Source organism: Aythya marila, assembly GCF_965140915.1.
Source record: "Aythya marila genome assembly, chromosome: 3".
NCBI classification, from domain to species: Eukaryota; Metazoa; Chordata; class Aves; order Anseriformes; family Anatidae; genus Aythya; species Aythya marila.
Window position 1 is genome coordinate 72,201,914 of NC_139044.1, and position 210,693 is coordinate 72,412,606.

A 210,693-nucleotide genomic window follows, 5' to 3' on the forward strand; every position below is an offset into this window, starting at 1 on the left:
CTGACACGATTTGGGAAAATAAATATTCTTTTGTCTGCGCTGCTGGTGGCAATTTCCCATTAGGCAGGAAAAGCCTTCTTTGATGAATGAATATTGTCTGCACATTAGAAGAGGAGCTACTGTGTGTATCCTAATAGCTCTCGTATACTCGGGCTCAGCCTCACGTGAGGCCCTTAAACCCTTAGGGTACAATGTGGTAGCAATCATTAGCATGCTGCATTCTTTATTGCAGCAGATGAGAAAAGGATGGTGCATATTAAAGTAAATTTGACCAACTTCCAACTCACCTGCAAGTTATGTGCCAATCTGCCACATAATATTTAGCAATCTGCCTTCTTGGTCTGCAGTTAGTCCTTTCCAGCCTAGAGACTTCATGAGAAACACTCCCATTGGAGATGTTTTTTTTTTTTTTCCATATATGATTATTTTCTAATTTTAACATTTAATCACTTTTCCTTTTTGTATTTATTTTCTATAGTGGTAACTAAACCAAAATTAGAGCACCACGTAGATCTAAATAGAATACTGTTTGCAGAAGCCAAAGGACATCGCGTTAGTGCCTTTGACAAGCTGTGGATCTTTTGGAAGATCCACCAAGTCTCACAATATTTCCTTCCCTTGGAATACATTAACAGGCATTAATCATATTAATCATAATTAATTGTTAACATGGCAGCATTGCATTTTTGCCGGTCTTTTTTTCCCAGGACTAGTGGTATTGGATGAATTGGCCTGGAGATATCTGGGTCACCCCATCAAGTCCCTTCAGCTCTTCTGGGACTTCGCTGTCACACCAAAGTTTGGTTAGGAGTGAGGTGGGTTGGTGTGGGGAGCTTTTGGCCAATTGTTTTTCTCTGGTTGTGATTTATTTAACCTTATATTAATAAAAAAATATCAGAGAGGATATTTTTAATCTGATAGTTCTACTTTTACAGTCACCACCCAGCTATGTGTGCCTAAGAAAAGTTTTTACACTAACTTAGAGCAAAAATGCTAACAACCTTGTTTAAATTTTTGCTGATGTTTTTATTGGAGAGATTAAAAACCCCAAACAACAAAACTCCCGACATTAAGAAAAAGAAGCAGAAGAGCTACCGATGAGAAGTGGTCTGCAAGTGGTGGCACCAGTCTGCACACAAGCCAGCTGCAGGCAGAGATACGGCAGAGACCGAGGTGGTACTCACAGACCGAATGTGATAGAGGAACAGCAAACCCCAGAGTCAGAAAGAAAGGCCATAAAATCCCGACGACTCCCTGTCCGAGTCTTACTTCCAAAAAGAACCACAGGCAAAACCCCAAATGTTTTAGCCTCATCCCGACTGCTCAGGACCTCGGCAGTGTGACCATGCTTTGCCACCAAGCACTTGTCTGAGTACATTTTGGCTTCACCAGCTAGCTGAGCTACTGCTGAGTGCTCAGCTCAGTGGACGATGTTTTAAGGCAGGGGGGTAGCTGTGGGAAAAAAAAGAGGACCACAACTCACCTTGTAAGTGTCAAGACTGGTTTTAAAAAAGCCCCACAAGAATTATGGCCTCTTCGGTGTCCCACAGCGACAGGTACAGAAACACCGGACACAGCATGTACATAACATTACTTACAGACTCTACATGGAAAATGTTAACCAATTTGTCACGGAAATCTGGGATCGAGCAACACGGCCGTACAAATTCACACCTTGAGAAAGGCGAAGTGTGGACTGCTTCTCTGCAAGAGGATCCTCAGTCGATGCTTTGTATCAGAAGTATTAAAACAACGACGACAACTTCTTTTCTGAATCTCAATTCATTATTGTGTTAGATTTCAGAAACTGGAAAAGGTTCCCTTTAGAAAATGCGTGACTATTCAGACTATGAGTTCACAACCTAATTATTAAATAATTAAAAAAAAAAAAAAAAAAAGGATTCAACTGTCATGAAGTCTTACATGGCTGCAATATTTTAAAGCAATACCAACAATACAAGGCATAGAAATTTTCTCCTGCAACACTTGTAAAGGGATTCACATGAAAAGCAAAAGGACTATTAAAGAATAAACTGCTCTGCAGAACAGGGAGGTGAGAGGCTAGCCATGAATTCAACCAGATTCCTTAAAGTTGAACTCCAGCTGCTTAAAAACATATCACTTCATAATTCAGAAAATGATGACCCGTACGTCTGCGTACTCCCATTAAATACGATACCCTAAAGGGCATGACACCCTTCCTTGAAAAGTTTTTACCTCATCTCCACCGTTACCTCCACAGTTTAAACAAAAGAACAACTATCCAAATGTAAAATGCTCTTTTTTTTTTTTTAATTACTAAATTAAGAAAGTTAAACAGTTTTAAAATGTAAACTTGCAAATAAACCATAACAAAATGTAATTAAGACTTTAAAATTTGCAACTCAGTATTAAAAACTCAATAGAAGTAGAAAGGAATTTTTTTTTTTTGGTTAAACGTAAGTAATTCAAGGCTGGTACAGACAACTGAAAAGGTAATACTTTGTTCTGTGCATCCCCCATGAAATGTAAAGAAGTGCATAGTAATTCCACTGGAGAACTTGCAGACACAGAGAAAGTACTTTCATTAGCAGTACAGGACATTTAACACACTCATTTTACAATGGAAAAATGTTACACATAAAACAGAAAAATCCTAGTTGCGTGACCAACAGTTTAGCAGGTGGACATGGCTAAAATGCTATGATCTGAAGACCATCTGAATGTGGTTACACGGTTTAATAAATCTTTTTTTGAAACATTTCAGTATACACGTTTGGCTACAAGAAGTCCTTGCAGTTTCAATTTTCCAGTTCAAACGGTGATGGTGTAGTTTTCTTGCTTTAAATATGTTCATTTTAATTTCAAGAACAAATCATCACACACTTGTCAAACATTGGAAACATTACTGTAAATACAGCACATGATTCCTGAAAGAGCAAAGTTACAACCATCTACAGGTACATAGTCATAAACAAAAAGTGCAATCCAATTTAAAAAAATCATGCTTGGCAAAAGCCAAAAATTAGATCACTGGCTTTCAGAATCCCACCAGTGCTTTCATGTCTGCAGTAAAATTATCACTTTCTGGGTACTGCTGCAGCAGGATTCATTCCGTTCAGAATGAGTTTCCTCTGCAATAGCACCCATATACTGTATGTACAGGTATGTATATATATTATATATATTTTATATATAAAAAAAGCAAAAAACCAAACACCTGTCCTGATTTTTTTTTTTATTTTTTTTTTGTTAAAACATGAAAAAAAATGTTTTAGACAAAGAGGCCACTTCTGGAAAATAATACTTTTAGTTGAATCAGGAGAAGACTAGTTAAAATCACATAGGTTTTGCGTTTTAAAAAAAGGAAAGCACTAGGATCAGTTATTGGCACTGAGTTACTATTTACAATGAACGGAGGTTTTGCAGTTTACATAACATCAATACAATGCAGTTTTGGAGTCTTTGATTAAGAAAAAACAAGTGTTTTTCTCCTTTTCATCCAGGACATTCAGATTGTTAGGACAAGTGGTCATAGGCGAGGGCTGCGGAAGCTCCCAGCTTCAGCCCCTCCTGTGCCCGGCGGTGCTGGAAGATGCTGCTGCACTCTTGGGAAGCCGATCACGGAGTTGGAAGCCGAAGGGCAGGCGGGGCAGGGCTTGAGGAACACCTGGTAATTCGTGACAGTGTGTGGAGACCAGGGGTTTACAGGTTGTCGCCGGGCTGGTACTGGGGTTCTGTCGCAGTGAAGTAGTCTTCGAGGAAACCCTGCAAGTATTCGAAAGTTGGACGCTCCTCTGGGTCTTTTTTCCAGCAGTGGATCATAAGCTCGTGCAAGGAGATGGGACAGTCCTGAGGACACGGCATCCGATAACCGCGCTCTACTTGCTCCAAGACTTCACGGTTATTCATGCCTGTTAAGGACAGACAAACCCACACTGCTGAGTTACCAGAAAATTAACCCAAATATCCGAGTTATGTTTCTACAACACATATTCCTCAACCTTACTTATTTCTTTCAGTTAAGAGGAGAAGTAAACCAAACCACCTCAATGTCCTGTTTCAGCTCCCCATCTCCTGCAAAGTAACCTGGATTACTTTCTTTTTCTGTAGAGGGTTTTAAAATCCAGTGATGGCTAAAATGCTGCTCCCATGGTTACCCTTTTGGCTTAGTCAAAATGGGTAGGGTTTGGCACCTTCCCTCCCCAACAACAGCGGCCACACAATACATTATGTGAAATGGTTGCCTTATGAGAAAGGCTATTCAAAATTCTAGAAATTAAGATTAATTATTGAAACACTCCAAGTATGTCCCCTTTTTAAGGGCTTTGTGAGGTTGTGCTGCTGAGGTTAAAGAAGATGACAGACTTGAGGCTACCAGGCACATCCAGCAGTGTTAATTCCACATCAGTTCAGAAGCTCACTACTGCTAATGATCTGTGCTGTATTGCTTCTAGCTTATTGTCTTGCTCCAGCCCGCCCCAGAACAGAACAAAGCTGCTCAGAAGATGAGTCAAATGCCAAGCCAAACAGCTCTATGGCATAACCATGGCTCTCTCTTAAGTAAAGAAAGAAATGCTCTCATGCTTGTCTCTGTTTAAGAGGTAAGCCAGGCCCTTTGCTATCTTGTATTTTCCATGTAACTCTCATTTCCTCTGCTGTTTTTATATTACACATTACAATTCACCATACGATTTTCTTCACCATACATTAATTGCAGTCAACCTCAGCTTTAGTTCCTTTATCTCTTCCAGTTATTGCTTTGGCTTTTTAACGGCACCAAGGGTAACACTGGCACCACAGGCATGTGGAAATATTTCAGAGAAAGCATGCACGTTGACTGCAAGCTTTATGCTTGCCAGTTGCCAGCTCATGCCTCAGTCCTTTGCTGAAAAACATCTGCAGGCTTCACTGCCCTGCCCTGGTGGGCCCTGCCAAGCAGCTCTGCAGGAAAACCAGGAGAACCACTGAAGTTTCTCCATGACCAAGTCTAGAAATAAATGCATTGGTATTGCTCTTTCTGCTGGCTGCTCTTCCCCCTGGCTTCCAGGACACCATCCTGCCACCCAGTTCCTTCACGGTGCTCCCTTGACCATGTTCAGGACCCAGGGGACCTCCTCCTTCCACTCCATATTTTAGCTGAAGTTACTTGGGAGAAATAATTCAACCACCTTTTCCAGCACAGATACACTTGTCTACTCTGCACCTTGACTGGTGGGCGCAGTATCCTTACTCTGAGTGGCATTGAGGTTGGTAATTCAGCAGTATCCTTGGGTCTGATCTTTACTCTGGGTCCTCACATCCTGGTTGTTTTTAATTCTTAGATGTTTTGAAAGAAGCATCTGCAAGATACAGCCTTTCCTGACGACCCACATCTAGATTCTCACCTCGTGTTATGATTACAAAACACCTTCTCCTCTTATCTTGACAGGGCAATTTCCTCCTGCTGATAATCCATTTGCAATACCTCTGTAAGGATCATTTTCCTAACCTGTTGCTGCAGCCATCCCTTCCATGGCCTTGCCACTTGCTCCTTGTTGCCTACTATGTCAAATACAAGCTGCTTGCCTTCCCTTTCTCCCTTTCCAAGCTTCTCACAGGCTGCCCCACAGGTGTGCAGTCTCTCGTTTGGTCACGTTCTGGTTGACTCACAGTCCTGGTTAGCCTACTGCATCACCTTAGATTTCCACACCAGCACCGACATGCTGTTTCCTATCCTTGGTTAGGGTTCTACAGAGTGATGGAAACAGCAACCATGGTGCTCTGCAGAGATCGGGCTCTGCATGGAGTTAATGTTCTCCTGGGCTATCAGGTTCAGGATGATGCTGTTAGGTCACACGGGCTCACAACAAACGAGGAAGGCTTGCCACACACAGAACAAACTTCTGGATGTTCCTCATTATCCAGCTAGAACATTTGCAAACATATTCTACTTTTTTTTTTTTTTATTAAATTGAAAAAGAACACTAGTGGTCTGTGAGTCATCGCCAACCCAAGGGCAGCAACAACCCAACCCAAACCTTCTGGTGCCTTGTTGTTTCTGAGATGCTACACGAAAAAGTAGCATTTTGCTCATGTTGTGCTCTTATTATTATTTTTTTGTGTGTGTGTGTTTTGAACAAAAAAAATGCACTTTTTTATGCACTGTTTTTTCACACCCGTGTCTTTGAATCAGTTGAATTACCTCAGTTTTTGGGCTAAGAGGTTCTTCTGTGCTCTGCTTCCCTTACATAGCAAAGGCTGTGCAAATAAGAGTTACCAGTAACTCATCTACTGTGTATACCTAACCCCAAAACAAACTGAATTCTTTGTTTTTATTTTGGCAGTGCCCCTTTAAGTACAACATGGATGGAATCAACAGCAGCAGGAAAGCTCCTTCCCAACTGATTTGTTACTCTAAGATATCAAATGCTTGGTGTTTTTATCCGGTGTATTACTTGGTGCTGCAAGCACACACTGAAACTTGATAACAAACTCGGTGCTGGAAGAAAAACCCTGAGGAGGGGAGCGTGGGGAGTAAAAACACAAACAGCTCTTCCCTTCTCTTTTCTTTTAAAAAAGATAGAGAGAAGAACATAAAAGATGCTTTGCTGCCTGGAGTCACAGTCATTTCTGTCCCAGGTTTTGCTCATCACAGTATAATCCAGGAAAACGCCCTTCTCTGCCTTTGTCCTTTCCCCTCCCTCCCAGTAAAACCCAGATATGAAACTAAATCGAGCAATCCTCACATTCCTTGCTGGAATTCATGTGTCCAGCAAGGGCTGCAGAATCCTTTTGTGTGCTACTGATTTAAAAAGGGAGATTCAAATACATATATATATATTAATCTTGCTTATATTATTACTTAGACTTATGAAAATAGCAATGTGTCAGGTATGCTTTTTACTTCTTAATGGGCCTATTTATGTTTACAAACCCATTATCTGGATTTGCTTAGCTTATCCTACAGGTTTTAGTGTTTCTCTTTTGATGGCAGGAGCCTGTTGTATCTGTACTTCTAACACCACAGAGAGAATATTTGAACAGCCTGTACAACTCTTCGCTCCTAATGAATACCCGAGAGTTTCAACTCTTTTAGTAAATAATAAATGAAATTCTGATTGCAATACGCTTCTAGATACCTTAAAAGTTTATTTAAAAAAAAACACACGTAAGTCTGTGGAATAAACTATTCAGCAATGTTCTTCTGTTGACTACAGCTATTTCACTTGCTTGAAAATCAGTTTGTGCTCATAACATTTCTAGAATTAGCATTTGAACCCAAAAGTAAACATCCAATTTCCAAGCGATGGGTTTTTCATTAACTACTCAGTCCTCGAGAAAATCAAAAATGAAATAACTTCCCAGCACCCAGCTTTATTAGTGAAACTTGCAATAGTCCTAGGGTGCTACGTGATACGACCTCTTTAAAGCTCAGTACAATAAAAATCCAGCTCATACAGATGAGAGACAGAAACGCAATGCTGTTTGAATCCTCCTGGAAAAGCTGCAATTGTAAGAGTTACGGTGACATAAAAGGGGATGTAAAATTTCCAGTTGTGGCTAAAAAAAGCCCTGGAGCTTGGTGAGACAGAACACAGCAGATGTGCAAATAGCACAGACCTGGGCAACGCTGCTGCTCCAGAGGGCAGGAAACAAGATTGCTGGAACTAGGCAGCATCCCCACACCCAAAGCTGATGTTGTATAGATTACTTTGGGCAACGTGAAGTCCACTGAGGACAGTGATGGTTTTAAGACACTTTATTCTTATTTTCTTGTATTGGACTGAGAATTATGCTCCTTCAACCCTCACTGCATGATTTTAGACCAATGACTAAACACGAATACAGACACAAATGCTTGAAGTATGACTCCTAAAACAACAGCTCAGCTGCTGCCCATCCCCTGATATGCTATCTTTCAGGTTCTCCAAGAGTCCAGAGTTGTGCCTCTGCTCGTGTTCACAGGTTCCTCAGTCCTGGACAGGTTTGCACATCCCTAGTGCAGTTGAGAAGGTAAAACCGTGCAGTTGTCCGTAGGGACTAGATCAAAACTGGCACTCTCAGAGAGGTAAAATGGAGACAGGTCGATTTGTGGGTTTTGTTTGGTTTGATCTAAGTGCAGAATTCCTAAGTTCTGGGGACAGCCCCACAGAAAAGGTACAGGTGAGAGGAGAGGGATGGGGGGTTTAGGCAGGGAGACCATGACATACACTGCATAAATAGTACAGTGAAGAGAATGGGAAAGCTGTTCCCTTTGAAGCACAATGATGTTTTTCAGAGAATAATACAAACTTATTCTTGTGCAAAAGTATTAACAATTTTTAAACATCTGGAAGTCATACCACTTTATTTAGAAATTAAGGCCTGAAAATCCCCAAGTACTTATCACCCTCAGAACACCCACAAAACAAAGCTATCAAAATCTTTTATTATTATTACTTTAAATACAGTATTTAAAAGTATTTAAAATATAAATATTTATTTTTTGCTTGGTATAAGAGTTGTGACTGAGCTTTCCTGCTTACAGAGAAACCCACCTGAGCTTACCTGTGCTATGTGCTGAGTACACACATCTCTCTTGTCATTAGCTACCATCCACGTGACGATGGTACCCACACGTGCTGGGTCACTGATGTGTACTCAGCCCCAGCCTTCTGGCCCCAGCCTCCTGCAGTGATGAGGAGGAGGCTGAACACAGCTCCCCAGGGACTGCAGAGCTACTTGGAGTCCAAACTTGAAGGCCAAGCTGGCTGGAGGCAGCAATGTGGATAATATCGTGGTGGCTGTCAGAATGGCCATAAAATGCAAACGCTTTCCATGTGACAAGTTCAGTAGAAAGCAGAAGGGGCAAGTTCAGAGGTGCTTGTTTAGTGCAGCTGAGAATTTTGTCTATCCAAAAGGCAATGTATTAATAAAACAGACTGCTGCTACAGAAATGCAGCCTCTGACTCTTAACCTCCATTAAAAAGACGCTAAGATCCAAGGGGACATTTGTGAAAGTGGAAAGAAGCAGAACCTGAAAAAGGTTGACTAAGCAGATTATTTTTTACACTTGGCTCCTCTTCTGCCCATATCCAGTTTTTATTTCTCCACTGTGACAGTGAAAATAGAACCTCAACACACAGAAAGACCATGAAAGCTGCTTATTCCAACCTGCTGCCTTGTGAAAAGGATGAGAAAGCACTGTTGGGCAGCAGTGCGCTGTGTCTGTCGATGAAGGAACAGGCTTGGTGGAAGGATGGAGATGGGGGCAGCTGTCAAAAAGTCAGTCCTGCTTGTGGGAGCTACAATGTCTGGGGGCAAGGCTTGATCGTGAACTCTAGCCTGATCTTCACCTCTGCCAGCAAAATCTTTACTGTTTGTGTGTCCTGCCCCTGCTGCAGCTTTTCCTCCCAAAGGGGGTCATCCATCTGGTGGAAATCTGGGGGACAAGGAATGCCAAGTCCTACTCCATACACAGTCTGTGCCCCTCCTAGAAACTGCCTGTCTTCTCCTTGTGGTGTTTCTCCCTCCGTCTGTGCAAACGTAAAACAATGCCTGGTTCTCCAAGGCATGAGGCCTCGGAGAAGGCCTTGGCACCTACTGTGCCCCGTGGGCATGGTTACCACCAGAGAACCAGGGTGCAGATGTACATAACCTCTCCAGGCACCAAGATATTGTCAAGGAAGAGAGCAATTCCTTTGTCTGAGGACATTTCCCTGCTCTCCCTGGCCTGCTACATGCTAAAAGCAGGAACATCAAGACAATGTGCCCACCACTATGAAAAAAGGGGTGTTACAGCAGAGTGTCAGCTCCATGACCCTTTTTGTTTCAAAGCTGACCCCGTTCAGAGCTTGCAAATCCACACACCGAGTTGGTCAGCATTGAACTGCATTCCCTCGGTCCTCTGAGAGGCTCGGTGCTGCCTCTCTGAGTGGCTGAACTTCCATCTTTTCCTCCTCATGCAAGCCATGGCACAAAGGTAGGAAAAGTCCCATGGGTGGGTCTGAAGCCTGCCCCAGTCAGGAACCAACATTCATGAAGCCTTGTCCTTCCAGAAAGTCCCTCCTCTCCCCAGCATGAAGCTGGACATGAATGAACTTTTCTATGCTGGGGAGAAGAGCCTTTTTTCTCAGAGACTTAGGAGGCCTTTCTCACCTGAGCCCTCTTTCCATCCCACACGCACAGGCAGGCTTAAGAGAAAGCCCAGTTCCACTACTGCCTTGGCCTTTTTAGGCATTTTTATGCCTCCCCACTTAGGGTCTGGAAAATGAGACCTAATGGAAATCTCTAAAGGTTTTGGAAATAAAACCTTGAAATTGAGCCTGCTCTTAGGTAAAACTGACAGAGAGGGGAGTGAAGGTGACCATGAGATGGTTAAGGCCTGGCTGAGCAGCGGAGGAAGCCCTGGCAGGAAGGAACAGAGCTCAGGCAGGGCATAACCGAGGCAGTACGTGAGCATCCAGCCAACTGCTGACTCCGAGCTATGTAACACGCAAGAAGCCGTTTCTAGCTTCTTGATGACTTCCTAGCATGGCTAGGGGAGAGTGAGCTGGAAGGACTCTCAGTGCGTGAGGGCTTTATGCAGGGAAGGATGAAGGGGAAGGACGGTGCTGGAAGAGGAGAGAGGCCGCTAGCTGTCTTTGATGTGCTCCGGCTGCCATCTAATAAAACTGTCCGCATTTTCAGGACACAGACCATGCCTGAGATTTCTGTCAGGGATCCTACAAGAAGTTATATATTGCAAGCACTTAAGTGCACATCCAGTGGCCTCGTTCTCCCACAGGGAGGGAAAGAAACACTTGGGAAGTGCAGATGTCCTCTGCTGACCTGGCCAACACAGGGTTCACTTACAAACCTGTGAGTTAACACAGGGCTTAGATGGACACTTTTGCCTCCGAGAGTATTTTTTCTGCGTGTATTTGTTTGAGCTCATGCAGATGATGAAAGGCTAGGCACTGAGCAACGCTGCCCCACAAATGTAGGGCACAACAACAACAAAAAAATCCTTAATTCTGCCACGGCTGGCAGAGCAACTCTGCTAGCACTGGCCGGGAGCATCCTCTTCCTGCACCCCAGCCAGGATCTGTGCCCATCCCATAAAAATAACACCCTACCAGCTATGTCTTACGCATCTTCTCTCTATCTTCAACCTTTGCACGCAGTCCGTGCCTGCTCATTGAGCCCTCAATAACCTCCTGGAAACCACTGCTCCCCCATGCCACTGCCAGTAATCCTCGGGGCAAGAAGACCTTTGTGCCTGCCACTGCCACAACTGCTCCATGCGGTGGCAACACCCTGCTTTCTTCAACCACACACATGGGGAAGGGCAGGGCAGAGGAGTTCACCCATCCCACAGAAACACCCCACCCCACTTTCTGCTACCTCAGCTCTGTGACTGCTGGCACAGTCACAGCTTTGCTAAGCTGCTCCCTGCAAATCATGCCAAAATTCACCTCCGATCATGAGAACCCCTCCAGTCCTCAGGTTCTCTTCCCAAATACTGGCTGCTGGCTGCTAGGAACTAGCAAAGCTGAACCTTCTGGAAAAGCTCTGGGAGTTCAGTTTTGCTGAGCTCAGCCTTCTGAAGTGGCGTGAGATACAGCAGGATAAATTGGACTCCACCTTGATGCTTTTCCTGCTGGATTTGATGTATGGCTCTGCCTGCTTGATAACAGCACAGACTGGGAGACTGAAACTGCTTTAGGACACTTTCTACTAAATCAGCCCTAGCGTACACAGCCGAGGTGTACTGGTGAGGAATTAAAACCCAAAAAGAATAAAGATGCAGCCAGATGCCCTGTTGTTAGTATCCGTGGTGATAGGTAAACAAAGGGATTAAATCCTTTTCCATGTAATGCGCTGCTTTCTCCTCACCCCTTTCCCCTTTACCTGAATGCCTGCAGTCTCCAGGGGCGGCAGCAGAAGGTAAAGCTCTTTCTGCACAGGCAGATCCAGTCACCCCGGCTACAAATCTTAATCCACGGGATACTTGGCAGGCTTTCAACAAAGAGTCACGGGGCCTCCGGTTCCCCCATGCAGAGAACCTGGCCCCTCTCTGACCTTGCCGTGAGCTCTGGCCTGCACATTACACATTTTTTTTTCCTTTCCTTTCCATCCATGTCTAATGCAAGGATTCAAATCTAAGAGTTCATAAGAAGGAGATTTGGTAATACCAGACATCCAGACAGTCATCAGACCTTGTACAGAACCAGACTGACAGAATAAATGCAGTAGTGAGACTCTGGGAGCTGGTTGGTATTTTAAAGTGAATGCAATACTGGGGAGAGCTGTTTGCTCTGTTAGGTAGTTGTTTTACCTTGCTTTCATTATTTTGCTACAATGTAAATGAATTGAAAACAAATTAAAAAAATAGAAATGAGTATGTTGGATTTTCTGCCTCTTGTTACTTTTACCATGATGATCACACACTGTCTTTCAGTCAGGACCAATTTCAAGCACAAGCAGAACCTATGCATGATAACCATCCTCCTTTGAGCCCAATGAAAATAAACACACTTTCCAATATAAGTATATAGCTCATTCCCACTCCTTTCCCAGGTGATGCAGGGCTCAGACTATTTTCTTACCTGGGTATGGCACTCTCCCTTTTGTTACCAGCTCTGTCAGTAGGATCCCAAAAGACCACACGTCCGACTTTATTGTGAACCTTCCATACAGTGCCGCTTCTGGCGCAGTCCATTTAATGGGAAACTTTGCACCTAGCGAAGGAAGAAATAAATCTTAATCAGAACAGAGACAGAATCAAAGTACCACTTCGCAGGTGACTGTTTTGTTCTGCAACACCTGCAGGCTGATGGAGCTGCACGCAAGTATTAACAAACAGGTCAATGGAGGATGCTCACAGACAGATGAAACATGTAGGGCAGAAGGAAAGGCTTAGCAGGCAAGGAGTGGGTTTGTCCCCACACCCCAAGAGAGGGTTAAGAAGTTTTAATTCAGATTTGAAGTTTTATAACGCAAAAAAAAAAAAAAGGTTTAAAAACCAGTAAGCTCAATGTAATAGAAAATCTTTCTCCTAAAGTGTTTCAAATTAACATTTCCCTGTGACATTTGCGAGTCACACGCAGTTAGCACATATGAATAGGCGTGAGATTTATTAGAAATGTACCTCCCAGATTCCCTGATCAAACCGAGCAAAACACAAAACAAACAAACATGGTAAAAATGTAAATTAAAACCAAACCTAATATTTCATTAGAAACATGCAAGGACTTAAAAATAAGATTGCCATTCAAGTTGCTTGGAGTACAGCGATGTCAAGGCACAACTTCGCCCTGTGATTTATAACTTGACAGTGTACTTTAAGCTCCTGGCATTGAACAGCCTGTAGTGCCTTTAATACGTGCAGCCTAATGTGCTCATCCATCAACAGAGCTTGCAGGAGCCAGTTGTGGTAAGGATGGTACGATAACAAGCCTTTAAACTCTGATTTATTTGCTTTTCCAATCATTTACTGTTTTCTTAGGGAAAATATTTTCAGTATGACTTTAAAGAAAAGTCTTGTGGTAATAATTAACTTGTAGTATGTACGAAAAAATATGCAGACATTTCCCTGGTGCCTTGTATTAACATACAGGCAAAAGAGTTGCGTTGCTTATTGCGGATCCCAAGTGACAAACACTCACATTTTGAAACATACTGACTTTGACTTCTCACCACCCTCTCATAAAAGCTCCCTTAGCTTTCGGGAGGAGTGTGGAAATTGTAACGTGGACAAATCACTCTCAGGGAGTTAAGTTATGGCGCTGTTTACAGTTCTCTGCGGGCACTGTTCTGCTGCCATATCCAGTGCTCAGTGCCTCGCATCTTCTGCTATATGCTGCAGTCTGAGTTGGACCAAGAGTACAGAGCAGACATGGCAATTCTCATCCCCTTACTTAGTAAAACATGAGGTGTGCTAAATTTTTTTCTACTCTACTTGTAATTGATCCTAAGAGAGAATATTACTCAGAAACAAATACTTTTTTTTTTTTTTTCTAGTAAAAATTGCAGATGCTCAAGTAAGTACTGCTATATTAAAAGACATAAGACAGAGCTTCAAAACCCTAATGCCTGAAGTAAGGAACTTAAGGCTAGTTAAGCATCAACACATAAGTGGTTAGATTTGCAAAGGCGCTGACGGATTTGTAGATGTCTATTCACTTTCAAACCAGCCTGCCTCTTCCGTATTTCCATCAGTTGGCCTGCAGGCAGGAGCTATAATTCAGGTGCTCAGCTTTGGCCTCAGTCTCCCCGGCTTCATGGGACCAATCTTGGTTTACAAGACTCAAAATTTGCAGAACTTCATTTTATTTTAAAATCCACCATGGCTGGGATGTCTGAGGTCTCTACAGCAGCATGGTGTCTGGTGGTGTGTGAGATGGCCAAGCCTGAGGGTTTGCTTGTTCATGTGTTGCACACATTTCATTCAACATTTATTTATTTATTTATTTATTTATGATCAGCTGTGTTGGAAGATGAGCACTTGTGCTTCCCGTTTGGGCCAAATGACCTTCAAAGGTCCCTTCTGACCTCAAGCCACTCAATGACTCTGTTCTTGACGCTCAGATAGAAAGGAGGCAACTGCCTGCAGGTCATCTTTGGAGGACAGAAATCTCTTCAGACTCCTTCAGGGCAATTCCCCCAGCATTTTTACCTTCCACATTTGCTGCTAGAACCCCAAAAGGTGCTGAGTACCACTCCGAAGCCTCCCACTGCTGCTGGAGGCACTTGTGCAGGCCGGACACTGCTCCCCTTGCTCAGCAGAGCTCCTGGCTGACATGCAGCCTCTGCACACCCACAACCCTGTCCCCAGCACGGTGTTAGAAAGAGCAGCCCCCTGCCCAGGCCTCGGCAGCTTATTAAACAAGCTGACTCCGTGCTGCACACAAATTGCAGCATCAGATCATCAGATAAAAAGCGTAGTACTGACAAGCATCTTAATAAATCTGATAAGCCGAATTACCCCCGCTGACAATGCAGCCTATCTATCTGCTTCTGTCAAGGCAGAAACGCATCGCTGGGGGGGATTCGTCTCTTTTTTGTTAATTTTTTCTGGAACATGCTTTATTACAAACTAGCAAGTCAGTAACTCTGTCTGTACAAACAGATCGCAGGCTGCATTCCTAGGTCAGGATAGCCTGTCTTTGCCCAAAAGCGAGGTCACTGTCTGTGGCTTTTATCTCCATTCCTCTTCTGAAACATTTCAGCACAGCGAAAGACTTTTTTGGGCTCCTGCACTGTGAGGCAAGCCAAAGCTCCTGGTACAATGCTGGGGCAGAGTTGTGGCCCTGCCTTTTGCCTCTGAGGATTTCTGTGAGCCCAGGCCCTGCTCTGCCCCAGTGTTCGCACCCAGGAGGTCACCTCCCACTCAGGGGGGATCCCCTGGGAAAAGCAGCCCCTGATCCTGCTTTAAGTCTTCCTCCAGCCCAGCCAGGCTGCGTGAGGAGGAGGAGCAGAAGGGCCTGGGATAGCCAAACGCCCTCAATGTACAGCTCTCTGTGTGGTTTCTTCTGAGGCCAGCGAAAATCTCTTGGAGCTTTGTCTGTCAGATCTCAGTCTCGACAAAGCACAAACCCCTGTGATTAATGCCCCAGAGCCACTGTTGGCTTGATAACAGCCGTTTTTCCAGAAATGCTACGAAGCTGCTGCCTCTCGTACCTTAAAAGCAAGCCCAGCACCCCCAGTGCCAGGAGCCAGGAGCATGGGAACTGCCGGGTGAGAGCCGGAGGGCGCAGCTCAGAACCACAACGCTCCCGAGGGTGAAAAGGGAAAGCCACAAAAGGTAGAAATGAAACGCTGAAGCAAGCATGTAACAGGAAACGAGTCAGCCTGGGTAGGCGATGGTGAGTGCTGTGTGGGAGGGACTGCGCAATTACATTTTTTGAGCTGTGAGAAATAAAGTGAAATAGGGAGGCCAATCCCTCCTCAGGAAGCAGGGAACAAGGGGCACAACCACGGGCCCAAACGCAGCCCTGGCCTTTGCCCTGTGTCCTTGACTCCTCCTGACCTGGTCCTGCTCCTTGCTGAGGAGCAGATGGCACCTCTGCTAACCCTCTGTGACCTTGGGGGTTGCTGTTGAGAAGCAGGAACCATCCGTCCTGCCTGGTCCATGATGGACCAGGGAAAGATGGGCATGGAGTGAGGGCAAAGCCACAGATACTGCAGCTGGTGGCCAGCACGAGGAGCTCTGAGGAGCTGGTGAGCTTGGAGCCAAGCCTCCACACAAGGGTTGGGGAAAAGAACCCAAAGAAACCCCCGCTCTTTTTGAGGAAACAAAAATAAGAAGCATCACTCGTTTCTAAGACAGGCGGGAAGGAGATGTTTCTAAGCATTACGGAGGCAAAAGTTGATCCGAAAGTTTACAAACATGTAGGAGAGCTCCCAAAATAGCTGTGACTTGCCTGGAAGGCATAAGATCCTTATTGTTTCATGTGTGCTCGGAGCAGTGCTGCTGCAGGCCCTGCCAGTGAATGCAGCAGAATCATGGCCTGGTAAATAATTCTGCTCTTTTTTTTTTTTTTTTTTTAATTAAGGCAAATTTAAATTTGTATCAGCTGCTACTGCTTAGAATAGTAACAGCTCTTCCCTAGCAGCTCTGTGGAGCACTCGGCACTCTCCACAAAAATGCCATGTGCTTGGCCAAAACTCCGCGGAGCTGTGAACCAGATAAGTGCGAGGGTAGCAGAGCTGGGAAACCCTGTGCCTGAGGTGATGTGAAGTTTCTCTCTGTCCTGCAGAACACCAGGAGTCTCGAGGCTTGCCTTTAACACAGGCAAAATCACGGATGGAAGGAAACAAGACTGAATACGCCCGACACTGTGCGGGGGGAAAATGATGTTGCAACAGCGGCTGCCAGAAGAAGCAAGCCCTGACGGTGCAGGCTGCAGCAGCACAGTTCCCCACTGCAGCCTTTCAGATGGGCGTCGCTTTAATAGGCATGTTTTTCCCCTTTGATTACTCACTTCCTCTCAGAGCAAGAGGAGCCAAGTGTTCATTACGAGCCAAGAACTTTTTTTTTTTTTTTTTTGGGGGGGTATTATTTAATGGTGGTGCATGGCTGCTAGTCACACACTGTAAATCATCAGCGGTGTGACCATCTCTTTCCTTCCTGACCACTGCTGAGAAATGGCAGCGCAGACAACGAACTGCTTTTTATTTACCTCTCATAAATCAGGAGCGGCCGGGCCTCCTTTGTTCAACCCAACGAGAAAATAAGCTGGTTGGTGAAACGTTACCACCAGGCTGAGTAATACCCACACAGGTTCAGGAATCCCGCACTCTAACCCGCTGGGGCTCAAAGCATCCCCATCTGTTTCCTTTCAAAATATTTAATCAGAGACAAAAGTGACAGTGAGGGAAGGGAGCAGGAGATCAAGCGAGGCCGGAGAAAACCACCTCTTCCTCAGGCCGACAACAAGCTCCCTGTGAGCACACTTAAGCCCTGAGAAGCAAAACTGCTGAGGAGAGAGTGACCGAAGGCTTTAATCTGCAGATTTCAGGAGGCAAAACATTTCCTCCCTCCCACAGGAGCTGCCGGTCTGCAGCGCTGCCCACCCCCTTCCCTCAGCCGGGCTCTCCTCCCGTGTCTAAACTCCCACCGCGGCAGAAGCCGGCTTGAGAAACACGGCAGTCCCCAGATGCCGAAGGGATAGGTCATGGGAAATGAGCACAGGCAACCATTTCCTTCTGATACTGTGGTCGCCACCAAGCAGCGATCAAAACTGAAGCTGAACACAACAAAACGGGACTGAACTGCACTTGGAGAAAAGTTCCAGGGGCATATCAGAAGCCATCATCCTCAATAAATTAGACGTCCGAGGCTCAACCCTGGCTGCCCACCTGGCTTGGTGTCCTGACCATCAGTGACACAGGCTAAAGGCCAAGCCATTCCCCCTTTCCCAGCCACTTTTTCCACAAGTAATTTCCATGGGCAGGACATACCTACAACCACGCTCCCTCCCCCTGCCATTTCGCTTCCTGCAGCTCAAAGCTTTCCCACTCCAAATCCAACAACTTTTATTGTCTTATAAAATCTGAGCTTTTCCTCCACATCAGTCAGTCGGGTATTTAAGGATTTTTAACACGTCAAGAGGGCACAGCTATTCTAAGACATTTAAACCAGGAAGCAAACAGGTCATCAGAGGATTTCCTAGGGATCATGAGCTTGAAGAGACTTGGCCAGAAGTAGGTTACATAGTTGTCTATTCAAATGAATAATTAGTACTGTCAAACTATACACTGGGACATTTCCAAGGGGAACAAAAGACATGGCAGTGAAACAGACAAAAATGAAGATAATATAGAAAACGGTTTCAAAGCCATTTTACAGACTGGATCTGGCTGCCTTTTTCAAGGCAAACTCGTCTTGTTTTGCACAGGGGAAGGGCCAGCAGGCAGCTTTCTGCTGAGCAGAGCTTGCAGACACTGTTGTTACTCCAGAGAGACTGACACGAGGCTATTTTGCTCACAAGGAGCAATTCTCACCCTCAGGCTCCACTCAGTAGTGGTTAGCTCTGCATTAGTACCTACCACAGGTTCCTTAAGGGCCCCCACGAAATAATCAGGGCTTCCCTCCTGAATGTGAACTGTTAGCATGTAGGCAGCCCGTGCTCCCCGTCCCCGTGACTAGGTACTGCTGACAGCAATTAGGAGGGGTGTGAGCAGTGGGAGAGCTTCTGCTCCCAGGCAAGAAGGTTTTCTGGAAACTCTCTGGCTCCTTCTGTCAGCGCTTGGAAGTTAGAGAACGGGATTAGCCCCTTACTGGCGAAATTAATGGCGAAACTTGTGCTAAAAGAGGGACTTCTGGCGAAGAGAAAAAACTTGCAATAGGAAGGGGTAAATGTGGGTTATGAGGCACTCAGCTTCACTCACTTTCTAATGACACACAGCGTGGTTTAGTAAGACACTCGCTGGCTTTGGAACTGAGGAGGGCCGGAGCGGTATTTACCGACACATATTGAGCAAGCACTACCAGCGGGCTGCCAGCAGAAGGAGAACAAAACCGTAGCTCTGCAGACTTGGACCAACATCTGACAACTAAGCACAACTTGTAAAGAACAACTAACTACAAAGGGCCTGTGTCATGGCTCAGTCTGAACACAAACACACACACACACACACACACACACACACACACGCACGCTTTTTCAAAAAGCTGTGGTACTCTTTGATTTGTTCTTACAGCATATCAGTGGTCGGCGGTGGCCAGAATTCTGTGTGGCACTGGAAAATGGCTTTCCTATTAAAGTAACTTTAAATTCTCCAAGTTAACAGTTTTCAGGGAGACAGCTCTATTGCATAAAGACGTAATTCTCAAACAGATTTCTTTGACCAGTTGGAAATACAGAAATCAAGAATAGCACAGCAATGTTGATAGTGGTTAGTAAATACTAGAAGGCACACCATTAAAGAACTAGCTAACAGGCTTTTCTGTCCCCAGTCAGGCTTTCTACTGTGCAAAGTAAAGCATCTTCTCTGTTGCAGCACCATGAGGATCTCATCTTTACTGTCACTTCACCCACCCATGTGTCTATTCATCATCTTTCATTTAAAAACTGACCAAAATGAAACAAAAACAACTAATCAGACCTGCCCTGTAAGGGATGCATTTGGCAGTGGAGTTCTGGGCTAGGAGTTAATGTGAGTTCAAGATTTACTGAAGGCAACTCTAAAGCACAGGAGAGAGTTGTTGTTTTTTTTTAATGATGTTCTACTCTTCCTTCCCCTGTCACAAAAATGATGCTCAGTGCTACGCTTGCTGCTGTATGTACCTTGTCTTGCTGTATACTCATTGTCTTCAATCAGCCTTGCTAATCCGAAGTCAGCAATCTTGCATATTAGGCCATTTCCCACCAGAATGTTTGCAGATCGCAGATCTCTGTGTATATAATTCATCCTTTCGATGTACGCCATGCCTGCAGCCACCTGCATGAAACACAATGGGTGCATTTTAAAAGGAACTCAGACATCAGTGGGCTACACAACATGCACACCTCAGTGCTCAGTAGTCTGAAAACAGACCTGGGCTGCCATGTCCACTAAATTCGGTAACTTCAAGGCTCTTCCTTCGCCGTCTTTTAAGAAATCTAGCAAACTCCCTGTAAAAGCAAAGTAGACACAATACAGAAATGTTGAGGAAACAGTGGCTATCAGGTTGGAGATGCAACGATATGTGCAATATTAAAGACAATAATGCTTTGAGTGCAAGTGGACAATTTCAAAACAAAACAAAACAAAACCAGAAAAAAGCAAACACAAGAGTTTTAAATTTTCCTGCTATACTTGTTTCACTCTGCATTAAGGTTGGCTTGCAGAAGAGTATGTCACTAGTCCAAAGAAAGTTGCAGGGAGAAGAAAGTTGTTTTTAATTTTCCTGACCATTACTAAGGAAGCTGATCTTTCTTAACTTTTCCAGTGCTCTTTGAAACTGTATACCTGCTGCTCTCAAAAGGCCTCAGCCCGCTGAAAAGCATCAGCTTGGTTCCAAGCCACACAAGCTATGGAAAAAGTCAGATCCCAGCTCAACCTGCTCCAAAAGAAAGGTCAGCCTGGAGCTTGGTAACTCCAAATGGGATAGCACTAACAAAGGCTAATTTTCTTTAGGAAATTGGTAACCATGCTATTTGTAGCCCTCCTTCTCTAGTTAACAAACATGAACCATTAATTTTAGATGATCACTGTTCAAAACTAGAGAAGACCAAGCAGAGATCAAATGGAAGTGATTTTAGCAAAAGCAATATGGACACAAGCCCCTCTTGTAAGGAAAAGCAAGGAAGTCCCCTGTAGCTTTTAAAAATAGCATAGAGTGCTACAGCTCTCTTCTCAACCTTTTATTTAAGCAGAGAAGTGTAGCAGTCTCCTTTAAATAAGGTCAGTGAATTGGTTTAATAAATAAGGGGAAAAGAAAGTTGATTAGACATTTCTCCCTTGATAAATCCTCAGCCACAACCTCAGAAACAAAGACGGAAAATGGTACAGTAAAAAATAGTAAACTAAGCCAAAATAAACCACATATTTCAGAAGGCTTTTGAGAAGTTGTTTTTTTTCTTTCTTTCTTTTTCTTGTTCTTTTCTCTTTTTTTTTTTCTTTTAATGGGAAAAAGCACATGCTTGTCACTAAGACATATGATTAAAGTGTGAGTTAGTCAGCGTTTGGATGCCTCTGAGCAGGGAGGTGGGCAGGCACCTGCCAGGAAAATAAAAATCAACTCCAAATAGGCTGAAAAAATGTACTGAAAAATTCAGAGTGTATCCTCCAATGTACAATGAAATTTCCCTGTGAGAACTTATGTTTCCTATTTGGTTCCTTTGCTTTTCCAAAACAGGCAGATTTTTTTGCTCTACTCTCAGCACCCCTGCTGGAGATCTGATGGAGCTGAAAGTTTTTCTTTTCTCATTTTACTTTGTTGTTACCAGTTAGGTAGCTTAAAGAAAAAGAGAAGGGAGAATGAAAAAGGGAAGGGGAAAGAACAGGGAAAAGAAAAAAGAATCATATGTGCAAATCATATATTACAATGATGCAGTTGAAAACACTTAAGATGCACTGGCTTCTCCCTTGTCCACCTCATGCAAACTTTCTTTATGTGATTCTTGCTTGTACACCTAGGGGGGATTTTAGTTTTTGGGCCCCATTCAGAGTTGAATGACTCTGTATGAGACTCAGAGACTTCCTCTGAGCTTCGAGAAAGAAAAAACACTGTTATCAAGAGCAGCAGCTCTGGCTTCACCTTTGCTCATGTACTCCGTGACAATATAAATGGGTTCTTCAGATACCACGGCGTAAAGCTGGACCAGTTTGTCATGTTTTAGCTTCTTCATGATTTGGGCTTCCTCCAGGAATGACTCTGGAGACATAGTGCCAGGCTTCAGAGTCTTGATAGCCACTTTAGTATTTCCATTCCACGTACCTACAAGCACAGACAGTTAGTTAGATTAAACATCTTCTGCTCCTTTTTCTGACTGATACATAAAACAGAGGAGTAAACTAGCAAGGACACAAGACTGTTTTTTGTTTTTTTTTTTAAGAGTGGTTTCGCATTTTGCCTTTTCATTTACATTCCTCCCACGCCTCCCTCATGTCTTAGTCTTTTTCTATTATACCAAAAAATAATACTCCCATTGGCACTGGGGTGTGATCTCTCTTGTCTTACTCAGACAACGCTTCCAGTGATACCCACGGAAACCTCCTCTGAGTAAAAAATGCAGGACTGCTGAAATCCATCTTTATGCATTTCCCTGCTAATAAGGAATGACTCCAGACAACAACACAGCTCCAGTCACAGATTTGGATAGCAGAACTGGTTAAACCCAGAACTTTCCATTTGCAAGACATTTTGACATGTTGTTTTTCTTCTGAGTCAGAGGAAAAAAATATATGAGAAAAATTCCCAAGGAACAAATTCGGAATCAATTTCATTTCACAAACATGGGCCTGCCTCCAGACCGAAATGTGTCTTTTCCCTTCCCCTCCTCGCCCCTGGAAGCCCGGCAGCTGCTGGCTGAAAATGAGGAGGTTCCTCCCCACCTCACCTTGTTCTCTGCTCGTGGTTGGGACTGACATGGTCACACCATGATCTACCAACCCTCACAGTGGGGCTGAGGACGTGCCAGAGCTGCTCCCGAGGGGCTGGGGCATCCTTGTGGGGAGAGCCAAAGGGGTGCAGAGGCCCTGGGGTGCAGGGCAAGGAAGGGAGGCACCTGGCTCTGGACCCCAAAAGCCTGCACGAGGAGCTGGGGAGAACCAGGGGAGGCTGACTCAGGGCTTCCCACAAGTGGTGGGGTGGCACTTGGGAGTTTGCAAGGAGGAGAGGGAGGAATGGAAAGGAAAAAATCAACAGCTACCTACGTTAACAGGTTTCTCTGGGGCTCAGGGGAAGGGCAAGTGAAGAAAACGAAAGTGGGCAGAAATACCGCTTCCCTAGTGCCTTCTGGTTGCTCCTGGGCCAGGTTTCCCTGAACCCTGCTTCAGAGGCAGGGCTGCCGTGGAGCCGAGCGGGAGCCCTGAGCTCGCAGCAGCCTGCAGTGAGGGCTGAAGCCACCAGCCCTGGAAGCGCAGGATCCCCAGCAGCTTGCTCTGTGAGCTGGCAGAAGTCCAGGCGAACACATCTCAGCTGTGTGTTTTCATACAGCGCTGTGGAGTTGTCAGACACACACAGAGCTACGGGTGTTCAGAGAAATCCTCGACTGCCTTTACTGATAAATTCACTGCTCTGGTCCTACAGTAAAGAGGAGCAATGGAAGCAATGGCAGTTTATTTATTACGTTACTTTTAAAGTAACTAAATTTATATAGATATATTTATGCAATTATAAGCAGTCCATGCTCTCCCCATCGTCTCTCTACAGAGCACGCACGGACTGGAGAGTGCAGCAGTGCCATTCTTTTAATTGGGATCCCAAAGATCCCCTACAGTGTGTGAACAGGGAGCTGTGTTTTAACAAGGCTGGAGAGCAGCACTGTGTAACTTCAGATGTAAATTGTGCTGGGAGAAACCTACTCTGCTGCACATGAACATGAAAATAGCAGAAGACCTACAAAGTACATTGAAGGTTGAGGCTCAAATCTAGCTTCTATAAATTCGGGTGTCAACAAAAAGGGTAATTCCTAGTATGTATCTGTGAAAAGCGCATTGACTGTCAGTTACCGTGGCTCAGCTGCTGCACAGGAACTGGTTAAGCCAAAATAACTTCACTGTGAGCTCTTGCAGCCTGCCAGGGCATAAATGAAGTGGGTTGCTCTTTGTGTGAGCAGTCAGTTCCCAGCTGCCATCTCGCCTCATCCAGGGCAAGGGAGAAGCGGTGGGGGAGCCGCTGCGAATGCTGCCTGTTGCTTCCAGGGCTGCTCATGCAGCTACAGGCTGTTTGAGGAGGGGTTGAGAAGCATATTAGCCAGAATATGTGTGCAGTATGAGTTTGGTTTTCACTACACCTTGGTTTTCTTCTGCCAGCTCAGCGCTAAGTGCTGTGACCACTGCTGGGGCTGGAGTGATGTCCTGAGCACCTGAGAGCACCTAAGGCAGGCTCCTGAGCTCTTGGCTTCACAAGCAGAGTGGCCAAAACCTTTTGGGATGGGTGAAAGGGAGGGTGTCCTGTATAGAGCCATTGAGCCATGGACACACAGAGCGCTTTGGTCCCAGTCACTCGCAGGAGCAGCACCAGTTACACAAACTGGGCAGAACCCGAGCCTCACGGACACCAGGGTTTTTGTCACTGACATCAATAAACTAGGATTTTACCTTTGGTTAAGAAAAGAAAATCAGACAGAAAGGTAAACTTATTCTCTCATCCAATTTAAATCGTAAAATTTTCTTGTTGTGTTTTGGTATCTTTATATCTCACAGACAATTAAATAACTTTCCTTAGCGGAGCCCTCCGTCTGAACTCCTCCCGCAGGTAGTTAGTTACTACTTAATGGCTTTTTTATTCTTTTTTACCGTGTTAATCTATTCCAATTTGGTAACGCTTCAGGGCTATTAACATTTTTACTGTACATTAGGAAAAATAATGTCACAACTGTAATAGTATTTTCTCCATTTCTGACAGATATTTGGTACTGGCACTTGGCACTTTGTTTCTCATAGCTGATTTTTTTTTTTTAATTACATTTCTTACTTTAGCTTATTGTAACAGTTTAAGATCACAAAAAAAGCTGGCCACTAACTATTAATATCAACGTGAAACTCTCACGTGCATTCAAGATGGAAAACAAGAAGGTGAAACTGCAGTTATATAGGGATGCTAATATAAAACATAGTTTGTTTTTATCTTTTTTTTTTTTTTTTTTGGTAATAGCTCAAACACATTCTATAAATTTCAGACTTGCTGCCATGCTCCTTGCTGTAGTCTTGCAACGGAAAACAGCTGCAAGAGCCCAGGAGAACCCACTGGTTATTTTGGTTTTACATTCTTTGTGTCGCTGCAACAAAAAGAACGACCAAACCACTCCACCAAATGCCTATGAAGTAAAGAAACAACATATGGTGAGTCTTTATTTGAATCAGACGTTTTAAAAGAGGCTACACAGAGTGCAGTTTGGCACCAAAATTGAGCCCACCTCTTATTAAATGGCCACTACATTGTGTTTCAATGCTACGGCCATTCTAAGATTTATATATATTTTTAATTGCTATTGTTCTGTAGTCGTTAAAAGAATGAGGCCCATAGAAAGGGAGTAGTAAGTAAAGCTGGCAAGTGGGCAGAAAACAATGTCAGTGGATTTGGAAAATGTCAGTGTTTCTGGACTTCAAAGTGTGGGTTCAGCTGGGCTGGGCAAGTCTTGACTCTATTGTCCCTGGTCTCTATATTGAGTTACAGGATTCTGCTGCAGATACAAATTTCAAAACTGAATTAATGGAGTGGATGCATGGGAAAGCTGGCTTGACAATATTAGCTTGCTAATCTTTAAATCTGGGGGAGGGGATGGAAGCAATTTCAGGGTCTGACCCCAGCAATGCTAAAACAGATGAGGAAAGAAAAATGCCTGTTTACCAGGTTAATTTCTGGTTAGCCATTCTACTTTAAAGGTTCAGCATCCTTTCTGTTTTAAAACCTGACAACTGTGTAGTCACTCAAATAAACTCAATGCAATTAATGAAGTTGAAAGCCCTGCACTCTCCTATCAGTGTGTGTAAATGAAAGCAAGTTTCCATGGGGATTACTGTATGTATGTCTGTTTGAGGTGATACAGTCTAACATTTTGCATTATTCTGATCTTTGAGCCTTAAGATCTCTACTTGAAATGCTTATTTCAGCCAAGAGGGCCTTAAAAGATCCATCCAAAGGAAAATATATTCTCTGCCTTACCACGCCACACTTCAGCGAAACAGCCCTGACCAAGCTTCTGTTCCAGAAATAATGAATCACGTGCAACTTCCCATGCATCTTTAGCCAATCCAACAGTTTGTGGGGTATTATTCGTAGCAATCACAGTTAAGTTAAAACACAAACCATCAGCTTTCTCTATAGGAGAGGAAATTAATAAAAAAACACACTTATAATCCAAAATTATGCATGCATTGAGAAAGATGGAAGGTGACTTGTGTTTCAGTGCTGCATTAAGGTTCATTTGCAAACACTGATTTTTGGATACTGAAGGTAAAGACATTTTTATTAGCTTGCAGGAAAAGGCTCACTGGTATAATTAACAGATTGCTATGTGAGCTGTGATTTATTATTAAAATGGTGGTAATTTGTCATAATTGAAGCCTTCCAAGGAAACATGAAATTTCAGTTTTCTTTTGCCATCCATTACAGTAAAAGTTGAAGATTAAATTAAATAATTTCAGGGTCAGAGTCATGATTGCAAAGGTATTTCTCCTAACAATTTGAGCTTTGCTTTTTTTTTTTTTTTCCTGTGGGTCACGATGTCCTACATTTTCACCTTCCATCTTGCAATCCCCACACAGAGAGCTATTTTAGAATAATTATTTTGCTCCATACCCATCCATACTTCCCCAAACTGCCCATTTCCCAGTCTCTTGATCAACTGTAGGGATTCTCGTGGAATTTCCCAGACATCTTTGGTTTTGACAGACAGATCAGTAAGCCTTGGCATTCCTTTATGACAGGGGACTACTAAGCGGCAGCAAAGACCTGCAGCTCTCTCTGATGGAGCCAGAAGTGAAGCCAACAGCAAAGAAGAGGAAAGAAAAAAAAGTGTGACATGAAACAAAAACAGTAAGCATAAAAACAATGCTACTCACAACAGCTGTTAGTTGCATACCACAAAGCATCCTGGAAGATTAGAAATTGAACACTGAAACATATTCATCTGAGACAGAACAGGAAATATTTTAGTTTCTGCTTCCACAGCCTGCAATTGAAGGTGACCATCAATGGTTTCTCTTATGGACTCAGGATTTCCCTTCTCCCACAAAGCTGCATTAAGATAACTGCATAAGTAACTGGTATAGTATATAGTACAGCATAACTTTTTAAATATCATCAGTAACTTACAAGCTGATTTGTTCCTGAACTAAGTAACAGAAACATAAGGAGGATTCAGATTTTCTAAGAACCACAGTGATGAAAATTAGGCAGAGTTTTTGCAATTTTTTTAATGTGACCTCTGAAATGGTATTTTTTATATCCTATTCTGTGAAAATGTATTGTTCTGGGTATCCTCTAGCAGTCTTTTTCTAGCATTCCTAATAAAACAGACTTTTATTAGTGTATGAAGACAGTCCTGCATCATTTGGGGCAGATTCATTATACTTATCTCTTGCAAAGCTTCACAGAAGACTGAACTGTGACAAAAGTCACAAAATATTTTAGCCAGAGTAAAACCAATGATTTATATATATATATATATATACACACCTACACATACATGTTGTGTAATGTACTATGCAGCACCAAGTAGGCTATGATATAAAGCTGCAGAGCAGCTTGCATCTTAAAACGGGACAGCAGAGCAGGACAAGGTGGGCAACTGCTACTGGTTTTTAGTCTCAAATACAATCTTTATTCTGCTGAACAAGACTTCTTTCTGGGAAGGTGAAAAGTTTCTTTCAGCATCACAGGGTGGGCAAACACCAAAGTTCCTGCAACACCACACTCTCCCTCCTCAGCACAGCTGTTATGAGGTGGTGGGTCAGTCCCCAGAGACACCCTGACAGGAACCTTGGGCTTCCTTCAGCAGGACAGCAAAGTCCACAGAATGGGAAGATGAGCTGGTCAGTTGGCACATCTTATTCCAAGATAATTCCAATAGGAACATCAGGGTAGGGACTACTCCAAATACGGACAGTATCTGGAAAGCTTCCTTACAATTTTGGATAGCTGCAGAAAAGAACTAGAGGTTTACAAGACCTCCTTGTCTTCTTTAATTGAAACAACAACAACAAACAAGCAAGTTGGCATGCTGGTGCTCCAGTAAGCCCGGGCTGCACGCACCAGAACAATACTTATCCTTGAAAGATTTGTTGTTAGGGAATGGTGAATGGTGTCTGTGCAAAGCCACACTTGGTACTTCCAACTCCTGACCCAGGACTGGACAGCGATGGGATGAAGGCTGGAGGTGCTGACCTATGGACTCTTCAGGGTTCTTCAGGAACCACGCTGATCTTTACAGAGCCATTTGGGCATCACTGAGCACTTTCTAAAAGTAAATCTAGGCAGTCATAAACCTCTCTCCCTGAATCCAGAGTGCTGAGCAGGTAGTTAGAGGCAGTATTTATGTTTTGAGTCAGCTGGGCCTGGGCATGGGAGACTGCAGGTGAAACCGCTGTGGGATGGGTCTGTACCATCAGCTCCTGAGCTACCCTGCCTGGATCTCACTGATCTGTGAGGCAAGGAAATGACTTTTCCCATATTTGTCCAGAGACAAATGTATCTCTGCATCTGTGCACGGGAAATACGCAACCCAAATATTTTGACCACAGATAACTAAAAGTTGGCGTATACCAGTTGGTATAAGGAGTTTGAAAATTTTCATGCTTAGATGTGAGTTTTTATACATTCTTTAGCTTAGCTTAATGCAGAGTCACCAGAAACAGCTAGAAATTCTCCCAGGCAGCATACACCCACGAGAAACTGGGCGGAGAAGACAGCCAGATGTCTAGTATGAATAGCATAAGAATACAGCAGACAGAATACAAAGAATACATAAAAAAACACCCCACAAAGAAGTTGATTTTCCAGTAAAATTTATGAAAAGTTTTTGAGCAGCGAGCATTTGGGGTCACTTGCTAATATGAAAAGCTAAAGTAAGGAGAAAATAAAAAGAATAATTTAAAATTCAAACTTCTGCTTTGAAAATGCCCATGCTGAGAAGCATGGCAATCTTACATAAAAAACAGTGGTCTTATGCAGAGGTCTGGGTTTTTTTTAGTTGTAACTATTGTATACCAATCCCCAGTGACAGCAGGATGCACTTTTGGGTTGAATAGTTCATGTTACATTTTAATCACAGGAATTTAGAAAAAAAAAAAAGAGAGCTTGGTGGGTGGATGCAGTATGCATAGAGAAACACCCGCCTTGCTGTATTTATTTCTAAAATTAGACCAATTAAAATTTAAATGTTAATACTCTCCACAATGAACACAAACTCAATGGGAAAATTTGAGTCAGGTTATATACGCAAACCTTTTGGTCATTGCTTTAAGTGACTGAATTCCACACTGCAATTCCCTATTTGCTTTATTAGGAATACTGTGCTGCAAAAGGTACGTGTTAGCATTGGCTTATGCAGAGGGAATTCAGATGTGCTAGTCAAATTGAGTAATTCTGTTTGCTTAGAAAAGGGAGAGCAGGCAAAGCCTTTACCTCAGCAGAGTGCTAGCTTTTAAAAGCTCAGCCACTGTATGCTGTGAACAGCACTCAAAGCCATTTATAACTGTAATGGGAAAGGGATAATGGAAGATGCATTACAACAAGCAAGAGACATAGCTCAAATGACTCTTTAGGGCATCTTACACATCCGTCAGCTCAGCAGTAAACACTTGCTTTAAAGTACTTAAGAGTGCTACGTATTATCTGAAAAGTTACCTGAATAATGCTGAACCAGCTGCTGAAGAGTTTCAAATTGTGCCCGAGTTGTGATATAATATCCACCATTGTCAAGTTTGCGAATCTTATAATGTTTGACATGATCTCCTTTCATATCATCCCAGTCACGAATAGACAGGGAATAGGCACCTGTTCCAAGAAAAGGAGAAAGAAAAAATTGTAAATGGCTTTTTAGACACAAATTTTCATTTGCTGGTCATTTGTTATAAAGTGAAAGAGAAATTGCTTCAAAAATACCTATTGTATCTTGAAAATAACAAGAGAATCTACCACATTAAAGGAGGTATCATGGAAATTTTAGTGTTCACGCCGTGTCCCTTTCATACTTTTCTGGAAGGAAATCAGGATGTCTATGTAAATGAAAACTCGTATTTTAACATTTAGTGCTTCAGGTTATTAAATTGACTTTTCCCATTTTAAGTGCCAGGTCATTCTGCAAATACTCTTTTTCAGCTAAATGCCAGTAGGTGGTAAATGTCAAGATTTTCATAGGGAGCACTGGAAATAATGACTTTATATACAGGTAGCGTTGTCACCCAGATGGATCCCAAGCTTCTTCACAAAAAAAATAGCATATTTTGTACATCACAGTCCTGGGAAGGTTGTACACTGCTAACACGACGCACCAGAAGACCTGCAAGAACTGAACATTTCACTTCTCAAATCCATGCTGGAACTTTAGAGCTTACTGATGGGATTCAGATGCCCAAACACAGGGGTTAAGGGCCATGTGAGATGCCTCGAGACATCCTGCTTGGCAGCAGTTTTCCCACAGGCTGGGCCACCAACATGGGGACCTGCACATTCAGGTGTCTTAATGATCTCTTGGTTCTCTATAGATTCAGAGATGAAGCCGTATTTTATAGCACAATGCAGTTTTCTGAGCAAAAACATGGCCATCTCAAAGGCAGTGAAGTCATGTCTTTGCTCAGGGTTCAGACTGATGTTGTGTTTACTCAAGGGTAATTCAGGAATCAGAAGAAAAATACAAAGGTAACTGGCAGCTGCAGAGATGTCAGAAAGGTCCTCCTTCTGGAGTCCAGGCTGCTTGCACTGGTAACCATGTCAGCTAAGAACAGGGAAGGAAAACCACCGGCAGACAATTTTGGATAGTCTGAAAGGCAGAATGATTCCTACAGTCTGATGGCATGGACTGCTGATGATCCAAATCACAGTACTTTTAACACACGTGACAGATTCACATCCTCCAGGATCACCTCCAGCTAAATGAAATAGTTTTAAAAAAACACGGTTACGTGGCTGAGATTCCTGATATGAAATGCCTTTCTTGGATGTCTCCCCTCTCCCCAGGAGGATGTTTTATGAGACTCTAAAATTTATTTGACTGTGTTATACTGCAACAGGTCACACTGGTAAATGGCTCACCACCGAGTGGAGCAGCAGAGGAGAACAAAACTTCTCCACCCTGACTCCCTGACACCAAGGGCTTCTCAAATTCCCTGTTGTTTATCCTCTAAATAGGAGGAAAAGAGCCAGCACTTACACACATGATTCTGTTTTATGTGAATGGCAGACACCCTCAGAGAAGTGACAGGGTTTTTATTTCTAAGTGTAGAAAAATACTGTTTGTTTAGGTTATTTTTCTGAGGAGATTCTCCCACTAAGTAAGGACATCTCTCTAAGCTAGGAGTTCAAAGCGTTTGGGGGATTTGCAAGCTAATTTTGTGCCTGCCTTGTACCAGCACTGCTGGTTGTACGCTGCCTGCCTACTTTCACATTTTTCCAGGCAGGGTTTTCCACCTCTGCAGTTGTGAGTTTTGACCCACAAACACAGCAGCAGCTGTATTTTCTTTAGTCACACTCCCTGCCTATCTGGTCACTATTTCGGATTCTTTAGGAAAATGTAAACAATCCCTGGCTCCAGGTCTGCAATCAGATCTGCGTGGGTGGCCCTTCATGGACCCCCGATGACCTCGGATCAAGTTGCAGGACTGGAGCTTTAGTTCAAATCTGGACAAAAACAAGAACCAAGATGGATTTTATCATTCATTTATTTAGGCTGTTGGTTATTTAGACTACTCATTATTATCCGCGGATAGATTGAAATATAAAAGATACAAGTAATAAAAAATTGGGTAGAAATATGACATTACAATATATCATTCTAATGATTTTTTTAAAAAATGAACCTAAAACCAGACAGCACTGGAGGGTGGAGATTGAAACCAGGTGAAGGATTATCCAGACAAGAGCTGATGAAGTACCTGGGTAGCGAGGCATTGAAAGAAACGAAAAGCCAGCCCTGACTGATTTATTTTGGAAGTAAGGAGAGAAGGCGACCATGATCAAGGGAGGTCATTCATGCTGAAGTCATCCATGATGATACTTTTAACATGATCTTGATTAATTTTATTATTGTTATTATTTAAAGCAGACGGGACAATTCTAGGTCACCAAACAATTCCTGCCTCAAGCCCAAGATGACTAGCTGGGGCAAGGCACTTTGAGAGGGCTTAGTGGAGAATGCACCATGCAGTCCTCCCAGTCGGTTTTTTCCTTTCCCATGAACAACAAACTCCCTTTTTTGTCTTCTGAGAACATATTTACACGCCACAAAGATTAGAAGGGACACAGGCATTTTTGACAAAAAACATGCATGTTTTGTTTTTGCCAATGGCTGTGATGCAAACTCAGCCTGAAGATGCAGAAAGCCTTGAGCCTTAATGCAGAGAAATCCAGCTTGCTGCTACAAACCCCACCGTGATGGATGGATTGTTCCATTTTCCCCAATTACAAGAAGCTCTAGTAAGAAACCTGACTTACTTAGCTATGTAAACAGTCCTGCAAAACATATCCCCTATCACTGTGTAAAGAAGGTCAGAACAGACTAAACAGATAACAGGGTTTAGGGAAACAATGTTGTTTTTAGGATCCAAGCATGCTTGTATTAGAGAGTTCTTAAACTCAGCACAGACTGGAATGAAGCCTGCCTGCTTCTCACATACACAACAACTGCTGGTGAAAATGGACAGGTGGAGGCTATTTGCAGAAAAAGAGCAAGTTCGGGCAGATCTTGGTTCTGGTGAGAGTGCCTCACTGCAAGATAAGGGATGATGAAGCTGCGGGGTGGCAAGATGGGAAATCAGCTGTCTGAAACAACAGCACGTTGAGGCTGATTTTGCATCATTAATGGTCCTCGAGGTTGGTACAGTGAAGGAGGATTCCGGTGACTGCAGCAGGCAAAATTCTAAAACTGACAGATTCAAGAGGCAGAACGCAGCGCCTGAAGATAGCTCAGAGAGAAGGGAGCAGTGGTGCTTCTTGAAGCCCTTATTCCAGCCACGACTCCAACCACTTTGCATGCTAACATGAGCTGACGGAGTGTGCTCTGATCAAAGCACTGACAACTCAGTGCTTTAATTACATGAACCACCATTAGACTTCAGAACTTAATTCCAGTGACTTATGCTTCCCAAAGCTATTGTTTCAGATTGCTGGTTAGTTGAGAAATAGCCAAGTTTGTTTTCAGTTAGTTGCATGTTTTCTCCTCAACAGCTGTATGAGTTAGAAAGATCTTTCCATACATACAAAGCTTTGAAGAAGATGTTGACAGGCCTCACGAACTAAATGTAGAAGCAATGATAGCACCCACCAGGAAAACTGGAATGCCTCTAGTATTTTTACAGGGGAGGAGGAGAATACATCCTTCCACTCGATTTCAACAGAATGTATACAGCTGAATACTTTCTGAATATATTCATTATACATATTGTAAAGTTTTCTCATCGCTAGTCTATGAATTTAAAACTATTTTTCCCCAGGGATCCAGCATTTCACAGAGGAAAGACAAAAAACCAAACCAATCCTAACCTTCCCTAAATAATAATCAGCACCCTCCACACCCACAAACTTCATCCTATGGCCAAGAAGATCCAGATATTCTGCTTGTTCTGAGGAAAGCAGTAAATCTCCCCAAACTACACTGCAGATTCCCAGCACCTATTCCCAGTAAGCTAACCACCTCTACCTCTGGCAGCCGCACAGTGCTGTTCTGAGGGGCCCGTCTCCACCCAGCTCCACTGCAGTGGTGCTAACCTTAACTCATTGAGAGACAGCACCATGTTCAGAGTGTGACAGCAGAGCAGAGCACCCTGCCTGAGCACAACCTGAACTGCAGATGCCATGCACAGAGCTTGGCATGGTTTTTCTTGGGTTCTTGGGTTGTTCTCTGCTTCTAACACTCACTCCATAACTCAGGATGTTCCATCAAATGCATGCAACATGGCACTTTTCTCTACCTTCATAGCAATGAAAACGGTGTTTTACAAACTTAGCGTGATTTTTTTGTCACTTCTTCTCATTTGTTGTCAGAAAAGCCTTGGCCAGCATACCTTTGGTAGTTTCACTTTCCCGGATCAGGAAGGTACCTCTTGGGTTTCCAAACGACAACAGCTGTCTCTCAGCATCTTTCCGGCCAAGTTTGCCAAAGTACCACCTTAAGGAAACATCAGAAATAGTAAGAAAAATGCTATCTATATAGGATTACCTTATTACTTTATTATAGGTAGTGCCACAGAGCTCAGACATGGTAGACAATTTGTGGAAACTATGTATATTCAACCACTATTGTCATATTATGTCTCTTTTGTTGTAGCGTGGAAGCAATGTTGCAGATCTATGAAGTAGATGTTGTATGTTTTGTACAATAACCTGTGCATTATGCCTATAATCAGTAGATGCTGAGAACACTTGTTTGGCGTCTCACAGCAAAGGCCACATTGGGACAAACTGTAAGCAAGACTTGGAGGGGGAAGGAATGGGCAAGAAAGAGGGCAGAAAAATGCACTGCTGCTGAAAAGCAGCATTTTTGTAGATATTTCTATAAACTATATATTTGACTTACATAGTGGCAGATTAGTATTCAACATTTTTTGCTCCGGCACAGCTACAAAACCCCAGTAGAAGGACCAGATGCAACCACTTTACTGCGGTTCTATAAGGCTTTTATAATTTCAATACCTTTTTCTTTCCGGCAGCAATTAATATATATTTTTTTGATTTCACAGGCAATCAGGACAGAGCCATTCCAGATGATGTCTGTATCCTTATAACTGAGTTATCAGAAAAATGCCAATGAACTACAGCAAAATGTAAACTAAGGTACAAACTGCAGTAGTTCAACAGTAGAGTCCATGGCCTTCTGCAGAGCTGATTCAGAAAATGCACAGATCCCCACAAGCCATACTTTGTAGCATCCTGTTCTATGCATCCTGTTCTATGCTTTGTAGGCATAGATAGGCATATGTTGATCCAATGTGCCCCGTTTCTGAGATGGTTTGCACACTAATTGACTCTGAACATTTTTCCAAATCGTTTCAGGAAACACAAGGGCGTCTTTTGCTTAAAGCCTGAAATTAGCTGACACTCGAATAAAGGAAGCAGACCAGTGTTCCTTTAGGTTTTCTTCCTATGTTTTGACATTGAAAAAGCACTGAGCTTGTGCTTCTTTTGTTACTAATTACCTAATTATTTATCAGTGCAGTCAAGAAGTGAAATAAAAATAATGTAAGCCATTTGAAAAATCACTGCAATCAATCAAAACAAACTCCTCAAATCTTCTTCTAATACAGCACTAATGGGTCTTTACAGTGAAAAGAAAACATACTCCTCTGCTTGGATGGAATCGACTGGAGCCACATAATTACTGGGAATGTAACCAGTTTCGCCTGTTGTCAAGGACCGGGCCTCCCACCAGTCTCCTTCCCTGCAGAAAAAGAGGTGAGGAAAAGTGAGAGAGAGACACAGCTGTACAGACGGTGCTCTTACTGCTAACGACACCTGCAACGTGTGTGGCAGGAATTCACAGCAGCTCCTCTCTGTGTCATGGGTGTACTTCTGAGAAAGCTGTTTGCATCTCAGCCACGATAATCTACACATTTCTTTGCATCCGTTATTATTAGGAACGTAGCCTTCCAAATGGAGCATAATGGCATAAACAGGCGTAACAACCCAGTGAAATCAGGTTTGGTTACGGCTGAATTTGGACTGGAATATTGAAAACTGTCTCCATAGCAATTATTCTAATACAGACCCTCGAGAGAGCTTATAGGAGAATGGCAAAATTGAACACACTCAGATCCACTGCTAATTTTAACACGACATTCAAACTTCCGCGAGCATTATTCATCTGAAACCCCAAGACATTAAAAAGCCACCTATCAACACAGAGTTTTAAGTAGCCCTTAGAGATCACACTTCATTCTCTAGGTTACCTCTCCTGGCCACCTGGAGGAGATATCTTAAATAGCAAAGGACTTTGCTGCATTTTTAAATACTTAAAAAACCACATTTTTCTACAATATTTAAATACGAAGGAGTCCATGCAGGACCACCTTATGGCAGTGCTCCACAGGCTCAGCATCAATTTTTGTCATACACGTGTACAGTGGGACATGGGGTCCCACTTCAGACAGTGCATGTTGCTGCACAACTCACAGCTGTAACAGACATTTACCGGGATGCAATGATTTGGGATCGAGCAATTTGTATTTAGTTCTCAGTACCAAATTCCCTGATATATAACTCCTACTGCTCCTAACAAGCATTTTCTACTTCTGGACTGTTTAGAAAATTCTTGGTTTCCTTCTCTGAAAAAAAAAAAATAAATAAAATTAAAAAAAGATTTGTTCACTAAATTAAACGCTATTATCAAACATGGCCAGAAAATTCAGAAAATCCTGCCTCTTCAATAAGCAAGCAGTTAAAGAAAGTACATTGTCTGGACTGTTACAAACAGGCAGGAAAGGTTGTGTGAGGGTGAGCTCTCTTATTTTAAATTTTCAACTCCACCTTCTTTTATAGCTAGAAAGAATATGGAAAACAACTAGAAAACAGCTGTGATGAATCAAAAAAGTAATGTTTCCAATGCTACAGCTCCAAAACTGAAGAAAAACTAGCTTTTCTAGATGCTGGCAGCTGTCACTGTTTTAATACATATTACTTGTGTATTAGTATATCAGACAAATGACCCTGTTTATGTCCCTAATTTTACCAGCTGCAGAACTAACACTACCCCCATATGCTGCTGCAGATGATTTCTGGGAGATTGTGCCATGCTGTGGTTGATACACAGCTCAGCTCCTTGATGGCTGGCATGAACAGTCAGCAGCAGAACTGTACCAGTATCACTGGTTCCCATTTATTCTCCTTACTGCACAGACAGTCCACTAGATGGAGGTATCTCATCGCACCTAGGGAGGGAAAAAAGACGTGCCCTAGATCTTAACATCAGGAAAACCCCCCTCTGCTTTAAGAGAGGAGCCTGAATCTCTCAAAGCGCTGCCAGGAAGGAGGAATACAGCAGACACCCACCTGATGAGCCTAAGTTAGGAGGAGGCCACTCAGTGCAGCTAGCCAGGGTATGCAGGAGTGGCCATGGGGATGGAGTGTTTCTGAGCTCTGAAGTCTGCTCTGAACCGCCCCAGAAACGGACCACTTCTGACATCAAATGGCAGGGATGCCCTCTGTGTGCCATTTCAGGTGGTGCTGACCTCAACCTTTCACCCAAAGCGCAAATCAAATTTCGTTCATTTGGAGTTAAGACAAACCCGACCCTCTCAAAAAATTCCCGAAAAACTGGTCGAGTGCACTTTTGTACTTCCTTGGGGCGGGCAGCAGTGGCAGACTCCAAAAAATGGTCTGCTTTCATGTCATTTCTGATATAAATGGAGAGATGAAACATTCTCACAGAAAAGCTGCTCCCTGGAGATTCCCAGCCTGGCTGTCAGTCCTCCAGGAGCGTGGTTAGGTCCTGTGTTTATAAGCAGAGCTGGCTTCGATGGGAACTGTGCATCTATAATCCTACAGGAAAGTCACTGAATGATTTTTTTTTTTTCTTCTCTTAAAAAGCTTTCCTCCTGGCAGTAATTACCTGCATTAAAATGCCTGTACCACAACCACCCACAATCTCTCTGTCCCACTGACTCTGAGTACCATTGCTCTGCACATCCCTATGAGCACCCCCTAATTCCATCAGCTGGCACGTGTAAGGAATTCACAATGCATGCAATTTCTATTTGTTTCAGGTTACAACATAGTAAAGTTGGGAAAGCAGCACGCAACACAAAAGAAAAAAAAAAAAAAGGATAATACTTTAAAAAAGGTGTCTTTTTTTTCTTTTTTTTTCCAAGTGGTAATTTAGAAGTAGAGAGGTCTTTATAGTGCTGCTCCCTCTACTAGTTGTAACTGAAGTTTCTGTGCTTTCATCTACATCAAAGGTCCTCAGCTCCATGGCTTCATGAAATATTCCCCAGAATTACCTGATTATTTTTTTTTACCACTTTAATTCACATTGAGCCAACTCCAAGCCTGGAGTTGTTCTATTAAAATTAACAGGAGCTGCACCAGGGATGAATTTTCTTCACTGTCACATAGTATAAGAAAAAAGATAAGAGCAATATTACAAAGCCTCTAAAAGCTACACACTTGCTTGTTAACCCATTTTTACTTGTACATGCTACGTAGCTTTCAACTTTCTGTTTTGAGCCAGGAATTGAAAGATGTTCTGATATAGGTCAGTAGCACAGTAATTTTAGATGTTATTTTAAATTGCTAATTTTTTTTTCCTCTGGACAGTTAATGAAATTAATTTTAAGTTGATGGCTTCCAGGATGAAAGTGTGTTTTTTATATGAAATGCAACTGTGCAGTGATGTGTTTTCACTTAACTTACTAGCAAGTCCAGATTATATCACCTACCTTTAAAACAAAAAGAATTGTCACTTCTAAGCGTATGTTGACATGCAAGTCTGTGCAAGTTCTCTTTTGTAAATTGTTTTTTAGCTTGTTCTTGTGTAGAGATGCTTGCAGCAGATTGCAGAAAGTGCTAGTATAAATCTTGCAGAGCTTCTGTGGCTTCTGGTAAAGCACAGGGCTGGTACTCTCAGGTCTGAATGTGAGTTTACTGTGAAATGTAAGCAGTGAATCACACAATCTAATGCTTACTTTTGAAGTAAAGCTGCATGTGGTTGAGTTGTTTTTCTGTAATAAACACTTGAAAGGCAAAGACAAGTAAACGAGTAAAAGCCCTACATATATTGAATATCCAACATTATATTTTCCTAATGACATAAGCAAATATAATTGTCAATGTTAAAAGTTTAAAAATATTAAAAAGCATATTCACAAGCCTAAAACTTACGAGCTGTTAAGTATTTGAAATTTTTCTCCTTTGTGAAAACTTAAGTCATCTTCTGTTCTTGCTTCATAGTCATAAAGCGCCACAAAAAGAGTTACACCTAAAGAAGAAGATAGGTGAGTTACACTCCATCACCAAAAACAGAAGAAAAATGAGCTTCAGGAGAGCAGGTGGCTAAGCTTAATGTAAGCCATTCCAGTTGCTGGGGAGAAAAATAAACTGAAGTCTCCTGCTCTAGCCTCCCACTAATCCTTGTGCTTTCATGCAGCTAGTGGGCACGCCACCTCCTTCAGATTTTAGAGTCATCAGTCGTCTTGGTTTGGCACCCACACACAATGCAGGGATACCAAGTAGGCAAGGTGTTTTGGAAGAGTTGAGATGTACCTACACCAAATATCTCCCGTTAACCACCTGAGGTGCCTCAAACAACACCTTCCATTCCCAGGTAGAGGGACGAGGTGGTCAGTTGGCCATGCTGTATATATAATTTCTCATCCCCCATGCAAACTAACATCTGCAAGTTTGCAAAGGCAGGGCTGAGGACCCAGCTCCACCCCAATTCTTTGCGTTAATTTATAAGGTAATATTTAGACAAAAGAGCATGCCAAGACAGCTGGGACCCCAGTGTAATAACGGGATTGATGCCCAACGAGTGCACTGAAACAAGACTTTGACAGTCACCTGTTCCTCCTCTTGTACGCAGCGTCCCTGTATGAGAGGAGGAGTTGACTCCACCGAACACCGTCAGTCCTTGGCCTCCTGTGGCATGGAAGTTGTTGTAGTTTGGAATTGAAGTCACACCGAAGCTGGGATAGTGCTGTGGCGTGGGATCTGTGCCATAGCGGTAGCCTGAACTTTGCGTTAAACTCCCATCCCTCTCATCAGTCAGTTTTGTTGCTTCTTTGTCCTTACATTGCACACAGCCCATTATCTAAAATCCTAGAGGAGAAAGGAAAAGAGAACCGTTCACACATTTATGATCATCAGACCTCCCTCAAACTCACGTATGATGAGGATCAAACTAAGTTCACTGCTCAAAACCTATTTATTTATTTATTTTGGAAAAAAAAAAAAAATCAAAGCATTGACAACACGTTTGAAAATAAACAGCAACGTGTTGAAAAAGCTCACATCAAATTTTACCTCACAGTGCTTTCCCATCAGGGCTGAGGAGGTCCCTCCTGTTCTTGTAGGAGCCTCAGCTCAAAGGCTGAAAATTGCTCGCTTGCAGGAGGGTAGGAGGAAGAAATCTCCCTCGCTCATCCTTTACTAGGAAAGCACAACTGCCAGGCAAAGACACAGCCAAAAAGTACTGCTGGAGGTGTTCAGGTCTGGCCCCAAAACACGAGGCACTTAACTCATTCATTTCTAACATTGTCAACCATGCAAGAGCTCCTTTGACTTCATGGAAAGGCAGTGTGGCGTTTTTTCATTGCTGGAGCTCTGTGCCACAGACAGAAAAGCAGATAATGAGCTGATAATTATCACAGCACAGGAAAGTAGGAGGGAACTCATCAGATAGCAGATGTAAAACAAAAGCAAGTGCTCCTTTATGCTATGCCGAACTGAAGGGTAAGGCGTCCTGATACCGGATGCTGGGGTAGCCAGAAGTATAAATGATCTAAGAAAGCAGAGAAAGTCGTGGAGGAATTAACATGTTAAATGCAGGCGGTCTCAAAGCCCAGGTTCCTGACTTGTAGAGACTGAGAAGGCTCACTTTGGAGAAGTTTTCTCTAAGTTTTCTAATTCTCATAACCTCAAATTCACCATCCTCAAGGGGCACTGCAAGGGCCTGGAGGGTTGATCTCTTGTAATTTTATCTGCAGACAAGTTAGGAGCCTACTTCTGTGTGAAGAAGCTCACTCTGTAGAGGGAGACAGAGGGTGAGCCACCACATTTAGGCACAGCCCTCTGTCAGGTCAGCTCCGTTACCTGCTGCTATTTTCCCTCTGTGAGCTCCAACACTGTAGGATCTGTGTGCTGCTGCTACCACACTCTTTGCTTGTGACACAAGCTGAATCTTGGCACAAAACCAAAGTTTTTGAAATCATGCGTGATGTATGTAGGGAATCAGATACCTGTCTGGATGGACCCTTAATCCAAACAGCTATGGTGAATCCTACATGTAACCCGGCACACAGGCACTGGGCTCGAGATGCTCATGCTGCAAGAAAGAGCAGTGACAACAGAAAAATCTTTAAAAAAAAAATGAATTGCAGGACATACTTTCTCCGGGATATATAAATAGGCAGCGAGAAAATGCACAGCTCAGGAAAAAAAAAAAAAAAGATAGCAAAGCACATTTCCCCCCCTTATTTCTTCTCACATTTCAGCCAATATCCGTCACTTAGAGTAAATAAAAAATATCCTTTTTCAAATATCCTCGTTTTTCTGTAGCTGCCAGGCTGCCTATTTTGTATGCCTTACCCCAACATCAACACAGGAAATTAGCTTTGACAAACTGGGATTCAGAAAAAGCATATTCCTCTGCTGCTAATGCCTGAAAAACATGCGGCAGCTCCCTGTTAGTCTGTGACAGCTCACAGACACCTAGACACCTGCTCCGTAAGTCTAACCTGCCTAATTAGAAAAACCTTCTGTTGAAGGGTGTTTTCCACAATTTGAAGATACCATCAGCTATTCTGCAAGCCCGTTCTGAAAAACAATTTCCATTTTAATATATTTCCCTGAGCCATACTGCCTGCAGTCAGCACACATCCACCATCTCCTGCTCTTAGCTTAACTTGAAGGCGCTCTTTTTGCATTTCTCCATTTCTTCATTCACTCAGCAGCGTGCCCGTATCAAAACTTTTGTGTGGAGGTGCCCAAGCCAGCTCGCACAGAATCACAGACTGGTTTGGGTTGGAAGAGACCTTAAAGCCCATTCAGTTCCAGCCCCTGCCATGGGCAGGGACACCTCCCACCAGCCCAGGTTGCCCAAAGCCCCATCCAGCCTGGCCTTGAGCACCTCCAGGGATGGGGCACCCACAGCTTCTCTGGGCAAGAGAGAGGGGGAACCCAGTGCAGCACGTTGGGTCAGAGGGATGGGTCAGGGACTTGGTGCTTAGATCCATGCACAGAAAGCAAGGCCCAGGCAGCTGAGCAAATGCTGCTGCACAGGGTGACACCATGGGGGAATCCCTGATCAGGAGGCTCAGATGGGAAAGAGTGAGCCATTGTAGTGCTCAGATTAATAGGTGCAAGTGCTGGCACACACATTCATTCACTCCAGACTAGTGAAGTGATAACGCAGGCTTTACTATTTAATGCAGAATCTCAGCAGCCTTTTTGTTGCCTTGAAACCTTACCTCCCTGTGAAACTCTAGTGCCTCCTCCCCTTCCCTCTCCCAGCTCTGTTTCTCCTCTTATTTGTTCCCATGTGTTTTCACTGGAAAAAGAAAAGTAGAAAAGAAAGCAAAAGAATGAAAGTAAAAGAAAGAGATGGGAAACACGAAGTCTAGAATAGTACAGGAGAAAGAGATTTTCTTGTGGCTGCTGCTTTTGCAGACATGAAAAAATATGTATGAGAGAATTATTGTTCAGCCAGCCCTATTGCTCATTTGCAAACTTTCAGCTGAGCAGGGGAAAAACCCTCCACTGAAATCTGGGAAGATTTCACATATCATGCCATGAGGGCTCCCAGGACAGCCCTACACACTTCATTTACTCATTTTAGTCAATTGGTAAGGAAAAAGCAAAAACTACAAATCTGCTGCAAAAATAATCAATGCATTAATTCTGAAGAAAGTGAATAAACCAGGAGATGGTACACATACGTACCAGCAGTACGTAGAATAATAATGGTTTGGGAGGTTATTTTTATAAGGAATGACATGAATAGAAAACCTCTGAATTATCAGTGCCTTGGTATTTTTTTTTTTCTTCTCCTTTTATATTTTGCTGCAGTGGCAGCACACAAGGAAGGAAAATTTGATGCAAAGTCGGTGACTGACAGAAAGGGTTTTTTCTTTCTGTTGCCCCCTTCTAGTCTGTCACAGTGTCCAGACAATCCGAGCATGAAGACTACTTGATTGTAGTCTCTTGTAAAATGTGACAGAGGGTGTTACATGCATGCATCTTTTTGAGCCAAGTCCTTGGAAGTTGTTTATTCCTGGCTGAAAGGAGCCAGCTAGCTGCGTTGTGTCAGGGGGAGTTTAAATGTGAGAGAATACATGGATGCATGCGCACGCTTCAAGCAATTTCAGCTAACTAAGGGTTTTCCTAGACAATAAATATAACCTCCATTCAGCATCAGCCTTTGTATCAATGAATGGATTCCAAAACCCAATCTCCTTCAGTATCACAGAGCAGGCATTTCATATCCTAAAGTCTGCTCACCCTGCATGTTAGCACTTGGAGCTCTGGAAGGCTGGAGTTCTTCAGCCAGCTCTGAGATCACCAAAAAAAACAAAATCTGGAGCTGTTTTACACTGAATTCTCTGGAGACGAGCACACAGTGTTGTTCAATCAACATGCTATGCAACTTACGGTAAAGGAACAAGATTTTATTCCATTTCCATTAGGAAAGGCAGCATTTCTCAGATGCATGTGTTATGGGGTCATGCGGCATTATCATAATTTGCCACTGGAACTGCTAAGAGGTATGTAACTAGCCTAATTAAAATTAACTTTTCTTATGCAAATGTATTCCATTTGTTTGTTTTAAAGATGCATTTTTATGGGCGATATAAAATGTGTTTTCATTAAAATATAAAACATGTACGTTTTTTTGAGACTTCCTCAGAGACAAGTGAAAATACCCATTATTTGTCTCCTTTCTTGACCTTGTTATATTTCTTCAACTCGAACATTTACATTGCAAGTAATCCCTCATCAGTTCACCCAGAAGAGTAGTTTCCACCCACATGGATTTATTTGACAAATTTATTTGACATGCCATTATTTGACAAAGATATAAAATTATTTTTATCACTACTAATTAATTTATATAATAATAGCTCCTTAATTATGTTTAGCACTGTTGCCTGGTTGGTAATCAAAGCCTAAGGAAAGGCCAAGAGTACTAGAAAGCAAAAGTCTGTTTTTCATACTTTGACTTTAAAAGAAAAAGCTCCAACTTGTGATATTTGAAAAGTAAAAAGTATTGATGAGCCACAGACTACTCTAGCTTCTGCAGCTGTAAACCATCAAGAGATGGATGGGAAGACAACTGGTGTAAATTCATTGCTTCATCAGAAGCTTTTCCATAAGATTTTGCAACTAGTGCCTGAAAATACTGAATTTTCCCAAACCTGCTTTTCCTGAACCTGCTTTTTTTTGAGTATTCTAGGAGAAAGTAGGTCCTTGAAATGCTTGAGGGACATACACAGGGAGATGAAGGGAGACATCCACCTGTTCTACGCACTCCCACCCATGCCATGGTCTCCTTGGCATCCCTTGCCTGGGGATGGAGATCACTCCAGGGGAGAGAGCTTCGATCGGCAGGAGAGCTGGGGAGTGAGTGCAGAGCCCATAGTGCTTTGTTCCTCTTCCTCTGCACAGCTTTCTGTGGAAGGAAATCCGCTTGTGCATTTTCAGGAGAACTTCTTTCAAGTAAGTGAGAGAGATGAAAGAGAAAGGCTGGGTGAACGGTAACTCTTTTTCTGACCAAACCTTACAAATCTTGACTGGAAAGCACCAGCAGGAAAGCCAAATTAAAGAACAGGCATGTTGAAAGGGAATCGGAAGAACAAAATCCTTGGCTTTTATTCCGCCTCTGTGGTGAATGTGTTTGCTAATCAAACCAAGGCTTGCATCCAGCATGGCAGTGAAGAAAAACATCCTCTAAGGGACATCTTCTTGGTGTTTTATGTTTTGCTGAAAGCAGCAAAGAATTATCAGTCTATGACATCAAATGAGCCAAATTTCATGACTTACAGTAGGATTTAATATTCAAAATGCCACATTCTGGGTTATCGTGAAGATGAAGAACAGAAAAAGCTTTCCAAGAATAAGAACTACAAGAACTGTTAAGAGACATTTCAGCTTTCTGTGGAAATGCCTCCTGCAGGCTAGATAGAGGGAATAATCAACACATAACTTTATCCCGAAATTGAAACGTCTGACTTTTCACGTCACCATTAGTAGCTCCCCGGAGAGAAACTGATGGAGTAAGTATTTTGAAACATAAGCCTGAGACACATTAAAAAATACGATTTTCAGGAAACTCTTGCTCACCCACTTTGACTATTACAAGCCATAGGAAGGCAGCCCAAGATGGGCAACAAATGAGCACTTAAAACTAGTGCTACACAGACTGGGAATTCTCACACAGTCTGCTAGCTGACCTCTTGTTGACTTGCATGTACGCTGATAGTAGCACGCTGAATTTCCAGAATCCAGTCTGGGCCTGTTTCAAAAGCAACACGTGGAATATCTCAAAGAAGCCGGTCAGGGAGTACTGGACCCTGGCAGACCTGTTAGAGGACTGCCTCCAGCTTGACCAGTGATTCCACAACTTACAGGAGTCATGGAGCAGGGCAGAAAGATACAAGAAATGTTGTAACGTAACTGGAACTGTTGAGCATTATTCATTAGTTCTCAGGCTGGTAGGTTACTGATTTCTGTATAAATACATACCATTTTTATACTCAGCAGAACCAGTGTAACTAACGTCCCAATCTGGAAAGAAGGGAAGTTTACTGCAATGTGATAGATTTGGTTCAGCCTTATAAGATGATAGAGAACGTGGATTTGTATAGACTTCCTCTAAAACTACACATGCACTACACCTGTCCTACAACTGGATGTACAGTGACTATGTACATAAGTACATAAGAATATGTACAAAATCGCACATACACCATGTGGTATGCCTGAACAAAAGGCCTGACACAACAGGGCAAAACTTCAAGTTTTGTATGTATCAGGTCAAGTATGTTTCAGGAACAATGAATGCATTGAAACTGCATTTTCACGAGAAAAACAACACTGAAAAATGCTTGGGCTGCATTCATTTGATTTTTGAAAGGAGTCCTTTAAAGCTCCACCCCCAGTTTCTCCTTTAGTGGGCTGAACAGAAGAATCTCCGCATTTTAATGCAGGCTTGTTTGCCTGCAGCAGCCCAAAGTCTGACAACATGAGCAGGCCAGTGCTCAGTGACAGCTACCCTCCATGCAGGAACAGCAGGAAGAGCCATCGCAGATGAGCTCCTGCTGCCATAGTGCTCTGGCTCAAAGCTAATGCCTTTTACCGTGTTGGAGCACCCTCACTCTTGTTTCTTGTCGGCATAAAGTTGCTTTGGAAGTCTTCTGCAGTGGTGGCCGAAGCCACTCAGGAGAATGAACAGCTCCCGTGGGCCATGAGACGAGCAGAGCTTGCAGGGAGCTTTGAAGTGCCGCTGTCCGTCCCGCTGCTCCTCCCCAGTGACAGCCCGACGGGGGATGCAGCTGTGGAAACGGCGGCTTCCTGACACCACAGACCATGTTGAAGTTCTAACACATGTCCGCAGCTGTGCTTGCCTTCCCTTCTTGCCCCCTCTGGGGCCTGAACTAAAAGCCACTTATGCAAGACTAAGAGATTTGTGCTGCTCCTTGCCTGCTCAGCTTCAGCCAGCCTCCGAGGCCAGGACCAGTGAAGGGAAGGTGCAAGCTGAAGGATTTCACTAAACTACAACCAGACTGTTGGTTTCTTTCCGAGGCTGTGAACAAACCTTTCCCTAGGGCAGGACCACTGAAAGCCAAGAAGAAAGAGTGATGATGTCTTGACAAACAGCCCCATTGCCCTGCTGGTGCTGCTCAATGGGTCTGGCATTCTCCAGCCCCTGTGTTGCTTCAGTGTGAGAGAACTACTCAAAACTAGGTCACATTTATTACAGACTAGAGAGGGAAAAGGAAGTCGGTGTTCCCGTTGGGCAGGAGTGACAGTAAAAGCCTCCCCATGTGGTGCTGGCTGGAGGGACCGTGGTGGTGGGGCCGGCCGGTAGCTGGCTGGGGAGGGGACACCATCAAGGCCATGAGGAAATGCACGAGCACAACGCAGCTGTCTGCCCAGCCAAAATCAAAAGCTTGTGCTTTTGATTTCCCAATGCAAAAGCTTTCCCAGTGGAAAGAGGAAAGAGCAGGAGAAAAACCCTCCTGCCAACAAAAGGACACTTGGCCACCTCTCTGTTTCTAGTTCCTTTGTCAGCCAAGTCTACGAATGTCATGGCCTCATCTTTAAAAAAAAAACAACAGCAAATTCTTTTCCATTCTCTGTGACATACTCCTTTCAGAAAAAAAAAATAAAACAGAACAAAACGTAAAAAGTAATTTTAAAAACATCTCACCCTGCAATCTCTTAAAGTAGCAGTAGTTGAGTTACACCTTGCACTATCTTAGGGTATTTGTTTCTTTAAAAAAAATGCCCTGGAAAAATGCAGCACAGAAAGATCAATTGTGAGGAGAGGTTCTCTCATGTTTTCTTTTTTTTTTTTTTATTTTTTTCTTTTGCCACCAACATCCAGACTTCAGTTGTAATCTAAAAGAAAGAAGCTTACTTACAGCCAAGTTGATAAGGAGTGCCTGCAGGTTTTACATTTGCACTGATGAGCGAGTCAGACTCAAACCTTCAGTCAGGATTTCTTTTCTCTTTCTTGCTCTTAAAATGAGTTAAGGGAAGGTTTGAAATTAACAGCTAAAGGCAGCAGCTACACACAGTGAACACACTGCTTACTCTGCAATGCAAAACCCAGAGAGGATGAGTCTGTCCTCGGTTCTGAGTAACACACAAGAAGACAATGTAAATTCAATAGCATGATTTCAAGCTACGTTCCTCCTTCATCAAGTTGCTTGTGGTGGCTCTATTCACTAGCCGAGAGAAGTGGGTGGATGGTCTGCATAAGCATTTTGAGCTAATGTGCCTAAATTTTAAAGTGCCTTTTAAGTATATACATTAGAAATCCTGTATCAAAAGAACAACTGCCGCAAATGTCAGAATCATTTTATCTAGGAAAGAGAAGAAGTGAAACAGTGTCTCTGCTGATTTCCTCTTTCTTTTCTCCCCTAGGAGAATAGAAAGATGATTGCAGGTTGATGCACACTTCTGATTTTTTTTCTCTCAATTCTTATTTTTAGAATCCACCCAGGATTAATGGGTGTTCATCTGATTCGCAGTATGAGAGCTGCACAGAGGAGAATGCAAAATGTGAATCAGGATGGGCAGAAAAGGGAGGGGAAAAAGGGAGGGATGAAGAAGTTTATCCTGCTTGCTTCTTTCAAACATGTAAGAAGCAGAGAGTAAGATTTTCAAAAAAACAGCCCCACAAAACACAAACATTGCTGTCTCCCCACCTCCCTTTGCCTATGCACAAATGAAACTAACATCTCTGCCTTGTCTGATTTCTGGCTTGTGACTGAAGAACTCGGGAGGATGTGACAGCAAGGAAATGGGAGCAAGCTGAGCCTCAGAAACATTGAGAATTTACTTTGAGACCATTCAAGAATCTGTTCCCTCCCAAAGGGGCTCGCATTTCATCTAGGTTACTACTGCTCGTATTTTAGAAGTGTTACTTAGATTCCTTGTTTGTCAAGTTACGTTGGTGAAAAAAAAAAAAATCTCTCCTTCCTTAACAGGAGCAAAAATTAGCTTATGGCCAGGTCACAAAACAATCTCCAGTCTTCATACCATAACTGCAACTGGCTTTAGCTACAAGGGCAAAGATACTCACACGTAGAGACCCCCAGGGAGGATGGCAACCACATGGTGACAAAGGTCAGTGAACAACTGAAGCACTGAAGTCAGACTACATCAGTAGCAGGAAGACACTAAAACTCTGCCTACACTGACACAAAATTAAAAAAAGGTGCTACAAGTGAGACCTATTTTCTCAAACTCAGTGTTGCCACTGTGGTTTTACTGCACAACAGCCGAATTACCCTAGGTAGAGTGTACTGGGTGGCTGGGATGGAGTTAATTTTCTTCATAGTAGCCAGTCAGGTGCTGGTTTAGATTTGTGACCAACACATGTTGAGAGCACACCAGTGTTTTAGCCGTTGCTGTGCACTGCTTGCACAGCTTCAAGGATTTTTCTGTTTCTTATTCTGCTCCCACAGAGATGAGGCTAGGGGTTGCATTGGGTTTACATGGCAAGGTTTTGGTAGCGGGAGGGCTCCAGGGGTGGCCTCTGTGAGCAGAGCCCAGCAGCTGCCCCAGGTCAGAGCAGAGCCAGCTCCAGACAGCTCCAAAAGGGACCCGCTGCTGGCCAGAGCCAGGCCAGGGAGCAATGCTGGGTGGGCCTCTGGGAGAGCAGACTAAAGGAAGGGGAAGAAAACTGCTGTGCAACAGCAAGTGGGAGAGAGGAATGAGAACATGAAGGTGAGTGCAGCAGGAGGGCAGGAGGTGCTCCAGGCACACAGCAGCAGTTCCCCTGTGGCCTGTGGAGAGGCCCCTGGTGGAGCAGGCTGTCCCCCTGCAGCCCATGGGTCCCACATGGAGCAGATCTCCACGCTGCAGCCCCCCCATGGGTGGACGAGCCCCCAGTGGAGCAGGTGGATGTGGCCTGGAGGAGGCTGTGGCCCATGGGGGACCCATAGTGGGGCCGTTTGCTCCTGGGGGATGGATGGACCTCATGGGACGGAGCCGTGTGGGAGCAGTTCTTGAAGAGCTGCTGCCTGTGGGCAGCCCCTCAGGCTCAGTTTGGGAAGGACAGCATCCCCTGGGAGGGACCCCATGGGGAGCAGGGGCAGAGAGGGACCGTGAGGGAGCGGCAGAGATGAAGCCTCAGGGACTGACCACAGCCCCCATTCCCTGTTCCCCTGCACCTCTTGGGGGAGAATGTAGAATAAGGTGGATGGAGGGGAAGGTGGTTTTTAGTTTGCTTTTAGTTTCTCATTGTTCTAGTCTGCTAGTGATAGAAAATAAATTATATTACTCTCTCTATGCTGAGTCTGTTTTGCCCATAATGATCATTGTTGAGTGATTCCTCTGTCCTTATCTTTGAGCCCTTTTCCATCCTATTTTCTCCCCCTTTTCCTTTGAGGAGGGGTCTGAGAGAGGGCTGTGGTGGAGTTCAGCTGCCTAGCAGGGTAAAACCACCACAGGGATGTGCAACAGGCTGGGAGGAGACACAGCTGGGACAGCTGGCACAAACTGACCACAGACATATTCCAGACCATATAGCATCATGCTCAGCAGTGAAACTGGGGGGGATTTTCTGAAAACAGCCATAGCTCAGAGGCTGGCTGGGCACTGCTCTGCTGGTGGGAGTTGGTGAGGGAGTGCCTTTACATCACTTGTTTTCTTTTCATTTCCTTCACTTATTAAACCCTATATATCTCAGCCCATGAATTCCTTTTGCTTTTGCCCTTCTGATCCTCTCCCCCATGCTGATGGGGGACAGTGAATGAGCAGCTGGGTGGGAGATTAGCTGCTAGCTGGGGTCAGCACACCGCAGTGAGCAATATGTAAGTCTTTCTGTTCCTGGCCTGGAAAATAACTTCAGAGGCACACAGGTTAAACTGTGTTCACCTGATGGGCAAGAATTGAGATGCTGCCTGGAGATCAATTTGGATTATAAAATGACACATTACCATCTCTTCCTTTTTTAGCAGAGATATTGAAATCTCAAAATGAGAGCATAGCAGGCTGAGATTACAGTGATAAACACTCTGGACAGTGGGACACAGAAGGAAACAGGTCCTCACTTGCATTCTCTCATACAGAAGAGTGGCAGTACCAATGCATGCAGTCCTCTGCTGTCCAGCTATAGAGGCCACTAAGACGCAAGATTCCCAGCTCTGTTTTGCTATGTACTCTACAAACTGCAGGTCTCTTCTGTTAGCCAGTGAAGATGGAGCTTAAAAAGACATCAAGGGCTAAGGGCCACGAAAATAGATCCTGCTATGATAATGTGCATTTTCCAAAAGCCAGCAAACAGCTACAAGACCCTACCACACGGATCAAAATATTTAAGTATTGCTAAACACATGGTAGGCAGATCTGTTTTAAAGCTTTATGTCCATGTCTGAGGGCAAGTAGAATGGAGAAGGATGCATTAATTTGATTTCATCATGAACCTGAGGTTATTGCACATACAGCTCTGGGAATGATCTCTGGGAATGATCTCCAAGGGTTACTCATGTGTAGCGACCCTCAGCTACAGGTCAGAACCTGGGCCTTCAGGTTAAAGCTCCTGCAACCTGCTCACTGCAACTATAGGAGGTCCTACTTTAATCCTTCATAGCCTAAGCAGAAAGTCACATTGAAATAAAGGACTGAATGGCAGTTGTGGATATTTACATTGGTGTCAGGGATGAAAATCCTTTCTGCTGGCAAGGACAGCAAAACAGCCCAAGGCAATGTGAAGGTTAGCCACCAGTCACGGCACTGCCTCTGCTCAGAAGCATGGACTAGTCGCTTTCAGATTATTTTTCTATGACTCAATGAGCGATAAAAACAGCAAACGTCAATACTTCTTGTATTCCCTCCTCTCAAGCCAGAAGTATCCACCCAGAACTATGATTTATTATTGTTTTTTCTCCCACTTTCTTTCTTTCTTTCTCTCCCAGGATCCATATGCTTAAGAAAAGAAACTATGCTTTAAGTCAGGCCTGTGAATGAAGGTACATTTGCAAATGTCTAACAACACACCTGAAAATTCTGTTAGTCATGCAGAACAGAGTGTGGATGTTTGCCCAAATGGACATTTGCTCAACCTGGCATGCAGGATTATCTACAACAGTGTTCCTTGACCTGTGATCCAAGGGAGCACTGGGGCCCAAAACCCATCAGGTGGTCCACAAGCCCATAGCTCATGCATGACCAAGCACATACACATCCCCTGGACTCTGGCAGCATTATGCAGATGGTGCTTGATCTCCCCCTCACACTCCCTGCATGCCCTCCTCGGTTTTACTGGTTCTCTGGGTATGAACAGTTAACAAAGCATTGACCCAAAGTGCTCCTGCGGACAGCTCCAACCACCCTCACTGGAAAAAAAAATGAAAAGAGCACTCTGTGAGGAAGAGGCGGACAACAGAGGTTTCTGGTTCTTTGTATTTAAGACAAAAAAGGGAAGTGGAGAATGGGATGATGACCTGGAGCAGACAGGCTTGGCTTCACTAGAAGTGACTGCTTTGTGATACACCTGGTAGACTACACAACTGCAGATAATTCAGGAGATCTGGAGATCCTGCCTGGACTTCTTCCCTGTTTCCTTGCACAAAAAGACAAAACCTGAAGACTGCTGAAGTTAACAACTAGGTGAATAGCAGAGTACAGATGTCAGATTTGTGGATCATGGGGAGAGAGTGTGGCAGAGAAAAAGTGACCTCTTGATGGGGAAAGAATACACACTCCATAAACCAGGCTGGCAAAACAAGCTAGGTTAAATACGCACCCAAAAGCACATTCAGCACAAAACCATGGTACTGAGCACAACACTAACCAAAGCAGATATTGTAAGAGGATGACCCTTTTCAGTTCCTTATATGTTAATTATAAGCATCTGTAAAAACAGACAAACCTTTTGTCTGCAGAGGAGCAATGCAATGAATATTCCTGAAAACTGCTGGCTAGATGTAGGTTATTAGAATATTAAAAGAAATAGTTGTAATCAACTCAAGAAGTCCAAATGGAAGAGGGGAATTGACAGTCCCTGTATGTCAGAAACGATGTCTGAGTCACTGAGAACTTGGAAGTACGTAATCTAAGTAATCTTGGATATTTATGAATGAAGATGCACCCATTTGAGGTATGAGCTGGTGTCTGCCACAAGCTGCTGTCACCACAGTAGGGATTAGGATAACTGGCTTCTTCAGTGTCTCTTGCCAGTAAGTTGACACTTGCCAATGAGTCATATGTAGTGTAGACCTTGCAGCACCACAGGGAATGGAGAACTCAGAGTTCACAGAATGCGGATCACAACGTGAACAGCTTATGGGACGTTGCTAAACTGCACAGCTTACTGCCAAACCCTGTGGTTAGCCTACCATGTCAAGCAAGCCGGACTGGGTGCCGTGCTCCTTGCCCCAGCCCCAGGGACAGCAACGTGCAGGAGCTGCAGTGCTGCCACAAGCACAGCACAGTGCTGGCCATACGATGTGGCTGGATTAAGAGAGGAGCCAGACAATCCCTGCTGCAAACTTTGTCTCAGTAGAAAGGAAATGATCACAACCTAGAAGGTTACTGGTTGTTTAGACTGAAAAGCACTGACACTTTCTGTGCAAATAGCTAACACTGTCTGCAATCAAATCCAGACCAGTAAAATTTTATGTGTTATATGAACATACACTCTTCATCTATACATAAATTAAAAACAGTGCATGCTTTCTGAGAGGGAATTTCACAAAACTAAAGCAAATGGGAGTCAAATCAGGCTGTCGACAGAATTTGAAGTTGCTGACATCTGCGAATGGTTTAAGACATTTCCTAAATGCCTACAATATTACAACTGTGAAAAGAAGACTAGGATAGATAAAAATAACACACAATGAAAAAAAAAAAAAACAAACAACAGCAACAGCTGGGCTTACCAGGGAAGTGAAAAAAAGATATGATGTGTTATATATAAAACCTACATATGAAGAGAAAAAGAGGAAAAGATAATAACAAGATAAAGATCATATCAAAGAGGCAAGAAGATGCTATGAAAAATTAAGACAGATAAATCAGATATGAGATTTTTTATTATTCTAAGCAGATTATGAAAGACAGATTCTGAGCAATAAACATGGTAGAATAATTCAGAACAACACAACAGAGGCAGAAGTTACTTAGCAAATATTTCTGATTAGCACACAAGTAAAAGGCCAGGTGTTCTGTCTAGGATTATGATGAAATAATTTCCCACCACAGCAGAAACTAGAGAGGACGCTAAGCAATGTGTACAAGATTCTAGGTGTTTCCAATTAGTTGGTAGACAAACTTGTCTCAGAAGCTTTCAGATAGCTAGCCTCTGAGCTGCTGCTGCCACTTCTACACAGTTCTGGGCTGCTGGGGATGTACCAGGGGCAGAAAGATGGCTCTTGTTGGGTCAGTGCTTGCGAAACGTAAAAAGTAATTACTGGCCAGTTGGCTTAGTTTTAGTTGGCTTATTTATTTATTTATCTTAGTATTTTGCATAGGTTAGAACAGCCAACACAGGAGTAAATTAATAGATATTTTTTCAAAGCTTTACAATTAAAGTCAACTTGGCTTTAAGAAAAACAGGTTGTACAAAGTGATCTGATATAACTTCTTGCAAATATTACAAGTTCACTTGATAAAGGCAATGTTGTTGACAGCATGACAAGCCTAAGTCATCTATCCTTGTCTGTAGAACATCTTTATCAAGAAACAGAATGCTTTGAAGTCCAAGTGCAGTGTGCTTCATCCATTCATGGACAGCAGGATTCTATACATGGAGAGTACTACATGAGGTCATGGAAAAAAATCAAACGTATTTTATACTGAAGTCAGTTCCGAGTCCACAGTCATATTAAATGTATTAAAAAGTCAATAAATTAAGTGCAAGTGTAACTTTAAATGGGAAACTATTATCAAACAGATGGGTTCCTATTGGGTTCCCACAGGATCATCCCTTTGCTATTTAATAGCCCTATCAGCAACCTGGATTAAAGTTAAGTACGGTTAGATAGCAAGAGTGGGGACAGCAAAAAAAACAAACAACAAAAGAACAAGTCTGAGACAGAGCAAGTGGGAACTGGAGAAGGCAGGCAGCACCAGTTTGGGTGTTAATATGGCCAAGTGTAAAATGGTTGTATTACAATAAAGAATACAGGCCATACTTACAGGATGAGAGGGAGAGAGAGGACTCTATCCTCCGAAGCAGAGACTGAATACGAGACCAGGCGTCCTGGCAGGCAATCAGCTCAACATGAATTCCCAACGCAAGGCTGTGGCCAAAAGGGCTAACGCGAGCCTCAGCTGTACAAACAAATGAAAATCAAAAGATGAGTAGGTAGGTTATAGTAACTCTGCATTTGGCTCTTGTTCCTCTGCTACTTGAATAATGTAACAGGTTCTGCTGCTCCATTTTTTAAATGAAGTGTGGAAAAAAAAAAGATGAATGTCTAGGGGAGAGCGACTGAAGAACTGAAAACACTGAGGAGCAGAAGGCTTCGTTATAAACAAAAAGCTTAAAGGAAATTTTCTAATTTTGTTCATAGTATAGGAGTATTCATATGGGAAATAAATCTGGTAACTGTGGGTTCCAGCCTAGCAAAAGTGGAAAACTCACTGGAACTGGAAACTAATCCAATCCAGAATGTAAAGAGGCTTTTTTAGAGGCTTTTTTTTTTTTTTTAAAGTAATGATCAGTTATGGGTAATTAACCATTTTGCACCACGTGTTGTGATGTACTGGCCATCTCCGCCAAGTTGTGAAGATGATCATGGTTGATTTAAAAAGGATGCATCCCCATTCAGCTTTGGTTATTAGGAGCTCTTTCAGGTAAGATCGACTGCCTGCAAAACGTCAGAGGCCAAATGAGTGATCACAGCATCAGACAGCGTCTTGTTTCCACTAAAAAAACACACACTCCTTTTCCTCTTCTTGTCAGTAATCCTGACAGCCAGGACCAGCTCATGGCACACTAAGTGACACTGGAGGAAACCTCAGCCTTCCGGGGCTGAGGTGCTGTCTCAGTATGGATGGCCCTGCCAAGGGACCTGGGTGCCACCAAGAAGGCTGCTGGCTCTGCGTCCCCAGGCAGGTGGTCTCATAAGGACCACGTGCTCTGCAGGGGACACTGAATTTACCTTGTCCTACAATATTTACACTTGGTGGGTTTTAAGGACACGGTACAAGGTTTTTGTCCAAGATTTAAAAGGCTTTATTTCATACAAACATCTCATTATAGTTAATGACTCATGATTCTACAGATAATTTTCTGTTCAACAGGTGGGAAAAGAGTGTGTTTTCCAAACTTTCGGTCCCTTTCACTGAGCAATGCCTGCCAAAACACAGCATACAGTATGTAAATAAAATTGTGCTAGCAGGTTACAGACCCAGAAGCGGCATCCCATCCTCAATAAATTGATCGTAATACACAACTTCTGTAGAGTGAACTAAAGCAAGAAAGCTTGTGAAAATTTTAGGGAGTAAAAAGGCCTGTCCAAGTGTAATAGATATGTATATATGTGCACATGCATTCACACTTGCCAATACCAAATGGTCTCTGCTATACCTGGTATTCCTCTCTGTTTTATCTCAAGGCTCAAAAGGATGCGATCAGCAACTCTTTATTAACTAAAGAAGCAAAGGTTTTGGAAAAGTTAATCAAGAGCAAGGTTTCAGAGCTACTAATAGAATGTGAATCAGAGCCTGATAAAGTACAGTTTGAACAGTGCATTTTTATATATAAATACTTGCTGTCCTCCTGGATGCGTTTTTCTCCCCCTTCCTCTGGCACAATCCCACCTACAACCTACAGCATTAGGGTGTTCTGTTAAGCACATGTCCAAGTAAGTTTTTAAACCTTCTAAAGGCTTTTTTATAAGAAAAGATGTACTATTTTAGTACTTAGATTACAAAGATCACATAACTGGAATCCACAGATTTATTTCAAAGGATGGCTTTATTGTGGTAATTTCCTAACCATAAATGTGTAGAGACTACGTAGACAAAAATAGCCTTAGCATATGGATTTTGAAAACCCTAACTTTTTGAAATATTAAGAAATAAGTCAATCCTAGGCTTTTCCTTTTACTCCAGACACACAGAGAGAGAATTAAATGGGAGACTGTGAGCCTAACCATCCGCCTCTGTAGCTCAGCCAGCCCAGACACAGCAATGCTATGGACGTGAACGCAATGAACCCCAGAAGTGTCACTTTCACAGATCTCAAGAGGCATCATTGACCTGAGGCTGCCTGCAGTTTCTGCCCCAATTCCAGTTTAATGTATTCCAGTTTGACCCTCAAGCGACAGTGCTGCCGGAGAACACGCTAAGAAACAAACGCAGGCAATTGCTTTGACATAATTCTTTTGGACGCAGGCAGATCGAAGGTACTGATGTAAAGAGTCTAGAAAAGGGTTTCACCAGGTCTCCTCTGCTCACTGAAAAAAACAGTAAGAGAAAACAGCACTACCCAAAGCCCAGCCAAACACATGCTCACCTCTCAGCAGCAGAACTCATGCATGTTGGCTGAGAAACAGCAAACTGAGGCAAACTCTTCCAAAGTATCATTTAGATATATAGATGGTGTTTGATTTATAGTTTAAATTTACACGACTTGTGTATATAACTTGCTCTTTGCATATAACTCACACGAAACATCTGTTCCATAGAGGATATTCATCTACAAGCCCAGGAGCAGCATAATTCAGTCCTTTATGGCCACTGTGCACTCAAAAAGCTTACTAACACACTCCCCTCCCCTTACAGCACTGCTCTTCTTCCCCTTCTCCCCTTCTTGTAAAATTCAGGGTGCTGCTCTCAACGCCACGGTCAGGATGACACTTTTCTGCCCTGCCACTCATTTAACTGCCCAAGCTTTAGCAGCTTTGTGGCTGCAGAGCTTGATGTCAGAGAACATCGCGGCGACGCTTATTTTTCTGCTCAGGGAATGTAAGAACGAAAGCTGGGGATGCTTTTTTCCAAGAGAAGGATGAATTGTGTTAGGAAACCAGATCAAGGAAGCCACAATGACAATCCTGAGAATAAAACTTTCTGACTAGTTGCAGTTGCTCCTGAAATAATTCCTCTATGAAAGGAAAAGAGAGAAGAACATACAGCGGTGATACAGTTTTTAGAACTCATATGGGAAAATACCAGGGTTGAACATGGCTCTTCCCCCAGGTTTGTACAATGAACACAGACCAAACAAGCAAATCCCAAGCTGATGCCCTCCTCCCTCTACCTCCTTGCTAAGAAAGGTTTCCACCCTTGCAACTCACAATTTTCCTTTTCTCCCATTCCTCCAGCTCCCCATCAGTCCATCCAGACAGGCTGCCTGTAATGCTATCACGCAAAAAACAGACAAGATCCTCAAGGCTTCCCCTTTCTGTGTACCTAGAATACTTCCAAGGAGAAAGTCTTATGAAGAAATTGATTCTCACTTCCCTTTTCTGCAGCTACTTGTGTGGGTAACTCTGTCACAATAAGAGTCCGCATCTGCTGTCTGACCATGACAGATAAAAATCACTGCTTGAACATCCATAAGAAGCAGGGTCTCTGAGAGATGAGTGATTACATGTTGCAGCCACTAAACTCCTTGATCCAGAATATTAAACCACCCGCGCACAAATGAAGAAACAAACTCCTGCCCTTCATCTCCTACCCTTTATGGGATCTGCTCCCACAATACGGCCACAAAGTGTGGCCCACGTTTGCATCATCATTGCAGTCAGACATGCTTTGACAGGCTTTGTCAGACATTTTGGGACCTACGTGAGTGTTTTGATGTCCAGGGAACTCGGGTTTTAAGATCTCCAATCATCAGGAATTATCAAACACTTCAGCCACGGTAGTGTATGGTGTTCTGCCCCTTGTGCAACCTAACAGAAAGAAAACTTTGTAGGCACTGCTCCAGAGAGCCAGAGGACAAAGGCTGGTCAAAAATAAGACTGGACATCCAAAGGAGTTCCCTGTCTTTCTCATGCTGTTTTGTTAAATTTTTAAAGCATTTGTACAGGATGCAACAACACAGTTGAAACGTTTTCCTAGTACTAGGAATGAGGAGGGGGCTTTAACCAAAATAGAAGTTTATTAGTGTTAAATTGGATTCCCAGCTCTGGGGCTGCTATCACAGTACAATGACAGGGCGGTTAGCACAGCGAGGATTTAATAGTGCTGTCAGACAGCTTGACGAGTAGTGTTACAAAGCAGTATTACTCCAGACAGAGATAAATAAAGTATCTGCACAGTAGAATTAAAGCACGTGAAACGGAGAGAATAAGATACCTACACCATTTTGTCTAGCTGCATAGACGACACAAAGCAAAAAGCAGGAACCAAATGTGCCCATATCATTACACTGCCATTTGCACGAGTCAAAGTTTATAATTCCTTACATACAACAAGGCTGCATTTGTTGACAGCCACAGCAGTTATCAGGTTGTGCATGCTCACCGTCTTTCCAGAGCAGTGGATTGCTGACCATCTGCATGCTTTGAACATTTCTCCTTAAACGCGCCAGTCTAATTGACTTCCAGTTTTCGGTGACAGTGGTTTATCGGTTATTTGGCTACTGCAGGCTGTGACAGTATTTTTACAACAGGAAATGTTTATTCCATATGTACGAAGACTACACTTACAAGAAATAATGCAGGAAAGGAAAGTGATCTAGCTTCTATTCTGCTTCCTTCCTTCTGCAGCGTGCTGCATTGCGATGTTTGTTCCAAAACACAGATAGTAGTTCAAGGCCAAGATTTTATTTAGCCTGATCCTACAAAACAAGCCTGCAGGTAAACCACATTCAAACATCTCAAGCTGTTGTATTGCATTCACACTTGTGTAAGTGGGCTTAAAATTTCTCTTTTCAGCATTAGTGAAGCTCCTATGTCTACAAGTTAGTTTTTGCATCAATGCTGTGGTTTTCAAACTCCCGTGAATTAAGAACACTTCCTGAAGATGCAAACAGTATGTTGAGGAGGAAGCATCAGTTCTGAAGGGTCCTTTTTATGGTCCTGAGCTCTAGTATTCCAGGTTGTAGGACAACTGCATGCTGCATTTAGGGAGAACAGCACAATGCCTTCATAAAGCATTGCACCCTCCATGGCTGTTCCCCAAATGCTACTGCTGAAAAAAAATAATGAAAAGGACTAATTGACACGTTTCAAATCTTTGCTTTCATAAAACCAGTTTTTAATTTAGGAAGTCTGAGGTAGCCTTTTAAGAAGAAGCATTCATTCTCCTGTAGAATCCCATTTATTACTGCGACCTACAATACATGTATGTTATAAATTATGAATGGCCACAAACAACTGCCTCCTGTCTACAAGCTAATCACTGGCAAGGGACTCTGTTATGCTTCTGGGCCAAACCTGCAGCAGGCAGGCTGGTGAATTTGGGGAGTTTTGAGCATCAGCAGATTCACAAGCTGACCGACCAGTGCTGACTGCTCGTTACTGAAGTACTTGAAGAGGAATAAACAGATCGCTCAGGAAAAGACGGTATTCTGAAGTGGGTTGTACAGCTGTAGAAATAATTCCGGAGTTCATTTGTTGTCTATCTTCCATGCTGTTCTAAACCATTAAAACCATCCCCACTACATCCTGTATTTTTGGAGAGCTGACAGCACTAACTCTTTCATATTTGTGTGTAAGAGATGTAGGGGAATTCAAAATATAAATAAAATTAGTGGACACTTCCAAAAGTTATGTTTACTTCATTTATGGTTTTGAGTAGCTTACTTTTCTGGCAAGGCAATATTGTCCCTGAAACTCAGATTTCTCTAAGGATCAAAAGCTTCTGTTTTTTGTTTGCATCTGAGCACTCTAAGCGTCTTCAGTGCAGGTTTTCTTGAGCGTGAAGAAGGAGGCTACATGTTTTCTTTTGTATATATTTTTCAGAGTGGTTTTCAGATGCCAGGAGCATAAATGTAAGTGAAAGAGAACAGTCCCAACTTTGTCGGCTTCCCAGCACAATATTTTGTACGCTGGCTCTTTTGTTTCCTTGCAAGCTCAGCACTGCTTTAGTGGCAGCACCCCGATTCCCCCTGCCCCCCACAAGCGATACATATTAGTACATCTGTTTTCTCTGTAAAGTCTTTTTGCATTCTTTGCAGGGCACAGGAAGGATGTGGGCTCCTTTTCACATTCAAATGAGGCAAATTAGCCTTTGCCTGGTTCCAACAGCATAATGCTTATTTTACATTTAAGCGTGAGAAAAGAGGTGGAAATAAAACCCAACACGTTAGGTGGGTTACGGGTTGCACTTTGGTACAAGCCTCACATAGCCTTCTTTTGCGAGCTGCTCTCCACATGACATCATTTCAGGATGGGGTTCAAAAGTTTGGCCGTGTAAAATGATCAAGTAGCTTGCACAAAGAAATAGCAGCCACAGACATGTTTAACATGGGAAAAGGCTGAAATCAGCAATGGGAATCAATGTTCCAGGAGGGGTTCCTGAAGAGCACTGATGGTAACTTCCTAACAGAGGTGATCGAAGAGCCAACAATGGGGAACGCTGTGCTGGACACCATGCTTACAAACAAGGACCATGGGATGTGAAGGTCAGGAGCAGTAATGGCTGCAATGACCGGGAGATTGTGGTTGCCTTTTTTCCAAAAAGCCAATTTTGGCTTCTTCAGGAATGTGCATTGCATTGCATGGAATTACAAGAATTACATAGGATTACAAGAATCACATGGGATACAGCCCCAGAGAAAACAGGGGTCCAGGAGAGCTGGTTAATTTTCAGGGATCACCTCCTGGATGCTCCACAATGCTCCATCTCAATATGTAGGAAGCTAAACAGTGGTAGCAGGAGAGCCACATGAATGAACAAGAAGCTCCTGACTGAAGTCAAACATAAAATGGAAATGCACAAAAGCTGGAAATGGGGTCAGAGAGGGTTAGGAAACCCAAAGGAGCTGAATTCGAGAGATGTGAAAAGCAGCAAGAAGCTTTTCTGTATGAATATCAGCAGCAAAAGGAAGACTGGGGAAAACGTGGGCCTGCTGCTGAATGGGGCACTAGTGGTGTGCTCCAGAAGTTGACACTGGTGTTAGTACTGTTTAATTTCTTCATCAATGCCAGAGTGTGCATCTTCAGAAAGTTTGGGAGGAATAGCTGGTACATGAGATGGTTGTGCTGCCATTCATGAGTACCTTGACAGGCTGGAGAAATGGGCCAACAACCTCATAAAGTTCAACAAAGTGAAATACAAAGTTCTGTGCTTGGGGGGAAATAACCAAATGCTAGGGAGAACATATTGAGGGCCGACCAGCTAGAAAGCAGGAAAAAACCTGGGTGTCCCAATGGATGCTAAGTTGAACGTAAACCAGCCGTGTTTCCTTATGGCAAAGATGGCCAACAGCACCCTGGATTGTGTTAGAAAGTGCATGGCCAGTACATCAAGGGAGGTGATCCTTCCCCTTTACTCAGCACTGCTGAGGCTCTTAGGGAGTGCTGTGTCCAGTTTGAGGCTTCCCAGTGCACAACACACATGGATGTACTGGAGTGAGGCCAGCAAAGAGCCACAAAGATAGTAAGAGATTGGAGCTTTTGTCATGTGAAGAAAAGCTGATAAAGTTGGGAACATTTAGCCTAGAGGAGAGAAGGGTGAGGTGGATCTGATCAAGGTGTGCAAATACCTGATGAGAGGCAGCAAAGAAGACAAGGCAAGACATCTCAGTGGTGCCGGTGACAGAGAAAGCAACAATGGGCACAGAGTAAAATACAGGAAATGTCATTTAAATACAGGAAAAGAAACTTTTCTATTGCGAGGGTGTTGAGCACTGGAACTGGCTGTCCAGAGAGGCTGTGATTTCTCCAGTGCCGGAGATACTCAAAACCCAAAGGGACACAGCTCTGAGATACCAATTTCAAGCTGACCCTGGTTTGAACAGGGGGTGGATCACCTCCAGAGGTCCTGTCTAACCCCAGCAGTTTTGTGATTCCGTCAGGTCACAGACAGATCTGCTGCACTTAACAGCATCCTCCTCTCCTTCCTTCCAGGAAACTAGAGACAAATGCAGCAATTCAGTAACATAGCAAAAAACACAGCACGCATTTTGTGAGGAAATGGCATGGTTCAAATTCCTGCTTTTTTCAGAACCTGTGTTCTAATGCGAGTGGTGGAGCTATGAGATGCACAGAAAAAAAACCCAAACAGCTGCTTGGCGAGCAGTGGTTTACCACAGGCAGTTAGCACTGGGTGGAAATTCAGTGCAGACTTTATGCTGCACCAACCTCTTGTACACTTCATGCATGCTGTGTGAGGCAATGTGCTCCGTGTGCAGGGAATTACTGTGAAGCAGTCAGGGTGCTGTAAACATACACTTGGCTTTACTGACGGCAAGTGCTGTCCCCATCCAGCTGGGATGAACCAGTTGTGCTGACACCGACGGGCTGTGCCCTTGGCCTGGGGACATGTAAGATCTGTGTCCCAACTCCCTGCTCTGCTCACAAACTACCCCTTGAAATGAGCCAGTTGTAGTTTTGTCTTGGTTTCCCTCTATGCTATCCTGAGCCACCACACAGTGACCTCTTTCCTCGGCCTGTGTGAGCACAGCCCCACCAGGGCCTCCCACCCAGCCCCGGGGGAGGTTGGCGAGGAGCAGCAAGAGCCTCATCTCCCTCAGCGCTCACAGCGCTTGTGCAGACACCTGGCTGCCCAGAGCACACAGACGCCTACTGTTCTCACCCACCTCTCTCCCCTCCGAAGCCAGAGGCATTCAAATTGATTAGTCTTGCAGCACACAACAGAACAGCTAACCCATTATGTGTGGCAGCCTGAATCCCCTTCTCCTGCTAGCTCTCCCCTCACAACAGCAGTGTAAAGCTCCAGCTCAGCCTGAACAACCGAGGAAGTTCTTGAAAATAGTGAGGGTGAAAATATATTTTAGGTATCCTAGGGGCAGTCGGTTTCTCCCTGCTGAGGTGCTCATTGCACCTTTAGTGCATAATTTCCATTGTAACCTGCTAAAATAATGAGATTTATTACTCCTCTCCTAAGTTATACTCTTCCCTCCTGTTCTACAACCCTTGTTCCCCTGTTGTGCCCAGTCACAACCTCTTTGGGGTGGACAAACTGGAGAGTGGTAAGCAACTCCGGGCTTCTTCCCTTTCATCATGGGATTTCATTTGGGCTCCCTTTCCCAGGCCTCGGAGCTCAACTGATTTCTGAGAGCAGAAAGGAGAACAAGAATAGCGTTAATCTTTAGTGGTGTGATAAAAATCACTCTCTCATACAGACAACTGGAAAAGGATTTCAAAAGAGCTGTTGTGCCAAGAACCTGATAGCAAAACCTGAAATTAAAGCCAACCCACACCTTCCTGTTCACAGACAAAGCTCTTTCATTTTCTCCCCAGCACTCCCTCTTCTCGAACTAATACTACCTGGGACTAAAATGGAAGCTGCCACCAAGCACACCTGCCCACCAAAACGCCCAGAGCTTTCAGAGGCCACCAAGCATTCCCATAACAAAGGCACAAGAGCTTCTGCTTTACATGCGGGGTCGCCTCATCTCTCTCACTTGTTTTGCTTTAAGTACAGGTAGTAAAGCACACGCTTCACGTGCGAGTGCCAGCTGGCAGCTGCGTGCTGCTGGTTGCGTGTGGGCCGCGCGGATAACAGAGGAGATGAGCCTGTAGGGGAGGAGCTGTCTGATAAATCATTAATGAATGAAAATATGAAGTAATCTGTCTGCCTAGGAGGCAAAACCGTCTAATAATGAGAATGGTGGACTAGGAAGCCAGAGATGAGGTTCCTACCCCATCCTCACCCCAGCTCTTTTTTCCATGCTTAAAAAGATACAACTGCCTCCTTACATTGAAGAGTTTTTTTCTTAAAATCAACATAGAAAACCATGATGTATATTAAAATAATAATAAAATGTACAGCATCATTTGCAAAAACTGCAGTCCTTGCTCCTTTATTGTCACAGGCAGCACACAAAGACAATAACCATTCCCAGAGACAGCGCACACTAAACCAGGGGGTTTCTCAAACCCATAACAAAACCTAGTGTGACCTTTTGCCAGTGCCGGTGGCATTTAATTTGAAATCGATTAACTATACTCACCGTGCTAATTACCCATGGGCTTTTTTTTTTTTTAGCAATCTGACTACTGGTTGGAAATGTGTGGGTATGCCCGTGTGTAGACAGGGACACTGCTTTCTCTGCGCTCTCTGAAATGAGGAAAAAAAGCTAAAGAAATGATTTTGAAAGTTACATATGTGTTTATGGCGATAGCTGCAGGGTGACCAGGCACATTCAGCTGGAAAACGATGAGGTTGTCAGGGGAAGGGTCGGGAGGTCAGTGTGGTTTATTGTGCACAAAGACCTAGCAGGATGTGTCATGCAGCACAAAATCAATACAGGCCCTGCATGAAAACGCAGTCATCAGTTTTGTACAAATCTCGGACTTATTTGGAAAGATCCTCGTACGGCAATTCTTGACTTGTGTGAAATCTTTAACTCCTCTCTATTTCCTCTGCCTTAAAAAATCCTGAACATTCAGGGATTAAAGCAGTTTTAGCATAAACTCCTACAGAAGAGATGGCATTAATCAAGATGCATCCATCTAATGGATCGGGTGGTTGAAGCAGTTATGGGGTAGGAAATAGAAGTGTTTTATCAATCAACCTGCTTATAAACTATGATTTTCTGAAGCAAACAATGTACAGATTACAGTGGAAACCATAAACAGAAGACACGCATGGTCACAACTGAACCAACGTCCATGGAAACCCAATCAAGCCTCTGAGCAGACCTGTAGAGTTTTCCTGCATACCTATTTGCAGCCCCGAAGTCCATTTTAATTAGCCTGCCAAACCCTATTGAGCCACAACAAGGTTATTACTGTTTACCAAAGGGCCTGCTCAGGCAATTTGAAAAGGAAATTGCCTGCACCTAATCTAATCGCTGAGAAGTATTTAAAACTATGTTAGATCTAAAAAGACCAACAAAGAAGCAGGAAGCTCTGAAAGGTTCAAGAAGATTCATGATTCAGTTCCCGTAAATCACAGCAGCAATTTGGAGATGAGCTCCCTGGAGATGTTCCAAGTCACAATCAGATGCTGTGCTCCGCCGAGAACAAACACAACGCAGGTGAGCTGACTTAAAGCGCACAAAAGTATGATTTCTCACATACATAACCTTACTGGTTACTGAATACATTTACATAATAAGTGTGTTTTTTTTTTTTAAATTATCCACTGGTGATGTCATACAGATTTAAATAATCCGCAGCACCAGTCTCTGCTATTTGCAAGCCCTATCTGACACTTTAAAAGCCTTTGCAAAAGATTTAACTGGGCTCCATTAAAGAATTCTATTTTTTCAAACTTTTTTTAAGTACAAGATGAGCAACATCTATTAAACGTAACAAATGGATTGTGATGACGTGGATGTTTCCGGATCCTTGCAGAGAAACAGCACACAACATGAGAAGGAATTACTTCAATTACTTCTGAAAATTACAGAAAGTTTAATTGGAGGTTGCTGGACCTTTTTAAGCTACAGTCAAGCTTATTAACATTAGCAAATGTACAGCATTACCTGCCGAATGACTGCAGAAGTACATTTGATGAGTCACTTGCTAGTTTATGCTTTGCCAAACTGACCAAGACCAGATTTCTGTTGCTGCGGTTCCCAGCAGCTACTTCGACATGTGTGGACTGCCACAGTTTCAGCTTCAGTACCGCCTGCTCTTTTGCTTATGTGTTCCAGGTGAGTGAGAGAGAGAAAGAAAGGAAAAGCTCCCTTCACACTCCACCACTCCACTGACATAGATTAGCCTAGGAGAGATGACCTGGATTCAAACTTGGTTAAATACCAGAAAGGGAAAGTCGCGAGCAGACAAAGCAAGCTCCAAGGGGATTTATCTCAGACTTCCAAGAGTTTTCTGGTGTTTCACCCAACCCCGACTTGTGGAGCGTATTAAATTTGCTGCTCTCCCTGTCCAGTATCATTAGGGAACTGTCCATCAACGAACAGATTTCTATCAGAGCTGGTTATCAACCTGAAGAAACTATACAACTAATCGCCAGCTGTGCCTAGGGCACCTTCCTCCTCCTCCATCACGGAACTGAAGAGTTTTCTGTGTTTTCTTTTTTTTTTTTTTTTTTTTTTTTTTTTAAACAAGGACAGTTCTTGTCTGCGTGACACGTAGAAGCATTTCCAACCCAGAAGCGCCTAAAGCTACACCATAAAGCTCCTGGAATTTTTCCCAGACATAAGAGATACAAAAGAATAAAGAAGAGAGCAAGACATTGAATATATTCATGGGTATCCTCTACAAGAAGAGGAATATTCTAGGAAAAAAAATACCATGAGAATTGCTTTTTACAGTGGAAGTGAAGCAGCAGTGATAATTTGAGATAAAAATTCTCTACATGGCAGCCCTCTTACAGCTCCTGCTGAAGCAGGACAGTGGCCTGAGCTGGGGCTGTTCTCTCACTGTGGTTATGAAGAGCTTTCCTAGAGAAGAGGTGGTTAAAAGTCATGGCTTAGGAATTTATTTCTTTAATCAGAAGTACAGCTAGGGAAATATTTAATACAGCAAAAGAAACCACTGTGCTTTTGCTAAGTCTCCTGTGGTACATTTGACTTTCAAAGATGCCTCAAATATACGCCTCAGAGGGAAAGCACACTCTTCTTTTGACTTCTGGAATCTGAAAGGTGCTGTAAAAGCGGTCTGGTAACAGGAGATTAACAGTCCACGTTTCCCCCCAAAATTTAAAACTGAATTCCCATGTAAATTCACCCAAATCTTACTTGGGTAAAAGCAGTTACAAGTCCAGGGACCTAAACCAGATGGGAAACGCAAAGTAACAAACCCCATCTTTGTGCGAGCTCTTCCCAAGCACTCCCACCCGTGCACAGCCGAGGGCTTTGATCCCTGCCTTCAAACCCAGACCTCTGGTCTCAGAGCCCTGCCCAGCGCTGGGCTGCTGAGATGTCTTTCAGGTGGGATGTTTTCTGCGTATTACACAACATACAGCCCTCCTGGAGGCTGCTGTGATCACAGGCAGGGTGCTACCTCTGAGCATCAGCCACGTGAAGGTGGTGGGACGAAGCCGCAAGCCACAGCGCTGTGCAGGACTCGCTCCCGTTGAGAAGTCAGTAGCACGTTTCCCATGCGTGACCTGGCAAGTTTCTGCACACAACTGTTTCTGGATAACATCTCCACCGCTTGCAGAGGATGACAGACATGTGGAGGGCACATGCCACGCTAATAGCCCAGAAATGATGAATACTTCAGTGCTAACATGCAGGAATTCTGTTAGGCTACAGCGATGGGGCTTGCGTCTTCGAGGTGCTTCAACCTGAACCACGATCAAAATGTTGTTGCAAGCAGCCCCTGATTCAACACAAGCCTTCCTTCTGCCTCGTCAGCTTAGAATAGTGCTCCCTCTCTTCCGAAGCGCCTGCCTTATAGCCAGCCTCATCCAGAAAAGGATTAGAGGAAGATGTATGCTGTCATTTACAACCGGGCAGGCTGATCCCCTAACAACGTCTAATGACATACAGGAAAACTGGTGGTTAGACCCGAGCTAAGCCTCCCTGTGTAATTACAGTCACTTAGAGGGCAAAACTCAAGAACAAAACTTATTAAAAAGCAAATGCAACGATCTCGGGCTCCTGCAAAGATACTTAGCACATACCAACATGGGCAGAAAGGATATCTTAAAAATAGGACTGTGGATGTTGCTTGGTCTTCCTAGACAACGTAAAAAAAGCCACTTCATTCATATACAGATTTGTTTCTCTGTGTTTTGACAGATGAGCACCATGGTAGAAAACAATGAGAAGTCTACAGGATCTCTCAGCTGTCAGCTTCTTTATTTTCTATATGGCTACAGATGTATTTGCAGATATCCTGCTCTATAGGTAGAGCAGAACTTCATGTACTGAATCTTCTATCAGCCTCCATCTTAGAAGAATAAAGACACACAATTGTCCAAACCCATCAAGTGATGTAAACCAGACGAAATGGGGGATAAAAGGATTGTGTTTTGACAGTAAATGGCATGTAGAGAGAGACTAGTGCCCTAATAACATGGAACAAGCTGTGGGGAAAGAATGGACAACTCCTAATTGTCATACACAGCCAAAAGACATAACAGCTAAATGAGGACTTTCCAAAACTGATGATTTGCTGCAATTACAGCTCACCAGAATGAGCACCTAGCAGCAACGGGTGCTGGTGCACTGATGTAACCACTAGCTTTAAAGCAAGTTGTGCTAGAATCTGGTGCAAGATCCTGCTGAAAAAATTACAAAACTTCTAACTTTTGATGAGCAACAAAAGAGGACAAGAAATGACCTGAACTCATGTTTACAAAGTGTGCAGTGTTTCTTTCCATACCATCTTCCTTCTAACTAGCATTTAACTGTACAAATTGGAAAAAAAAATAACCAAGGACCAAAGCAGGCTGATGTTTCAAATCACATCTAAGATACATGCATGCTTTTTATCTAGTAATTACAGAAAGAATGCAAAAACTCTCATGCCACTTATATTTTTATCATTTTATCTGTAAAGCTACTTGCTTTGGGTTGTCACGATTTTTGCACAAGGTAAAATACAACAAGAAATAGTTTGATTAAAAAATGCAAAACCTGTGCCAGGAAGTCAATATGGTCTGAGAAGTTGTTGCAGGATGAGATACCACCTCGTAACAGCAGAAAGGCAGGATTCTCCACACCCAGAAGGGCATTCAAAACGCTAGCAGCCTGAGCTACGAGATTCTGTATTTCTCAGGGCTGCTGCTGCATGACATGATCAAGGATGCACGCAATCTTCAAGGCTTTTCAAGCTTTTGCTGGAGGGAGAATTTCAAAGCAGACTTCTCCCTGTCTTGTAGTACTAAGTGGGCTGGGCGGGAATGGCATTTACACAGTTGAATCTTTTACAATTTTCCCTAAAAACAATAGAAGCATTATGATGTACTACACTAGATATATTCCTATCCGTGGGCACAGTGTAGGTATGGACAAAACACTGTTTATTAAAGGCTGTACAAACCTCTGTTAGCTCCGAGGCTCTCAGGATGATACAGCATAATCACAGCCTTACGCTGGTGGATATTGTCTAAAAATGGCTATTCTCTAAACGGCACCGTCCGTGCTTTATTTCCCTGATAACGTGCCCTTGATAACGTGCCTTGGGAAGAGCTGCCTTCCCCACACTGGTGGTGGCTGCGAGGGACCCCTTGGAGCCGAGGAGCTCTGCTCGCTGCTGGCAGCAGGGATGCTGCAGGATGACGCAGGGCGCTCCAGCAGCGCCGAGCTTACCCAGCCTGACACATCCAGCAGGGATCTCCCCCACCTCTGAGCAGCGGCCCTCCAGATCCGCCCATCTCACTTTTATTTTGAAATGGCTATTGCCATACAGCACTGCAGGCCGCCCGAAAACACTCACCAATGCTGCGTCTTCACACTGTCTTCTTTATTTTTATTTTATTTTTTTTCTGGATTGCTTCCCAGGCTTGCTTTTATCTTTGAGCTTAGCAAACTGATTGATATAAATAACTCAATGTCCAGAAATACTCGGCTTTGTTAATCTGCAGGGAGATCTCTCCTCTCCTTCGTGCTCCTTTCTATGCAGTTTCATTATGCCCATGCCAGAGGAGCATTTAAGCAGGAGGGAGATGGAAGGGGAGGTGAAGAACTAAAGCAGTGTGCTTATGCTGTGAGGTGGAAACACACTTGTGTCTAGAGACCTTTAACAAGCTCTTACCAAGGAGGTAGCTTGCCTATATGCAAAGTATTTAGTGCCCAATGTAAAGTTTCACAAAAGGCAGACAGAAACAAACCCCACAACAGTTACATTTGGGTGCTGCAGTACCCTGTAACACACCCTGATGCCTTCTGTCCTCCATTTAGCTTCAGCAGCCTCTGCTATGCTTGGCGGATAAAACAATCTCCCAAATGATTTTAGCTCTAAAATCTATTAAATCCATGAAGTATTGATGAGGCAGAATTAATGTCGAGAGAATTACATTAACCACCCCCTTCCTCCCAAGATTTCATAAAAGAAACTCTAGAAATAAGCCGGTGCCTTGGCTCTACTACAAAACATAGCGTGCTCGTGTCAGGAAGGGGAAATTTACACCCGTCCACATACCTTGGTCTGTATCTATAGATGTATTCAGTACTGCAACGTGCAGTCAGTTAGCATGAGTCTTATCTGCAGTCAGTGCCTTATCTGATGCTCAGAAATCACGTTCGCTAGTCCTGGTAATCTCGGGTCTGGTCCATGCACGGCGCCGCACGTCACACGGATCCTGCTTCCTCGCCTCTCACACGGGTCGCTGCCGGGTGGCAACATTACCTACCGAGACCCTGGTGCTGCCTGATTAGAAACTTGGCACAGCTTCCAGCTCTGGCAACCTTCTCCAGGCTGGATGTTTGCTGTGAGGTTTTTTTCTTTACTTTGTTGCCGTTTGGGATTTTTGGCATGACTTCAGCTCGATTTTTTTTCAAGCTAATTCCGAAACAAGGCATGGGAAATCAGAGTGATTTGTCCATGTTAAAAGCCTCTGGTCACTCCTCGAGCAGCTTGAGAGGTTTTGTGATTTGGACCAAAAGCCTGTAAGGTGGCAAGGCAAAATCTTTGTATTTTGACCTCTGCAAAACACTCCTCCCAAAGACGACCAAATTACCGACCTCTGAAAAAACAAGTAATAAATTACTGACCTCTGAAAAAAAAATAAAAATCCATTTACAAGGGCTCACTAAAGAAGTATTATTTCCTAGTGACTCCATTCTTTGGGATTACAGCTACAATGCCCAGGATCCTGCTACCAGGTTGGCGGGACCAGCCTGCTGCAAGCTGACCTACTTTTAAATATGTGAAACCAGGTGCAAGTTTGCTCTGCATCTAAATCTGAGCTCACAACAGGTTTGATGGCAGTGACCCCTACAGCATATTGCACAAACATTTTTATTCAGTCCTCCAGAGGGGAGGAAGGGGAACAGAAGTTACAAGAACATGCAAGTGTGAGGGAACAGGAGCTTTTGTATCAACTGAGCAGCGACAAAAACACCCCGAAGCACGTGCAGAAAAGAGCAAAGTTGATGTAACACTCCCTACAGCAAACATCTGAATTTGCAAATTTAATGCTCTTCTTTCAGTGGAGCGTTTGGAGAGCTTGTTAACAAAAACAAAAACCCAAAACCACAGAAAAACAGTTTATCACTTACAACATTCTGTGATGGATCTCTGAGTTGCCGTAACACCACGGTTCAAAGGTCTCTGCTGCTGAGCCAGCTAAGAAAGCCAGGGGATGCAGCAGCATGTGGTACTCTACTGTTTGCTGTCTTACCAGTCCTTCCTTATTTCTTATCCAGTGGCTAATTCAGGAGGGTTCTCCAGACGGATGGCCCACAGACCGACTCTCTTTGGATCACCTCAACTTCAGCCCCCCAGAACCCCAACAGCTAAACTAAATGCATTACTAAATGCACATCTTTGGGATGGAGGAGACTGGAAGAAAAGAAACAGACTAGAATTGGAGGAATTACTAGCATAGTGTAGCAAATCTCAGTAAAACCCAAGATATTTTAAATGCTCGTGAATTTCCACATATTTTTCTTCCTAAATAGGCACGATAATCTGCAGCCAGCAGGAAGGGGTAATGAAGTTACACAACAGAAGCACATCATGAGGTGTGTCAGTGCCCAAATTAATTACTCCGGAAAACTAAAAGCTACTAGAAACAGGACCAAAATACACCAGGTCAACCATAATTACAAAGAACAGCTAATGATTCTGGCAAAGCCTCTTGTGGGCATGGCAGAATACAGGTAATGATGCACAAATTATGCTGGGTTATTTTTGCAATAAGAGCACTTATTCCAAGCTCTTTGCAGATAATACATAGTTGATCTGTAATACTTTATGTCAGAAGCTTGACAAGTGAGAAGAATCACCACGAGAAATTCAAAAGCATTTTTGGTAGGTGTCCTGGATGTAAATAATTGTGCCACAGAAATCAGACACCCAGGAATGCACAGAGCATCACCATCCTTCTACAGGCAAACAAACTTAGTGTGCATAAAGTTACTGACAAGTTGTTTTCATATAATCTCTAAAAATCAAAGCAGGCACTACCTGCTATTTTTTTTATTTGTTTAAAATAGAGGGGAGGAATCTGACTGCCCTTGATGGGAAAAAAAAAAACACAACCACACCATCAAAACACCAGAGGTGTGTCTTAGCAGCTGAAATACAAATTTTCCATGATATAACCGAGCAACTAAAAATAGCTGAAACCACTGTTTAAGATGTGCAGTTGCTTTGCATGTATTGACAAGTGTTCAGATGGAAGCACAGCATCTCTGATTTCAACTGAAACATCCAAAAGCCCAGCACCTAGGAGGGTGCCCCTGCCTAAATTCGGATTGAAAGGAGCAGTGGATTTCCCAAGTATACTTTCAGTTTCAAGACCTGTGTTTCAAGCATTCACAGAGTTCCTGGAAAGAGTAAATCTGTAAGACAGGACGAATGTACAGCATCACACCTGCAGCAGGAAGCACTCCTGGGGCTCCTTGCAGTTGTGTAAGTATTTCATGTGCTGGAGAGGTGGTGGCTCCATGACTGCCCACCGAACACCACGGGTGTTCAACACAAGGGTCAAATATGTAAGTGTTGAGCAGTACCTGCTCTGACATCCACGAGGCTGCTTTACAGAAATCTCATCAAAAGAGGTCTCTACTCACACTGCTCAGGAAGATATCATCAGCTCAGTTGAGTGAGTTTTGAATTCAGTCAAGATTCCCCTCACAGCATTCAAGTATACTTCTCTAATCAGCTCCTACGTCCATTATGAATTTTTGATCTGGAGCCTGCATGACCTTTTCCAGGACTTTGATCCAGGATGAATAAGTGACTTCTGTGCCTCTAAGCTCAGATGCTATGTCAGGATAAATTCAAAATGTTCTCTTGGTGCCCAGTCCTTCTTGGATTCAGTGGTTTAGGGACAGAGGCTGGTCAAAACTATTTCCTTCCCTTGCATTTTTGCAATTATTTTTAACGTCTCTGTGAATTTGGAATGCCATAGGGAAATCTACAGTGGGCGGGGAGATGTTTCAGAGATCCTTACAGACAAGAAACTCAAGGTTCCTGACTGTTCTACCTCAAAACAAGATTTTCCAAACTGTTTGAAGTAGAAAGAGGGAAAGGAACAGCTATGAAAACAAGCAGAAGTTGCAGAGGCTGTTTACATATCATAATGGAAAACAATACTAAATTTTGGTGCAAAATCCTGGAGCATGGAGTGCCACAAACTCATTTCCAGGCTGGCTTGAAGAAATTCCAGGGTGTGTACAAAAACCAGCAGTGAGAAGTGTCTCTGTTTATTAGGTTATGTCTGAGCTACTCAGGGAAACAGGTGATTTTCAGGAGCATCAGTTTGTCAGCTAACCTTCTTCTGAGTTTGAGATTCAGCCAAGTCAGCAGCCATGCTCCCCAAGTCTGGACATGAACTAAAGGGTGAGAAACACTGTGCAAGTAGACTCTCGGTAAACCAGACTGTTTTTCCCCTCACTGACAAATTTGCTGCATCTATGTGACACCACGTTTCTTTGGAGCCACAGGAAGCAGCTTCCCTGATGTGGGGTTGGGAGGGTCTTCTCCAAAACCCCTCTCACTGGCAGAGAAGATGCCCCATATGGATCAGTTTCTTCCACCAAATTTATTCTATGATTCTGATAAACATGTTTCTTTCATCCCTTTCCCCTTGCTGCTCTTGAGTTTCTTCATTAAGGACAGCCACGGAGCCTAGACCAGTCTCAGCTGATGCAACTTTGAAGGGAAATTTAAACACAACAATCTGACTACCAGGGCTGCCCATAAACTTATTTTCCTTTGTGTTACACAGCAACACCATTTTTGCATTACAGTGCTGCTTCTAGAATTGACAGCACCATAGCTTTGTCACACAGAGATCAGCCAATATGTAAGGGCACTGGACAACTTTAGTCTCAAAGTATAGTTCTTATCACCAAAGAGCAAACTAGATATACATCCTATCTTCTCTTGCAGTAACAGAAGTCCGCACAAAATCTCATGGATTAACGAGTTCATGCAGCTGGTCTGTAGCTCACCTTTGGGCCTACAACTAAATTCCAGGTAATTAATTGTAGTCATATTTTCCTGTATAGGGATGTAAGTGGAAGCTTTACAACATGAACAATTGTCCAAAAAGCCAAACTGTAGAGAAAAAAATGCTTAAAAGGTCTGTGGTAGGGTTTACCAAGGTACAGTTGAACAAGGTGTTTCATGCTTTTGGCTGACTTTTTTTTTAAATTCTGATCTTGGTCATCTTTTCTGATCTTTAAGACTATCCACGCTGCAGAAGGCTAAAGGATCTACACTTAAACATCTGCTAGCTAATCCTGATCCTTCTGTATGATGTAACAACATCTGTTTTGTGGTGTTGGTTGTTGGTTTTTTTTTGGTTATTGTTTGTTTTAAATCACAGAAAAGAATAAGTGTTCTCACAGAGCCACTCTTTGATTTTCAGTTTTCTACCCCTGCAGGCCATCTTACTCTGAAGTCTTCTGCCAGTGGAGAAGAAGCCAGTTTTCATCTGCAATCTGCACACGCTGGCTGAAGAAAAAATTTCTGTCCAAGACCCTGCTCGGCCAAGGGAAAGAAAGGACATAATCTTCTGCAGGCATTTTTTTTTCCAAGGGTGATGGTGATCAACTGGCACCAGCCACAGCTGCATACATTGAGTCTCCAAGGGGAAAAAGCAAGGTGAATCTACAAACTAATGTAAAACAGTTTTGCTTTTTTTCAGGTTGGGCTGGAGATAAGTGAAAACTAGGAAGAGTTTTCTCAGGACTACTCCCTTCTAGCTGGGGGCACATCACTAATTATCTTCCATTCTTCTCTGCCTCCTTCTCCTCCCAGGGGCATGACTGGGCACAGACACATCACCCACAACACGCCACGATCCCACAGCACCCGTAGGACCAGAAGCCTCTGGAAGTGTGGTGTCCAGAGACCAACCAGAGAAGCAGCAAAGTTTGCCATGTGGGATGGAAAGGAGGAATATGAAGGCTGGTACATCACACAGGAGCACCTACTGCCTCCTTATCTCACGGCAATAAGCAAAATGTCCTGGCTCCACATGGAAGCTAGAGGCAAGCATGCTGGTCAGATGCTCTGGGAACAGACAGATTTCACACAATCACAGAATTGTAGGGGTTAGAAGGGACCTCAAGAGATCACCAGGTCCAACCCCCCTGCCAAAGCACGTTCCCTAGTGGGAAATTTCCCAGTGACTGCACACCCCCACTGCTTTGGGAGGTATGTGCTCCCCCTACATTACTATTTTTCTCCTGATTGTTTATAGCTCTACCACGCCTTTTTTTTTTCTTTTTTTCTTTCTTGTTTTTCAGTTAGGCTTTGTGTTTCTTCTACTATAGATTTTAGCTCAACCACTCTTCAGCTGAGTATAGCAGCTACAAACACAATAAGCAGATGCCACTGGAGCAAATGAAACTGCATTCCTTGCCTTGAGGCCCAGCAGGCTGCTTTCTGTCAGTGCTTCTCCCACTGTGAGCCCCCATACCAGAGGAAGAAAAATACGTGTAATCAGCTACATCTCTGTGAGCTGCATTTCCCATCAAGTGAAAAAATAAAATAAAACTGAAATAAATGTTAAAACAATCTGTCTGAATTTGTCATTGAAACCCAAAAGTGATCAAGACAGTACCACTTACCAGAATTTTCCCCCAAAACAGAGCAAGTTGACCTTCACCACATTTCCTCAAAAATGGCTCAGAAACATGACCTGTAAAGTGAGAGAGAAAGGGAAAGAAAAAATTAGTGACTAGGACATCACAAATGACATTACACTTCTTTCTCACTCTCCTGGCACGTATCGCCAAACTTCCACTATTTTCCCTGTTTTAATGAATGAGGTAATTGGATGTGATCCCCTCACAACAAATCATGAAATTCCACCAGCATTATGCAAAATATTAAAGTAATTGCAGGATTCCTTCGGACTGCTCAGACACATCACTGTCACCGACATGACAGTGATTCAGACGTCAGGGATACAAGGTCAGCAGCACGAAGCAAGCTGCGGCATAAAGCAAGCGTGCCAATTATTTCAGATCCATTCCTAAAAAATCGGTCAGTGTCTCCTAGTGATTTTGCTTCACCGAAGTGCTTTTGAAACGGGATGCACGTAACACTCTTGATGGCGTCCGTGTGTGAAAGCTACACAAAGAAAAAAAGGGTTGTGCCACGCCACGTTTTTAGGCGATATTAATTGCCCCCCGCTCTCCCGAGGAACAAAGACGGAGAGCAAGTAAGCAAACACAGCATCCAGCCTGACATGCACGAGGGCTGGTTTGAACAACACGCAGAGCAGAAGTGACAAATGCCATCGTTTAGCCAATGCTGAGTAAATTTCAAATGACAGCAACTCCTTATTTCCCCTCGAGGCGAAATCTTTGAAAGAGCAGCTCGCGGAGCACGGGCTAACAATGATGTTAAAACATTTCTTTTGGAAGCGCCTGGCAGATGGGGGAGCTACGCTTTTGCTGGTGCTCAGGTTTGGGAACGGTGAGTGTGCAGCAGAGGAGGGCACACATTTCAGTGTCCTGCTGTCCAAACCAGTGAGGTCAGACTGAATTTGACCTGCTTTCAGAAACGCTCACATTCCTCCTCCGCCCCCCCCCCAAGTACATGGCTGAATTTTCCACGAGAGAGGCATTTGTGAAATTACTGCTGAATGAGTAACTTTACAACTGCACACAGCTGACTTCGGGGCCTGCATTATTGATGGAGAAAACCCGCCCCAGCTGCAGAAGCAGCAGCAGATCTTTGCAGCAGTGCCTTTTGTGAGGGATGCTGGAGAAGGGGGCATGGCTTCTCCGCTCAAATTGCTTTCACTGGTCCTTGTTCCGTGAAAAGAAGCTAGGAAAATAAAACTGCTCTTAAGGAATAAGCAAGTAATTCTTCAAAATCACGGCAACTGGGTTATGCTGTTCTAAATCCCGGTAAGAAAGCAGACCTCTGATTTCATAAGGCTGAAATGTCATTCTGGCTAGAGAAGTCAGGGTGGGGAGAGAAAGGAAAAAAAGACATTAAAAATCAGAAGACGTTTTTGTGAGAGGTTTAAGGAATAAACGTTTTTAATCACACAACTGCAAATCACAGCGTATTCTTCCCTGCTTGCTTTCTTAGCTTAGTGGTTGAAAAAAAAAATAAATCCTGGATGTATCAAGGAATAAAGAAAAAAAAACACAGCAAAGCCTCCTCCCCCAACATCTATTGTACAGCTTGGCAGAATTCGTAATAACACTGAAAAAAAGATGGGTCTTAACCACTCTGCTCAGGCTCGGGGAAGGTGGTTATTATTCCAGTACCATCCGTTTCCCTCCTTAGCTTCCAGGCATTTGGCCTGGAAAGCAAAATTGAGTCAAGAAACTGCTCCTGCCTCCCAACTAATTGGATAACATCTGCATAGAGAAAAGTTGGGAGCTTAAGAGAGGAGCCAAGTTCGAGTCAGTCCAGCAGCACCTCGGCTCTAGCTTAGCTCATTATTTTCTCTTGCACCAAGCCAGAGAAGCGACACGTACGGGGAAACTCTGTACTCCACGCTGTCGGAGCCACGAATCCCTGACAGGCAGAGGCTGGCACTGCTGCCAAAGAGGGCAGAGCCCCCCTGTGCTTGTCTGTAGCTTCTGGACACGGCCCCGGCCTTGCTCCCACACCCCTGCACAAATGCCTGTGCACATGATGATGGAGAAGCAGCCAGCATTAAGACCAACTGGATCCAGGCGCCTTAGTACATGCTGAAGGAGCCCTGTTCAAGCCCTTGGAGAAACTGTGTAAGAGAAACCCAAAGACTCCTCGCTCTTTCTTTGCATTCAGTCTAGGGGCTGTACAGACCTCAGCTTCAGCCTTAACGATTTTCCTTCTATCTAACTACGTAGAAGGAACATTGAGCCTCTTCCTTGAGGGCTTTGGATAATGTTACTTAGCTACAGATTCTGACCAGCACTTCTCAGAAAGCTTTGCTGACCTTTGGAGAAAACAGCATAGGAGGTGCAAATAAATGAACATTAGAAGTGGTGCAGAAGGAAAAACATTGAGAATGAAAACCTTTGCTGGACAAAATCACGCTGAGCTCTCCTTCCACTTGCCATCTAAAATCAAATACAAAATGAGGCTGTTTAAAGTACAATCAAATGAATGGGATTAGGTTTAAGCAACATCAGCTTCCCGCAAGTTGCTGTGATTTGCTTCCCGTCCCAGCCCGAAACGCTTACAGCAGGGTCACCCCAAACTGTGTCACACATACCAAAGCTGTCCAAGCATCTTCTCCTAAATGGCATGGCATGGTAAAACACTTAGCAAACCACCAGATGGGAGAAATTGCTCTGAGTCTCAAAGAAGAGACTTTATTTGAAACTTAAAAAAAAAAAAAAAAAAAAAAAAAAGTAGTCTTGGGAGATAATCAGGCTTATTGTCTGCCAAGAACAGCCATTTCCTGTAAGCAGCATCAGCTTCAACAAATCGGAATTTTTTACTGAAAAAAAAAAAAAACACAACAAAAAGCCATCCCCCCCTGCAGCGTTGCACATATACTACTGGTGCTTTTATGTAGCTTTGTGCAAAAGTTGCCTTCTTTCTGTGCAGAGGAAAGTATTGTGTGAAATACGATGCGGTGAGTAGAATCACGTCACCAGCACGTTTGTTTCCTTACTTTGCGGGCTTTATGAGACAAACCCCTGTTTACCCTCATCAGTTTTTCAGATATGTTTTTGTCAGTTCATACTGGGATCAGAATTAAGTTTATTACCACTGGCAAAAGAGAAATCACTGACAGCAGACACAGTAACTACTTCTTTTTCCAAGCCTCCATGCCAAAATCCATTAACACCCACCAACTTCCAGGATCTCTGGAACAAGTCCACAGTGAACAAACCTAGACAAGAACCCACAAACAAAAACTGATTTCCATTAGAGCAAAAATCCTTCAGTGACAGTTTACCCACTGTATAAAACAGATAAAGCCATGATTTAAGGCATTAAAGCAGTTACGTGAAGGATTCTGGTCTGGTACACGCTGCAGGTGTTGCAGTTTGCACGCAGGCTTGGCCCAGCTGGAGGAAGCGACTGGCTGAAGTCATAAATAATTTTCAGATGGATCCCAGTACATGCAATTCACTTTGTGATACTCAGGCACAGAATGAAATCCAGATGATGATAAACATCTGACAGTTTTCTACTAGTGACATGCTTTTGTTGCTGCCTTTTCAAACCTTGAGTAGAACCACGCATCCCCAGTTCTTGGGCTTCAATGTTACTTGGTAAAAATTGGGAAGAAGAAAGTTTTCTGTGTGGAGAACACTTTACAAATGAAAGTCCCTGGACCAGGGTGCGTGATCTGTAAATTAGCTAGATCCACTTTGTAAAGGAAATGTTGGTTACTCTGCCAAGCAATAGTCTTTTTTTCATACATGTATGTTCTAATATAATTTGTGTTCATTATGCTACGCACCATACCAAGGAGGTTTTGGGCCATGAATTAATCGAGGAAGTACTTTTCAGTAGTGGGTTGCTCTGGCCCTACAGTACCAAGGCCTGGAGCCCCTCAGAGCAGGTCGAGGACTCTACAGGAGTTTGCTGACACATTTGAACAAGCGCACAGAAGCATGCTCAATTTTGCCTGGGGTGCAGCATTTTCTTGATATTTCCCCCTTAAGATTTATAATCTTATTTTTTAAAAGAAGTAATAATATCAAAAACCACTTAGAAAACCCTTTTAAAAAGCAATGTTGAACACGAGAAGAAAAAAAAATTCTGCATGCTGAGTTTATATGACGAGTTTATAAAGGGACTGCACATCTTAAACTTAGCTTACATAAAGCAATCTTTTACTGTGCGATGCCAGATTATATATAAAGACCCCTTATCCAGTGAACATCTGAAAGCTTTCCAACAATAAAACGTTTAAAGTTTAAAGGAAGCTTATAGGCTTGCTCTTAGACAGGGACAGTAGCCTCACTGTTACCCCGAGCCTCTTCCTTGCTGGGGGGGGAGACCCAGGGAGCCGCGCGTGACACGAGGAAGCCCAGCCAGCATCGGGGGGAGCTGAGGCAGGAGCTCCTGCAAAAAGCAACTTGTGCAACTAGGACAGGCATGGCCCTGGGCATCTGCAGAGGAAAAGAGACAGCAACACCATTACAAGACTCTGCTAAGACCAAACATTACGATTCTTGTTGATTCCTCCTCCTGTGTGACAGAATTTGAAAGAGGATGGTGGCTGCACAGCAGGGCAGGCACCCTGCATCTGCCTCCTGAACCTCACTGGGTATCTGAAACAGCCACCTGAAAGCTTTGTGCAGTTACAGGACATAAATACGGATAACCAGGTCCCTCTCCTAGAGTCCCAAAGAAAGTTCGTACTACCAAAACAAAACCATCTGTCCCCACCATCAAACTTGCAGCTCTATAAAAAACACATCTCTCAAACTGCTGCCCTTCCCGTTTGGAGCAGGAGGAACTCTCTGAACAGATCCAAGGTCACTTTCGCAGTGCCAGCAAGTCCTGAGAAGCAGGAAAGAGGGGGAAAAAAACTTCAGGAGAATAAAGAGGCTTTGCTTCAGCTTCTAGTTTATGAAAAGGAAAAAAAAAAAAAAAAAAAAAAAAAAAAGCCAACAAACCAAACCCACAGCACAAAACTGTGTTAAGGATTATAAGCTAAACTGCTTCTTCTCCGTGCCACTCAAATCTCCTCGTGCACCAGATCTACTGACTCATCCTTAGTGTATGTGCTGCTGTCAGCGGGTCCCTATATCCTGCACATCCTTTACTACCAGCCCTGCCCAAGCATGCTGCGTGGTTTCCTTTTCCCTGCGATGCTTCACTACCAAAGAGAGCTTCAGCCCCTCGCTGACACAGTTGATGTTGCCAGCTCCGTACTGCTGACACTAGTTCCTTTTTCCCTCTCAACTTTCAGGCAGGCTAAACTAAACCAAATCTTTCTGCTGCTTTCCTAGGCATCAACTTGCTTTGTAACACAACAGCTACAGGCCCACTGAGAAAGCAGAAAACACAACGGAGCTGGGACCTGAAAGCAGAAAGGAGGCACCTAACTAAGCACTATGGTGTGGGAAGGGCTAATACAGGTGGAAGTGTGCAAATCCTTAAAGAGAAATATTGAGGGCAGATACCACAAATACAAAGATGCAAAAGCATTATGAAATACATCATGGGACAACTAGGAGGTGTCATGAGCAAGCGGAAGAGGGCTCTAGCATGAGAAGGAAAGAGGAGGGGTACTGGTGATTGAAAGGCATGCAAGACTGCTCATGAACTCTGCCTTTCAAAATCTGGGAAGATCCCCAAAGCTTTGGCATCCACACTGCCTAAAAGAGAAGCAATCATGTCTTCTAGCTGCCTTTTAAAGCTGGAAGCCAACTTGTGTGCCACATACCTCACCCAAGCCATGGGACTGGTCAGCCTCTGTGTCAGGCACCCACAACCACCTGGACAGAGCCATCCATGGGGGAACCTCCAGCCAGCCCAATGGGGCAGGCACCGAGGCTGAAAATCCCATTAATATACGAGGGGCATGTGATGGCAGAGATGTACTTCAGTTCTCAAAACTGTAGGAAAATGACTTCATTAATTGTGGGAAGAGTGCTCGCATTTCTCTCTACAGAAAAATGAGAAGTGCTCTGCACCAAACAATTTTATTTTTTATTTTTAAGAAATGAATGGGTCCCATAGTCCTAAGAATAGATCGCACTCCCTGACCCTCTTAGCTGGCTCTCAAGAATGCTGCTGGGTACGGCTGGAGCTGAGGGAGGGCGCGAGGCCACTGCAGGCAGCACGCATCCCTCCCCTGCACCCCCGGCCTGCCAGCCCACGCTGCCTCGTGTCCCTGTGACACATGGGGACTGTTTCTGGGACCAGGAAAGGGGAAAAAAGAACAGCAAGAAAAACAGCAGCCAGCATAATGCAGGCTTTTAGAACGTTTAGGATATTATAGCCATGCCGTACAACAAAAATGAATGCATGCATGTACGCTGTATGTAGAAGAAATATGCTAAGGTTGCAGCGCCCCCAGTGTCAGCCATTCCCCCTGTGCCAGAAATCACAAAAAATACACCCATGGGAAGAAACAGTCTCAAGTCATGGCCAATTTACTTCAAGGCTTTAAACTTATGCAGAATTGAGCATCTATCCTGTATTCTTAGGACACACTGGAGGTGAAAGGGGTCCTGTATGTAACTAAGGACTCCTTGTAGTTCAGTCAGTCGATAGGATTAGGTATGTCTGTGCAATGCTTTAATGGATTATTCACCCCAGAACAAGCTACCTGACGTTCCTGAGCGCAGCCCAGCCTCACAGGATTGATTCATCTCCAGGCCAGCACGTGGCTAGTGCCGTTCTTCATCCCATGCAGTAAAGCAAAGCAAAGCGAAGAGGTTGAGCAGTGTGTGAGCTACACGGAGCAAGCCACGAGACAGCTGGAAACTGAACCCACAGCGCAGGGCCCCATCCATGTGCACAGATTATTGTGGCTTCCTGTGCTATGTCCTTGACTGTGGAAAAAAAATAGTTTGCACATTTGGTTTTCCTAACTACTGTAATTCAGAAATTACCCCGGAGCAACACAAAGAAGCAGCACTTTCTGCAAGGAACCCGCAGGCTGGGCGGGCTGGGGCTGGTGGAGCCCAAGCACCCGATCTCAGCAGGCGCCCCGCCACCTACACGTGGTCCCACTGCCTGATGCTGAAGAGAAAACGTTGAAAAAGTGCTGAAATTCTGTGAGAACAAGCTATTTGTAAACTTATTTCTGTATCAAAGAACGCCTGTAAAGGAAAAAGTAAACAGTGCAAGAAAAGAATACAGCAATGGGATTAAAAGGCAAGCAATGAAAACACTGCACTGTAAACTAATGATTAACTACGACAAGCTGAAAACAAACTGTTTCCTTCTCGCCCTCTTCACGTTAGCCTTTTAAGACACAAGGATGGGGAAAAAAAAGGAGGTCAGAGTTTTAAAATTGTGGAGCTTATCAAATCCAAGATCAGATGAGTAGAGCAAACCTACGAAGAAAACATCCTCTCTGCCCACCTTCCGTCCCCAAAAAGGAAGCCCAGCAGTTACAACCCATCAGCTGCAGTGTGGGTCTGGTGTTTTTAAAGGATTGCTCTGGAGAGCCTTTTTGCCTAATCTGTTCTTACCTTTCTGAAAATTTCAAAATAAATAAATACTCCTTATCTTTCTGGAAGTTTCAAAATACTGAAACTTGAGGAATATGAAAAATAAAACAACACAACATTTTCTAATCAGACAAGTATCATAAAGCAAATAAAGAAGGTCCTTGCTTGTCACGTGGCATGAAGCAAGGAAGGAATAAGAGCTTTAAATTAGAGAAGCACTGGTGTGAAAACCTATGTAAAGCTGCTGGTGGGCTGTGGGGGGAAAAAGGGAAAGAAGAGCGCTGTCTCCATGTTACTTCACTGATTTTCTTATTTACCCATTTATTTATTTTCATAATTAAATTTCATGTTGGCGAGTTCTGGATTCAGGAAAGTGGAAAAACAACACAAAAAAAGTCACTGTATTTTGACAGTTTACTTTCCAACAAAAACCCCCTGCTCTCTTGTAACTTCCAAAAAAGACTCCCACATAATGAAAAACAGGAAATTAAATCCTCAGGACAACACAGCAGAAGTACAAATGAAAAGATTTTGCAGTGACATAATGCTTCAGCCTGGAGTGCAGATCAAGTCTTTATTCCTTCATGCTGTTCTCAAATCCATCAGGTCCCTCCTTCGAAAGCAAGTGTCCCAGCATGAACCAGAACAAACGCGGGGCTCTTGTAATTCCAGGATCGTGCTATATTAATACAAACCCCTCTGCAACACAAAAGCCACACAAAAGCCCGTATTTTGCTGAAATATCCTATGGATTTAACTGAGCATTTTTATGCTGAGCAGTATTGCTCTGCAACACCCCCTACTCCCTTGCTTTAAAGATTAAGCAAAAACCTGTGGGGGGGGAGCTAACGAACCTGGATTTCCAGCTTGCTTGGGGCAGCCGGGGGTTCACCACCCAAGGAAATCGTGACTCCAGATGGACAACGTGAGCTCCTCCGGCACGAAGCTCCCCCACGTCACCGGCTGCAGCCTCTGTGCCCCGGTGCCCATTGGCATCAGCGGGGCAGCGCCGGTGGCCGGCCAGGAGGGTGCCAGGGGCAGAAGCCCCCTCCCTGGATGGTGACAGCCTGGCAAGCTGTAGAGATGAGGCCTGAGCCGCAGACGCACCGCTGACAGCCTCGCCCCCGCTTCCTCAGGAAACCAGGCTGAAAATCCGGCTTTCCCCTCGCTGCGCCCCCACCCCGCCCCCAACCCCGCAGATGCAGCGTAGAAAAAATAAGAAAGGAGTAGCGTAGATGTAAGGCTGGAGGGCTGTGCTGTCTCCCAGAACAGCATCTGGATGACTGTCTCATGCATGTTTCAGGAGTGTCATTGGCTTCCTGTTTAATATTCTTGTTTTACTGCTGCACAAAGCCGGCCTCGTCTCTAGCAGCAATATATTACTCTCACATCCTCAGAGCGGATCCCTAATGAGGGTATTCTGGTTTCTTGATATTCAGAGACCTTCTGTCGGTATCAGCAGAAGATCAGCACATGCCTGAGCGCCCGTAAAACAGAAAGGGAGAAACCATCTCTCTGTGTTAAAACAGAGCCGTGGGATTAAAGGGAATGTGAGTGACCACCTAGGTCGCATCCCTGCTCACGCAGCATCTCCAGCATGAATGCTTTTCTTTTTCTTAGGCCACCGACGCAGCTGGGGGAAAGCAGAGATGTTTGTGGGCGCCGAGCCCCCTCCCCAGCCTGACCCCCTCACCATGCCGGCCTGCCCCAGCTGGCCTGGGGAGCGCTGCCCGCCCACCACCGCGGCCTGTTCGCATTGCCATGGCTACGCCGCCGCTGCTGCCGCGCACGCCTGGCCTATTTCTGCAAGCCTGCCGTGGCAGGGGGTGTTGGCTACGGGCTTAATCTCAGCAAGGTCTAACACTCCCCCAAGCTGCCGGCTGCACAAGGGAAGGGCCACACTCAACGTGAACACAGATCGTGAAGGGCCCGGAGCGGGGACTCTGCATTGCCCCGAAACCAGCTGAAAATTGGTGGATATAAACCCCCGTGCACAACGCAAGAAAGGGCAAGCGCAAGAGCCAGCCAGCCTCAGCATGCTGGCAGCCCCAGGGCCTTTGGAAGCATCCCAAGGAAAGAGCACTTTGACGGAAAGACCTGGAGGACAACAATGAAGTAGTCTTGCCAACGTTAATGGGGTGTGTGAGGTCTGCAGAATACCCACAGATGCCATTTGGAAAGCAACTTGTACCCACTGGAGAGACTGGCAGCATGGGTGGCAGGAGGAGACCTCGGAGACCTGAAGGACAGGTGGAAAGCAGAGATGGAGAAGAAGGGTTGAAGACAGGCAGCTGGTGTGCATAAAGGAGTCAACTGAGGAATGAGCAAGGGAGGCTACAATGTTAAGAAATGAGGGAGCTGGACAAATTCCCTTAGCAAAGACATTCTGGACAGACAGAACTATAATCTGTAGAGGGCAGAGAAGAGGATGCTGCAGTAATTCAAGACATGAAATGAGCACTTGGATGTGAATTTCATCAGCATGGTCTGGAGAGCAGAGGGCATTTGTGAAGAGACATCACACGGGAAGAATCCACTGATCTCTGATCGAAGATGTAGGGAACTTGGAGATGGACGCATGCAGATTTTGGCCTCGCTGAGGGACCCTGGTGTTGTCCATGGCAACAGAGACGGGAGATAATGGGGAGAGCTGCAGGTGGAGCTGTATCAATGGATAACTGTTTAGCCATGCTGAATGACTCTTCATGAGTTGGGATCCACAAAGAAGTGAAGAAAGCCCAATTGAGATTATAGCTTGGACAAGGAGAGAGAGGACTAGTTTTCTGTTCCAGCTGTAAGAATCACATAGATGTATATCTATACAGCTATGACTCTGTGATGACTTTTTATATGTATATGTGTATATATACATACATATATGAAAGATTATTTGTATTTTTGTGTATATAAATGCAATAGATCTGTCTGTAGATGAAGGAACCCAAAATGAAATTGTAGTCAGAAGACTATGATTTGAGGAAAAGCGCTGCCCTGTATCTCCTGCCAAACACAGAAGTGGAAAAAGGGCTCTGCCACTGTTCCTTTTTTGTACTGTTTCAGCTAGCGAAACCCACAGCAGTAAAATGCTTGCCTGCTAACCCCATGGAAAGTTTAAGCAGTTAAAAGAAAAAAAGAAAAAAAGAAAAAAAGAAAAAAGAAAAAAAGAAAAAAAAAGGTTGCAATACAGAAATGGATGTCAAAGCACAACACTGCTATTTGCAATATATTTCAGAGCCTTTACAACAGTGCTTAACCTCTCTGAGGAAGTGGGCTACGTCAGCTTCGGCACCTCACAGCATGACAACCCGCTCCCTGCTGCGTGGGCAGCACCCACGTGGCCACGTGCCTCGCAGGGCAGGCCAGCAGCTACCCATGTCGGCAGTCACCCTGCTGGTACAACAGCCCGTGTAATACTGAGGACGTGCATTTCGGCCTGGTGACAAACGTGTGCTTAACCGTGTGTCAAATCCACCGTCGTGCTGAGCGCTAGAAACAAAGGGCATGTTGGGAGCAGCACATCTGGGTCACCAATGTGCCCGCTCCCAATGTGCCCGCGACCACCCCGGGGATGAGTGCGGCAGGGAGTGGGATGAGGAATGGGGCTGGCAGCTTTCACCAAGTCCACTAGCCAAAAAGCAGGGAACCCCATCCTGGGACAGTTCTGCAGATGTAAACGGGATTTATAAAAGCACATTCAGCCTCCGTGCTCCCCGCCATAAGAGAGACTGTAAATCGCTGAGAATAAGGCAAGAAACAAACACACAGAAAGCACTCGCGGGCTCCGCTTCTCAGTGCTGAAACTAGTTTGGACCTGCGCGTTTTGGAAATGTCATGTTCGATTTTGCCCTAGAAACCGCCCCGCGGAGCACAAGGCGTGCCATTCACCGGCTGTGGCATGGGGCCACCAGGAGCAGGGACATCTGAGAAGGAGCATTCAGAGCAGCACGTGTGCGGCCGCAGCCGCAAAGGCACCGAGTTATGAATTCTGGAAAATGTATGCGTGGTACGGGCTGATGGTACGGTCCCTGCGAGTACAAATCCATAACAAGCCCCTGGGAAACAAGGGGGATATGTGCCTAAGAACCACAAAGAGGCAACACTTTTTTTTTTTTTTTTTTTTTTGAGTATGAAAGCAAGCTCATTAATTTCCCCTCCAAAAGTCATTAGCACAATCTGGGAGCAGCTGCAAGGGTCAGCTGTGTGGATTTCAGCAGCAAACATCACCAGCAGCAGCTACAGGAGCCACTAAATCAACAGATCGATAGCCACGTTTTAAAAACAACCGACACGTGCCAAAAATGTCAAGTTCACTTCTCTCACATGTATGCTTACATCTCATGGCAGAGTGTCAACAGAATTTGGGACTACCACAGCCCTACAATGCCACTGGCACTGCAGCTGGGAAGCCTATGTGGAACCTCTACCTGTCACATCCACAAACCCTTTTCTCCGTGCCCCGCAGCTGCGGCCACCAATGACAACCAATTTATTGTGTCATCTTCCCCTCCCCTTGTCACACACATGCTCATCCATGGCTTGCCCCTACTTTTAACCCACCTGCATAGACACAGGGCCATAGGAAGTGCTTTGAAGCACCGCACACATGACAGCGTATCAAGAAAAGGAAGCGTTCGACCTCATCATGTGGAGTGGAAACAGTATGGTCCCCACAAGCAGACAGATAGATTTAAAAAGGGCAGACTAAGGGTATGCTTCTTCATAAACACAGATGTTTTATCAACCCTCTGAACTCCCAGTTGCGTCCCTTTTCCAGGCAGACACCTCGAGGTCTCGTTGCCCAGCTCTGATAACATTTCAGCAGTGGGGAAGGGCCATGGGCTGGGCTTCAGACAGCCCAGCTCAAAAAAAACCCACAGATTTAAATGGAAGTTGAAAGCCTTCTCCCAAGGAGAGGATTTCCAGCACGAGGCCTACAAATGAGGAAGAAAATGAAAGCTGTAGTTTCTCGGTACTTATAGATGTGCCATACAGCTGGAACTGCTTATCTCCGCAGCATTCACGTTGCTCTAGCAGTAACAGAAGACATTTTTCTCCTGGGGAAGCTCTTTCTCACTCAAGTATCCACAGCGGAGCAATTACAAGCTTCCTAAAAGCCCAGCGCAGCTCTCAAGGTCTGCAGTAGCTGCAGCTTCTGACCAAGGCTGCAGCATTCGGAGAGATCGGGGCGGCACGAAGCATGACGAGGAGGTCGAAATTTGAACCAGCAGCAAGCATGGGCTCCAGCAAGTTCCGCCCCATTTGCCTTAACAACACACACGCCCAGTGGTCCTTTGCTATCAGTGATGGAAAAAATGAAAGAGGAACATTTATGGAGGCTACACAAGCCTCACTGCACAAGGGGCAGGTTTACCTCTCGTGTAGAAGGGGAAGAGCTGGTGTCCGAATGAGCACGCGCGAAGCGACGAGGGCATAGAAAGTATTCTGTGGGCTTGGAACAAAACCCTGTTTGTAGGATTCATTTGGTGAAAGAATGTATGTTAACAGAGCAAGCTATTTATAGCAACCCTCCACAGAAATGAACTGTCTCTTGGTTCCTGTCCCTGTGAAACGCAGCTTTCTAACTGGAGAAACCCTCTCTTCAATCCAAAAGCATGGGAGGTAGGGCTGGGGGGGCAGAACGGGATGCTGGTGCCCGACATACCCCCTGTTACCTCCCATTATACCAGAGATAAGGTCTCCCTGTCCTGCCAGCACAAGCCTTCGGTCCCGGCTGGAGCCCACACACCATTTTTCCTCAGTGTGTCTTGGTGAGAGGGCTGCAGCGCGAGAGCCGCCCGTATGGCCACACATCCCTCACAGCTCAGCCGTGTCCATCCTGCTGATGGGTGCCGCAGTAACCACGAGGGATTGCTCCTTCTCAGGCTGCCTGCCTTTAGCCACGGGCTTTTAGTCAATGCTAAAATGTATATACCTACGGAAGACAACAGCCCCTGTCAATCCCCCTTGAAATGGGGATAAACCACCAGTCAAAGATCCTACAGCAGAGCATGTCCACACATCCTCGCTTTCTACACTCTTAAAATAAAAGTACACATACTTTCATCCCGATCACACGCAGTCAGCCAGCTAGAAACTCCCAGCCGTGTGCACACCTGCTCAGGATTTTGAGCAGCCTGCAGAATTGTCACACCGAATCTCACCTACGTGTTATAAATGACCCAGCTCCTCAGCCTCTTACCACGTGTCCGTTTGCTCACACACCGGTATTTCCTCCAACGCACTCCCTGCTCTGGGCACGGACATAAATCATTCCCCTTCCAAAATCAAAGCAGTGGCGTGGAGATTGTTTGCAGCACTCCCAGGGAACGCTGGCACCGACTGCCAGCACACGCCGCCCGCTCCGAAATCCAGAACTGGGGCACTTTTTGTTGCGCTTAGCCATTCACCACCAACAAAACCCAACAACCTATTTTAAAGAAGGAGGCAGTAGTAAAATGCTGTGAAGAAATAAACAAATTTGCGTAGAAAACAATAGTTTAGTTTAGGTTTTCGGGCTTCATTTCCTACACAAAAGAGCAATGGGTCACAGCTAAAGATGTACTTGCCCCTCCCTTTCATCTAAACTGAGGCTAAAGCTTCCCAGTTTATCTGGGGATGCCCTCACACTCCCCCACACCATCAAACTTTTGGGAGAAAAAAATACTATTCTTCATTCTTCCTCTTTGTATAACTGCTTTTCATCTCATTTGTCTTATGGTTTTTCCCTACTGCTTATTTTTTCTATGTGAGCCCAATAAATTATTTCTACCGGTTTACCCAGACAAGAAAGAAGCTGAGTGAGCTGCGGGCATGTGACTTTCCTTAATAAAACAAAAAGCTCTTCTGAAAAACATAAAAAGCAAAACCTAACAGGTTCCCTCTTTCGCGTACAAGCAGGTAGGTAAACAAATGCACGAGAAACTAAAACACACACATGCAAACAGACAAACCACATGAGAAAGATTTCCAATTAGCCTTCCCTCTTCTCTCTTGCTTAAATATGTCCACAAATAAGATGCAATTAATTCTCCCCATCCATATGTATGGGAGAGCTGCTGAACACCACAGTGTTCAGAAATTACAGTTTAGACCTGGCTGGGAGGGAAAAAGGAAAGTAAAAAGATTTGGGGGCAAAAACTTTCTTTTTTTTTTTCAGACTAAAATCATCTCACTTTTTCTAGTTGGGACCCTATATATTCTCACTGTCCCCTGCCCCTTCCATATTCTAGACAAAACACGGGATCTCATTGCTCTCATCGTCCCTAGATAGCATCCATCAACAGCTTTGCAGCCAAATGCCTCATAATTGGTTTCTGTTTCTTTCCATATCTCACGTTGACACTCCTTGTTGGTTACAAATAAAAGCATATATCTTACATCTAATGATTGTACCAATAAACCTAAATTAGACTAATGGGAGCACTGAACTGAAAATAAAGCTCTGTAAGCTATTGGGCACAGATATATCACGAGACTTTATTAAACTATAAATCCGTTGATTACAACTATATTTTCTAAAGACAGAATTATCTTAAGCCAATTTGTTGCCCAGCAGAACAGAATTTGGCGTCTATGATGAAAATTAGATTATATCAGGGTAAGTTTGTTTATAATTTTAGATGAACAGAATTAGACGCAGCGAAGTGCTCATGCAGATGAAATAATGAAATGGAGCATGTTTGCTTGTTAATTTTCATGATGCAATATTTGGTGCTCTCTAGGCCATAAGCAAGCATCTTGATTCACAGGTCTTGAAATTATATTTGAAAGGAGTAGTTTCTCCTTCTGTGTCCCATGAAGACTTAGCTTAAGCTGGCATATGACTTTAGATATTGTAAAGATGTGATGATGTGGATGAAAAATGCCCCAATCTGTTCCCATTCCTTAGGTGCTGATGTTCCTTCCTACATCAGCTCAACGCCTTACCTGTTGGTTTAGCCACACCAACCACTGGATTTTGAGAGCCTGGCATTCAAAATCAACCACACTGAGACAAAACATTTGGTTTTCTATGCAGAGGCAGCAGCGGGTGAGCGGCCCAGGAGAACAGGAGCTTCGGAGGCTGGCTATGCGGCCTCAGAAGACCAGTCTCAAGCCACATGCTTAAGGGAAAAGCAGAGAACACCCACAAGTGATAAGTTCTTGGACGGACTGACAGCTTGCCCTTGGAGCCCTTCAGACTCACAGACCCGATAAGCAATGTGACCGGGAGATTTTCTCACCAGCTTTTTCACTGATGACCGATGAAGTCACAAATCTCCGTATGAAAAATACGGTGCAAGCTTCTGCATGGTCTTTCCTCCATCACCATCTCCTGTCCCAGCAATGGGTGATCCAACTGTGTCCATGTCACCCTCAGCTCCCAGTAAGAGCCACACTCAGACTCCTTCAAAAGGAAATCGATGACATTTACTCTGCCTCCAGCCATGGCTTTTACACACAGGCTGCTTGAGAGGGCTGGGAGCAGACGAAGCGATGGTGCTGTGCAGGCAGAGCTCCTTCTAACAGCTTCTCCTGCCCTGCTCAGCCCTTCCACTCTGAATCTGTTTCTCTACAGTTGCTGGAAATTAACTGCAAAATAAGGACGTTTTTCCTTCAAAAGAGGGCTAATTATAATTTTCTTTCCGTCCAGTTTCACAGGAGAGGAAAGGGAGACCCCCCTAGCTTGTTACTTATTTTCATCTGCTGTAAATATCCAGAGGTAAGGGCAGCCCCGTTACCCACAAGACAAACAGCACCCGTGATGCACTCGAAGAAAGCACCCCCCAAGCCTACTCCGAGCACCAAAAATAATTACTGCCAGCACCAACTGCCATTTGTCAAAACTCAACGCTATTCTTGGATCAGAGTGCAGGCTCAGTAATTTCTTCCTTTATTATTATTATTTTTTTTAAAGCAAAGTGACTTCGAACCAGCCCTACCAGCACATGTGAAGTGTGCGATGGACTTGGCAGCCACCAGCTTTCTAAATGATAATTACTGGCACTTCATCAGTCCTAACAGTTTGAGGCAGGCAGTTTGACAACGTTAACCGACGGTGCTGAAACCAAAATGCAGTTCCCACGGGGGCTCTCGTGCTCACGTTTTCTTTTCGTGCTGGTTGGAGACTTTCTAGCGCTCTCCTCTGAGCTGGCAACTCCTCACCCTGGCCCTGCACCACCCCTCAGACAAACGCCAGCGGGGCTCTATTACATCTCCATAGCATATGCCATTAAAAAATAATTCATTTTTACAATGCATTAATTGTGCCCCCTCCGCCACATGATTGCAAACGGCTCTGGCAAACAACTGCACCTCCATGAATAAGAAGTTTGTTTGACCAAAGAGTAATTGGAGTTGCTTGGCACTGGGGATGAATGCGGCGACGCTGCAGCTGACACGTCCTGCACACACAGTCCTATCAGCCCTCCTGTACAAAGCCCAGCGAGTAAACCTTCCTCAAAGCTTCCCACTTAAAAGAAGGAGGTCTCTGGGCAAAATGAAATACGAATCTCTTCAGACTCGAAACGACTGAATGTATCTCCTAGTCCTTTGCATTCGCTAAGCCACAGTAAAGTGTCTTTGCAGATGAACTTTAACAGCTTCTATTTTTTTCCTTGAGCAGATGGAGAATTTTTATTAAACGCATCCATACTCACAAAGTAAACTGACATTAAATGAATGCTGGCAGGAAAAAAGGATAGCTTTTATACTACGTATATATATATATTTAACCTGGAAACTGCTCTTCTGCATCGCTTTAAAAAGCTGCAAGACTTGGGTGAGCTGACCAAGTTAAATCACAAGCACTAAACCTTTGTCAGTGCTACGCCCACTTTCAGCCAAGCCTTCAGTGCTACTGATGTTTTTTGCTCCTGCTAAGCCAGCTTCACGCCATTAAATGAACATGAGACAAATAGTCACCAGCTATGTGTGTTTTCCCCCTCTCACAGGTTTTGACACCCTCTGTCTTTCAGAGTTTCTGATGGCAACCTCTCTGTGCCGGCATCTCAAAGTTTCTGCTGTGGAGGGGAAACACGATTTTAATATCACCATGCATCCAGAAATCACCGTTTTCATCAACGAGGATTTTATGGAGCATCATCTTCCCAGGGGAAAACCAGATGCTCTACATCAAAAGGACCAACACCACTAGGGACTGCCAGAGACACCGAGCACGGAAACTTTGCAAAGCTACGCACTTCTCTGATCACCCTCCCTGCCAACATCAGAGGGAAAATTCCCACTCGTTTCTCTAGGCGCAGGCTCCCACAGACAGGGAAAAAAACACAAAGCATGCACAGCTGCCTTCTTCCTGCCGGAAAAATGCAGGAGGTTCCTATCCACAAAGTAGCAGAGTCAACTACAAAAAGCATGTTTAGAAAGTTGTAACCGTTTTCTTCTGAAATAAAATGTGACACCGTGGTGAAAATATGTGGCAGGCCTTCAGAGACAAAACCCGTTGACCATGAAAGAGGCAAACCATTTAACCTTTTTGTCTGAAAACCTCAGAAATGAACCGCGACCTTTTATTTCACCTTAACACTACTATAGAAATCTCAACCCCAAGGCAAAGCAAACTTTTGAAAGGGACAGAAAATGAGCAAAGACCCCAAACAGCAGCAAACCCCAGGACACACTAAAAGAGTAGATTGGGGAGCTGGTCCAGGTGACCTCTTTGACAGCCAGGGATGCTATCTCCTGCTCTCAAGCCAGCCAGCCAGCACCTGCAGATGGTCTGTGCCTGGCTGGGGAGTACTCCTTGCCCATGAGCTCAGAGCATGGCTGTTGATGCTCCTCCAGCATTTCAGGGAAACATTAGTTATAAAAACCCCAGCAGTGGGAGTGGAACTAAAGAGGAAACACTGGAAAGCAGGTTGATAGTGGGCCAAATGTTCCTTGCTGCATAAAAGCCTCAGAAGAAATCTTAAACTGTGAAGGGACAGGAATGGGCTAAAAACCTAATGGCAGGAAGAAGTCCTTAAAAAAGCTTATGGAAGTGGTTTAAGTCAGTGCCAGGTCATATTGCCCGCTTCCTGTAAGGGAATTGCAAGGGCAGTGAACAAGGTTGTGGGTGGGGAGGGGGGGGAAGGTACCGCCACACAAAAATCCCCACCAACGCTCCTCTCAGCAGCCCGCCACTGGCAGCCTCTGCTCTGTGCAGGGCTCAGCGCAGGTCTGCACCATCCTCCCCCAGCGGGGAAGGGGGCAGGGAGGCAGCGGTGGCAGGAGGTGTGAAACCAAACCCAGCAGATCAGAAACGTGCGCGGGTCCTGGGCAGCCTCTGGTGACGACACAAGACTTGCTGAAGAAGCTCTCGAGCGCTGCACGCCTCACAGCTGAGACTCAAGCAGCCGTAGCTTACGATTCACGTGTGTGCACACACGTGCCCTGAATGACCGAAATACCCCGACTCTGCTCAGGCGAGGAGCGGGGGCATTCCCAGCAGAGCCTGCGTGGGCTGGCACAAGGGTTTTGTAGCTCGAAGATGAACATATGGTATCAGCTGTGCTGTGATGGTGCATGCCACCATTTCCCTCCAGGTAAGAGCTCATTCCTGCTAGAAAGCCGCCACTGCCTTCCCTGGAGGATGGCTTCTGAGGAGGGAGCAGACCCGTCGGCACATCTGAATTTCGGGTCCGGTGCTGATGCAGGCTGTGTCAGCTGCAGGTCTCCTCTGCGAGGGCTGCTGGCCAGTGCCAGTGATGGCTCTCATCTTTTGGAGGAAGCCCGCGTTGCTGGGGACACCGCTTCTGGCCTCACCTCCTCTTCCATCACCCACATTTTCGGGCAGCAGCTAGGGAGACCTTCGCCTGCTGGTAGTAAACAGCAACCTAACAAGGTCATGGCTTCATGCATTTCTGCACTCTTCTGCTCTCCCCTCTTTTTCTTTCACACTGAAAGATGGTACGGAGCTTTCTCAGCTGTGGCAAGAAAGATGAACATGGCAACTACCGTTTAAAGATTTAGGGACAAATCCAAAAAAATATATATTTATGAATCCAGTTCTTAAATCCTGTTCAATGTAAATTTAAATTCTTAAATACCTCTTTGACTTTAGCCCTACAGCTTTAAGGGAGAAGCCAACAACATTTTGAATAATTGCTTGATTTCAACTTCAAAGTTCTCTCTACTTCACATTCTTTCATGGAAGATAATGCTACAAAATAACTAGATTATGCTTCTTATTGAAAAAGAAAATCAGGAAGTCTCTGGTATGCACCAGTGACTGAAAAAGAAGGGTTTTAAATATCTGGCACATACATTTCTGAATGTAATCTGCATTAGAAACACCCCCCCCCAGACAGCTAAACACAACTGCAAGCAGCCATGGGATGTATGCATGCGTGTAAAGCATGGCTGCTTTCATTATTTGTAACCTGACTGACATGGGTGACCATGCAACTCTGGGCTTGCAAAACATCTGTGTTGGTCTGCTTTCTCTTTCCCTTCCTCGTAGCCATCTGTAGCTCTGATTAGTCACGTGTGCTTGGAAGAGGAAGATCAGCAAGGTCAGGGGGTGTGGATGCCACTTGTTGCTGTGGTCACTCTATAAATGTTCCTCAGTGCACCCAAGAAGAGCATCCTTGGGCTCACCACGTTCAGGGGAGTATACAGGACAAATTCAGACAGTACTCCAACCGGCCTCTGCAACCAGTGGGAATGACAACTCGCTATATATATGTATACATGTATACACCTTGACAAACTCTTAAGGACCAATATTTCATTGGAGAAAAAAGGGAGAGGGCAGAACAAACTGTTCAAACCATTCTCCCCCAGACACTATGTGGTATCTGAGATGCCCACTTCCAACCCCCTGTGTTGTGTTTGCAGGAAAGTAGATGGAGAGAGAGAGTAACCCAGGGTTCAACACGGGCACTAATGATGCTCTCTTGTCTGTAATCTAGTACATTGAGCCAGATCCCTCCAGAAAGAAAAGAGCTTCCAGTTTCCATAGTGTTTTTTGGAGTGCTGTTTCACTGGAGATTTCTGTTGACATCAAGATCCTTCTGAAAGTACTTTGAGCATCGACTTGTTCCTAGCGGAAAATGATGTTTCAAAAATTAAAATGCTCCATTAACTATCTACAAAATCTTGTAGTCCATACGTTTCCCCAGCTCGCAAGACCAGTACTGGAAAAGGACACAAATTGGGATTCCACACATGCAGATTTCCTCAGCCACATGAGACAGTAAAAGCTCAAGGCTTTGACTATATGGCAAAATATAACAAAACAACAACAAAAAAGCCTATTCATTTTACATACCCAGAGAAAGCAGTACTTGATGGCTTGTAATTGCTGGTCTACAGCTCCCTCTGAGCCTCATATGGAAAAACAATGAATTGTACCTACTCCTAATAAAATCCCAGTTAAAAAGTTGGTATGAAATGACTGTTCCATGCTAGCAAGCATGCTCAGTCTTTGAAGCACTTGGAGGTCCATGCAAGTAAGGAGTTGAACATTATACAGAAAGGCTCCAAAACACTAAAGGAGTAGGCATCTAAACGTAAATTATCATTTTTAATTAAAACAACAACAACAAGATTATATACCCTAGGCATAATGGATTTTTTTGGACAGTTTTCCTAGATAACTCCAAGAAGTACAGGTCCCTTAGTGACAATACCACCTTTGGGTGCCCTGCAGACTGTTACAGATGAAAATCAAAAAACAGATCCCTTGTTTTCTTAGAAAGCTTGGTACAGGGAAAGGTAGCTGGAGAAGAATGAAATCTTAAAAGCCCATCTGAACACCCCACGAGAGACATGTTTGTACAGTTAGAGTATTAATCTCATTTGCTCTCAGATCAGTCACAACTGAACGTTTCCCTCCCAGTGGCCAAATTTGCTTGCCTTGCAAAGCTAATCTCAAATATGGAACAGAAATCCTTGCTGCCAAGGCACTGCATGCGAAACGACCTTCTTCCTTTGCACCTGAGCAAAAAGAGTCTTGAGCAGCACCACAAAAGGCACCGCGACGCAGCAGGAAAACCAAAGACCCGAGAAGCAATTACTTCTTTTTCCTCAAGGCCACACGATCGTCAAGATAGCTACTGTTATTGCACCATCAGTTACGAGCTCCTAGGCGGGAGGCTAATGGCAGCTACCTCCCTTCTCGCTTACCAGTGAGAGCCGTTTCACAGAAACAGCTAATCTTTACCCTTTATCCACCAGTTTCCTTTCACGGTGTAAAAATCGGTAGGCAGCATCGACACCTATCTGCAGATTGGTCTTCAGACGGCTGTGCCTAAAAGCTGTAACCTTTCTGTGCACTAGCTAAACTTTCTTCCAGTCCGAAGGCCTTCCTAAGTCTGCTGCTCTCAGCTCCACCACCTCTTGCTCTGCTGTCCTGCCAGGAGAAGTATGATGGCGTTACATGATTAATTTAGATGCTGTGTGCCATGAGATCAGAGGTTTTTTATGCTAGAGCTTCCTCTTCACATCCGCCCTCTCCACGTCCAGCATTAAGCGTGGTTACCACGACTTGCTCAACAGTCAACAGCAGAGCTGTGCGTAGGATAGCAGCTCCACACAGCTGATCTCTGAAGCACTTCTCTTTTTCACCAGGAAAGTGAACATAATTGATTTCTTTTGAACTTTTGTTCACCGTTTACTCAGTACGTGTTGCAACACCGCTCAGCTTGAGGATTTTCTACAGAAGATAAGTCATCTGCTTCTGGACAGTCATACGCCTGCAGCTGAAATAATGCCCCAGTGGTGCTAGCAGAGAGCTGAGAGGGAGCTCTACTCAAGTGATGGTGCTGCGGGGGAAGAAGACGCTTTGGTCATCTGCACCAGTGACAGAGCGACACCTCCGAGACCAAAGTCTCCCACTTGAGCCATGGTTACAGTGACCATGACCACACAGGAAGGGGCATCTGTAAGCACCAGTGGATATTAGCATCCTGTGACCCAGAACATTGCCATTTCTACACGTGTGCTGGACTTCACAGGACTAAACACGCTGAGGTCAACTTAACAGTTAATATAGGCACAGGCCAAACCACGTTCACCACCACTCATACCAAACCATGTGATGTTATTCATCACATTATTGTTTCCAGCTAGGACAAGACCGTGGTTACTATAACAGCTCTACATCCAGCTTTTGCTAGCACAGTTGTTCAGTATCCTGATACCTCATGCTCATCAGCAGACAGATTATAAATCAACACATGTAATATAAGCTGCAGAAACATTCCTTTTCAAGATGAAAGATACACAAGGAGTCTTCTAAGTCAAGTGTGATTTGTTTTTTAAACTTATTCTGATTATGGGATACTGATCTGGGTCTTTATGCAATTTTTATTACACTTAATAGTATTCAAGTAAATAGAAAAGGACATTCATGAGTGGTTGTTCTAAGGAAAGAATGAATCAGAATGTGCAGGACTGCTAATATCAGAGCAAAGAATGATGGCAAAGACCAGCTAGCTTTAGATTTGCTTCCTTTTTCCTAGGTTCAGTATGAGGGTAGGAAGGGAGACTTGCAGAATCTTCTTTGGCAGCTAATTCATGCAGAAATAAAAATGGAACAATACCTGGGAAAAAATAAATAAATCTGTGCTTCTCTTGGATCATGGAAAGCACAAAACATGAGAGAATGCTAATTCTTGATAAACACAAACAACATGATCCTCTGCATCGCACTACATTTAGGAACAGGACAGTCAGAATTCACACGCAAAAGACCAAACTCCTAACTCATCATTAACTTCAGATCCATCAAAAAAGAGTAGATAGTTATGATTCTGCACAGTTTGTCTATTTGAAAGAATTACCTCTTTGAAGTGTTGTTTTCATTGAAATGGTGTTCATTGCAAAGACTTTTCTGACTTGGCAATCTGAGATATTTGGAGACTGTGTCAGTAATTCAAATACACAAGTACACTTCCTTCTACCACTTAGTTGTCCAAAAAGTTTTGGGAAAGGGATATTTGGCATTTCCTTTGACATTCAATAATATAAAGCAGACATGCAGAAATACAGAGATTTTGTACAGCATACAAGCATGAAAAGGAAACAGGATGAGCAATAAAGAAAAGCAGACAGATCTGAGATTTGAGAGAAAGCAAGCTAATTTTTGTGGCATATCGGCCTAAGAAGTTCTCTACTTTGGTCTTCATTGCAGCAGAGGAACAAAGCACAGTCCGAGATGGTGTCCCTGCCAGTTTTCCCAGGCACCATGCAGAAATTAAAAATTAAAACCCCCAAAATTCAGATGAATTCAGCAGATTAAGGCAAGCAGTACTCCTCAGGACTGTTTCATAGGAAGAAAGCCTCAGCATACACACAGAATTTGAAATCTTGGTTCAGTCAGCATGAAGGCAGGACATTCCTCTATTCTTTGGCTAGCTTGAGAAAGGAGAAGTGTAGAAGCAGCAGATGCACTCCCTGAGCTGAGAGAAAGGGACGTGGCTGCCTGGAGAACAAAGCTGTTGAGCTCCTAAGAAATTACATTGGCCACCTCTGAGGTTGCCACTAATTTACGGGCTCTGAAGTAAGATTAGAAGTCACAGGGGGAAAGGAAATAGACACCTTTCCCTTCCAAACTGTCAGGATTTGGAGGTTTCTTAGCCTTATCATCACTTTGCCAAACTAGATGGAAAAGGAATTAGAAACACTAATGTCAACAGTGAGTTACCTGGAATTAGAAAGCAAGACCCACTTGGTTCTCGGGACTTAAAGTCTTAATTCAAGCAACTTCAAGCAGGACTGTTTGTCCATCTCTCCTAGGAGCTGTTATAATGAGGTCAGTAACTATGAGAAAGCAGATGATGAAATCACTAATGTGTTATGTACACACACAACATATGCACGCAAGTGAATTCCTTGGAAATAAATCTCAACTTTTGAACCAAACAAGGACGAGAAACATGCTGACAGGTACAGAAAAAGTCCAGCTGGACTGAGGTAATTTCTGTTTGTCTTGATCCGTATAGAATGGAGAGATACATTGAATAGAACAGATGCCCTTGACAGAATTATATTTCCCATATCCCTCCTGGGGATGGATCATGGCGCAGGATGGAAAAGAAGCTGTGGCTGAAGGGAAGTGCAAGACCTCCAGATATTTTGTGGTGCTGGGGTTCCCCTCTGGACCAGGACGGTGCAGGCCAGATTGAGCAGCCACATGGGGCTCAGCCGTGGTCCCAGAGCCAGAGACGCTCACTGCTGTGCCCATGCTCCTGGAGCCTGTGACACAGCACGGGGTAGGATTCCCACTGTGATAGGAATCTCATGCATGAAACTTCATGACTCAGATGCTAATTGGTTAAGACATTCTTCAATGTGCAAAGAATAAGCTGGAAATGAGGAAAAATACTCTGATAACCCTATGGGCAGGACTGCCAGCTCAGCACAAAATCCAATGTGTTTCACGTTACCCAGTAAAGATATTTAATCTGTACTCGCCAACTTATTCCAATCCTGGTGTTAACCTTTTAAAAAGTGATAATAATGAAAAAAAAAATATTTCCAAGGGCACTAGGCAATTTTTGTATTTGTGCAAAAAAAAAAAATATATAGATAGATAGATATGTTCCCTTGGACAAGAAAAAAATCTACACCAGGTTATTCTGTTTACATTTTAGGCTACATACAATATCTTAACATTCAAACTGGGACACGTTCTTGGTATAACTGTAGCTTGGTACACCGACACAGTCGGAAGGGTCCCGTTTTACAACCATTGACTAGCCAATCTGTCACACAAAGAAGCAGTGTGGCAGGAATAACTAATGAGTAAACCTCCAAAGAAAGGGATGCAAAAAGGATGTTTACAGATTTCTGCGTGGATGTGGTCTATTATGAAGTTATAACTTCCTATCTATTGAGTGTTTACTAGAAAGGCTGAGAATTACGATAGCCTTTTGTGGACAGGAAATGATCCAAGGAAAATTAAACAGATAGAGCAATTCAGTGTCAAAATAGGAAACACTTTAACCACTACATAACCAAAAGCTTACATGGTACTACAGTATTATTCTAAATTAGGAAAAAGATTTCTCTTAGACATTCACTCGCTTTCTGAAGACCTTATCTGAGATTTTATCCAGCTCTCCTTTGTTTGATCAGATGGCTCTAAGTTCCAGTGGGACTTTGACAAATTAACAACTGTAGGATTAGACACACGTTTAATTAAACACAAAACCACATGGTGTTATAGGTATGTTTTAAAAGCTTATTCGTTTTAAGCATGATTAATAGCATGATTAATGAGATAAGCAGAGACACATCCGCACTCACACACCCATACATGAACAGAGAATTTACAGGAAACAATACCCAGTAATATTTCATCTCTAGGCTCGCACCTAAGAGTCAAAACACAGCTTAATTTTTTCCTGTAAAAATCTCATGAAGTTGCTTTATATAAACAGACACCACTGATCTTGGGGGAAGAATGACTTCAGCCAGCAAGATTAGATACTCAGAATTTTAATATCTGCTTTATCAATTCCAACCTAATCTAGATTTTCGAACTGCAGAATGATATTTTACATATGGCAATTTTAATCTAAATTCCACAGGAAAGGCACTTCCCATCTGCAGCTGAGCTCTCGGTACACACCCAATGGCTTCACCGAAATCTGTTCTTCAGCAGCCCGTGATATCACTGCACATGCAGCCATGCACATGGTAAGCACAAAGAGCTGTTAACTGTTCGTGATAACTAGGAACTGGCACATTAAAAGGGACTGAAAATGGTTACAGACAGTCACATCTTCTCTGCTTTTACAGAAATACTTGCAGAAAGACTATCACAGAAGAGCCTTTTCTCCAAAGGCACTATAAATGCGTGATTCAAGTTCCACTGATGTTAAATTAAGGTCTTCCCATTAATTTCAGTAAGCTCCTGATCAATCTGCCAGATTTTCGTTGTTAAAAAGGATTTAAAATAGGACAGCAAAGAGGCAAGATTTGGCTTATAGCTGAGGCTGGTGGTTTACCACCCGTCCTGCCCCAATACTGGCAATGTCATTGAAGCTGTAAGCCCTCAGTGCTGTGAAGGAAGCTGTAAGTGCGACTGGAGTGTTGCTGGATCTGAACTGGGCACGAGATGGTAATGGTGCTGCTCTGCTTTCCAGCTCCTGCACGATTCTCCCTCTGATACACAAGTGTCACGTAGGTCCTTTACCTATCACGCACAAATTTTGGCCAAATTAATAATCTGCAAAATAACTTAAAATATCTTGGCAATATTATGTTTCATTAACAATCTCCTAACAGGGCATCAGAATACCCCAGGGAGAAAAAAAAAAAAGGAGGGGAGAGGGATGTTCAATTCTCATTTCCCTCCCTGTTGCTCCAGAGCTGTTTTTGGCTTTATTGCTACAACGAAGCTGAGACTACGCTTTCACCAAGATAAGCATCAGCTTGTCACAATACCATGAAATGAAACTTGTACTATCTATTTATATTCAGAAAGGTGATTGTATATATATATATATATATATATATATATATATATATATATATATATATATGTATGTATCAGGTTTTGGTTTTAGAATACTCTGTTATTAAGAAACAGTGAAAACTAACCCAAGCCAAGTATCTAGTTCCTCTTGTGCTATTTTAAAGTGAGGTCAGTCTTAAAGTCACAGGTCCAGAATGGCCACAGAGACCAGTAAACAATGACAGCTCAAGAGAGCTGAGTGATTAGATCCTGAATCTGCATGTTTTAAATGAGGATAGGTGCCAATTTATACAGGAGTTTAATGTCATGGCCACCTGGAACTGAACTTAACACACAGATAAAGATAACTAAGGTCCTTACACAGATTAAAATCAGGAAGCATCATTCACTATAAGGGAGGAACACAGCCTTCAAACCTTCTGTCCTCCCATGCAGATTGCACTAACACAGCTACAAGGAAAACATTTAACACAGACTTCTCGGTGAACAGAAATACGATCTGCGTGGCCTAAATTTCATGAACCGTGGGCCAGAAGTGCTACTTCATGGTTTGCGACGGTAACAGCTACGCGGTAACTTGTAGCTCGTGAACTTCTGCTAGAACATGCATCTGGTGGGGTGGCTGCCCACAAGCACATTTTCACCTTTTGTAGCAACTGGAGAAGAGCAGGGAGTAAGCAGCCTAAGGTAAAGGCAGAACACACAAAGTCAGATCATTCGCACAGCAGTTGCTGCTCAGAAATACACTGGCTGCAAGCTTAGATCCCGACTTGTCCCATACTGACTTGTTTCCTCTTAATGTCTTATTTCTCTTAAGTGGATAGTGCTCCCAGCACTCATTTAGTGCAGTTATTACTAGAATAAAGTTCACATTAAATAACCTCTAAAAAAATTTTGCAGGCATCTTTTTTTTTTTTTTTTTCCTTCCAGCTATTTACTGATGGCAAACATCTTAGAAGTTAATTTCCCAGTTGGAAGCAACCAAGAGGATGAAACTGTACTCCCCAGAATACACGGAAAGAAAGGAGCAGTCAAAGGCTGCTCACATGCTTAACAGAAAATTTTGGATCGCTCCACATCTTGCCTGTCAAACTTAAAAATACAAATACACAATTGAAGTTCATTGTAACTCAGATTCATAAACCAAGCATTTAAAAGTATTTTTACTTTTACTCAAATCCATCTACTAAGCAACTGGTATATGCAACTGTTCTTGTGTATGAAAAATGTATGAACGCACCAAAGTGGGGCAACCTCACAGTCATTTTGGCAAAGGAAATGTCTCTGAAGCTGTGGAGTTTTGCATGCGTGCAGTCTGCAAGGCTCAGCTTAGGTTGCAGAAGATACAGACTGCATTGGCAAGCACTAAAGAGAAGAACAGAAACACAGCTCCAGATAACAAACTGGTAAAGGTCAGGTTCAATTAAGACCAATCCTCCTGGCTTGTGCAATGAGATCTCATCAAGCTCCCAAAAGACATTTCAATACTTCCATTGACTGGTGAAGTAGTAAACAGGATTTTAAATTTAATTTGGCCAAATCTAGCTCTGATTAGTGCTACTGAAACAAGTACAATAAATTACCAAACCACTTCAGCAGCCAAGATGATTCCAGTTTTCTTACGGCTGCCAGTGACGTACGTAGCAGAAGCAGAAATCTCCAGCAAATACGTGTGTTTGGTGAAAAACACCGACTCACTTCGATCAAACTGACACAAGTTTAGTCAGAATAAATTCACAGGAGGAGGGAAGGAAGAAGCTGGCACTGACAAGGAGGTGCTGACCGGGAGGAAAACTGGAAGCTGAGCATTTCGTCTTGCCATCAAACATCCTGATTGAAGAGATGAAAGCTTGCTGGAATTAGGCCCTTTGCTTTACTTCCCAGGACTTAAGACTGGCACAGGTTGCCCAGAGAGGCTGTGGGGTCTCCTCCTTGGAGAGATCCTCAAAAGCCACCTGGAGATGGTCCTGGGCAAGCAGCTCTGGGTGTCCCTGCTTGAGCAGGGGTTGGAGCAGACGGCCTCTGCAGGTCCCTGCCGATGTGGTGGAGGACCACACACGCCCCACACCTCCAGCTCGTCACAGCCTCTGCAGAGACCATGCAGGAAGGGGCCTCAGCTGTGTTTCTGGCCATGTCTCAGCCTCAACCCGAACCGGTCGTAACCACTCACCTCCTCCTGGCTGGTTTAGGGCTCAGCCAAGGCAAAGGCCTGGCAGCACCACCGGCTGCTTTAGGGAGCGCTTCGCCAGAACCTTCCTAGCAGTGAAGGACTGGAGAGTCCGAATATAGACTTTATTCAGAAACCACAAATACTACGATATCGAGTGGAGAAAAATTCTGAAATAAGCCACAACATATTTATTTTAATACTGTTTTCTGTCTTATAAACCATAATGATACTTGCTTATAAACTCCTGCCTCTCTTCCAGAAGCTTGAAGTGGCAGGTTGACACACAATTTCCCTTCAGAAAGTAGGGGTCTGGCAATTTTGACCTGATTTTGCCATTTCATGAAGGCTGCAGTGCTAAATAGCCTGATAAAAGGAATTTCAGCTGCAGCCTGTTCCATCATTTCTACTTCTTAGAGCTTATTCTGCAGCACTTCAGAGACTGCCGAGGCATCCCCGTGTCTCTACCCTAGGAAATCCAGCACAAGCACGGCTTCTTCTTAGGATTTCAAAAATAATTAAAGGCAAGGTACAACAAAGGAAGTACAGAAGAAAGAAAAACGTGACAGAAGCAGCACAAATCTGCTACAAACCAATACCTGCACATTCAAGTCCGTTAAACAGATCTTTTTTTTTTTTTTTTTTTTCCATGGTACTTGTTTATCTTAGCTACAAAGCTAATTTGACAGAATAACCCTGGGGCTCTTTTTATTTTATTATTTTATATAAGCAACATGGGCAAAGTTTATCCATTTTGTCACAGAATTGCTTCATTTCAACACGCTTCCCGAACTGAAAGTCATCCTATTCTTTTCAAAAATCGTGGTGGGGACAATGCCCGATTAAAATGAATACAACTGAGGTTTGCTGAAGGAAAGTTTCTGTTTGACAGGACGAAGTTCACAACCACTGTTTCAGCTGCTCATTATCAGCAGCAGTTCAGAAGGCTCCTGGTTGTATCAAGCAAAACTAAAAACAGCAACAACGAAACTAATCAAGCAAAAGAGAAAGGGAAGAAAGGCAGATGACTTCAGGAGGCAGGGGCAGCTCCTCCTGCTGGAGGCTTAAAACTGCCTAAAGCTTCTTCACATCAGCCCCAAAGGGCTTTCAGGGGCAGGGCAAGGAGTCCCTGCGCAGTGCTGCCCTAACCCACCCAGGTGGTTGGGAGGCATAATAGATGCTAAAAGGAGCTGTAACAGCCTAGCAAGGGGACATTTAGGTGTGGACATCAAGCATCACACACACAGCCTGAGCTGACAGAAGTATGACAGACATTGTCCCCCTACCCATCTCCCCCCCAGCAGAAAGGCCCTGCCTCAGCACTCAAATAATCACACGCTGAAAACAATAAAGGTAACATTAGGTTGGAGACAGAATAATTTCTGCACGGATCCCACATAATGATGAAATATATTAACATAAGCATGTATTATTTATGGATGCAATGCATAACGTATCCCCACTACTCTCTAGTGCATTTACCATTTCCAGAGTGAGGGAAATGCTCATGAGCCGCAAGTAGTTTGTCATCTTATCAACAGCTCCCAAACCTCCAAAAATACTCTTTAACTACATCCATAAAAATTACAGACCACAGCCACGTTTGCCTTGTGATTACTTAAGGCTAAATAAATCTTCTCTTTGAAGCAGAAACATTTTTTTTTTAAAGTTTTTACCAAGTTTTTGGCCACAGATTTTATATATAACAGCACAGACTCAAAACTTATTATACACTAACCAGGATCATTTTTGGAAACACCCTGCTTGCTTCTTGGATGGGTTTCCATCTGATTCAATCACAGTAATTGTACAGCTCTTATAGTACTCAGGGAAACAAAGGATGTTGCAGAGGTTTCCATTTATAGGTGAGTGGGTTCCAGCGTAGTGATCTTGCAACCAGAAGCAGGGTAAGTCACTCTCTTCTTTTCAGTATCGCATAGCAGAAGCGATTAGAATTAGCATCTAGTGACACGACTTCTCTCTTCCTGATTTCATAAGTATGTGGGTATGTAGGTATACACGTCCTCTCACCTTAAGCCTTGTGGATCATCCTCAAGCCCCAGCTCTGAAAAGCTAACGCTACACTTACACCTTCAGACCCATCTCCGGCAGAGGCTTCATTAACTGCGGATGTTCCTGGTGTTTTATTTGGAAAAACTACTTCAGGATCACATCAATCCTGAAGAAAGACTGAGGCCCGGATTAATGTCACCTTCTGAAATGCCCAGATGAAGAGATGGTGCGTGACAACATCTGGCCTCCTCAGAACCAGCTGGGGCGGTGAGGTGCTGGTGCAGTGAACGTGGGACCTGGCTCAGGATATCACAGCCCCCAGGGGGTGGTTGGGCTGGGAGGGAGATGGAGCACTCAAAGCTGAACATTTACAGAGGCTTGGGCACCATCTGGAACACTGGGCACCATCATGATCACCCCATTAAACAGAGGGACAGCTTTGAGGATAAAATGGACCCATGAGGTTCAGAAAAGAGTGGCAATGACCCAGTAGGAGGGAATGGAACATTAGGTTTGTATAAACTGAGAGGTGCAGAACAAACAGGGAAAATGTATATATCACAAGGCAAATATATCAGGAGAACAGAAATTAATGATACCCATTTGAAATTTGGTAAGAAAAGCTATGATGGAAATTAAGCCACAGTAGAAGGAATATGTTTTCATATGAGCTGGGAGCCTGCTGAACTCACCATCATGAGAAATCTGCGGGCCTGGAATGTATGATTCTGTGTATGTCAGTCTCTGTACTCTGTTATACATGAAACAGCGCCCAGTTTTGTTGTAATGCTGGTAACGGCGTTAGAAGGGCTATTAAACATCACGTGTATTCTTTTATTACAGTCTAATTACAAAGGAGCTAAGAGAAGATTCCTTATTTCCTCCCTGTGGTGCTAAAAACCTTTCCTAAAGCACCCTGATCTGGTTAAGTCAGAGACGATTTACTGGATTTAGTAGTGCCACAGGCATGGCACAGGTGTAGCAATTCTCTGGCTTTTGTTTCATATGGACAAAAAGAAAAGGCTATGGGATAACAATGGCAGAAAAGAGACAAAAAAATGGCCCAAAGTGAATTCTGACATGCAAATATAAAACCCCAAATGCTGAAAAGAAAAGCAGTGATTTACATTTGGGGGTATCTATAGCTTTCCAACGCATTGCTGTTCATTGCTTAGGAAACCTTTGCGACTCTTTAGACCTTTTGTGCTGAATCCCAATGTATCAAGTCCAGACTGAGTTTTCTGAGGAGCTGCAGCCAAAACAACCCGGTCACTTCCAAGAAAATAGCTGGGCAAAAACAAGAACCTTTTATTTAGAGAACACAGGGCATTGAAACTCGTCCCAGTGCAAATGCTTTTCACTCCCCAACTTCTGAGTACTCGAGCTTGGAATCTGCATGGGTCTCTTCCGCGACATTTTATCCAGGGGCTCTGGTAAGCTAAGTGAAATTAAAACATCATCCTGACCTCCGTTTTGCAAACCTTTCCATTTAAAATGTGGTAAAAGGGAACATGTGGCTGGGTTGCTAAATCAAGGGACAGAATTAAGACTTCTCAGTCACTTGGTAGGCAGCAGCCCCAACAGCACTCACGGACACCACACTGTGGTGTTGGGATACGCAACACGTTGGGTATGTCTGCAAGATGAACCGTAGCTAATGTCCATTGAGGACTCTTATCAGATGAAGTTTGAAGAGAGATTTATTTCAAAGAGGTAAGAGAGACATTTAAACTGCTATCAGAGTCCACACAATTTTCTTGAGAAACTTTTACTTCTACCCACCAAGCATTTGAAGCATTGGTATGAAATTCACCATGTTCTACAGCACCTCTCCTTCCATTCAAACAGGCTGGTTCTCATTTTAGTACAAAGCAGAATTAAATTGTGAGCTCAGCTTAGCATTAATGGGGACAGCAAATATAACACCTTAAGATAAAGTACCTGTACCGTACATAACTTATCTGTACAGAACAAGCTGGCAGAGCAGTTACGTCTTTAGCAAACCAGGCTCAATATAAAAAGGATTTACTTGCATGCAGGAACATTTGCAGTCTCTGTGCAGTTTTACTTTGAATAGATTTAACATTTAACTAGTTCAACCACATTAATCCTGGAGCTCCAGACTCCTGGAGAAGTATTTATCATTTTCCATTTAGAACTAAAAATGACATTTGCAGCAACAAAACGTGGAATTTCAAAGAACTGTATGCAAATTTTAAAACACCACTATCTAAATAAATATGAAAACCTCTCAACTTTCTCAGAAAGAAAGATTCATAGTGAGACTACCCTTTTCTCATTTATATCAGAATGAGTTTTAAGGTTTAAAAGCCTGAACTTGGTGCAGCTTTTCCTCAGATAGGAAAGTCCATCATGTTTGAAACGTTCAGATTGCAAAGGCTAAATTGTAGCAGTAATGATGAAATACTCTAGTCAGAGGAGCTCTAGATTGAAAATTTAAATGAGAAACCAACTCAGTGCAGTTACTGATAATGCAAGTTAATTAAGAGCATTTTTGAACATTTGTCTCATTTCTTTGCCGTGATTTCTAGGTTCTCTGAAAGAGTTCCCTATTGTGCTGCACACCAAGCTGTGGGGCATGGCAATTTTGCTGCCCTATATGTAACTCTTTTATTTGGTCCTTCAAATTTTGAAGTTTATCTTGAGATGAAGTAGTAGAGAAAAGGAGCAAAAGAAAATGTGTGTTAGTGGCATTACACTTGCTTTGCTCACAGAGATGGGCAGGTAGGTGTTTGCAGGGCTTCCAAAACCAAAAAAAACACAACCCAAATGCTCACCCAAGAAGGAAACACGAAGGAACTAAGAGCAAATAAGAGCCCCAAACCTTAGCATCTCCCACTCTAAGCTACCTAAAAACACGCAGAAGTATTTTGACATTTTACCACGTGCTCACTCTGCTGGGAAGGCAGGCAGGGACTGGCAGGCTGAGAGGCTGCTGGGTTTCCTTATCCCAGTAACTCCCATGTAAATCACCCTGGCACCTGGCCCCCAGGCCTGGTTCAGCAGCATATAACCTGCTCTTTATCTCGATGTAACATCATCCCTCTCGCAGGCTACCGGCAGGCTGAGCCTCACCCGATTTGGCTGCACGGATTTCCTTGGATGCCAAAGCCTCCCTCTGCTTCAGGCACGGTGAGAGATGGCTCTGCCTCCTGCAGCAAGGCCCGGTGCTGTAAAAATAGCACCTGTGCTGATGAGGGAAGCTGATTCCCAACTCGTGCTTCCTATTAGCTTCCCCTGAGCTCCCCCTGCCCCAATGAGCCACAGAAGGATGATGAAAACCACACTGTGAGGTGCTAGGAGCAGCCCTCCCTGGCCCAGGCCCCTGCAGCCATGGGGTTGTAGGGGCTGCCTCCGGCCCCCCAGAAGCACAGCCAGCCGCTCTGGCAGGTGACACTCTACAAGCCTGTCACCTCCTCTGCCCCCTAACTGCCCTGGAAACACTGCTACAGCATCTCTTCCCTTCTCTCCTCCTGTGGGGCAATCCCTCTCCAAGGAGTCTCCTTCCTACAGCTGCCTCCCCGCCCCTCATGCTGAGCTGTTCTGGCTCAGCCTCCCCCATCTCAGCACCATCACCTCCATCCCAGATGAAGCTTCACAGATTCTCTCTGCACACCTACGTGCTTCCTCTCCAGCCTCGTGCTCAAACTGGGACAACAGGAAAACCATTATCCCACTCCTGAAGGATAGCTCAGATTAAGCAGGAAAGCTCTGCGCTGCCACATCCCAAGCAGGCCCCCTCTGAAACGCCAAAGCGCTTATTACAGCATTTAATTATAACGCAACCAAACAGCTTTCTTGTCAATGAACTCACAGCATCTCCTGTGGTTTCGTTAAAAACATCTTTTGACTTCTTGGCTTCGATCCATTCTCATCTGTATTACACACTGCTGTGGGTTTCTGCTTGTTTCAAGTGTGTTTTTATTGTTTTAGCTTCAACACTTGTGCCTTCCGCAGGCTCTTTCCTGTCCTGGCTGTATTTTCCATCTCCACCACCACACCTTTTTTTCTCAACGCTTACTAAAAAGCCCCCATCTTCTTCCTCACCACACCCACACTCTGATACTCACACAGGCTCCCAGCCTTGCTTGTGCTTTGCCTCCCCCAGACCCCATAACACCCGAGGGGACAGCACACAGCTCCCAGACACTGCCCTTTGTCCTCTTGTACCTCGTGGTGGTCCCAGGAGGCCCTCCAGCAGAGCTGTGCCTTCCCTCAACAAAGGACAGAGCCAGTTCACCCCAAGCAGAGGAGCAGGTTTAGTTTCCAAACGACCAGCCTCCACTGGGGACAGGAGGAAAGCAGTACGGAAAGGGAAATGTTGCAAAGCTACAATTTCTACCGTCTCTTGTTTTTCTAGCACGACTTTTCCCCTGAACACAGACCGAGTCAGCGTGGTTTTCGTGCCTCTTCATCCCCTGACCTCTCCAACACAACAGCCATCGGACGCTGCGGTGACTTCCCTGAGTGGAAACCCTGATATCACAGGGCAGCGCATTGGTGGGGCAGAGGGCAAGGAGAAAAACGCAGAGAAATTTAAGTCGTTCCTTTATTTATTTTTTATTTTTAATATTGTATTTCTCTTCCTGATCCTTAAGCAGTACTTGGGAATAATACAAATGCAGCATTTTCTTATGTAGATTGCAGCGGAGCTTCCCAAGCGAGGTTTTCATTGCAGCGAGACCCAACCAGACCAAAGCAGTGGCTGCATCAAAGTCCACAGGTAGAATGGAAGAGGTCTGAACCAAACGGCAGGTGGCAGAGAAATTCAGTTGTTAAAGAAGGGAAAAAAAATACACAACTCAATTCTATGGACATCTATAATCTTTTCACAGTGTTTTTCATGGCATAGATGCTTTGGTCACGTATGTACTATTGTAATCTTGCTTAAGAGCTTCTTTCCTAGACTTTATGAAATATAGCTCCAGCACACTTGCATTACATTTTTGTTAAATAATTTGCCTTTCATGTGGCATTTAACTGACAAGTCTCCAAAAATTGATCACATCTCCACAACAAACATTGCTGCAGTAAAGCTTTTTTTTTTTTTTTTTCCAGTGCAAAACCAGCATAGTACCAATCTTAAACAAGCAAAAAGACAGAATAAGACCAATGAGCCCTTATGGTCCATTTGGGCAAGGTTTCCCAGAGCTGGAGCGACAGAAGTTTCACGCCGTGCTAACAGCTGCATTAGCCAGAGGGAGAATTTATTTCCCCCTCTCCCCAGAAAGAAACAGAGAGGAGAGGAAATGGCAGAAAGCAGATAATCTCTACTTTCTACTGGCGAACAGAATGACAATGGAAAAGACCACTGTCCTCGGGAGTCCTCAGGAAACCAGTCACAGGATGTACCCGTTCAAAATGAGCAAGTTAAGTGTAAGCTCTGTTGGTTTGTGTCCTGAAATACAATCAGGTTGTTGTTAAAGCTACAACCGCAAGCAACATCACGTTGTGTAGAAGCTCTTGCTATTTCTATTTTAAAAATTATAAAGATATTCTTGGATAAACATACGTAGATTTCTGTCTGGAAGCCCTGACACAAAACCTGTTTGACATGCATATAGCACTTATGACCTGGTTTACTTTTCCTCTTAGTGAAAAGAAGTAAACCTCTCACAGACACAGCTGTTTTTTTATTTTTTGTTGTTGTTGTTTAAAGAAGCAAGAATAAAACTGCAAATTCAAGTCCCATCAAAAGGCTTTCACCTAACCTTTTCTCAGAGCCCAGTATAAATGTTTACCCACCTCTCTCAAAATGTCATCACCAGCATGTTGGGGACATGCAGCACGGGCAGTGAATCAGCTGTTATTCATACAACAATGTTAACGAGCACTAGGCTCTGTTTACCTATTTATTTATTTTCCTCTCTTTAGACTCCTTGAAGTGTATCAAGTGCCCAAATCCTTCTGACCAAGGGCCTGGGGGGGATTTCGCTTTTGTATTATAAATTATAAGCAGATTATACAAGCACACCAGGGATTATGTGAATCAAATGCTATTTTGTGGCTTTAAAAATATCTTTACTTCAAATAGAAGTCAATCACCAAACAAGATCTCATCTCCCCTAACCCCTTTCCTTCCTCTCATGATCCTATCCCCTTTGCTTTCAAACAACGAGGTGGTAGCAAAAAACAAGAGAGGAAAATAAACTCCTCCTTCTCCCAGTAACTAAAATAACTTTTTAAAATTCTGTCTGATAATTTATCAGGCCTGTTGCCTTTAGTTTAAAAATCATCATGACACTCAAAACCAGAATTTTAAAAAGACAAAAAACTTAGCTTTTCCTTTCTATTGCTATTTATAAAATTTGGCTGGCTGCAACAGTGCCAGCTATTCAACGGTTGCCTTTATGCATTATATTTCTTTGTGCTCTGTCAGTAGAAACGATGAAAAAATTCAATTCACGTTTAACAAAAGGGTTCATTTACAAACACCTCATTTAGCGAGTAAAGGCTGTATTTAGCTGCTTCCTCGCATGTCTTCTGTGCATCCTATAATCCTGCTTAACAGCACAAGTGCATTTCATAATATTCTATTACCCCCACTGCAGGCACTCCAGATATTTATACATTTCCCTGAAGTCTTCTGCTGAGAGTCAGAAAAGGATGATGACTCCTGCTCTGACACACAGGGGGGCCTCCAAACAGCTTTCAGAAGTGTTTTGCCACTTACTTTTAAGCAGGAGATACGCTAGGTTATGAAATTGAGACAAATTTACCTGCGAGTATTAACTCTCAAATGAGAGGAGGGAAATGAGATCACAGAGCTGGAGCTCTTCACAGAAACGCATGAAAAGTGATGGGTAATTAAGATCGCGCTGATAAGTGCCAAAAGTCAAGTTCTCAATTTCCCCTGCACCTTCCAAATATAATTGGGCTGAAAATAAAGCAGAGGAACTGTGCTGACATACATGGGGTTGCTTGTTTATGCTCTGAATTTCCTTTGTGTTACCTGGAAAGGACAGTAAGTTTTAATATATAACAATTAGAGAGCTGTTTTACATTGTTTTTAACTGCAGAGTTACTGGGTTCTTAGCATGATACAGAACGGGTTCTTAACTATTAGTGTTTAAAGAAAAAAAAAGCCACTTTGGACATCTAAAAAACACGTGCTATGAGCCAGACAATTAGAAAAACAGTTTTAAGAGCCCCTAGGGTCCCAGCCTTCCTCTCCTTACACAGCACAGCTCCTCTAACCCACCCAGGCGCCTCACAAAGCCAACCTGAGGCTCAGACCCTTTCTATTTCACCCGCCCCACCGGAGGGAACGCAGGGGAGAAGCCCCGCCAACACCCACCTCTGTGACAGCACCGAATTTCCACCCTGCGCTCGGTCTGCCCGGTTTTGTGCTCGCACAAAGGCCGGTTTGTCATCTTTGCCACAAGCACTGCGTGCAGCAGCAGAGGAGCACGGTTCACATGTGCTGACTTGCAGCACGGGCGAGCGGCGAGCCCTCTGTTTACCTGGCGCGTTGCGAAGCCGCGCTCCCCAGCTCTCAGCGCCCCGCACCTCACCACAGATTTGCATTCAAGGACCAATTGCACCACCCTGCACGACAGAAATGCAAAAGGTACAAACGGTGGGCACAAACCTACATCTCTCCAGAGCTGCTCCTGGTCACACTGCCTTCATTCACCTGTTCTCTCCTAGCTCGTGGCTTTGCGGTAATGCAGCTCTTTGGTACGCGAGCACGCAGAGAGGTTTCTGCAAGAGTCCCGTCTCCTTCAGTGCCTAATGACTGGTACTTATTCAGTGTCATCGTTTAATACTTTTTTTTTTTTTTAATATATATATAATTTATATACAGACTACTATTCCCAGCCTGCTCTGAACACAAAACAAGTTTACTCATGGGTCCCCGCAGCGCTCAGCACCCGAGTTTTCCCCCACAAAGCGTGCATTTTTTTTCCTTACAGCATCCTAAGACACCAGGAGCATTATTGGCACTTTATGACAGGAACTGACAGAGAGAAGATAAATTCAAAAGTGCCCTTTATTTAGGTGCCCAGTCAGAGACAAATGGGGCCTGACTATTCAGTACGCTCAGAGCAATGAGCCCATTGACTTCGTTTGCAGTTGCATGTACTCAACACTCCTCCAGTCACCCTGTAGCCTATTAGCGTGGGTGCGCAGGGAAAAATCAGTCACTTTTCATAACTGTGTGCTGAAGCAGATTTTGTCCCCCAGATGCCTGGCAGATCCTCTCCCTTTCCCTCCCACAAACTTCGCCGCCTCCTTCTCGTGGCAGCTCCCAGCTCCTGCAGCGAGTTACGCCGTGGTCCTGCAGAAACCCATCTCCCAGGTTTGGTCACTGTCTGGAGCAATCTGCTGGTCCAGCGAGGGATGCTGACAGGCCAAAAGCCCAGGAGCACACCATACAACCACAGACCATGCACACAGCCTAACGCTGCAAATGCTTCTGCGTCCTCGGCTTCAGGAAAAAAAAAAAAAAATCATGGAAATGTTCTTTGAAACGAGGCTATTTTAAGACTGTTAAAAGCAAACTAACCTTTCCCATCCCCAGAGGAATGTTCATCACATGAGCGCCTGTGATTAATCAGCAGGCTGATGCACAATCTCTCCTGTTTAAGCTCAGGGAAGAAATTGAAAACTTCATGCTGCTTCTGCCTCTGTGCTAGCCAGAAAGGAGGGGCGGCGGTGGTCGTGGGGCACACAATGCTACGTTTATGGACAGATTTCATGGGTTGTTGTTACCAGCAGATGGAAAAAAAGCCCTCAAATCCTCAGCTCAATTACCTCCACAGCCTAAGGAGAAGGAAAAAAAAAAAGTCCAGTGGGTAAAGGTTTTTCTCAGCCTTTGCTGGTCTCCTTGCCCAAGCAATCCAAATCAGACAAACCAAGACTTCTTCCTCAACCTGCCTGAAGGTCTTTTCCATGCCTTGGCCTACGCAGAAAGGCTAGAGAAATCAGCCAAGTTAATAAAAAAAAAAAAAAGGGAGAAAATGGGAAGGGTGTATACTCTCAGCCTTGAAAGAAGGAAAAGGGTGTTCCAAGGACGCGGGCTTTGCACAAAGTGGCAGGGTTTTTTTGCTAGCATAAGTAATGCACACAGGGATGTATGGACAAGCTTTTGGGACCGGTGGCCTCTCAATCTTCCCATTTCTCCATGTATGCTGAAGTTAGCAAAGATGCTCTGTATGGAGCACTAAGCTGGATATTAGCAGAAGCTGTCCAACCACTGCCATGTAGAAAAGAGAAGAGGTGGGAGATACTCATGTCTTAAGCTGTCTAAGAAGGGGTTAGGCTAAGACAGGTCACCAACAGCATGAGTTCACCGTGCCCTAACTCTGACCATGAAGGCTGCAGTGACTTAAGATCCCTTCCCTGCCCCAAGTTCCTACCACGCACAACTCTGTGCCACCTACCAAGGCTTTTCTTAGAAAAGCAAGATGCAAAAATTCATTTTGCATCCAGCTGCCCTTATTTCAACATGCCTGTGTGCTTTGTGGTTTAGGGCCTTGCCTGAGTCGATGCAGACTTAAATACACGCATGTTATGGCAGTACTGGATACAGACAGCGTGAAAAGCCAAGCGAGATATTTGGTGCAGATTATGGGCAGCACCCCTCCCACCTAGCACCCACTTGTGTGCTGCTGCTGCAGCCAGAGAGCTCCAGCCACGTGTTTGTAAGCGGGCTGGCAACAGAAGACTATTATTTTCCTCTTTGCCATACCAGTGCTTAGGACAAACAATTTCCCTTGCAGAAGCAGTAGGTTATTAGCACAGACGTATCAGCGATACGAGGAGCAGTGCTCCCCTGAACACTCTGCTCTCCTTCCGAGTGTATCAGGTCTTTCTTGAAAAGCAGCAGAGCTGCTGCAACGACACGTTCCTACCTCTGAAGTAGGAATGATCTGTCCTGGACATGTACTAGCAGCCCACACAAACATACAGCGCCGGGAAGATTACAAAAACAAAGGACTGTGCACAGCTCGCTTTCTTAGACTGGGAAGCAAGGAACAGGTTTTGTCAGACGCGAGCAGCCACAGCTCAGGGTGCCATAGTCTCCTTCGCAGCGAGGGCAGGTTATCTGTGTCCACGCCATCAGTCCCTGCAGCTCGGTCAGCCTGTATGAGCAGAGAAACCAAGTTCCTCACCCCCCCAAAACTGCAGCAACAGTTTTCTTCCGCTGCCTCCATTCCTCCTTCCTTTTCCCTAGAGGCTGTGTTTATCCTGAAGCCCAGTAAAAGCAGAAAAAGCTGGGCTGCTGTTGAAAACCCAGCACAAACACAAAGGGTCAGAAGCCCAAGGCTCGCAGAGGAAAGGGCTGAGTCAAAGCTGCTAGATTAAGAGGCAGAGAGGGGAAACCTCAGCCTAGAAACCGAATGGAAAAGTTTTGCTTTTCCTCTCTCTTACACTAAGCAGTCCCCATAATTGTCACTGAAATCAGGCAGGGAAACCCTGTAAGGGCCCTGGCAGACAACTCCTGGAACGGTAAATGAAAAGTTGCAAACAAACCTTCACTTTTAAGCATGTCAAAAATCCCTGGTCCTAGGAAGAAGGGATCGAAAATTAATTCGACACGTTCTGCGTGTTAACCTCATGCATGTAAACTTGGTAAGGCATTATTCCTGGTTGCACACAAGTTGACCAGTTTTCCGACAGACTTCAGAAGGCACATTCCTCAGACACAGATGCCTTCGATTCCCATTGCTGAAACGCTGCGGCTGGCTGGTAGAGCAAGCTGGTGAGGTTCCTGGGTATGCCTAGAAGGCAAACTGGTTATCAGTTTTTAAAATCCTTTATTTTCTTTCTTCTTTTTTTATTTTACCGCTGCTAGTTGAAGTGGCTTGTGGTTTTGTTTGTTTCTATTACCAAAAAAAAAAAAAAGATAAACCTTCATCTGCTCATGAAAGACCTGATAAATAGGCCTAATGACAATGGATCTGCCTTTGAAACTTTTATTTCTTTAGAAATAAAGGTCACTGAATTTAAAAACCAAGCTGCAAGCTGTGGGCCAATGAAGCTTTGCTTCCTACAGCTGCGTCCCTTCCCTGCCCTCCCTTCCTGGCCCTGGGATCCCTCGGCCTTCCCTTTCATCTACTCTTTCCTTCCACATCTCCTGACACCCTAAAGAGATGAGAAAACAGCTACGGCTGGTCGAGCAAAACCTACATGCTGATTTGGTTTGGCAGCCGTCGGCGGTCTGACAGCCCAACGCACCGAGTCTGACCGTCCCTTGAGGAGGGATAAGAGCAGAGCCCATGAAGACAACTCACAGCCAGCCCCAAATCTGCTCCGAGGGACCAAAAGAAAGCCATAGAAGTGGCACAAAAACTGAAAGGACTCGTTATGGAGACCTGGAGAACTTACTCTACTTCATACTCTTAGGCTTAGTTTGATAAAAATTCTTCCTAAAGAAAGCAAAGCTGTACAAACGGAAAAAGTGAAATGGCATTAAAAAGCCCAAGCAGCAACAACAACAGCAAAACCCTAACCCACAGGTGCCGACAAGGCACTTAACATTCATTTGGGGAATTCTGGCAACTCCACATAAATGAGCTCTAAGAGGAATACCAAAATTAGTTCAGCAGTTTCTCACCAAACATAAAGGAAAAATAAAGCTGAAAAATAAAAATATCAAGAACTACTGGCAAGAAGGCTTACGCTGCTTTATCAGCACTCAGCCACTGCTAACAAGTAAAGACCATCAGTGAGATCTCTTTCTTCTTGAGTCAAAAAAGGGAGTCAGATTCCTTCTTAAAGATGTTTCTCCCACAAAAGAAAACCACAACAACAAAGAGAAAAAACTGTCAAAAACAAGTTATCTACATACACAGGCCATTGCATAAACTACTACCTCTGGTGCAAGCATGTGACACATATGCAGATGCTCCAGCAACGCTAATTTGCAAAGTGAGGTTTTAGAGATTACTTTTTAGCAACCTCCTCTTCCGTCCCTGTTTTTTTCCCCCCCTTTAAACACACTGTATCCCCTGCTTTGGGTCTTTAGCAGATGTGATAATTGGTTTCCAGGTGCTAGGAAGCAATTCCTGACAAGGCTGACACTTGGAAACCTCGACAAGAAACGAATCAGAGGAAACAAGGAGGCAACTCGGAACGGCAGCCAAAACGTGATGTGCTTGGGGGCAAAAGCTAAGAAACCTCACTGCAAGCAGTAAACCACCACAAGTTTGTCAGAGAATAAAGTCATGAGATGATGGGAAATCTGACTCATATCTATAGTATTAGAGGAACGTTTCTGGCTTTTTTGTTCATGCACAGATTGTATGCGGACAGTGGGTGTACTTGACCAGCCCAAGGCCAGCTCTTCTGGGAGCCGTACGCATCCTGAGGAAGGTATGGGGTATTTTGGCAGGGAGGTGGGGTGGTGAGCTTGTCTGCTTAGGGCAACACTGACATTGCTCTAACAAGCGTAAACGGAGGAGAGAAAGCTTTTTTAAACTACTTATTTCTTCTAAACACATGTTGGGATGGCTTCAAGTGCCTCATCCTGAGCAACACCCCGATCTCGCCATTCCTTTTATAGAGACCTTTGCTATGTTTCTTCTTTATTTTTTCTCCAGAGAGATTAAACACAATATACAAAGAAGTCAGTGTGTTGTTTGGAAACACCTGCCAACATTAACAAAAGAAAAAAACAGAATATTTTAAGGATCAACCTCTATTCCACCAGTCTACGCACCAGCAATTTCCTAACAGCAGGAGTTAGCCCCAGCTCAACACTAACAACTCCAGACAGCCCAGTGAAAATGTATGTATCAGGCACATATGAAAAATACCTGAGTCACGCTGGTGGAACTCAACTCCAGCCTGATTTGAATATCTTAGATTTAATTAGAAGGTGTTAACGAGAGCACAAACACACGTATTCTGTAGGAAGCAGCAGCATTTGAGATGCTCAGTGGCAGCTACCCCCAGCCTGGATGTGAGCACAGCCTCCTGTCCAGTGCTGTTGGTTGTACCATTGGGAAGCTCCCAGCTCCAGCCTGTTCTTCCTCCTCTCCAAAACCACCAAAATATTTAAATGCTTGGGGTTGGCAACACTTGGTTCCAGTCCCGTCACCACCCAGATTTTACTCAAATGAGTGTTCAGGGATGGGATGCGGGAGACTGTAGGCGCTGGCATTATCTGGAGTGGGTATTAACCTCCTGTGCTGGGTGCTGGTGCCTTATCTCCCAGGGTTTCTACCAAGAGAATGTATTTTATACTCATCAGAGAAGGACATCTTTCGCAACTTCTCTAGTTTGCTAACAATAACCTAAATTGTTTTGCATAATCCGCTTAAACAAATATTAACTACAAGCTGATATGCATCCCCCTCATCTTCCCACTGAAACTATTTTACTCAAGCTGCCGCTGAACACCAGAAAGCTCGTGAGCTTCTCAGGCGAATTCAGTCAAATCTGGAACAAAAATCTGAAACACTTTAAACTCTCAGCATCTTCCCCCACGGGAGCTTGCATATGGCACAAAGCCGCCCTAATTTCTGGCTCAAGGAAAGCAAATAAATAGAAGAGGCTTTTCTGTTCTTGAAGGAGCACGCACCCTCCTGAGACAGCCGACCACACCTGAGCAGCCACAAAGATGTTCTCCAGCACTGCTCACGGGCTCTGAGGAAGACACAGGTTTCTGAAGGGTCCAGGAGGGGCCATTTATTACAGCCTACAGGCAAAACTCCCCATTTCACCACAGAATACAAGGATCTGGTCAGTAATAAGCCTCAGCTTGGCATATAGCTACCTCATGCTGTTCTTCTGCTGCACAACGATGCCTGGATAACCCGAACAAGCTACGGTATGTAAGGCTCATTGCCATACTAAAAGGGGCTTCTTAGTCACCTCTGAGTCCTATTCAATGTAACCTACAGTGACAACTGTATGGAGTAAAAATATACAACTAATTCTCTGGGGTAGGGCAAAAAATAATCCACTTTTTATTTTTTAATCGCCGTGAGTATAAGCAGTTCTGCAGCATTGTGATCGGAGTATTCAAGGCATCTATTAGTTTGAGGATAAACAGCTCGGTGGCGTGATCCGAGGGTAATGAAAGGGAGGTAAGCGACAGAGAAGGCTGAGGTAAACAGGCATGAGGGCAGGATCGCTGCAAGCAGGGCTATGGGAAAAATGTGCAAAAAAGAGACAGAATCACTGAATGGTTTGGGTTGGAAGACCATAGTTTGGGTTTGAGACCACCTAATTCCACCCCCCTGCCATGGCAGGGACACCTCCCACCAGCCCAGGCTGCCCAAAGCCCCATCCAGCCTGGTCTTGAGCACCTCCAGGGATGGGGCATCCACAGCTTCTCTGGGCAGCCTGTGCCAGGGCCTCACCACCCTCTGAGTGAAGAATTTCCTCCTAACATCTCTTCTAATCCTATCCTCTTTCAGTTTTAAGCCATCTCCCCTTGTCATATCACCACACTCCCTGACAGAGAGTCCCTCCCCAGCTTCCCTGTAGGCCCCCTTTAGGTACTGGCAGGCCACTACAAGGCCTCCTTGGAGCCTTCCCTTCCCAGGCTGAACAACACCAAATCTCTCAGCCTGTCCTCATAGTAGAGGTGCTCCAGCTTCTTGATCATCCCTGTGGCCCTCCTCTAGGCTTGCTCCAACAGGCCTATTTCTCTCTTGTGCTGGAGGCCTGACTGCCACAGCCAGTGCCATGGAGGTAGTAAGAATACTTAAAAAAAAAAAAAAAAAAAAAAAAAGTAAACACAGTGGCAGCAACAGCCGAAATAGAAAGAGAGGCTTCCACAGCTTTTAGGGAGCCAGAATTTCCTGAACTAAGAGCTTGCATTACATTAAAGCATGCGTATGCACACCACAGCAAGACAACTTCTGAGCCAAGTGCTGCGAGCCACACACACCTCGAAGCAACAGCAAGTGCAGGACAAATCCCACACACACGGGTTTGGTGGTGGTTGTGGGTTTCTCTGTTATTCCGACTGCTTTGCCTTTTTTTTTTCCTCCCTCCAAGCAAACATACATGCAAGTACTTAAACAGTTCATCATAACATTTTCATTTTGTGTGTGTTTAAAAACATACATTAAAAAAAAAAAAAATCAAACAGAGATGATGAAACATTTAAAAAGCACAGACTCTAGCTAGTCACAGGTACTTCAGGCACCAATAACAATGCAGCACGCAATGCCTAGGTCTCAGAAACCCAGTGGGTAAGAAACCCCTTCTGGATTTACTACAGCTATAAGCAGGTGTTGTTGGGCCCCAGCTCCCACGAGGCTCATCTGGGTGGCACATCTGTTACTTCAGTCCTCATATTTGTTAGCAAACATTCAAGAAGGTAACTTGTCTCGTAGCTAAGGCGCTGCGAGGAAAAACAGACGCACTGCGTAAATTCAGTTGGTTGTGTGGTGTTTACTATGCATTTTCCTCACCGTTTTACTAAAATAATCAAGGCAATACCATCTCATTGCTGCGGGTTATACTGCTGCATGCAGCGTGAAGAACTCACTACAGGGCAATGGAAAATGTTACAGGTCTGTGTACGTAAACACTGGCTGGGTTATCTGCTTCGTTTCATTCGAGCAAGGCCCTGTCTCAGTTCCAGCTCTGAGGTGACAAGAAGCCTACAAGCACTCCGCTGATACAGCTCCTCAGCAAGGGAAAGGAGGCAGCAGCTGAAGATCTGGCTCAAAATAAGCCTCTTAATTAGGTGGCAGGTGGAAGGAGGTAATTATTCCCCCTGTGCAGTGCCTGTGAGACCACATCTGGAGCGCTCGGTCTGGGTTGGGGAACACTGGGAAGAGAAAGCTGGATGCACTCAAGCAGGTCCACACTCAAGCAGGTCCAGTGGATGGCCAGCAGGATACTGGAGCATTTGGTGGGTGAGGACAGCTGGGGGGAGCTGGGTTTGCACGGTCTGAGACAGAGCAGGCTGAGAGATGGAGGCAGCATCTCTGTCCAAACGCCCAGCAGGCAGTGGAGGAGAAGCTGAGGCCGGATTCTTCTTAGAGGCACACATGAAGTGACAAGGAACAACAGAGTTGAGTGGCACCGGGGGAAATTCCTGCTGGAGAGTAAGGAAAGATGTTCACAATGAGAGGGATTGTGCCCTTGAATGTGCTGCCCAGAGAGGCCGTGTAACCTCCGCCCCTGGAGATGCTCAGAAGGATGAGGCACCAACCCCTCCGTCAGAGCCAGCCTTGAGGCCAGCCCTGTTCTGTGAAGGGAGATGTTTTCCAGAGGTTCCCAAAGCCTCAACTCTTCAGTGATTAAATTTTAAACGGAAGAATAACACTTCTCAGAGGAGCTGGAAGGACTATTAAGAAGTAGTTTAATAGAAGAACTATTAAAAAGTAATTTTAGCAGACAAGTCTGTTAGCTCTAGAGAGCTCAGTCACAAAGAAGCTGTTACAATATGATTGCAGGAAGAAAAAACAAGAACAAAAAACAACTGCAGGTGATAGTTCCCTTAAAATGGAACAACGCTTTGGGTGTTTTTATTTTTATTTTTTCTTCCCTAGGTTCAAAGCATGATATCGGAGTCCAAAGCTACACACTTGTCATGATAGGCAGCTGAGCAAGTTCCCATACCAACAATCACAAAGCAAATCTACACAGTGCGGTTTCACTGTCATTTTCAAGATATTTTCTCAGAAATTATGCTCGAGTGACAACATACCGCTGATTATGGAAGAAACTCATGTTGCAGTTTGGGGTGACCACCTTATTGCCAAATACAGACCTTATTTTGTTTGTACAGTTGTTTATACCTGCATTATCTTTTATATATAATTATTATTATATAAACCAGTTGTTTATACCTGCATTATCTCGAGATCTGTGATATTTCTCTGTAGGAAGAGGGTGTTAACAATAGTCTGGTTACACCAAGATATCCATAGAAATGTATTAACACTTCAAAACTAAATCTGAGACAAGCAATCCTGGGTGCTGTGAAAATGAACATTTATCTAGTTAATCCACTCTTTCAGGTCATTTCTCTCATGCCTCTTCTTTTCTGTGTCAAAACCAAGCCAAGTGCAGCCTCTCCAGCACCAGACCATGCTGTGTAGGTTCACTCACAGTACCTAGCACCCAGTCTCTGGGGCCCTGGACATGGTGCAGGCACATCACTGTGGTTCTGCTCCTGGACTGCTGGGGATACCCTGGTTCTCACCCACTGTTCACAACTGCAGCAATGTGGATGTGCATCCAACCCTGCCCTGGGAAGTACAAAGAAAGCAATGCTTTTTTTTTTTGATCTAGCCTTCACATCCAGCTCGAGATTATTCTCAGCACGTCCTGCTGTGCCACGCTAGCTCTAGCAGACAGCAACTGGTCTTACTAAGACACAAGCTTACAAGGCAAATAGTGAGAGTTGACCACAAAAGCAAAATTTCACCGGCTTGTTCAACATCTACAGCCATACAGTCGGCTTCATAAAGCAGAACTAATTATTTAGCATGGGGGAGAAAAACAAAACAAAAAAGCAGCCAACCAGCCTAACCTTTCAACAGTTCAAATCAACGCTTGCTAAAAACATAGCAAGAGCGAAGACAAGGTCACCTCACCCTTGAAGTCACTGAATCACACTGATGCTAAAGGAAGCCCACAACTTAAAAAAAAAAAAAAAAAAAAAAAAAAAAAAAAAGCCTGTAGAAGGAAAATGGTTTTTAACCTCTCAGAAGAGTGGCAGCAAATCGCTCTGAATGTCAAGTCATCCGGCAGTGCAAAGCCATCGATGCTCTTGCTGTTCTGCCTGCAATGACTGGGCAGGAGGAAGAGGCACACAGCCTCCTTACGCACTGTGTCCCCAGCCGTATTTGTTCATTTTTGGCAGCCCCACTTCAACATTGGGACAACAAGTTCTGCAGTTTTGAAGCGTGGCAGTAATGCTGCCCTAAGCAAGAAAGACAGTCAGTGCCTGTCTCCTACCTCCCCCAATGCACACGAGGTAATTTGTGACCTTCAGATTTAAAAGACATTTCCTCCACAGTGCTACATCATTCGGTGGCTCTCCTCTCAGCCAAACCTTTGGGTTCATTACATTTCCTACAGAAGGAAAACTCCAAGAGCGGTGCTCAAAATAAATTAGAGCCAACACTATACACATTTTTGAGAGCACACTCTTACACTGAGTTATATCTGATTCTTCAGTTAGCCATCTGTTGTACACCGACCTTCTGTGAATTACAAGGAAAATCCAAAATCCAGTCGCTATTCCTCTTCACCAGTCCAACGTATCAGGTCTTGTGAATATAAGGTCACTGACCATTCACAGACACCTGGAAAACTTGATATTTGCGATTAAAGGGCTGCATATTCAGCTGGATGCTTTACATGATAGTTATGAAAGGCATCAGAGTGGGCTATTAAAAGGATTATTTAAATAGTTTTATTCCTTCCTTAGGAGTGACACCAGCAAAACATTATCAGTGTATTTGAAAATGGGATCTGGGACCTTTCTTACAGAAATCACCAATTCAAATGCTGCTTGGGGTGACAACAACCAGAAATGCCATCTATTGCTACTTATATCCAAACTCCAGAAAGAAGTTTAGGAATTCTCATTTACTTTCCAGGAAGGCAGAGAGGCATTTTTGCTGGTCTTCAGAGAACAATCTTACTGAACATGAGGTGGGGAGGTGGCTCCCTCCGAAATCTTGTTAGTGACTGCTGTTAACCACTTGTGCAAGGGCACAGTAAATGCGACTGGGAAACAGTGTCCCAAGCAACTTCAAGCTCTTAACTTGTTTTCTGAAGGAGAAAATAAGTGATCAATAGGGAAAGCAAAGGACATTGCAAGAAAGTGGGAGAGGGTAGAAAGAAAAAAAAAGCTTGCAGTGACCAAATACTGCTCCTGTCATCTTCTCCCAGATGCCAGCACATGGTTATTAGCTCCAAGAGCACAGGATTCAGACCTGCCCCTTTCCAAACACTCAGCATACAGCAACAGCGTGCACAAGGATCTGTCCACAGGGAGGTCTATAAACATGCAAGAGGTCATTAACCTCACCATAAAAAAAGAAACCAACAGAACACCATTAGCCTCACCACTAAAAACAAACACGGGCCTCTCATACAGTTTAAGGCACAAAACAGTCCAAGATCCAACTCCAAAAAATAGAGGGTTTCATTCCAAGTCACAGCGCTGCATTTTTCCTGGAAAAATGCATCGTTGCTTCCTAGCAAGAGGCTGCCCACAAAGAAAAACCCAATCTGAGCAACAAACAAATACTCTGTCCTTCAGTGGGGTGAGAGCTGCTTTCTCCTACCCCTGCTCTCCTCCCCTGGGGGAACAGCACCTGGCTATGGGATGCAACCAGCTCCACCCTGCAATCATCTGGTCAGGAGTAAGAGATGACCAGGTATGGAATGAAGTTGTCCCAGGAGGAGAAAAATACTTCTGTGTGGAACTGATACAAACCCAGGAGTTAAAAAGTAGCAGACAAGTGCTGCTGTATGTTTCAGGGGAAGGCCACAGCCAAGCCAGCCCTGACAGCAGCAGGATGTTGGTTGATACAGATAGCTACTGTCCTTTTTAGCAGGGTGGTGAAGTTTTGTGCAGGCTAAAAAGAGCTAGAGGCAGTCTGTGAGTGCTGGTACGGTGTGTCTCAGTGACGGCCCCAAGCTTCTGGCTGGGGGAGCTTTCAGGCTGGATAGCAGCAGGGCTTCCAAGTTATTCTGAGTGAGAGCATCTCCTCCTTCAATTATAACTCCCAGGGCAGTTTTGCAGTTTAAAGACCAGGCACAAAAGGGAAGAAAAACCAACATATTTGTAAAAATATATATATAACTCAATACTCAACTGTACACCAACATCAGGAGCCACGATAGGAACTGTGTGATGGCCCGAAGTCACGCCAGGAAAACCTTCCTAGCTGCTACAGCTGCAAGTCGGAGATGCAAGTTGCACAAGGCATTCTTCCCCACGCAGGCTGCTCTGTGATAAGGGGGTTGCAAGGTCTTTATGAGCACAATGAGCGTGCTTCAAATGAATGACGAGATCTATTTGTTTAAAAAAAAAGTGAACTAGTAAAAAAAATTACAAAGTTTAAAGAAGAACAATGCTAGGAACAGCCAGAGACACTCATTAGAGAGCTCTTGTAAAACAGAGAAGTTCTTTAAAAAAAATATCTGAATGGGTATTTAATATTATTTTTCACTATCATATCCTGTTTAACTTTTCTGTATAGCTTCATCTACCAAAGCAATGCCTGACAAGGTACGAATTAATTGGCAATAATGCTTTCATCCTGAAGTACACCAAAGCTTAAGGATTATTTCGGTCAAATCTGTTAAAGAGGGAAAACTGGAACCGAGAGGAAAAGGCCAATGGCAAACAGAGGAAGTATTTCAACCAAGCCTAGCCAACCATTTGAGGTTTCCTCCCTCCTCCTCCCCAAATCGTTAAAACAAAAGTTATCTGTGAGTTTAAGTGGTGTGAAACACTTGCCACCCACCCTCTTTGATCCCACCAAGTCATTGACACATCACAGCTGCCTTGTATAGCCCCTTGTATGTCTCAACATGAAGAGCACCAACTAACTTGCACTAAGAATTTAGGCCACCGGCTTAAGCAAGTCGGATTTACGACTTAGAGATGCTCTGGAAAATTATAGCATAGAAAAACAAACAGCCTCCAGAGGTGCAAGGCTTCCTTGAACCGGCAGAAGCTCATCTGGAAAACCTGGGGTAACCTCTCCCTGTCTCACATTGCCACAAGCACATCAGTAGAGCCATTTTGGGAAGGGCAACAAAGTAAGATTGACTTTCTGTAACGAGCTGACTGCACTCAAGCCATCTCATTCCCATCAGCTGATAGTGCAAGGCTAGCTTTTGGATGGCTTTTTCAGGTGAAAAATATTCACTCAGGTGCATGGTGAACTAGTCAGGAAAAATCTGACAGTCATTCCCTGCAAGACTACTCAGTTCTAGCCACATCTAGAAGTCATTTTGCTAATTTTATGTAATTTTATGTTTTATTTAATTGGAATCTTCAATAAAAAGTCATAGTGTCAATGGTTTTATTTTACTCCAAACAGTTGCACGTATTTTGAGCTGTAATCCTTTATTTCCGAAGGAGTTACAGCTCAAAGCAGTCAGAGGCATGATGAGGTGGCATGTTTTGGTTGACTTGAATTAATCTCATTTTTTCATTTCCTTCAGTGGAAGTGTTGATATCGTCGGGCTTTGTCCCAGTTCCAAGTGAAGGAAAGTTCTGAAAGCTCTTTACAAAATGTCACTGTTTTCCTGCAGCCGATTGTAAGGAGAACAACGGGGCACTTCTCCTTGGCTGCAAATTTCCGTGAGGTCAAGCTGGTCTCTGGTTTCACAGCTCAAGGACATCTCCCACAGTAGCTTTTACCACTCTCTTTACCACCAGCAGCCTGCTTACCTGCCTGAAATCAAACCGGCCCTTAAGGAGTGATGCTGAGCTCTCAGGCTCCACGCTCTGATCCTCCAGGAGCGGGGTACACGGCTCAGAGGCAGCACAACATCTAACGCCCTGCACCTCTCATCCTGACAACTCTCGGTCTAGGAGGAAGTCAGGCACTAAGGGCAAAACCTGCGAGGGGATGCGAATGCTCAAAATCCTCCTCCTACATCCGCACGTTTGCCACCTATTGACATTTCAAGTGGTTTTTCGTTGCTGGTGGCTTTTCAGCCATCTTATCAAAAGCAGACTGGGGTTTTTAAATTTTAAGGGCAAGCTGCTGCTGTGCAAAGCGAGATAACCCAGCAGGCAGATGCAGCACTGAAGCTTCCCCTCTCCCTGAGGTGTTTTGGTCGGGGTGGCCCAGCCAGCATCTCCCTCGGCACCCCGGTGACTCAGAGGTGCTTGCACGATGTCCAACAGCACGTAGCGAGCATCCACATCCCACGCTCGGGGATGCCAAAGTCCACGGGGCTTGCAAAAACCCTTGCAGCAAGGCCTCATCTCATGATGCTCCGCACTGAAGCACACGAATCCTCTTGTGGCTTTCACTCAAAGCAAATCGCTGACTCGCACTACACAGATCTGCAGGCCTTTTGTCACCAAAGGAGTCCTTAATTGCTAGATTTCAATGAGACTGCTCGGGTGAATTAGATTTGTCTGGTTCAAGTCCTGTTTGGGGAGTAATGGGCCGAAATTACTTGTGAAGACACTTGTGTGGGAGCTGCAGGGGTGGGAAAGGGTAAAGAGTTATTAATTTTCTTCCTCTTGAAGGTCACTTTGCCAACACACGCTGTCAGAGCGGACCTGCCCATAAAGCAAATTACAAAGCGCTGGCCATGACAGAAACGAATTCCATTATTAGCCATTCAAATACCACCCAGGCCGACTTGGGCAGAACTGTACCAAACAAGTTTGGATCGAATATTAATGCCTACCGGAGAGAGCGCGAGGAAGGGAAAACACAAGCACGCAACACATTCCCTCCCTGCAGTTAAAGCCCTCTGACGCGGGAAGGCAGCGCCGGGAAGATTACTGGCTAAGTATCACTAATGAGGCATAAGATAGCAAACAACTCCACGTCTTCGTTACCATAACCAAATGCGTGATGCCACAGATGGATCATGTCACAACGCGACATCCCCACAGAGGCACCGGACAGCTCTCATGCGTCTCACCACAGCTGTATTGCCCCATGAACGTGCCACAGACCACACCACGGCCAGATTAGCATATTCAGTCTAATTCCCAAGTCCTTCCCGTGTCCAACTCCACCCATGCATTTTGGATAACACTACTCAGGCGTTTCACGCAGAGTTATTTTTGACATACCATAGATTTCACAACAACTCCTCAGCAATGCTTTGGCTTTCTTACTCAAACGAAACAGAAGTTTGTCAATGGGTCCTGACTTTCAGAGACTCCTAGAATGAAAGGGGTTGATAAGCAACCACCTTCCTCTCTTCTGTCTTACGCTGATGGCCACGTCCACACGCCAAAGTTGTTTACCATTCACTGAAGACGTGTATTTAGGCAACATCAAAACAACTCCCAGAGAAGCCAGTTCAGGGCTTTATACTTCACTGACATTTCATGCCACTACACCTTCCCCCAGCAGGTAACGTGGAATTTCTGAAACAATGTGCCCGAAGCATAAACCACAAAACACCAAAGCCAGCAGCCTGCCATTAGACAACCTCACAGGGGAAATTCTTATTCTCGCCAAAGATGAACCTTTCAGATGAGGCACTAATTTATTGGAGGTGGAAAAGAAGCAGGCTTGCAGGCAAACCCATGAGTCACCTGAAACTTCCAACAAAGTAAGAGAAATCCGTCACCTACTACCAATGAAATACGAATTTTGAAGGAATGAATTGACATTGCTTTCTCTTCTTCATCAAATCACAGCTTTGTGAGGAAAAGGGAGTCAAGAAGGAACCCATTGTTCCCCCTGAATTCCCTTTTTTTTTTTTTTTCATTAAGAAGTTTGAGAAGTCGTGGACCTACTGACATCCACCGCGTGCTACCAGCTTGCTGAGCACGTACACCAACACGCTGCCTGCCTCCCGCCTCGCTGGGGCACGGTATCAATCTGCCTCTTTAGAGATACGAAGCGAGCACTCAACTTGAGAAACGAACAAAGAGTGGCTTCTCTCCCTCCCCGAGCTTCCCACTGGGCCCAGCTGTGGCTGAAATGGATACAACCGAATAGTTGGAGGCGCTTCCTTCCCTTCCCACTCTGATATTCTTCCTGGGGCTTCCTTTGTTCGCTCGCAGAACTTTGTTTGAAGCCCGCTGCAGCGTTCCCACTGCCTTGCGGTGCGATGAGCCCACGCGGCCAGGAGACGGGCTCAGGGGAGCCGCAGGGGTCCCGCGGGTGGGACTCACATCCTCTGCATTTCGAGCCGGTGGCATCCCTCCTGCTCACCGCTCCTCTTTGGGGAGACCAGACGAGTCAACCTGAATGAAAAGGGCTTCCACCAACACACGGGTTTGTCACCTACAATCGTCCTGGGCTTCGGCCACAGCACGCCACAGACACTGTGGGGACAAAACCCCCCGAGCCCGCGATGCGCCTGTGCGGAGGGGCTGCTGGCTGCCAGCCGCGGGGAGGCTGGACGGCAGGATGTGGGAGTCACGGAGCTCGCACACAGCGAGGAAAAGCGACAAGGTCCCCGAGGCGTCCCCAGCGCCCTCCTCCCGGCCCCGCAGCCTTCTATTTCGTGCTGGGTGCTGGGGGGGGGTGGTGGGGATCGAAGCGGCGATGCCGGGGGCTGCGGGCAGGGGTCCCCCCGCGGCTGGGCGCACAAAGGAAGCCCCGCGCCGCAGCATCACCCCCACCACCTCCTCCTCCTCCTCCTCCTCCTCCCTCTCTTACCTGCGGCGGCTCCGCTCCCATCCTCCTCGCCCCGCTCCCCGCTGCCCCCTGTCCGCGGGCGGTGGCGGCGGCTCCCGCTAGCGCTGCGCAGAGCCGTGCACAGCCGGGCGGAGCCCACCAAGCACCGGGACGGGGCTCTCGGGGCTTGGGGGGGGGGTGGGAGCCGCGCTGTCCCCGCTCCGCTCCGCTCCGCTGTCGGTGCCGGTGTCGGTGCCGCTGCCGCTGCCGGTGCCGGCTCCGCCCGGGCGCTCCCCTCCCGCCGGGGCTGCTGACAGATGGCGCAGCCGCCCCGCCGCCTCCCCCGCCCGCCGCGCCCCGCCGCGGGGGCGGAGCGAGAGTGGCAGCGCCGCCGGCCTATGGGAGAGCGCGGCCCGCGGCTGCCGCTGCTCCCATTGGGCGAAAGGGAGGGGAGGGCGGGGAGAGCGAGGCCGCGCCTCAGCGCCCGCTGGGTGTGGGAGGGGGGCGCGCAGCGCAGCGCCGCCATCTCCGCACCGGCTGGTGGGGGTCGGGGGGGATGCCCGGGGATGGAGGGGCTGAGGGATGCAGCCTGCCCTGGTGGGGAGAGCAGCCTCAGGGAGGCTGGGTTTAGTCACAGAATCACCTAGGTTGGAGGAGACCTCCACGATCACCCTGTCCAACCCCTAACCAGCCCTCCACTAACCCCTGTCACCGAGCTCTGCATCTACACATCTCCTAAAGACCCCCGGGGATGGTGGCTCCACCGCTTCCCAGTGCCCAACAACCCTTTCAGTAAAGAAGTTCTTCCTAATACCTCACCTGGTATCCATAATTCTTGGAATCGGTGGTAGCGGGTGGGAAGGGAGTGGAGAAACGAAGCGTGTGGAGGCTCTCAAGGTCTCTGGTTCTGTGCTAGGTGCTGAGCGTTTCAGGTGGCCACGCTGGGCGTTGCTGCGACCTCGCCATGGCCATCCTCAAGGAGATGCGACCACTGGCTCCTCACCACAGCCAGAAGCCGTCGCCGGAGCCTTGCACAGTGTCCAACACACGCAGGCTTTGCTGCCCTCGAGTCGCAGTACGCCTTGCTCCACAGGCAGGTAGCAGGGCAAGGTGTCCGTACACTTTGTTCCCTCCCTGTCCTCGGCGATGCCGTGACTCCTCCCGGCGTTGCTCAAGGTGTTTGTGTCCACCGAGAGCCATGTGCTCCAGCTTCAGGCGCCTTCTCTAAACACAGCCCTGCATGTGACCTTGGATGCTCCGGTGTTGGCAGATTGGCACATCTCTCTGTCACTCATCTCCCAGGGTTTAGAGAACTCTTTTGCCTTAGCACTGAAAAAAACATCATATTTTAGCCTTCAGCAAGAACACATGTAAAGTACGGATGCAAACAGAAGCTTAATAAAACAGCTTGAATTAGGAAAGAGATCTATAATGGAAATATCCAATAAATAAGGTTTACCTTTCTCTCTTACCCAGATTTCATTTTTGTCTGCTCATAATTAACCCAGAGAATAATTTCATCCTGATGACTTGATTTCTTGATGTTTCTTGATTTCTTACAGTTTTATATGTATATATGTTCAAGTGTAACCTTGTTTTCTATCAGTACACACATAGCCGTGTGTTCACAGCAAAAACATTTCACCTGCCTGTGTAGGTGACAGTGAAAGTTGTGTAGGTGACTCTTGACCGTAACGTTTCAGGACCCTAAAGAGTTTATCCCACTAATTCATATTAGGGTGGGAACTGCAAAAGAAAGTGTTACTCAAGTAATTTTATTTTAAATCTGATTATAGATGTAAAAGCAAGCATAATTTTCGGGCTCTTGGGCAGCTTATTTTCAGTTTCCCTAAAAATTTTTAGTCTTTCCATGTACAGTGATATACTTTTTATATTTTATCATATAGAAGGTACAAACAGCACAGGAGCAAAAATGTACAGGTCAATTGAAAAACCAGTTTTTGCTTTGCATCCTGGTGGGTACTGACATGAGTAGAGTAGAGTGGTCTGGCTCACCTTGTCCTGGAATCCCGATCCCGTCGTCTCTGAAGTGCTTGGGATTCATCCACCAGGCCAGAAGCAGCAGCAGCAGCTCTGGAAGTGCACAGCCTCTGACCAGAGACCAGCCTCAGCAGAGTATGAAGGGAGAGCAGAATTACGGGCTTGCAGCTTGGAGACTATCAGGACTGCAAATGGTGCTTCGATATCCCAGGCTCTTCTATATATATATATATAAGTGCCTGTTTTTACAAAAAGGTGCATTTTTGCATGCCCCAAATTTATCCTTTTTAACAAAGTCATGAGTAATCTTAACTCCCCACAAGTCAATAGATGTTTATATTTGTGTGATCATAGGCATCCGGGAAATTAATCAAAGAACCAGATGTTCTTCCTGCAAGAGATACAGGAAAAAAAAATGTACTTAATTTATAATCAAGCAAGTGAGAAAAAACAATATGTGTCCAAAACTATGGGTGCTCTTGCCAATGAAAAGCAGAATGGCACAAAGGAGAAAAAAGAGAAAAAGAACAGCCACTCTTTTTTGAGCCAAACCAGACAGTAACCAACTGATCAATGAAGGCAGACCAAAACAATATCATACATCAGCCACAGAGCCGCTGGAAGCCGGGGCAGATAAACTGGCTTGGCAGCATGCCGTAGTAGAAAGTCTGACGCTCTGAGCTAGTACAGCTGAAGAGGAATGAATGAGGTGTAGAGTCAGAAAGCAAGTCCTGGTAGTTGGAAGCATGGGAGGAAGCCTTGGGTTTCCCCTTTAGGGAAGCTGCAATTTCTTTAGGATCATAAAGACTAGGAGAGTTGCTGGGAGTTCCCGTGGACCCGTGGCAGAGGTTAGATGTGCTGGAGCATTGCCTCCTAAGTGGGTGAAGCCATCTCTTGCACACAGCAGTTCTTCCTGAAGTTATGTTCTTTGGCCTTCACCACCCTGTTCTGATGATGTCAGTGCCTGCCTTCAGGAATCACCTGGAAAATCTGACAGGCAGCCTCCCAGATAAACAAAAGAAATAATTAAATGTACTTAGAGAAGTACAGAAGAGGCTTTTTACACTTCTCTTCCTCAAATTTTATAACCATCTTAGCTTAGAGCCTGTAATGCTGCTGGCTCCCTGGGGACACCTTCCTTCAAGTGACCTTTCTCCTCATTCCAAACTACTTTCTCCTTTCTCCAGACTCACCTTCAAACACTTCATCAGTAAAATTTTCAAATAATGTCCACTAAAATGCTTCTTCTTCATCAGCCTGTATAGAAAACATGAAAAATAATGTCAAGATCTTAGTTCTGGAAATAGTTATTTGTAATAAATAATGTATCAGGATTTTCCCTTTTCCTTCCCATTCTGTGCTCCTGTCTTCTTGCAGAGTAAGAAAACCCCATGCCATTTTTGCAGTTGAGCGACATGAAAATCATGGAGCCTCATTAAGATTTACTCGTATTATTAATTTAGCTCCTGGGAGCGTGGTACAATAGTCACAAAATGAGACACTATTGCATTGCTGCCTGGAAGACTTCTCAATGAACAAGAAATCAGGAATAGGTGTGAATCTATGCTGAATGAACGATAGCCCCAAATTGTCTGAAATGTAATATTCTGAGAAGTAAAGCATGCTGAAATTTGTAATAGCAGGGAGATGTAAAGGTAGCCCTTTTGAAGAACTACACAGGACATCAGTTCAGTTCTCTTGGATGTTTCAAACTCCTGTTTGTAAAGCCAGGCTGCACCAAGAGCAAAACACTTCAGCATTACTCTGTGGATTCTTCCAAGCTGTAATTTGAAAAAATGAGAATATAAGAAATTTAAAGAGATCTCCAAAGAGTGTTTAATTTTACAGTGTCTTTTTTTTTTTTTTTTCATGAACTTTTTGATTGGTGCTACCTTTCAGAAGGATAACCAAATGTTATCTTCAAATTCCTCATTCAGAACAATGCACTGATCACAAATAGACTAAGAGATCACTAGTCAGCTTCACCATTTCATATATTCTCTTATGCTTCCTCCCTTTTTACATTATTAACTCGGTAACACTACCATTTGTTTTGGTTTTGGTTGTGTGTATTTTGCCAGCTATAGACAGCTATAGACTGCCATGTACAGCATATTATAATAATAATTACAGAGTAGCGGGGAAAAAAAATGATCAGAACTTGCCTACAGTATTTTAAGAGGCTGACAGTATTTGCCTGAAACATCCCACTGTGTTTTCAAGAGTTGCTTCGGCTGGGGAGTGCTAAATGGGTCCTGCTGACTCACTGCTGATTACTGCAAGGGGATGTTGAGGTGGCAGATCTGGTTCCCTGGGGACACCGTTTCCGATGTGGGAACAACAGCCTCGAAGTGGAAGGGAAGGGTTTGAGCTGAGCTCTTCATCCTCCTCGTGAATCCTAATAATGCAAATAATGCACTCAAACCGAAGGAAGGGAATTGGCAGGGGCTTTGCATTTTGCATAATATAGAGAGCAGGTCGACAAAGGAGACTCGATCATGACTGTATCTTTAAAAAATAAACAGAAGAGGCCTTCCTTACTGCTGTATAGTCTAATCTTGAATGTTTATACCAGTCTTTTTGTATTATTGTCTTACAATGTCTGTAAAGCACAAGTTGGAGGAGGCGTTTCCTCAGACACTTCACAGACGTTTTCCCAAGCCAGCAAACCAGGTGCTAAACTGTAAAAATAACATCTTCAAATGGGATCATGCAGTTTTTGAAAGCTAAGTTTCTGTTTTTGAGGTTCGGATGTGTTTGTAGCCTGTGTGGCTACACACAGACATGGGGGAAAAAAAAACAATGTGGAGTTTCCTAGGGAAATCCAGAAATAACATTAAAATATTAACTGCATCTTTTCATAACTTTCAGACTTATGAAAAGTCAGAAAAAAGTCTCATTTTAATTACTCAAGTAAACATTTTAAACTCTCTGTGCTAGTTCATAAAATGTATTGACTTTCAGTAAAAATATATATATATTTTTAATGACAGTGAAGAGCCCGTGGGAGAAGAACACTGGGAGCAGCAGTGCATCCATAATCCAGCCAAGAAAGATATTAATTCTTTTATGGGGACAGTATCTTTTGGAAGATACAGGAGGCAACACGTATATTGCATTACATGATTTTGTGGAAATGAAGAACAGTTAATACAATTAAAGTTGCGTCATTGTTTTTCTGCTATCAATATTAGCCCCGTGCTGAGCACCAGAGGAACTCTGGGAAGGTTGGCTTTCAGTGGTAGAGTAAATCTGGGGCAAAAAGCCCAAGTTTATTCTTAAATTTCTTAATTTGCTCAGAGACTAATCCGGTAGCAGATAAATTGCACACGTATACTCTGTCTCCCCCAAAATAGGCCCATGCAGGACCTTGTGATTCCCAGGAGGATGTACTTTCCAGTCAATTATCCCCAAATACCAAAAAGTCAAACTCTTTCTTGTCTCGTCTGTCTCCAAGCCACACCGTATGACAGAACTAAAACAGCATTCTTCATGTCTGAAATGCACGTTTCTAAGTATAGCTCACCCCATATGGGTTCCCTTTACCCAAGGGAAAACTTTTACCCTGATTTTAGTGCTTTTATTCCCTGCGTCTAAAATGGGGATAACAATATCTGCTTACTTGTGTAGTGTGAGGATGAATTCCTATTTGTAAAAAAAAATAAAATATTTTGGGAAGAGTGTATTGCTGAAGCTCATGAGGAAATTCAATAATTTCACTTCCACTGTGGGACAAAATTTCTGCACAGGGAATATTATGGGCTGCCACATCCTGAATTAGAGGAGAGCAATATTTCTTTTCTTTAATCCTTTTGGCCATTATATCACCAAATTAGTCATGATTCTTTGGAAAAAGCCCCACCGTCTTGTGACTAACAACTATATTCGCTCAAAGAAGTTAAATAAACTTATGTAAGGAGCCCAAATTCTGGCATTACCCAACTGTTGGATGCCTGACCTTCCACTTCTAATGTTCTTTTAATCTATTTTTTGATGCAGTTTCCCAGTGTTTTGGTTTTAGATTTTTATTTATTTATTTATTTATTTTTAATGGTAAAGTAACCCAGAGATATTTCATATGGAAGTAGTCTGGTTCCATATGTATCATTAGCAGAGACGTATGCTAATGAGCCTATTAGAGGGTTGGGAGAGTTGTTAGGCTGCCTGCACTCCTCCTCCTGGGTGCTGCAGTTACCACCCAGAAGCAATGGGCTGTCATCATCCGTGTAGGTCAGCAATTAGGAAGGCACAAAGTGCATGTTTCACCGGCGTGTTTCCAGCTTTCTGCTGCCAGTGGAGCACTGTGCCACAGTTTAGGGCAGAGGTCCACCTTCTCACAGATCCTCTTGCTCACCTTCTTTCCCAAATCCACCCCTTTCTCCTCCCACTCACAGAGGCTGTCTTCACTCTAGTGCCCCGTCAGTGCAGCCTGTCCTCTGCCTAGGGCCTTGAAGCACTGCTTTACTCACACTAACCCTATTTCTAATGATGCACCGTGGACTGGATTCCAAGTAAGGATTAATAAATCTCATTTGCTTTCAGCTTATTGATAGGAGCCTCTCCTGCTGCTGTTATCTCCAAGGAGAACTCATCGAAGCCAGCAGAGTGCTCGTCATACTCTTTGCCCGCACCACGCTGCTGGCACCTGCAAACGGATGTGATTCAGCGCGACTCTCCCATGGAACAGCCACCACCTTGGCAGTCGTCACGTTTGCATCCCTGTGGGCTGCTCTTGTGGAGCTGCAGGTTTGAGTTCCACCACCCTCGTTTTGCCTGGTTCTCACCTTCTGTACTATCTGGAGTTGGCTATATTGTTGACAGTATCAGAGTGAATGTGCACCCTCATAGGCTTCATTTCTAACTAGGTCATTTTTTTTTTTTTTTTTTTTCCTTGGAATTTGTAATTGCATCCATCATTAAGGATAAATTCTGGATCTTTCAACTAAAGAAACAGCCATAATCATGGCACCACGCCACAGCTGCCTCTACGCAGATAGACTGCGCTCATAATGTGGATATTCTCTGGCTTGCAATGGAAAACAGATACAGGATGTAGCGAAGCCAGACAGAAGGAGGAAAAAAAATAAAATAAACCCAGCCACACAGCACTCTGCAGCAGACATGCAGCTGTAAGATGAACAGAGGTTTTGGCACTTAGCGATGTGTCCCCTGGTGAAGTCCTAAAAAAGTCTACGAGTGCTTGTACCCAGAAAGAGTATCTGCTCAGCGCATGCAGTTGGAAGACTGGAACAGATGAGCATCTTGCTGAACAGTTCAAGATTCATGTGATTATCAAATCTTAAAGGACTTAACTGCAAGAATTTTAAAACTTGTTCTTAACAAGCCTACGAAAGCTGGAGAGGCATAAAGAAAAGGTGCAGGTTCCCAAGTAAATGCGAGGTTAAAGGTGGAGCAGAACTAGAATTATCCATCCACCAAGCAAAGGAATTAAAAGATAAAAATGTACTAATCTGAATGCAAATAAACAAATGGATAGTCATAAAAAAGGGAGAAAAATAAAATGCAAAGGGAAACACGAATAATCTGAGGCATAATAAAGAGTGTCCTGCATGAAGATTTTGAATACAATAATTGTGGAAAAAGAATCCATTGAGTTAAAATGTACTGATAAAAAACAAACAAACAAAAAAAAACTATGAAATGACTTATCAAGGAGGCAGGAACAGACCGAGATTTTGCAGGCTTATAATATTAACACAGTGCAAAGTCATGGAAAATGAAATCCTCCTGTATAACTGGTGACGCAAATACAAGATGGCATCAAAAACAAATAAGCAAACAAACAAATCAACACCGGAAACTACCCCAGATCAAGCCCAGTGGTACAAATGGAAACAAACAAACTGACAAACAAAACAAACATAGAAAAAACCTCAGTACATCGGGTGCCAAACAAACACTAAGGCAGTAGTAAATATGTGAAGCTACAAAGACTTCCTCAGCGTAGCCTGGATACAATGCAGCCAGACAAAGCCAACTGGAGTGCTGTAATGGTGGCAGGATGTCATAACTTGCAGGCTGCCGTCACTATTCCCTGGAGTCCCTCAAGGGTGAGGTCAGGAGTGCTGTAGTGTGTGTCACCATGTGAATGACTGTACCCACTCAGGAAGGATAAGCATCTTTTCTTACGTATCGTGACTGCATGAGTGCGTGAATGTTTCACTGCACCCTTCCCTTGCACACTTACCTACCAAACAGTATGCTCCTTGTTTTCAGATGCCTGTCCTTTGCTTTGCTTCAGTGCTTCTTTCATTTGAGAGCTTAGAGGAGTTGGCTGGTAATCAAGCTTCCTTTGCCCCAAAACACCTCTCACATGTTCCTGAAGCACTTGCATGTGTGGCAAACAGGGAAGAGCACTCAGGTAAGTCAGGTGGCTCCCCTGCAATACTCTTGCCTCATGTAGGCACTGAAAGTTGGGAATGGCATTTAGGATCCCATTTGCAGAAGAAGGGCGTAATTATCGTCAACAATAGAAATGGGATTGATTGGATCTACTGGCAGCAGCACGTATCTCGTAACTTCCTGCTGCACCGAGGAAACACATGGCAGCAGCTGACACTTATCATGGCCACAATCAGCTCTGAGAGAGTTTGGGAAGTGGATTGAAAACTGGCTGGGAGCACAGTAAGTTGCACATTTCTGCCACGTCATTCACAAGCATTTGCTGACCTCCCAAGGATTATGTACCATAGCATTAAAAACAATACAGCCATGTCTAAAGGCAATTTCTAAAGGCCTTTGATATTATTGTTTTTACACTAGTTGTCATTATATCTACTGATTTTCCAGCATCAGACAGCCTCTGATTTCTGGGAAAAAAAAAAAACAAACATGAACTTGACTACCACATATAACAATTGCATCCCACCAGAGAACAGATGAATGTTTATGCCATCCAAAAACATGGCAGTGTGACTGAAAAGGCAGCCACACAGTGTGTTGTTAGTGAGTTGTAGTTTGGCGTATTAATTCTTGCAGCAGAGAGAGCTGGTAGCTTTTGGACTGAGTTCATTATTACCCCAGAACCAAGAGACACCCAAACCGAGTAAAAATATCCAGTGATTGTGTTTGCTGTGAGTTGTTTCATCATTATGTTTGAGGATGTAAAGCAACTCAAGTAGAAAATGACACTAAATCACCAGGGAGCATTTTTAAGGAATTACTGCTAGTGAGTCTCCATGATGCTGAAACTGCAATGCTACAATTTTGAGACGTGCAATGAAAAGAGGGAATTAGATATACATAGATGACTTTGTATCCCTGTCATGAAAGTACAGCAAATGAACCAAAATATGAGATCCTCAAATTGCTAGAAAAATGGATGGCAGAAAGGCATAGAAAGCAATCAAGCCAATTATTTACAATTGTCAAGGAAGTGCCAGAAAGGAATCTGAGAACAAACCATATGAAACAAGCACTTATATCTATCATTCTGTAGAGCTGGGCATATGCCAAAGGAGAGCTCCCACCCACATTCGCCGAGTGCTTGAATTATCAGGACAGTCTGAGCATACAAGATAGCACCGTAGTCAGAGGCAGTTGGCTCACAGTGCTCGGATCCCAGAAGCTTTCTCAGAGCGCCTCCTGAAACTGAAGTGTCTCTCCAAAAACCTGGAGATGTCACTGCTTGGCAGACATGACCAGGGATATCAAAGACCTGGTAAACAGTTGGGGGGTTCATCTGGGAATGTGCAAAAACAACCTGAAGCTGATGAAATGTATATAGCATTTGGTTCCTCCAGGCTTTAAATAAGGGACAGCGTGGAAATGAACTTGAGCATTGGTAGGATGCTGTCTGCTCCGTTTAATTGTCAAGTCCCTTGTCTTGTAGATACCTCTTCTCTTGGATGGGTCACACTTTTCTTTTTTATAGGCAACTACCCCAGAGATAGGTGGAAACGAGCTAGTCTGTGCCATGTGGAAATTGGGACCAATGATCACACCCTGACCCTCCCCTTGACCCTGCTTTTGGCCACTCTGTGTAGATGATTTAGCATGGGATGGGAGATCTACATCGCTCTCCTGTTACAATGACAAAGCTTAATCACTGCTTCAAATTGCTATGGTTCTATTAAAGGGAGCTGCTAAAAAAGAAAACACATGTCAAACTGTTCCTGAATGGAGAAATCTTCCCTGCAGAAAGTGTTAACAGCAGTCTGGTGAAAATGCTTGCTGTCAAGATGAATATATACCTCGGTACTTAGCTCCTGTAAGCAGCACTGGCAGTGAGAGCAAGAAATAGGACAAAAGAGAAACACCTATGGGCTAAAGCCTGCCGCTGTGGGCAAGCCACAGACCTCCAAGAACTGTGCTAAATTGATAAATCCAGACAAAAATGTATCAGCACGTAATGACTAAATAGCACAGCGCTGGAAGTGCAAGGCAATTGATTGTCAGGGGGAGAAAATATTGTCCATATTTCAGCATCAAGCACCTGGAAAGTGTCCACCTGATGTCTTGCAATACCTCAAAAACCCAGGGGAAAGCAGCCAAGCAAGCAGATCAGCCAAAGAGAGATTATCTCTGTAGACAGTAGGCTAAGTGCTGTGATACAACAAGGAGCAGGATTCGTGCTATCTCGTAAGGCTGGGGCTAAAAGAAATGGTACAGTGAAAATTATCCAAGAAGGGGGCTTTATACCATGACCAGCTGTGGGATCACATCCAGGGACCTCAAAAACTCGGCACATGGTTCTTGGTGAACGTAGAGAGCTGCAGCGTGGCTGCTGGCTGTGCTGGAGCTGGCACCTGCAGCCAAGGGGCAGCAGCTGGGGAGGCTCCAGCACCTGAGCCCCTGCCTGTGAACTGCTCCCTGCCCCTTGGCCAGGGCACGCAGGGAAGGCATTTGAGCTGAAGGGCTTATTATCTCCCTCCCTCTGCCCGTGCTTGTGTGCAGAGGAAAGGCATGGTGCTTGGGAAGGGCTTGAAGGCCAGCCAAAATGAAAGAGAGAGAAATCGTCGGAGCAGCCAATGGACAGCAGTAAGAGGTAAAAGGGGACACTGAGGTAAATAGCAGTGTTTCCATTAATTTCAGGGCAGGCTGGATCAAACCTGTTCAAGCCCAAGGCCAGAAACAGGAAATGTCACACTGAATATTAGGAAACAAACTGCGGCAGGGAGTGCAACCAAGCAGTCTGTGCACAGGGAAGGAGAAGAGCCTTGCCCCCATCTGTATGTCAACATACCATTATGGCGTGCTAGGATCCTTCAGAAAGAGATCTCTCATTATTATCTCAGTACTGATTCTTTATTTATTTTTTAATCCATTGTGCGCTGAAAGGAAAATACAAAGAGAACCCTCTTCTTTCCTCCATCCCTGGGAATAAGAAGCAGTTTCAAGCAAAGAAAACAGTGACACTTCAAAGGGCAGCAGTAGAGCTAACATTCTTTAATGAATTATTTGGCGACGTAATATGACAGTGCCCAAGAGATTCATACTTTGAAAAATATTTTTGTAATTTAAATTTAAGGAAAGGGAAATTGAGGCTGACACCTGCATTTAAATCTTAAGCCAAGAGTCTCCCTTTTCTCTTTGGGGTCTTTTACTTTTTTTTTTTTCTGCTTCGAGGCATGCACATTTTACATTGACATTGCTTGGGTCTGGAATATTTGAAGTGAAAGCTGATTTTTTGACAAAGCAAGCTAATTTGCAGAGGTTTGTGTTTCAACACCTCACAGATACTTGGAGTCAAATGGTGCAAAAAGCCATGTTATCTGGCCACTGAGCTGGTTCCCTTAGGACAAAGGGAATCTTTAGGTTCAGCACACTGAAAAAAAAACAAAAAACACAAGGGATTTCACAATGGGGATGTTTCATGGACATAAAGAAAGAGGCTCAGTTTGGTAAAACTATTCTTTTACATACCATGTGTGGTATGCTTTTTACTCACAGTCTTCTCTGAATCTCTGATGGAAGCAGTTCTTTTCAAAATGTGCATTGCTAAATACTATCACTGAAAAGACTACATCTGGAAACCCTCCACAAGCAATCCCCAAATGCGCAGAGAATCAGCAAGCTACTGCTTCTCCCCCTTGTTCTAATCTGGGCTTTTCTCGCGAGCTGGTGCTGGCACAGTATTTGTCCCATGCCCTGCATCTTGAAGTGCAGAGACTCAAGTTCTAATCAGTATTAATGACGGGAGGAAATGAAGGGCATTACCACTCACCACAGTGCAATGCAGCGCACTGCAGAGATCCACCAGTTGGTATCACATGAGCTATTCTGGAACAGGAGAGAGGTATCATCAGTATCATATATATATATATTAACAATTTTGCTTGGGTAAAAACTACAACTTGCTTATGACAGTTATTGTATCCATACCCTTAACAGAATTTAACTCCTATACGCTTTGATATCTGTTGGGAGTAAGCAGCTGAGGCACCATGTATGTCCTGGGATAGCTTTGCTAGATGGAGTTCTTCATGGTAGCCAACTATGCTGCACGTTGTAAACATCTGAGAATATGCAAAACATCAGAGCGTGTTGTGCCTTGCACCCTGGGCAGAAAGGAGAGCCTGAGCTGCTCCTTCCTTTGCCTCCTTATAGAAAGTACACAAGGTCCCCCCCTTTCCTATACTGACTGGGAAGGATTATGAACAAGCTTGTGGCCTGAGATGAAAGGGAGCCTGCAGCAGATGCCATTCCTGGCAAGATTTTTTAAATCAGTCACCAAATACAATAACTAGCATTATGCTATCTACAGTTGTCATTTTCCAGCTTTTGAGTTACATTAGATCAAATCTAAGGATCAGTTAATGGCATGAAATAATCTGTGCTAGGACAACTAGGGACCAATTTCAAGTTTGCAAGGAAGGAAGTGAATGCGTTGTAGCAAGGGTATTTTTTTCTAAATAGCAGCTGCATGAAGCTAGAAATGAAATGCCAGGAGAGATGCTCAAAATTGTCTGATAAACACTGTCTTAGGATGTATCATACATCTAGTAACTGCAATGTTTACATTTTATATTCTAAAATTCACAGAAGGGCAAATGGAGAGGTGTAAGGGTGTAAATAGCTGTGAAGAGCTGGACCAGCTCGTGTCCAAGAATAGTAATATCTGGCTCAGGCACAAATTTAGGAGACTCCAGGTCACCTGACAGATAACTAGCAAAATAAATAGGGGACTTAGAAGTCCTTTGTATTTTGCCTAAACTGCCTCTGTTCAGTGTTAGAAACATCTGAGTGATCTGGCCTGGCCACCTGAGCTATGCAGCAGGCTGTTGGGATTGCTTCCTTGAGCCAGATGCAGTAAAAAAAAGTAAATTACAGTGTTTGACTCCAACAGTTAGTGTGTATGGAATTAGCCATCTGCACTTGTACATAAATGGACATGTCACTGGAGAACGGGATGATGGTGTTATCATGCTCGCTGCGGGCCAAGAAGGAGAAATATGCTCTGTGGTGAGCCCCTGCTCCAACACAGTGCGGGCTGGCAGCCCCCGTGTCCTTTATTGCAATAGCACTCAGGCTCTCTTTCTCCTCCAAAAGAAAGCATTTCCTATCTGTTCTGTAATTTTGCTCAGCATGTTATGCCTTATTCTGAAGAAAAAAAAATTATATTTATTTTATTGTATTTAATATGTACATACAGATTGGATGTATACTTACATTCATATAACTATGACTAATTGTACTCATTTATAAGAATCTGTGATTTTTATTGTTATGCAGCATGGGTTTTTCATATGCAATTCTAGAGTACTGAAATCTTGTCATTTCTTTATTCTTCGCTGAGGGTGTTTTCCATGATCAAAAGTATTCATATATCAATGGTGAAAGCGTTCAAAGACATTCATGCCCCATAAATTATTCCACACAATACAAACACACAGCATTCACTTTTCTTCATTCATCTTCAACTACTCTTGTCATTTAGCAACGAAACCATTCTCTTTCTCTTTCTCTCTCTCTCTCTCTCTTTCTCTCTCTCTCTCTCTCTCTCTCTTTTTGTTATGCAAACTTGGCAGATTTAGGCTGTGGATTAGATATGTTTGGTGCTTTTGCTTTCACTTCATACTGCATGGACTCAAAACCTAGTTTTCTATTTCAAGAAAAAAAAAAAAAAAAAAAAAAAAAAGAACTGAAAACACCTGTTGGAAACTCAGGCCTGTCCAGCTTTCCAGCTGAAAACAGATAAAATAAGTTGCCTGCAGTTTGAGAGAGATTTGAGTGGTCCATAAAGCCTGACGAAAAGAAAAGTTTTCTAACCTAATTATCCAAAGAAGTACAAACCATCCCAATTGATCAGACCTGAGTTTAAGGCTTACAATAGTACCAAAATACAGGTAGATATCTCCACAGCTTTTGTTTGTTTCTTAAAGAACTTTGCTATTTGTGATGGTTTTGAGTATATTGGAAAAGGAAACATTAATTGCTATTACAAATCTACTTCCTACGGCTTAAAAACCCTGACTGTTACAACAGCCTGTGTACCATTTCAGCCAGTCCTTTGCTTCTTTATCTCCAGTGTACCCGTAACCTGTCAAATAATATTTTCACACCCACTCAGCCACTTTTCATATATTATCTCAAAACTGACAGTATTTGTCTTGGAAATGTTTTATTGTTTTAAGTACTTTGGCTTTGCTGTATGCATTTGGAAAGCAAATCAGCTTGCTAAATGAAAACATACAGGTATTCCCTTTTTATAAGGTGTCATTCTGCAGTGAGTAGAACAGTGAAGTGCCTTTATTTAGAGTTGTTGTTCTTCTCAATTATTGCTAGAGGCTTTCAAGAAAGGTAGCATCTAAATGACAATTGATGAGAACACTTTCAGGACTGATTATGCTGTCACAGTGGGACTACACTTGCTATATTTAGTGTCACTGCTCCCAGTTTATACTAGCACAGATGAGAATATTCACAGAAATAAAGGCTGTGAAGCCCTTAGAAATTTGTCATCTTATGCCTTTGCTGTTTCAGACCTCAATTTTCCCATCATCTGAATTTTGCTTTGAATCTCAGCAGTTCATTAAGTCCTGTGTGCCAGTGAAGTCAAAATTTGGAAAATGGGTTACTATTGGGGAAGACATTTTAAGAAGATGGATATGGTACTGGATTTTACTGAAGTATCAGTGAAGAAGATTTAGGAGGCTCATGTAAAAGTACCGGATAATTTTAAGAAGGGAAGGAAATAAACTGGAATCCTGTGATGGTTCTGTTGGACTCGCAAGACAGATGCTCTCGATTCTTTATGGGAAGGAGGAGATAACCCAGCAACCTCCTCCCAAACCCTGGAAGTCTGAAATCCTTCTGCATAGCATGAAGCATGACAAACTGAGACTCCACAACATAAACAGTGACCACATCTCCAATATTTTTAGCATAAACATTTATGGCCAGCTTAATTCTCTCTTCCTTTCAGTATGTGGTATTTAAGCTCTACTTCATCTTCCTGGAGCGGGGCTTTTTGTCTGCATGGTGTGCATGGCCTTTTTTTTGTTTGGTTGTTGTTGTTGTTTTAAAAAAAAACAAACAAACAAACAAAAAAACACTTTTACTTTAAACTGTGATTCCCTTAAAAAAATTCTGAACATTTTTTAGCACGACCCTTCTCTCAGCCAAGCAGTATATGCGCTTTCTGTGATGAGGCCTGTGACTGGAGCAGATATGAGAAACTTGATGGGGTATCCCAAATGGCTCCAGCACCCACCCAGCTTATCTTCCATAAGTGACTTCTCTTAAGTCAACAGGCTGCCTACAAAATGATCATTCACATTAACCTTATGCAAAACCAAAACAGAGCAGGCTATTCTTTGAAGACCAAGCCACACACTCTCTCTCCAAACCTTGCAAAGGCTAAGGCCTCTTTTTCCACTTTTTTTTTTTCTTTTTTTTTTTCTTTTTTTTTTTTTCCTTGAGATGGTTTTGTTTGTAGTATTCAATATTTACTGCTCTTTATATATATATATATATATATATGCTTCATATATATATGAGGCACAGTATCACCAAGTATTAAATAAATAGCTCTGGAAGGTACCCTGAGGAATAAACTCGTCCACAGTCCTTGCCCAAAGGCAGGTCCAGCTCTACCAGAATGAGTCCTAACTTGCTTCTGTCACATTTATTCTTAGAAACCAAGAGTGATGGATATTCCTCAACATCCCTAGGCAACTTTTTCCACTGTTTACTGCCTTTATCACTAGAGTAGGTTGTCTCTAGCACCAACCCTCTGTCTCTCTTGGTGCAATCAAAATGCATTACTCTTGTCCTATCTCCAAAGAACGTAAATGTAATTTATTTTCTCCCTTTTTGCATCTCTCTTGCCCTTCAAGGCTCTCAAGGATCTCCTTAGGTATTTTTGTTGTTGTTTGTTTCTTTGTTTGTATTTTTTTTTCTGTGTTGATTTTCTTTTTATTATTATCTTTTGCTAAACTGATTAACTTCAACCTTTCTTGGTATGTCATGTTTCTACAGCCTCAGGTTTTTGTTTCTGTCCAATAATTCTACATCTTTTTTGAAGCTTAGTGCCTCTACTGGTTGTTATTCTCTAGCAGAGGCATTATTCGTGACAATAGAACAGTAAGATTATTTTATATGTTTTAAGAAGAGTTCTTCTACATGGCTTACTGAAGTCCATTGTAACTTTTATCAGTCTTGCAAGCCAACATCTCTGAAGGCTGATGTGCAAGTCACTTCCTTTGAGGGACTGCTAAAGACCACAGTGACAACAAGCAGGTGCCATTGGAAGATGTAATACAGAAAGCCTGGAAACCAAACCAAAAGAACAGAGACCAACTGTAGCAAGCACTATGAAAACAGTCCCTCCCTCTCCATTTTTCAATCTCTTTGGATTTCTGGAATAAGAACAAATTAAGAGATCTTAACTTGTTCTAGAGAACAAACAAACAAACCAAAAGAGGCTGATAACCTATTTAAGATGTAGATATGACAAGTGTTGAAGGAAGTCAAGACGCTATCCAAGATGAAAGCAATTGGAGTCATCCGAGTCATCCGAAACTGCTGAAGCGTGTGGGGAGTGTCAGAGCTTGTGACACAAGCGCTCTGGTTTTAGGAAGTGAGCAGCAGCGATGGAACAAAATCTTGTGATGTGGGATGCTGAGCTGATTCTGGAATGATTAATAAAAACAACACCATTCTTCACTTACATACATTAGAGAAGTGAGCCAAGCATTTAGCTACTTACTGTGGATGAGATAGTTTGTCCAGAGAACTTTCAGGAGCTACCATCTGACCTGGAAAGATGCCCAAAAGAGAATGTTAATTTTTCAGATGTTTTAAATTAAGAAGTTAACTTTTCACTTAACAATGAAACCTCATCTTAATCCAGTGCCTCTCTATTGTAAGCAGAGCTGCCACCAGTCATGCCTCTCTTAATGCAGTGCTGACTTTACGAGTAGCACATGGTTTTTAAATGAGGGGATAAATAGGATAGCAAATGCTCTGTGCAAATTTACCACAAAGACATCTGGATCTGAGATCCTCCCAGCAGGCAAGTTGCTAATGATCTCAAATGTTTCCTTCAAAGGGAATGGCTTGCTTGGGTTTCTGTGTTCTTTGAAGATTTACAGGAAGTTCAAATAGGGAAACACAGCATAGGTGTATTTTTAGCCACGGACAAAGCTGCCTTCAAAATAATATGCATCTCATTCTTGTGAACTAACCTGCTTCTTGGTAACGTGCCCTCTCAAAATGCTCATGCCTTTCTGTCTTTCAGTATTGTAATATTTCTATTGAAATAGCAGTATTTCAACATGGTAGTGACAAAGGCCCTTGTTCTCTTTTGGACAAGGATATGTGTCCATAAGGGAAGCATAGTTTGGGTAACTTGGCTTCAAGGATTACTTTTCAACAGCCTTGGGGTTGAGAAGGGACAGGGCATGGTAGAGACAATGATGCTGCGGAAAGTCCTAACCACTGGTTGAACCAAGTTGTGCAGTTCAGCAGAGCCTGCCTGATTGCTCTTTGGGACCAGCCCCTACTGGTTTGACTTTCAGCCATCAGGCGCTGGCTCAATTTCCTATCTCTGCCCTAGTAGGACTGGCTACATGGAGAAGTCATGGCAGCTGATTAAGCCAGCTCTCTGCCACTCCTGTAGAAATTATGGGTGAGAACATAAAAGCTTTAGGGATCTGTGTAGCTGTGGGTGTCCCAGCCCAGGTCCTTGGAGTCTGAAAAGCGTGCGTGCCCCTATATCACTGACCACAGGTTTCTCTGAAGACTGGAGCAGCAGTCCACTGTGTTGGTGGAGATGGGTCCTGGCACAGGATGGGGTCCAGTGGCCCCAGGGCTTCCCTGCACTTTGAAATGCCTTCATTTTTGCTCAATCTTTACTCCAATGACGGAAGCAGGAACTATTGCTACATACATCCTTAGAGTACTCGGGGAGCTCTATCTGTTTAGTCTGCAGAACACCTTTTAACTTTTTTTTTTTTTTTTTTTAATTTTATTTTTGACGGTAGACAGATCTTTGCCTTTAAGCCCCGTCCACACAAACGTGTACACAAAGCACATCTTTTTCCGGAAAGCCAGGCCCCAGGATGGAGGATGTTGACGTTGGAAAGGTTTCCTAGTCAAACTGTTTTCCTGCTCTGATTCCTCTCTGGGGTCCCAGGCATGATGTGCATGTGGCGGTAGGGGCAGGGAGAGTGGGAAAATAAATGACTTCAAAAGGCTTTGTGCTGCAAGTTGCCAAGTTTTGTGGAGTAACTGCCTGCAGAAACCGAGCTTCTTTTGGAAAGTCTGCCTCGGGGGGATCCCTGCTTCCTAGGGGGAATCAGCACTGGCCATACTGTAGCTGGATCACACCCAAGGAAAGCTGAGGTACTCAGTGCTACTGGTCCCAGTCCTGCTGTTTTCCACCAGTCTCACCATTATGTGGGCAAAGGCTGGGGACTCCTAACCCTGTGATAGTGCCCCCAGGGCAGTTTCACATCACCTTTTCATGGGGATCTCAGCTGGACTTCGGTCAGTTTTAGCCCACTAGTTGTATGGACAGCCAGGCTTTGCAGCCTTGTGTGACATCCATGACACCCTTAACGTGAAAGACCACTGGCAGTGAGAGCCAGTACAAAGTCAGGGTGAGTAAGACGAGGCTCTTCCAGATGATTGTGAGGTGAGGACATGGCTGGGATTCTTCTCAGCATCAGGACCAAGTGGTCTAAAACCCCAGCTTTCCTCCTCCCTCTCTGAAGTTGCAGGAATGGCTGAGACAAAGGATGCCCTGCTGAAAAGGACAGAAAGACAAAAATGGCTTGGGAAAGGTGCAGCTTTTAACTCCGGCTGCCCCTCTCAGGATGCAGGCTCGCTTGTTCGCAGCCCCCTTTATTGTGTTTGCAGTGGCTTTGTGCAGCACCATCTCCAAGTAGGTGCTCCCTTCTTTCCTCAGCCAGAAATGCTTTCCAGGCAAACAACATTAGTTTGGCTACAGGGCTTACGATCTGAAGTTAAAAACACCACCCTGTATGACAAGCAATACTCTCTAGCATCAGGCAGTTTGGCAGAGACACATCTGGGCACGGTCCCTGCGCGCCCTGAGCCTGTCTGTGCTCTGCCAGCTGATAGCCAAATGTTGGAGCAGATTTTTCTCTCTAGTCAGAGTTTCACATCTCTTGCCTGAGCTCACTAAGGGAAAAAAAAAAAAAAAAAAAAAAAAAAAAAAAAGTAAAATAAGGCCAGAAATAGGTGTGTGCAACTTCATGGAAATTCTGGTTCAGACTCAGTGGTGGCTTGGCCTGGGGATGGAAAGTTACTGCAGCTGGGGACTTAGAGAGAAAAGTGAACAGATAACATAACAGCACAATTCACAGTGAGAGAGCATCAACGCGAGTTCCATGCTAAGCCCCGTGGTGATTTTGGGTACAAAAGGCATTCCCCTGCTATGGAGGCAGCAGGGAGCTGGCAATACAGCTCTGCCCTCACCCTTCCCAGCCCCTGGGATGTGGTTTAAAGCCGCCTGGCAGCAAACATGAAGCAGAAAAGCAGCTGACGAGATAAGGTCGCTTCCACACCCTGTTGTAGGCCTGCCTGGCTCTCCCAGGTTTGCAGATGGAGCCTGGTGTCCTCAGTGGTGTCCCCTCCCTCCCCGGCGTTGTGTGTCTTGCTCTTCCACTCCCTCACACCCTGGTATGGGCACAATCTCCCCTCCATGCAACTCCTTCATAGGTTTGCATACAACCATGCAGGCTGGGAGGTGATAAGAGGCCAGCAGTGCTTCCCCATGGCCTAGGGAATTGAGGGGAGCTGGAAGCAGCCATCAGGAGCTGCCAAGCTTGTTTTGGGGCTACCTGGCTGCGTCTTTGAGTGCCCGTACAGGGAAAGAGTGGACTCAGCTTTTGAGCCTTCGACCTCTCCTGTCTAGGCCTGGACTGCAGCAGCCTGGGCTGGTAACAGCAACCCCCAGATGGCTGCCCCCCTTTGGGGAAAAATCCCCAGCAAGGACCGTTCCCATGTTTGCTTGCATGACTCCAGCGCTGCAAGTCTACAAATAACCCTCCGAGGGGGCTCCCAAACCCTTCATGGTCAGAGTTGTGCAGTAAGGATGAGATTAAGCCATTATCTTAACTGATTGCAACCCTCTGTAACTGCGATGGGGGACAGCATAGGTCTGGTGAAAGCTTTTTTTACACCGTGCAGCAAGGATGCTGCTAAGACGTGACCACAAGCCAACGGTCTTCCTGCTGATGTGATCTTGCCAGCTAAGAATGAAATGAATTTGGATGGAAACCAACAAAAGGATTCAATTTAGACATCACTGATTCTCATGGCAGCACTGCTTTCATGCTCGGTGCGTGTACTTCAGACGAGGCCTGTGCAACCCTCCCAAGTCCTGTGTTTTTCAGATTTCTTGCTCTATATTTTGGTTTTGGAAAGGAATAGTTTCACTTTGGGGAAACTATTATACCCTGTAGTCCATACTCTTGCTTTCAGCATTGAAAATTTATATTTAAAACATGTACATGTATTGCTTTACTACCACTACCAGCAATACCTGAAAATATTAAATTTAAGATATGATAAAAAATCTCCCTTTAAATTTTGTGCTTTTTTCTTGGCTGGGTAACTGAAATGCAGCTTTTCTTGTGTGTGTGGGCAGTTTCACTGTTAGGCCTGCATTGTTTGTGCTGTGGATATTACATAGTAACATAATATTTATTTGTCTAAACCCAGCTGTTTTTACTGGAACGGACCCCCCCAAAACCAACTCTTTCAAAACATTTCTATTTATCTTCAAGTCCTGGCAATAAAAAAATAAAAAAAGGAAAGAAAGAAAAGAAAAGGGGCCATCTGTAAAATGACAATAGCCTTTTAAACACGGTGGTAATGGTCCAGCTAATTACTGAAAGTACTTTTCTAGCGAGAGGGAAGCTGCTGCTGTAGGCTGGAGCCCATAGAGGGACTCTGTGGGGCTGGGGGTGAGGGACACCCATGGGACAGGGTGGGTGAATGGTCCCCAGTAGGGCAAGCACTGACCCCTCCTGCCTCCCTGCTGCTCAATGGGGAAAAGTTTGTCCAGCTGTGTTCTTCTGAGCCCCAGAAGGGAAGAAGTAAGCTGCAGCACTCCACTCCTAGTATTTATTTTATTTTTACCATGTATTTAATTTTTGGTATTTTTTTGGATATTTATTCTGTTTTTCACATTTATTCTAAAGTGACTGCTGCTGGCAGCTTCCTTGTGGGGATGCTCCATTTTCGGGTTGAAACCTGCTCTTTCTAGTCAAGGCCTTCAGGGCAGCTTCACCAATCCTGCAAACATCCTGCGCAGACCTGCCTGAGATGCTGGTGTTGCTGGAGAGGACAAAGGCACCAGGGCACGCTGTGCCCCCATGCCAGCAGCCCTGGCATCACCATCATCCTCAGCCTTCCTCCTCCTGGGGCCATGCAGCTGCCCAAATGTGCCTGTGGGCTTTGAAACCCCTCGATCCTCACACCCGCATCCCAGCTCATGGCACGTGCCAGCCCATGTGCTGCTCCCAGGGATGGGGAGGCTGAGGCTGGGGAGGCAGCCGAGGCTCAGCCTCTCCCGCTGCAGGCTGTGGCATTGCCTGTGCACGTCCCTGCCCTTTCACAACCCCTTGTTCTTCTTGCAACATCTCTCCAAGCTGAAACAGTGCTTCCCTCTCCCTGATGCTTGCCCCCACCCAGTGGACTTGTAGTGAGCAGCTAGACAGAGGGCACGGAGGCCTTGCTGCACTGCTGTTGCATCCTGCACCCGATGAAAACACAATCCCTCATCTCCAAGTCCAGATTTCACATCAGGATGCAAAAACGAGTGTGAACAGGGGAGAGGTCCTGTTGGTTAGCATGGTGCTGCCCTTCTGTTAATCTTCTCCCTGTCTTGGCTTTCATTTTTGACCTTATTGCAAGCCTTGGTTCAGGACTTTCTGCTTCCTTTCCCTGTAGCATCCCTTGTGTGCAGACAGACAATGTTAGCCAACATTCAGCAGCATTTTTTCCACCCTCGGACTCTGCAGCTCCCAGACATCACCGCTCCTGCTGATTGCTTTGAAACTATTTTTTACCATCTCAAAAGGGTTGCTAGATTTTGGGACCTTGTTGAGTAAGATGCAGAGATGCTGCTACTCAATTTCCTTTCCATTTCTCCACTCCGTTATTGCTCAGTACAACTCATTATGATGTGCAATCATTCTCTAACCAGCATGGACATGGATTGTAGACCATTCATTTCCCACCCTGTGCAATTTGTACTGTTGCCTCACTTTTTTTTTTTTTTTTTTTTTTTTTCTGAGTGTATGTAGCACATAAGATTCCTGCAAAGCCATCAGTACGATTTTCCAGACTATTCCTGCAGCTTCTTCATTGGTATCTAGCAATATTTATGTAATGTTCATTTTGAACACACATATTTTAGAGCCTGAGTTTTTGGCAATTACAGTCTACATCTGGGTCATCAGTTCATTGTTGATTTTTGGACAGCTGCTCCTCTGGCAGATCTGAAACACTTGTTTTGGTTAGGGGTGGGCAAGCCAATTTCAAGTAGGAAAAGACTGGAGCCATCATTCCCCATGCAGACTTGGAGGGGAAATGGAGAAAAAACGTGTGAATGGGACAGAGATTTTGCCCTGCAGCTGCAGAGAAAGCTTGATTTAGGGGATTCACTCAGTTCCTCTTCAGGTGTCACTCAGGTAAATTGTTCCTTCAAGCTGGCATCTTTTCCTCGGCTGAAAGCAGGCAGACAGCTCAATGTGACCGCGTGGAGAGGCTGGCCTGCATTCCCTTTTCAAGTAAAACAGGTTTATATGTTCAGTGGAGCTCACCGAACAAACAACAGGTGGGTCTAAAAAAGCTCTCTGGAAAATCCCAGTGGCTGACACACTGAGGAGTGAGCAGGGAATGTGCTGGAGGTCCCTCCTCGCTGGGGCAGCCTGGGCACAGCTTGTCCCCAGGGAAAGCAGGGAAAGGGAAGGTGGGCGAGAACCTGGGGACGGGGAGCCAGCCCTTGAGGTTTAGGCAAATGGCAAAAGTTGGGATTTTTGTGTGCTCATCCCTGTTCAGTCCCAGATGTCTATCTGTCTGAAATTCCCAGGGTTCTGCAAAGAGCCCGCTTTAAATATAGATAGGCATTTGCATGCTTGTTATAAAGACCAGTGCAAACAGGGAAGTGGCCATCTAAAAATGGGACATGATGACTTTTCACGTAGCTGCTAAATGAAAATGTGACTGCACAGTGCAAGGTGTTAAATTACTCGCTTGTCTTGGAGGAGAGTCCCACTTACTGTCTTTCAAAGTGCACTCTCTACCTTTTTACCCTGCTGCCCGTAATAGGTTCGGCTACGGGTGCAACAGGACCAATCTCCAAAAAGGATTGAATTTAAAATGAAAAAGAAAAAAACTTTCAAGAGGAGCCTGCAATTGGATCCGATTTCATTCTCAGCCCTTAATCCCTAACTCTTCCTTGGCCTATTTCTGCTCGGGGGTGGGCAGGGCAGCCTGAGCCAGCCCCACTCAGGCCTGCGGGGTGAGCCAGCCCAACCCACGCCCTGCATCCAGGTAAAAAGTGGGATTGCTGCACCCCAAGGCAGCCAGCTGGCCTGTGTGTAGCTGGACTGAAATCCCACAAGACACAAAGCCAGCACAGATCTAACCAAGTCAAACAGCACCTCTAATCAGAGGATTTCATCCCTCTCTGAAAGCAAACTGAATTGGCGGCGCAAACTGGGCAAGGCTCAGTAACACCACGGTGCTGGGCCAGGAGCAGGGTGGGCTTCTGGACATGGGCTTTGCTTGCTCTCCAGCCACCCCTCTGGCTTCACATGCACCTCTGTGCCAGAAAGCAATGTGCACTTTCACCAAAAGCATGGGGGCACAGCTCCTCTCTGCTGGCTTCCCTCTGAGTCACAGGGCCTGGAAGTCACGGGGCTGCAGGACATGCCAGTGGCTAGATTTGGGGTTTCAGCCATCATAACCGCAGCTGCTACCTCTTCTCCCTCAGCGGCTTCCTGCGAGCTTTTACCAAGTGTAAGCCACACATGGAGGTCACATATCACCACCCAGCTGATATTTGGGTGCCCGGGAAGCATCCCTCCGAGTGGATGCCACTGAGCTCTGTACCCACAGATCAGTTTCCATAGTAACTCACATGCTTCAACGAGGGGAAAAATCAGAGGAATTTGAGAGGGGAAGACTAACTCCACGGGAGCAAGGGGAATAAACAGGCTGCGTGGCGGTCTGGAGCACGAAGGAAAATGGTGCCTCAGAGCGTTGCACACACACACACACATTACATGTCAGGTTATATTTACTCACACACTCGTGAGCACATGGAGGCGAGAGGAAAATGGGTTTTTATTGGTATTTCAAAGGGTGTTGTCAGAGCACTGTTTTATGAACTGTGAGGAAGGAAATACTCATCCTTCTGACCGCTTGTTCCTCATCCTTGCTGCAACGGTGGAGTACATCAAGCAGTGAAAGGAACAGGACTCAGGCAGAGCCACTACAGAGCATCTAATTTATTCCAGGCTGTCAGAAATGCCACCATCGGTGGGCACAAAATTAAGTTGCCGCTGATGTTCATTCTTATATATGCTGGAGAGGCTTACTGCTACTGATCCATTTCTGCTTGAGCAGTCGGGAGGACTAATTTAAAGGGATCCAGTGAACTGGAGAGAAGTATATATCCTCCTTCAGCCGTGTGCTATATAACTCAGGGAACATGCATGTTGGTCAAAAATGTGTCTGAAATTCATTTATGACATGAAGCCAGAATCCAGATTGTGCATGACATGTATTCCTCTGGAAAGCAACTGTTCAGAACATTAATTCTGAAAAAAATATATAATAATAATAATAATTCAGGAGTCAGGAACCATCAGTTCATGAAAGCATAGCTTGCACTAGTGCCTGTGCACCAGTAATGCAGCAGTGTGACTGACGGTGTGCATGCCTTGCTGCCTTTTGTCCTCAGGCTCCGCGAGGTAGCTAAGAGGCAAAGCCACATAAAGCACGATTGACATCACCCGAGTTTAGCCTTGTGAAGATGGATGTCTGAGTTAATCCTCTGGGCTCCATCTTTAATTAGTGGATAGTAACAGACGTCTCCTGTTGGTGACTCACCCCATCTATTTTAGGATGCCCATTAGAGGTTCCTGTTTCTGTTTCTTTACTAGGAAGGCAGACTAATGACTGCAGCTCTTCTTCACCTTTGGTGAAGCAAAGCCTACCCAAAGATGTACACACAGCGCAGTGCAGAAGGGGATAACCACACAAAACAGAGCAGCATGGCTCATTAGCCCTTACCCTGTCCATAAAATGGGCTGGGGTCCATTTGCTGCCCCTGCGACGCAGCGTGGGCTGTGCTGATGTAGCTACGTGCTTCACCTCCACCCAGGTGCCTGCACCCACGCTGCCTGTGGCCTTAGACAGCAGCTGGGTGCTGTCTGGGAGAGCTGCAGGGTGCAGGTGCAGATCGATGGGAAAGCCCCAGGATGGCGGCTGCGGCGCCGCATGGCCCAGTTTGCTGGGGGAGGGGGACAGGGTATAAAAACCAGTGCCCTGTCACATGGAGAGGCTGTTGTGACACTGTCTGGTAGGTCGGGAAGTGACTAAGACATCTGCCCTGACTCGGGCAGCTTGGGCAAGGGCTGCAGTGCAATGTAAAAGCCAAGTCCACGTGGGTGGTGAAGATGTGGAGAACACAGAGAGCATCGCTCTCCTCGGCCTGCTGAGAGCCATGGCCAGACCGCTGCTTTTCTGATGGCACAGTCAGAGGCAGATGCTTGATTTTTAGGTTAGATGTGTGTCCTCAGCCAAAGCAAGAGGAGCAGCGCACATGTAAAATGTTAAAAGGCCTCCTGGGCTCTGGGTGTCCCTGAATGAGCAGCGGGTTGGACCAGCTGGCCTCCAGAGGCCCCTTCCCACCTCAGCCATCCCGTGATCCTGTGACATGCACCCCCCCACCCCCCCACTGACACATCCCAACGTGGATGGAGGGACCAAAATCCTCACAGGCTTGCCAGGGGCGTGAGGGGTGCCTTCCAAATGCTCCCTGCTCTCTCCCACAGGCAGATCCCTGTTCCTGGGGTTCAGGGGTAGGTGAGCAGGAGTTTTCCTTCTCAATGCCCTGCTGCAGGAAGGCAGACACAGACAAAACGGAGAAAAGGAAGGCTTCCGAGACCACCAAGAAGACCACCAAGGTGTGAGCACCCTGAGGGCTGTGTGAGCACACGGGGGTGAGCACCACTTCCGAACGGTGGAGGCAATGGCAGAGGGGAACCAGACAGATGCTCACAGGGCACTGAAACCCGGCGGCAGCTTGGGCTTCAGTGAGTTTTGCCCTGAGATACAGAAAGCACACGGATTGCAGCCGACCACGGAAAATATGATTCACTCAGCCCAGCACTGCTTCCTCTGTTCACCACGCTCTCTGCACCGCTCCCGGCCCGGCCGCGGCGAGGCTGGTGCTGCAAGCTGTGGAGCTGCCCCCCAGGCTCCCTCTCCGTCCGATCGGCCTCCCTCGATTCCTAGACAAAGGCGAGAGGCTCCCCAACGTGTTAATATTGACATGGGATAGTTTTGGGATAGTTTTGTGGGGCTCCACAGCGGACAGGGCACCGGCTGCTCCCGGCTGGGCGCGCCGTGCGCCCCGAGCTCCCCCTGGTGCCTCTCCGGTGCCCAAACCTCGGCCACCCTCCTCCTGCGTGTAGCAGGGCCCTGACATCTCCCCAGGCCCTCTCCCACCCATACACCCCGCCTTGCTGCTCTTCTTTGCCAAAAATAAGGCATCAGCCTTGGTGTGCCAGCAGCCATCGGGCGCACGCAGGCGTAGCGGACGTGCGAGGGAAACTGTGACTCGCCTAATTTGTGTAGATAAGTCACGTCCCGGTCGCCGAGGTGCTGAATTTCCTGTTGTAACAGCCTTGTGGCTTGAGCCTGTGTTCAAAAGGAGAGTGCTGAATTTACTGGGTGCACTTCCTGAGTGTGCGTAATGGAAAGAGCAAATGGTGCTGCTGCAGATGCGGGAGTGTCGTCCAAAGCGACCGACAGGGAAACTCCAGCCCGGGTGCAACCCTGTGCACCAGCTGTTCTGGAGCTAGGTGTACATACAGGCAATGCTTCCTATCCTCTGCCACCTTTGGTTTACAATAGCTACATGAATTTGGAGACTGAAGCGAGGTGCTCTGCATTCCTTTCAGGACTTAGCTCTCGTTGGTGTAAGAGTGCTGGATAAGAGCTGAGAAACTGCATGAGAGGTTGAACTGTAATATTTGACATTTTTTATTCATATCAAATTCATTACCTGATTTTATTGTCATGGGAGACTCAGGATCCATCATGGATGCAGAGCTCTTAGGTTTCAATTAAAACTATCGTTTCACATGATACAATAGGAAATAAATAGCTCATTGTTCAAGTGTGAAGGTACAAACAACACATAATCAAGTTAGGGCAAATTAATTTTATACCTGCCTGTTGCTGTGCTTGTAGCCTTTTCCAGCAGAAGGTACCAAGCTTCAGTGAGGCTGCATTAACCCATCATCTTTACCTTGCCTTTGTGCAAGTCCCAAGTCTAAGGGCTTAACCAGCCCCCTTGCCCCAAATTTTTCCACATTTCCTTCCTGCATTGTCACCCAAGGCATGTTCTATCAGCCCTTTGTGGGGAGCAATCATCCCCACCGCTGTGTCACAGCAGGGACCCTTGGGGCAACCCTGACCTGTGTGGATCCAGTGATGAAGCCTGGGCTGGAGCAGAGGCTGGAGTGAGCTCATGCAGGGGCCTGTGCACTGGATGATGCATGCCCACCAACATCCTGCTCCTCTTGCATCCATCCACCGTGCTGAACAAAATAATGTGGTGGGAGTTGGCTGGGGGGCTGCCACTGCTCAGGGACTGCCTGGGCATTGGTTGGTGAGTGGTGAGCAACTCCCCTGTTTTGAGTGTATATAATTGTATAACAGTAATAACAACTATTATTATTATTACTATTATTATTATTTCCCCTTCCTTTTCTGTCCTATTAAGCTGTCTTTATTTGAACTCATGAGTTTTGCTGTTTCCCAGTTCTCTCCCCCACCCTACAACATACAGCTGGAATGTAAAGTGAACTCCTGCAGGGCGCTCAGGATTAGGTTAGGGGAAACTGCTCATAGGAAAGCAGAGAGAGAGCCCAGGAGGCCTCAAATATTTTAGTTACGCAGCCTGGTTTGGGTGTTTAAGTGCGTGCAAGGATTAACACTTTAACACCATCCACCCAAACTCAAAATGTCAGCCTAATAAAGTATGCCAGTGTTTATGCAGCTATTCAAAGTGGAAGATTAATGACAGATTATTGGAAATAGAGACCTTGAATAAGTAAAAGAGCTTTATTACTGTTATTTTTACCCTTCAGTATATTTTCCTAAGTTTTATTATGAGGCAATATTATGTTTGGAAGGGAGGTGTATGACCTGTAAGGTAGTGTTCAGTGGGGAACGTTGCATATGCAGTGAGGAACTGGCTACATGTCTTCGACACTGGGTAGGGTAAGCTCAGTAAAATCTTATTCATCTGCTCAACAGAGTCAAATATGGTCTTGAGATAAGTACCATGCTGTTCCCTTGCTTGACCTAATGTCAGCAGGTAGGCGATTCTCTGGGTTGAAGCATATCCCGTGCCTGTTGCTCGTAGACCCTTTATGGGACATCGTGAATCATCTTTGATTCATAGCAGTTCTGTCTGTGTACAACTGCTACTGCTGTTTCCTCCATTTGGATGTGAACGAGAAACCAGGGAAGTTCTGGCATGGAAGGACATTTGTCTGTGCTTTATGAGTCTTTGCTGGAAATCTCTGGGCTCTTTTCCTTTGGGACACTCGTTTCTCTTCTTCCAGCATTATTACCTCTCTTTGGAGCCTAATCGTTTTTAGTTAAAGTTTCTCATACCAACAGCATGAGATCTTGACTTCCCTGCAACTTTAAAAAGATTAATTTGTTTCTCATATTGCCCTACTTCATTTCCCAATGGTCAAGTTCCCTGACTGGCAGTGAACGACTTGTAGTTTTAGAACAGATGCTCCGAGTTAGTCAAAATCTACTTCTTGTGTGCTATAACTCAGTGGGGAAAGAAGAGAGAAATACAGCCATTTTCTGAGCAAATGCTGTAGCCACCGGTAGACATGTTAGTACCAACTGCATTAAGTTCTTCAAGTTTTATTCCTCTTATGTACTTTTTCTCCTTTCAAGGCTCTATTTTAGCACATACATTCTTCTGGAGTTTTTCTTGCACATCTCCTAGGACAAAGAATGTTCTTTTGAGACGATGTCTTTAAAACTGAACCGGAAAATGGTCATCTGGCAACTCTTGGTCCAGCCTGATTTGCAGCAGTGGGCATGGTAATATGCATAATGCAATTGCTGGGGAAAACTTTTGTAAGGGTGTTTTTCTTGGGAATAGCAGAATGAAAATCGCTCATGCTCTATGTTTCTCTGGACTTGTCATGAGAGAGAGATGGTGCTCTGTCATGGATTTCTTCACCTTTTTACCCAAAACATTTTGAATGATGAGTTTGGTTTTAGATTGCAGGCTATTTATCTGCTTCAGATGCTGTAAAGATCAGCTCCATTAGCTCCTTCTGTTCAGTTAATTTCTCTACAGTGCCTTCCCTGTGAAATATGTAGGTAACATTTCCTGCACTGTTCTGTGTGAAAGACGTAGTAAATAAATGTCTCTCTTCTGATATGACAAATAGCGGATTCACACACGGCAGGTTTTTAAAGTGAGTTTTCATTAACAAACTTCGAATCACTTCGCCCTCCGCAGCTTAGCCAAGATAGAAGTGTATCAGATTAGTGTCCAAGACGTGGCACCTTCTATGTTGTGTGTCTGTTAAATGATGTGATGGATTAGTCATCTGGTTGTACATGAGTCAAACAGAGAGAAAGAATATCAATACAGTTAGATTAGACACAGACTCTGGAGATACTGGGTTAGCTGCTGCCATCCTATTGGAAAACATGGCTGCCTTGGTACATTTTGCTTTCCTTTTCCTCTTGCACTAATTAGGGCATCCTCGTTGCCTCCCTTTTTCTTGTAAATTTGTAATGTATATTTGTGGGTTGTGTTGTTGGGCTCCCTCTCGCTGCCAATGGCACTGGGCCGGCCATGCAATGCCCTTTCTTGTCTCGTGTTTATTCCCAATGTTGAGGTGAGGCTGTGCTTCCCCTGCTCTTGCCTCTGCAAACCAAGGCTTCTTGGTGACACCCTGACAAGCAGCAATGACCAACTATTACAGCCCTGCTTTCCTTACAAAAGGGGACTTTTCATATCTGATATGTGACAACAGGTCTTAGTGCTGGCTGGATGTATTCAAAATGCATTTGCATGGAAGTGTGTTACACGGGAACAAAGATTTGCTTACCATTGATTCCTCTCCCCACCCTTTTTGAAGATTAACTCCAGTTGCTGGTGCTGGCAGTGTCTCATTGCACTGACAGGCAGCGTTGGTGGGGGGAAGATGTGTCTGGTCACAGCTCTGGAGGTGAGATGAGGTCCTGCTGGCATGGTGTGGTGGCAGGTGAGGATCAGGCAACCATCAAGAAAGAGTTGGTGGCCCTGTTTCACGCAAGTTTTATTACACAATGCAGCCTTGTGCCCATCTCCATAAATCCTACATCCCTGGGGCCACAGGGTCACCAACATTCATGAAACTCCTATTATCTGGAGGGGGAAGTGGTCATTCATCTGGGCACTGAAAGCCTTAGAAAAAGAGCCAGCTCCATTCGCATCACATCATGTCAGCAGAAGACTCCCTTGCCTGTTTTATTTTAATCTGAGTACCGCTTCCCTTACATTTTCCTTTGTTTCCCACCAAGAGTAAATAAAGACATTGGTGATGCAGAAGTAGAAGGTAATTACAGGCTCATTACTCCAGTCAGAACATCTTGCAAATAAATTAATGAACTTTGCCATCCTCTGAGGCAGAGAGGCTTTGTTAATGCTACCCTTAGCAGATAGCTTGCTGTTGTTTTGACATGTTTTTCCACATGCAAAAGACAGCAATATGCTTGCAGTCAGTACACTCTTCTGTTAGGCAGGGAGGGATGGAATGGGAAAGGAGGAAAAAGCAGGTGAGAGTCAAAGAGAGATCTCCATGAGGATGCACGCTGTTTCCTTTGGATCATGGGGGAACCTGCATGGCTTTGCTGGGGGGCACCAGGCCTGCACACTGCAGATCCTTAAGAAATGGTTTGGGAATCTTCTGTTACACTCACAGAGGCTCAGGAATCTCCACGGCCTAAGCCTGTGACAAACACCAGTCAGTGAACACAAAGAGATTTTAAAACAAGTTGTACAATAAGGAAAATTGCTGCCCAAAGGGCCTCTCTGGTCACTGAAGATCTTTCCAAGGTCTCCACAGAGGCATACCTGCAGTTTCCAGTGAAGATGCCTCATTAAGATATGCCCAGTTAGGATGGTGGCCACAGCTCAAAGGGACAGCACTTGAGGACTACACAAACTTCCTTGCTATTTTTATACCATGGAGACAGACTAGTGTCCTAAATGGCCCCAGATTACAGGAGTTGCAAAAGTGGTTTAAAGCCTCCGGTCACAAAAGCAGGACTAAATGACTGAGAATTAACTCTGTGGTTCCTAGGTCTCCCTGTGCAGCCTGGTGTTAGTCTCTGTGAACTTTTCAAAAGCATGTTTACAAAAAACAAGGAGAGGGTTATAAGAAAGCTGGTTTCAGGCCTTTAACATTCTCGGAAGTCCACCTGGGAAAAAAGGAGAAGCCAAAATCAATCAAAATCCTGCATAGATATCTCCACAACTTAGCAGTACATCATGCTAAGCATTAATAGTGATTCATTTAGCATCCAAAAATTCATCATACGCCTCCATCCCAGTCCCAAGGAGCATTCAGCCAAGTGACACAATGAAATTTTGAGTGTACAGTTGCTATCCTACTCCTTGACATCACTCGAAAACAATGAAAACCTTCATCCATACAAGTACTGTGCGAGAGCATGACCTCGCTTGGGGAGCAGTGCAGCATGATCAGACTGATCTGCTGGGAAGCTGGGATAGAGCAGATGTGGAAAACCCAGCTCAGAAAGGACCTCGGGTGTTGCAAAGGTCCTGTGCTTGCAGGAAGCCATGTCATGAATCTCTTTCCAGCTCCATCCTAAAGCTAACAAGGGGCCTGGCCTTCCCCCACTCATTTCAGAAACTTAAATCTGACATCAGAATTATTGCTCACATTTGCACCCAAGACTGTTCATGCAATCTGGGTAAATTCTTGATGAAACAACACATGTTATGATTAGTTTATTTTTCTCTTTTCATGCAAATGTAGAATTTGTTTTAATGGAAATGGGATGCCCAGCACAGCATTATATAAAATGTGGAGCTGAAATATAATGTTATCTGACTTTTAGCCTTACTAGAATCTCCCAAACCATTCATTCACAGGGTGAATTTGTAGGAATAGGAACCTGAATGAAGTTACCACACTATCTAGTCTGCTTTTGCTTGATTAAAATTGAGAAATACATGTATACCTATTGTGGTCTTCTGAAGAGTGACCTGCCCTCCCCAGCTGTTACGTATACCTTATAAAAAGCTTTCCAGAGAAAAGTATGGTGATGATCATGCAAAATTTGGATCAGAGCTCAGGATCCCAAGTACTTGCAAATAAAGGAGTAAAGATATAATCTGAAAAAATGTGTGTGCACCCAAGTTTGGACCCTATGGGGGAGAATGATGACCATGTATTGATTCACAGCATGTACAGCAGCCCAGCTTAGAAAAGGAGTCAGCGTCTGGATTTATTGTATGCAACAGCATCAAAATACACCTTATCTTAACGCTGTCTCCACTATTTCATATGACATTTTAGAAAGGTCAGTGTGAGTAATGTTTTATAAAAGCATTTGAAGGAAAGTCCCTTTAAAAAAAAAAAAAAAAAAAGCTTACAATCATCTAATGCACTGATTTTCAAACTTTTCTTCTCATGACCTTGTTCTTTTGTGGCCTCAAGTGGCAGTGACATCAGTGCTCCCAAGCTCACCACTCCAAGAGAGGGAACCATTGACCTAGAAAAGCTGGCTGGCCAGCAGCTCTGAGGCAGGCCCCTTGCTTCTTATTTACTTGTGTTGCAAGTCCATCTCTGCAGAGATGCTTCAGGACCAGGTCGCAGCAGCCAAAGATGAGGAGGGGATGATGCCTCAGCAGGCCAGCTGGATCCCTGCCACAAGGCTTGGGGCAGGCGGTGCAGCACAGGGATGTTTGAGGGAGCTTCAGAGAGGGGGTGATGCTGGGCTGCTGATGGGGTTGTTGGTGGGGACTTCTGTCTGTAGAAGTAAGGCAGAGCAGGGAGCATTTGTGTCTTTGATAGAAAATCTTTGCAGTTATGGGAGCTGTGCTGTGACATGAATTCCTCCAAGTGATCAATAGACTACAGTTAACTATGTGCAAAGTCTGGAAGGGAATTGGTCTGCTTTTCTTTTTAGCCTCTCTGCATTTCAATGGTATCACAAGTTTTTTTTTTTTTTTTTTTTTTTTTTTTAAATTTTATTCTTTTCCCCGTCACAAATGGGTGTCAGAAAGGTGATGAACATGACCAGAGACATTTTGGCAGAACGTAATGTTACACTATGCAGAAAACACTCCCCAGATTCATAGTTCCAGATTGTTCCTCCCTGACATTTTCTCTAGCACATTGTATGCTTTACATGGAAAATGTTACTTTAAATGAAAATTATTAGACTGAAATAAAATGCAATTTTTTTTTTTTTTTTTTTTGTCTTCAAATTAATTCTTTCTTGGACAGGGAGAGACCTATAACAATGAGATTAATGTTGGAAACAATCCAGTCTTATAGTGCCTGATGTATACAAACTGGAGATGGATACTCGAAGACAGGTAGAAAACATGGGAAATTATTGTGCTGAAAAAGGCACAAGAGAAGTAACAGACACAGGCAAAGGATGAACTGAACCTGAAACGATAATATGAAGTGGCTTTAGAAAGCTGAATGTAAGTTTCATGTGTAGATATAAAGCCTAAAAGGCCTAAATATATATGAAATTTCAGAAGAAAGAGAAATAATTAGCAAATATTTGAACAGTGTTGCTACAGGAGATGAAGAAATATTCTTTGGCTATCCCTAGGCTGGGAAAACAGACAAAGCCAGGAAGACTACATAGGGAAAGGAAAGCTGATAGTTACAATAGAAATATTTAAAACTGGGTGTCATGGAGAGTGTTTTGGCAGAAGGCTGTATAGGGCTGGGATGACCCTTGGCTAGATCTTAGATGAGTTTCTGTAGTGGTGATGGGTTCATCTCTTGCTGTATGATATCTGATCAAGATGAAAGATGAAACATGACAAAACACACAAGAAGCTATCATGGAGGCGGGCCAGGACTGTGAGATGAGCTGATTTTCTGTTATCAGGGCTGCCCACCACAAAAATACCTTTCCCTGCCATGTTCCTGCTTCCTGTGTCATTTGACAAAAGGAAAGAACAAATTTGTGAAAATGAAGTGAGTAGGATAAAGGAATGCCACGCAGACATGAAACACTGGAGCTGACTGAATAAAGAGAAACAGCTGACGAAATACACTGTTGGCCACTGTGATAAGAAATTCCCTGGACAGGATGTGCCACGCGAAGATGTGCAAAATCATCAGGAACCATGGTTCCTATAGAGGAAAGAAAACAGGAAGCATGTCATGAATCATCAGCAAGCAGGCCCTGGACAGGTTACATGGCTCAATCTGCAGTCAAATTAATAATCTGCCAGGGGTTGGGAAGAAGGAGTTTAAATAGCATCCTAATATTATGACAGAAGCCTACAGAAGGCAGACCGAAAATTCAGGCTGATCATGTCTGCTTGGCAACATGTGACAGAGAGAAATTACCCCTGCCGGAATGTGGGATGCCTCATTAAATAAACAGTCCCAGACACTAATTAAGAGTACATAGAAACAAAAAGATGTAAGAATGTAAGGTTGCCTGGAGACTTGGGAGGCCTTGGGATAAGTTGACTGGCACATGGTTGGCAGTGACTCTCTCTCTACAGGCATCTACTTCATTAGCATCCCACCTGTAATCCTCAGCTAATTACCCACTGGTTTGCATCTGCGATTCATATTAAAGTGCCCTATGAACATTTATTACCAGCACTGTTTATCAAGTGAAACTGATGAAAATGAACATTTTTTTTTTCTTTTTCAAAATAAATGGCCCCATTCCTCTGTCATTATCCCTTTCTCCACACATCTGAAGATCTCTCTCTAACCGAATAGTTCTTATTCAGTAATTCTTCACATATAATGAAGTACAGTATCATTCAGTTAGCTGTTGCTTTTTGCTGTGAGTGACCTTGTAATAAGGTGGAGAATGAAACCTGCCTTACCTGCTGGCTTGCTCTTTCTTTTATTATAGCAGTGACCTCTAGTGTACAGCTCTCAGTATCCAGGCCTGGCACTTCCCCTTGCAGAGCAAGGCCATTTTCTACCTCATGGGAAGGAAGCAGCCACACAAAGTGACCTTTCTGTTTATTTTGGATTCTGCTCAAAGAAAATTTAAGCGCTCCCTTGAGACCTTGATAATTGATAGAAGACCAACAGCACAATGTTAGATCTGCCTTTGCCCAGCCCTCGTGCTCTAAAGCATCCTCATTTTGGTGTGGCTCTGTGAGAAATTTTGCAGCCTGTAGTGCTGCCTGTGCCGTCATTTTATGTTTTGACAATCTAGATTACCTGCACACAAATAAAGCTTTGTTAGAAAGCTGAATCTCAGGCACATTTTAGTGCAGGACATAGTAATCTATTGTCTGGTAGGTAAAGTCAGCTGGGATTTCTTGAAATGAAAAATGCTAATTACTTGAAAGATGGGTTATGTTTAATTTGTTTCTGCTGTAGAAATTCCAGGGGAATCACCAGGAGATGCAGTAATAATCTTTCCTTAGCTCTGAGCTCCGTCTTTGATGGAGGCCAACGCTGGACATTTCAGCACTTGTATCCGTGAGGGAATATTGAGCACTTTGTCATGTGGTGTTTTTTTCTTGACATCACGTTCCCTGTCAGCAAGGATAGAGGTTGTCCTGCCCACTGGTAGCTGCCTGAAGGGACACCTCTTACACAGGCGAGTTTTCTGGTCATTGCAGAAGGGTAGGAAGGCAGGACTGAGGTGGCCCTGAGATGCCCATGTCCCTTTCCATGTACCATGGTGGGCTCACAAAAAACTGGAGCTTTGTCCCCCTATAGATCACCCAGATGACTTACAACCACTCCATCCTCATCTTGCCTGCAAGCAGAACTGGCTGGTGCTGGGACAGGAGCTCCCCAGTGGCAAGAGATGTACACTAGGAAAGTCTCTGGGCCTCTCTCTTAGCCACAGAGGGGTCCATAGGCAGGGACCAGGGCTATGGGGCATTCAGCTATTGGGTTTTCATGACCACAAAGCTGGCCTGGGCTTTGCCTCCACCATGAGTCCCATCATCTGATATTTTTTATTAGATTTCCTGGTGATGCACTGGCAGGGGCATCTCCAACCTTCCATGACCGGGTTTTCTGATTGCAGTTCCACGTTCAAGGACTATTATTAGTTACCAGTATTAATTTAGCTGTAAGGGCTTAAATGACCTTGTAAGGGAAACCACTCTTCCTAAAAACATGTGATTTTCTTTCAATCTGTCCATCTTGACGAAATTGACAGCATAATTGACAAAAATGAAACATAATGATGTAATGAGGAAATAAGTGGTAGCTAGTAGGGCCTATGCATTGTCATCAATAACCTAGCCTCACCTACATTGATTTCTAGTTTGTGAAGTTACAGAAATTCATGGAGAAAGGGGTCAAGAGCTGGTAGGAAAGTGGAGAAAACACATTTCAATCTGGTTGGCTTCCTGCTGCAAAACATCCAGCCTTACTGCTGAAGTGCTCCAAAAATAGACAAGCTGGCTCATTAGCCTTATGAACATTTAAATAGGAGAGGGATCGTTACCCAGATTATATCCCTTAAAAGGGACTTTCACACTGGGGTAAACTTAAAAAAGAACATTTACACAAAAAGCAATTTTCTTTGCCTGCAATCTTGTGTATTCCCCTAACTCTCATTGGAATAAAAAACTTCTTCCCTCTCCAGCCTGATTCTCTCTCTCCCTCTCTCTTTCTCTCTTAATCCAGCTGTGAAATCATAAAGCTCAGTGTTTATGACAATAGTTTGCTGCCATGGAAACAGTTATGTCGTCATAAATTTAGCCATATGACATGACCTCCCTGGCTGCAGGAACAAGTAGAAAAGGAAGATATGCTAGAAACGAGACGTTGTTTAACCAGAAACGTCTATTTGAAGCCCTTTTGCATAGCACATTCAGCAGCCCTTTAATAAGAGGACCTTTGATACAAACTGTGTACCTAATTACATATGCTTTATTATGCCATTTGAATTGCTTTTGAATGTCACCTTTGAATGCCAGCTCTCTTTTTATTGCTGAACATTTTGAATTCCCAGCATCCTAACACAGCACTGTGATGATTTCTACAACTTCAGATCATTGTCCTCCTGTGCAGTTTACTGTGCCCTGTGGTTTTGCTTGTTTTCTTCTTTTCAAACTGAACAAAATTTTGAAAAAGGAAAAGAAAAAGTCTATTATTGTGCAGATGTTGGAGTGAATCTATTAGGATTCTGGGACACCTCCTGCTGTCAGACTGTACATGCAGTCTTTCATTATCTTTACATAGATGAAAGGTCTTTTGTGCATCGTATAGCCAGACATTTAACATGTACATGTATGGGCATATCTGTCATGCCTTGCTGCAGTACCCTCTGCCTCCAAGTGACATAACCTACACACGCACATACACACATGGTTTCTCATATGGAAGGTGCTGTCTAAATATAAAAACTAAACAGCAAAGGGCCTGGTGAAAGACAAGAGCAGCATGACCCCCTCTAAGCAGAAGGAGAGATGAGATTTGGCCAGCCCCATGGCTCTAGGGGGCTTGGGACCTGATCCTGAGCCTTGGCAGGAGTGACCCCTGGAAGGAGGCTAGTGGGCGACGTATGCTTCCCAGTGAATAATTAAAAAACAATAGCAAAAAAAAAAAAAAAAAAAAAAGAACTTTCAGAAAGTCCAGATTACAATATTTGGGTGGGGAAAAAAAGCCCTGAAATTAGGAAAAGGATTAAAAAATTATACTGAGCATTTCTAAAGAGCAGTCTATTTTTTCTACTGGCAACAATGCTCAGCTCAGAAATGGGGCGGAGTGAGCCTGCTGAAGCTGTCATGGCTCAGGAAGGTCCCTCGGCACCTCTCTGTGCTGGCTGATATGATGCTTTGAGTCTCCATTCAGAGGGAATTCACACAATTTTCACATATAATTTTATCCCCGTTTTCCCTCCTTGTCTCCTGCTTTTTATTCTGTCCTAGATGAAAAGACAGTAGTCTGTGCAATTGTGGAAATACTCTTCTACAGCTCACTGACCTCCCTTGGATATCCTCTTACCCCTGCATGAACATGTTCAGTTTTTTTGACTTTGTTCCACTGGCAGATTTTTTTTTTTCTTATCTTTTTTTTTTTTTTTTTTTTTTTTTTCCCCTCTCATGTCTCTTTGAACTTCCTCAGAAGTTTTCTTGTCAGTTCTGAAAGGAGGATGCCCCCAGATAAAAGATGTGTTCAAACTAAGACCTACCTGTAGCAGCCTAGCTGGCGAAAAGCCCCCACCTGCTTTATGCTTGAGAAATAATCCAGCTTGGGATCCACTTGCCCATGTGACGATGCCTCCTGTGCAACCTGGGATCCATTATCCATTCTGGTATCTATAATCCTTCTAGGTTGGACCGTGCTGGGCAAGCACCATTTCTACTCTATATTTATACATCTGACTTTTTCCTTAGATAGCAAGCATTTCACCTTTTTTTTTTTTTTTTTTTTTTTTTTTTAAATCTCAGTTTGGTTGTACTCTATTTCTACAATTTATCTAGCCTCTGCTGTATTTTAAGTCTCTCCTCCAAATGGCTTCTCAATTTTCTGCCATCCACAAACCCTCCTGTCCTCCTGTATACATTTTCATGTGGTACTTTCCTACCATAAGAAGGGATCAAGTAGAGGAGAACTTGAGGCTTTTATGAGATTTATCCCGTCTCATCACCTTCACTCATTGCAATACTGACTTAACTATTAAAATTGTCCTCTCTGTAGGCAACTACAGAGGAATCCTTACTTCAAAAAGCTCTTATCCCTAAATACCCTCCATCTGTCAGGCTGTCCAAGTGTCTTCTATGCATAAGTCCTATAGAGCCACTCCAGCGAGCAGATGTGTGCTGTGTGAGTATTGCCACAGCCCTCCTTCAGCCTGGCACCTCTTCTGCAGTGGCTTGTCAGCTGCTGGGGTGTTCTTTTAATGTGTTGCTTTTTCCCCTCTGGTGCTAAGCAAAACATGAAGGGCTCAGTCCTTTCGGTTGCTGGCAGTGGCTTGCAAAATGCAGATGTACAGTAAATGACAGACCTTGTGAGGGGTGTTGAAAGGAAGCAGTGGTGGGAATCATTTCAGCTGAAGGAGAAATAGTGTGGGTGTGGTGCAGTACAGAAAGAAAATTGGATAGAAAATGAAACTGGGGAGTGAAAACCTATTTTTAACAGGGCTTTGAAAATCTGGCTGTGGCCAGGCCCTGTCTGAAATGATTTAGAGCCATAACTGTTTCCTGGGGCTTGCATTTTCCATAAGGGAGAACATTTGAGAGCAGAGCAAGAGGTTTGTTATTTCTGAGTTTATCCGGAGAAAGCCTCATCGTTCTTAGGGGAGAAAACAGATGACACTTGCTACCCTGAGCACGGCACAGATGCCTGGCTGTTCTCCAAGCCATGTGTGATCTTCTGGGCAACCAGGAGTAGTGAGAGCACACATGAAGAGAGATGCATCCCTCTGCAGTAGACGGGAGACAAGATCTCCCCCAGGAAGACATTGTATTGGATGAAAAACTGCCAGGGGAGGAAAAGGTTGGCTTTGTGGCCTGCAAGCGCATGTTGCCTGCTCGTGTCAAACTTCTTGTCAACCATCTTCCCCAGATCCTTCTTCTCAGGGCTGCTCTCTGCCCAACATGTATTTGTGCTTGGGATTGCTCCAGCCCAGATGCAGGACCTTGCACTTGGCCTTGTTGAACCTCATGAGGTTCGCTCAGGCCCACTTCTCAACCCTGTCCAGGTCCCTCTGGATGGCATCCCTTCCCTCCAGCATGTTGACCACACAGCTTGGGGTCATTGGCGAACTTGCTGAGGGTACGCTCAATCCCACTGCATGTCATCAACAAAGCTGTCAGACAGCACAGATCCCAGTACTGACCCCTGAGGAACACCACTCATTACTGATCTCTGCCTTGACACTGAGCCATTGACTGCAACTCATTGATTGTGACCATCCAGCCAATTCCTTACCTACCTATCCATCAAATCCATGTCTCACCGCTTTAGAGACAAGGATAACGTGGGGGACAGTGTCAAATGCTTTGCACAAGTCCAGGTAGATGGTGTCAGTTGCTCTCCCCCTATCCAACAATGCTGTGACCCCATCGTGGAAGGCCACCAGATTTGTCAGGCATGAGCTGCCCTTAGTGAAGCCATGTTGGCTGTCACCAATCACCTCCTTAGCTTCCATAATTTATAGAAGGTGATGTATCTATTTACTATATCCACTAAATTTATCATGAAAACAGACATCTTTGTTTCTACAGTCCCTTTGCTTACTCTTTAGTTAGAGTTTTTTTACTCTGAAAATTTTAATAAAAGAGAAAGCCTATTTACTGTTAAGCATTATGAACGTGAGAGGGGAGTTTGACAGGAGCTAAGAGTGAAACTCACGGTAGCTAGAAGCTAAACGCAGTGTGATGATACCGCCATACCTACTGGCTCTCTGCTTCACCCTTTGCAAGCTGTATTTTCTCTGTCTCTTGAAATATTTCACTTGCTCAGCCTCCTTGGTGTGGAGAGGGCCTGTTCTACAACCAGGTAAAGAGGAAAGACTCTAGACCATCAGGTTCTTTACACCAACTCTCGATGACATTTAGCTTTGTATTTCCCTGCTTCTGCTACCAACCTGAGAATAAGCAATCTAAACATACGCATTTTCCTACCTTCTATTTCAAGAAATTTAAATTGCATAATTAGTGATATCTGTGCAGTGTCTCTGCTTTCCATTCTCTAGTCTTTTTTTTGGAGAGCATAGCTTAAGAGACCTATAGAGTTGACTGAAATTAAATCAGTTTTTATATAGGTAGGTAGAAATCTGTATGCTAATATATCTAATCAGCCATCCATTGGTAAGAGTTAAGTTGGTGGTTGTCTCAAAACAAAAGGTGGGGGGAGCTGTAGCACCAGAGGTGTTACATTCATTCGGTGGATGGCTTGTTGGACATCTTCACCTAAAGGAGATCAACGAGAAGCTGTTAGACATGATTTGCCAGTCCCTAATGCAGCTATTTAACTTCTGCTTCTTTCTGACACTATGAAACAAGCCAGGCCTTGTGTGTCACCCTCCCAGAATATGACCTCAGTCTTCTAGGAAAATCTGCAGTTCTCTGTAAAAAGGGGTTACCGGCAGGTTTCATGACGTGGCAAGTGGCCAGTTGACCAATTTAGTAATTAACACAGTTTGTCCCACTGGAACCTACGATCTTGATGGTCACTGCTGGACTAAGATACTACAACAGGATGAGAAACAGCAGCAGTAAAACCAAGGAAATATAAAACAAGGAAATATATTATCCTGCTTTATGCTTTGTCCAAGTCTTTGGGTGAGGTGTTAATGCTGTGGTTCAACTTCTAGCACTCCACTGGGACCACAGCCCAGATATCCATGTGTTTAGGAAAAAGCCATCAGGCAGCATAGGTTTTTCACACTCAAAACCCCTAAGATTTCAGATGGCTGTCCCAACCTGGCCTACGTGAGGGTGCTAGCAGGAGGGGAGCCTGCCCCTCTCTGAGAGCAGGTCTGGGTGATGGATGGATGTAGGTGTTTCTTGACCTCCTCAGACCCTGCTTTCTGCTTTCCACCAGCCCCAGGGTGGCTGAGCAGCCCTGAGGCCACTCGCTTTCCTGCTGAGGATGCTGGAAAGCCTGGTTGCCCTACGGCTGTGTGCTGAGCAGGGATGGGCAGGAGCAACAGCATCCAGACTTCAAACAGGCTGCTGAATACAAGATTTTTAGTCTGGACAGGAAGACTTCACATAGCAGAGGGACAACCCTGCAGAGAGCCATTGGCATGTCCTCCTGCCTTTGGACAGCCTTGAGGCTGGAGAGGGGGCACAGCAATAGGCCAATGTAATTGTTGTGTATATTTGTGATAGCAGATAGCTTCCTATTTTCTTCTTATATATATATATATATAAATTATATATATATGTATAAATTATATATGTGTATAAACTATATATATATATGTATATATATTTTTGCCTGCAAACATTTTTCTCCTCTTTGTTCACCTGAATAATAGCTGCTAATGGGCTAGGTGTACTACGCGGCACATCCGCAGTAGTGGTGTGTATATGTATTCACATGGCAATCTTCTATTTCTGGCACAGTAAGCTTTCTTTTGAAGTGCATCATTTACTGCTAACAGCTAGTTTTTAGCTGTGACACTGAAAACTCCTTCCTCCCCCCTGCACGCACTGAGTTCTACCAGAGGACGAACAGCAGAGACAGCTGCATTGCTGATAATCCAAATAAATCCACACGAGAGAAAAAAACCTCTCAAGATGAAGTGCATCTCTTGTCTCCACATCCTTACAACCCAGGCTTCCTTACTGCCTGAAGAAGATGCCTAATGACTTCTACACATTCAAGGCGGTGGAGGGAGCAGCAGCCACAGGGAGTCTCCACCAACTGGGCTTCAGGTCCCCTGGGTGGCTTGGTTTGTCGCCGAGCATGGACAATCACACGTGGCTGTCCACTCAGCCTGGTGGGGTAGTGGTGTGCTGGAGGTGGGACAGGCTGGGAGGCTTTGGATCATCAGAAATGGCTTCTTGAGAGGAAGGGGGAAATGGAGACTTGCTGTCAGACTTCATCATCTCAAACCGGATTTTCCCTGAGGTCTAACTAAAAATAAATTAGTTAATATTATATTCAATTAATTTTGCCAAATTTGAGCAATTCTTTTAATTAGGAGGGAAGAACTTAATCTCACAGAAAACAGACAATTTCCAAAGGCTGGCACATGAGTATGCCACAAGAGTATGTCCCTATGAATTGCTGAGATGAGGAACACACAGATTTACACAGAAAATATAATTACATGCAAGAAGCAAAGGCAGCCATGCAGTGTGAGATATTTAACCTCAAGGAGTAGTGTGTGTTGTTGGGAAGACAGGTCTTGTGCAACTTTTCCTTTCCTTGAGTGAAAGAGGGTGAAAAGCTGGACTATTATGACAACATCAGGATTTCATTTCATTGCTAAGGCTGGACACTTTAATGGAGGGTCCTTGTGTACATGCTGGTGAGTGGAAGAGGAAATGTGGCTGTCACAGTCACATTTCTGAAAAGCAAATTTTCCTGTAGCTTAGCAAGTGCTGTAAGATGTTTGTTTATTAAACCAGAGAGAAACTGGAGGGAGAGTCCTGCTGTGATCCTGACACTGTTGAAGTTACAGGGAAATGGCACCAGTTTGCAGACTGAGGCCTCAGGGGATGTAAGGACACTGGGATGGGGGTGCCCAGCACTCTCTGTCATGAAAGGCCTTGTGACAGCACACACAGAAACTCCACAGCTTCAAAAATGCACGTGCGGGGTCTCCTGAAGTGCCTGGCACAAAATATCCATGCATGCTAATACTCCAGAGAAGGAAGTGCTGAATTCTGATTTCCAGCTGCTCCTCTCCATGATCTGACTGACAGTGCAAGCAGACAAAATGCGTGCCAGTGCAACATTTTGCTGCCTCCCATTTTGTAGTAAGGCTGCGGTAGTAAGCTACATAATTTTATTATTTATTTCAGCAGGTTAACAGGACTGTATGTAGGATTCTAAATGAGAAAATCTGACAAAACTATTTTTACCTATTTTATGGATTCATTTTTTTCCTGTACTATGCATTTGTCTGGTTTCACAAGTGTTTAGTGGGTATGTCTTTAGAATGGGAGAAGTCAGTTTATTTACACTACTTTAATGTTATTTGAGAATCTGTATTAGAAAATACACTGCAGGCAGGGGACAGAGGTTCCCAGCTAAATCCAGCTGGATATATGGGAAACTGCCTCTTTCTGAATGTTCCTCAATGTAGTGAAAGTCTGAAATGCTCAGTATATAAATAGTCTAAGTGCTAGGTACCAAGCTAACCCAAAACAAAACAAAATGAAACAAAACAACAAATTAAAAATAAACAAAGAGGAAAAAATTAAAAAAAAAAACAAACAAAATAAAACCCCCAAAATTCAGTTCTTCAAGAGTTTTCATAAAACCAGGGCCTGTTTTGGAGAATTTTGAAATCATCCTTCTCTACAGGCTTGCATGACAAATCCTATCTGATGACAAGTCCAGAAAATTATCAGAAGTCTTGTGATCTTCAGTGCTTTTTTTTTTTTTTTTTTTTTTTCCTTAAAGTCTCATTTTCTGTGACTAAACAATTCCTTGACAATTTTGGCTTTCATTTTTGGAAAAAGCCTGTGGCCTTTTGGCTGCAGAACTGACTTCAGGGAATGGAAGTCTAGAGACTGAGTAAACAGAAAAATAATTCTTAAAAGTTCATTTTTTTAATCATGTGCTTTTCAAAACAACTTTATATGAGCTTTGAGGTTTGTGGCATGATTGCTGAGTGTGATAACTTGGCAGCATCGACTCACGTTCAGGAGGATAATGTTCTTCCTCCCCTGCACACTGGCATGGGACCACTCCTTTGTCAGGAACAAGTGATGGGGGCTCTGATTCTGCTCCGAGGAGCCCAAATCTGTAACTTTTCCAGGGACCTTGCAATGCTCCATTGTCCTTTGGTGGAGGAGAGCTGGTGTCCTGCTAGTCTGGATGAAAATGTGGGTTGGGGCATCTGACCTGGCTGCTGCCTTCGTTTTGAAGACAACACACCGCCTTGGCCCAAAACTGTTTTAGAGCAAATTTTGTATTTTCCAATGAAAGACTAAACTTTACAATTTGGCTTTTTTACTGAAACTTGTTGCCGTGTGGCATTCAAAGGGCTCTCAAAAACATTCTATGGGGAAGAGAAGGATCAAATGCCAGAGATGCCTCCAATTTGAGAGAAACTGGGGCTCTGGGATTTGCTGGGGCTGCGCTGGGCTGTGCCAGGGGGAGCACACATGGGGTACAGCCCCATCTCCTCTGCCTGCTGCATGAGTAGGTGACACCATCTGCTGTTTAAAAATGAAGAACCCAAAGCATGGCTTTACCCGCACCACCCAGTGTGAACGTACACCCAATAAAGGAGGTTGTGCCTGCAGACCTCTCCAGTGTTTGTAAGATCTGATATGAGGGCAAGGGCTGAGGGAGGAAAGGTGGAGAACATGAACAAGTGTTATACACACACCACAAATTACATCCTAAGACTGAAACCTCTTGCAGCAGATTTTTTTTCTTTTTCCTTTTGAAACCATAGCAATGGTCACAGTAGAGACACCTGCGTAGCCTCCGTGGCATGGTACAGCTGAAGCTAAATTAAATGTATTTCTATTCTTAGCAAAGTCAGCACATCATTGCCTGTAACTTTTGCCAGACTGCCACTGATCCAATGAACAGCCCGTTTTGCTAACCTATTTCCATCCATTCATTATTAATATTTCTCCCAACAAATTTAGAACTTACGCTGCCTTCTTTACTCACAGGTGCTTAGGCAATAGCTAAGCAGCTTATCTCTAGGTCAGAAAGCTCAGAAAAGGGTTTCTCTGCCACAGGGTTGGAGATCAGCAGCATCTCCTGGGTGCTGGGAGCACGGTTCATCCCAGCCGCCCTGCCCTGCTTCATTAGGTAAGGCAAGAAGCTGTCTGCCTATAAATCGTGCTGCAACCCTCCCAGCCCAAACCGTGCTGATGCTGCCCCTGTGACAAATGACCAGGAAACACAGCACAATGGAAAAATGTCCCGCTGTGTGCCCTGACTGCTGAGCTGTGGTGCTTTGGGGTGGGGAGGGCAAGGAAGACGCCCATGCACCAGCTCTGATTTTCCTCTCCTACCTGCCAGTGCTCATTTTGCAGCACCATGCAGAGCAGAGCCAATTTCTAGATGTCTCTCTTGCATGAGCCCCCCCTTAATATGACCCAGATTCTCAGTTGCCATTAGGAGCGGTTGTTGCTATAAAAAGAAACCTTCAGTGGCTGCCTCTCAGAGCTGCAGCCATCCAAGAACACCTCAGCAAAGCCACCTTCCTGCTTGCTGTGTTGTTTCTTCCTGATTATCAGAGTCTGCCTCATCTGCAGTGCTCTGTTTGGTGTTCCCAAACTGGAATGAAATACCCAAGCAGTGAGAAAAGTTGGCCATGCTGCACCTGCCGTGGGACATGGGGCAGTGTCTCTCTGCTCTCTCCCATGTAGAAGGAGGGAGAATAAAAACCAAGAATAAAGAAATAGCAGCATAGGTGGTCTGGTGTTTTATTGGGCAGCTGATGAGCATGGTCCCTGCTGGGAACAAGATGTCCCTTGCAGGAGACAGTGGCTGTGGGAGGCTGAGCCAGAGGGAGCCCCTTGCCCAGCACAGGGCTCTTCCCTGGGGCTTGCAGTGAGGGGGAGCCTGCTCTGCCAAGGGGCAGAAGCACAAAAAGGAGCTGAGATGGCTCGATGAAGAAATGCTCACCACGGGAAAATGAGAAAGGGAATATGAAAGAAGATGCAAGAGATCTTGTGGGCTGTGACAGAGGTGAATGGGAGAGTTGCTTACGGCCTATAAGTAAATGTCTGGGGCATGTTCAGAGAGGGGTCAATATATCCATATGGAACAGGAACAAATGTAGTCAAATGTCTGAACATCCAGATTTGGATGCGTTGGACTTGTTTATCCAGGGAAAGGGGATTCCTCGGCTGCAGACTGGGTACTGTGCAGATGGGAATGCTGTAGGCCAGCAGGAGGCTTTTGTGCTCAGCTCTGGAGTTATCTGGCTCAAAATAAAGGTCTGGGTGAGGCTGGATGTTACTGTGTATGAGTCTCAGAGGCTTTAAATTGTGGGTCATGCTTCATGGCATAGATCAGACCAGATTCCTTTGTTCCTTCCTCATGTTCATCATTGCGCAGCTGGACACATATGGTGGGAGCAGCATGATGGAGCTGGGGATGTTTGCACCCCTCTAAACCATCAGGTCTTGACCAGATTCATTAGGCTGAGCATTTAGGAACAGCTCCTGTGTCCCTCTCTCACAGGGACAGAAGTTACCAGTCATAAATGGATTTTGTGCCACTGAGTGCCTCAGCTTCAATTTTGTCTAATCAAAATTTAATTCCTCTGCTACTTTTACCAGTTTTCTTCAATTTTCTGTGCTTGCCAGGTCAGGCTCCAGCCCTGAAAATACTGAGGCAAGACCTTCACACACATCAAACAGCCCCTCTGCACTGCTGCTCTGCGTGGATGAGACCACATCCTGAAGTCCTTAAAGAAGTGAGGCCAGAGGTCCTGGAGGGCAGATGCTCCCAGCTTGCCCTTTAATTTCATTCAAACGTTAGGCACTCCCATGGCATGACGAAAATACTAACAATCTGTATTCAGCATTGTTTATTTTCCTGCATTGTGTGTGTGTGTGTGTTTTTTTTTTCCTAGACGTTTTAGAGCAGTATTGACATTCAGAACAGCAGTGAAAGCTGTTTACTTTCCAAGTGAAGTAATTTCTCCTGTCAGAAGAAAAGAAATGAAAGAGAAAAAAAACAGGTAGATTTGATGGCAGTAGTGGCTGTCTTGACACCTGTCTGCAGAAGGGGAGAAGGCTCACCACAGGCTTACCCCTTTCCTGAGGTGGCCAGTGTCTTTAGGTTTCAGGTTGATGCTCAAAGGGAGTGGGGCAAGCCAGTTTAAGTGTTTAAAGCCCAGCTGCGTGGGGTTTGGGCAACCTGGTCTACTGGGAGGTGTCCCTGCCCATGGCAGGGGGTTGGAATTGAAATCTTTAAGGTCCCTTCCAACCCCAACCACTCTGTGGTTCTGTGCTTCTGTGCTTCTAGAGTTTGTTTTTAGCAAGTATCCATTAGATGCTCCAAAGGGTTTGTCACCTTTGGAAGGCAAGTCAACATCTCCTGCTGGGCTTAGCTCTGCACTGCCATGGCAACTCTGTTTGCAGGACCCCAGCCAGACATTATAAAGGTGTGCCTGGTATTTCCATCAGATCTGCAGAGGACTGACAGTCACGTAGGCACACTTTCAATGTGCACTTGAAGGCAAAAGTTGTTAACCACCCGATGACTATAAAACTGATTGAATAAAGTGATTTTTAATGATAGTAATTTCCCCGTTTAATGCATAGTAGGAGATTCTACTCCAGATCCTGTTAGGAGAAGGTACACGAAGAAAATTGTCAGGTATGTTTTAGACCCAGAGGCTGTCTCTCTATAAAACAGACCTGGCCCTAAGGCCAGCCCACACAAACCAGCTCCTATCTGTACCACCACATCCACTTATCCCCCAAACCACATCTGTGTCTCAACCACAACTCCCGTGGGGAGTGCTAGAGCCACGCTAACCTCTGGGCTGTGCCTGGTGCTCTCTGTTGGGGCATGAGCAGCTGGAGGTCCAGCATCACTGAGGAAAGGTGCTTTGAAGGTGCCTGGAGACCACGTGGAGCTGAGGTGTTACAAACCACACATGTCCAGCTAAGATTAAACAGTGTGGGCACCCTGACTGGTGTGTTTTTTCCTCCTCCACTGCTGCATCCTCCATGCCTGGGCCAAGTTCATGCTGCACGTTCATGAGTATGAACAGCATGGACAATAAGCGAGGCTTTGCTGAGGTTTTAATAGGCAGCTGAGCTTTATTCCTCCACACCAGTGTAGATGCAACCCCTGGGATATGTCCGAGATGTGTGCTTGCCCGTGGCAAAGGGCAGGAGTGCATGTTGTGCGGCTCACTTAATGTCACCTTCTCGCTGCTGTCATAGCTGGGCATCAGCCAACGTCGCTCATCCAAGTGTGTTCGCCCCGGGCTGTCTCCCAGCACGCTGTGACCTTGCCTCAAATCACAGACATGACTCAGGGAAGCATTTTTGCCTGGTTTCCGCATTATTTTTGTCAGGCTCCAGCTGCAGTCAGGGCAGGAGCAAGTTCCCTGGGACATTTTGCATCAGTTCTTTGTGGAGAAGGACTGGGGGTAGGAAAACCTCCCAAGCCCAGACCAGATATGAGCTTTTCCTGATGTTTTCGGTACAGCATAGAGAACACATGGTGTTATCTGCAGTGGCTTCCTTAGCTGCCTGCTGGCTTTCAGAGAGGAAATTTGCTCGTGTTTTGACACAGTAGTAAGAGCAGCAGTGTGAAACTGGACAAGAACCGTGCGAGCTCCCCCCTGTGAATGCACCAACTTTTCTAAAATGTTTTCTGCCATTGTATGCAGCTGCAATAGCCTCTTCAGCAAGCAGTTTCTGAAACGCGCCTTCCATATTTTCATCAGAAAAAAGATCCAGTTGTCAGTTTAGCTAACCTTGCCTGGTTCCCACAACGAAAAAACACTTGGGGCTTCTTATCTCTTGAACATAGCTTAAGTATGTGAAAGCAGAGACCAGAGAGCTTGTTTCTTCTGTTCAGAGCCAATGAGTAATGTAAGCACATCCATAACCATCAGAGGCTTGAGTCAGAGCAATGGTAATTCGCACGTTTCTGAGGCCTGAAAATATCCACCCTGTTCAGAGCCTCACTGGAAAGTGCTTTGTTTTGTTTTGCTTTGATTCTTTTTTCTGAAGCCCGACTCTTGTTAAAAGGAAGGATTTGGTGGCTGGTGAGCTAGATGTAGCTGCAGTGTGAGTGTTTGCAGGGCTGCTGCTGTTGATTTCCCCTGTGACTGGACCCTGAGCACTGCTGAGGGGCATCCCCTCTGATTGCCTCTCACATAGACCAGGGAGCCAAAGCAATTTTCACTGTTACCCAGATGATGGGATGGCCCCAACCACCTATGCCAAGCAGGCAGTGCCATGCCGATGGGTCTGCTGTGACGCCAGCCCCAGAAGCACAGAGAGCAAGGCCAGAAGGGGCTGCAAAATCACCTGAGGGCATCCAAGTGTCAGGCTGTACACTGCTCCTGGCCACCTGAGCTGTGGGCACCGGTATTTGTCTTTGGCTCAGGTTCTTCTGCCAGAAAGATGCCCAGACAATGAAAGGTGCAATTCTCTGACCAGATGCCGAGCTCTCTTTATAGTCACCAGAGAAAAAAAAGGTATAGAGGTATTCTGAGGATGTGATTCATCTCCTCCTGAGATTGAAGTGTCCATCTGAACAGATGAACTGCACGGTGAAAATGCCTGCTGCTCCCCAGAGATGGGAAGGTCCCTGGTTCACGTGTAGCTGTCTGTGTTGGAGGGCATCTAGCAGAATCCTGACCCAAAAGGCAGAGACCTACCGCTTCCCTCCATATGTTGTGTTATACTGCATCCTCCGGTAAATATTTGTGTCTGGAGGCTGGCTGGGTGGAGCCCCTGGTTAGCTGGACCCCAAGGAAATGTCAGGATCGCTGCTGGTTGCTGAAGTCCTTTAGAAAAGCAAACAGGCACTTGACTGAAATAATAATAATAAAAAAAGCAAACAAACAACTGCTGTCAGTGGCGCTTTTTTTTTTTTTTTTTCCCTTTCTTATATTAAATGAGGGTTTAATTTTAAAAATATCCGACAGATGGCAGGACTGTACCTAATACAAGATAGAGCACTTCTCCCATGAATTTAAGGTAGTCTGTAAGAGATTTGGAAGGACAGGGATTCAGGGATCCATGCATTGCTAAATATATGTTAAAAAAAAACCTCTAATATCTTTTTTTTTCTTTTTTTTTTTTTTTCTTTCTTATAATTCCATTGGAAAATGAAATGAATTTTCCTAATTTCTTCTTAGCTTTGCAATATAGGGCTGTGCCTGGTTTATTCAGAGGCCTTCTGTGTATCTACGCAGGTACGTGCAGGGTATCTATCCTCTATTCTTGCTTTCTGCAGCTGCAATGTTCCCAGCTGCTGACACAAGAGCTCCCCAGAGCACAGGGATCCAGGAATTTAATGCTGAATAAAAGAAGCAAGGCAACATCACCGAGGCCAAGTGTACACAGAAAAAATATGGAGACTTTTGTAGCCATCGGTAGGCTGTGACTCATTTGTGGAGAATACAAATTAAATAGTCCTTTCTGCAAAACAGGAGCGAGAGCCTTGGATCTCGGACACATTAATCACTTGTTTGTTTGAGCTCTCCCATGGGATCTGTGATCACCGAGATGCAGGCGTTCGCCAGGAGACCTCTGCCTTCACCCCCTCCTGCTTCTTTTTCCCTCACCCCCTCATCCCCTGTGGCAAACAGGATTTGGGCAGCCCACCAGCCAGCCCCTGTCTGCCACCTCTCCTCCTTACTTCAGCCTGGTGGTGACGGATGCGTTATTTGGAACGAAGCGCTGGGGTGAAGTAAATGGACACAGCTGTGCAACGGAGGTGGTTATTTTCATTTCCCCCGATGATTTACAAGGAATTCTGCTGTAGGCATGAAAAAGAAAGGGCAACTATGCAGCTGAATTGCTGGGGTGGTCAACCCAACACCGCTCGGCAACATTTTCTTGCAAGCCAGACAAGCTTGCAAGCCCTCTGGAGAGTTTAAGCTGATGTGGGTTTCTTCTTGGACATATTTAGTTTGATGCTTTTTATATATATGAAACCGAAAAGAAACCAAGTATGTCTGGTTAAACTGAGTTTCCTATGTTTTTTTGCATTCTTTCATACACACATGCTGAAGTGAGATTCTTAAATAGTAAAATACAGAAATTTCGCTATTTTGCATACCTTTGCAATAAAGAGGCAAGGATCTTTATTTTATTTTTTTCCTTTGGATGTTTACTGCTTTCTAGTGCCTAAACTACACAGCCTGAGGGCTGGGGCAAGAGCTGTTTTATGCCCTATTGGAAACCCTCTTTGTGAGAGCTTGAAGACAGGCTGTCACCATTTCTGGGAAACCTGGACCTTGCTTGGATTGGAAGTGCCCACCCAGTACTCTTTGGGCTCTCAACCACCAATTCTCCTGTTTCCACTATTTTAAAGGGAACCATACAATGAAGAAGCAAATCCTATCAGTTCTGAGACACGGAACAGCTTTCTTGTACAGGAGAGGAGAGAGGTGGACGTGACCACCCCATCTGAGAGGAGAGGGATGGGCACAGCCTCCCTTCCCCTTGCCAGGGGGTTCTCACCTTTCGGTTCAGACACTTGCCATGAAAAAATGGGCACCTGGTCCAGACAGTGCTCTAAAATTTATGGGTGTCTCTGTAGAGACCATCAGATCTTTACCCTGTAGACCAAAAAGCTCAGTTTCTTTTTCAGGTGATTGGGTGACAAAATAAATCTGGAGATAGCAGTGGGAATACACCAGTATTTCGGTGGGATGTTTCTCAAAACATTAGTAAAGTATCTACTGGGAATAAAACAGAAAAATTGCTCAACCAGTGCTTTGGGAAAAAAAAACACAAGACACTTTTTCTGTGTGTGTCTCCCATGCCCTCCCCTCATGGAAGGCTTGGGTAGGACATTGGCGGGGACCTTATTTTCATTTCCATCGGGAATGTTTTTTAGCTGGCACGCAAACTACATGAGTAAACAGCACAGGAGTTTGGGAAGCTGCTTTACTATTTCCTGGTGAAATTAACAATGGAAACCCTTTGAGAGTCATCTGATCCCCTGACTTGGGCAGCTTGCATGGCAGGACCAGCCGCTATGCTCAGATACTCATCGTGATGATTTGCAGAGCCTGGTGCATGCTCTGCAAAGTGCCTATGGCCGAGGCTGGAGCTGTCAGGACAGGAAAAGCTGCTTGGAAAATAGTAGTTCTGCTGATCTGACTTTATTCTGTCATTGGAAAATTCAGTATCAAATCAAAAAGAGAAAGCAGAGCCACTGCTCTGTAGGCAGAACTGGCCAATTTCACAGTTTCAGCATGTAATGGGTTAGTGTGGCATGGTTATCCTTCTTTGCCTTGCCTAGTGGGTCCCCAGTTCATCTTCATTTTTATTCCTGTCTCTGCCTTCACTCTTCCTAAGCTATATTTTATAGTCTTTGTCTCTCTGGATGGGTTGAAGAGTCTGTCTTAGAGCTGGGCAGAGTGCAGAACAATTTTGTTCAGCATCTATGGGATTTTTAAAAGATCAGCTAACAGGAGACTTAAGCCTGCGTTTGCTGACAAATATTCAGCTTAAGCACTTCTGAGGATTTCTTTTTTCATAGAGTTGACAATTGTGTAAAGATGAGGCATTTCAGAGATGTATCCTTAGAAATACAGGCACTTTATGGCATCTTTTCTGAGTCTAAGGCTCATTAGAAGAGAATAGGAAATTGACACCTACCCACATAAATTAAAAAAAATGGGATTTAGACACCTTAAATCAATGTCTAAATATCTTGATGAATTGGGTTGCATTTCTGAGAAGCTTTATAAATTAGTTTGGAAGTAGACATCAGCTGGAACACATGGCGAGGATCATTTTATGGCTACTTCTTGTAAAAAGTGTTTCTATCCCCCTGCACCATGGAAAGTGCTGTTAGCAGAGGAGCTCCAGGAGAAGAGTTACATTTTCAAGCACAACTCATTTCTGCAACACAATTTGAAGAGAAGCAAAACGGGCCCAAATTTACAAGGGCCAAACAGCTGGCCAGCTGAGAAGGGCAGCACCTCAGTGCCTCAGTGACAGGGGGTTCCTCCACAAGGGCCGCCATGCTCCCGGCCTGCCCAGGCTGGCTTCACCCTGCCTTTGGGCCTGGTGAAGCCTGGGGCAGGGGCACACTGTGCTGCTCAGGAGCAAGCTCTTCCACTTCCAGGAGTCATTTAGAGTCATTTAGGTTGGAAAAGACCTCTCAGGTCATCAAGCCCAACCCTTAACCCAGCACTGTCAAGTCTATGCTAAGCCATGTCCCTAAGCACCACATCTACATGGATGCTGTGGGGTGCGTGTCCCTGTGCAGCCAGGCTGCTGCCAACAGCCAGCACGCTTCTCAGTGAGGTACAGAGGTGGCTGTTTTGAAGAAGACAGCTTCTCTGCAAAGCCCTTGTGGGCAAACGGCTTGTAAGAAAACACTAAACGTGAGCCAAGGGCAATACGTTGTCATATAACGTGCCTGTTTCTTTTTACTCATCTGTTTATTTTTTTTTGAGCAGGGACACAGACAGTAGGTTTTACTGACAGAAACAGAGGAGTCTCTTTGTAACATCAACGCACAAATAGCGACAAAATGTTAAAACCTTGCTGCCAAAGGTGAGGTGAGCCCCTGGTTCTGCTGTGCCCTAGGGACAGACACCCAATTATTAGGAGTGGCTGAACCCAGCCCTGGCTTTGCTGGATCACAGTGACTCCACCAGCCCTGCAGGAGTATTGAAAATCCTGGCTTATAACAAATATCAATAGTAAACACTTCTGGCATTTTATCTAAGACAGGGTATTTTGCTAGAATAAATGGTTATATTCATTTATGGCTTTATAGCCCATACATTTTCATCTCTGTCTCTTGAAACAATGGATTTACATGGCATATTTCACTGAAAGGAGGATGATTTTCAGCGCCAAAGAAATGTGTGCTGTATGTGGAGATCACTGAATATACAATCAAATTACATTTTCCTTCAGGATAGTATTAGAATGGCACCAGACGACAGAGCAGGTTTAGTTCAGGAAATGAATGATGCTTTATGTAATCAAATCTGCAAGGGAGATTTGGCAAGAAGGATGCATACAGACAAACTATTGCTGAGTCTGGACATAGCACTGAGAACATTAAATCTTAAATTGTGGGGGATTGCTGAAGATTTGCAGGATACCAAAAGGGCACACAGCCTCCATTTATTTAAATCAAAGCTGGTACTAACAGAGACACAGGCTCTGATGCCGTCAAAGCATTGGCACGTTATTGATGCAAGGGAGTCGGTGTTTGTCTGTACTTGTGGACCTTGTGGCTCCTTATCAGATACATTCAGGGCTTAATCCTGCAGGTCCTGCAAGCTCAGGCAGCCAGGCTCAATTAATGCATGTGCTGGTGAGATGCAAGGAAGGCACATTGCTGCTTTGGAGATCCAGGTCCTCCTGGCAGGAGCACTGCTCCTAGGAGCCAGCCCTGCCTGGACTGAAGAAGCATGCAGGTTGCTTTGCACACATGGGGCAGCCATCCAGCCACTTTAAACCGCGTTTTAATGTGTCATACCACCTGAATGTCTTCTGCAGGGTGAAACCTTCCTCTCACCCCTCCCAAACCCCAAAGTTTCTGTCAGCTTAATTATATTTATAAAGCAAAAAGTTTATCTTAAACTTCAGACTCAGTCTTGCTCTCTGATCCTGAAGATACTGTGCTCTCCAGGTGAATTCCAACAAAATAAAGCATACAAAACAAATGAATAACCCTACAGGGTTATTGCCAGCTCATGTAGAGCATTCCCAGCCCTGCACTGGCCATGTGCTTTATTTGCAGGGTACAAAGAGGAGGAACACATTTCAAATGAATGCTGTGTGCTTCCCTGTGGTCCTAGCAGAAGGAGGATGGATGACCCAGTCCCCTTCCTCATTTCTTCCAGGTTGGAGACTGAGAAGGGTATTCTTTGGGTCTGCAGGAGGAAGAGCTGCACTTGGGATCTTCTCAGACAACCTGCCTTTCTTGCTTTTATCACTCCAGCAGGTTGCCTGGAGAGCCTGTGCAGTCACCATTCTTGGAGGTTTTCCAGCCCAAAATAGAGAGCCCTGAGTAATCCAGTCTGACCTCGGAGCTGTCCCTGCTTGAGCAGGGGCTGGACCAGAGACCTTCTGGATCCCCTCCAACCTCAGTTAACCTCTGATCCTATAACACGAGCTGTGCTTTGAAATGCATGCAGTGGCACTAAGGGACATGGTTTAGTGACGGAACTTGGTAGGTCAGGTTGACTTGATCTTGAAGGTCTTTTCCATCCCAGATGATGATGTGAAACTATACAGATGAGATTTTCAAATGGAAAAGAAACCTAGGTGCTATGTTCATAGGCATTTCATGGAAAAGACAACTGATGCACACTCATAGTAACACCACTGAAAAAACTGATTTGCAGATTCCACTTGGTACCCAGGTATTGTTTTGACTCTGTGTTGATGTGGGTGACAAAGTGGATGTGCAAAAGAAGAGCCGTTCTCACTGATCAAGAGCTCAGATGCCCAGTTCAGGATTCATTTGCAGCTGCAGAGGGGATGTGGTGCTCCAGGCCTGGGAGCAAACCAGAACTGCTCAGGCTGGGGTTGATTCGATGCTGCCACCATAGCCTCTGTCCATAGAGAGCTACTATGTGAGCATGGTGGTTGGCAGCATCCTCGCCTAGCTCTGGAGCTCCACGGGAGATGACAGGGAGGGCAAATGGGAAGGAAGAGCATTCACCAGGGCACTACCACCACTGCTGCTGCAGGGGTGGAGCTTTTATTTTATCCTCGTTAGCCTAAAAGTCAGGCATACCCCCTCAATAGCACTGGGGAGGAGGAAAGCTGGAGATTTTACCAGCCTGCTGGTTTAGCAGGGTGGCATAGCAGTGAGACAGGTTGCATGCTCCAAGCAAAAACCCATTAGGATTCCACAGCAAGCAGCAGTGCAAAGTATGTACTAGCACAACGGCACACCATGGCATCTCTCTCCCTGCTTAGAGAGCTTGCGTGGAGGGTGTTAATTTTTACATTATGATTCTGCTAGGCACAACATGTTAGAAATTCTGAGAAACGCTGCTTTCCCTGCCTCAAAAAATACAGGTATTTGCACCCTGCCCTTCAGAATTCAGAGATTCCTGTAATATAGACTTGAATACAAGTTAAAAATAACACTGCATCTCCAGCAGGAAGATTTTAAGAATCAGCTGTCACCCCACCCGACCTCAATTAGGTCAGGAAGAATCTGCTGAAGCAGCTGGATGGGACCAAGCAGGGTGTGAAAATCTGGATCCCAGTGCAGGGCAGAGAAAAGAAGATTGGCTGGAAATTTCAGCGTGAAGCTGGATCTGCGTGAAGTGGAGAATTCCAAGTGTGAATGTGTGTATGTGTTCATGCATGTGCTGAGGAAAGTCGGGTTGGCAAGGGAGACAGAGGAGAGCTTTGTGTGCTGTGCTTGCTCTGACACAGCTCAGCCTGCTCCCTATCTCTCAGTTCCACTTCTGAATGTGCGGGAACATGCGGTGGCTCCTTTTTCCCACCATCTTCATCATCCCTTGTACGCAACAGGTAAGTTCATTAAATGGGACAAAAAGATTTCTCCCTTCGTCGCCCTGTCCGGGTTTACAGTTTTTATTTGCTTAATGACAAAATAAATTTCAGAGAAGCAAATTCCTCGTAAAGAATAAGGAGCCATTCCCTACTCCTGAGTAAATTTCATGTGTAGCTTATTTGTGGCATCAGGCCTGATCTTCGTACTTTTTCCTCTATTCTGTATATTAACAGGATTCTGTGGAAAAAAAAAAAAACGTTAGGGAAGTTCAAATTGTCAGTGATCTGACTTCCCCCCACCCCCTTTTCTTTTTCCTTTTTTTTTTTTTAATGTAAGCACAAATGGTTATCTGATGTAGTGTAAGGAAATAAACATCTTGTTCATGCTTATATTCCATATATTTATATACATATATATATACACACAGTGATCTTAAGTCAGGCTAGTTTTGCAAATTAGGAAAGCACCTGGGCTGGGTTCTGGTGTGTCTCTTATGAGAAAAGTTTCAACAACAGCTTTTGCTGAAGGGATTTGTGTCAAGAGCCAAGTTCACTATTTATTTTCTTAATTTTGAAAGTACATCTTGTGTGTATAAACACATATGTAAAAATACCCAGTGTATTTTTCATCTGCAATCAAGATAAATAGAAAATAGAAATTTTTCAAGTGATTGTATACCTCTGCTAACTTTCTGAATATTTAAAGCCTGAAGATTACTAATAATACATTGCCTACTTCTGCTGTTTGTTTATTTATGCCATACAAACCTTCAGTCTTTGAAACACATGAAAACAAATAACAGCACATGAAGGGCTGCCATACAATGGTCTCATTTTCTGATCTGCTCACAGGATCAGGAAAAGTATGCAGTGGTCTCGAGTGATGTGGATAGCTTTGTGCGATGCGGATAGCTTTGGTATAGAAACTTGGGGAAACAAGAATTAGAAAATATTTGGCCTGTAAACTTTACAAGCACTCTAAATTTTCATTGTAACATAACGTTTTTGAAGATTTTTCAGGTAGACTGAGGTATTCACTAATTCCACAGTGAAAATTATCGGATGCGTGCCTGGTGGTGTTTTTCTTCCAGAGAAACTTTGAAGTCTCACACCTCTCCGCTGACATCTGTCCCTAAAAAGGGAAAGAGCAAATGCTTGTTTAGGTAGCATTCTGTAGGTTTAAAGCACATTTTAATTTGTAATACAGTTTAAACTTACTGGTTGAGGCACACATTGCTTCCTGCTGCATGTATCCATTCTGAAGTGAGATACCTGACTTAAACATAAGCTCATGTAGTTGGCACAGGCCCAAATTTGTGAAAATAATACTTTGCTTAAAAAGAAGAAAAAAAATACACTGAGCAGCAAGTGAATTTTCTAAAGCAACCAGACACTCTCGAATACTGTGAAACATATAGTAACACCTGTTTGCCATGTAACCTGCTTTAGAACAAGCCTTTAATAAGCCTCTAACACTCCAAAGCATGTGTTCATCAAATTAACATCACGCTTTGGAGAAAGGCTTTGGAGTTTGAAAAAAGGGTACTGAAGTTAATTGTTTCTGTATCATTGCTGCATTTAAATAAAAAGCATTAGAAGAAATCCTTTATCAGCCAATGATTGACGATTAGCAAAATCATTTATGAAACTATCTTTTGCCTGCTATAAGGAATACCAGATGACAAGGCTTAATATTCATCACACAGGTTTAATATTCATAGCATAGGACTGCATGAATTGCTTTTGTGAATGAATAGGTATCTTAAAAATCAGTCAGCCAAAGAAACTTGAAAGCTACTACTTTGGAGCTTCATTAGTAGCTGTGGATTAAGATATTGTAAGTACAGTTCCAAATAACCATAAAAAATGGAAATTAATGGCAGAAAAAGAGCCTTTTAAAAGGTCATTTAACAGTGCATGCAATTAGGCCAGCTCAATTGTGCTGCAAGAGCTTTCACGCGATATGACAGATGAAATGCTGAATTCTGCAGATGCTTCCAGTCGGAGACCTGACTGAAAGGCAAACCAGCAGCGACCCCTCCCCAGCTGCTGCTTGCTGTCTGGGCAGGAGCCTGCTTTCTGCTACAGTCCTGCCCTGTGGCTTGGAGGAACAGAGAGAAACGGATAGCTGGGGCTTCACGTGTATATATGTATATACATGCAATTACTAGTTCCCCTTATTAATCACAGGATCCAGTTGGTGCAGCTAGCGCAAGAGAATTTATAAATAATATAATACTCCTTCCAAAACAGCTACGTGGGTTTTTGAGCCAAAGTAACATTCAAAATGTTTACTATTTTGAAAGGTTTTTGCCATCAGAAGTGGCACAAAAAGTTGGCTACCAAATAGTGGGATGAGTCAGAAGCTAATTAATTTGATAGAAGGTTTGTGAAAAGGAATGATTAATTAATACACAATTTTTCTTACTTCAGCTCTGCTATAGGCTTTGTTCTACTGAAGGAAAAGGAGGGACCGATGAATTGGGTTTCCAACAAGCAGTAGGTTATACTCACTTGTGAAACTGGTCATCTGGTTCCTACTTAAGATTTGAAGTGTCTTTTTTTTTTTGATCCTGTGAGCTTATGAAAAGGTGTCTTCATGAAACTCCCCAGTATTTTCCCTCCCACCTTCATCTTACGCTATACCAGCTCTACATAAAATACCCACCTCTCAAAGCATCCCACTGTCTGTAAGTTTTTCTGCAGGGCGCAAGCCCACGGCCCACATCTGAAGCCTGGGGGAAAACCTCCGGAAAGCAGCGAGGCCCAGCCGCGCCAGGAGCTGTGCCACTGGCCGTGCCGCTGCCCGCCCGTGCCCGCCTGCAGCCCCGGCGTGAGCCTGGTGAAGGACGGTTGTGGCTGCTGCAAGGTCTGTGCCAAGCAGGCGGGAGAGAGCTGCAACGAGGCAGACATCTGCGATCCCCACAAGGGCCTCTACTGTGACTACTCGGCAGACGAGCCTAGGTATGAAACAGGCGTGTGTGCATGTAAGTTGTGCTTTCACGTTCTCTTCTGCACATCCAGGAGGGTGGGAGCAGGCAGGTGAAGGGTTGGGAAGGGAAACTTGGCTTGCTGGTGCAACTGATGTAAATTTAGGCTTCCTGCTGTTCAGAGCCCCTGAGACCAGGGCAGGGACTGTCTTTGTACTTACTGCCTCGGCATCGGTGAGACCAGCTCACAGTGCACATGCCTGTTATTCGCAGGTGTGCTCAGGGCTGATTTCAAGCAAAGCAACTGTAGCTATAATAGCTATAAAAGGCAGAAATAACAAAGATGTGCTTGGGCTGGGGAGAACTTGAAGCTGGGAATGCAGGAAAGGATGATCACACGAAGCACTCCGTAGGCAAGACCACTAACTGTTGTTTACCGTTGCAGATCTGGTAGCTGTAGGATGCGAGCTCAATGGAGTTTACTATCTTAACGGGCAGACCTTCCAGCCTAACCCGCTCTATAAGTGCCTGTGTGTCAGTGGGGCCATTGGATGTACGCCTGTATTCACACCCAAATTAGCAAAAAGTCCCTGCACCAGGCATGCGGGCAGGAAGAAGCCTGGACAGTCCGTCTGTGGCCCAGGAAAGCAGAAGCAGCTTCAATCAACCAACTACAGACTGATGTCAGGTGTGCCCAGCTACCCTGGTAAACGCTTCTGTGCACGAGTCTTGCTTCATTCAGCGTCCCTGGCTCCAGCAGCCAGGCTGCCAGCGCCCTGGCAATTTCTCAGCTCTCACTCAAGGCCTTTGCCAGGGGACCGGTCTGTCCCAATTAACCCTCTTACTCTTAGGTGACAGATTCTATTCTCTAAACCCGAGGAGTATGAAAAGCAAAAAGTCTTTTGGCTTCTGTTAGCAGGGAATTGGTCAAAGCTGCCTTTGACCTTTCCTCAATTCACAGAACATCAGGTCACTGCAAGGACAGCACTCCCCCCAGTTTCTTCTCCACATAGTCTTATCAAAACCCACAACAATTTGTCCATGCAGTTCTGCCAGGGCCAGCTGATACTCCTTTTAACCTCATTCCTGCTCTGCTGCTAACACGGTAGTCCTCTCACTCACTTTAAGGAAGCTTCACTGCCAATTAAAGCTATCCTGGCCCTTCCCTGGGTCTTCATCCCTGTGCATGTTTACAAGATGAAATGCACCTTCATTACAACTAACGCAGGTACCAGAAAGCCATTTAAGCCATTTATTTAGTGGCAACCTAAATTAGGGAGAAATCATGGTTTGAATCATCATAATGGATCAATACAATAAAAAGGGAACCCCAAACTGATCAGAAAACCTTCCCAAAAGACTGCAGAGTAATAAGTAGAAGCATACGAGCCAACCTGCAGATAAACAGACTGCAGATAAAATCTCCAAAAAGTTACCAATGGCTATGCGAGTTGGCAAAAATGAGGAAGGAAGCTTGCCTTTGTTTCAACGTTACAACAATACCTAGTGCAAAGACATTTTATAGAAACTTATTTAAGGCAGTGTGTAAAGCCACACTCAGTAAGGCAACCAACTTCAAAGCACGTTCCTAGAGAACGTCACTAATTTGATTAGAGAGGAACTAAAAACATTGGTTTGTTATAACATTATCCTCATCCTAAATCCAAAACACAGCACCATACCAGCTACTAGAAGGAAAATTAACTTTATCCCATCTGAAACCAGGACAGCAGCTCAGAGTTAAGACTTACGAATAACATTTTTAAGCCTTATCTTTACATTTACTTACATGAACAGAAACAAAATTCTTAGCCTTTTGTTTTCAATTATTTATGCTGCATAGATAACATATTGCTGTCTCAGTTTACAGAAACTTACCACTAGTTATGAAGAAAAAGTGCCTAGTACAGGCAACTCCTTGGACACCCTGTTCCAGGACCTGTGGCATAGGCATGTCCAGCAGAGTGACCAATGAAAACAATAAATGTGAAATGAAAAAAGAAAAGAGATTATGCTTCATCCAGCCTTGTCTGACCAATATCCTGAAGACAGTAAAGGTACCTTGTATATAAAATTAATTGTTAATAGAAAACAAAAATACCAGAAGTAATGGAAAAATGGATTTAATAGCAAATACTTTAAGTCATAAAAAAAGCCTCTTCTCCCTTTTCTACCTTCAATCGTCAGCTTTCAATAGTAAACTACAGATGTATAATTTCAAAAGGCTGTCCTATCGCTCAGTTACTCATAATATTTATTTGTTAACTTAAAAAAAAAAATGTATTTTTGAGGGAGTAATTTTTAAGATATTTATATGTAAACATTGCAGAATCTTACGTGTTCCATTTTCTGTGTGTCAAAAGACAGGCTCTTCTTTGTTTTACTATTGCAGATTCCAAAAGGAAAAACTTGTCAACCAACATTCCAGCTTCCTACAGCAGAGAAACTCATTTTTTCTGGGTGCTCATCTTCACAAACCTACAAACTAACTTTCTGTGGTGTGTGTTTGGACAAGAGATGCTGCATACCTAATAAGTCCAAAATGATCACTGTACAGTTTGAGTGTCCCAATGAAGGCTTCTTTAAATGGAGGATGATGTGGATAACGTCTTGTGTATGTCAGCGGATTTGCAGTGATCCAGGAGATATATTTTCTGAACTCAAAATTTTTTGAGTTACACCATCGACTGTAATATACTTCAAGGGTGACAGACAGCACAGTCCCATCCTGAAGAGTTAGCGCTACCTGTCACCCCCGCAATCTTTATACTGAAACTACATATGTGAATATTAATAAAACAACAACAACAAAAAAAAAAACACCTGGAAAACGCAAGAATGCATCCTTTTAAACTTAATTGTTTTTATATGTGGAATGACATTGTCGAGAATTACATATGTAACACTAGTTTTGTCAAAAGAACTAGTTTTGTGAAAAGAAGGTATTTTAAGAAAGCAGAGCAACACAGCTTTACCCTACTTTAAGAAGCTGCCCAAAATGAGAAATGCATATAAATTTACAGATAATCTGCCTGATTACAAAAAAAAAAAGCTAAATGAATTACCCTGTAATACTTCACCTATTGTTTTGTATTCTCATATTAACATTTTCTACTATATCTGCCAAGATAAAACACAACAATACTGCTTCAAACAGCATAAATCAATTTTGAGCTCAGATTGCTCTTTGCAGCAGATAATCTTTCTCTAGTAGTGTAAATGCAAACAATGCACTTGTAAAGGAAAAAATAAGTGGACGTTACAGCTAATAGAGCTCCAAAATTTGAAGCAGATGACTGTATAGAGTGTTTTCTTAAAAATACTCTCTAAACAAATGTTATCACAATGATCTGTTGAATACTTCTGGACTTATACAGTGAAAATTGTGCTAACTTACACACCCACTCAAACTCTGCTAGAAGGACTTCAAGCTTTAGGAAAACAATGTATTGGCCCGCTCTGATCAGTAACAATTCATTCGTCTTGATGTTCGAAGACAGTCAAGGTTGGCAAGTAATTGGAAATAGCTGTACATTTTATTTTGTAAAAGTTCCCATTGTAATATACAAATCTACTTACCCCAGTAATTATAAATATTAAAGCATTTTACTTGCATTCTTTAAAGCATATAAACTTTTTTTCTCCAAACAGCCTTTATTATACACGCATGTTTCACTTACTCAGAGGTATACTGTTATTATCTGATTATCAAGTGCAAATCAGCATTCATAAATATGAATCATTAAAATAACATATTAATATTCCAAGTATAAAACTTGAAAGAAAATGCATTTTCTGTAATTCACAATTTTGTTATCAATCCAGAATGCTCTAATGGAGCTATGAGAAGGAAGTGAAAACGTTGAAGCTATGAACATAGCTTAGAGCATTCTGAAATGATTACTAGTCTGCAAAGTCTACAAAAAGAATATGCAGGCTTTTCTTCTCTTCATCACTGCAGTTTTAAAAAATAAAAAGCCTAGCAACAGTGATCCTTCTCTGAACTAAGGCCTGCCTTTAGTTTACTGTAAGGTGAAAGCCTGAGAGAAGAATTACCTCTTTGGCTGCTACAACTTCTTTCTTCTCTTTGCAACATATGGCATGTGAATTTATTCTACAGTTAGAAAGAATGTTCTTACTGATATCCACCATAATTAGGTGCCTGCAAATCTTTCTTACAGGCTGGACCTGTCACTTAGCATGACACTTCTCAGGGAGCTGAGGAAGCAGTTGTCCCAGTCTCACTTTGGAATGACAATAAATAGATAGGCACTCTGCAATTCATTCTGGTTAACTGAAGTGATTGGATGCTTTTTTTTTTTTCTTAAGTCACAGTTCTTCTTCACACAGCTATCTTCAGTCTTGATGGATCTGCTCTAGGTCCACCTTTTGTGGCATCCAGTTCATTATACTCTTCTATTAGGTCAGACAAAGACAATACAGCTTCAGAAAAACAGCTTTGCTCCATCCCATCTACTTGCAGATAATGGTGAAGATGAGCCTATGACAATAATAAAGTTGGTGTTATCTTTTTTGTTGGCATCTAACATAATTCATTTGGCTCAAAAAGCATCGTTTAGCCTGCAATGAAGAGAGGAGTACAAGCACTGTAGAAAGTAGATTTAAAGATTTACTTTATGACAACCCTTGCTTACATACTTAGCAACTTTAGGAATAAACCCCCGTGTAACCACATTTGGCATTACTGTTTTCTTATACATTCATCTTTCTGCATTCTGTCTTCTTTGGTACATTTCAACAAACAGGTAGGCAGATCTGTCAGATAACTGCCTCATTGTTGAAGAAAGTAAACATATCACCTGGTAGATACAAGTTAATAAAAGGATTTACACTTTTTAAGCAGTAGCTGTTAAAATGATTCTGATAGGTACCACAAAATAAATAAATAAATCCTGGGCTGTTACTTTTAAGCAGTTTCTCTGTGATACCAAGATTTGTTTCCCAATACTGCAAGATGCTAATGACTAGTGGCTACAGAAGTTATAATGACAACAGAGACAAACCTTTTTCTTGTAGAGCCTCATGAATCTGTCTCTGAGTTCCATAAAAGTGGGTTTCACACAGGTGTTGTTTGCTAGAGCCAGAAGGGAATGGGAATGGCCCACAGGAGGTACTGAACACAAACCAGTTTTCCAGCCCTCTTGATTCCATGAGACAAAGTGCAGGGAAGGCTTCAACCTGTGAAAAAAAAAAAACAAACTTTAGTTATCTATAGAACATAGACAACACAAAGGCAGAGTTTCCTTTGCTAACAAACAGACCAAAAAACAGACTGAAAAGGTCAATATTAAAGACTTAGTGACTAAGCAAACCAGTTAGAATTAGCCTTTTGAATAAGGCATTTTAGACTCCAGACTTTAACAGTATGTATTTAAATTCACAATGCAAATATCAATTTTATTTTGTTAATTTAATGCATCAGTGTTTAAAAGTAAAGTTACAAGCACTCATTTCTATAAAAGGGACTGCAATTACTCCTAGATTTATGAGAGGGACAGATTAATACTGTATGGGGACAATAGGTCTAACTGTAAAAAGTAGAAAATGATTGCTAACAATACAGAATTGTTAACGTAAGCGTGATTCCCTAGCTACATGTATATGAGAGTAACCATGAAATAGCTGACTTTCATTCAGAAAGAAAAACACCATAACAACAAAAAAACCCTACTTCTAGTTGGTTCATTTTGAGAGTGAAATAACACAAATTACCATGTAACCATCATTACCATCTAACAAATACCATGACTACTTCTTGTGGTAGTACAAACCTTTCAATATTTCTACGAAGGTCTGAAACTTGCACATTTCCTCGAACAAGAAGTGCACAAGCAAGATAGAGGCTATGCTTTGGATCTGCTTGAATTAGTTGATGATCTCTACTAAAAGCATCTGAAAACATCTGATCCAACCTAGGTAAAGAGAAAACAGTTCTCTCTCTTAATAACTAAGGCTACAAAAATTCTTCAGAATACCCACCTTCAGTGTTTCAAATTTTGTGAAGTCCGAGAAACCTAAAAGGTTGGACTAGATGATCTTAGAGGTCTTTTCCAACCTGAATGATTCTATGAAATAAAGGTACATTTAACCTTGTACTGTGAATGACAGCAAAAAGATTCAAACCTTTATATATATGTTGGCAGTAAAAGTTTTGAAAAACAGATGAAACCTATTTTCCCTCTCTTCTCTCTGTTACAACCAACTGTTGATCCTGAAGTAAGAGAAGTGAAGGGACTAAGAGACATTTATTGAGAATTTTTACATGTAGGTCAATAGTTACAAACTGTTAGATATTTAAGACGATTTAACTATTTGAGGTTCTGGTTATATGGCAATTTGAATGGACAATCTCACTGCTTGTGATGGATCTGACAGGAAATTACAAAGTGCTGTCAACCATGACTGGTTATCTGCCTGCTACACTTCACTATTTAAAGGGATCCATCAATCAGATCATTGTATTAATTATATCATATCAGTATTAATCATATAATTGTATTAATTTAAATTAATTTTTGCATTTGTATTAATTTCAATTAATGACTTAAGAAGAGTGTATACACATTTGTCCACTTACTCTGATTTTATTACGTATGTCTACTTTAAAGGCTGATATAGCAGATCATATTCTTCCTTTCTTCATCTCCTTAAGCAAGTTCTACTGCAACGCGGGATACCAATGGTCATGTTTTTAAGAGGTCTCTAAGGACCTATAACATCTAAGTCATTCTTTCTATTTGTTCTAAACTCTACACTTACTGTCTCTATTTAATTATTTTTAAAATCACCTCTGCAACAATCTACCTATTAAAATAAAAAAAAAGAGACAAAATGAGGAAAAAAAAATACTACCCTTTCCACCTTATTCTGAAACATGACTGACTAAGTATTGCCCTATAGTTGGCTACCTTCCCTCCAGTGCTGTATTGTCTCCTCAGGGTATGGTTTCAACAAACTGAACTGTCAGAACTTGCTAGCACATAAAGAGGGGTCCTGTATGGTCCTGCCCTCTGCTCAACTCTGTGTACTTCCATGACTGTCTCTATCATTTGGACCTATTTGTCTCTATCTGTTTGGACCTTTTGCTGACTCAGTTTAACTCATTGTAACGAGCAAAATCTATTATTAGTGGTTATTTTTCTGATGTGTCAATGGGATTAAACCTCTCACAAAGTTTCACAAGTGACTACTTATTGTTAAAATAACCTGTTAAATAGGTTCACTACATCTCCAGGCTCAAGTAAGATACCATTACTTCCCAAGAAGTCTAGTTTAATTTCTTGTTTCTCTTTATAGTATTTTGTGAGTCAACTGCAAAGTGTTATTCAAAGGAACTTGTGGTGTGGATTCTACTTATCATTTAGTAGTACAGTTCTCTGACAGAAATATCAAAAACACATTTTAAGTTTGCTGGCTTAACAATTAAAGGGACAAAGGAAGTTCCCAAGATCAGCAGGATGAATTTGAAAACATGGCAGGCTTTTAAACTTTTTAAAACATCTACCCTTAGATTTGCTATAAAATGGATTCATTTATTTTTAAATGGAAACTGGAAGAATTAGAAATTAAGCTTCAAATGTAAAACCTCCACAATAACGCTTTCTTCTTACCTTCTAGAAGGTACATTAACATCAGCCAGTGTATACAGAGGGGTCAAGCTTGAAACCAAGTAATGAAGGCGAGGAAATGGAACTAAATTCATGCTGATTTCATTAAGATCCATGTTAAGGGAACCTTCAAACCTAGCAGAGCTGAGAAATTAACAGACTTGTTACAAAATAGTCATAAGCAAAGTAAATAACTTTTATAATGTAAACATACAGACATATATATATATACATATATATATATATATGTATTTCAACAGTTACCTACAAAAAAACCAAACAATGCATTGTTCAAGAAACACTTTATATATAACTACTAAACTTTCCCATTTGGCAGTAACACTGCAATTTCTTATTTCCTTATATTTCTCATTATAGAACAATTAATCATCAAGAATGAGACCTTAACCTTCCCAACTGTGGTCTTTAGCACTGTTTTTCAGTGTGTGGACATAGCTGCTTGACGCCAGTGTTAATAAATGGGCTGTAATGAAACATGTGTGACCTAGCAGTCATGACAAACTGTTTAAAAGAAAAACAGACTAATACTTTGAAATTCTGCTTCACCAAAAATTTCCTGCAGCAATAGACAGTTTACCAGCAACAATGGTCAGATGATACTTATAAAATAATATAGTTGGCCCAGAACTGCTAACCTCCCTGGGTGCCATTAAGCCTTGACAGAGGACAACATCCTTTTGTCCATGAACCTGTTCATACTTCAGATCTAAGATTATTACAGCTACAGCAAAACCTCTGCAATATAAATACATCCAAGCACTTCAACATTTAATAAGCAATTCTTAAAAAGAGGAGACTAGTATCAAATTGAAAACAATTTTCTTTGAGCTGATGCAGACCTGCATATTTGCAGCACACACTGTGCCTCCAGCAATATTACTTGTACAGAGTCTATAACCTTACCTTGTCAGGTTCAGCAGCAAGTTGGCTACGATATTATTCATTGCATCAAATGGCTTCTCCTGTACGGCTTTTGTGATGCCTGCACTTGATGTTACCAAGCTGTTTGGCTTCACAGTTGACCCTAGCTTCCCAGAATTCATCATCTGATGAATTTTGTTAACTATATCAAACAGAGACTTTGAGAGAGAGAAAAAAAAAAAAAAAAGCACAACAAAAAGCATGCAAGAAGTGTTGTATACAGAGCTTTCAAATGCTGTAGCCCGATTTTTCCATTTCGGTTAAAGAAAAAAATAAGACTTTAGTGCTTGTTCAGAGATTATACCTTTGATACACATATGCCCAACTTTTGACCAGTTCCAATTGACTGAAGTGTTTCTAAACGTCTGTTCCTTACATGTCACAAACGTACATAGCTTGACTCTGAAATTTGAATTTTATTTAACTATTCAAAATCCTCATAATTCCTGTGAAAGCAAAAATATACTCCTTAAATATATTTTACTTTCTCTTGCTTCTGTTTGTGCAGTCGGGTATGTCTATGATGCCCAAATCACTCGTGACTAAAGCCACGCCTGTTGGAATTTGGTGGAGTTAGTCATTTCCCTTAAAAATAGAATATTAGTACATTAGCAGTATACTAATACTACATACAAATTGATGCTAAAAGATGTAGGAATTTCAGCTTTAGTAAACAGGAGTTTCTCACTACCTACCTTGAAATAATCATGAAATAAAATACATATATCACTCCAGACATCTTTGCAGGTGGAAGCAAAGTACAGAGCATCTTTAAGTGATTCATTTCAAAAGCCTGCAAGTTACTGAGGAGTTCAATTATCACTCTTACCAACACTCAGGAGGAAGAAGTATTTCCTATATTCAGTCTAATAAAAAAGAATTTGATAGAAACAGAATGTTATTCCTTACTTCATTCTCTATTGGTAGCACACAGTCCGCATGTTCATTAAGCTCCTTCATAGCCAGAACACTGTTATATGGAGAAGTAATAACATCATCTTCACCAGAGGGATAAACTGCAGTAACAAATCTATATACTTCTGGGAATTCATCCTCAAGCAAATTTAGTACGAAAGTTCCAAGACCAGATCCGGTCCCTAAAAATAATTAGGGAGGAAGCCAGAATGAGAGGAAGTCCCCCATGTTCTTATAAGCACTTAGTCTCATATGTTGGAAACATACAACTTTTCAATTATTTATATTAGTGAGCATTTTCTGAAGCATTTGGAAGACAGTGGAAGCTACTCGGATGTAAATTAAGGAAGGAAAGTTTTTCCAAGACAAGAAATAATTACATGATAGAAGTTTTTCCCAAACAGTACCAGACAGGATCAAGTAAACAATCTCAAAAATTTCTGCAAACCAAGAAGTCATAATATGTAACCGTTTCTTTTTTTTTTGACCTAGGACTTCTGTTTCTATAAAGCCTTTAATTTGAATTTTGAAACAAAACATTTGTTTAAAAAACACAACTAATCCAAGCAATTATTTAAGTTTACTTTTCTCCTGGGGAATTTATGAAACTCCCTCAATCTCCAGTCAAAAAAGAGTAACTCCTTTATCCCAGCACACACACTTTTTTCCTTATTAGCACTAAGCACATAGCGCTAAGTTCATGTCGGAGAATTAAACTATTTTTCCTGTCTTGGACAGCTCACATTCTCAGCAGCAGACAATTTTTATCTACAAACAACAGTGATTTTCTGCCATAATGGAAATAACTAGGGTCTCAAATTAAGCAAATGACCACAAAAAAGGCCCTTGACAAAACTCCTGTGTCATATTTAGAGCTATTTTCAGTGTCTGTTTTGGTATCATAACCGTTTATAATACATGCTCCTGACCTCTCTTCCCCGCCGTGTTTCTGGGGGTGGAATACTTAGCAGCAATACAGAAATGACAAAATGGTCACCACAATGGATTGTCCCGTCTGATTTATTAACAGAATTCAACAGAATTGTGTGGAAGGAAAATTGAAAAACAATGGAGTTAAGCAACCGAGTCTCCTTCAAAGCCTTCCTGAAAACATTTTCCATACAATTAAAAACAACTTGATTACAGCAATTATTTCAACATTCTGAGGCAACTGGCCCTTCTTCTGATCAGTATTATCTCAGCGTTTCCTTGTATTTGATGTAAATTGTCTAAATGTATCTGCTGTCTTCTCTTCTCTTTCAGATTGAAAACATATTTCTGTTCTAACTTACTTCAGTAAGTTCATGATTAGGACTCCTCAGTACTCTAACAAAACAAATAATAAATAATTATGAGTCTGTCTAATTGGACTGTGCTTTTTTTTTTTCTGCATTCAGCATGATGTAGATTATTACAGCAACCTTCTTTTCAAGATCTACGGTTTTCTTTTTCTTTTCACCTGCAGCATGTGCGATCATACTATGAAAAGCATACTTACCACCTCCCATAGAATGAATTACAAAAAAACACTGTAGACAATCACAATGTTCTGCAGTTTTCCTCAGCTTTTCCACAATGTTTTCCTGGTACTGACAGCCATATACCTTGTGACCTACTGCCCTAAATATAAGAAAAACAAACAAATGAAAAACAACCTCCAACAATTAGTCTTTCAGTTTTTTAGCTCCTTCTATTTGACATTTTGTAAGATACTGACTAACAGTTCAAGAGATCAGAGCTGGATGCAGTGAAAATTTGGAATTCATTACGTTAATCAAACTTTTTCTTAATTTATCTTTTTGCTAATGTAGTTTATATGCACAAAGCCAGACTCCATGATGCATAGAAATCTGAAATGCATTTGTTCATATATCTCATTTCTACAGTAGCTGCACAGTCTCAAACTAGATTGATTAGGGGTTTGACTGAGCAATGGCAACAGCTGAATGCCAAAAAAAAACCAACAAACCCAACAATAAAAAGCAAAACATAAAGCACGTTATTTTGAAAGAAAAATTAAAAGAAAAAAACAGAAGAAATGATTTATCAGCAGAATTATCCTCCTGCAAAATGCTTTTCAAAGCCCTCCTCCAGGCAACAGTGACTCCGAAGTCCACTGGTAGTATGCTGCAGCTCCCCAGGTGCAGCAGAATGAACTAGAATGCTACTGTTATCATTTCCCTTTTCAAATGCCATCTAATTAGTTACTAAGAAGTACTTTCTGAAGAGGATCTCACCAGTTGTTTCCTGAACCAGAAACATCTGTGATAAGCTGCTTGCTATCAAACACATCTCTCAATGGTCCCTGCAGAATTTCATTTACCACACCCTCCTCCATGTCAATCAACAGCGCCTGTGAGAAAGGCATGTGTTACAATTCAGGCAGTAAGAAAGCCACTCTTTGAAACAATAACAAAAGAAATAGAAAATTATTTACAGTATCAAAGGTATGTTGTTTCTACTGTGCTCCAGAGAGACTTTTTTCCCCACTTGTTAACTAAGAGGCTAACTTGTAACATTCACCTTGCCTGCTTTGCCAGAAGTCATTCAATAGAAGGGTATTTCAGATACTGCAATTGTGTTAAAATGTTAATAATACTTTTCCCCAAATACTCAGAAGTAAAGGAATTGAAGCAGTTGCATTTCATGTTTTGTTGCTTATCAATCACTTAGAAAGAAGTGGCTCACCTCCCCTGCCCCCCTTAAAATTTACAAATAAAGCCTTGCTTGATAATATCTGCAATTGTTTTATTAAAAATTATACTTTAAATTAAGGAACAAGCCTGGCTGCAAACTGCATTACTCCACTGAACCATAAATTACTGCTGGAAATTTTGATATTCAAAATAGTAAATCAAAACATATACATTTATAAGAATATTAGGAAAATCTTTACACAGTTGAACATAAGTATGTAATGTGAAAAGAACAGCTGTTACAGATTGCCTTACTCGTGCTTTTAAAGAGCAGATTTTTCCTTTGTAAATACCAGGACCATCACCAGCACTTCTGGAAAAAAAGAAAAAAAAAATCAAGCTCAGAACCATAATAGAAAATAAGGCAATGTGTATTGGAATACAATTCCCTCCTTAATTTTCAATGTTCAGAGGGCTATTACAATACAAACAGAAACACCCTGAAATGCACCCTAAGAAATGCCTCGTAATTTCCTAAAAGCATACAATTACGGGATACAATCTCATTGAGGAATATTCTAAGCAGTACTTCACGAGGCTGAAAAGGATAAGCATCGAAACATTCCTCTCCACTACAGCCTCTAATTGAGTTCTACAAGCGTTGCCAAATCTGAAAGTACCCTCTTTTTCTCTAGCATGTCATGCATCTGCATCGTATAATGGTAGATACTTCACCAAATAACACTGCTAGATTTTCAGTGGGGGTAGTACAGCACTGTTTTACTGCTTGAGGTGTGAAAGCAGCATAACAGCACTAGTGCCTGGCTTACTCTGCCATTAAGATTTACTAGGTCAGAAATCATGCTGTGCTGACACAGCTTTAGTATCCTTTTTTTTTTTTTTTTTTTTTTTCCAGGATTGGTTGTACTGAGCCAGTCCAGAGGTCTGTGCATTTTGTACAAGTGCTTTTTTCCATAATTAAATGCTGGTGCTTCTGCACTCAAAGGATGAGATATTCTGGCCTGGACCAAATGTATTCAATAAAAAATTAAAAAAAAAAAAGGGGGGGGGAGATAGTGGAAAATGACTTATTTTTCTCTCAACTTACCTAGTTTGGGGGCCAGTCAACCCTAAAATCACACTATATGAAATATCTCTTAGACTATTCTACATTCAGCCACGATAATAATCCAGAACGTCAGCTGAAAGCACCAAATGTTCTGACCATGCTCAGTTCCACCAGGTATCAAGTGGGAGAAAGAGGATGGGGCTGCACTGGACTGCTAAAGGAGCTTCTACACTCTCACTCAAAGCAGCTCTCTAAACACTTCTCATTTGCTGAGCAGCTAACTACAGCCTATAGTACTCATGTTGATTACTCTAGCCTATGCAGCTCCCTGTATGAGTCCACTGTAGCACCAGAAAATCCAGCCAGAGAAGTTCTATTTCTCTTCAGGGACTAACAAAATCCAAAGAGAAAATAAACAAGTGAACAAACAAACCCTGTATCTTTCTTTAGCTAGTCTTTGCCGTCTTTCACGACAGCTTGTACTTCCATTCACTTTGATGAATCCCCTTGGCTTATTTAAGATGTGCTTTTCTGCATATAAAACCATGCATTTTTTTATTAAGTCCATCCAGTCTGAATGCAACATGCATGATCTTTGGGGTAAGACATCACCAGCCATATTTAATAGATGTTTTGGGTACGTAAATTTACCACAAGAAGACTAAAATATGGAAACTGCGTTATGCAATTAGCTCATTAGCACCCTTCATGGTCACATACACATATGTTCACTTTAAAACTGGGTAATTATTTTGGCTGATCTAAGTTGCTTTTAGTAGTTATCATTATACAACCAGATAAAGGTAGGGGAAAGTATTTTGCTTCTCAGTCTATAGGAGCAAGCTGGCCTTCTGGCCGTTGCTGCCATCAATATAGGAGGTTTTCAGATGTTCCCTTTGTTGAACGCTGTAATCTCTGATTTCCGGAAAAATTGGTGCTTTCATCTGGCACATATAAAAACACAGACATTGTTTACAATTAGATGTTCTTGACAAAAAAAAGATATTCTAAGAATTTCTAAGATAAAGAATTGTGACAAAATATGATTCAAACGCCATTCCAGCTACAATTGAGTACTGTATTTTTGCTGTATGATGGAAGTAAACAGAGGCTGGTCAAATACTTTTTAACGAATTACGACATAACAACAATATCCAGGTGCCCACTACAAAGATTTCTGTAGCTGGACAGACAGATTTTTAAGGTATGAATTGGATAACTTAAAAAAAAATTACAACCACCACTCTGTGCAGCAACCTACAGATAAAAATCAGGTAAAGGGGATTTAAAAACTGACAGGACCTTTTCTATCTTATATGTAATTCCTCCTACAACTCTTCAATACATGCTGCTAAGTTATTATTCAGAGAGCTCTCAATCTGATCATGATTGGCAAGGGCAAAAGCTATCAGATCTTGACTGTCCATTTTTTGGATATGAGGAAAGAAAAGCAAAGCCAGACACTTTCAACAAATTTAGTTACTGAAGTACACATACTTAGAAGGGAAAGGTAAGATAGTGTTTTAAGGAGAAGACAAAAAAGAAGACAAAAAAAATCTTTTTCTAGCACATACTAAATATGACCTAAATAAAACTTTAAATTAAAGGTTAAGAGGAGGGACTAGAATTGTTGATCTGTTGTGTTAAACTCATGAGTTTCTTGATAAGAAGTCTTACCTTGTATCTACATTCCTGAAGAAACTGCTTAATGCTTCATCATAAATTCCTTTCTGAAAATAAAATAAAAAAAAAGAGATAAGATGTTATGTCAGAACTTCTCTGTGCTTTTTCACAGAATAATTTATGTTAGAGTGAACTTCTGAGGGTTATCAAACATCCCCACTCAAATGAGGGTAAACATCAGAGTTCAATCCAACCAGCTCCAGTCAGCATTAAAACGCACATTTCACTGAAGTGTCAGTTGATAGTAAAAACCAACAGGAGGATGTAGCTAGCAAATAAATTTTTCAGCCAAAGATTAAATAAGTATTTTTCCCTCATTTCTAAAGATTTAGGATTTTACTGAAGATCTCAATGAAATTACTAAATGGCTGCTGTCTAGCTGGTTCAGCTCATCAGTGATGTGACGCTGGGACAGTTCCATGCCCAAGATGTTCTGTGGAAATGAAAGCACAGTACACTGCCATATCAGTGATTTCCAAGCTCCCTGCTGAGGGATGGCGTGTAAATCACTTCTCCCACCATAAAGCTAAAGATATTTGTCAGCTTCATATGCTTTAACGTTATTAACCTTTTCCAGATTATCAGTCTTCAAGTCCTGATGAAGCAGAGTTTGGAAGTCAGCGTTCCCTATGACACTAAAACCAAGAGATGCTCCATATACATATGAACTTCACCTATTGCCTTACTAGTTTCTTCAGCAAAAGGCATTGTGAAGGTCTGATGATCATTACCTCTGCTAACACAAGGTATTTGTCAGCAAATGGTATCTCTGTGAAGAGTAGCATGAAGAGCGCACTTTGCACAGGGTGCTCAGCACATCCCTGTGCCCTCTTCACCCCACTATTTTGGTCCGTACACCTGCAGAGCAAGTCACCTCACATCATGTGCTGGTATGGTAAGGCTTTGGGGTGGCGGTTTTTTAGCTTTATTGCCGAGGACTCCAGGGCCAAGGTGACAGAGCCGGCAGTGACCAACCCTCCCGTTTCCTCACACACGGCAGGGCCGGCCCTCGGGGGACGGCGCGGCCTTTAATGTAACGAAGCAGGCAGCGTGTGAGGGCCGCCTGCCCCGGGAAGCGGCGCCGTTACCTTGTTGACGGCGGCGTGCTCCCGCAGCGCCAGGTCCCAGAAGCGGCAGCCCACCTGGTTCCCGCACTGGCCCACTGCAAAGGGGAGAGACAGGGGACGGGTCAGGCAGGGAAAGGCAGGACAGGGCACGGCAAATGGCGGCGGGACGGCGCTGAGGCCCCTTACCCTGCACCACCACAGACTGCGTCATGGCCGCCACAGCCGCCTCACGGCCGCCTCACAGCTCGGCGCTGCTCTATACATCCCCCCCCCCCGCCTTCCCCGCAGTGGAATGTTCCACCCGCCGGGCTCGCCGAGGGGGCTGGGCCGCGTGGAATGGAACGTTCCGGGAGAGGGGGGTGCGGTGTGGAGGGTGGGCGGTGCCTAGGGTGGGGCTGGGCACGGTGCCCGCGCGTCCCAACGGCCGCCGTTGCCGAGGGAGGAGAACGCGTTCTGTGGGGAATACGGAATTCAACTCGATATTATTATTTTTGTCAAAAACTGTATGAAAAGATACATTTTTTTCCCCAATATATTTCCCAAATAGATGATTCACTCGCTGGTGCAAAATATATTAAATTATATGAAACTATACATCAAAAATAAAATAAAAACAGGCTCACTTGGGAATGCCCAATGACATGCCCTCCCACCAGACCCGTAAATTACATTTTTTTTTAAGCTCAGTTTAATATTTCTTGAGCAAATAATTGTCCACAGTGGGTTAAGGAGGTGGTTTCTCCTCAGTGTTGAACACAGCAGCTTTAGGACCCAGTCAATATGCCCTAAAACTTTATTGACTGGCACAACCATAGTGCTGACTCCTGGACATGACCTAGGATCCCATAGAGATTACAAGTCCTCAGTAGAACGAAGTTATAGCAAATGACTAAAAAAAACTTCCCTGAAAATATTGACTATGTATTGCTGCAAACAATAATAGTAATACTTGATATATAAGAAATAAATATAAGAAATACATATCCAAATTAATTTTTAAAAAATGAGTTGAAAGAAAAGAATCTGTCTACTGGAAATTTGTAGTGTTTTAAGTTCTTAAGGAAAAGTACAGAGTAGTTTAAGCTTACACAGGCCTCACATTTGAAGTTGCAAAGGACCAGTGGGTTCATTGTTACAGATGGATGGAAACCTCAGTATGAATAGAGTAATACTGCCTGAATAGAATAATGCTGCCTCAAACTCTTCTTTTATAAACAACCACTAGTGTAAAACTACATGAATATTAATCAGGAAAGCAGACAGTAATTTCACATCTCTGTGAACAGACTAAGTGTAATCTGTAGCTTTTGTTCCCTGTGATTACCAAAACTGGTTCAAAACTGTGGTCTGTTCTAGCTGCTGGATGTGAGGCTATTTCTATAATTTTGAGTATGATCATGTCCTTAAAGTCTTCCCTTCATGTGTCTTTTTGGCCTAACTTTGGCTAAAAACAGTGCCACAGTGCTTGTAAACATTTTAAAGCTTAATTTAAAGTCTACAGAAGTCTCTTCCGTTACTGTCTCTGGCTTTTTTTTTTTTTGTTTTGTTTTGTTTTGTTTTGTTTTGTTTTCCAGTTAGTTACACTTTCTACTTTTTGTTTCATTTAGCTGTAGTTTTTGTGGTCTATGTCCCATCACAATTCATCTTAGTGGGATTTGCTCCATTGCACATCAGGCTGCAGCAAGAAACCCCAGGCGTTGTCTTCCAATGTACTATTAAGAGGTCTGTGATGGCAAATGATTGTTCTCCCTGAGGTAGGAAACATTCTGAATCATGGATGCATTAAGTTTCATGTTCATATGGGAATACTTTTTAGCTTCCAAAAGAGGTCTGAAGGGCAGAAAGTGGGTACACAATTACCAGTTTGGCTTGATGCATGCGCTTGGAGGCTTAATGAAGGCAGTTCAACTGTGCAAAAGAAATAGTCACGCACTGACCTGTTTCATTGCAGTTCAAGCTCCTGGTTACCATAGTATAAACAGATGAATCTAGTTCCCTCAGAGACTTCTTGCCTATATGAATTATTTAATCACCAGTCTTATGCTACTGCATGTTTCTTACCCTTATTTTCTCAGTAATTTTTATTGTTGATGTTGTACAACAATAGCATGCAGAGCTTTGGAACATGAGTTGAATTGTAGGAGTAACTTACAATGTTATTGAGAGGAAATGAGTTGACATGGCCCACTGTGAATCTGTGAATAACCTAACCCTTAAATCCCAATCCGAAGAAGAGCCAAATGTGCATCAAGAACGTATGTGCTACGCTTTCAGCAACTTTTTAATTTGACTATTTAGGTCACATGTTGCTGGAGGGAGAATACACTGGAATTTGAACCAATGTTATTCCTGGATTTTTATCATTGCTTAGCTCACATACTAAGTTGTTTTACTTGGAATTGTTGGCTGTTGGAGAATTATTGTCAAATCTCTAACCTTTCATCTTTCATTTTCCTTTTCAGGCTATTGTCCATACTCTTGATCCCTGAGGAGAAAGAAGGTTGATAGGAACTGTGGGAGATCTCTACAGATCTTCAGAAATAAAAGAGAGAGGGCAGAGATCCTAATTAAATAGTCTACTTTGAAGCATTTTTTGAGTGTTTCAGCTTGAAGTTGGATTCTTTCTTATATAGCCATCGAAATGTCAAATTTCAGAATACTCCATGATGTAACAACACATTAAAATTTTGAAGGTGTCAGAGGAAATGTATAAGCTCCTTAAGGTCTTTTATTTATTTATTTATTTATTTATTTTTTTATTTATTTATTGTGTGTGTGTGTGTGTGTGTGTTTTGTCTTCATGCAGAATTGAGTTACTTATATTCATATTGAAAATGCAAATGAACAATCTAACACTGTACCTGAGAACATGGAGTTTTTTCCCCAGATCTTTGTAA

The 210,693-nt window shown here is 43.8% G+C and overlaps 3 protein-coding genes and 1 long non-coding RNA gene across 12 annotated transcripts; 2 read left to right on the top strand and 2 right to left on the bottom strand.

Moving 5' to 3' along the window:
* Positions 1–1,025: 1,025 nt before the first annotated feature.
* Positions 1,026–131,457, bottom strand: FYN (FYN proto-oncogene, Src family tyrosine kinase). Of its 6 annotated transcripts, none has more exons than XM_082756644.1 (14): positions 131,218–131,456; positions 75,876–75,946; positions 54,314–54,448; positions 39,287–39,544; positions 38,609–38,705; positions 35,076–35,174; positions 33,802–33,905; positions 29,429–29,578; positions 26,381–26,545; positions 21,671–21,850; positions 19,966–20,042; positions 19,716–19,869; positions 12,531–12,662; positions 1,027–3,893 (listed from the first exon to the last, which is right to left on the bottom strand). In XM_082756644.1, exons 4-14 carry the CDS (start codon positions 39,531–39,533, stop codon positions 3,685–3,687), a joined length of 1,614 nt encoding a protein of 537 aa, XP_082612770.1. In that variant the 5' UTR covers positions 39,534–39,544; positions 54,314–54,448; positions 75,876–75,946; positions 131,218–131,456; the 3' UTR covers positions 1,027–3,684. The 6 variants fall into 6 exon arrangements, with proteins under 6 accessions (XP_082612773.1, XP_082612774.1, XP_082612770.1 ...); XM_082756645.1 differs by lacking the exon at positions 131,218–131,456 and adding an exon at positions 84,206–84,434; XM_082756649.1 differs by lacking the exon at positions 26,381–26,545 and adding an exon at positions 25,745–25,900 and having other exon boundaries at positions 1,029–3,893; positions 131,218–131,455.
* LOC309876342 lies at positions 94,740–103,797 on the top strand. Its single transcript, XR_014317159.1, has 3 exons — positions 94,740–94,873; positions 101,867–101,975; positions 103,687–103,797. It is a non-coding gene; the product is annotated as an uncharacterized lncRNA (long non-coding RNA).
* Positions 131,458–187,722: 56,265 nt separating the features above from the next.
* On the top strand, positions 187,723–194,559 carry CCN6 (cellular communication network factor 6; the record flags this gene model as incomplete). The annotated part of the gene is given in 7 exon segments (XM_082756176.1): positions 187,723–187,815; positions 188,674–188,883; positions 188,886–188,944; positions 191,633–191,913; positions 192,302–192,544; positions 193,720–193,913; positions 194,249–194,559. Coding segments are annotated over 7 exon segments (1,362 nt in total). The 3' UTR covers positions 194,531–194,559.
* Positions 194,560–194,578: 19 nt separating this feature from the next.
* Positions 194,579–208,035, bottom strand: TUBE1 (tubulin epsilon 1). 4 transcript variants are annotated; one of them, XM_082756808.1, is made up of 12 exons: positions 207,983–208,035; positions 207,818–207,891; positions 206,724–206,776; positions 204,293–204,347; positions 203,579–203,694; positions 202,840–202,961; positions 201,336–201,523; positions 200,409–200,584; positions 199,488–199,628; positions 197,649–197,789; positions 196,881–197,055; positions 194,582–196,357 (listed from the first exon to the last, which is right to left on the bottom strand). In XM_082756808.1, the coding sequence occupies exons 1-12, from the start codon at positions 208,005–208,007 to the stop codon at positions 196,199–196,201; spliced, it is 1,425 nt and encodes a 474-aa protein (XP_082612934.1). In that variant the 5' UTR covers positions 208,008–208,035; the 3' UTR covers positions 194,582–196,198. The 4 variants fall into 4 exon arrangements, with proteins under 4 accessions (XP_082612936.1, XP_082612934.1, XP_082612933.1 ...); XM_082756807.1 differs by having other exon boundaries at positions 204,293–204,350; XM_082756809.1 differs by having other exon boundaries at positions 196,315–196,437; positions 204,293–204,350.
* Between the last annotated feature and the right edge of the window lie 2,658 nt (positions 208,036–210,693).

What these genes read in the sequence shown, in the direction of transcription:
- FYN (XM_082756647.1), bottom strand. Translation starts at nt 39,533, where the DNA reads ATGGGCTGTGTGCAATGTAAGGACAAAGAAGCAACAAAACTGACTGAT. An exon ending in GCTGGTTCAGCATTATTCAG is followed by an intron (nt 26,546 to 29,428) that starts GTAACTTTTCAG and finishes TGGCTCCATCAG; the next exon opens with AGAGAGCTGCAGGTCTTTGC. An exon ending in CACGGAGTACATGAGCAAAG is followed by an intron (nt 20,043 to 21,670) that starts GTGAAGCCAGAG and finishes TTGCTTTTACAG; the next exon opens with GGAGTTTGCTAGATTTCTTA.
- TUBE1 (XM_082756807.1), bottom strand. Translation starts at nt 208,007, where the DNA reads ATGACGCAGTCTGTGGTGGTGCAGG. An exon ending in AATTCATTCTATGGGAGGTG is followed by an intron (nt 201,524 to 202,839) that starts GTAAGTATGCTT and finishes AATTATTTTTAG; the next exon opens with GGACCGGATCTGGTCTTGGA. An exon ending in TGCTACCAATAGAGAATGAA is followed by an intron (nt 200,585 to 201,335) that starts GTAAGGAATAAC and finishes TCTCTCTCAAAG; the next exon opens with TCTCTGTTTGATATAGTTAA.